Source organism: Ictalurus punctatus, chromosome 11 (genome assembly GCF_001660625.3).
Source record: "Ictalurus punctatus breed USDA103 chromosome 11, Coco_2.0, whole genome shotgun sequence".
Classification (NCBI taxonomy): Eukaryota; Metazoa; Chordata; class Actinopteri; order Siluriformes; family Ictaluridae; genus Ictalurus; species Ictalurus punctatus.
This window is the reverse complement of record NC_030426.2, coordinates 13,201,199-13,483,158: the sequence shown is the minus strand read 5'-3', so window position 1 is coordinate 13,483,158 and position 281,960 is coordinate 13,201,199. Positions and strand designations below refer to the sequence as shown.

The 281,960-nt window shown below is 38.4% G+C and overlaps 32 protein-coding genes across 54 annotated transcripts in view; 14 read left to right on the top strand and 18 right to left on the bottom strand.

Moving 5' to 3' along the window:
- Positions 1–1,682, top strand: part of LOC108272136 (FYVE, RhoGEF and PH domain-containing protein 5) — an 18,521-nt gene extending 16,839 nt beyond the window's left edge. For all 3 annotated transcript variants that reach the window (XM_047158535.2, XM_017480346.3, XM_017480347.3), the window contains exons 19-21: positions 15–137; positions 281–423; positions 1,032–1,682. In XM_047158535.2, the coding sequence (XP_047014491.1) occupies positions 15–137; positions 281–423; positions 1,032–1,068 (303 nt within the window). In that variant the 3' untranslated portion in view covers positions 1,069–1,682. The remainder of the gene's footprint in view (positions 1–14; positions 138–280; positions 424–1,031) is intronic.
- Positions 1,683–8,952: 7,270 nt separating this feature from the next.
- Positions 8,953–19,857, top strand: prkcda (protein kinase C, delta a). Its single transcript, XM_017479967.3, has 18 exons — positions 8,953–9,106; positions 12,312–12,440; positions 12,517–12,716; positions 12,794–12,860; positions 14,103–14,262; positions 14,476–14,507; positions 14,625–14,710; positions 14,799–14,928; positions 15,018–15,118; positions 15,984–16,068; positions 16,158–16,288; positions 16,467–16,640; positions 16,774–16,865; positions 16,961–17,023; positions 17,925–18,063; positions 18,255–18,443; positions 18,615–18,743; positions 18,840–19,857. Exons 2-18 carry the CDS (start codon positions 12,332–12,334, stop codon positions 18,996–18,998), a joined length of 2,046 nt encoding a protein of 681 aa, XP_017335456.1. The 5' UTR covers positions 8,953–9,106; positions 12,312–12,331; the 3' UTR covers positions 18,999–19,857.
- A 3,273-nt stretch (positions 19,858–23,130) lies between these two features.
- ddi2 (DNA-damage inducible protein 2) lies at positions 23,131–35,123 on the top strand. 2 transcript variants are annotated; one of them, XM_017479969.3, is made up of 10 exons: positions 23,131–23,553; positions 24,123–24,249; positions 26,490–26,735; positions 26,856–26,982; positions 27,416–27,543; positions 27,896–28,024; positions 29,187–29,290; positions 29,884–30,076; positions 31,371–31,421; positions 32,106–32,244. In XM_017479969.3, the coding sequence occupies exons 1-9, from the start codon at positions 23,416–23,418 to the stop codon at positions 31,379–31,381; spliced, it is 1,203 nt and encodes a 400-aa protein (XP_017335458.1). In that variant the 5' UTR covers positions 23,131–23,415; the 3' UTR covers positions 31,382–31,421; positions 32,106–32,244. The 2 variants fall into 2 exon arrangements, with proteins under 2 accessions (XP_017335458.1, XP_047014493.1); XM_047158537.2 differs by lacking the exon at positions 31,371–31,421 and having other exon boundaries at positions 32,106–35,123.
- Positions 35,124–35,483: 360 nt separating this feature from the next.
- si:ch73-15b2.5 (rho guanine nucleotide exchange factor 19) lies at positions 35,484–41,426 on the top strand. The gene is made up of 13 exons (XM_017480167.3): positions 35,484–35,994; positions 36,205–36,302; positions 36,421–36,594; positions 37,667–37,737; positions 37,819–38,075; positions 38,161–38,321; positions 38,419–38,571; positions 38,671–38,800; positions 38,963–39,037; positions 39,284–39,376; positions 39,456–39,610; positions 40,726–40,890; positions 41,024–41,426. Exons 1-13 carry the CDS (start codon positions 35,992–35,994, stop codon positions 41,100–41,102), a joined length of 1,614 nt encoding a protein of 537 aa, XP_017335656.1. The 5' UTR covers positions 35,484–35,991; the 3' UTR covers positions 41,103–41,426.
- tomm6 (translocase of outer mitochondrial membrane 6 homolog (yeast)) lies at positions 41,094–46,978 on the bottom strand. Its single transcript, XM_017480168.3, has 4 exons — positions 46,830–46,978; positions 46,617–46,732; positions 45,851–45,974; positions 41,094–41,424 (listed from the first exon to the last, which is right to left on the bottom strand). The coding sequence occupies exons 1-3, from the start codon at positions 46,830–46,832 to the stop codon at positions 45,878–45,880; spliced, it is 216 nt and encodes a 71-aa protein (XP_017335657.1). The 5' UTR covers positions 46,833–46,978; the 3' UTR covers positions 41,094–41,424; positions 45,851–45,877.
- Positions 46,973–51,207, top strand: cf125 (uncharacterized protein c6orf125). The gene is given in 4 exon segments (NM_001200342.1): positions 46,973–47,119; positions 48,965–49,039; positions 49,499–49,568; positions 50,913–51,207. Coding segments are annotated over 4 exon segments (390 nt in total). The 5' UTR covers positions 46,973–46,981; the 3' UTR covers positions 51,020–51,207.
- Positions 51,208–51,504: 297 nt separating this feature from the next.
- tspo (translocator protein) lies at positions 51,505–54,442 on the bottom strand. 2 transcript variants are annotated; one of them, XM_053683456.1, is made up of 4 exons: positions 54,368–54,442; positions 52,643–52,821; positions 52,297–52,435; positions 51,505–52,054 (listed from the first exon to the last, which is right to left on the bottom strand). In XM_053683456.1, the coding sequence occupies exons 2-4, from the start codon at positions 52,813–52,815 to the stop codon at positions 51,881–51,883; spliced, it is 486 nt and encodes a 161-aa protein (XP_053539431.1). In that variant the 5' UTR covers positions 52,816–52,821; positions 54,368–54,442; the 3' UTR covers positions 51,505–51,880.
- Positions 54,443–60,050: 5,608 nt separating this feature from the next.
- Positions 60,051–75,898, top strand: frs3 (fibroblast growth factor receptor substrate 3). Its single transcript, XM_017479229.3, has 8 exons — positions 60,051–60,532; positions 63,992–64,116; positions 64,240–64,328; positions 67,444–67,630; positions 67,988–68,149; positions 68,457–68,578; positions 69,562–70,452; positions 71,485–75,898. Exons 3-8 carry the CDS (start codon positions 64,263–64,265, stop codon positions 71,923–71,925), a joined length of 1,869 nt encoding a protein of 622 aa, XP_017334718.1. The 5' UTR covers positions 60,051–60,532; positions 63,992–64,116; positions 64,240–64,262; the 3' UTR covers positions 71,926–75,898.
- Positions 75,899–79,014: 3,116 nt separating this feature from the next.
- ppil1 (peptidylprolyl isomerase (cyclophilin)-like 1) lies at positions 79,015–80,737 on the bottom strand. Its single transcript, NM_001201039.1, has 4 exons — positions 80,599–80,737; positions 80,163–80,317; positions 79,567–79,635; positions 79,015–79,309 (listed from the first exon to the last, which is right to left on the bottom strand). The coding sequence occupies exons 1-4, from the start codon at positions 80,652–80,654 to the stop codon at positions 79,089–79,091; spliced, it is 501 nt and encodes a 166-aa protein (NP_001187968.1). The 5' UTR covers positions 80,655–80,737; the 3' UTR covers positions 79,015–79,088.
- Positions 80,738–92,431: 11,694 nt separating this feature from the next.
- eno1b (enolase 1b, (alpha)) lies at positions 92,432–100,950 on the top strand. The gene is made up of 13 exons (XM_053683861.1): positions 92,432–92,552; positions 94,368–94,456; positions 94,661–94,756; positions 95,984–96,042; positions 96,130–96,199; positions 96,481–96,614; positions 98,339–98,561; positions 98,654–98,851; positions 99,035–99,236; positions 99,660–99,768; positions 99,998–100,056; positions 100,460–100,558; positions 100,708–100,950. The coding sequence occupies exons 2-12, from the start codon at positions 94,372–94,374 to the stop codon at positions 100,524–100,526; spliced, it is 1,302 nt and encodes a 433-aa protein (XP_053539836.1). The 5' UTR covers positions 92,432–92,552; positions 94,368–94,371; the 3' UTR covers positions 100,527–100,558; positions 100,708–100,950.
- A 487-nt stretch (positions 100,951–101,437) lies between these two features.
- rereb (arginine-glutamic acid dipeptide (RE) repeats b) lies at positions 101,438–118,337 on the top strand. Of its 4 annotated transcripts, none has more exons than XM_017479931.3 (18): positions 101,438–101,918; positions 102,018–102,134; positions 104,296–104,344; positions 104,556–104,680; positions 104,818–104,917; positions 106,619–106,717; positions 107,196–107,276; positions 107,366–107,519; positions 107,626–107,718; positions 109,383–109,579; positions 109,750–109,923; positions 110,052–110,162; positions 111,750–112,969; positions 113,224–113,446; positions 113,548–114,202; positions 114,485–114,625; positions 114,736–114,913; positions 117,459–118,337. In XM_017479931.3, exons 2-18 carry the CDS (start codon positions 102,112–102,114, stop codon positions 117,490–117,492), a joined length of 3,657 nt encoding a protein of 1,218 aa, XP_017335420.1. In that variant the 5' UTR covers positions 101,438–101,918; positions 102,018–102,111; the 3' UTR covers positions 117,493–118,337. The 4 variants fall into 4 exon arrangements, with proteins under 4 accessions (XP_017335420.1, XP_017335421.1, XP_017335419.1 ...); XM_017479932.3 differs by lacking the exon at positions 102,018–102,134 and adding an exon at positions 115,712–115,748 and having other exon boundaries at positions 101,439–101,918; positions 117,459–117,597; XM_017479930.3 differs by lacking the exon at positions 102,018–102,134 and having other exon boundaries at positions 101,439–101,918.
- LOC108271613 (PPARGC1 and ESRR induced regulator, muscle 1) lies at positions 117,567–122,599 on the bottom strand. Of its 2 annotated transcripts, none has more exons than XM_017479290.2 (3): positions 120,959–122,599; positions 120,228–120,338; positions 117,567–120,087 (listed from the first exon to the last, which is right to left on the bottom strand). In XM_017479290.2, exons 1-3 carry the CDS (start codon positions 122,349–122,351, stop codon positions 120,005–120,007), a joined length of 1,587 nt encoding a protein of 528 aa, XP_017334779.2. In that variant the 5' UTR covers positions 122,352–122,599; the 3' UTR covers positions 117,567–120,004. The 2 variants fall into 2 exon arrangements, with proteins under 2 accessions (XP_017334779.2, XP_047014495.1); XM_047158539.1 differs by having other exon boundaries at positions 120,228–120,315.
- Positions 122,417–126,006, bottom strand: LOC124628677 (uncharacterized). Its single transcript, XM_047158761.2, has 3 exons — positions 125,184–126,006; positions 122,589–123,601; positions 122,417–122,446 (listed from the first exon to the last, which is right to left on the bottom strand). Exons 2-3 carry the CDS (start codon positions 123,567–123,569, stop codon positions 122,417–122,419), a joined length of 1,011 nt encoding a protein of 336 aa, XP_047014717.1. The 5' UTR covers positions 123,570–123,601; positions 125,184–126,006.
- A 91-nt stretch (positions 126,007–126,097) lies between these two features.
- On the bottom strand, positions 126,098–129,927 carry LOC108271944 (RING finger protein 223). 3 transcript variants are annotated; one of them, XM_017479933.3, is made up of 2 exons: positions 128,741–129,927; positions 126,098–127,935 (listed from the first exon to the last, which is right to left on the bottom strand). In XM_017479933.3, the coding sequence occupies exon 2, from the start codon at positions 127,928–127,930 to the stop codon at positions 127,226–127,228; it is 705 nt and encodes a 234-aa protein (XP_017335422.1). In that variant the 5' UTR covers positions 127,931–127,935; positions 128,741–129,927; the 3' UTR covers positions 126,098–127,225. The 3 variants fall into 3 exon arrangements, with proteins under 3 accessions (XP_017335422.1, XP_017335423.1, XP_053539837.1); XM_017479934.3 differs by having other exon boundaries at positions 128,973–129,927; XM_053683862.1 differs by lacking the exon at positions 128,741–129,927 and adding an exon at positions 128,323–128,707.
- Positions 129,928–132,372: 2,445 nt separating this feature from the next.
- Positions 132,373–141,234, bottom strand: c11h1orf159 (chromosome 11 C1orf159 homolog). Its single transcript, XM_017480595.3, has 9 exons — positions 141,142–141,234; positions 140,661–140,736; positions 140,372–140,450; positions 139,293–139,385; positions 137,069–137,107; positions 136,517–136,648; positions 136,305–136,330; positions 136,127–136,157; positions 132,373–133,909 (listed from the first exon to the last, which is right to left on the bottom strand). Exons 2-9 carry the CDS (start codon positions 140,721–140,723, stop codon positions 133,794–133,796), a joined length of 579 nt encoding a protein of 192 aa, XP_017336084.1. The 5' UTR covers positions 140,724–140,736; positions 141,142–141,234; the 3' UTR covers positions 132,373–133,793.
- A 3,106-nt stretch (positions 141,235–144,340) lies between these two features.
- akap14 (A-kinase anchoring protein 14) lies at positions 144,341–145,958 on the bottom strand. Its single transcript, XM_053683690.1, has one exon. It carries the CDS (start codon positions 145,613–145,615, stop codon positions 145,091–145,093), a length of 525 nt encoding a protein of 174 aa, XP_053539665.1. The 5' UTR covers positions 145,616–145,958; the 3' UTR covers positions 144,341–145,090.
- On the top strand, positions 145,328–154,426 carry iho1 (interactor of HORMAD1 1). 4 transcript variants are annotated; one of them, XM_017480591.3, is made up of 8 exons: positions 146,814–147,695; positions 147,928–148,006; positions 148,081–148,237; positions 150,046–150,185; positions 150,400–150,445; positions 150,544–150,634; positions 151,245–151,339; positions 152,646–154,426. In XM_017480591.3, the coding sequence occupies exons 2-8, from the start codon at positions 147,951–147,953 to the stop codon at positions 153,696–153,698; spliced, it is 1,638 nt and encodes a 545-aa protein (XP_017336080.1). In that variant the 5' UTR covers positions 146,814–147,695; positions 147,928–147,950; the 3' UTR covers positions 153,699–154,426. The 4 variants fall into 4 exon arrangements, with proteins under 4 accessions (XP_047014498.1, XP_047014497.1, XP_017336080.1 ...); XM_047158542.2 differs by lacking the exons at positions 146,814–147,695; positions 147,928–148,006 and adding an exon at positions 145,328–145,406; XM_047158541.2 differs by having other exon boundaries at positions 146,813–148,006.
- Positions 154,153–159,537, bottom strand: kbtbd12 (kelch repeat and BTB (POZ) domain containing 12). Of its 3 annotated transcripts, none has more exons than XM_047158540.2 (6): positions 159,400–159,537; positions 157,832–159,041; positions 156,304–156,574; positions 155,861–156,011; positions 155,133–155,330; positions 154,153–154,691 (listed from the first exon to the last, which is right to left on the bottom strand). In XM_047158540.2, exons 2-6 carry the CDS (start codon positions 158,911–158,913, stop codon positions 154,522–154,524), a joined length of 1,872 nt encoding a protein of 623 aa, XP_047014496.1. In that variant the 5' UTR covers positions 158,914–159,041; positions 159,400–159,537; the 3' UTR covers positions 154,153–154,521. The 3 variants fall into 3 exon arrangements, with proteins under 3 accessions (XP_047014496.1, XP_017336078.1, XP_017336079.1); XM_017480589.3 differs by having other exon boundaries at positions 157,832–158,943; positions 159,400–159,535; XM_017480590.3 differs by having other exon boundaries at positions 157,832–158,940; positions 159,400–159,503.
- Positions 159,538–161,806: 2,269 nt separating this feature from the next.
- Positions 161,807–170,632, top strand: slc26a6l (solute carrier family 26 member 6, like). 2 transcript variants are annotated; one of them, XM_017479741.3, is made up of 19 exons: positions 161,810–162,187; positions 162,342–162,481; positions 163,105–163,215; positions 163,556–163,731; positions 163,853–164,017; positions 164,112–164,264; positions 164,461–164,543; positions 164,643–164,790; positions 164,891–165,004; positions 165,104–165,181; positions 165,364–165,459; positions 165,652–165,758; positions 165,846–165,915; positions 166,410–166,502; positions 166,640–166,750; positions 167,137–167,535; positions 168,151–168,205; positions 168,839–168,981; positions 169,878–170,632. In XM_017479741.3, exons 1-19 carry the CDS (start codon positions 162,048–162,050, stop codon positions 169,899–169,901), a joined length of 2,406 nt encoding a protein of 801 aa, XP_017335230.1. In that variant the 5' UTR covers positions 161,810–162,047; the 3' UTR covers positions 169,902–170,632. The 2 variants fall into 2 exon arrangements, 1 of the variants encoding a protein (XP_017335230.1); XR_008397219.1 differs by lacking the exon at positions 169,878–170,632 and having other exon boundaries at positions 161,807–162,187; positions 167,137–168,053; positions 168,839–168,900.
- Positions 170,633–171,749: 1,117 nt separating this feature from the next.
- On the bottom strand, positions 171,750–184,864 carry p4htmb (prolyl 4-hydroxylase, transmembrane b). 2 transcript variants are annotated; one of them, XM_017479745.3, is made up of 9 exons: positions 183,932–184,857; positions 181,240–181,321; positions 180,892–181,082; positions 180,660–180,756; positions 179,774–179,936; positions 179,506–179,691; positions 177,906–177,996; positions 176,309–176,432; positions 171,750–175,476 (listed from the first exon to the last, which is right to left on the bottom strand). In XM_017479745.3, the coding sequence occupies exons 1-9, from the start codon at positions 184,241–184,243 to the stop codon at positions 175,283–175,285; spliced, it is 1,440 nt and encodes a 479-aa protein (XP_017335234.1). In that variant the 5' UTR covers positions 184,244–184,857; the 3' UTR covers positions 171,750–175,282. The 2 variants fall into 2 exon arrangements, with proteins under 2 accessions (XP_017335234.1, XP_053539664.1); XM_053683689.1 differs by lacking the exons at positions 171,750–175,476; positions 176,309–176,432 and adding an exon at positions 178,111–178,273 and having other exon boundaries at positions 177,919–177,996; positions 183,932–184,864.
- Positions 184,865–186,345: 1,481 nt separating this feature from the next.
- On the bottom strand, positions 186,346–198,615 carry myhb (myosin, heavy chain b). Its single transcript, XM_017479744.3, has 41 exons — positions 198,593–198,615; positions 198,380–198,437; positions 197,891–198,106; positions 197,661–197,804; positions 197,319–197,475; positions 197,200–197,227; positions 196,655–196,766; positions 196,467–196,559; positions 196,288–196,351; positions 196,098–196,196; positions 195,875–195,978; positions 195,590–195,728; positions 195,222–195,340; positions 194,981–195,130; positions 194,728–194,898; positions 194,321–194,627; positions 194,067–194,134; positions 193,861–193,948; positions 193,583–193,700; positions 193,241–193,364; positions 193,021–193,157; positions 192,667–192,922; positions 192,314–192,556; positions 192,061–192,237; positions 191,815–191,960; positions 191,625–191,715; positions 191,137–191,526; positions 190,902–191,028; positions 190,682–190,800; positions 190,392–190,588; positions 190,126–190,309; positions 189,747–189,912; positions 189,514–189,638; positions 189,037–189,345; positions 188,736–188,939; positions 188,500–188,625; positions 187,901–188,071; positions 187,541–187,645; positions 187,016–187,111; positions 186,566–186,697; positions 186,346–186,470 (listed from the first exon to the last, which is right to left on the bottom strand). Exons 3-41 carry the CDS (start codon positions 198,092–198,094, stop codon positions 186,450–186,452), a joined length of 5,811 nt encoding a protein of 1,936 aa, XP_017335233.1. The 5' UTR covers positions 198,095–198,106; positions 198,380–198,437; positions 198,593–198,615; the 3' UTR covers positions 186,346–186,449.
- Positions 198,616–204,906: 6,291 nt separating this feature from the next.
- arpc4 (actin related protein 2/3 complex, subunit 4) lies at positions 204,907–211,265 on the bottom strand. Its single transcript, XM_017479746.3, has 6 exons — positions 211,160–211,265; positions 209,274–209,392; positions 208,886–208,997; positions 208,274–208,369; positions 207,519–207,689; positions 204,907–205,672 (listed from the first exon to the last, which is right to left on the bottom strand). The coding sequence occupies exons 1-6, from the start codon at positions 211,160–211,162 to the stop codon at positions 205,667–205,669; spliced, it is 507 nt and encodes a 168-aa protein (XP_017335235.1). The 5' UTR covers positions 211,163–211,265; the 3' UTR covers positions 204,907–205,666.
- Positions 211,266–213,174: 1,909 nt separating this feature from the next.
- Positions 213,175–214,110, bottom strand: LOC100304607 (nonspecific cytotoxic cell cationic anti-microbial protein-1). Its single transcript, NM_001200181.1, is given in 1 exon segment — positions 213,175–214,110. A coding segment is annotated over 1 exon segment (612 nt). The 5' UTR covers positions 214,066–214,110; the 3' UTR covers positions 213,175–213,453.
- A 1,848-nt stretch (positions 214,111–215,958) lies between these two features.
- LOC108271868 (ras-related protein Rab-7a) lies at positions 215,959–219,251 on the bottom strand. 3 transcript variants are annotated; one of them, XM_017479747.3, is made up of 6 exons: positions 219,158–219,251; positions 218,678–218,735; positions 218,257–218,383; positions 216,838–217,056; positions 216,336–216,464; positions 215,959–216,235 (listed from the first exon to the last, which is right to left on the bottom strand). In XM_017479747.3, exons 2-6 carry the CDS (start codon positions 218,728–218,730, stop codon positions 216,140–216,142), a joined length of 624 nt encoding a protein of 207 aa, XP_017335236.1. In that variant the 5' UTR covers positions 218,731–218,735; positions 219,158–219,251; the 3' UTR covers positions 215,959–216,139. The 3 variants fall into 3 exon arrangements, with proteins under 3 accessions (XP_017335236.1, XP_017335238.1, XP_017335237.1); XM_017479749.3 differs by having other exon boundaries at positions 218,937–219,180; XM_017479748.3 differs by lacking the exon at positions 219,158–219,251 and adding an exon at positions 218,974–219,151.
- A 1,880-nt stretch (positions 219,252–221,131) lies between these two features.
- Positions 221,132–227,645, top strand: si:ch211-157b11.8 (fibroleukin). Its single transcript, XM_017479392.3, has 6 exons — positions 221,132–221,719; positions 222,378–222,564; positions 222,940–223,038; positions 223,451–223,563; positions 223,700–223,962; positions 226,740–227,645. Exons 1-6 carry the CDS (start codon positions 221,495–221,497, stop codon positions 227,068–227,070), a joined length of 1,218 nt encoding a protein of 405 aa, XP_017334881.1. The 5' UTR covers positions 221,132–221,494; the 3' UTR covers positions 227,071–227,645.
- An 8,608-nt stretch (positions 227,646–236,253) lies between these two features.
- gata2b (GATA binding protein 2b) lies at positions 236,254–245,959 on the top strand. 2 transcript variants are annotated; one of them, XM_017479187.3, is made up of 5 exons: positions 236,254–237,263; positions 237,860–238,279; positions 239,002–239,147; positions 244,246–244,371; positions 244,593–245,959. In XM_017479187.3, exons 1-5 carry the CDS (start codon positions 237,044–237,046, stop codon positions 244,839–244,841), a joined length of 1,161 nt encoding a protein of 386 aa, XP_017334676.1. In that variant the 5' UTR covers positions 236,254–237,043; the 3' UTR covers positions 244,842–245,959. The 2 variants fall into 2 exon arrangements, with proteins under 2 accessions (XP_017334676.1, XP_017334675.1); XM_017479186.3 differs by having other exon boundaries at positions 237,860–238,345.
- Positions 245,960–254,016: 8,057 nt separating this feature from the next.
- On the bottom strand, positions 254,017–261,338 carry eefsec (eukaryotic elongation factor, selenocysteine-tRNA-specific). Of its 2 annotated transcripts, none has more exons than XM_017480410.3 (7): positions 260,741–261,337; positions 259,830–260,037; positions 259,530–259,626; positions 258,561–258,725; positions 257,072–257,695; positions 255,741–255,897; positions 254,017–254,389 (listed from the first exon to the last, which is right to left on the bottom strand). In XM_017480410.3, the coding sequence occupies exons 1-7, from the start codon at positions 261,048–261,050 to the stop codon at positions 254,208–254,210; spliced, it is 1,743 nt and encodes a 580-aa protein (XP_017335899.1). In that variant the 5' UTR covers positions 261,051–261,337; the 3' UTR covers positions 254,017–254,207. The 2 variants fall into 2 exon arrangements, with proteins under 2 accessions (XP_017335899.1, XP_017335900.1); XM_017480411.2 differs by lacking the exon at positions 254,017–254,389 and adding an exon at positions 254,396–255,530 and having other exon boundaries at positions 260,741–261,338.
- A 1,990-nt stretch (positions 261,339–263,328) lies between these two features.
- Positions 263,329–268,636, top strand: ruvbl1 (RuvB-like AAA ATPase 1). The gene is made up of 11 exons (XM_017480556.3): positions 263,329–263,754; positions 264,225–264,311; positions 264,457–264,589; positions 266,059–266,210; positions 266,316–266,405; positions 266,798–266,947; positions 267,156–267,219; positions 267,348–267,546; positions 267,633–267,735; positions 267,816–267,907; positions 268,196–268,636. The coding sequence occupies exons 1-11, from the start codon at positions 263,614–263,616 to the stop codon at positions 268,353–268,355; spliced, it is 1,371 nt and encodes a 456-aa protein (XP_017336045.1). The 5' UTR covers positions 263,329–263,613; the 3' UTR covers positions 268,356–268,636.
- Positions 268,637–268,851: 215 nt separating this feature from the next.
- On the bottom strand, positions 268,852–269,996 carry mustn1a (musculoskeletal, embryonic nuclear protein 1a). Its single transcript, XM_017480243.3, has 3 exons — positions 269,715–269,996; positions 269,498–269,630; positions 268,852–269,023 (listed from the first exon to the last, which is right to left on the bottom strand). Exons 1-3 carry the CDS (start codon positions 269,721–269,723, stop codon positions 268,938–268,940), a joined length of 228 nt encoding a protein of 75 aa, XP_017335732.1. The 5' UTR covers positions 269,724–269,996; the 3' UTR covers positions 268,852–268,937.
- A 320-nt stretch (positions 269,997–270,316) lies between these two features.
- rft1 (RFT1 homolog) lies at positions 270,317–275,251 on the bottom strand. Its single transcript, XM_017480242.3, has 13 exons — positions 274,988–275,251; positions 274,816–274,901; positions 274,609–274,728; positions 274,039–274,228; positions 273,816–273,917; positions 273,210–273,344; positions 272,869–272,947; positions 272,738–272,788; positions 272,517–272,647; positions 272,282–272,426; positions 271,976–272,081; positions 271,557–271,806; positions 270,317–271,470 (listed from the first exon to the last, which is right to left on the bottom strand). The coding sequence occupies exons 1-13, from the start codon at positions 275,048–275,050 to the stop codon at positions 271,306–271,308; spliced, it is 1,623 nt and encodes a 540-aa protein (XP_017335731.1). The 5' UTR covers positions 275,051–275,251; the 3' UTR covers positions 270,317–271,305.
- A 125-nt stretch (positions 275,252–275,376) lies between these two features.
- Positions 275,377–277,492, top strand: c11h1orf74 (chromosome 11 C1orf74 homolog). 2 transcript variants are annotated; one of them, XM_017479067.2, is made up of 3 exons: positions 275,377–275,651; positions 275,754–276,062; positions 276,391–277,307. In XM_017479067.2, the coding sequence occupies exon 3, from the start codon at positions 276,434–276,436 to the stop codon at positions 277,223–277,225; it is 792 nt and encodes a 263-aa protein (XP_017334556.1). In that variant the 5' UTR covers positions 275,377–275,651; positions 275,754–276,062; positions 276,391–276,433; the 3' UTR covers positions 277,226–277,307.
- Positions 277,493–278,076: 584 nt separating this feature from the next.
- Positions 278,077–281,960, bottom strand: part of sirt4 (sirtuin 4) — a 4,179-nt gene continuing 295 nt past the window's right edge. The window contains exons 2-4 of the mRNA XM_017480244.3: positions 280,035–280,522; positions 279,459–279,753; positions 278,077–278,767 (exon numbers count right to left, since the gene is read on the bottom strand). Coding sequence (XP_017335733.1) covers positions 278,615–278,767; positions 279,459–279,753; positions 280,035–280,522 — 936 coding nt within the window. The 3' untranslated portion in view covers positions 278,077–278,614. The remainder of the gene's footprint in view (positions 278,768–279,458; positions 279,754–280,034; positions 280,523–281,960) is intronic.

Below are 281,960 nucleotides of genomic sequence, written 5' to 3'. Positions count from 1 at the left end.
CTAACATTGTGCAGGTAACAGGATCAGATGGTGAGATGAGTGGGACTCTGCAGAGGAGTCGAAATAGTAAGCGAAGCTGGAAGAGTCTGTGGTTTCTTCTTAAAGATAAAGTGCTTTATACATATCCACAGCCTGAGGTAAAATACACATGCACATTCATAATTCAGTCAACAACATAATGTAGAATTTAATACTAATAAAGGAAGAAAATATTTATTAGAAAACTGCATCTTTCCCTCCCTCCCTCTCTCTCTCTTCCTTCCTCTTCCTCTCTTATTAGGAGAGGGTTGCATGTGAGTCCCTTCCTCTTCTAGGTTTCTCAGTAAAGTCTGAGAGTGAAGGAGTGAGCAGTGTGTTTCAGCTCTACCACAACACTACACTCTATTACACATTCAAGGCTCAGGATACACACACAGCACAGAGGTGAAACACACATCACTTCATGCATCTATGGGTTATTCCATCTCAAGTGGTCCAATAATTTCAAAGTTGGTTTCTTGACCGGTTTTAATTTTTCTTTTTTTCCGAGTGATTACCTCTATGTATTGGAATTGCAAAACCACCATTCATTTTATTTTATTTTTTTTTACTTTGTTTATAACTACGATGGCCATCTTAGTGTCATGGCACAGAACAAACTTTGGTTATACATCTGTTCACGGAAACCTCAGTATCTTGGCTCAGGATGTTCTTCACTCCTTGGAACAAAAGTTGATCTCTAGAGCACATTACAAGGGACATGAACATACAGTATTTAAACATTTTGAATATTCCTGCTCTTTAGCCTTAGAACTTAAGTCCAAATACTATGCTCAAAGATTGCTGATAGTTCGCACTTAGGGTCAATTTATAATGGGAACGGTTCGAATCTGGTGATTTTGCAATGCCAATACATAGAGGTAATCGCTCAAAAATATTAGGAAAATTAAAAACAGTTGAGCAACCTGCATTGGACCAATTAAGATGGAATGACCCCTACAGTGGAATGGGCCAATCACACATACTAATTGTATTTGTATACTATTTCTAAGGTGGGTGAGTGCCATGGAAGAGGCCACGGTCCTATAGCAGCTGCCAAGCCATACATGAAGAACTGCACTGATGAGATGAAAACTTAAATCCATCCAAACATGAGCTTCTTTCCTTCCAAAGATGAACTATCATCACAAGACAAGTTTTATGATGGGTTCAACTAAGTCCTGTTATTTATTAGCAGAGAAGGAGGCACAAAGTCAAGAAACACCATGTCCTAATTTCCTAACACAATAATAACATTTACACATTAACATTTTATTTCCTTCTGGTGAACAAAATGTATAGTTTTGATCCTCTGTGTAAACTTATTGCTAAAATTTAAATCATCACAAGTGCCATGTCAAAACAAATTAAGCATTTATTTCCAAACACAGAACCACAGGTGCAAGCTGCACAAATTGCTAAATCTATATATGATTACTGATCATTTGTTCATTTGTTGTGTTCTGATATTTATAAATGTAATTAGTGTATGTTTTATATTAATTGCATCTTGTAGCAGGACCCACTGCAATTGAGACTTTTGGGTTTTCCATAATAAACATTTTAAATGAAAGGATAAGCATTTAAAAATCAATTAGTCTACATTATGTGCAGTTCGTCAAATCATTTATATAAATCTACAATAAAGATGATTTGTAAGCCTGGCTGGTATATTTGCTGGGGAAATTATAATGCATATAGATTTTTTACACACAGTAAGCAGTATGCAAACAAAGAAATTTATTATCCTTGGAACATTAGGCATGAATACACACCAGTCCATCAGATGCCAACATGCGCGCACACACACACACACACACATTCTCACACACTCATTCACACCTAGATGCATGTTTATGACAGAATGGTTTTGTTTCTTTGAAGTTATTAGTCATAAAATTATAAGAGTTGGAGGCCTTATTGCTTGGTTTCAGTATGACTTCCTTTGACCTTTTAGTACAGAAACTAAGGCAGGTTTAAATATCAGTCTGGTTTACAACATTTAAAGTTAAAGGCCAACTTTAGCTGTATGCATTTTTCGTAGCAGTGTTTTTTTCCCTCAGTGCGTATCTTCAGACCACGTCTTTGACGTCTTCTTCATCAGATATAGATCACACTTAGGGGATACAGGATTGCTGAGGGGTGGTGTTTGCACCCCTAGTGAATGACACAAATAGCACTTTTATTCCTATTATGTAATACAATTGGCACATGAAATGGGACTATTCACAGCTCTGTACTGTAGTGCCCTGTGCAACCTGTGGGTGGCAGAACAAAACAAAACCAATCCCACTTCAGAAAAAGTGTTTCTCTATCGGACACGTTGCTATGATCATGTACATGTAAGGTTATAATAGTAACTTGCTGGCAGTCTTCATGTGTCTATGCACGTTATTTATGTGATGGCATTCTTTAATTAAAATCTGTAAGAAAGTAATTAAAAATGAGTGTTTAAAAGATGAAAATTGGGAGTGTGAGGAGAGGCGGGGCAGTGCTGTCCTGTTTCCTAGTTCCCATGAGATTATCTGACCCAGAATGGAGGGATAAAAAGGGGGTGAGAGAAGAGAGGTGTGTTTTTTTTCCCTGAGCACCTGAAAGTTATGGACACCTTGCCCCAAATAAGACACACATTCATCATTTTAACTCCCTTTCTACTTTCCACTTTTTCTCTTCTGCGTCACATTCTTATTCTGCTCAGTCTGTCTCCTCATTCCCTTCCAACCAATCATCTTCTGCTCTGCCACATGCTCAGAGCTTAACTGTACTTCATGTGTGATTCAGTATGTCACTGTTATGTGCTCAGCAATAAGAATCACATTTAAATGCTGCAATGCTACAGTTTTAATTAGGTTGGAGGGATAAATGTCCACTAGTTACACAGATAACATGCATGCATATATTGTATAAACCAAGAATTTTAACTATACTGTTGAAAGTCTGATTAAACTTGAGATTAATCATGTAGTTTACTCTAAGTCCCCACCCCCACCCCCACCCTAACACACACACACACACACATACTGCATCTGTAAGTAAATGCTGTACAAAATCAAGTGTGCCATTGCACTCAATTTGTAGTAACCAGTCATTTAATTTACTAGTAATATATATTAGATACCAGGCAATTTGACTACTATTACCTCAGGTAATCATATAATGTAATATAATATAATATAATATAATATAATATAATATAATATAATAGCTGCTGGGGGGCATAGTGGCTTAGTGGTTAGCATATTTGCCTCCAGAGCCAGAGGTTTGATGTTCTCCTCATGCTTCAGAGGTTTCCTCTGGTACTCCGGTTTCCTCCCGCAGTCCAAAGGCATGCGTTGTAAGCTGATTGGCATCTCTTAAATTGTCTGTTGTGTGTGTGTGTGTGTGTGTGTGTGTGTGTGTGTGTGTGTGTGTGTGTGTGTGTGTGTGTGTGTGTGTGTGTGTGTGCGTGCAATTGTGTCCTGCAATTGGTTGGCACCCCAGCCAGGGTGTGCCCCACCTTGTGCCCCAAGTCCCCTGGTATAGCTCCAGGCTCCCTACAACCCTGTGTAGGATAAGTGGTACAGAAAATGGATGGATGTATATTTGCTGCTATAACATTGGTTAGAATCAGTCAATTCCTGTATAGCATAAATTGAAATTCTAATTGTCAAAATGCTTTGTCAATTTTGTGTTTCATTATGAAAAGTTAGAGAGAAAACTTGTGTGTAAAAGCAATGCAAAAATGTATAAATTGTGCCATTCATTAGGGGTAGACACCACCCCCACCAATCCTGGATCATCTGGGAAGATATTTTTGACGAAGAGGACGTCAGAGACATGGTCTGAAAATGTGAGCGGTGAAAAAAAAACCCTGCTAAAGACAATGCATCCATTTGCCACAAATGCATGCAGCCTGAATAATGTTGTAACCTAAACTACTATTTGAACCTTCCGTTGTTCCTGTGAAAAAATAGGTCAGATGAAATCATGTAAAAGACTGATTGAAACCATAAATTATTCATGTATTCATGAATAACTATTTTACCCTGGTCATGGTGGAAATACACCGTAGAGGTGATGCTCATCCATCACAGGACACCATGCACATGCATTTACACACTCATGCACAAAAAGGGCCAATTCACAGCAGCCAATCCACCTACTATCATGTTTTTGGAACATAGGACTCAATCAATTTCAGATTAACACCTTTGTAATAAAGTTGCTAACATACAGTATGTGTTTCATCATGAAATGTCAGCGAGACAAGCCCTGTGTAGAAAAGAAAACTATATAAATATAATAATAATAATATATAATATATATAAATATATTAAAAACTAAATTCTAATTCTTCATATAGTGTTGTGTCTGTTTTTAATGTCTATATACTAGGCTATATTTAATCTGCTAAAAGCATATTAAAAGTTTCTTAAGGCCATGGATTATGTGTATGAGATTATAAAACCTGGTGACTCATGACCATGTAGTATGTTTATCATACCTGTAATTAGGCAATTAGAAATGAATGAACAAATTATGCTCACAAACTCCTTCTCTTTCTATTTTCTATTCTTTTCTGAGCCCCGAAAAGCCATAAAATAAACAAGCACATGAACTCCACATCAAATTTGCACTTCATACTCATTATTTGAGAGCATTAGCAGGAAAATGCTCAGTGACTCAGTGGCTCTTACAGTTCTATGAACAAAAAAAAGACTTTTTAAATATCATGAGAATAAAAGTATCTGGCTATAATAGAAAAACAAGGCTTTCATTTTTCTAGATATGTTGCATAAGTAAATGTCAAGGAGAACAGGTTAATATTGTGCTTATGATACATACATGTAACAAAACCTTATAATGAACCTATAAAAATTGTGCGATAGAAAAGATCTTTCACTTACGGGTGTGTATGTGTGGTGTGCTACACAAGTATGTAAACCAAAAGACAGGTATGTACTTACAAGGCAAATGAGTTATGACAGGGTTAAATAAATGGAGGAGAAATGGACAGAGTGTATATGAGTATGAGAGAGAGTCAAAAATGGAAAAAGGGAGGGCAGTACTGTCAGAATGACATTGTCCTGGCATTTCTGGGTCTTTAAAATGCCTTAAGTTCATCTGCATTGCAGTACAGAAGGTGGGGTGTGTATTTTTTCTACAGGTAAAACCCAGTTTGTTCCTCTGCTCATATAGTACTGGCAGTCCCACACTGTTATTTATTGTTACATGTGGGAACACCACACTACATGCATATTAGTAATGGCTGGGTTTTTTGTACCACTTGAAACAGGTACAGCTAAGACCAAACACCTGACCTGATTTCAGTGGAATAAAGGTTATGACACAAATCTACTGGACATTTTAAATCATTTATTTAAATTGTTTTAATACCTAACTGTCCTCCAAATAGCCTAGCATTCTGTAATACAGTCTAGGCACCTGGCCTGTGGATGTAATTTTGAAGATTTTTTCCCCCAGTCCTTTGTGGAGAGACCAGCAATTCTACAGAATGGAGGAATGCCTTCAAAGATATATATTTTTAACCTACCTTACTGCATGTAGCCATTTTCTGTTTTATGAACATTTTGAGGTTTTCCTTCTAGTCATGTTACCCAATGGCTGACTCATGCACAAACCAATGTTTTTTTCCAGCCTAGTTTGCCCTGACCCTTTGCTTGATCAAGAGCATGCTTCAATTTTATTCTTAAAATATACTCTATTTCAGACATCTATTTGAGTCTTTTGCTTCTTTTTGCTTTCCTGACCCTTCTCTGGCATTGAGCTGAGGAACTATTTCTTGTCCTCATTCGGAGCAGCAGAGAAGGGGAGCTGGCTTCTTCTGTTGAGAGTGTGCAACATCAGAGACAACATCACTCATTGGCCCTGCACAGAATGTTTAGAGAATACTCCAAACTGTGTGTCGATGAATATGTGTTCAAGTTAGGGATTATGTAACACTCAACATTTTACTAGGTAAATGATATATGATATTATATATTAAACCCAGGTTTCCTAAAGAACTGCCTATCATCATTTTCTTGTATGTGAATGGGACAGGGCCATTTGAACCCAGGCATGGTTTGGACTCAGTTTCAAGTTTTACAATCTTGTGATGTTGTTGCACAGCTTGCTCAGAGCAGACATCTACACCTGTTTAAATGTTCGGATGCTGTCAAAGTTATGCTTGTATACTGTTTAATTCCAATCATACTGTTTTCTATTATAAGCAAAACAGAGTGAGTTATTTAATACAGTGCTGCTGGTTCAGCTGGGTAGCAGATTTGAAAGCCAAAGCAGCCCCCTTACCACCCCCAGTCTTGTGCCAAATATCTAATGCTCGCTCGCTCGCGCTCTCTCTCTCTCTCTCTCTCTCTCTCTCTCTCTCTCTCTCTCTCTCTCTCTCTCTCTCTCTCTCTCTCTCTCTCTCTCTCTCTCTCTCTCTCTCTCTCTCTCTCTCTCTCTCTCTCTCTCTCTCTCTCTCTCTCTCTCTCTCTCTCTCTCTCTCTCTCTCTCTCTCTCTCTCTCTCTCTCTCTCTCTCTCTCACAGATTGCGCATTGCTCACCCACACACTCAAATCTAGGCCATACACTCCAGCACTGTGGACATGCAGGGACTAAATCAGGACAATGCTGCTCACACACAGTAAAAGGAACATTTTTACACCAACAAAATTACTCACTAATCTGATATTCTTAGAGAGAATTTGTTCATATATATTGTAAAAAGATTCCCCATCCAGACACATTCTGCACGCTCAATGTTCATCGCAGTTGCATTAAGCAAATGAAACTCCAACGGGGTGTAAATTTTTAAGCCTAGCTTTGAGAATTGTAATGACACTTCAAAGTTCATCAATGACTGCCCTCTTCACTCTCAATAAAGATGTCATGAGCATGCACCTACATGCACTTTTCCATACTTGCAACTTGCACTGATTCTGCAGTGTGTCAAGGTTCTATGACATATGGAGAAAAGAAGAGAGAAAAGTACATTATACACACACACACACACACACACACACACACACATTATATATATATATATATATATATATATATATATATATATATATATATATATATATATGAGTGTGTGTGTGTGCGTGTGTGTGTATATATATATATATATATATATATATATATATATATATAGAGAGAGAGAGAGAGAGAGAGAGAGAGAGAGAGAGGACAAAATGGATGGCTTATTTTCTTTAATGCTAGTGAGTTAAAGCAGCATGAGCATGATATCATTAGTTAAGTTGCTTAGGAGTTCTCAAACCTTGATCAGGGTCCTCGGTTCAACCCTGAGCTCAGGCTATCGGCCAAGTTTTAGTGTTCTCTCCATGAAGCATTATACTCCCAGTGTCCATGTGGATTTCCTTTGGGTTCTTTGGTTTTCTCCCACTTTCCAATAACATGATGATGATGATACACACAGTATCTCACAAAAGTAAGTACACCCCTCACATTTTTATAAATATTTGATTATATCTTTTCATGTGACAACACTGAAGAAATGACACTTTGCTGCAATGTAAAGTAGTGAGTGTACAGCTTGTGTAACAGTGTAAATTTGCTGTCCCCTCAAAATAACTCAACACACAGCCATTAATGTCTAAACCACTGGCAACAAAAGTGAGTACACCCCTAAGTGAAAATGTCCAAATTGGGCCCAAAGTGTCAATATTTTGTGTGGCCACCATTATCTTCCAGCACTGCCTTAACCCTCTTGGGCATGGAGTTCACCAGAGCTTCACAGGTTGCCACTGGAGTCCTCTTCCACTCCTCCATGATGACATCACGGAGCTGGTGGATGTTAGAGACCTTGTGCTCCTCCACCTTCTGTTTGAGGATGCCCCACAGATGCTCAATAGGGTTTAGGTCTGGAGCCATGCTTGGTCAGTCCATCACCTTCACCCTCAGCTTCTTTAGCAAGGCAGTGGTTGTCTTGGAGGTGTGTTTGGGGTCGTTATCATGCTGGAATACTGCCCTGCGGCCCAGTCTCCGAAGGGAGGGGATCATGCTATGCTTCAGTATGTCACAGTACATGTTGGCATTCATGGTTCCCTCAATGAACTGTAGCTCCCCAGTGCCGGCAGCACCCATGCAGCCCCAGACCGTGACACTCCCACCACCATGCTTGACTGTAGGCAAGACACACTTGTCTTTGTACTCTTCACCTGGTTGCCACAACACACGCTTGACCCCATCTGAACCAAATAAGTTTATCTTGGTCTCATCAGACCACAGGACATGGTTCCAGTAATCCATGTCCTTAGTCTGCTTGTCTTCAGCAAACCGTTTGTGGGCTTTCTTGTACATCATCTTTAGAAGAGGCTTCCTTCTGGGACAACAGCCATGCAGATCAATTTGATGCAGTGTGCGGCGTATGGTCTGAGCACTGACAGGCTGACCCCCCACCCCTTCAACCTCTGCAGCAATGCTGGCAGCACTCAAGTGTTGTGAAGCACTATACTCCCTGTGTCCATGTGGATTTCCTCTGGGTTCTCTGGTTTTCTTCCACTTCCAAAAATATGCTGGTGATATAAAACAAAACAAAACAGGATAACGTGATTACTGAAAGTGAGTGAGTCAGCTGTGTTGTCAAGACAGAGATGAGATGGCAAGAGTTATTTAAATTACCAAAAAGAGCAGGACTACAGGTATGTTATTATGTGTGGGTGTGGCCACAAGGGTGGTCAACTGCTGCTTTAGGTTGGCAGCTGCCAGCCATGTGTCCACGCTCATTACAGAATACACTAACCAACACACCTGTAATCCTGCACTATTTTATTTATTGATTTATTTAAGCGAAAATGGACCGGGAGAAAGCTCAAAGAAAATAACGAGAAACTGCGTCCAAAACCACATATTAGCATACAAAGTAGTCTGTCATAATCGTACACCACCTGTGGTTTGCACACTTTTGAACTAAACAGTAGTGTTTAGCGGTTTAGGACGCAGCCACAGAAAGAGCGCGAGCACCTGGGCGACGTCACTCCGCCCCACTTTGTCCTCGAGCGAGCTGCACTTCCTCCAGTGCACAACGAGACAGCAGGCGCAGGGGAGCGGGGAAGACAAAAACCTCTCTATTGGAAGAGCGGTAAGTCGGAAAAGAAATGTTATGACCGCTTTTGAATTCTACAGGTTTTGTGATAATGTAACGATATTGAAAGTGCGGAAATCTTTCCTCTCTGAGTGAAGGCTGTAAGCTCCTCTGTCTTCAAGGACTTCTTCCTCAGAGCTGGGTCGCAGTTTGTGTTCCTTCAGCTGGGCTGAACTATATACATGCAAACACATCTATCTATCTATCTATCTATCTATCTATCTATCTATCTATTTATTTAAAACATTTAAGAATTGTCCTAAAGTTGTTTGTTTAAAAAGAAAAAAAAAAGAAAAGAAAACCTCTTTAAGAGCCATGTCATACAACTTGTGGCGCAAAGAAATCTTTGAAAATAGAAAATGTTTTTAAACTGCTCAGGTGATTTTGCTCACTCCATGGTGTAAATAGTGAGCTGCCTCTGCGTGCAGTTTGTCCAGAAACCCTTTTCGTCCTTTCTGTTTGGCAAACCTGGACTGTGTGCACCTAAACTAAACTGCATTTTTAACATTATACATTTTTTAATTACATCCGAATCACACCAAAACACCTGTTTCACTGGTCATGCGTGGACTTGAAATGTTTAGGTGCATAATATATATAGAGTGTAAAAAAATCAAACAGAGAAGGACAGATAATGATTAATATTGAGATTAATTGACTTTATGGTGGAAAGACAGATGAGCCGTATTAGACCTAGTACCGTTTACAGCGTTGATGTTGTAGCTTGCAGCTGTCCGGAACAAACAAGCTGCAATAAACTGCTGTATGTCTTGTTGCTGCACCTCTAACTATTCCTCCAACACCCCACTCTACAATATGTGTTGTACGATTGCCTTAATGTCGGGTTGCTGTGGAGATCAACATCCTGTTTCTGTGGTTGTGTCTCACATCACCACAGTATTGGGCCCACCATAGCGACTTCCTCTCTACTTTCTCTCGCGCGCGCACACACACACACACAATATGTTGTCCGCAACATTTTGAACCGTCATGATTTCATCATATGATCAGAATATTGCTTATTGCTTTGCAGATTTGGAAATGCTCTCTAGCGTGTCCGCTTTTCATTAGTGTTTAATGTGATTGGGTTAAAGAGCAAGCTGACTACATTAACACATACACACATTAAGGATTTTGCTAGCCAGTTACACTTGATACTGTACCTCTGAAGTATTGCAACTGAGGGTAGTTTAGAACGATTGCTGGGCGATGTACAAAAGCATCCACTGCTTGACATTTTGCATTTGCACACTGTTAGGAAAAAATATATTTGGTTATCTAGGGAAGTTCTGTGTAGAACCTAACAATAGTGTTTTAAAAAGCTTCCTTTCGGAAGCCACAACTCCTTAACTATGCTATGTGTCTAGCCACATCACGCCACCTTGCCGCTGATTATTTTCCTATAACGACACACCCTGTTAAGTTTTATTCCTTACATATCACACATTTATCTGTTGTCTGCATAGGTCTGCTTTTATTTGCTAGCCTTGTCTGTTGCTTCTAGACAAATGTCACTATTGTTGCTTTTTCTCTCTGTATGCTAATGCAGTTGGTTAAATGATCCCAGGTCCAACAATGAATACTGATTTTATAATCAAGTGCTGAATAGTATACAAAAGCACTGACGTGCCAGCTGCTGTTTGGGACGCCGCTCGGGACACGAGTCACGCTTCTCCTTATTGCGTATAGGATTTTGTTGTTCTGTCTCACCTGTGTGTAGGCAGGTGTGTAGTCTCTTAAGAGCTGTGAATATGCACCCAGGAATAGTTTGCATGTATGAGGGTGGTGAGTAAGAAGTTTGGAACAAACTAAGCACTTGTGTATCTGACCATTGGAATTCTCATCTATATACACACACTTGGATTCACAATCACATACACACACATGCTGTATATTTGTGTACTTTCTGATTGTATAGACTGTAAGGTGCTCCAAAAACACCTTTCTGTCCCTTTTGTTTGAGAATGTTTGAGCACAGACTCACATGGAACATGATAACCTCACCTGCCTACACAATGCCTTTCTTTTTTCGCTTTGTTGTTCGCCATCTCTCTCTCTCTCTCTCACACACACACACACACACACACACACACACACACACACACACACACACACACACACACATATTTCAGCATGCATAGAAACACACCATTCCTCCACACATTCTCATTCACTGGTATGCTGTCTGTTCTCTGAAGTCAAATATCCTAAAATAGGTGTGCGTGCTCATTTTTCCTGTTTTTTTTTTTCTTTTATCTTTCTTTCTTTTTTCTTTTCTTTTTTCTTTTTCACTGACTCTGGTGTAAGTGGAATGCACTTCCAATTCCAAGAGGCATGAAGCACTGGAATGATTTAACTTGCTTAGGTGTTTGGAGTTCAGTGTGTTTGGACATGTCCCTGGATAAACATCTATAGCAGTGTGTGTGCAGGAATTAGTGGGTGTATATATTGCCTATTAATTTATTTTGAATGTTTTTTTTTTTTCACCAACCCCCTTCTTTGGGGGGGCATTACCATTGTGACTTTTATTAAATTTACTTCATTCATATTTGTGGACATGTTATACTTCGTATTTAAGGGTTAGTTTGAGTGAGTGGTGGGTGGTGGGTATAGGGTGTAACAGATAGAACCGTCAATGAGACAAAATAGTACACCAGACTAGACCGGGGTGGGGGATTTGGTTTGGGGGTATCTTGCCTATCTAAATGTAGACTGGGTTGTACACTTTAAGATATGTTCTCAGTGATATCTAATTTTGTTTTAGCTTGTGCACCCTATGACCAGCTGAAATACTGAAATACGTGGCAATGCCCAGCTCGGTTCTGTACTGTTACAGTGTAGTCCTTGATCCAGTCCAGAGTCCTCTGAAGAATGTAGCATTGAGAGTGTTTGTGTGTGTATAAAAGCGTGTATCAGATTTCCTCTTAGCATTTCAATATTTTAACTTAATAAACAAGGAAGACAATCCCAAACCTTGCTTTCTACATTTGCCATATATTAGGTTTTGAGACAGAACAAACGGCCAGTTTCTTATATAAGGATGCTGATCATTCACTCTAGGTATTGTTTGTGCATTTTTTTAAAGCACAGTGGGTGTGGTGGCTACTGTGATTGTCCAAATAGTCTTCCATAACTGGGTGTTTCTCAGAGGTTGTGAAAGTTGTGCGCTAGTTAAGTATCAGTTTGTGTTACTCGTTCACAGGTTGTGTGTGAGCAGTCACCATGGCCCCCTTCCTGAGGATCACCTTTAATGCCTATGAATTTGGTGTCTTGTCTCCCGTGGCCGAAGCGCCGTTCTGTGCAGTCAAGCTGAAGGAGTCGCTTACCACAGGTGAGTGGGTGTGTATGTGTGAGTTTTAGTCACTGGTGGATTTCCTTCCTCATACATGATCCCTCTCTCTTGCCAGACCGAGGGAAGACGCTGATTCAGAGGAAGCCTACCATGTTTCCTGCTTGGCGCTCCAGTTTTGATGCACATATTTATGAAGGACGCGTCCTCCAGGTTCTGCTTATGCGCACTGCTGACGAGCCGTTAGCAGAAGTCACACTTGGTGTGTCTGTTCTAGCAGAGCGGTGCAAGAAAGCCAATGGCCGTGCAGAGTTTTGGGTATGCGTGTGTGTGTGTGTGTGTGTGTGTGTGTGTGTGTGTGGAGGTATATCTTAACCCATTCTGTCCATCATCAGGTTGATCTGCAACCTTCAGGAAAAGTGATGATGTGTGTTCAGTATTTCCTGGAAGATATGGACGCAGGTGAGATTTAGTGTGTAATGGTGTGGGGGGCATCAGGGGTGTTAGCTAGATTGTTGATCATCCAAGGCTGAGCCCAGATTGTTCTCCATCCAAAAACTTTTACAAACATACTTTTCATGCATTTTCTTCTTGCATGTGAGGGCTGATTGCTTAAAAAATGTGAATATTGGACAAAAAGTTGGATTTATCATAAAATGTGTCTCGATGTTATTACTGTTTGTAGGACTACCAGACCGATAAAATCTCAAACTTTTTGGATATCTAATGCGAGACTAGGCTAGTTTGGTGTTACTCGCCAAGTGGAAGCACAATTAAGCTATCGTTGTATGGGTTTAGCTGCTACATTGCCATGCAAAGTATGTTATCTGTCCTTATGTTCTGCTCATATCATGTTTACGTAACTTGGAACTCATATAGACGTGTACACACTTTGTTTTCCTGCTCAGCATGAGAGGATGTTAGTGTTTCAGCTTCAATCCCTGTACTAGTAAAAAAACAACAACTAGTATATCTATTTTTCCTCACACATTTATTGAATGTCAGAGCTAGCATTTGGCAGAACTGAGACCTGTCAGCTAATAAGACACTAGCATTTCCACGTTTTCCTGTAAACACTGTTTGATTGGTCTCACCTCCGTTCAGTATAACAATATGAGAGCACTGCTGTCTTCTTTCACTGATGATCAGTTACGTAGTGACAATCGGACAATCCAAGTGGAGAATTATTTGGGCCTAAAGAAAAAAATATCAGGCCAGGTTACACCCCTGGGGGACAGAAGTTTTGCTTCTCACAAATGTTTTCATTAATCACGTCTGTACATGTCTGCCCTATACCATTCCTTCTTACTTGGTCTTTATTCTGTGGAAATTCTCTGCGCATTTCTAATCTGTACATAGATTTACCACTCATCACTTTAACATCGCAATGTTTCAATCGAAAACAGAAATAGTTTTTCTTTCTACATCACAATGGGTTGGAGAGACCTCATGTTGTTGCTAGCTGTGCGGTTTCTTTCTTTGTAGAAACCTCATTAGGTTAACTAGCATTCTTCATCGAGATGGCTGGGGTAAAATGGCTGGGGTCTGACAGCTGCACTCCAGGAAGAAGGAGGTGCCACTCTGACAGGAAATTATTAGCTTTGTGTCTGATTGTTTCTGATCACTAGTTCAGATGAAAAGAGGAATTTGTTTTGGGGTTTTTATGGCATTTCTCTTCTACTCTCCCTTTTCTCTGCTACTCAGAGTTTCGTCATTCGGTGGGGACAGAGGAAGAAGCTCCGAATCTAAATCGGCGTCGGGGAGCCATTAAACAGGCCAAAGTTCACTTCATCAAAAACCATGAGTTCATCGCCACCTTCTTTAGACAACCCACTTTTTGCTCTGTGTGCAGAGATTTCGTCTGGTGAGGGTGTGTGTGTGTGTGTGTCTTTGGGGGGGGGGGTGAGCGATCCTACTGTAACAGTCAAATAAGAGCATCTATGAAAATTTATATTTACACTGCCTACCCATTAGGGAAAGGTAAAATGGTATAATGTTATGGTAGAATGATGTAAAAATACAATAATGAGTATAATATAATGATGTAATACTGAATTAACTGTCTTTTATCTGTCAGGGGGTTGAACAAGCAGGGATACAAGTGTAGACGTAAGTATTATTATCTGCACACATTCTTTCCAGTAATGTGGTGGTGTGTTTTTTTTTTTTTTTTTTTTTTTTTTGTTTTTTTTTACTTTCAGTTATTTTTTTTGTTTCTTCTGACAGAATGCAATGCAGCCATTCATAAGAAGTGTATTGATAAAATCATTGGCAGATGCACTGGCACAGCGGCCAATAGTCGTGACACTGTGGTATGTGTAACATTCTCAGCATGTAGACTGTTTAGTTTTATCATTCCGATTACATAACGGTGTGTGTTATGTTTGGATGTGTGCTCAGTTTCAGAAGGAGCGCTTTAAAATTGACATGCCACACCGCTTTAAGACCTACAACTACATGAGCCCCACCTTTTGTGACCACTGTGGGAGTCTGCTGTGGGGTCTTGTCAAACAGGGACTGAAGTGTGAGGGTGAGCAAGACCTCATGAAGTATATTTATGCATGCGCATGCATGTGTGTGTTTTATTCTGAGTGGTTCTGATTGTCACCATTTTCCCAGACTGTGCTATGAATGTACATCATAAGTGCCAGACTAAAGTGGCCAACCTTTGTGGAATCAACCAGAAACTATTGGCTGAGGCTCTCACTCAAGTCAGCCAGGTGGGTGGGTGTGTGTGAGCCCATCTTTATTGTCTAAAAAAAGTTATTAAAATAATGTTTTCAACTTATTTTAATCTGTATCTAAAGCATTTCTAGTGTATGTGGCATTTCTAGCAGTGATTTTGGACAAGAAGTTGGACACCATGTTGAACTTAACACTAATGGAAGAATAAGGGCAGGTGTTATGTAACACAATATTACAGTTGTTTATAATTTGCATCAGCATGTAATGCAAATTAAAATCTATAGCTATGACAGCCTAACAGTCTACCTTAAAACAAGACAGACGAATCAACAAGGTTATGTAATTTTATGCAGCGTTCAAGCCTCAAAGCATTATTGTAAAAATAGTTCTTGTTGTTAATGTTTTTCCCAAGCTTTTATACATAATTACACCAAAATTGAGACACTGCAGTTAGTAAAGCGTAAGCACAAATTCATGCCTCTCAAAAAGCATACCATGTCTAAAATTCAGAGGATATTTAACATGTGCGCTCAACTAAAGAATTCATGAAAGTATTCCACAATAATACAGTGGGTTTATGTTGTTGTTGTAAATATTCACCTATATTAGGTTTCCACACAGGGGTTATTGTCTATGCAAGCATAACTTTGACGTCTTTCTTTGTAAATAATTTTGCATACTATATTATTTATTATATATTTTTTTATTTTGGTTATTTTATTTTTTGTTTATTTTGGTTATTTTGTATAAACTCATGACACGTGATCCCAATTATGTCTATTTCAGGTCCAGGTTGTAAGACTACAAATGTAGAAAAGTTCAAGGAAGAAAAACTTAAGGCACTGTACATGTTTTGCATAAATGTTTATTCACTACCCCAAATGTGCATTTCCCTCACAGAAGTCCACGAAGAAGTCTGAAGCGAACACACAGGATCCTGGAGTTTACCAAGACTTCAACAAAAGCCCAGGACCTGATGTTTCTGGTCAGTGCATGTGTCTAATAATTTATGATTGAGTCAGTGATTAATCTAGTAGAAATAATTCTAATGATAACGATGCTGATGCTGTGTAGATGGCCCTCTATATAGTCATGTCTGGGAAGGGTCAAGTCCTCATCCCCCACCTCGGATCACGCACCAAACACGCATCACAGCCGAGCAGTTCACCTTTCATAAAGTCCTGGGCAAGGGAAGCTTTGGCAAGGTATTGCCTCTTTATGTGCCTCTGACTCTCTTTATTCCTTCTCTCAATCTTCACTTTCATCGGTATATCTCACTTACATCTTTCCTGTTATTCACCAATTGTTCCATTTCTCCTCCAGGAAGTGTATATCTTTTCTCTATTCATGTTTTTCACACAGTGTCATGTGTGTCTCTCTCAGGTGTTTTTGGCCGAGTTAAAGAACAGTGGGGAATGGTTTGCGGTGAAAGCTCTAAAGAAAGATGTGGTGTTGATGGATGATGATGTAGAATGCACCATGGTGGAAAAGAGGGTGCTGGCTCTGGCCTGGGATAATCCATTCCTTACACACCTCTACTCCACATTTCAGACCAAGGTAAGACATGTATTAGATCCATATAAGATCCATCCAATATTAGTCCATACATCTCCTGCTGTGTATACCGTTTAACTTTTGTTATTGTCCTTCATTAAGAACAATAAGGTTTACTAAGCAATCTGTATGCTAGGAGCACTTGTTCTTTGTGATGGAGTATCTGAATGGAGGAGACCTGATGTTCCATATACAGGAAAAAGGACGTTTTGACCTCTACAGAGCCACGTGAGACAAAAACACAGACATTAAAAAAGTATTCATACAAAATATGCTTTTGGCTGTGACAAGTCTAATACAATCTTTTCTTTCCTTCACTGTAGATTCTATGCAGCTGAAATTGTATGTGGATTACAGTTCCTGCATGGAAAAGGGATCATCTACAGGTACATCTGAAGAATTTCATTTCAAAACAGAGTATACACATTTATCCGAAATTGTGGTAATTAATGTTTTATATATATATATATATAAATCATATATATATATATATATATATATATATATATATATATATATATATATATATATATATATATATATATATATATCTCAGACAGAAAAATTCTTGAATCTTACTCTTAAAATTTCTTTAAGACACATTTATGTAACTATTTTGCTAACTCATATTTGTCTAGAAACAAATTTTTAATCCATCCTAAACAGAATCCCATAGTGAATATCTAACATGCATTTAGACGTAAAAAATAAATAGTGAATAGAAATGGAAAATGTCAAAGTGTCTTGTATATAAGAATGTGGGAAAAAATATATAGTTGATTAAAATGAAATTATATACACAAAGTTTAACTACAATTGTATTGTTAGATTATAAACAGCTTTCTGAGTCAAATAGATTTAAAAGCTTTAAATTCAATAGTTAGCTTTAATATTTCTCACTACGCTGGATTGCCTCTCCCAAACTGAGCTGTTGATCCGTTAACTTTTCCTTCTTGCATGATAATCCATGTAGGGCTGCTTTAAATAGATCATCTCATCTATCGTTCCAATAATTCTTTAACCTAATTAAACTAAACTGATAAAGGGTTTTTATTTTATTTTTTTAAGTTCAGGGCTTTCAGTGAGGTAGTTGATATGAACAGGTTAGGTAAATAAAACTCAGGCGCAGGGCTGACATGACAAATAACATGTTTTGCAAAGAACCCGATAAATGAACATATTTGCTTGTACATGTATGTAGTGATTGATGAGCATTTGGTTCCACTGATGAACACACAAGGTGAGAATTTGGATTATACACCACTGCATTTCCTTTCTCCTTCATAGGGATCTGAAGTTGGATAATGTAATGCTAGATGGAGAGGGTCATATAAAGATTGCTGATTTTGGCATGTGTAAGGAGAAGGTCTTTGGAGACAATTTTGCCACGACATTCTGTGGAACCCCAGACTACATTGCCCCAGAGGTATGGAAAAGGCTCCAGGTGAAATTACTGAAGACGTCCGTGTTCTCTTCTGTTACAGTGTGTGTGTGTGTGTGTGTGTCTGTGTGTGTCTGTGTGTGTCTGTGTGTGTGTGTGTCTGTGTGTGTCTGTGTGTGTGTGTGTGTGTGTGTGTGTGTGTGTGTGTGTGTGTGTGTGTGTGTGTGTGTGTGTAGATCTTATTAGGTCAGCAGTATTCATTCTCTGTGGACTGGTGGTCATTTGGTGTGCTGGTGTACGAGATGCTGATTGGTCAGTCCCCATTTCATGGTGATGATGAGGATGAACTGTTCGAGTCAATCCGCATGGACACACCTCACTACCCCCGATGGATCCCAGTGGAAACCAGAGACATGCTAGAGAGGGTACATATAAACACACATGATTGTGTAAACATGAATGCTCATATTAATATATTACACTGCTGTACTGGAAAGCTTGCATAAGTAAATTAAGTGATTAGATTTTCTTAATTAAAATAAGGTAGCCTCATTTCACAGATTACTTTTTTTTTCCCTTCCCTTTTACAACTATAGTTGTTTGAGCGGGACCCTTCTCGCCGTTTGGGTATTGTGGGTAATATCCGAGCTCATCTGTTCTTTAAGTCCATTAACTGGTCTGCTTTAGAGAAGAGAGAAATCGAACCCCCTTTCCAGCCGCAAGTGGTACGATCTATATTTTATCACAAATATGAAGGCTAAAATAATCCTTTTGTTCCCCTCTTTATCATGCACGTGATTCCTGTTGTTTCCTGTTTGCAGAAAGCTGCCAATGACTGCAGTAACTTTGACCGGGAATTTTTAAGCGAGAAGCCCCGCCTCTCTCACTGTGAGAAAGGTTTGATTGACTCAATGGACCAGAGCGCCTTTGCTGGCTTCTCATTCATTAATCCAAAAATGGAGCACCTCTTGCAGAAGTGACGGACGATACACCTCCGTTACTTCGCATGTGAGGAAATGGTCTAGTGCGGTTATAATGTTAGCGTTTAGAGCCAAAATGTTTCTGTCACAAACAGGTCCACTAGCTCTACTTTCTCAGTATAAGGTTTTCGAATCATGGATATTTAGACTGCAACATGTTAGTTAAATGAATTTTAAACACTGAAGCGTTGCATCACGTTCCTTCATTAAGATAGGTGGTTTGGAGGTGATAACTAGACCTCCAGGTTAGGTATTCCATTTTTTGGCACACCCTTACAAAGTCTATGTAGACTTAGCTTTATTAAGTTAGTTCTTTTGTCAACAGTAACCCATTTATTACTTCATTAATCATGTGTGCATAAACACTGATAATGTTTTTAAAGACATAAGGTTAGATGTTTGGATGAATAAAAAATTGAAGGGAGGAGGAAAGGACACAAGCATTTAGATTATTATACGTGAAGGTTACTAGGCTCTTTTGTGGTGTTGTATAGCATTGTGCTATGAGTTTGTAACTTTATGTATATGTGCATATGGTGTATGTCATGTTGTGCAAACAGATTCAGTCCTTGTGTACGTGTGTATTATTAGGAATTAAGTAAATAAAACCATGGATTTTAATATGTATAATAAGCAAGCATGTTTGCGCACATGTCTAACCTTAACATAAGCACAACATGAGTGTGAGTCTTATACTGTAACCTGTAAATTATGATGTGTGTGTGTGTGTGTGTGTGTATATATATATGTATATATCTATCTGGTAGAGACGCTCTTGGCTTGTTGTATATGCATATTGTTGCATTTAAATTTAGTTTATTATCTGCCATTAAACATGAGCACATGATCAATCATAAAATGCTCTGCATTTATTGTAATTTGATTGGTTGGAGCTTGATTCGAATGGTACTGTTGACTGGTACAGAAGACTGCATAGTGCGTCACCTGACATGCCCAATATCACTTTTCAATTATTTTACTTCTCAATGCTAAAGTTGATGAGGTAACGACATCATAATTGGGATTTTTATCATCTCTTCCATTTATCCAGCCACAGTAACCACTTTATCCTGCTCAGAATCATGGTATCTGCTGGCAGTGCTGGGTGCAAGCAACAGAATTCACTCCCAGATGGCACACCAGTCCATCACTGGGCACCATGCATACACATATTCATACCTAGGGGCAATTTAGCACCTACCTGCATGTTTTTGGGAGGGGGAGGAAACTCAAATGAGCACGGAGAATATACAGAACCCCACACAATCAGTAACCTGAGCTCATGAATGAACCAGGCATCCTGGAGCTGTGAGGCAGCCAATACTTCCCACCGTGCCACCATGCTGCCCTTATAGTGTCTCTTTACAAAAACGAAAACGTTTTAAAGAAAGCATTTCACTTGCTAATAAATAAATAGAGCTTTAAGCAGATATATTTATGGCTCCTGTTCTTATTAAGATCTTACTGAATAACTGACCAGCCTGTATATGTTCATAAATAAAACAGTCATGAAAACACACACACAGGCCTACACAAATCTACTCACACATGCACTCAGATATGCACTTATAAAAACTGCATATGAAGGAAGCAAATTACTGTTGTATTTGCATTTTTTGTTTACAATCATATAAGTAATAAACTGTTTTCATTTGTTCGCAATAACCAGTTTTACTGTCTAGCTGTACAGACTACACATTTTTTTTACTGATAACTATCTGACAGTCAAATAGCTTTGGGGGTTAAGAATTTTTTTTTTACTTTCTGCAACATGCATAGACAGAGAAGACATGGTTTAATGTGAAACACATCTAAAAGCCTGTGCATTCTGTATCATTTTAATGGGTAGCCCAATTTACCTGAGCTTATACAGTATCTTACAAAAGTAAGTACACCTATCACATTTTTGTAAATATTTGATTATATCTTTTCATGTGATAACACTGAAGAAATTACACTTTGCTACAATGTAAAGTAGTGAGTGTACAGCTTGTGTAACAGTGTAAATTTGCTGTCCCTGCAAAATAACTCAACACACAGCCATTAATGTCTAAACCGCTGGCAACAAAAGTGAGTACACCCCTAAGTGAAAATGTCCAAATTTGGCCCAATTAGCCATTTTCCCTCCCCGGGGTCATGTGACTTGTTTGTGTTACAATGTCTCAGGTGTGAATGGGGAGCAGGTGTGTTAAATTTTGGGTCATCGCTCTCACACTCTCTCATACTGGTCACTGGAAGTTCAACATGGCACCTCATGGCAAAGAACTCTCTGAGGATCTGAAAAGAAGAATTGTTGCTCTACGTAAAGATGGCCTAGGCTATAAGAAGATTGTCAAGATCCTGACACTGAGCTGCAGCTGAGCTTAAACCCCAAATTTAACACACCTGCTCCGCATTCACACCTGAGACCTTGTAACACAAACAAGTCACATGACCCCGGGGAGGGAAAATGGCTAATTGGGCCCAATTTGGACATTTTCACTTAAGGGTGTACTCACTTTTTTTGCCGGCAGTTTAGACATTAATGGCAGTGTGTTGAGTTATTTTGAAGGGACAGCAAATTTACACTGTTACACAAGCTGTACACTCACTACTTTACATTGTAGCAAAGTGTCATTTCTTCAGTGTTGTCACATGAAAAGATATAATCAAATATTTACAAAAATGTGAGGGGTGTACTTACTTTTGTAAGATACTGTATATTCATATTTGAGGAGGATTACAGTTTCACTAGCCATCTACCTCACAGCTTTCAGTTGCAAAGAATACATGGAAAAAAGAAGAAGAAGAAAGAAGTAGTGTTCTTATGACTACAAACACATGAATGTATGATTCAGAGGTCTCTGTGAGTCAGGATACTTTTATATGTGCTATATGTGAATTTGAGGTTTTCCATTATCATTTAATCCAAATCCTGACTGTACTTCAGCTAAAAAGGTTGGGGGATTGCGCCGTCTTGTGGAGGATTTAATACTGGACTTTAACTCAGAATTGGATGCAAATAAATGATAATTTGACTCATTTTAAATTCTCAACGGAACGAGCAGTAAGAAATGTATCGTTTTTATCTGTTCTTTGTATGAAACCTCAATTAAATAAAAACGAGAGTTTGTAAATGTACTCTCTACATATATACACTGTTTACAAATTTGCTTAATTTCTAAGACAATGTACAGTTGGCTACAAAAGTTTGTACTCCCCATGCACCTCTATTTTTAGCAGTTTTTCTAGGGAAAAATAAATAAATAAAATTCCAGGATGTTCAAAACGAAATGGGGATGTATTCTACAATATGATAACAACCCAAAACATAAGGCAACATCAACAGAAGAATAATGTGAAAAGAGATTTTGCCTTGACCCTAATTTTGAAGAAGTGAAATTATTGTTCCATAATATAAATCATTTCAGCTAATGTAAATATATGCACAATTAGTAATAAGATGCATATATCATTTGAATTGTAAATGTAAAGACATGTTTATAAACAGTAGTAAATATATAATCATTATATATATATATATATATATATATATATATATATATATATATATATATATATATATATTATAATGTGTGTGTGTATATATATGTAACTACTATAAATAGCATATAATAATAGCATGTAATAGCATAAAGTGAGTAATAATGGGATATATCTTGTGTAGTTTGTTTATAATAATTGTGAAAAACGTATAAATAGTAATATATACTTAAAATCTAAATACCCTTTATTATTGATTTTCATATCTAAAAGTGTGCTTTGTAGATGTGAAATTATTGCTTAATTGTATAAATAATTTTAGGTGAGGTAAACAGTATGTGCATATAAGTGTACATTAATTCTCATTCCATAAAAGTTAATTTTGTAGAAGTGAGATTATTATTGTGAGCGAATGTAGATTATTAGATAAAATGGTGTAAAGCTGTGAGCGATGGTATAGTAAAGAGGTTCGTGTTTTCGTATTGTAGTGCTCGCGCATGCTAGTTTACTTCCGGTTTCACAATAACGCAAGCCACGCCAGTCAATGCGCAGCTTCTCTGATCTACAAATGATAAGAACCGTCAAGCATGTTACAATATGGGCTGTAGATCAGCGAGCTTCCGCGGTGTCGCGCGAAGTCGCACTGTCGCGCTTCAGTTGAGTTTAGTTGAGGGTGTTCACACTGAAAGCAGGTGGATTCTGTATGAGTGACTGAGTGAGGAAAAACAGCTTCTGAAGTAAACCACACCACTATTTGTGTCCATGTGTAATAAGTGTAAAGCGGTGTGAAAGTGAAGAGAATTGCTGTCTGTGTGTGTGTGAGTGTGTGTGAGTGAGTGTGTGTGAGTGTGTGTATGTGAGAGAGAGAAAGAGCAACAGCGAGAGCCGCTGAATCAGCACACTCGTGTCCCGGGCTGCGGCGGTGTTGTTAGCGATGCTGCTGACGGTGTTCTGTGCTCTCGGAGACCGCGGTGAGACCACCTTCGCCCTCGAAGTCTCTCCAGAGCTTGAACTCAGGGATTTTTTGGCTCTCTGTGAGCTCGAATCAGGAATACCGGCAGGGGAGATTCAGGTAAACCGTGTTAAAATAGTAACGAAGTCAGTAAAGGTAGCGGTTTAGCACGATAGCTAGCTTTGGATGATAGTTTGTACAGTAGCAGATAGCACACAGCAGGGAACCAGCGTGTCAGGCTATTAATAGAGCTAAAGTCGCTAACTCAGGTTTGAAGCCCCCCCCCCAACGTTTACACTTATAAAAAAAAAAAAGAACTAAGGGAAAATGTTGTGAAATAGACCTCGGTGTTTAAATCGTCATGCTAGTTAGCCTGGTGTACTGGTTAACGAGTCGAGCTAGTAACGTTAACCTCCTTCACAGGCGCGTTGTTTACAAACAAACAGTAAACAACTGGGTGCTTTTCAAGTCTTTGATATAGTAGATGTCAGTCTAAGACCCGAGCAAAAGCGTGCTTTTAAAATGGAGAGAGAAACTCTCGCTAAATCGTCGTTTTGCTGCCTGAGTCTGCGGTTTAGTTTCGGTTTGCTTTGGCGTGAGACGAAGCTGGGAATCTGTCTCTGTGTCCTGCTTGAGTGAATGTTTAACGTTCTAAAGTCTTTGGTTTTGTTATTTTTTTTCTCCTACAGATCTCCCATGCAGAGCAGCCTCTGAGAGACCTGACCCGAGCCCTGGGGGATTACGGCCTGAAGGATGGAGATGTAGTGGTGTTGAGACAGGCTGAGAGAAGGCCAGCTCCTCAGCCATCCTTCCCAGGTACACTTCCTGTCTGGAGTTCAGGTTTGAAACCAGGGCGGGGTTTATGCTGAAATGTTTTATTGATCGAGGAATTAAAAAGTGAAAATCCGCCCTGAACCGCTTGCGTTTCGCCATCTTCAGGTGGCATCCAGGATTTATTTTGTAGCAAAAATCTGAGTTGATTCAGTAGTAATGATCATTTGTTTCAACTTTAAGCCGGGTGCACACTGTGAGATTTTGAATACTTGTTTGCGAGTGTTGCTTGTCAGACTGTACGATACGATCCCCGCTGTAAGCCGTGTCACACTGTAGGATCTCAGTCGTCGTTAATGTCAGACTGCACGACAGTCAAGATGCGAAAAAACGGATACACACAAGAAGACTCTTGAGAGGACTGTGCCTCAAAACTTCCGACACTGCTAGAATTTAATCGGAAGATTATAGGTTTTGGCCTAGGATTATAGGACTCTTTTAGGATCCTCAAAATTTGTCTCAGATGAGCAAATCGTGGCCAAAATTGTACAATGTGAATCCGGCTTTAAAGCTCTGCTGTGCTGCTCTGTTTAAGTAAAGCGGGGTTTACACTGTACGATTTAGATTTTTTGATTTAGAATCCTATAATTCTAGGCCAAAACCTGTAGTCTTTGATCGATAGTTTGACGCGTTCCCCGACCGCCGATTAATGGTCGTTGCGATCAGATTTTTCCTCCGATTAAATTCTGCCAGTGTCAGAAGATTTGAGGCATAGTCCTGTAGCATGGCTTCTCCTTCTCCGTACAGGTCTTCTTGTGTGCGTCCGTTTTTCACTTCTTGACTGTCATACAGTCTGACATTAATGACAACTGAGATCCTACAGTGTGACACGACTTACAGCGGGGATTGAGTTCGCACAGATTTGGTTGTCTGAGACAAATTTTGAGAATCCTAAGAGAGTCCTATAATCCTAGGCCAAAATCTGTGGTCTTTGATCGCTAGTTTGACATGTTCCCCGACAGCCGATTAATTTTTCCTCCGATTAAAGTCTAGTAGTGTCAGAAGATTTGAGGCACAGTCCTCCCAAGAGTCTTCTTGCGTGCGTCTGTTTTTTCCGTCTTGACTGTCGTACAGTCTGACATTAATGACAACTGAGATCCTACAGTGTGACACGGCTTACAGCGGGGATCGTGTTCGTACAGTCTGACAAGCAACAGTCTCAAACAACTATTAAAAAATCCAAGTGTGCACCTGGCTTTATACGTAGTCCATCCAGCTCTCTCACTTCCTCGTCTGTACACGCCGCTCAAACAGATCAGCTCCTAAAGCTTCAGCTTTCATGCTAACCTCTGTTGTATCTCAGCACAGCTGTGTTAAGCTGTGTTACGTCTTTGATTCTTCCAGTGGATTTCTCCAACACTGAACGTCACTGGAACAGGGTGAGAAAGAAAAGAAGCTGTTGTGCTGCGTCCCAGTTCATCTACTTATACTATGCACTAAAAGTATGTTGAGCAAAATGTCCATACTTTTGAATGTGTAGCAAAAGAGTACTGTATGCAAGTACTGGGACATGTAGCGGAAGAGAACATTGTTGCCTAGTTACACACGTATAGTTCAAGTTACCATTCGTTTGATTGATTTATCCACATTTCATTTACACCTCTGTAAAATGCATCAGAAAGCAAATTGTCATAAAACTCCTCCTCCCTCATGCAAGGAGTTGTGAGCAATATTAGATGAAAAAGTGTCCACGGATCCACACTTCGAAAATATGCTAGAAGTAGACCATCTGGTTACCTTTGAGGTACTCGTCTCAACATACTATGATTTGGGACACACTAATTCTAGTTTCGGATACTATTCAGGACGGACAGTAGGCGAATTGGGACTCAGCATTGCTCTCTTGTTTTAAGTAGCTAACGTTGAAATCCTGTTATCCCTTATGTTTGAGATTTGTTTTTCCTATACTTCTGGACCAGTTTTGTTTCACTTTTGCGAAAGCCATCTCGTAATCAGTCTTTGCGTTAAACTATACTGCTAATATTAGTTATCTAGTCTGATTGATTTTGTTTTTTGTTTTTAAAACATTTGATTTATGTTTTTGTAAAAAAAAATTAAAAATACAAGCCGCACTAAGAGATGGAATTTTAATCATGTCTGTGTCTTAATTAGTGACTACCGAAAGAAGTCTTCCCAAAAATAAAGAGTGAAGTACTGTCGATGACTAACAGCGTTAGACATGGCTTTTGGAATATTTAAAAAAAAAAAAAAAAAATTCCCCCCAGGTCTGCCTCGCATCGATTTTAGCTCCATCTCAGTTCCCGGCACTTCCTCGAACCATCGTTCCACCACACCGGCTCAAACTCCCAGGGCTGCCCAAACACCCCCTGCTGCCTCCCCTGCCTCTTCTCCTCAGGGACTGGACAATCCCGCCCTGTTACGCGATATGTTGCTGGCTAATCCGCATGAGCTGTCTCTGTTGAAGGAGCGTAACCCGCCCCTGGCTGAGGCCCTGTTGAGCGGTGACTTTGGTGAGTACAGATGATTACAGAGAGCCGATGACTGCTTCAGTCAGTGTGGTCAGTGATTGTTGCCTTCTTTGTGACAGTTTTTCACGTGAGATATTTCACTACTGTGTGTCTCTCTCTCAGAGCGCTTCATGAAAGTGCTGCAGGAGCAGCAGCAGGATCGAGCCAAAAGAGAGCAGGAGAGAATCAGACTTCTCACCGCTGACCCCTTTGACCTGGAGGCTCAGGCCAAGATCGAGGAGGACATCAGGTACAACATGGAGTCTGGGTGTAGGTGTTGTGATCTAGTCTATAAGCTCATAATGTGTTGTAAAGCAGTCCAGTCCTATAAAATAAACCTCCACCACATTTAAACGCATGGTAATATACCACTGTCATATTTTGAACATGCGTATAGACACTTCAGTGGCACACTTATGTAAAATGTACATGGGTCGAAGAAGAAATGTTTAAAAATGTTACAGGGAATAATTTGAAGTTTACCAAACAGTGCTCAATGCACCATAATTTAAGCTACCTAATTGTAGTTTAGTTTACGTATATGCTGTGTCTTGAATGGAAAAAGACTGGTTTGTTTCACAGATCAAATACAGATTTAGGAAATGGTGTGCGGATGGATGTGTGTTTAAACATTGAGGTCAGTCATTCTTAGGTAAATTGTCACACTAATTGTATGTTCTCAGGCAACATAATATTGAAGAAAACATGACCATTGCTATGGAAGAGGCACCTGAGAGTTTTGGCCAGGTGGTTATGCTCTACATCAACTGCAAAGTTAATGGACACCCTGTGAAAGCCTTTGTTGACTCGGGTAAATTAGGGATCTTTTATCCACAGTGAACAATGATGAGTCTTTAACCCTGTTTTCATACTGCCGAGCAACAAGTCGCTCATGTTGCTTAAAAGGTAAAAGTTGCTTTTTTTCTTCGGACATGCTTTTGTCCAGCTCTAATATGACAGTCGTACACAAACCCTATAAACTTGTCGGTAAAAACTACACAGGGTCACGTACATTAAAAACATCACTTTGTTGCTTGTTAGTGTGAACACAGGGTTAATTCCTTGCATCACAAGACACTACTTGCTACAGTAAATGTATATACCATAGTACTGTGCTTGTAAGACTCCCATCATAACTAAACACATTCTCTTTCTCATCTCAGGAGCTCAAATGACCATCATGAGTCAAGCCTGCGCAGAACGTTGCAACATCATGCGTCTGGTAGACCGGCGCTGGGCAGGAATTGCTAAGGGCGTGGGCACACAAAAGATCATTGGCAGAGTACATTTGGGTATGGCTTTGGTTATGGATGTGTAAACTTATTTTAGGATATTTTCTGAAGTATGTCCAGGTTCTACATGTTGCTATAAAGATTATAATGGGGGAAAGAACCTGCCTCCATTTTTCTGCCATAAACGTATTTGCATGTACAATCTAAATTCCAAATAAGTTGGGACGCTGTGTAAAATGTAAATAAAACAGAATGCAATGATTTTCAAATCTCATAAACCAATATGTTATTCACAACAGAACATAGAAAACATATCAAACGTTTAAACTGAGTAAATGTACTGTTTTAAGGAAAAAATAAGGTAGTTTTGAATTTGATGGCCGCAACGTGTCTCAAAGAATGGGACGGGGGTAACAAAAGGCTGGAAAAGTAAGTGTTAGTATATGTGAAGGAACATTTCGCAACATTATTCTGATATTGTTCCACAAATTGTAGACGCAGTTTTTTGCAGATTGGTCAACCTCTGCCCATTTTTACTTCTGAGAGACTCTGCATCTCTAAGATTCTCTTTTTATACCCAATCATTTTACTGGACTATGATCAATTAACTTCCAGCTGTTTCTTTTTAGTAACACTTACTTTTCCAGCCTTTTGTTGCCCCGTCCCAGATTTTTTTAGACATGTTGCAGCCATCAAATTCAAAATTACCGTTTTTTTTTTTTTTTTTACTTAAACATTTGACATGTTTTCTGTGTTCTATTGTGAATAACATATGGGTTTGTGAGATTTGGAAATCATTGCATTCTGTTTATATTTACATTTATTTCATTTTACGCAGCGTTGCAAGTTTTTTGGAATTGGGCTTGTATAAGAGTAAAATGTGCATACAATGCCATAAACATGGCAAGTTAATATGTGATGAGAACATTTTACAGCCAAAATAATTCTGTTTTTTCCTTCGAAATGTTTTATTGAGATGCCTTTACTACAAGGAAACATGAATGTTGCAGCGTTGTGGTTTTTGTTTTTGTTTCACTTTTACTTTAAAATGTAAACAAAATCTGACATGAAGCTGTACTGCAGTTTAGTAAGTATAATTATTTAAAGTGTATTGTTTTGTATACTGCATTCTGTCTTTCTTTTCTTAGTTTTTTGTATAATTTCCTGTGTTCTAATTAAGGTGTTTATTTTATTTTGTATTTTGTGTTTCTGTGTGCTCCAGCTCAGGTACAGATTGAAGGGGACTTCCTGCCTTGTTCCTTCTCCATTTTGGAAGATCAGCCTATGGACATGTTGTTAGGCCTTGACATGCTGAAGAGACACCAGGTCTGCTTTCACACTCGGGAGTGTCACCAAAGTGCTACTTACACTGCCCTCAATCCAATAATCATGTGTTGACTTTAGGTGCTTTAAAATGATCACATCTCACTTTTCATTGTTACTGTTTGTACACATGATGATAGCCGTTATTTAAAAGCCATTTTTTGATTCCTACATGGGTGACTCCCACTGAGGTTTCAGAACCTTTTGTGCCGTTGAAAGTGAAGTTCACGAACTATCCTGAAGAGAAGAGCTGCATGGTTCCTGATGTTGTTCACTTTCCATTAATGTTAAAAAAAAAATCACAGACATGCTAAAACTTAAATTTTAGTAACTGTTTAGATAGATTTTTAAGTCTGGGTAATAGAACTTGGTAACAGTATTTCCACCCTAATAGCAGAGACCAAAATTGACTGTAATCTCTCTGATGGATGCAAACCTGAAACGGTTCGCGAGTCTCAATATTATTGTCAACATGACATCTTCATCCACACAATTTTACAATCTGCCGTTTTTATTTATTAAACCTGGAATACAACCTTTTAAGGTTAATAACTGTTTACTGTTGTGCCATATTTTTTTTCTGTCTGTTCTGTCAGTGCTCTATTGATCTTAAGAAGAGCGTGCTGCTGATCGGGACAACAGGGACAGAGACATGCTTCCTTCCTGAAGGCGAGCTGCCTGACTGTGCCAGACTGGCGTACGGGCCGGAAGCGCGAGAGGACTCCCGACCAGAGGAGATTGCAGACCAAGAGCTTGCAGAGGCATTACAAAGATCCATACAGGACAGCGGTGAGCTGCATGCATAGAGAGATACCATCTAGAATCCTGTACACTGAAGTAGACTGGTTAATGGGCTTTACATGGATACAGAACACGGGTAGTTGCCGTATATCTGTCAGAGAAAAGCGCATAGATTTAAAAAGAGGAATATTGTATTGTTGTGTAAGAGTTTTACGTTTACGTTTACGTTTACTGAAGTCAGAGTATTTGTTAATTTCATGAGATTCAGTTTTTTCACAGATTGGTTTTAACGTTTAATTTAATAATGTTATAATAATAATATTTGCTTATGTTATGAGTTTATTAAAAGGTTGAGTCAATTTTACAGTGCAATTCAGAATTATTGGCACCCTTCATAAAAACAAGCACAAGTGATACTTAGCTCATTATTTCTGTTTTCAACATGTAAATAAATTTGTACAATGCCCCTGTATTTTTCAGCTCAAAAGATCACATATATATAATTTTCATGAAGGGATCCAGTAATTCTGGAGGGCACTGTAGGTCCAGTTAAGGTTGTACCAATCTTAACATGGTGTAGCTCAGTGGTTAAGACGTTGGACTACTGATAGGAACATCATGAGTTCAAATCCCAGTACTGACAAGCTGCTACTGCTGGGCCCTTAAGCAAGGCCCCTCAACTGCTCAGCTGTATAAATGAGATAAATGTAAGTCGCTCTGGATACGGGCGTCTGCCAAATGCTGTAAACATAAACATGATAAAATAGTATTCAGTTTTATCTATAAGCTTTATCCAGGGATTGGTGTCGAACATAGTGATATATGAAGCATGTTTTGGATTGTTTGCTGTGCAGCACTAGTAATGTTTCCAGCTCACCAAGTGATGTTCTGTACAGTGTGACAATGTTTCCCCCCCACACACTACTATTACTAAAACTTGAGCTATTCTGACTCAGAATCATGGTGGAAAAACCTGATAGTGGCAAAATGAGGAACTTTGAAGCATAATGTAGATATGCTTCCTCAGTTTTAAATTGGCACCATAACATGAAACGAATATTCTGCTGCATGTCTGTATAATCTCTGACTCAACTAAAACGTTTTAGATGATTATGAGATTGAAATTGTAACCGTTGTAACTCAAAACTATAATAAGTTCACCATGAAAAGAAGTGCGTGAAAGCTACTTGAGGTCACTGTACAAACACATTACGAGATTTTATTCAATACACTTTTTCTCCCTTTATCTCTCGGTCTCTTTTCGGTCTCGGGATGTGTGTGGTTCCTAATTTTCTTCCTACCGTTGCATGTTGTGTGTGGTGTGTGCTCTAACCATGTGCAGGACAACACTGATGCATTGGACAGACAGCTGAACAGGGCCCTCCCTACCCAGGTACAACAGCCACACATGGCCAATGGATCAGTTTCATTATTTAAATATTACATATGGATTCTCATAAACAACCTGATTGCCAAGGGAGAGTTTTAACACAGTACTCACCAAAAGTAGTTTTGTTTTCAATACATTCATGAATTTATGGAAATGTTTGTAGCAGCCTTACTGTACAAATACTTTTAAATACTTTTCTACCATCAGTGTGATTTATACAATTACTTAATGCCAAAATACAAAGTATAATATGTAGCTGCAAAAAAAAAAAGTCTTCAGAATGAAAATAGTTTTATTTTAATTCTGGCTGTTTCTTTCTGTTTCTGACAAACACACAACATATTTACATTAATTAATTAAAAATTTATATGCAACATTCTGAACAATCCAGAAAATTGTAATAGCAAGGTAGGAACTTTGATAGTTTATGTAATGTGAACTTAACATCAGTGAGTTAGAGTAATGTGCTGGCCATTTTACTGATTATTTTCAAGACAATATTCTACATATGGCATGTGCAGGAATTCTTGATTGCTGAGTGTAATTGAATAAAATGTAACATGTGCCTGTTTACAATTCCATGCATGGTTTGTGGTATATGTTAACTCTGTTGCATGTTTTTACAGTGTTTTAATCAAATGTCTATAACGCATGTAGACATAATCATTGTCTTGCCTTCCTCGCTAGAAATTGCAGATGGAAAAACTACCTCACCACAGTCCCCACCACTCCCGCTTCACAAATCTGTTCATACGCCAACCACCTCCTCATCCGCCATACGTCCTAGTCAAAGTTTTACGTTAGACCGCTCCAAGTCTGCTCCAGCCTCCATTAGCCAAAGCCTGCCATCAGAGTCATCATTCAGTCCATCTCAAACCCAGGGAGAAACAAAATCACATCCATCTGACACCCAGAGCATGACTGAACACCACCCAGCGTCTGCGTCATCCCTGCCCTTAAAAGTGGAAGAATCTCCTCAAAACCCTCCCCATGGGCACTTTGATGGTTTCCAACCTCAGTCAACAGCATCACCCATTCTCCCTGCTCAGGAACCATTTTCTAGTACTGTGTCAAATGACAATAAAGGGACTAACTTTGTACTTTGTAGAAAGTCTGTGGCAGATTTAAATGCAGGGGAAGGCATTAAATTACAAGAAACAGAAGAACCAGATTCCCAGACTGGCTCCCAGAATGATGTTTGTTTTCAGGAAGTAGACATGGCAGATTCGGTCGATCCAAAAATAATCGGTGTTCACATAGCTGATAACTTTCAAGAAAACGAGCAAGGTGACATAATGAAAGATGATGTAAAAGGCCAAATGGATCAACTTTCAGAGTTGATGAATCACCACAACCTTCCAGGTCCATCTAGTTCACCTAAAGACCCTCTTGTCCACTCAGAATTTGACAAGAATATGGAAAGTAGGCATGTTTCAAAGAGTGAAATGACTTCAGAAAGGGACCAGTCAGAGAGCGACGGAATCCCTTCTCTGTCTCAAGCCCTGAAGGAACTTCACAAGCTTCTGATGTCCAACAGTAATGCTCAGGCTTGTGCATGGAGCCCTCTATCTGCTACCCATACCAACACCCCAAGACCAGACACTGATGAGGTGGACCATAATCCAACAGGAAAGGATAATGCAGATGTCAACCCAAATGTTATTTCATCTCACACTGCCACAACTAATACAACAGTGTTTGCCAAATCTGAATATGATGCTCTAGAAGAGGATGGTACCTTTGAAGAACTGACAGTAAGACAAGAAGGCAATCAGACTAATGGGTTTGCAAATATCAGCCTTGAGGAGGATATGATGCAGTTCCCTGAAGAAAATCAGGTGGATGAAAATGGGGAAGGCCTTATGTTGGAGCCAGAGGAAGCATCTCCAGCTGAACCATCTCAACAGCATACCTGGTCTGTAGCAGGTGGCTCCTCAGCAGACAATTCCAACCTTGTGTCTGTAGAATCCTCTTATCCATCAATACAAAGTCCCGGGCTGGCTCTTCCCCCTAATCCAGACCCCATACAGCCACCCACACTAACGTTACCTGGACAACACCCTGCAGAGCACATACAGAGGATACAAGCAGCAGGGTTCTCGTCTCATGAGGCAGCTGAAGCACTCGAACAGGCTGAAGGCAGTGTGGAACTTGCCCTACTGGTGCTGCTGGCCAGGAAGATCACTGTGCCCACTTAGATCCATGACAGGCATATTTGCCACATAACTTGGATTCTGTGCTCTTCTTTTTGATGCCCCTTTTTCCTTTATTTGTGCTTAGTTTTGTTTGTCATATTAAATCAGTTTATATGTTCCAATATCTATATAAAAAAAAAGCTTTGGAAGGAACTGTTTAGGCCATTTGCAAGAATAACGGTGATGCCTGAAGTTTTTGTTTTTCTGCTTTCCATGGTTTCCAAGTTCTGAAGGGTTACTGCATTTAACTACCATCTAGTATAAGTTTGTTTGTTTAGTGTTATTGATGGTTACTTGTGTGTAACTTGTCCTTTTGACATGCAAAGACATGAAAATCATTTTAATTAGGATGACCCATGCCTCTAATTAGAGTGGCTGTGAAGCTCAACAGTGAAAGATATTTTAAATTGAGTAGTTTTTTTTTTTTTTCTTTTATCATTATTCTCTAACGACTGTGGATAACTGGACCTTGCTCTTTAAATAAATTTTATAAATAAAATTGGGTGGTTCTTGAACATGCAAAAGCATTTAGTAAAACAAACTGGTTCATCTGTTTTAGGACTTCACCTGCAACCTAAGCAGAATATTTTTTTGTATGTAAACGTTGCTGTATTATGAAAAATGCAGACAGGTCCCCAGAGGCATGTTAAGCCTCAACCTAGAAAAAGAAAAAAAATAGCTGGTGAATCATCGTGGGTATTGCAAGTTACAACGCACATAGATTTAATCCACGTATGGGAAGCCGGCGCAAAAAAAAAATTATACAGCAGCTAGCTGGAACTCCTTTGCTGAATTTGCAATAATTATCAAATACTGTATATTTATTTCTCTCTGATTTTCTGCTCATTTTATATTTGCCAATCCTGTATAACTTGATCATGGTGTTTTATCATGTTTGAATTGGTTGCCTTCAGACTTTGTATACCATATATATGCCCCAGTGTTTGTTAGAGCTGAAAACCATCTTCACCAGTATTTTATTTTATTTTTTCAGTCTTTTTTTATTTTTATAATGAATGGGAAATTATTGGTTGTGGGAGGAAAAGAAGTAATACCAGGAAACTTATGAGAGTCATATTGCATCACCAGTCATCTATCTTTTACTTTTCAGGGATTTCGCAATGGTCTCTGATGCTATTTTTGTTGATATGAAACATGTTCTTAGCATAATTTTGTGTGAAAATATAAAATTATTAGAAAAGTACAAATGGTAGGGACCGGAGGTCTGTTTGGGTTTCAATATTATTTTCACATCAGAGCACATAATTACATGACATTTGCTGATTTGTGTGTGATTCAATTAATTCTCCTACCTTTTATTCCCCCCCATGACTCTGATAATGTTTGGTGGACACCCAGGCTGCTCTGTCTAGCTGTCTTGATTTGCGTGTATAACCTTTGCCATTTTTTAAGGTAGTCTCTGACTCAGCTGTGTTCAAAATTTGGATGATTTACTTTCAACTTGTATACAATTTAAAAACCAAATAAAGGAAAAGGTGTTTCTTTATAACTCCTAAGTGCACGTGTCTTTCATTGTGTAATAGTAAGTATTAGAGACAGCAAGGCAGTGCATTGAAAGAGACATTCTAAAATGCTTAACGTGGCTTAATGTCCTACAACAATGACCAGGAAAAACCATTATTCTTTCACATTTCTTGTCATAAACACCACTGTAATCTAAATGGAAGGACAACAGAAACCATCACAGAAATTCTAATGGTTTCCACTACAAACACAATTACAAACCCTCAGCTAACCAATAAAACCATCACCGTTACTGATCCTTAATGCTATCCACTAGACAAAACATTCCATCAATAGAAAGAAAATATTACGAGTACAGATCTACAGGGACCATTACAAATTCCATTAAAACCATTACAATTCCCATGACAAATTCTAGGGGGGGGGGTTTCTATTGTTATTTTTACGTTAAGCATTTTCTCCGGTGTAGAGAGACGTTACAGAAACCGCTTAATGTATTAAGAAGACGTTAAAAGACCAAATTCAGTATACACCTTATTAATAAACCCTACTATATAAAGGGAAGCAGATGAACCCAGAGTGTGAACAGTTTTTCCTCTTTATAACAGGTGTCTATGGGAGGAAAACGCTTTTATCTGTCCACTTGGATTATAATATTATATTATAATAGTGTTTATGTCCCGAGAAATGTGTGAGAGAAAAAGGTTTTCCCTGCTCGTTGTTTTAGTGCGCTTGTAGTTAACAGGCTGGATTATATGAGATTATGTGATGTCAATCAATAAACCACACCCGAGGAGTCAAATCTACAACAGACGAGTGAGACCTCACCGTCAGGGAGCAGGGAAGAGAGGTCAGGGGTCCAACTTCAAGATTTTAATTCGGTGTGAAACAAAATGGTAGGTTTTATGAAGTCACCTACAGCAAACCAGAGTTGCGTGTGTGTGTGTGGAGAGAGAGAAAAAGAGTTCGCCAAAGACTGCACACACAAACTAGCCAGAACGCCATGTGACTGCAAACTGCTGAATAAAACCTTGACCTAATGTTAACTATAAATGAACTTCTATCGCGTTAGATAAACCCGGTGTAACGTTGTGTCTCTTCCCTAGGCCTACAGCGAGGCTTTAGTTTGTGACTCCTCACGGTCTCGGATGGATGAACTGCGTCAAACCCAGGAGGTTTCCCAAGCGCCAGAAACTGTTTTCAGGTAGATTGTTTAAACCCTGTTTTTAATTATCCTTGCCTACAGCATTGTTCACGAGTATTACATTATGAACGTGTGTGGCTAGTTGGAGTCCATAAAGCTTTTGTTTTCCTCCATGTAGCGCCTCAGGTGGGATTGCTGAAGCTCTGAGATCAGTCGCCAGAGCAGACCTGTGGAGTCTTCAACGGGTTTTTCTCCAGACTGCATCACTCCTTAATGTAGATGATCAAAAACCCATTCTCACTCAGCCAGATTCTTCTCCTGTTCTGCTCTGTGGACGAGATGAGGACAAATGGTAAGAAGGTTAAAGAATGTAGAGTTGTGTAGGTCTGTAACCCAGGTTGTGCAGATGAGCTACAGCCTTGTGGTGTCCTTCCTGATAGAACTTTATCATTACTGTCACTTGATAACTTTTAAGCTAGCTCCTCATGGATGGTCGATGAACATGAAATGATTTCTGACTAGATCAAAGTGGAGGACATGCAGTCAGCATGCTTCCTGTTTGTTCTTCTCCTTAAGAACCCTCCGATTGGGGCTTGACGGTTAACTCTCTGGGTTACTGATCGGAAGGTCGGGGTTTCAAGCCCCAGCACTGCCAAGTTGCTACTGTTGGGCCCTTGAGCAAGGCCTTTAAACCTGTCTGCTCCAGGGGCCATTTATCATGGTTGACCCTGCGCTCTGACTCCAGCTTACTAAAATGCTGGGATATGTGAAGAAAAAAGATTTTCACTGTGCTTTAATGTAGCCTATATGTGACCAATAAAGACTCCTCATCATTATGTTATGGGTCAATTTGACCCATTTCCACTTTTGAAATGTTTGAAATACTGGGTGCTCTCTTCTCTTTGAATAGTTTTGACTCTCCTCATTGAGGGATCACTTATATGCAAATATCTCTTCTTAAGGCTTGTCTCGGGCAAGCCATGATAAAGGTTTATTGTTTTAAGCTATTCTTGTGTGTGTATTTAAACCGTAGAAGTCATTTTGACCCATAACATAACCACAACCCCCGCCCCACTATATTAGGACGGTTGAATAAAAAGATGTATGGTGGAGAACGAGCAGTAAAACAAACCAGTTACCTTCAGACTTGATTAAATTCATGTTTCCTTATCAAACATTAAGCAGGTTTTTAGTGAGGAACGTATTTGAGCCTAATGATTATGGATTACACATGTAAGTGGGCCGGAGCAATAAAATATCAATATGTTTTTAATGTATTGCTGAGGTGACAAAGTATAAAGGGTCAAGAAAATGTATAAATGTACAGGGTTTTTTTTAATCCTTCTGTCAACTGGGTCATTGAACGTTGTGTTTTTTTAAATTATTATTATGTATTTATTTATTTTATTTTATTTTATTTGAAGCTGCATGGCCAATACTCAGGACAAAATTCAAGCGGAAGCATTTGAAGTGAAGTTAAAATATATCAATAGTTGTAAGTACAAGTTTCTTTAAAAACATTATTGTGGAATACAGTACGTGTGTTACATTTGCTCTCGTTGCATTTGAATTGTAGCAGTGCCTCTGTATCAGGAGTACTGGCTGAAATGTATGAAGGCTGAGTTACAGAAGGCGCAGAATAAAAAACTGCCGGACAATTTGGAAGCGCGATGTCAATCTGTCGTGCTCTCTCCTGCTGCATCAAGCCCAACCTGTGTATCAAGCCCCCCAGGACTGCACGTGGCACCATACGCCCTGTGGCAACAGCTGCCAGAAGTAAAGAGCCAAAACCTGCTGCACACACTTACAGCCAGAGACATTCGCCATCAGGAGGTAGTTTTTTTTATTTTATTTTTTATTCCAGTCATCTATCTGCAGTTCTCACCAAATGTATAAAAGGTGCTTCTTTCTTACATAGGCCATGTTTGAACTGATTGTATCTGAGGCTTCATATCAGAAGAGTTTGCGTGTGGCAGTTGGAGTCTTTCAGTCCTCTGCTCAGCTGAAGCAAACTTTAACTCCTGTGCAGAACCATGTTTTATTTTCCAACTTGAAGGAAGTCTGCAAGGCTAGTGAGGGGTAAGCTCCACGCGTACATTAAACTATTTACCATAGCTGTGTTTTTCATAATGCCAGATGTGCCTCACGCTAATATGTATCTCTATTGTACCATTAGATTTCTTCAGGATCTGGAGACTCGACTGGAGGAGAATGTGGTGATGTCTAAGGTTGGAGACGTTGTACTGAATCACAAATCAACATTTCGTCGAGTCTACGTGCCCTACGTCACCAACATGATGTATCAGGAGACCCTTATTATGAAACTTTTGTTAGTCCTACTCTTTCTGTATTCACTGAATCCCTTTTCATATAAACCATTGTCAATACCTGCACTACTACGGGTTTGATGATTGCTGTCTGTTTTCAGACAAGAAAACAGGAAATTTGTGCTGGCCTTAAAGAAGCTTGAGAAGGACCCACTTTGCCAGAGACAGACACTCAAGTCCTTCTTGATCCTTCCTTTCCAAAGGATAACAAGATTAAGGCTTATTTTAGAGGTGGGCTTTTCCTAACACAGGAACGTAAGGAAGTTTAACACCTTTTTGAAAATCTCATAAACCCTTGTGTGCTATATCAGCTTGTTAGAAGAGCATGGTTTTGTTTTTGATGTACCCATCAACACAACTTGCTAGAAGTAATGTTCTTTGTCACTGGTTCAGAATATTCTTAAAAGGACAGACGAACACTCCACTGATGTTCCCAACTTAAAGGATGCAATTGAAGCAGTGCGTGAGGTATGCTTTCAATCTTCTATCAATGTGTTCTATTATGTGTTTACATCTATAATACCAAAAGTACAATACTTGATCAGAATTTGAGTCTGAATAATTAATTCCTGGACCAATCATTTACTTATCTTCAGTAAGTGTTCTCATGGTGAGAGTTGCAGTGGTCCCAGAGCCTATCCTGGAATCACGGAGTGTAAGGCAGGAACACACCCAGTCCATCACAGCTAATGAATTATATTCTGTGTCCTGTAGATAGTAGTGGCGTGTGACAACAATGTCCAGCAAATGAAACGCACAGAGGAACTGGTTAGCTTGGAAAAGCTTGTGGATTTTGCCAATGTCAAGGTCTGAATCTTGATTCAATGCATTTTTTCCTTCCCAGAAGATTTGTTCCACTTGTTTATATTTTTCTGTATACCATCAGTCAGTACCGTTAATCGTAAGTGGACGTTATCTGATTCGAGCGGGACCCTTGAAAAAGTTGACGGTCAAGAGTAATCAGACTTGTGGCTCCCTGGTCTCACGCACAGACATCTACCTGCATCTCTTCAATGACCTCTTGCTCCTCTCAGTCAAGAAGTACGACCTCTTTGTATTCTGCCATAAGTATGGAATGAAACACAAGACATGAGGTTATTAGAAAATAATCTATGTGGGGTGGTGTGATGCTGAAGGCTATCTCCACCCTGAAGTTGATTGTTTTCCTATGACAGCATGTGCTGTGGTGTTATTCATCTTTTTACAATTTTAGTTATACAATATAAAATACACACACACTTGTCAAGCACTTTATTAGGAACACTGTACAGTTCTTCATGAAATGGCTTCCACAAGATGTTGGAAACATTCCTTTGAGATTCTGGTTCATGTTGACATGATTGCATCACACAATTCATGCTGTGAATCTCCTGTTCTATGACATCCCAAAGCTGTGCAGTTTTGGTGAGCCTGTGCCCATTGCAGCCTCACCTTTCCGTTCTTAGCTGACAGGAGTGGAACCTGACATGGTCTTCTGCTGTTGTATCTCATCCACCTCAAGTTTCAGTATGTTGTGCATTCTGAGATGCTTTTTTGCTCACCACAATTCTGGCACCAATAGTCATACCACGGTCAAAATCATCGAGATTACATTCCCCTTCCCCCCCCCCCCCTCCCCCTCTCCTCTCCTCTCTCCCCCCCCCCCTCTCCTCTCCTCTCCTCTCCCCCCCCCCCCCCCCCCTCCTCTCCTCTCCTCCCCTCTCCTCCCCCCTCTCCCCTCTCCTCTCTGATGGTTGATGTGAAAATTACCCGAAGCTGCTGGCCCGTATCTGCATGAATTTATGCACTGCATTGCCTGGTTAGATAATTGCATTGAATGACTAGGTGTACAGGTGTTCCTAATAACGTGCTAGTGAGTATGGTCCGTGTGTGTATATAGAATAACATTGCAATGAGTCGATTACTATAAACCTGTGATTTGAATTGTAGCTGGCACAAATGTCAGTGCTACTTTTTTCTTTTTTTTAAGAATAGCATCAACACCTTTCAACTAGATTTGAGATTGAAACAGCACTGCAGTATAAAGTATTTAAATGCATGTTGGTGGGATGTTTATTACACTTTGTTTCTTGTTTTCCATTTTAAAACGACCTATTCTCAGCTGAAATGTTGTTCTGTCTTGACTGTTTGACATGGATGCCATACCATCACATCAGTGGAAACCGATTCAGTGTGCAAGATCATGCAGTGTTTCCTGCCCATGTTCGTGTAGAGGAATTAAAGACTAAGATGCCGGGTCTTCCACCTGATGCCTTTCTGCTCCGTCTCACCCAAAACCACTTACGAACTGCTACTGCTGTTATACTCACTGCACAGACACGGTAAATAATTTCTAGTACTGATCTCAGCTTAAACCATATGATCTAATAGCTTAGCCACACTGTTCGTTAATTGACCATAATAGTATGTTACAGATGAAATTTGATTAAACTCAAGCTCAATATTTGTCTGCAGGATGGAAAAAGAGACCTGGCTCCAACTTTTATCTTCAGAGAATGGCACCATGGATAATATAGAGATCAAGAATGTTTAAACATTTTTATTAAGTATTATGTAACTTTTTTTTTTTTCACCACTTGTACGATTAAACCTGCTAGAATGGCAGATCATATCGCTTGTGAACTTTTAACTTAAACAAGAAACATTTTTTTTTATACGAAATAAAGTTTGGCATTTGTAATAAAGTCATCTGTTCACTGTTTTTCTTTTTTTTTTTTTTTTTTTTTCTAATCTGTGTGTACTGGAGCTTTAACAATGCTTCATTGACTTTTCTTTTCACTGTCCAGTGGTCTTGTCCCATCATTGGGTCTGATAGAAAGCTCCATTCTTGTTCAGAAGAAATTGGTCCTCTCCTCCTGGGAACAGAAATAAATCGTGATCAGTCGTAGCCTTTTGAGCCATAATCTGGTGCAACAAAACCGTGCTCTCAGAGCAAGAACACTTTCTAGTGCACTGTCTCATGTATTATGTAGTGTTTTGAATCATCATATTAATGGTAGTGTTCAACATGGTTCAGGCTATGACTGCATGCACACTTATCAACAAATAGCTATATAATATATATTTATTTATTTAAAGATTTTGGAATTTCACCAGGGTAGGAAAAAAAAACTATTGCCACCTACACGCAAAAGAATTTTGTAATGTGGGTGGTGCATGGATTAATCCAACAGCTGCGAATGCACACCTTTCGAAGAGACCCGAATTGCACAGTGCACCCCAACACCAAGTAGACTGGCAGAACCCCATTAGTGTCATTAATATTTAGGCACACTTTTTTTTTTTTTTTATAGTAGAAGTTTTGGGACATGGCCTAAATGTTCACAACCCTGACAATATAATTAAATGCTGTTTTACTAAAGAAGCATTATGTACAGGTGTGTCTCAAAAAATTTGAATAGCGTGTAAAAGTTAACTTTTCCCCCATAATTTAATTAAAAAAGTGGAACTTTCATATTTTAGATTCATTTTTTAATCTTGATGATTATGGCTTACAGCTCATGGAAATCAAAAATCCAGCATCTCAAAATATTAGAATAAAGAATTTATAATACAGAAATGTCAACCTGAGGAGAGATCTAATCAGATAATTAACTCAAAACAGCTGCAAAGTTTTCCTGAGCTTTTAATCTGTCAGTCTGGTTCAGTACACAGAACCACAATCATGGGGAAGATGAATGTAAATTTTGCATTTCATTTGGAAATCAAGGTCCCAGAGTCTGGAGGAAGAATGGAGAGGCACAGAATCCAATTTGCTTGAAGTCCAGTGTGAAGTTTCCACGGTCAGTGATGATTTGGGGTGCCATGTCATCTGCTGGTGTTGGTCCACTGTGTTTTCTCAAGTCGAGAATCAATGCAGCGTCTACCAGGAGATTTTAGGGAACTTCATGCTTCCATCTGCTGACGATCTTTATGCAGATGCTGATTTCCTTTTCCAGCAGGACTTGGCACCTGCCCACAGTGCCACAACTACTAGTAACTGGTTTGCTGATCATGGTATTACTATGCTTGATTGGCCAGCCAACTCACATGACCTGAACCCCATAGAGAATCTGAGAGACTCCAGACCAAACAATACAGACTGAAGGCCACTATCAAAGCAACCTGGGCTTCTACAACACCTCAGCAGTGTCACAGGCTGATTGTCTCCATGCCATGCTGCACTGATGCAGTAATTCGTGCAAAAGGAGCTCTGACCATGTACTGAGTGCATAAATTAACATACTTTTCAGAAGGTCAACATTTCTGTATTATAAATTCTTTATTCTAATATTTTGAGATACTGGATTTTTGATTTCCATGACCTGTAAGCCATAATCAAGATTAAAACAAAAAAAGGCTTGAAATTTCACTTTATGTGTAATGAATCTAGAATATATGACAGTTCCACTTTTTGAAATAAATTACAGATTTTTTTTTTTTTTTACTTTTCCACGATATTCAATTTTTTTGAGATGTACCTGAACACATCTTATTGTGCACATAAACATGGTCATAGTAAGTGAGCATCAGGTGAAAAAGCAATATCTCTCGGTTCACCGTAATGTCACAGCGCATTAGTGTGTAATTTCACGCATAGCCGAGGGGTATTATCTGGTTGTTTACTACATGTGTATTTTATCTAATCTGTTGTATTTTGTTCTCCCACCCAACATAACAAAAGGCTGGAAGTTATTGTGAGTTCTCTAACTGAACAACTTCACAACTGGGTAACGATACAAATTCCACAAGGATAAATTGTCCATTGTTCACTAGCTTCCAACATCAGAAAACAAATAAACCTGTTTAGCAAGAAAAAGAAAAAAAAAAAAAAACCTTTCCTGAATTCTTTTTCGCTACCAGTGCTTGTATATTATGACTTCTTTTATGTCTGAACATGGGGAGGGATAATATGTGATGTATCTAAGTTAGTAATATTTCCTGAGCTGTGACGTCTCTGGCACAACGCTGACTGGGAATTACTCTCACAGGATCATCAGATTATAGGATATTGTTTATTCTCTAAATCAGTACTATTGTTTTTCTGTTTGGGGAAAAAAATAAAACCTACCTGCTCTAGATTTAAACTATGTACACCTTTAAATCTTTCACCAGACGGTGAAAGCTATTAGGGATGCCCCGAAATGAAAATTCTTGGCCGAAGCCGAATATAATGAAAAATTTGGCCGATAGCCGAAGGCCGGAACCGAACACGTTTTTTTCGTGTTTTTTCCATTTATTTTGCCATTTTTTCACCATTGCATAAATTAAATAGTCAAAATGTGCTTTTTACTATTTTGTCTTGCTTTTCAAAGAAAAAAAAATCAATTACAAAAACTACAATTTCAAAATATTTAACACTGAACATTTTTTTTTTCATTCCAGTAGGCATAGGCTACCAACAAGGCACAATACAACTTTAAATAAATTAGTAAAATAAAAATATTTTGATGTGGTCATCTTTGAGCCCCCCTTGAATAGCCTATGTTAGGCCTATAACTGACTGCTGAAAGAATGGAACACTCTGTAGCCTATAACAAAAATGTGCATTAAAAAGTGCACTGACAAGAGTGCAAAAAATGGTTCTATTCGGTTCTATACTGCTGATTATATTGGGGATATATATCGCTCGCGTCCCTGTACACCTTGCGGAGTATTATAGTGGATATAGTATAGTTAGATACGCTGTTACTGTTATGTTCCCGTTATGTTCCCTTAAATAAATACGTCTTTACTCTACTCCCTTACGTCTCGCGACGTGACAGAATACTCCGGAACAGAAACAAAACAAAACAAAACAAACGCACGTCCACAGTAAACAATGTTACAGTTGTCAACAACCGAAGAGCACGCCCTCGCTGAGCACTCATGCACGCGCGCCAGCTCTTCTCTCGGAGCGCGCTGCCGGAAGTGGAGGTCGTGACATTCGCGCGTCTCACTCTGGTTGTTAGGCTATTTGGCCGCGTCATCAAACACGTCATTGTCCGGTCAAATTTATTCGGTATTTTCACTTATTTCGGTTGCCGAACATTCGGTGCATCCCTAAACCTGCTTGTACAATAGTATAGTCTCTTGAGAAGGCTCTAAGTGGTGAAAACTGCTCAACGTATCAATGGTGTCCAGCTCCCAACAATTACAGAAATCTACAATAAACGCTGCCTGCAGAGGGTGAGAGGAATCATCAAGGACCCTTGTCATCGCGATTATGGACTGTTTACCCTCTTCCCATCAGGGAGGCACTACAACAGCCTGTACTGTTGCACCAGCAGGCTTAGGAACAGCCTCCATACTTCAGAGTTACACTACTGGAACCCCAAATACCTTGCAGTATTTGCATGAGGGTTATTTATTTCTATTCCACCTTCTGCATGACTGTTATAGTTTGCAACTGCTACTGCTGTCCATAATCTTACTTCTACTGTAAATACTTTATTTATATGGTCATTTATTGCTATTTGCATTTCTGGTCAGAGGTTAACTGCATTTCATTGTCTCTGTACTGCACACTGACTACGTTTACATGGACAGCAGTAATCTAATTATTGACCTTATTGTGAGTAAGACAATATTGTGATTAAGGTGTCTACATGAGTCGCTTTTAGAATACTCCTTTCATGTTCCCGTTTTACGTTATGGAACATAGATCGATTAACGGCACACGTCATTACGTCCCCACGCCACACCGTCCGACGTTCCCTCCGGAATTTCACGCATCAACATACAATTCATCTTCATTATGGTTCTGTATACAGTTTTGGGTTTAATTTTTAATTTACGAAAGATTCAAGTGCAGTTAATTATTTGTCATGCTATACGTGCAAATAGACGACTGCTTGAAGCCATGGACTGCATCTGAAACCGCATACTTACAGACTATATAGTATATAGAAACACATGTATTTCACCTACTATATGGTAGGTAAGTACGCAGTTTCGGACGCAGCCATGCTCTCTTGTTTGCCATCAAACGGTTGAGCACTGCCGTGTGTGTACATGTTTTGAAATGCGGTGAAAACTCCCACACAACGTTAATAGTGTGATTAAGGTGTGTACATGTCTGCAATGCACTTGCATTATGCGTCTAAAATAAGAATACTCCACATGTCTTAATTCGATTTGTGTTTACTTCGAGTATGACTTTAATCGGATTAAGATAATCAATAATTGCTGTTTACATGGTAGTTTCTTAATCAGTATCGTCTTGGGTTAATATTGGACTATTGTCAATGTAAATGTACTGAGTGACAAAGTTTAATCTCACTGTGCCATTTTATAAGCAGAATACGTTTGACTCAAACTTACCTGCAAAACCACATGATTTGACTGGGACTATGTGACTGGTTGAGGCGACATCAGGTCAAAGTCTGACAAATTCCTCGCTACCCAAACCCCTGCTGCAAACAAACCTAGATTCACAAGAAGATTCCTAAAGAAAAAGGAAAGGGGTATCGTGTTTATTATTATTATTACTACTACTACTACAACACTTTCACTCTCACTTGGTTTGGGTTGTTTTGACAATTGTAATTCTGTAACTAATATAGACTTCACTTAGGTTTACTAACCTTTTCACATCTGTTTCTCAGATAGTGTTATGGTTGTTACGGCTTAGTGTTATGTGTTATGTGTTATGGCTTTGATATGTTGAGCCTCTGCTGTCAGGTAATACACATTTCCATGTATTATACAGTGGACAATAAAACATGGATTTATAATCGGCGTCGTGGGGTTATTGGTCATTCTCATTTGGCTCCCAGTTAATGAATGATGTAATCAATCAATGATTTAATTAATTAATTTAAAAAATGTTAATAAGCAAGCTATATGACATTTGACCAGACTGAATGGTTTTTGGTAACATGCAGGATATACACAGCTAGCAACGAGCACTTCACCACTGAATACTGAACTAACACTGACAAGGTCATTCTCATACAGTGATCCAAACTGCTAGCTATATCACTAAATGAACTAGGGGACGATGGTGGAATATCTCATACATGCACACAAGGCCACAGATTTGTAATTAGGCCAGTTAGGTAGATAATTAACGATAACCTGGAGGTACCTTCTGAAATCATTTCTGTCGGTCGCAAATCGATATGCGGAGCTAATCCATCCCGCAACCCCAGGAGATCCTGCTTCGCTTTTCTTTCCAGCACCCGCCATTTTCCCTGGGGATTTCTGTTAAAATAAGACAAAAATGAAGTCAGGCAATTTCAAAAATGAAAGCATTCAGAAACATTACATCCATACTAAACCTGTAATAATTTCTACACACCATGAGGCAAGCTGAGAGCTGACGGAAACACGTCTGGGACAAAAACGTGCACTCGCTTCAGCGTTTCTGATAAACGCAAAAACGCGATTTGTTTTGTCCCAGCGCGGGACCCTGACTTTAAATATGGGTTCTCCTGTTCCCCTAGTCTGAAAATGGCCGCCACCAGGTACCGTCGCTTTCTCAAGTTATGTGAAGAATGGCCGAGAGACGAATCGAAAAAAGGTCGAGATTTGGGGACGTTTTTACGGCAAAAAGTGGCTAGTGCGTTCAGAGAGGGCGAGAACACTCAGGTAATGTAATGTAAACGGATAGCTAGCATTTCTAAACTAAAGGGAATTAACCGTTATTAATGTTGTATTCAAATCTGTCGATATCTGTTTGGTGCAGGGAAAACTCAATTGTTAATAAAAATCCACCTCTAAAATCAAGCTCTTTTTTTCCATTTCCAACTAAAGCAGAATGTGTTATGAGTTTACTTTTGTTGTGAATTTAGCACTAATGACGCTGTTATGCAACACCGTGGCTGACACCCGAGTGGTTGCAGTCCTTGTCCTTGAGTGTTTATGAGAAGTAATTAGTTTCAGTTATTGACATTTTTGTGCAGTTGTGGATGCTACCTGGAGTGTTTGACCGAGTAGTTGGGTGGTATTGGATGGAAGATTATTTTCAGATGTTTAATCTGATTCAGCCTCTGGATGTGCCGCTTAAGTCAGTACTGTATTGTTTTGGTGGTGGTGAACCTTCACCTTGATCTGAGGTCCTTAAGCTGGTTTTCCTCAAGAATATCCTTTCAATTGATTCTGACAGACCTCCCATGCCATGCTGCTTCAGGCATTATACTTTACTGTAATGATTAAATTGGCCAGGTTATGAGAAGTGCCTGGTTTCCTTCTGATGCGATGCTTGGCATTCAAGTGAAAGAGTTAAATCTTGGCTTCATCAGACGATGGAATATAGTTTCTCATGGGCTGAGAGTCCTTTAGGTGTGTTTGGGCAAACTCCAAGTGAGCTGTCATGTACCTTTTTACTCTGGGAACTCTACCCTAAAAGCCTGATTGGTGGAGTGCTGCAGAGATGGTTGTTTCTCTGCAGGTTCTCCCATCTTCATGATCTTGTTTTGCTTTTATGACCAGAACTAGAAAGAGTCCTGGTGGGTCTGAGCTTCATGACAGTGTCTCTGTGCACAAAGTGAGGTCGATGAAGACATAGTTTGCAAGTTTGGAGTAACTCAAGTGACCTGAGCACTAACCTGAACCTCAGTGAACACCTTTAGGATGGACTGGAACATAGAGTGAACTCCAGGCCTTTTCACTTGACATCAGTGCCTGACATCACAAGTGCTCTTGTGGTTGAATGAGCACAAATCCCCACAGCCACACTCCAAAATCCAGTGGAACACCTTCCCAGAGGTGTGGAGGTTATTATAAAAGCAAAGAGTCCATGTTAATGCCCATGGTTTTGGAAAGGGCATTTATGGGTGTGATGGTTAAGTGTCCACATATTTTTGACCATATAGTGTATGTCTGTTTAATCTTTTGAGACCTCAGTACTTATTAGTACCTTTCCCCAAATCAGAACCACAATACAGTCCTCCTTCAGCAGTCTTTCTCTTTTGACTCGTAACTTGTTTGTTATATAAACAGATGCATACCTTTCCAAATCATGTCAAGTCAGCTAAATTTGTACTACAGATTAACCTTCATTTAAGTTGTAAAATAACTTAAAGGATGGTGAGTGGAAGTGGGATACACCTGAGCTCAACTTTGTCATAGCAGAATGTACTTGTGAATACTTTTGTGAATGTAATATTTTAGCTTTTTTTTTTTTTCATTACAAAACTTAGTGAAAACTATGTTAATGGTTATTATTATCATTGTAGCAACTTAAAATGAACAGGGCTAAATACTCTATATTAATATACATTGTATATAAATATGCTGTGTAAACGATACGATTTACACAACCAAGTGATGTGTTAATAAATTTATGCCTCCATTGAGGAAAAAGTCATCAAACCACAGTTAACACACAAAGACGAACCAGCATGCCTATGGCAAGAAAGCTTCTAAACTGAAGTGATCTGAAACATTTTTGATGGAGGATGTACTGTAATGTACTGCATATTCTTCTTCTAGATCTCTGATCCAGAAAAATGTGATAAAATGTATGAAAGTCTGGTGCACATCAACAGTAACGTTTACAAAGAAAAGGTGAGTAAGCAGTGAGAAAATGCAGCATTCAGTGAACTTTTTTAAAAGCAGTGGCCTGCTTAATCAAGAGAGTCCAGAAGAACCTGCTGTGAAATCTGATTACACTGTTTAAGAGTTTGGCTGTTCTTTTTCCAAATGCTAACTTATCATGAATTATTCTGTTTGCTTCCGCAACTGGAATATTACTGTAGTTCTCCAAAAGACACATCATCTCCCCTAATAAACAACAGGGATATGAAGTTTTACTGTTTTAAAGCCCCAGAAATGTCCAGCATTGACCCAGTAAAAGAGCATTGACCGTCTCTCTTACTGAGAGATTTTTATTTGATCTTTTAACCCATTGTTTATTAATGATTATAGTTAACTATACGGACTGTATGATAACATATATTTTCATTGCTGAATTTCAGTAGTCATTTGATTAAATGTGTGTCGATGAATGAATATTTTTCTTTTCAGTTTCCACGAGCAAAAGACACAAGTTTTACTGGCGTGACAGTGGAAGAGTGTCGGATGTTATTAGAAACGGGTGAGATTTGTAAGAAATGACTAACGAGAGAAAACTTGAATGTTTATTTTAACATTACAGTTAATGTTTGAAGTGAAATCAATAGGGGGGATAATGAGTTCTTTTACAATGCCATTGTAATGAAACATTTGACCGTATAAATAATGGGGTGGTGCTTCAATGGGAAAAGCTTGTTAAGTTTCAAGGAAAATGTTAAGACTGTAATATTGATATGACTCGTATCTGGATACTTATATTACTGAGTAAAATAAAGGATTAGAGTATCATCATTCTGCTTCTGATGAATATCAGTCTAATAGTTCACCTTGTTTTTTGTGCTACATTTTTACCAACTGAATGGTTAAAGTCACTAATCTTCACCATGGAGCTTAGGTATTGATTTTGAAATTGACATAGTATATGATCAATCACAAAAACAATTCTGTGCTTAGTTCTATCTTACTGTTTTCTTCTTTTCTGACTTCCTGACATCACTGTTTTTCTTGTATTGATTATTATATTCCCATAATATTAAGCCATACAAACTTCACTCTTTTTATATATATATATATATATATATATATATATATATATATATATATATATATATATATATATATATATATATATATATATATTACACGCAATGCACAGTGTTTAAAGTGGACCTAAAATAGCATTTAAAACGGCACTTGTCCAGCAGAAATATGAGTGCTTAATGTACATTTAATGACTTATTTACTGTGCACTTTGATAGAAACACCTGCTTGTTCATACAATTATCAACCTATCATGTGGCAGCAGTACGTTGCATAAAATCCTGCAGGTACAGGTAAAGAGCTTCAGTTATGTTCACATCAAACTTCAAAATGACTCTGATCATGGCATGGTGGTTGGTCCCAGACAACTGGATTTAAATGGTTAAAAACATCCTGAGAGCAGCAGTTCTGCAGTTATAAACACCTTGTTGATGAGTGTGGTTAGAGGAGAAAGACCAAGCTGGCAGGAAGGTTATGGTAACTCAAATAACCACTCTTTACAACCGTGGTAAGCAGAAAGCATGATTTTTGTGTTTTGCACTTTTCAGTGTAAACAGACTGTTGAGCAGCAGATTCTGAAATACTTAAACCAGCCCATCTGGCATCAGTGCCAGGCTCTTGTTTTCTCTAGCTGAAAACTAATTAGTTGTTTCAAAGTTGTTGTTTTTTTAATGTGGCAGTTTTTATGAATCGGTTGCATATGGGTCTTTTAAAAAAAAAAAAAAACCCTGATGAACAGCGAACAACACATTTTTAAAACCTGTTGTAATGGAGTGTTTAATATAACCGACTCTTATTATTTGATTTTATTATTATTCGCTTTTAGGGAATATGCAGCAGATGGATGAGGAAAAGAAGGGATTGTGGAAAACTCTAATGCAGAGATTCTCCTCCAAGCCAGAAGATGCATCTGTGGAAAAGGCGGAAAAGTAGACATTTTGCATGCCAAGCTGCACCCTAACACACTTTCAGTTATGAAACTTATTAATGTCATTGTATTAATATTTGTATTTTACATTTTCATTCTTATCTGCTGTATGTGCATATGAATAACAATTCATTCATATTATTTAACAACTTATGTCCATAACTTGTAAACAATTAAAGATGCATTGTATTCAATAATGTTTGTGCCAGAATAACTTCCTGTAGCAACACTAAATATGCATAATTTTATGTACGAAAATAAATTAGGAACATATGTAAGATTATTCTTAAACTGAGGCTAAATTGTTCTAAATTTGAAGAAATGCTTTCAGGCTTGAATTTAAGGCAGCACAAGCAAACCCACTGACAGTTTGGCACATACCAGAAAACACAGTATGTTAATATGAGATAGTGGTCATTTCACCCTGTTTTGACACACACCCTTTCATAATGTGATATGACTATAGTATAGGGTGGAAAGAGACAGACACTCTCAGCCAACATTATTTTATTTTTTGGAACAAATACAAACAAAAGCTGATTCAGTGATGCAAAATCATTCATGCATACATAATTGTAGTGGAAATTTAGTCATTTTTACTGACAAGAAATCAAATGTTATTAAAAGACAAGTGATCTTGATAAGATCATAATCGTAATTGAAATATTTTATTTTACAAAGCCAGCAGAGACGTAACCTAAATGTTAGTATATATTCATCCCATACTTGAGAAATTCATTAGTCAAGCAACTGCCATGACTTAATTCATATATTCACTTGAATATGGTTACAGGCATATTTGTGGTAGTGGCCGTGAAGAGTCATAATGTGCCTACTAGTGCATGTTAATTACATATATGTCCGCTCTAGTCTTTTTTGGTCTCAGGGTTGTCCCTCCAGATGCAGTAGTTGAGGGAGGTAGCCAAGCAGAGCCAGGCTATGTATGGAGTCAGGAGGAGCGTGGCAGTGCGGTTCACCGGGTACCAGGACACCATGGTGGCGGCCACTGTGCCCGTCAGCAAGACAAGGTCAATGAGTGCCTGCAGGGGCGAGAGTTTAGGAACATCAAACAGTTACAGAGGGCATGTTTTACAATGTGCAATTAATATCAGAAAATTTCACTTCTTAAGAATCATGGTGTAGTTTTTGCAAATGGTTTCTGTTACAAGTTCCTAAATCACAAGGTACAGTAAAATGTGCATTGAATAGTATTGTGATATTGTAATGAAATAGCGGTTATATGAAAGCTTGTCTCGATCTAATAAAAGCAATGATCTCTTACCAGTTTGATCTTGTGTGCCCCAAAAAAGATAGGGGTCCAGGCCCAGTTCAGTGCCAGCTGCAGGCCATAGAGTCCCAGTGGGACCACAGCATCTTCTGTGAAGCCTCCGAGCTCTTTATACACCAGGTATGAACCATACCTGAACCAGTATTAATATAGGCATTAGTTAACAAGTAGATAAAAAAAAAAAAAAAAAAGTACAATTTCTCCACTGAGACAACCATTACCTGAACCAGTATTGGTCCAATAAACAGCATTCTACAGAACCTACTACATTATTATATATTAAAAGCCATACTTACAAATTATAAAGGTAAGTTAACAGAATTGACTCAGGTGTACTAACCCCATGCCGGTGTATAAAGCAGTCCATACTACTCCAAAAGCCGAATTGGGTGGCCTCCATGATGGTTTGTTAAGTGAGGCGTACCATGTCTTCACCTCTTTTCTTGTGATTAAGCCTCCATAGATCCCACCAACATGTGGTAAGGCAGTCAGACCCAGCATGGCTGTCCACATGGCTCCAACAAACACATACAGAAAATTTTTATGACTTTGTTTTCAGAAGCAAGAATAAAGTGCAAAGTTCTGTCAAAGACACCTGTTCCTGCTTCAGGAGATGTACCACCCCTTAAAACACTTCTCTAATTAAACACAAAGACAAAGCCAGGTTTTACAGGATACGCAGTGTGGCAGTATGTACACCAGTAACTTCAGGTGACCAAGGTTAAAATGTAACTACAGTTTAATAAGACAACCACATAATTTCAGTTTCCACTTGTCTCTGTGGATTCCAGCCACAGGATTGCACATTTTGATCACTTTTTGTGTTTTCTTGCAACGAGTCGACTCTTTGAACCGGTTCTTTTTGGTGAATCGTTGGGAGCCGACTCGCATTTATATGAAGAGCTGTTGCAAAAACAGTGCAACCATGAATGAAAAGCATCTAATGAATCAACATCTGAGCTGTTTGACACAGCATAGCGACATAGAGCCAGTTCTAAAGAGAAGAGGCAGTGAGTCGGTTCTAGTTTGTGAGCTGAGCCGAGTGCTCACTAAAAAGCACCACTGGAATAAAGTTGGTTTGACGTTGGACGTCCGATATTCGCGGAAGGGACCGTCTCTAAAGTTACATACGACATTGTTATACACGTTTCTAACTTCAATAGCATTTGAAGGGAATGACCATCTAGGTGTCAGGTATGAGAAACACCTTTTAGATGTTTTGATATTTATTAAAATAAGCATATATATATATATATATATATATATATATATATATATATATATATATATATATATATATATATATATATATACTGTCTTGTATTGTATTACTGCATGGGTCCATACACAAAATATACCACTTTTTAAGAGACGGTCCCTTCATTTCCGCGAATATCGAACGTCCAACGTCAAAACAACTTTATTCCAGTAGAAGCACTACTACCAAACCTTACTCACCTTAAAAAGTGCGTGATAATTCTCTGATGCATCGATGAGCAAGAAAAGAAGTATCTCAGTGATCTCAGCACTAGAATCAACGACCCTTGGTTTTTCAAATTGAATCGTTTCAGCTGAATCACCTGAATCGTTGAATATTTATCATGGGTTCAGGTATGATTTGCTTTAGTACAGTTTGACTTTCAACCATTTATTTTAGACTGTAATGCCATAATACAGCAGAACTTCTGACTTCATGTCTTTGCAACACATCCTGGAAAATAACAGATGTATTGCGAAGACATGAAGTCAGAAGTTCTGCTGTATTATGGCATTACAGTCTAAAATAAATGGTTGAAAGTCAAACTGTACTAAAGCAAATCATACCTGAACCCATGATAAATATTCAAAGTCCTAATATGCTCGATCTGTTTGTGCTGGATATTACTTATGTGCAGAGTCTAACGTTATAAACCCTCATCGAGTCACATTTGTCTAAGTTACACAATGTTTACATGCACACTACAGCATGGGCTTGGTTACGAAGCAAGCACGCTGTCCGAAGAAAGACACTGCATTTATATATCAGTTTAAACACGACTGTTACAATATTATTACTCGTCTTACCTTCGAATAACAGGAGCGACTTTGTTGAACGCGCGGTGAGAGGTTTGCGTAAGGTTAAATAAAAATGCAGTGGGCGTGTTCACTTATGAAACGTGTAGCCACGCCCCTTCGGTTTCATAACCATGTTACTGAAAGCGGAAGTTTCAAATGTAGTGTTGTGTAAGTAAGGGATATAACACGTTGTTATAGGACAATAATCCACCAAAAAAGCTTAGAGAGTAATATTTAATGTCACTCTTTTAACACAAATTCGTCCTCTTTTTTCAGCGGTAGAGTTTATGTGAATGTTTTACTCACCACCTTTTTTTTTTTTTTTTTTTTTTTTTTTTTTACAGTTTAATAAGCCTATAACAATGGTAATATCAAAACAATAAAAAAAAAAAAACATCGTTAGTTTAATTTGATTTTCTTTATCATTTGGTGACGTTGTAAGACTTGATCATTTTTAGCCACATTTCACTGAAAGAGGATGTTAAATCATTGGGCTCAGTTGAGTAAGTCCTGTGACTTTTACAACAGTTACACAGATTTTTTTTTTTTTTTTTAACTCTAGAGATTATATCTGTAGATCAGACTGAAATACACACCTTGCAGTAATGTTGACTTTTGAGATAAGTTGGTCTGTACAAAGTTCACATTACTTAAAAGATTAATCACTGAAGAATCCAAGTGTAAAGAAAAGGGAAGAGTTGTGGCACTACTGTATTTGTGTGAGAGCTGATGTTTTTTCTTTGGGTCAAGTAAAACAGATTCACAGCCAGAGGACTATAGGCCTACTCTTTGGTGCTTGAAGGATAGTGCTTCCTAATAAACGCTTAAGGCCCACATTTTTTGTCTTTCTGCTCCCAGCACACCTGAATCTGCTGTATTGTGTTTGTAATTGCTTGGTGTGTGGGGAACTACAAAAAGACAAAAAGAACTGGGCCGGATGGCACCTATACCTTTTTTGGCACATCACTTGGGTTGGAGGTGCTAGGCGTCGTCTGTTTCAGCATGTCTGGTGCTCAGCTGCTACAGTTTGTATGAATACATAAACATAGATACATACATAGTATGTCACTGCCTTGGGCATTTAAGTAACAACTTATGTAGCACTATCCAGGATCTACCTCTAACACACGTTAAAGCCATTAATGCATCTGTCTTTATTTGCTTAAATTTGGAAATATTGCTCAAACTACATCAGGGTTACTTGCATATTGCTAAAAGGCAACATTTTTGGATCTATGATTTATGGTGGTAGTTCCATATACTGTATTTGTCTTTAAAATGGGTTGCATTGAATTGATTTCCTATAAGTAAATCTTTTTTTCAACATACAGTGAGTGATTTATTGAGGCAATCAATAAAAATTAATGAAATCAGATTAATGAAAGTCTAATAAATCATCCAGATTACATCAGGTAATGTAATATTAAGTAATGATTACAGAAACATAACTCTTTTAAATACCAGTTAAATAAATAACAGTACAAAATATCAGGCAAAGGTATTGTGACATTGTAATTCATTATGTATTTGTTGTCGTTCTTTAATATTTTCACTTAAAATTGCTTATTTGTTTTTTTAATGTGCATGTTGAAACTATTTTCTCTTTTTTTGATATTTCCCCACTGTATTGTTCAGCATAATGTTCCACCCAAAAAGAAAGAAAAATTACCACCTATTCCCAAGCATTGTGATTGTTATAATGTTATAATTGTACGCAGTCAAGACACTGTTCAAAGGCATAACAATTATAGTCACTTAAACTGTAATAATAAAATAAGTTATCATACACATTTTCAAATGAATTCCACTCTGATTACAAGCACTTGGTTTTTGTGATCAAATTGCATAATCCAGATATCATATAGAGCATAACAATAGACTTTATCACAAAGCAGGTTTACAGAATTTCAGATTTGGATCCCTAATGAGCAAACCAGAGATGAGTGTAGTAAGGAAAAAACCCTTGAGATGACACAATGAAAAAAACCTTGAAAGAAACCAGACCTGTTACTAATTACACACTGTATAGTTTTAGAGCTACAGTGGATCTAAAAGGTCCATACAACCCAGTTAAAATGGCAGGTTTTTGTGATGTAAAAAATGAAACTAAATTAAACCATGTCAACCCTTTTCACCTCTATTGTGAAATTGCAACATATAAAAATCACATGACAAACAACCAGAAATACTTTAGGGGGGAAAATGAAAAAAAGAAAAAAAGAAAAAACAAAACAAAAAAACCTTCCAATACCCAGCTTGCATACATGTGCACACCCTTTTATAATTGGAAATGGGGCAGTGTTCAGAAACAACTAATCACGTTCAAAATCATGTCAATACTAATTAGTATACACCTGACATCAGTTAAAGTGGCGGAGTAACCCCAAATAAAGTACATCTTCAAGGTAACATCCAACTATAAAAGCCATGAGCTGCAAAGAGCTTACATATCAGATACTGGATCTCATTGGTGAAAAATGTCAATCAGGAGAGGTTTACAAAAACTTCCAAGGCATCGGGTATACCATTTTTAAAATATAATAAAAACTTTCCATTTTAACAGGAGCATGTAGACTTTTCTTATCCACTGTACATTAGTGTGGCACTAATTTAAAAAAGGCTAGATTATGCCATGTATTTTGGAAATGCCCTTCTATAAATACGTTCTGGAAGGGTATCTTAGAAACTTTTAGCCAGTGGGCAGAGTGTGACATTCCGCCATCACTTAAATGTCTGCCGGGTGACAGAACTAAGCTACCATAGGTCTCACATAATGCATTTTCTCTTATTATGATAGGCATTACTACAGCTGTTAGAGTACCTTTCTCCTACTGGAAGAGTTCATATGCTCCATAACCAAAGGACTCGATGACATTAATGACTGAAGCAGCAGCAAATGAATGTATGTTAGAAAGATACATTGGTAGTAGGGAGACAATGTCTACTGCAACCCCTGGCGAAAAATTATGGAATCACCACACTTAGAGGATGCTCACCTGGCATTTTATTTATTTATTTATTTATTTATTTATTTATTTATTTATTTATTACTTTTGTAGCAAATAAACAAATCACAGACATAATACACAAAAATGTTGTTTAATAGCTGAACATTCAGGCTTCATGAAACATACCTCAAACAAATTAAATTAATTTTTTTAATTAATGACATTTTTTTCCAGATCAAATGGAGGAAAAAATTATGGAATCACTCAATGTTAAGGGAAAAAAAAATCACAATTAGTACTTTGTTGCTCCTCCTCAGGGTTTTATGACAGTCTAAATTCTTTGAGGCCTGGACTTCACTAATAAAAAAACATGTTCTCCATCAAGCTGGTTCCAACTTTCTCGAATAGCGGTTGACATCAGTTTTGCAGGATGGAGCCTTGTCATGGACCAATTTTTTTAAATTTCCACCATAAGTTTTCAATGGGACTGTTTGCTGGCCATGTCATTGAGCGGATCTGCCTTTCCTGAAGAAAAGCTTTAACACGCTTTGCTCTGTGGCAAGATGCATTATCATCCTGAAAAACGACTTCATTACCACCAAACCTATTTTCTATCGCTGGAATGAGAAAAGTGTCCCAAATTTCAGTGTATACCTGTGTATTGACTGTTGAGGTCTCCCCTGGTCCTTTACCTGATATGCAACCCCATATCTTTAAGAGTGGGTAAATTTGATTGTTTTCTTCTGGCAGTCATCTTTATATATTTCATTAGAATGGCACCAGACAAAAGTTCCAGCATCATCTCCTTGGCCAATGCAGATTCGTGAGTCATCACTGAATATCACTTTCATCCAATCATCCACACTCCATGATTGCTTCTCTTTAGCCCACTGTAACCTTGTTTTCTTCTGTTTAGGTGGTAGTGCTGGTTTTCATTTGGCTTTGAAATTCCTATTTCATTCAGCCGATTTCTTGCAGGCATATTGCTTTGAGTTTTCTATCCTAATGTTTGCCATTTTCCTTAGTCTACTGGTATGTTTCCATTAATAACCTACCTATTTTGTTTATACTTGCACCAAATTTTAGGCGCAGCTGACTTGGAACAACCAACATCTTTTGTAACACTCCATGTTGGATTTCCTTCTTGAAGGAGTTGTATAATCCTTTCCATTGTTTCAATTGACAATTCTTGTGTTGGGACCATGTTTCCTTTCAAAAAGTGCAAGGTTAAATTCTGTAAGCATTCTCTTTTAACTGCAGACTAATTTGCAATTTTAGACTTGTGCTGGTATTTGTTTTAGAAATTTGTTTTACAAATTACAAGGTGATTCCATAATTTTTTCCTCAACATTGAGTGATTCCATAATTTTTTCCTCTACTTGATCTGGGACAAATACCATTAATTAAAACAATTTAATTGAACTTGTTTGAGGTATATTTCATGAATGTTCAGCTATTTAAAAAAAATATTTTGAGTCATAGCTGTAATTTATTTATTTGCTATAAGTAAAAATGTCAGGTGAGCATCCTCCAAGTGTGGTGATTCCATAATTGTTGCCAGGGGTTGTAGCAGAAATCACTTCATTAACCCTTGTGTTCTGCCCAACCAAGTCAATATTACCTATTTAAATTTAAAGGAGAAAAATGCTTCTTTTTTTTTTTTTAAATCATAAAACTTGAAAAACTTGACAAACTTACTATTTGGGGCGTCTGCTATAGCCCTCTCCATATTGAACCTATATTGCACATGTTCAGATCATTTTGACTGGAGAATATAATTTACTGCAAAAAGTGGTGAAATATCAATTGATATTTTTCATAAAAACGCAACCAAATAGGTGAACTCACATTACCTCCATGTCTTACTTATACTCATACCTGACTCATAACTCATACATCTGCTGGAAGAGTATCTATGTATGAGTAGTGGTTTCATGTATTTTTTACTGATCCCCAAAAGCATAGATCTATTTAAGATTGGTGGTGAAGTTGAAAGTTTGCTTATAGTTTATTCTCTCTCTTATTATATTTGATTTCAGTCTGTTACTTGAATTGCTCTTGTGTCAGATTCTTTGGGAACATAGGCCTATTTGTCATTGTTTCTTAGGCATACTAAACACCTTTTTGGATTAAGCTTCTAGACTCTGTCTGATTCTCTCTGCTCTTCTTCAGGGGAGTTTTATCCCACCAGTTTATGGAATCATTTGCCATTGGACATCCGCCTTGCACCTTCAATTCCCAATTTTAAAAAGAGGCTGAAAACATATCTCTTCTCCAGGTGTTTTAATCTCATTTTTTAAAATATTGTCTATTGTCTGTCTTTATTTGGTTTTATTCTGTTTTCTATTTTACTTTTCTTTACTCTGTTCAGCACTTTGGTCAGCTTCTCTGTGTTAAATGTGCTTTATAAATAAAAAATTACTTACTTACTTACTTACTTACTTACTTACTTACTTACTTATTTCAAATAATCTAGTCAGTTTGAGCAGTGAGTATTGATATGCGAAACAATGGGAATACGGTGTGTATAGGCCACAGTAACTGATAAAACAATGGTGTACACTTAATAAGAGATATTTCATTCTCATTAGTAACTGTCTGCGAAATAGCTAAATGGCACTAATTTGTATGCTCTGTATTCTAGCCAGCTTGATATGTGTGTAAACTACTGGTGGGCAATGGCACCTTTTTGCCCCTTTACACCTATGTGAAAGTGAAAAAGAAATCAAACACTTGATTAATATGAACATAATAAAAAATCTAGATGTTTGCGAGCCTGCAGCGTGAGGGAGAAGTGGGATGTTTTATGTTAGTGTGGTTAGAGTGTAGTTAGTGGAGCAGTAGGCTATAGGCGGCGGCGCGGATGGTGAGCGGTTGGCAGCGCGTCATCATGTGCCGGTGAGCGCGCGCTCCGCCTCAGCTGGTCCTCCAGCGTCTCTACCTTCTTGCCGCTCCATCAGCCCTCGTTGGCTGGCTGAACTCTCACCCCGGCGCTCGGCAAATGTCAAAGAGAGGCCCGTGCCGCAGCAAGGGGGCGTTGAGGGGGGGGAACAACTGGCTTTCTAATCTTTTATATCAACCCAGGGTTTTTTTCTTCTTCAATAAAACCACCCCGAAAGCATTACTGTAAGTGACGGAAGCGAAGGACAGCCAGCAGCCCGCCTCCTGTGTGCAGCACCGCGGACTCCGCACCGCAGCTCCATCGCTCAGGTTCCGCGCTCCAACATGTGAGTAGCGCCTGAGCGCAGTTCCACCGTTTCTACAGCAGCAGCGTCCAGTTTCACCGCGGGCTGATGCTGATGCTGACGCTCGCAGGACTCTGTTTATCATAGCTTGTGTGTGTGTGTGTGTGTGTGTGTGTGTGTGTGTGTGTAGCCCGCAGTATTTCCGCCGCGGCTGTCACTAGCATCCAGCTGTAGTAGGCTTACGGTAGGACTGTGTTACTATAGAGCGTTTTCCAGCGATCCAGGTCTCTCTATCTCTGGACGACTCGAGTTCATACATGGCCACTGCCTGAATCGCATTTCTGTATTTATCTCCTATAATATTGACGCAGGTTTTTAAACAATAGATTGCCATTTTGAAGACGGATTTCTTCTGCATCCTAATCCCCCCTAATCCCTCCCCCCCATTAACCCCCCCCGAACACCTACTGATGGTGCATGTTTGGCTTTTCTCATTTAGCCTTTCTCTGGCCACGGCACCAGCACCACAGCGCTGATTATTAATCGCTCGTTTAGCGCGTAACCTTGAGCTGTGATTTTTCCTTCGTTTGCTCTTCTTCCAGCGCGGGATGAACCCGCTGCAGGTGTCAGTCAGAGACTCCACATCTACAGGAGCAGCATGCATGTCGCACGCATAACATTTTAGCTGTTCAAAGATGTGAATATTTCAGCTCATGGTTTGTGCAGCCTGATGTTAATATTGACAAATATAGGCTGTGCATGCACTGCCACGAGATCATCGGGACTGGACTATTTAACTGAGGATGCAGTAGGATGCAGTTTCATCCCAAACAACTGTGCACTGTGACTCAGTGCCACATGAATGAAACTGGAAGGCGTGATTGCAGTCGCAGATTTGGCGCACATGTAAAGAAACGGCCACCTGCTACTACAGTACGAACCGTATTGTTTGCATGATCAAGCACACGGACTGGCTCAGTCTGTAGTTAGTAGTAGGCCTGCTTTGTGATTGTACTTCCTGACTGGGGCCATGTTTATTGGTTTAGAGTAGTATGGTAGAGGCTGCTGGGATCAGGAAGTAGATAAGTTAGACCAAACTGGGCTCAGCTTGTTCCCTTATAGTTGTATATTATAATAACAGGGATATTGTGAAAAAGTTGGCTTTTTATTCATGCAGTGTCTTGTGATTGGTCTAATCTGCTCCTTAATTCCATGTTAACATTCTGTCCTACTCCTGACACTTAGGTTAGAAGGTTCAAAGAAAGTTACACTGCTATACTAGAACTTTTTTTTTTACTCCTCTCATGTTATACCTTGGGCGTACAGTGGCTTAGTTGTTAGCATGTTCGCCTCACACCTCCAGGGTTGGGGATTTGATTCCCGCCACTGGCCTGTGTGTGTGGAGTTTGTATGTTCTCCCCGTGCTGCGGGGGTTTCCTTCGGGTACTCCGGTTTTCTCCCCCAGTCCAAAGACACGCATGGTAGGCTGATTGGCATGTCCAAAGTGTCCGTAGTGTATGAATGTTTGTGTGAATTGGTATGTGATTGCACCCTGTGATGGACTGGCACCCTGTCCAGGGTGTACCCCGCCTTGTGCCCGATGCTCCCTGGGATAGGCTCCAGGTTCCCCATGACCCTGTATGATAAGCGGTATAGAAAATGGATGGATGGATGGATGGATGTATATTATACCTTCATTTGGTAACTATAGGCCTACACTCTCAGAAAAAGGGTACTAGACTGCACCTTTCTTCATCAGTTGGGAAGTACCATCAAGGGTACACACTTTGAACCTTTAGTATGTATCTTTTACCCTAGAAAGCTGTATCTGTAAATCTTAACGCTATAAAAAACTAATTACAGTCCATGTGTGTACCTTAAATCATTTTAAAGGTGCTCTTTATCCACGTTTCCAACATATTAAAGTTACAAAAGATGTACCCTTGAGGATCCCCACCCCAGCAATGAGGAAAGGAAAGGTTCCTGTCATTTCCATATCAAATCCTACTCTTGTTTAAAAAAAAAAAAAAAGCTGGAGATATTAAAGCTTCACTCTCCATATGTTCATTTTCTTATTATACCAATTTTAACACCTTTCAGACTCATTTGTCAGAATGATTTGCATTACTCATTTTTTTAGTATGATTCCAGATTGTGGCATTAGAACTTGTCAGTATGTTTGTCATTTGTGTTCTTGTAAAGTAAGCTGAAAGTGCTGTTTTTCTCTGTGTTGAATATCATTCAATGATATATTAAATGTGTTTTTTTCCTTCACCAAACCAAAACTTTTTGTATGTAAAAGGCTACAACTATACCAAAACCTTGGTATTATAAGTTGTTTTTTTTGTTTTTTTTAAAAGTTAGTTAATTAGTTAATTTTGGTAACATATAACTTTCATAAATGTAAGGAGTTTTGCACTAAAAGTATAAAAGTATTTGATTTACAGTCCTGATTAGTCCTTATGAGGTGTCAGAAGTTTATGGCTCAATATCTTTAAATCACAGAATTGTCAGAAGAAACCATATTGTTTTTGGCCCTCAAACTTATTTAATTATCTATCTATCTATCTATCTGTCTGTCTGTCTGTCTGTCTGTCTGTCTGTCTGTCTGTCTTTCTTTGCATTGTTATACTTAGTGTTTGAAACCCTTGACCTAAATTGTTCAAGTAACCTTAGCTTGCAGCTAGACGTCAGTACCCAGTTTCATTCAGACATTCTTGTGACTGGAAATAGAACCCAGAAATCTATGAATGGATCTTAAATGTGTCTCTGTGTGTGTGTGTGTGTGTGTGTGTGTGTGTGTGTGTGGACAATAGAGACTTGTTTTGATGTCCTTTTCTATTTATGCTGCATTAGAAATGGTGCCTGTTGTGCTGTTTAAAGTACCACATTTTTATATATAAAAAGATTTTGCCACTATTTTGAGATCCAAACATCTTGATACAGAACTAACCAACCATGTGTTAGTATGTGTGTATATGTTCAGTATATGTATATGTATAGTATATATGCAGTTCTAAGTGCAACTCCCTGTATAAAGGCCTCTAATTTACAATTAGTGCAACATTTGATAAATGATTTTGCATTAAGTGTCTTAACTGTAACGTGTTAATTCAGTTTTTAGTGAAATAAGAAAAAAAAGAAAGTTGTTGAACATGTTTTGCATTTGTAAAACAAAATGAGTATAATAGTGTCAGGTACAGAAACCTTTGAGGAACTAGCAGTAGCAGTCTTCTGTAGATGGTGGCCTAGAGGTCCTGACAGGTGATATTTGAACTGTTAGAGTTTAGCAATAGAATATATTTATTCTCCACTATCAAGAGGCAGAGTCTGTGCACATTTGTGAGACAGAAATGTCATGTAAAGTAATTATACCTCACATCCTGTGGGAGCCTGGAAATGCAGCACAGATTGACTTCCATTTTTGTATCTTAATCACAGCACACTTTCTGGAAAAAAAGGACAAAATTCTCAGCAGAATCTCTTTTCTTGGTTTGTCAGGAGATATGAAAACTTTGCGGGCTGGGACCTGCTGCTCGTTCCAGCACACCCCTGTTCCACCATGACCCCCAGCAGAGAATTCTGGGATTGACATTAGCATCACTCCCACTGATGGCCTGCACCAGGTACAGTTTCTTTTTCGCTATACACTTTGGTAAGCTGTTCTAACTAAAGTGAAAGAAAAGTATTGGTTTTATGCTTGTACTGAAAACTGATGAGTATTTAACTCTAACCTCACCACATAAAAGGTTTCAGCTAACCTGCTGAAGCTATGGGGAGCTGTTGGAGCTGTCTATACAGAGACGCCATTCAAGACAACCACCCCACCAAATTCAAGGTACATACAGTACTTACTAGCACACGATGTTTCATTGCACGTCCAAATAAAAAGATTAGTGTCAAAAGGCCCTGGAGAAATCTTTCAGCGTGGAGTCCTGGCCTTTTACTGGCAAGAGCAGACAATTCCCAGGTGTTCCCTTTCGTCGACTTTCAGTTTCCCACACTTTTGGGGGAAGCGTTGGCTCAGTGGTGAAGAACACCGATCAGAATGTCGTGGGGTAAAATAACAGCACCTCCAAGCTCTTAACCCAGCTGTTCAGCTTTATCCGGTCTCAGTTGTAAGTTGTTTTGGATAAATGTGTCAAATGAGCCAAGAATATAAAAATGTCAGATTTAGCACTTTTCTAACATTGCCATTAACTGCCAAATGCCAGTAATTAAAAAGAGTTAGAACTGGACTATAACACAGGTGTCAGAACTGTCCATGCCCACCGGCCCACGCATACTACTGCATTTCCTGTAGCCCACCCATAATACTCTCCTTGTCAGTATTTTCTTAGCAGTATTTGTGTAATATATTGATTGACTCTGAATCCTGAAATGCAGCACCAGCTCTGTAGTCAGCACTACTACTTCTACAAAAATGTTCGAAAGGAGGACAGTTGATGGACACTGAGGGCAGGTTCAAGAGAGCTGAGTGAGAGCGTACATGGGCTTTGTTTTTTTTTACTGGCGGGGATAAGCGGCTGTGATTTCTGCTCTGCTATGGTAAAGAAACTGTAAAAGCTATGGTAGGTAGAATAAAATTTCTACATCACCAGAAATCACCAATATCACATAAAAATAAGTATGTTACCCACACTAACAACCAGAAACAGCTTAAAGTTAAAGAATTGAATGATGGCCTTCACACAGTAGGATGTTTGTAGCAGCACAGAAAGATGCAAGTTTTATTTTTTCCAGAGGTGGGTAGTAATGCGCTAGATTTACTTCGTTACCTTTACTTGAGTAACTTTTTGCAAAAAATGCCCTTTTAAGAGTAGGATTAATTGGCCATGATTATACGCTTACTCAGGTTCATTTTTAATCACAGAAATGTACTTTTACTTCGCTACATTTGGTGGCATTTCTCTGTTACTGTTAAATGTTAATGAATAAATGTACTTTTAATAATTGGTTTATATAATATATAATGAGGTCTCAAGTCTTGTGATACGCTGCAGTGGTCTGAATGCGGACGCAACATCCGCTCACTTTTTAGCGGCTCAGTCCTGGAGAGGGGGAAGAAGCGAGCATGTCGAGGGAGGCAGGACACACGCACACACACACACACACACACAATCACACTCACACTCACGCTCTCTCTCTCTACACACTTTCTGTTCCAAAGTCTGTTCCTTTGTTCTCTGTTGTCGTGTTTAAATGCAGATGCTGACAAGTTTGTGTTGTTAACATGTTAAGACAGTCAACCATTTGGGAAACAGTTTTTGTGTTGAAAATGACAGCTTGTGTGTTATTGTACCCATCACAGGACTGGGATATACTGCTTCTTCTTGAACCCAGCTTTTATTTAATAGAAACAGAACAGACAGACTTTCAAGGAGATATGTGACTTACAGTTCACCATGTAGTCTGAGATTCAGGATTTTCCCTTAATTTTAATCACATCCGAAGTAACTTGTAACTTGCTACTCGTGTAGTCTTCTCATTGGATACTTTATTGCTGTTACTCAGGTAATTAGGATTCCTCCATCAGGAGGGAACCTATTGTTATTGTTAGTTTCTTCTTATTATTATTCTCCTTATCTCCCTAAAGTGCCCAATAACTCAAGATCTGAATGGTAAAAAGTTGTGAAATTTGGCACCTTAATACTACAGGCTACAAGTAACTCCCACATCACAAATGGCCCACATGAGCTCATAGGTGGCTCTACAGGCCATGCCCAAATTCTACGTGATTTTCCCTCCACCCCATAAGTACAAAATATCTGGATTGGTATACATGCCTTATTTCTCCTGGGGAACAAAAAACCATTGGGACCTGTAAAGTCTATGATAGATTTTCCAGTACATTGAAAATTTGTCCAAAACTACAAAAAATCTTCTCTTCATGAACCGTAGGTCCGATTGACTTGAACTGTGGTACATATGTGTGGGATACATGTCTTTCTAAAGGGTGATAATCAATAAGGAATCAAATAAAAATTGGCCGAACTATTTACATATTGGTGAATTGATAGCTGTTGCACGTATTTCTTGGGTTCATAAATCAATAGAATCTTAACCTATGGACTTATTTGTGCCACACACAAAGAGGACACTACAGTATGTTACTATGTGCCATGGCAACCTCATATCTCCAACAACAATGACATTAATAGGAATAATACTATCTTTTATATTATGTTTAATAATATCTTTATCGTCCACTAGATGGAGCTGTTCGTCTTCGAGGCAAAGTGCACTTTAGTGAATATAGTTTAAAAGATAGCCTTGTGAACTGAATTGCATTCACTAACTAATGTATGTTAAATAAGCGTTTCTATATCTCCTTTCAGTTTTGTAGAGTGGTCTTTCAAGCCTCTCTACAAGCTGAAATGTGCTTAGTTCTGTGTATATGCTCACTCAGAAACACATGAGCAGAGGACAGAAAACTACAAAAATGAACTTCAAATCTGCCAGATGCGTTGAAATGTTGAATCTGTGGGATACATTTCTCTCCCATGTCAATTTGAAATGGTCCGCAATCTGGAGGAGGAATCCACCATTGCTGCTTGCAGCTATATTGATTAACATTTTACTTTTACTGTTATTTGATTAATGATTTTTTTTTTTATAAGTAGCTTTACTTGTACTTGAGTAAAATTATTTCTGAGGGAAACAAAATTTTCCAATGCAAGAGATAGATCTTGTTGCATATTTTTAATACCTGGAAAAGTTATCACTTATAAAATCTGCTAATCCTTCTTTTTCATCAAAGTGTCTGACATTCTGCTCCGAGAATCTCAGATTATTCATGTTAACATTCAGCCTATATTATTCCATAGAACAGACACACTGACTATACAAAAGACAACAGGTAGCCTTAGTTTATTGTCTGTTGAAGGCAACATTGAGCTCTACACTGCTGGACAGTTTAGTGATTGTGTTTTTGATCTGTGCATAACCTGCAGGTGACAAATGTGGATGATGAAGGGAACGAGCTGGGATCGGGTACTATGGAGCTCACCCAAACCGAACTCATTCTGCACACCCGAAAGCGTGATGCCATCCGGTGGCCGTACCTCTGCCTGCGCCGTTACGGATACGATTCCAACTTGTTCTCCTTCGAGAGCGGGAGACGCTGTCAGACAGGACAGGGTGAGTTCACTGATCCACAGAGGACTGAGCGCTTGCTTTCTCTCATTTACAGTCGAATAGATATTGAGCTGATGGATAAGTAACTTGAGTAACACATAAAAATCAGAACAGCAGCCAGAGAATCAGCTTTGTGTATGACTGTTCATTGTGTAGGACTGATCCATTTGATGTCCTCAGGTGTAGATTACTTCTAACGCTTCCTGTATTAACATGATATCATGTTAATTCTCTTGTAGATGTTTGTTTAAACTACATAGACCTGCATTTACTTATACATCTCAGCATTCAATACTGATCCTCTGTGAGATTGTGAGTGTGCAATGAAAGATGAAGGTGCCTTTCTCTGTTATCCTGCAGGGATCTTTGCATTTAAGTGCTCCAGGGCAGAAGAGATCTTTAACCTGCTGCAGGAGCTGATGCAGTGCAACAGTATTAACGTGGTGGAGGAGCCCATGATCATGACCCGGCCTGGCCACACACCTGAGATGGAGATGCCCCGAACCCCTCAAACACCCAACAGTGAGACACACAGCCATACAAACACACACAAACAGCAGTCAGCATTAGAGTTTCTTATTTAAATAAGATCATGAAATATTTAGGATTATGCATGACAGATGTAGTTTTATCACGAACATATTAAGGCATGTGAAACATCTAACATATCTAATGTGAATATTTGTGGATCTGTTCAACTTCATTTTGTTCACTACTGTTCACACATTCTGTTGACATTTACTCCAAAATCTATAGCTAATGTTTAGGCATTCCATGGCAATACCACCGTGCACTGTTTATTATAACCTCACTGAACATCTGTGTGTAGCTCCCGGGTTCCCAGTGCAGACGTTTCCTAACGGATACCCTGGATACCCTATAAGTGCAGAATCATCACAGCCCTCCCTTACCGATGACCACAGACACAGCCTCATGGGGATGGATGACCAGGTGAGGCCAACACACACTCTACACAGAACGGACACACGTACACACACACACAGCCTCAACGCCGTATGGAGAATGAATACCACATCACTTATATTAAAGTAAGCTCATAATCAGTCCGTCCAGGATTTTGCTGAGCTGGTTTGTGATTTTTGTGGTCAAAAATGCTTGATTTTGCAGTGGATTTTTGCTAAATTTTTTGGTGCTTTTTTTGCAGAAAAAAACTTGAATCTGCGAAATCGCAATTGCAAAAAATTGCTTTGCACGGTCTTTCGTAGTGATATTTGTTGGTAAATGAGACCTTTTAGCTGTACTCATGTTCAATGCATGAGAATCAAACAGGGATTTGGCTGAATGAACGTTGTGGTGACGTCACATGACGTGTCTTGGCCCAAATCTGCGGAAAATCTGCAGTAATTTTGAGAAATTGCAAGCTCCTCTGAATAATGCGAAGTTTACTCGATTTTGCGTTCATTTCTGCAATCTGAAATCATGAAATCCTGGCGGGACTGACTAATATATAATCACATTTTGGAATTTTCTGTTTTCCCCTAGCTTCATTTGAACAAAGCAGTAGGGTGCCTCTGTCCTCTGTGATAAATGAGGCAAATGTACCTCATTATAACACAGAATATTCAGATTTGATGCTGAAAATGATTTGTGAATGATGAAGGAGACAGGTTTAGTGAAGTAGGAGCAGGAGCCCATTGGCCACAGGATGGCAGGAGTAGGAGCTAGTAGAAGCAGGATTAGTTGCTCACTCAGTAAACTGTATCTTGCGCAGCCTAAGACTGAATGGGAAATGTTTTATTGTAGCATTAAGACTGTATTTTAAAGACAATTACGTCAAATGATATTTTGCAGCAGTGCAAGTAACAATCTGTGGCATTGTGCACCTAACAAACTGTGATGTCATTAATTGCAGAACATGGTAAACGCTCATACTGTTAATAAACATGCCTGCACATGCTCCTTTTTCTCCACAGACACACACGTATGTGAATACGGTTAGTATGGAGAGTGAGCTTTCGAGCCGCCACTGTGTCCGATCCCTTCCCGAGGTTCGCCCCCCCGCCTTCACCGAGGCGTCCACTAAACCTGGCCAACCCGGCATGCACTGCTGTGGCATGGACGACTCTCACAAGGACCCTCAGCTCTTCCTCCAGCCAGGGGCTCAGGAGGTGAAGTTCATGCTGGGGCCGACGCCTGCACAGCGACACCTGATGGAGCGAGAGCGGGAGCGAGAGCGAGACCGAGACCGGCACTCCTCTCACCCTCTCCGAGCGCCTGACGGCAGCTCTGAAACCGAGGGAGAAGAGGCTCCTCCCCTTCACATGTGCAACACACATGCCTACCACCATTACCACCATCATCTGCACCGGCACTCCAGCATGGAGCCTTGTCCGGGAAGCCAGCTAACATATGAGAACATTAATGGTCTTAGAGGGCCACGCAGGCAGAGGCTAAGCCCCAGCAGTGCCTCCCAGTCGCAGTCTGTGGGCTCAAGCAGCAGCAGCAGCACAGCTGGAGAAACACACCCACATACACACCCACACTCCCTGGCACTCTCGCACACACATGCGTCCTCATTGCCTCCGCAGGGCTACAGCGGGGGTCATCGCCGCTCTGCGCTGCTCAACTACGAGAACCTTCCATCACTGCCACCGGTGTGGGAGTACCGTGCTCTTCAGCATGATGAAGAAGAGGAGCAGGATGAAGATGAGGAAGATGATGAGTACGAGGAGGAAGAAGAGGAGGACTTTGATGAGTATGAATATTCAGAGGGGCCAGGAACACCAAATGGATATCATCAGGAAAGTGGTGGCAGCGGTGGGATTCATCGCGATGCTCTGCAGAACTACGTCAACACAGAACAGGTACGGGAACGCTTACAAAGGACCTGCAACATCTAGTGATAAGTGTACTACTACTATGTTAGATCACAGATTTCTTGCTGCGGAGTTCCCCCGAGAACTTTGCTGTAAAGATCAGAAACATGGAATATAGGGTTTATTTGTAATACTACACCAGTTGATGGAGTGAGAGAAATCATAGTGACAGCCTCACCATCTCTGCTGACTGATCCAATGGCAAGGGGTTATACTGAGTACAGTACAAAACATTTTGGTGAGAAGCAGACACGCCTGTGAGATTCACTGATTTGTCTCAGACAGTGGGGAAATGCCGTCACTAAAAGCTATGAACAGCTGTGAGGTTACACTAGTCAGACAATATCCTGGCTATTAATCATCCTGCTTCAAAACAACTGTAGGATAATATAATAACATAATCTAGCAGCCATCATTCAGCTGTTCTGTTCAGTACTTAGCAATGGAAGTTCTTTTGATCCAGCTAATCTCTATTGAATATAGCAATACAACTGTAGTATTTATTGTAAAATAGCCAAAACGTACCACCTCCATTGCAGTTATAGCAATATAACCAACATGCATCAAAGCCAGGAAGTGTATTTTTTTATACAAAGGGATGTTTATTTTAAAGGATGTGATTAATATGCCGAAATATTATTATAACATTGTACTATAATAACATTATTATAAAAACAGCATCCCACATTTAAATTTAAACACCAAATGTTCAAAAGCATTTTTAAAAAATCATAGTAAAATAAAAATCTATCTCAATGACATGGTATAAGTCTATTACATTTTTAATTTCTTCTGAGGTTTTTAAACCCCTTTTTGTGTTTGGCCCCTTGTGGAAATAGACACACAAAATTTCTCAGCGTGTTGTTAAAAGATATGTTTCTTATTGCCTGTAGAAATTGAGGCACAGGCAAATTTTTTGTTTTATTCCACCTTGTATGTATGGATAACACACACACACACACACACACACACACACACAAAGTCCTGAAGTCCATAACCATGTCTTGTTTTCCCCAACAGATTCCGCCTCCCACCCATCTGCATCATGCGTGCCCTCCTCATCCTCAGCCCTCCGAGAGGGGTGGACGAGTTTTCAGTTTTGATTTCCGCCGGCATCGGGCGGGGCGTGGCACAGTTGGCAGTGCAGCCTGCGAGCAGCATGGCCGCCACCTGCCCCCTCCACCCTCTCGCCAGCTCAACTACATCCAGGTGGACTTGGAGGCTGGAGCCTCGAGTTGCCCAGGACACGGCGGGGGCGGAGCTCAAGTGCCACAGAGACCGCCTCCAATGAAGCGCGGCATGGCTGCTGCCCCGGTAATGCCTCCCTCCCGCCGTGGTGAGTGTTATGCTGTGATCGACCTGCAGAAAACCGCAGCCATGTCCAATCTGCAGAAAGCCCTGCCTCGTGATGATGGCACGTCCCGAAAGACCCGCCACAACAGCACCGACCTGCCTCTGTGAGACAAAATGAGCGATAAAGAGTGAGGGAAAAAAAAGAATGTTATGGGTAAGAGTAGAAAACAAAGGAGCTCTGTGGAGTTACTGTCCTCTCACCATTTGGTTGGAGTTTTCATCCTCACACTCATATTTTCAACACATTGCACTTATGCCAGCTACATCTTGTGGATACAATAAGGTGAAACTGAATATACCAGCTATATGTTATATAAATCCATGCAGTTTTTAAAGGCGGTACATAACTGATTTTGGTGCCCATTGACCCTCAAATTGTAATCAAGCCCCTTCTTCTAAACTGAGCCACAGAGTTATACCTTTATAGAAAAGGTGTTAAAAATAATCTACAAGGAAATATCGCATTCCAGATCATATCTGAAGCTGCTTTATAAACAGCTGTCTTTTCAGCTTACGTAAAACAAAGTACTACATGTTTAAAAGCATGTTTATTCACAGCAGTTCTTACTCATCCATCTGGTCTGCCATTAACTTTTAACAACTTTTCAACAATACGTTACATCCTAAAGCATATTTTTTTTCAATAAAAAAAACCAACATTTAATTGAACATAAAATACAGTTGAGAAAGTTCGTTGTGTGTGAAAGTACAGATTAGGAAAGAGTAAAAGACATTACAGTCTAAGAGATTACAGTCTGACTGCTGTTCCCACATTCCCAACATAATCACTTAATCTGTGATTCACATTCAAGTGTTAATGAAGTGCAAATCCAAGAGTATGTATTTATGTAAATCTATGTTTTGGAAAAACTGTGCAAAGCATCATAGCCATGCATATGCAGAAGGAAGGACTTTCATTATTTTTTTATTAAAAAAAAAAAGTCATTCCATGAGCCTTGATTAGGCAAACCTTATTTATATTAATTTATTTAGTTTTATTATGCATATTTATGCATTTATGGATTTGTTTAATTTTGTTATTTGACTCTTATAAATAAGAGTAGATAACATATACGTCAAGGAGATGAATTGTCTTCTAAAGATAGCATAGGTGATGAGGAAGACGATACAATCCAGCTTTGTTACATGTCATGTCATTGTTACGTTGTTTTGATACCTGCAGTTTCATGTGGAATATTTCTATTTTAGTGACATATCGTGCCAAACACAGGAATATTATACTGAATCATGTGCCAATGGTGTATATGGAGTTTGAGGGCTAACTATCAGCAACAGCTGAAAATAAACTACAGCTGTACTCACTACACAAAGATTATAAGCTATCCAGGGCTAAAATGTTGATGATTTAGACATTGCCTCCCATTTATACATGCCAGTTTTTACTGCATATGAAGTTATTGAATCTGGATGTTTTGTTGTTAGTGGCAGAATTCCAGTCAGGGTTCATGTTTGTCTGTTCCACCTATAGTAACAGGTAGCCTACTGTACACGTTGCCTTGCAGTTACACTATACTGTGAAAAAGACTAATATGAATAAAGGCTCAAATTCTGCGATTACCAGATGTTCATACATATGAGGATTACAGCACCAAGAATTTTGTTAGGAAGGTTTTCTGCACAAAGAATAAGACTAATCCAAAAGTAAAAAGGCTTTTTAATTGAGATTCTGACTTTAGTATAAGATTTAATATAAGATCTGTGTTGGGGGGGATAGAGGGCCATGAAATATTTGCTTTGGTCTTTACTTCCTGATAAAGTTTTTCCACCAATTTTTCAGAATTTCATTTTGTTACAATAATTTTGTATAACTGTAGTATATTTACACATTTCATAAATGTGCAAATGTACCACAGTTATACATAATTATCACTACTTTAAAAAAACAACAACAACTAACCAGTGAGTAAGTGTTCTTTCATATAACTGAACCATAACCTTTATTTATCCCATTTAAATATTATGATTACAGACATAGCCAAAAAAATACACTTACCACTCAGCTATGAAAGTGCTATGTATGTATATATGAAACTTTGTAAAATGGGTGGAAACTGTAATATAGTTTCTTCTCGTTTAGCTGGGTGGGGATGTAGACTCAGCGCTTCAAACTGGAATTGGCAGCCATGCTGAACTGAAAGCAAAGCCACATGGAGCTTCATTACCAAATTCTTCACAACGTTAATCTACTTATTAGCCTCTTTTGTTATAAGCTTGTCCTAAAATAAATTTAAAACAAAGTATTCTGATTTCTAATTCAGAATTCTTTTTTTTGATCAACATTCCCACAACTTAGTTATTCGAACTAAAACCAATTGTTCTTCATAGAGCCTTGCATTTCACTCCAGTATGGCTGTTAGTGGGGTCAAGCCAAACTAAATCAACATGTAATATACACTCACACAGGTACATTGCGGTGTTTGTGATGTACTCTAAGAATGCGATGATAAACTATTTGGACACTTTTGAACACTTTTAAGAGAGTCAATCTAGTTTTAACATCTATATTTTTGGTATTGTGTGAAAAAAACATTTTGCAATAACAGCTATTGGGGTCATATCAGTGTTTGTCCAAGTTGTGAAAAATGATGATCTGTGTGTATGTGTGTGTGTGGTACGAAGGTGGTATTTCATCACCTTTCAAAGAGGTCTTAATCAGGACTGGCTTTGCTGTCTTTCTCAGGCCTTGATGCACATGTGCTTTTTGGCCTAATCTTGGCATTGTGAGGAAGGGGGGGATTGTATTTGTATTAAATATGACACATGTGGGATAATAGATAACGTAATTGTGCTATAAAAAAAAATATGAATAGTTATTAAATTGTGGGGACAATTAAGGTACACTAGGAAACCTTAGAATCTTATGTTTACGTTGGTTGTGTGAGACCTCTTTGGATTGTGAATGTTTTAATTTTCAGGATTTTCCATTTTTAACATAATTTTTTTATTCCATCAGGGTCAATGAAGTAGCTCTTCGCTGTGAATTTCATATATTATGGGTTACATTTTAGACCCAGGCTAGTTGCACTGAAAATAGAAATAGGACAACAGTAATCCTGAATTATTGAATATTGAATCCCACTGTAAAAAAAAAAACATTAAAAAGATATGTTTTGAAATTTTACAAAGAAAGGTTGAACGGTCATTCAGCATTTACAGGTGTCTTAATTGCAATCTTTGTTTAGACTTTCCTTGTTGACTTGTTTTCGTCAAAACAACTATGTACCTCTCCGTTAATGCAATGTCATGAATGGGATTCGTATATAATTCTATTTTCATCCAAGCCTGAGATAAATTTTCAGCTGAAGGTCATTTTGAAGGAAACCTAACTGAAATCTGAATGACTTACTGGCAGTCTGGCTTCATATTTTGTCTTAATAAGGCTTAGGCAGAGCTCACTGACTGTGATGTCCTGCACATTAATGTGAATGAGTGCCAATTGTGTCTGAGTAAGAGCGATTGAGAGCGGCTCATGCATGGACTCTTTAGTGGAGCTTGCTGGGCTCAAAGCTCTGTGAACAGTCTTACTCTCTGTATGAATGTAATACACAGAGACGGACTTGTAAAACGCCCAGATCAGGCGATTTACACTTGATGTTTCTATCCTCACTGATTTAAAAAACAAAAACAAAAAAAGTGTTACTGTTTTGTCTTGAAAATTAAATTTTTTCCAGTTGGTTTCTTTGTATACAGTATTTACATTTTCTTGTAAGTATGTATTTCTGTGTGCGTACATAACATATATATGGGTATGCCGTGGCAGTCAGCTTCTCCTGTGTTTGTTTACACAACACACTACTTTTTTGCCACAGCTGTTGAACTGTAGGAAGAACCGTCCGTGCACCGGAATTCATTTCGTTAGATGGACAATGCGTCTCGTCTCTGTCAACAGAGACGAGATCTTCAGTAGTCTGACGTAGTCGCAGTCCTAACCCTTCCCTCCTCCTTACGATGCAGAGCAGGCATGCCCCATATTGAATGTTATTTTCAGTCGTATAAACCTTTTGAAGAGAAAGGCTTGTACAATAAAATGAATGTGATTCAATGTAATGTCAATATTAAAACTGGAACTGTAATGAAATGCTTGTGCTGATGAGTCATTTTAAGAGTCATATCAGGAAACAGTGTAGTGAATGAGATCTCGTGTCCTGTTTAATTCAAATAAGTGTATTCAGTCGTTATCGTCAAACGCTGTCGTATGTCATTAATAGAACAGCCATAACCATTTGAAACTTAACGCTTGTTAACTATAATTGTGCAGAAAACTTGACAGAAAGATTAGAAGGTTCATTTATTGGGTTTATTTATTTAATGTACAACATTTTTAGCTCTTACTTCACCCAGTGCTGTTGTCCGAGTCAATGCCTTTCCACACTTTTCCACTGCATGAAAACCACGTGATTTTTAGCACTGAAATGCATCACACCTTTGAAGTTTTCAGAGAGTTGTTGTTATTAAGATGTCACTACAGGATTAGTATCAGGTATCAGCCGATGCTCTGATTGGAGGTATCATACCAGTATCAGTATCATACCAAAAACCAGTGCAATGCCTGAAAAAATAAGGCATCTTCAGGCAGATCAATGTACAGTCATAAGTTCTTACTTTGTTGTAAAATAATTTTTTTTAAAACAGGCACAATTTGATAGAATTATAAATTGCTCCATGGCAAGGTTGCAGTGCAACATATACAATTTTCATAGAGTTAATAATTGCCTATATTGTTGCTTTAAGGTCTACCTTTTCATAATACGTAGCATTCTTGTGAGAAATAAGCACAGTGTGATATCTGTCCTCTTTAATAATAATTATCTGCCGAGCCTCTGCAGGCTCCAACCTTGAGATCTACCTTCCTGCAGGTTTCATCTCTAACCAAATTCTAACACACCTGTTTGATTTGATCAAGAACTTCTTAAGGACATGATTAGATGGTCATGTTGGCATGATTATGGTTAGTCTTAAAATAGATCTCCAAGAATAGGCCTGGTGACCACTGCTGTATGTAAACTGAGGCACTGATCTGAAGTGAGTATCTCACGGAGTTGTCGGATTACTGCTGGAAGTGCGGTGTTAATTTAATGCAGAACTGTTATGTTCCATTGAGACCATCTAACCAGACGGCACAGTAAGTCATAGCATACATATGCAACTGTGCTTTAATTTTTCTAGCCTTTTTTTGAAATGTTTTTAAACTTGGCTAGAGAAGACTTGAATTTAACATTTAATTCTCCGAAGGAGTCGTCTAAAATTGTGATCTTAACAATTCAACACATGTATATGTTACATTTGAAAGTTTATACATTTAAAGTTCTGGCTCCTGACACTAAGAGAGATTAAAAAACACTTCATGAATATATGGAATTTACTGCAATTTTTTAAAAACACTGTTTCAAGTTCAATCCTGTGCTTGGGTTACATTTCACATGTTCTACCTGTGTCTGAATCAGTTTCTCCAGATTCCTCTCACTCCCTGAAAACATGCCAGCAGGTAAATTGGAAAGGTGTTTGGCAAATTGCTCCTAGGTATGAGTGAGTGTGTGAATATGTGGACTGGTGTCTCATTCAGGGTGTAATCCCGCCTCACGCCCAGTGTTCCTGGGATAGCTCTGTATACACCGCAATTCACCATGACCCGGACATGAACCAGGATAAAGAGGCTTGTAAAGATTCATGACTGATCATTATTTGAGTGTAAAACGTTATGTAATAATTTCCAAAGCTGACATGTTATGACACATAATGATAGTTGAACCTGTTACTGCTTTACTAGTGGGGAAAATCTCATTACTTTTTCTAAACCCAGTGACGCAATTACTATCAGGTTCAGTATAAAAAAAACATGGACATTGATAAACATGCTTAAGCATTTAATTACACCACCTATGAATCAATGAAAAAAAGATTATTATAAGATACACAATTATGCCTTGGTGTAGTTTAATAATAATTTTCCTTTGTCAGAGAGTGTAGGTTTTCATAAATATGCATGAACATTTTCAGACATTTGCTTGAATACAGATGGTAATATGACCTCCGTATCCTCAGAAAGAGAACGAGGCACTGTAGGGAATTTTGTCCAATAAAACAAGTTGGCAGTTTGGAAATTATTACACACAAAGTTACAGTTTAATAATGTTAATTCTTTCATCTTTATTATCCTGATCCGGGTTGTGGTGGAGCCAGATCCTAATCCAGGAACACTGTGTGAGGTGGGACTACACCCTGAATGGGACATCCATCACAGGGTGCCTTGCACACATACATTCACACTCATTTACTTATACCTTGGGGCAATTTAATATAGCCAGTCTAACTGGCATGGTTTGAAAGGTGGTAGGAAAACAGACATTTTAATTTGAATAATTTAACTAATATTGCTTTTAGATATTATGAAATGCATGTCTAGTTCTGTCTTCAGCACTGTTTGGAGCATACAGTATATAAAATTAAAAATAGCTAAAATTAAAAAATTTAATAAAAAGAATAATTAAAATAAAAAACTGAATAATTAGTTTTGGTCCATAAAACTACACTGGTCTTTAGCGAGGGATTTATCAAATTTAATTAGACAGTAAAATGTTATGATGCATAGTATAGTGGAGATGTGTATGTGTGTAATTAAATATATATATACATAAAAAAATAAAAAATCAACAGTGGTACAGAACTGCACATACTCTCTGATGAAGTCTCTTTTTTGTGTCAGCCCCGAAAACAACTGGTGATCTTGAGCCATCACAAATAAACAGACCATAATTTCTATCTATTCACAGTGCCTAGTTATCACTAGTCAGCACATGATTACATGTTTTTTTTAATAAGTGATCTACACGCTAATGATTAATATATGTAGAGTTTGTATTTTTAGAGAAATATCCAGATGTAGCCAGAAAGAAAGAACTGCTTTTCCACTTGCAGGTGTTAGACTGGTAAATGCAATATTAGTTCATCCAGTGTCTGTTTGTTATTTAAGCTTTGTACACAACCGTTTAATAGTAAAAGCATCCCTCTGTCTGTGGATCTATTTACAATACACACACAAAAAAAAGAAAAAAAAAGACACTGTATAATTTCACTTATGTACAAGGATTAGTCTTGCTCATAATGAATAAAACAGACATAGAAGAGCGTACATAAGAATTTTACCCTCAAAAAACCTAATGCAACTCACACATTGCAAACATTACAAAATATTTTTTTATTGTTAAAAAAACCCAATACTGTACAAAATTATGTGTGAACTTCGACACATGTCAGTTAGGTAGAGTCACCCGGAGTATTTTGATCTCCTCCACAGGACGATCTTGACTGTTAGTCTCCACCATGCCGATTCGATTAAGAACGCTGATGCCTTGGCAAACTCTCCCAAATATACTGTGCTTGCCATCAAGCCACTGTGTGGGGGCCAGAGTCAAAAAGAACTGACTCCCGTTTGTGTCTGGGCCTGCGTTAGCCATAGCAAGGATTCCAGCACCTATATGAAAATAAAAAAATAAAACAAATACACACCACAAATCAGGCAGTGACCAATACTGCAGTCAAGTCAGTAAGACATGGCACGGGATTCATACGAGTGAGATTGTAACTAAAACTACAAATACTAATTCCTTCTGAAGTGCTATATGCAAAAAGAATTTCGTTTCTACTGTAACATGCATTCTTAGACCATGTCTTCTAATATGACAAATACTTTTAGCATAAGTGAGTTTCCTAAGCTATGGTTTTACCCACCTGTGAATTTCAGCTCTGGGTGAAGTTCGTCCTCAAACTGTTTTCCATATATACATGCACCACCACGGCCTGAGAGGACAATAAAAGATTTTTTCAATCTAATTTACCGTCCAATATTATCCGCTACAGTCTTAAACTCTGAATTTTAAGTTACACTGACAGCACAGAAACAAGCATGACTGTCAGAGCTGTAATGCAATGTGTTGAGCTATGGATGTTGTGCTTGTTAGCTCACAGTGCAGTGCTCACTTGAAGAATTCTGATCTGTAGGAAGATTATGTTTGTATACACAGTGTAATTGGCTTTTAGGAATTTGCTAAATTCAAATTGTAGCAAGATAATAGCTGAATTTATAAAAATTACAGCGTTCAAAAGTTTACTAACCCTTGATTCTTAATACTGTGTGTTGTTACCTGGATAATCCATGACTGTTTTTATGTTTTGTGATAGTTGTTCAGGAGTCCCTTGTTTGTCCTGAGCAGTTAAACTGCCCACTGTTCTTCAGAAAACATCTCAATCTCTCATTCTCTCTCTCTTTCATGCAATGACGACGACGACAACAACAACAGATGTTTGTACACTTAGTCAGGACTCACCAGTTCCTGTCGGGTCGCCTCCTTGCACCATGAAGTCTTTAATGATGCGATGAAACTTGGTGTTGTTGTAATATCCTCGTCTGCCCAGCTCGGCGAAGTTCTTGCAGGTTTTAGGTGCGTGTTTCCAGTACAACTCCAACACGATGGTTCCCATACTGAAGACCACAGCAGCACAATGACGTTTCAGATGCGTTTCTACCTTTCCCCCTTTTACATCGTACACAATGTCATCCTTTAACGCCATAGAAACCCTCACCATCTCTCTCCCAGCCCATAACCAGCTAAAACACGTACAGTAAGCAGGACATTAGCGCTACAGAAACTGAAACAGGACCAATATATAGGAGAAAAAGCGTATCCTGTATGCAGGCTAGCGTGAAGTTAATATGGTGTCCTTTAACTCATTCATTCGGAAATATAAACTGCTTCTACTTACGAGGTCTCGAGTGACACCGTAGCGGGCTGCCATGAGTCTGGTGGGATTCCTGACATTTCCTGGTGTTAACAGCTGAATATACGACAACGCGTTCTCAAAAATACACCGAATTAACCGCTAAATAATGCAACAAAACGTGCTACGGAAGTGATTTGGAGTACCGCTTTTTCTTTGCATATAAAGTTATGAAGAGAAGACTAATGTCCGTGTGCTGCCATCTAGTGGACCGGAAGAGAGACTGAAAGAACCACGCCCGCAGTGGAAGTTCGCCTGAGGCAAAACGAGAAACAAACAGAATGCTTTATCATGGGGGAAAAAATACCTAGGCATACTATTACACTCATCAGTGGTGGTTTTTTTTAAGGCAGTAAAAACACAATAACAATATCAAAAAGTTCGGAGAACAGAGGGAAAGAATAAATAAATAAAAAGTATTTAAAATATATAAAGTCATTCTATTAGTTCACAGCAAAATATTGTATTGCTTTTAAGTTTTTCTGATTGTGCAATGGGCTCAAAACTTTTAAGTTCACATTTGAAGACAAAAAAGAAAGTTTTTCACTTGAATATGGTACTTTGCTAATAAAAAGATCATATTTTTAAAGAAAAAGGTACCATTACTTTTTTCATATTCCAGAAAACCATCCATCCATTTTCTATGCCACTTATCCTACAGGGTCACGGGAACCTGGAGCCTATCCCAGGGAGCATGGGGCAGAAGGTGGGGTACACGCTGAACGGGGTGCCAATCCATTGCAATTCATACACTACGGACACTTTGGACATGCCAATCAGCCTACATTGCATGTCTTTGGTCTGGGGGAGGAAACCAGAGTACCCAGAGGAAATACCCGCAGCACAGGGAAAACATGCAAACTCCACACAGACAGGGCTGCGGCGGGAATCGAGCCCTCAATCCTGGAGGTGTGAGCCGTACATGCTAACCACTAAGATACCATGCGCCCAACTATTCCAGAAAACCAAAATTTCAATTTCCAAAAGTAAAACAAAATTGGGGTTCACATAACACTGAATGAATTCAAGAATGTCAGACCAGAATTTAACAGTGTGGGTACAGCACCAAAATAAATGTAAATAAGTTTTTGGTTTATCCAAGTAAAAATGATAATTTATGTTTATATCTTTTTTTTTTTTTTTTTTTTTTTTTAAAGTCTTTTAAGAACACAGTTATCAGGGTAAAATCTATGAGTTAGCTTAAATGATGCTTCTTTCACTTCATTACTTTATTAGGAATTTTGTGCGGTATAGACCATACCTTCTTCCAAGGAATATCGTTTACAATAACTTTACTTACTCACACAAGGAATGGAGACAAGCTCTATCTGAAACAAAACTGATTTTCTTGTTATTTTTGTATATAAAAGAAAGATGCTCTTGACCTATAAATGATCCACAGATGTTAACAAACGGAAAAGAAAGAGTCACAGGGCAAAACCCATTGAAAAGCATAAATCGCTGTGGTACTGCATCAGCCACAAGGGGAAACTCTTTTGGAGTAACAGGAATTCCATGTTTTAATTTTTTTTTAAATTCTGAATTGTTACAAATTGATCAATTTTGATTAAAAAGTTACGCTACAAAAATAATACAATTTCTAAAATAACTGCCAAAGAAAAGAGATTTGTTTTTATATAACAAGTCTTATTATTCCATATTAGATATGTGTGAGGTGTGAAATTGTGTTTAAAAATGAGGGACCATTCCAGTAGCATTTATTTATGGAAAAAGGGGTAAATTTATGGAAAAAGGGGTAAATCTGGGGCACACAGTCGCTTAGTGGTTAGCATGTTCGACTCACACCTCCACGGTCGGGGGTTCGATTCCCACTGTGGCCCTGTGTGTGCGGAGTTTGCATGTTCTCCCCGTGCTGTGGGGATGTGGGGTTTCCTCTGGGTACTCCGGTTTCCTCCACCAGTCCAAAGACATGCATGTTAAGTTGATTGGCATGTCCAAAGTGTCCGTAGTGTATGAATGGGTGTGTGAATGTGTGTGTGTGTGTGCCCTGCGATGGATTGGCACCCTGTCCAAGGTGTACCCTGCCTTGTGCCTGATGCTCCCTTGGATAGGCTCCAGGTTTCCCCATGACCCTGAAAAGGATAAAGTGGAACACATACATATAACATTTGATCAATTACTTTACAAATGTCAAGTGTTAGAAAATGGAGAGTTTTTGGTCAATTTACTTAGTTAGTGTTAGCTAGAATAGTTAGCTACAGTGTGTTTGCATAAGACATACATTTTAGCTTTATCATTAAGTAATCCTTTCTTTAAGGGAGAAATTAAAAATGTGTAGGTTTGCAAAAATGTCTACAAAAAACATACCATCTTCAATCATCTAAATTGAAATTATATCATCTCAAACTGAGGGCCACAAAAAAGGTTGTATCTCTAGCCTACTTTGTACTATGTAATTTTGTTAATGTATTAAATCTGCCTTTCATTCATTCATTCATGCACACTGTGAACAGTGTAAAGTGCACTTTCTCTACTTTTAAATAAGTTTATAGCAGTATTGGCTTTAGATCACTTCATATACAGACCCAGTACTTGGTTCAATCTATAACACTGAACATACAAATTGTTGAAAAGGTGGTCATCAACATTAAAGTTACCACTAGTGCTAGCCATTTCAGTCCAAAATGCTGCATGAATGTTTGAAGTTCACCATAGTATAACAGTAACAATAGCCACTTTTACTGCTGTAAAAGTGTGGTCAAAGTAGCTTTACACAGCAGCCCCCTACGTAGAAGATTGAGGACCAGATCGGATTTATTCAATTCAATTCAATTTTATTTGTATATCGCTTTTTTACAACGGTCACTGTCTCAATTTATGACTTCCACATAATCATTGGAGCAGCAGATTTCACTATTAGCCAGTGAAACTCATTTTTGTGCTAGGCAGTGTATTATAATAACAACTACACAAATTAGCTGGTTTAAGTTTTACTGTGTTATATTTAGCAATAAACTAGTTTATTTTACATCCTGTTGCCATTAATCACACTGGACTCACTAATGGGTTAGATTGTTACTAGTGAACTAAAAGGAGCCAAAATGCTTTTGCATTTTCACATTTTCTGTGAAAATGCAAAAGCAACTTGTCTACTATGCAACTGCAACCGAATTGTCAAACACAAATTGACCTAGAATGATCGCTGAATGGACATTAGACCCCTGCATATGGCCATGTTGATTCATCTAAAGGTTTATTTGAGGTTGTACTTTTCCATCAGACATAACAACAAAACTAACGGGTAACGGCTGTAGCATGTTTTCCTGCCAAGCAGGAACAGAATATGCTGATAGACACAGTATGACAGCCAAGTGACGGTTTCTCTTATAAACCAGTCTTACTTTGTCATGGGAAAAATTACCTTGTTTTGGGACCTCGGAAGATTTGCTTAATCAGGGAATGGCTTTATTAGGGTGTTTTCATTGGTAAGACTAAGTAGACCGCTACTTGCTCTGCATTTGCTGTTTAGACTTATTTATTTGGCAGACGCTTTAATCCAAGTTTACAACTAGGACACAATTTAGCATAGAGCTGAGCATTCAAGGGTTAATGGTCCTACTGAATGAAGGGAATGACAACTTAATGCCACTTAATTCCTTAATTTTTCAGCTTAATTTTTATACCACCCTTTGGTCCATTAAGCTCTCTGGCAGCAGTGCTGGGATGTGAACTGTGATTCCTCTATTACACTATTTAGAAACAATACATACAGGGCAGGTAATAGAAAATTAAAACGGCACACATTTATTTCATTTAAATGAAATAACATTTATTGCATATACTAATGACACAGGATTTGCATGAATTCAAATAATTTGTTAATGACACTAAACATAAAAATATCAGATCAGCAGATGAACAGGAGCTATAATGTTAACATGCATATATAAAAAGGTTTCCTGTACTGACTAAGAAGGAAGGTTATGATGATCAACTCCCTTGTGATTGGCAGCATTACCAGGCAGTATTAGAGATAGTACAAGCGTCTAAACATGCCTGGTAAGACGCAAATCAGAGGATTTTATAGAGGCACACAGGAGGAGTGAAGAGCCAGGAGAAGAATCAGGTTTTGTGGTGAAGCTGCACAGGGAGACAGAGACAGAATTAGATGTGGCAGATAAAGCATATAAAGGCAGCATTATTACAATGAGGGATAGAAAAGATTCATGGGAGCTTTATAAACATGAATAGAACAGTAGAAGTGCTGCTGCTGGGGGGGGGGGGGGGGGATAAAGTAACGAAAGGTTTGGTTACAGTACACTTTAAGAGCAGGCCCTTGGCAAACATTACCTTGAACATGACATGGTTGTTAAATGCTTTTATGTGGCACCTGTCCGTTGTAAATTTGAATAGCATATGCAGAATTATTTAGACCTATGGTTTTCCCCGTTTGTGAGTGTGCAGTGGGAAAGAACATATGTTGTGAATGCATTACATGTACGCTACTTAATTAAACCTAACTACACGTGTTATCAGATAATGCAGAAGTTAATGCTGAGCATATATAACAATGTGCTATAAACTGGGTTATACATCTTTTCAGTGACAGTAATAACTTCCTTTTCCTTTATGACAGAATAAAAAAGGAACCCTTTTTCTCACACACATCTCATGTGTCACCAACATAATAAGCCATAGAGGTGGGGTTTAAAGAACCAATCACAGGTTGACAGAGCACACTAGTAGGTATGTGTTTGGGGTGGGGGTCCTTCCAACAGAACCTCTGAAACAATCATTCAATATATCAGTGCAACAGGGCTGCAAAAACTAGTTGTGAATTTTAAATCTCATCACAATAAAGTAAAATGAAAACACCCAGTCTCATCTTTAACAGGACATTTTTCTTTTCTAATATTCATACTGTCAAGGAATTTGCTTTATCTTTGGCTATTTTAGGAGGTGTTGTGTATATATTGTGCAACAGTGACTCATCTCATTAATTGCCTTTTTGCAAAAATGATATATTTATAACTGATTACATATGGCACATATTGTTTTTAGCTGCTGAGTCAGTTTTCAGTCATAGAATGTCTATCCTGAAATGTTTATATAATAAATGATAAACTTCTTCACAATGGATGATAATCATGTTTCTTGCTCTCAGTGTGCATCATTACCAGACAGTGTTAGAACACCAATGATCAGCCCAGCACTCTCAGGTAAGATGTGCCCTAAGAGCAGAGTTAAAATAATAATAATAATAATAATAATAATAATAATAATCATCATGGGTATATAACATCACTGCATTTCCATAGAGTTTATCGAGTAGAGGGCCATCTGCATCATTACCAGGCAGTATTAGAGAAATCTATGACATCCAAAACTGCCTCGTAAGATGGAGATGACCATCCTTGTTATCATCTTGCTGTTCTCTTGCTGGTCTCTGATAAATCACTGGGCTTAGGGAGTGTATAAAAATTACCAATCCTAAATCCATCACTATGCACATAGAATGTGTAAATAAAAGGAGTATCCCATGGTCACTATAACCAATATACCACACTGCAATGCATTTATGTGCTTGTTAAATATCCATCCAGGCTCGGACTGCTCACTCATTTTTATTTCAAATTGCTCAATATTTTTATCATAATATATGATAAAATATTTTATACAATTTCTGTTTTCATTTTAATTTTGAAGCTGTTGAAAATCAGTGATTAAGGCAAAAATGCTTTCCCATTACCAAAAAAACTAAACAAAAAAAACCCCCAAACAAACAAAAAATTAAAATCATAAACTTCCACTTAAATTTCAGATTTCTAGTTTTGCATTTCTCATCCTTTCCTGCCTGTAGTATTAATGACTTCCCATTATTTGCACTTGTGTAAAATACCATGTAGTGGTGTTTATAAGATCACACCAGCTCATTTCCCAAAGTTACCCCTGACTAATTAACGCTCTGAAGTATCCCAAAAGCATTGTCACCTCAGACTAATCACCAGGGAGAGTCTAAGCTCGGGAGAGCCTCGCTGGTTGCACCTTCATCAAAACAAACCCGTGTCTGTGGCATGCAACACAGCGTTTACAGCAGGCCACTGAAGTGGCAATGGAGGTGCTTAGTCATGCTTATTAAAATGGCACCTTGGTCATCTGCACCTGAGACTGCACCTGATTGACTTCTCATCTGAATGACACATGAAACCAAACTTAATCTGCACCAAACACAGTTAACTAAGAAATACTAATCCAAATGAAAGACTACATATTTGGCATGCATTCATTTGAATTATATGCACATATACATATATATTCACACACACACACGCACACACACACACACGCACACACACACACACACACACATACATACATACATACATACATACATACATACATACATACATACATACATATATATATATATATAAATAATACACATACATTATTTATTTATTTATATATATAAAGAATATACATCGTGAATCTCTAATTTTGTGTCTCGTTTACTTAAAAGTGCTTACTATATGACAGTCATTTACTGAGCGACTTAACTAATTCTAATAATAAAACATGACAGAATAAGCAAGCGTTTGTAGTTCTTTTTAAAGAGCGAAGACACAAAAACACATCAAACATTAGGGACACGGTATGTCCAGAACAAAAAAGTAATATAAACTGAACACACTACCACATGTTTTAGAGCTTTGTATGTCTATCCTAATAAAATGTACAGGCATTATAACATTACATTATGATATACATGCCACCTATTTCCCGTTTAGTATCTAAACAAATACGTTCTCATTATCTTTGTTTGTTTTGAACTGACCCAACAGGTTTGTCAGGTCACGGGGGTTATAGTTAATCTGTTAAGCATCTATATTTCTGTCTACTTTGCATCTATTAAGCAAGATCATTTATTTTTAAGTACATTTTTAAACAATAGTAGAAATGAATTGTATGTAAGTTACCACTTTGATTCTTGAGGTGGTCAGTCAAGATGCCGCCGTGAACAAGAAATGCCATTGTGTCGCCTTGCTGTGCCCATTTAACCAAAGGAGTTTACTTCCTGCTCTTTCTATTTGCCGAAGGGCCAACTGCTCCTTCCATATTAATTGAATGTTCACCAGCCTGTTTGAGGAGAGCTGTTGGTGCAACAAATCAGCAGAACAATAGAAGTGGAATCTCAAGCACTACGAGAAACACAATCTCCTTAAACTCCTGAAGCGAAGAAACTGCGTCTACAAAAAGATCTGGGTCTTCAGGTACACCTTGGAGCCCTGCCCAGGTGTCGTTTTCATACTCTGGCCAATGGCTAAGCTCCATGCATACACAGGTGTGTTTTGTGCCCTGTGATTCGTCAGGTTACCAGAGAAGTCCACTGGGGTGGATGAGGTAAGCTTTAAGAAACCACACCTCTTAATCACTCTCTCAAACTCAAGCAACAACATATCCGAATGCAAAAGTCTGGGATTTGACTTCCAAATCCTGTGTATGTGCTCTTTAAATGTTCTGGAGGAAGTGCATTTGAATAAAAAAATCAACTTCCAACAGACTGTAGAAATGTAAACGACTGCAATGAAAGAACAATAAAAGAAAAGACATTAATACTAAACCCCAGCTCATAAAATTGTGACTTTGTCTTTGTTCCCAGTTTATTATGCAACAATGAATTTATTCTAAAGAAGAATATCTCCCTTGTTTTAAAATAGCAGGTTTGACCTGAATTGCATTTGACCTGAAATGCATTTTATTTTACAGTGAGGTTCAGATTTAAGCCCATAATATAAAAATACATGGTCAACCCCCACCCTCCCAAAAATATTTATGAATATATTGCTTGAAATTTTGCTCATCTAATGGAGTGAAGCACAGTATGCAGACATTTGCTGTGATTGTTCATGCATTTAGATATATTTTGTATTTAGTGAAGTTATGAATTTAGATACTACATTTCTAGGTTTCTTTTATTATAGGACATGTGTTGGTACATTCATGAGGCTTGAGGCAACATTATATTATGTCTGTCAGAATTCACTAAGCCCATATCATTTCTGTCGATCTATTCACACAACCAAGTAAGTTGCTTTGCAGAAATGAACAATTGTTCCATTTATATGTTGAAGTGAGATGTATTTTCCAGAATCATATGTTTTGTTAACTGGATGGACAATCTGAGTTTCCACTAGTAGGGACTTTACCTAGAGACAAACTTCAGGTCTGTAACTCAGGAGACAGCTCCCTGCCTCTCCTTCCTCCTCTAATGAGCTCCCAGATGTCAGTTTCAGTGGCAGGAGGGAGGTGGAACACTGGGATCAGCTGGCTATCGAAAGTGGCCTCCTGAGGGCTCATGCAAAGGAGGAACAACAAAACAAGCTGCAGCACCATTTAATCCACACGCGCACATACACATACATGGAGTGTGTGTGTGTGTGTGTGTGTGTGTGTGTGTGAGAGAGAGAGAGAGAGAGAGAGAGAGAGAGAGAGGGAGAGAGAATGAATTTATGGGGAGACTTGACCTGGGGGATTCTTGATCTAAGAGAGTTGTCCGGATTCTCTTTCTCACAAACACACCACTGTCCCTCAGTTTGTTTCATCATTTTCTCCTCTGGGTAGCCATATGGAAAAATGTGTGGTGTGATCTGTGATGAAAAATAAACACATGCAGTTATCAGGGAAACAGAAATGTTTGTTGACCCTGGATACTGTAACATTTACTAAGTGACAAATCAGTATCTTATTGTTTTTACTACTTTTATACTTTTCTATGTGACGGAGAGAGAATCCCCCCACCCCCCATTTCTAACTTCTTTTGTGGTTAAATAACAGTAAAAGAAACTGTTTGTCTTTAAACAAAGCAGCCCCTATCCTTTTATTCACTTGGCCTTACATGCCCTTGGCATGTTTTTCCAATTCAGACAGGGCTTCAGATCTTGTGTGATCTCGTGTCTCTCTGTTTGTCTATCTAGGTAATTAGTTATGCCAGTAAGGCATCATAATAATCAGTGACATAATCAGTGAACACTGATGACAAACACTACATTATATAGCAGCTGCTAGTGATATGTAGTTTCTCATGATACGTTTGTGTTTGATGTGCACTCACAATGAAAACACATGAGTCAGTGTTTAACGGCAGTGATATTACTGGGGTGATATTGTGATAATTCCACTGCACACACTGAATCCAGCAGATCTGTCCACCGAACTCATATTTTGATGTAGTGGGGCATGAAATTCTACAATAAATTGTACAATAAATTCTACTCAGCTAACATTCACCCCTGTGTGTGTGTGTGTGTGTGTGTGTGTGTGTGTGTGTGTGTGTGTGTGTGTGTTGTGTGTGTGTGTGTGTGTGTGAAGAAACCAAGAAGTAATTGCAGAGTACTTCAGTAATAATTGTAGATTTCCAGAGAAACAGAATGTTTCATTCATCAACTGTGCCAGAAAAGCACTTCTAAGGCTGTAGGAGGTGAAACCTCCTCTTTGATATTTATTACTATTTTTTTTTTTTCATGTAATAGATGTTGCCAAAACACAACACTCATTCCACTGGTTTCCAAATTTATGAGAGTGTAGATGAGTTCTTCTGTGTGTCCACCCACTCAACGTTTTGTCCACACCCCCCCCAAACACACACATTCAAAGTCAGCTAGAGGTCAGACACCATAGTTCTTCTCTTGCGAGCAGTACAAGATTGTCCCACAATCAACTCCCTGACCACATCACTACATTTACACATTCTCAACCAATGTTTAGGCTTTCAGAAATATGGAAAAACTACTGGAAGACAGGTAACTCCAAGCATGTTATCAGGATAGCTGCTTCAGAGAGTGAAGCCAATAATATAGACAGTAAAACATCCTTGGGCTAAGGGGTGTGTGTGCACTGCCCACTTCATCAAACACACACCTACATTGTTAGTTTACCATGCAGGTGTACAATTAGAGACTAGACTTTTTGTCCCCTTCATTAGTGACAGTTTTTGACCACAGAAAACTATTGGCTTGATATTGTATTTTTAACCCAATTACTTTTGAGGTCTTTCTCAATAATGCTACTAGGCCTAATACACTCATACCAGCACCATACCCACTATCATATCAGTGTTACTGTTGGGTGAGACATGGGAACATGGGAATAGCTGAGGGGTGTCCAGAAGTTTCCTGTCGCACCCTACCATGAAGAATGGCCACCCCTCTGGCCACCCCAGTAAGACATTATTATCCATCCCTTTTCTTTACTGCTTATCCTACACAGGGTTGCAGAGAACCTGGAGCCTATACCAGGGAACTCAGGGCATGAGGTGGGGGACACCCTGGATGGGGTGCCAACCCATCGCAGGGCACAATCGCGCACACACACCCATTCACACACTATGGACAATTAGAAAATGCTAATCAGCCTTCAATGCATGTCTTTGTCTCCAGGAAACTGGAGTACGCGGAGGAAGCATGGGGAGCCCCCGAAGAATGGGGAGAACATGCAAACTCTACGCATGCAGGCCAGAGGTGGGATTCAAACCCCCAACCCTGAAGTTGCGAGGCAAACATGCTAACCACTAAGCCACCATTCCCCCCAGAATATTATTATTATTATTATTATTATTATTATCATCATCATCACCATCTTCATCATCATCATCATCAGCAGCAGCAGCAGCACCATCATCATCATCATTATTATTATTATTATTATTAGTCAGTACGGTAAACAATGTCAGATGAAGCAAAACTGTGTGACTTGGTAAATTTCGCTGTGATAAGCTAGTTCAAATAATAACAGAATGCCCACTACAACATCTCTGGGAAATTTGAAAACCATTTAGCCAGTATCTGACTAACTAGCTAACACAGACATGAACTATTCTTTGGCCTTGCAAACCAGAACAAACAAACAAACAAACAGGTGAGAAAACACTGGTCAAACTATTTTATATTAATGATATAAATTTTTTGGAGGCCTAGGATTGTATTTCTTCATATCCTTATTAGTATACATCATAACGTGCATCATAAGATTTTGATATTATTTTGTAACTTGCTAGACGACAAACAAATATTGCTTAGGTGTGTGCTATGCAGATCTGACTCAGACTGAACACAGATAGGAGTAGCCACATTGGCATTTTTTATTCGATAAATATTTTGTCCCCCTCCAGATTGTGACCCCAGTAAAGTCATCTGGTCTACCCTGGCCAACCAAATGTAAAAGGTGTGGCACTGCTCCTGGACTACAATATTCCACCAATCAAAATATCTGCTCAGTCAGTGGTTGTACTAAATGTTTGTCTCTTTCCACTAATGCACAGGTTCCCAACCCTGGTCATCGAGTACCCCCTGCCCTGCAGGTTGCAGTTCTTTCCTGTGCTCTATCACACCCACTTCAATTGAGGAGGTTGATTAGCTGGGAACAGGAAAAACAATAAAATATACAGGGCAGGGGGTTCTCCAGGAGCAGGGTTGGGAACCTGTGCACTAACGGATAGGGTAGAGGTGGAGTGATAAACTGTGCACAGCAGCAGATGGGCTACAGTATTTTTATACTTAAAAAGTGCAGGTATGGTAGGGGTAAGTGAAAAAGTGATCACTGCGTGCTGATACATATATACACTGCTCTCACTGTACACTGAAGACACACCAGAAGAGTAGTGAATTTAATCAGCAGATGGCGACATGCTCTGTGTCTATACTGTATATTGTCTTGTCGAAGACACTAGACGAATCCCTCAATTCTGATTGTCCTCCACGCGTATTTCGGTAAAATCCCACCTCCTGCACGAGGATTGGCTAATTCTTTATACACTCATCTCGCTGATTGGACAATTTCAGTGTGACTGCTGGTGAATATCAGCTAGTAGCCAATCCTGTGCGGAGGGAAAACGCTTGACGGTGGTAATAAGGCACACAGGCTCATTCAGCCAGATAACTCCTCGTCTTTCAGCGCTTCTTCACTGCGTGTCTATCCTCAAGGTAAACAGCATTTTATGAAGCATTTCATTGTTTTCTCCCCACAATAAAGTGCATATTCAGCTGCATCCGTTATCCTTGTTAAAATTCAATGTGGTAGTGTTTTCTCTAAACGGTAGCTGTGAGTCAGAGAGTTAATTGGATGCCAAATTATGGCTGTCTTTTTTAAAAAAATTTATTATTATTTTTTTTTATAAACGTGATGTTAGTAATGTTATAATGATTAGCAGCATGTAAGGTCGGCGTTGTGGCTCAGTGTGACACAGCAGATCATGGAGTCTGAAACAGACTGCACTGACGGTTTTTTGTTTGTTTGTTTGTTTGTTTGTTTGTTTGTTTTAAATCGCTCTTTTGGTCGTTTATATCACACAGTACCTAGCAGAGAAAGTGTTGCTTCATTGGTTGATGAGCAAGGCATGTGTTGGACGATTAAAGTGGACTACTCATCAGCAAGACAGAAATGATGCGCAGAAATTCCGGCTCTTTTCAGTGATTCGGATCATTTGGCTCAGCTCACAAACCGACTCCGAACCGACTCTTTCAGCTCATTGTCATTTTCTTTCTTAATCTGACTAGTGGTTGCTCTTCCTTGCCTTATTATAGCTGAAATTGTTTGAATGAAATATGCTCTCTATTTGACTTAACAGTTCTTTGCATTGTATTTATTTAAAAATATAACAATTTTTTTTTTAATCATTGTTTAACTAGCAAAACCCTACAAATGTGCTTTGACAAGTACAGTAAACATCCCTGCATGGTGACTGTGCCTGCTGTGTCTTTCTTTAAGAAGATTTATTTCCATTTATCCTGCTAATGGATCCTGATAACCCTGATACACTTGATTACATCTTCAGCAATCTGCAGCGCAGCAGATCCTCACTGTTCTGCTGCGTCATGCACACACAGACTTAAACAGATGCTGACGTGAGGATTCAGTGGCTGTATTTTTATTAAATTACTGCAAGACTAATGACTCGTATATGTGAGTCAGTGCTCCACGTTCACCTAAAATAGCTGACTTGTTCTCCATGTCATTGCTAAATCTAATTAGGGCCCTTAATCCTGTGCTTTGGATTCAGTGAGAAAATGTTAGCTCCATTTTTGAAATCAGTCACTGGTTAAAACATTTGCAAGTTCATCCACATTTAGTTTTAAAGTTGTATATTTTAAAATTGATTGGTTATCGATTAAAATGGTAATACTTGTTTTCAATATTGGTATCGCCAAAGTTATGTTTTCAGTGTTTTGTTGTTTCTGTCTTGGCATCAAATAATGTTCGAAATCACTTCGATTCTCTTCTGATAAATAAAAAATAAACCCAACTGGAAACGAAATCTGTTTTGCTTTATTGATAAGAAACTGCTGTGAATGAAGGAAACCATTTTCTGTTTTATTTAAAAGGAACTGTGTTACATTGTCAATTTTATTATTAACACTGGAATGTGTGTTTACATTTCCATCCATTATAGTACAATAAACTATAGTTTATGTACTGTTAATATAAACCAGTGGTGGGGGATCACTGCTCTTGCCCAGTTTAACCACTGTGTATGTTACGTTTGAGGAGTTAATCTAGCTAAGCTAAAATCCTGCTAAAGCGATGAGTCTTATAAAGCACACGAACAAGTTCTGCACATTGTTACCTTCTACTTTAATGAAGAAGTTGTTCTCACAAAAATTACATGTGTTCAAGCTTTAAGTCATTGTATTTTCACTTGGCTAACACTTTACATATACTTTATGAACACTGTATATAAACCATTTGAGAAATGTTAATTTGTGTATAAATTTCCTTTTTACTATCTTGTTACTCTTCAGCAACATGTCCATCGTGAAGATTCATGCTCGGGAGATTTTTGATTCCAGAGGGAACCCGACAGTAGAAGTGGACCTTTACACAGACAAAGGCAAGTCTTCATTATTCTCAAGAGAGTATGACAGTTCAGAGCTAAGATTAACTTTTGTTCACAAATTTGTATTAATGTTCTCAAGCAAACCTCAGATAGTTTTACGTTTCTGAATACAGGACTATATTGTTCGATTATCTTTATTCATATTGTTGTCTCTTAGCTCATATTGATGCCTTTCATTGACTTTGATTATCTCTGCAGGTCTGTTTCGAGCTGCTGTTCCTAGTGGAGCGTCCACTGGCATCTATGAAGCGCTGGAGTTAAGGGACAATGATAAATCATGCTATATGGGGAAAGGTGTGTGTGAGTGAGTGAGTGAACGAGCACAGGCATGTTAATTAATAAATAAGATTCTTTAAGTTGTGGTATTATGGGGCCACATCTCCTTTATTTCCATAAAATAAAAGCTGAAATCTATCAGCATTCTCCACTGAAGCTGTACCTTAGCCTCTACAGTAGGTGATTTCCTCTAGGTATTTAGCATCTAAAGAAGCTAGGGGAAAAAGTTAATTGATTAGCAAGATTAAATTGTAATGTATAGGATTTCACCTCCAAGTCTCATATACGTCAAGTTACTAAAGAAGGCCTTTATTTATTTATTTATTTATTTTATAAATCTGTGTTCTCAAATTATATATAAAAAACTTGTATATAAAAAATTTCCCCCCCAAGAAATCATATTTTTAAAAAGGGTGATGCAGTGTGTAGCATTGTTGCCTCACTGCTCTCAGGTCCTCAGTTTGATCTCGAGTTTGTCATTGATCCTGAGACTATATGGTTTTCCTTACATCTCTCAAAACGTGGTGTGAATGAGCGTGTAAATGTGTGTTTGCATGTTGCCCAGTGATTGACTGGTCTCCCATCATGGACAAATTCCCATCACTCACCCAGTGTTCCTGGTCTAGACACAACAGTTACTAAAGATGAATGCATGAATTAATATTTCTGAAAAATATCATTTACACCCTTATAAATCACAAGTGTGCAACTTTGTGTACATAGAACATCTACATGTGGAGTACATTTCTGCTGTTTTTGTTCTGTTCCCTTATGCAGCCTTTATATCTAATAAATTGTAAATGAGGGCCCATTAGTGGTACTTATTTGGTATTATCAGGTAACTTTTTTTATTTATTTATTTATTTATTTAAAAAAAATTTTAATAAGAGTTGATTGGATGATGAATGATCTGATAATAGCATGCTGAATAAAAACAACGGGGCTGATCAATTTGAGTTTATGTTCAGAAAACTGAACAGAATTCCTGCTTGCTGAGCAGTCCTTGGTTACGCATGATGATCATTCATGTGTGAATGACTTTAATGATACTGGTATTTGGCTGAAATTTTTAATTGCATCACCAGCAATAGCTGGAATGAAGGTGACTGGAATGGGGGTATTTGAGAATTTGATCACTGCTTTGTGTTCACTAATTGAGCCCAATGCATGCAAGATCAAAGGGTTTGTACTGGAATGTGTATTTATTGTGCTATCTTGTTTAATGCTGCTTTTAATGTACTGCAGGTGTCTCAAAGGCTGTTCAGCATGTCAATCAAATAATTGCACCTGCACTGATCGAACAGGTTTGAAGTGTTTTCAAATAGTTTTACCAAATGAAATCGCAAACTTTTCATTATTGCGCATAAAATTAACTGGGTTTAATTTTCTAGGGAATCTCTGTAGTTGAGCAAGAGAAGCTTGACCAGTTCATGCTGGAGTTGGATGGCACTGATAACAAGTGTAAGTTGTTATAATAATACACCCACTGTTCACTCATTTATGGGATGGATTATTAGTCTTATTTTTTTTTTCCTTTTCATACTTGGCTTATTTGCATGAACAACACTTTAAGAACATAGGGGGGAAAAAAGTGCAATCGCATTGATCTTGCTGAACGGATGAGTTCTACAAAAATTAGTTTGGACACTGAAATGAATTGTTTTTTTTGGATGAGCTACTATTAATTTATTTAAAATAATTTATTTATCTAATAATTTGTGTCCTATCCATTCACGTTTTAGCTCAGTTTGGAGCTAATGCCATCCTGGGTGTATCCCTGGCTGTGTGCAAGGCAGGAGCTGGAGAGAAAGGTGTCCCTTTGTATCAACATATTGCTGATCTTGCAGGCAACCCAGAGGTCATCCTGCCAGTGCCGGTGAGTAGCAGAGAAATTAAAATTGAACAAACTACAATGAATTAAAGGAATACTTCAGCCTTTTTTTTGAGGGAGGTGGTGATGAGTACTGACCAATTTCACTGTTTCTCTGCATGAATAAAGCATACAAATAACCAATAAAACATGCTAATAATGGAAGTATAAGGGCGGTTGATTTAAAATAAGCAATTATATAATATTAACTTAAAACTACAAAAATGTAAATTTTAGTCACTTGTGCTTTCTGGTATCCATGCACAATCAAACAGGAGCTGAAATCCTTCCATACTTGCATTGATACAGATTACACCTGGAACACCTAACAAGAAATTCTTCTAGTAGTTGTCCCATGTCTAAAACAAGGTTTTACAGATTTATAGCTTAATTTGCAAATACTTTTGACTGAAGAATTTACAGTATGTGCAGCTTAGTGGTGCAGAAGGTAATATGATTCCACAGATCCAGGGTCCTCAATTTCTCATGGTTTCCCTATTGGCCATGTGGGATTTCTCCAGGTTCACCAGTTTCCTCCCATCTCCCAAAAACATGCCGGTAGCTAGACTGGCTATGCAAATTTTCCCTTTGGTGTATTTCTTCCTCATGCCCAGTGCTCCCAGGATAGTTCCCAGATCCACTGCAACCTTGACCAGTAACCGTAAAGTGGCTACTGATGATGGATGGCTGATTAAATGAATTTATTATTTGAAGTGTCTGTGTTTTTTGCATTTATTAACTTTTCAAACAAATATCCTTAAACATCCATTATAAACGTATATTTAGGGTGTTTTCACACCTAGTATGTTTGAGCCCTCCAAATGCTCTCAGAGCAGTTCAGCCTGTATATGTGAACAAATAAAGTGATCTCAGACCCCCTCTAAAAGGACCCAAAAGCGAACCGTACTCGGACCACCTGCGGAGGTCCATTTGTGGTTCGATTTCTTCGATATGTGAAGGCAATGAGGTCCCGATTCACTTTGCCTTTTGTTTCGACATGTGTTCCTGGAGGCTTGCCGTACCTGCAGCCATGTTCAGTCACTGCTGAAAACAACACAACTTTTCACCATGTCAGGTTGTAGGGTTATGTGTGCCTGAGGAGGAGAGCTGTGCATTTCTTGAAATTTGGTAAGAGGATTGCGTTAAATGGCAATATCAACACAGAAGAGCATAAGAGTTTCTTTTGTTTTCTTAAAAAATTAAGGAAAGAGGCTATAACAGAACAGCACTACAATGCAGAGTTAAAAAAAAAAAAAAAACAGGTCGGAAGTCCATAAGCACCTGTGACAAAATGTGTCGAAGTGGTGAGTCCACTGAAATTGAGGATCACTGTCCCTTCTATGGTGACTTGGATGAAATTTTCTGTGCAAGCTGGGGTCTGAGTTCTTATGAAATTGTGTTTTGTGGACACGAACGGGTCTGAGATCACCTCATTGCTGAAGAGGACCACTATATTGTGAACTGCAGTCACTTCTGGCTGGTTCCCTTTCTGATTCACTTTAAGTGAACTGGGTTTGGCTCTTTTAAAATAAATGTGAAAACACCCTTAGATTAAACAGATATAAAATATATCTAAATTTTTTCCTCAGTACAGAGAAATGTCTCGGTTCTTGTCCACTCTGTTACTTATTTCCTTATAAAGTTGCAAATTTGATGTTGGTTGATTGGTGAGCACTATTGAATGCAGACATTTGAGAAACATTTACATATATTGCCTGTTTTTCTTCAAGGCTTTTAATGTGATAAATGGTGGCTCCCATGCGGGCAATAAGCTGGCGATGCAGGAGTTCATGATCCTGCCAGTGGGAGCAAATAGCTTTAAGGAGGCCATGCGCATCGGGGCTGAGGTCTACCACAACCTGAAAAACGTCATTAAGGAGAAGTATGGCAAGGATGCCACCAATGTAGGCGATGAGGGTGGATTTGCTCCAAATATCCTGGAGAATAAGGAAGGTAGTAAAGTGACGAAATAGTTGTAGTAACCCTGTGAATGATGTACATATAAAGCTGCTGAATGTTAACTGTAATATTTGTGTCTGCCAAAGCTCTGGAGCTGCTAAAGCTTGCTATCAGCAAAGCAGGTTACTCGGATGAAGTTGTTATTGGCATGGATGTGGCAGCATCAGAATTTTACCGGGATGGAAAATATGATCTGGATTTCAAGTCACCTGATGACCCCAGTCGTTACATCACCTCTGATGAACTTGCTGAACTGTACAAGAGCTTTGTGCAGGATTACCCTGGTACCACCTGTTTTTAGTCTGTAGAACTCTGAGCCCTGATTTGTTCTGTTTTGCTCGTTAAAATATAAGCTTTACGTTTTATTAATTTCACATTAACTATATGACAACAATGTAGTAATGTTAGTGTTTTTACCCTTTGCTCACTAGTTCAGTTATTTCTAATTTTTTGTCCCTATATTGAAGTGGTGTCCATCGAGGACCCATTTGACCAGGACGACTGGCAGGCCTGGGCCAGCTTTACAGGCACTACAGACATTCAGGTAGTTGGGGACGACCTGACCGTGACTAACCCCAAACGCATTTCCAAAGCAGTGGAGGAGAAGGCCTGCAACTGTCTGCTGCTCAAAGTGAACCAGATTGGCTCTGTAACTGAGTCCCTGCAGGCGTGAGTTCACAATTCACTCATTGCATTCATTGGGTTGCAAGAAAATGGCATTGGCATCCTACTTTTTTCTGTATAGGTTACAAAAGACACATTGATTCTTTTTACATACTATTCTGTGACTCATGACCACTAAAATAAGCATGCATATGGAGACTGTGAGAAGAAGCTGGAAGTGGTAGATGTTAAAAATGATAAATCTTGCAATGTTGTACAGGTGAACATGTCTTTGATCCAAATATCCTGTTTAGTATTAAAATGGCCATGGAATACCAATAATTAGTTTTGCATTTTTGAAAGTTGTGATTTACTTAAATTACTATTTCTGTAATCAGTTGATTTTTAAATCATTATATAGATTAGGCATGTGCAATTATGAGTGACTGAGTCATTTCGCTGACCCTTTGACCTATTGTTTCTTTGCAGATGTAAGCTGGCTCAGTCCAATGGCTGGGGTGTGATGGTGAGCCACCGCTCAGGAGAGACTGAGGACACTTTCATCGCTGACCTGGTGGTTGGCCTGTGCACTGGACAGGTACATAGTGTTTTAACCTTTTATTTAGATGCAATTAGAGAGGAAATGTGGGTGCAATAGCCATTTTACAAGATTTGTGTGGGATTTACAAAGACCACTCAAACTATTGACTTGGTGATAAAACTGCAGCTGTTTGTATGTTGTTCAACTTTCTGCACTTCTTTTAGATATGTTCTTCAGTTGATTTAAAAGCGGTGTATAATTTACCGTATTTATATTCTGTTTATAGATCAAAACAGGAGCACCCTGTCGTTCTGAACGCCTGGCCAAATACAACCAGATCCTCAGGTGTCTGTCTTTGTCATATTACTACAGTTACCTGCACAAAGTCCTGCTTGTTATCATGACAGAAATGGCTGTCTGTAGCATAGTAATTTGAATATAAAATAAAGCCCCTGGAGTGAAGACTTTTCTTCTTTCTATGAACACCATTAAAATATTCAGTTGTTTGCATTTGCAAATCCAAAGTGACTGACAGTTGGGATGGGATACAACTGAGCAGTTGAAGGTTAACAGTTTTGCTCATGGTCCCAACAGTGCTGTTTGAACTCTCAATAATCCGATCGGTAGCCCAAAGCCTTAACTGCTCAGCTACCACTTCCCCAGTATGTCACTTGTTGTCTGATACTGTAGTCAGCTGTCCATTTTGTAATTGTTTTTTTTCTTTTTCTTTTCCCCCCTCTCTCCACAGAATTGAAGAGGAGCTGGGTGATAAGGCTCATTTTGCAGGGAGGAAGTTCAGGAACCCACTGAACTGAGTCAGAGCTACTGACTACACTATATATATATATATATATATATATATATATATATATATATATATATATATATATATATATATATATATATATATATATATATATATATATATATATATATATATATATATAGAAAATTAGTAATTATTATAGAAAATTAGAAATTATTATAATTATTATAGAAATCTAGAAAATTAAAGTGTATCTATAGAAATCTGTACTGTATCACTGACAAGGGTGGATATATGAAATATTTCAGAATGGATAAACAGATCTGCAGTATTTGTTTGTTGGTAAAATACTAATGCTGTGAAATTAATTACTAACTTACCAAGAATTGTATTTATAAAAAGCCAATTATGTCTGGTTTTAGAGCATCTTGTGTTTCCAGCAGATTAAAAATAAACATGACCTCAAAAACCTTTTTTTCCCCAACATGTGATTATTTTTTATTATTAAGTAAAATTAATTTATTACAAATTATTCATTTATTCTTTTATAATGACAAAGAATTCCTGTCACCGAATCATCCTTTTCACATGTCCTTGCAATCTTAAGATGCAAGATAAGACGGACTTTTATTAATCGTGCATGGGGGGTAATAAAAGTAGGGCAGAAGCAGGAGAGACAAGATTAGTAGGGCAGAAAAGGAAATCTAATCATGACAGTATAAATTTGCATCTACTCGAGTGTGTTAATAACGTTTGTTGTAGCCTACATAATTTCTATGTATTTCTACACAGTGATCTTATTAGATCCCAACATGCAGATGTAAACTTCTAAATGGTCTTGTGAGTAGGAATTAAGTGTTCGATTTAGTGAGCGAAAATCTGTGGAACAGATGTAAAGATGGAGTAAATGATTACACCCATTACATAATGGGAGTTACACGGGTGTGAATCTGATCCTTTAGGGGAGGGAGAAGAAGAAGTGGAACTGAGCAGACATCCATTTTGAAGTGTTGATTGAAGTGATTTAGTGTTAGCGATACATCTATTTATTAATTTCACCGCGCTGATTGAGTGCTTCGACGCTTTCGTTTCGGTTTTCCATCTTACCCCTCTGTCAGCAGCAGCAGCAGTAGTAGTAGTATGGGATTGTGTGCGGTATTGGGGCTCGGTTTGTGGCTGCTGTCTCGGCGGACACGGAGCTGATTGCATTAGAGACGGCACATGCTCAGTTAGCGCTGCTGAGCGGCAGCTCGGTAGGCTGGCGCGTGAACGCTGAGGTCATCGCCTGAGCTCTGGGAGAAAATCCTCAACGTAGCCTCCATTTTGAGGAGCGAGTATGAAATAGGCGCATAGCATAGTTTTGGGCCGCCGCAGAACGAAAACAAACTGTAAACACAACAGAAAGAGCTTCCGCCATGGACGACCTGTTCAGTCCGCGAAGGTTTGTAGGCTTTCTCTGGTTTACAGACGCCTCTTTTTCCATTTCTGCTCGTGTTTGTCAGATGCCGCTAGTTACTTTTGCATTCTGCTGCAAATATAGATGGTTGTGAACTTGACAGCTTGCCTCGCTTGGCTACACACAGACGCTAAGGGAAGGCCGTCTAACACTCTGGCACAAGGAAAAGCACAACGAGATGCAAACCAGCCACCGGTTATGGTTGTATCATGTTTATGATCAGAGTTATGGTGAATATTGCGGTTATAAGTTAAGTTTCATTCGCCTAATTAGTAGTCAAATTATTCTCGGCGGTGGCGGGGGGGGGGGGCATGTATTAGCTGTTTTGATGCCGTTAGTAAAAACAGATCAAATTAGCACAACATATTCGTGCTTTAATTGTAAATGCTGTGCTTTCTGTATCACTATTAACCCGTTTTGTGAAATTAGTGATTTGCAGAGACTATACGTGTTTTAAGTCCCTGTTTATATAACCTTTGGAGGGAACGACGCCGCCGGACACTGATTGGCTGCGACAGATTAATGGGCGGGACTTGGACTGAGCGTCCAGACTGCTGATAGGCGAATGACTCGCTGTGATTAACACTGAACACGAGCTGATTTAAAGGGTGGAAACGCTGAGGAGGCGCCTGTCATGGCGCACCTCGAACTTTTACAGTGTCTTCTGTGTGTGTGTGTGTGTGTGTGTGTGTGTAAAATAACTTCCTATAGATCACGCCGAGTGTGATTTAAAAAGGGAGAAAGAGAAAAGAAACAGTTGTTGCATCTTGCAGGTTTAGCAGATATTACATCCTGGAGTACAGTGTGTATGTATGTATGTATGTATGTATGTGTGTGTGTGTATGTATATATATATATATATATATATATCACACAGACTGTCAGCTGGGCTGCCAATAACCTATGTACAGTAATTACTGTAAAAACATACAGTAAAGATGCTTTACAGTAAAGAACTTATCTTAGATAGTATAAAATAATATAAACAAGTACATTTGCTCATAAGTTTGATGCATTAAAAAACAAAACAAAACACCAACTTACAGTTGAGACCAGGGGTGACACCACTACTCCAATAGTGGTGGGGCAGTTTTTGTCTGAGAGAAGAGGTACATCTGTCATTTGTCAATAAAAACGTATAGACTAACTGTGTATTTTTCTGTTGGCGCTATATGGAGCCACGGTCTGATTATAGTACAATAACAGTGCACAACACACCTCTTAATGAACCTCAGAGTAGTTTCTTTCAACCTTACGTGCTTCATTTTGCATTTTACTCCATACGCAGTTAGTAACAGTAAAAACATGGTTCACAAAGTTAGATAGCACTAATTCTAAAAGATGCTTTAAAACTTGAAGACATGTTCACGTTCCATTATAGGCTGTTTGTTACTGTAGTCTGTTTCGCTAAACATTTTTACTTACTTTATTTGAACAATGGCATTGAGGAATGTACATATAATCGATATGTGCATATTTGTCACTGAAAATATTGAAACATTAGCGATACTGATTCAATACACGATTATTAAGCGCCAGTGAGCATCAAAGCACGGTTAACCCTTTATCGCCCATAGGTGATTTCCTTTAAGAGAAATGTCCCCCCCAGCTAAACTTTTTTGATTGGTTTTTCAACCGAGTCAGGCCTGTCTGTTATTGTCCAAAGTGCTGTGTCACCATTCCAGTATTTTGAAAAGTGCCAGGTTTAAACAACGCCAGCTCACCCCTGTTGCTCGGACGGCCCTTATTGAGGCAGGATACAGCTGAACTGAAGGTTAAGGGTTTTGAACAAGGATACAACCAGGGCACTTTGGTGGTGCTAGGATTTGAACACACAACCTTCTGATTTGTAACACAAAGCCTTAACCACTGAGCCACAACACGTAGCTCGATTAGCTTGCATTGATTGAGTGCAAGTTAATTCAGTGTGGAAGTGGTTGAAACAATGTAAGCTAGTTGAGCTAGTTGTGATGGCTCACTGAGAAAGGCTTTGATTTAATGATGAGATGGTCCAGGTTTGAAATCCCAGCACCACCAAATTGCCATGGTTGGGTCCTTGAGCAGGATCCTTAAGCTTCTGCTCAGATGTATCTTGCCTACATATCTATTTTACAGACTTTAAATGACTGATTTTCCAGCGTCAACCCTTACACCTAAATATCTCGTGTTTTTAAATCTTATATTATAATTTACAATTAAAGTGATTTTTAAAAATTTTGTGTGTGTTTTTGTTTTCTGTTCGTTTTTATATTCAGGAGTTTTTCAAATGTTCATGTTACAATATCAGTGTCATTTGCATTGCTTTAAAATGCGATTATTGGGATTAGATGTCATTTGGAATAACAAGATTTTTGCATTTTAGGCAGCTGAACAGCACGCAAGGGGAGATTAGAGTGGGTCCAAGTCATCAGGTGTGTAGAAAGGCTTATTATTCCACCCAGAATATCTTATTGGATTAGTGATTAAAAATCATGAATTCTAATTATTGGTCCCTAATCATTTTAACTGTGCATTGTTCTTAATGAATATTATACACATGTACTTTTGTATCTGTAATATTCGTATTTCTTATGTGTTTGTATGAGTACATAAATGTGGATGTGCTTGCTTGCACGTGTGTAGGCCAAACTCCCTGAGCTGCAGCCACTTCCTACACCTAGCTTAGACTCAGTGACAGAGAAAGAGGAGCTAGTCTGGACACCAGGGGTCAACGACTGTGACCTTCTCATGTACTTGCGTGCTGCCAGGTGAGTGGGCGCTAGCTTCATGCTATGCCTACTTAATTAAATCCAAATGACTATAGGTGTGAGTGTTGTTGAATTGTGGCCTTCGTGTTTGTAATGTATATCTCTTATCCCTGGGCATTTTGTTTATTTATAATCAGGAGCATGGCAGCGTTTGCAGGGATGTGCGATGGAGGGTCAACAGAGGATGGCTGTCTTGCAGCCTCCCGCGATGATACCACATTGAATGCATTAAACACGGTCAGTTGATTGATTTTTTTTGTTGTTGATTTTTTTTACTTTTGCAAATATACTGTGTTTCTATTCATGTAGTTTGAAGTAGTTATTATGTTATAATCTGAGCACACACGTTTTCCAGTTCTGTTAGGAGAATCACCACTACTATACTGACAACTGACAGTTGGATTTTAGTTTTCAGTTATTATTTAATACAAAACCTGAAATGCATGTTTGATTTATATTGTTATACTATGTATATGTGTTCTACTGTTGAAACAGAATCCAGCCAATTTCAGTTTTAAATGTCCAGTGAAATGCAGTTGGTTAATTTTTTAAGTAATGCTGTACTGCACACCAAGGAAATAGATCACATGAGCAATACTGAAATGTCAGAGACTTTGTCCTGGTGGAGTATAATATGTTCAGCCCCACTGCCAAAAAACATACATCTCTATTAGAATTCAGGTTTATTAAAGCTTTGTTGGCTGTCAGTATGTCTTTTCATACCATTAGAGAAGAGGTTGGGTACCTTTTCAGCTGGCAGAGCCATAAAAGCTAAAAAAAAAAAAAAAAAAAGTGATGATTGTTTCTTTAAAGATCCAGAAAAAAAGTGAAATTTTTAAAAATGTTTTTATAATTTTTAAAAATGTTTTCTATATATGCCTTCTTGTTACTATAGTTATTATCTTTACTATTATTGCATAATTATAAAAAAGTGGAAATGTAATAAAGGCCATGTCACGTTTTCCTTGTTCTTGACCTAACAGCCTGCACTTCAGCTAATACGCCTGTAGGTGGCACTTGGACGTCATTTAATTTAACCAATTATGATAGTTTCATCAACTATGGTAAATCAGTACAAGATGCAGTACGTAATTAAGAATAAACCGAACACTACTTGCCATTAATGTGACTTCCAAATATGCAAATCCGTCTGCATGTTCGGACTGGAAAGAACGATACTCGTCTTCTTTTTTTCTTTTAGCCATTTCACCCTTGTTAAAATTTTTTAAAACAGACCGTTTTCAACTGATTTATGAATTAGAGTGGGAAAGTAATGCTCTGCTTCACATTGTCCAGTGAAATTTGAGCTTGTTGTGCCACATGTTGGTGTATACATGACAAACAGGCATCGATTATGAATTATGTAATATTTAAAAATATGTAGCATTTTAATTGAATCGACAGACTAGCTTTCGTCATTCCTATTTTTGTTCCTGTCGTTGAGCCATAGACAATCACTGAAAGAGCCATAGGTTCCCAACCCCTGTATTAGTACATCGATTTTAATTAACCCTTCAAACTCCATCTGTAGACACAGACACACATTACTTACTCTCATAACTGCATACTTTTGGCATTTAATTTTATTGTAGTTACTGAATAATATGCTTAAATTAGTAATAAGTTTGGAGTATAAGCATGTAGTATATATTGTAAACATTTAGTTTATGAAATAAGAAGTTAGTTATGTTGTTATACAGAATTGTTACTGACTTAGCCTGTATACCTTATTTAGCTCACCTATAACTGATATTATTATAGGCTGATGTATTATACTACGTTACATTACATTACATTGGAGTTTAAACAGTCGAGTACAATTTATGTTTATGCAGTGGATACAACTATACAAAATTTTATCAACATTTCCAAGTTTTTTTTCTGTTTGGGAATGAATGGTTGTATAAAAAGGTTGTTTGTCTTCTTCACCTCCTTCAGCTCCATGAAAGCCAGTATGATGCAGCCAAAGCTCTTCAGTGCCTGGTGAAGAAACCTGTCCCTAAACTCATAGAGAAATGCTGGTCAGAGGATGAAGTGGTGAGAAATGATGATTTAACAGTATGATTCTTCCTGTTTGTTCTTAATCCTCTAGAGGGAATTCATATATTTTAAAGAACAGGATATTTCTGTTGCATATTGTCATTTTGAAGTGGCATTAAAGCTAATATGAAGTGATTTACACAAGAATACATTTTTATAGTATGGTAGAATCAGGGGCGTTGTTAGGGCTAATCATTCAGAGCTAGAGCCTATATGTGTGTGTGTGGGTGGGTGTGTGTATGTATGTATGTATGTATGTATGTACGTATGTACAATGTCCTCCACTAATATAATGTCGTCATGATATTATTCGTACATAAAATATCTAAAAAAAAATTTGTGTGATTTGATTTTTTTGGTTGTTTGTTTTGTTGAGAGGAGTTCCTAGCTTCAAATTATTAAAAAAGATAACGGAATAGTAGATTTATACCACACACCTGTTAATAGTTTCCTTCTACTCTATTATTAATTACAGAAGAGATTTATCAAAGGTCTCAGGCAGTACGGCAAAAATTTCTTCCGGATCCGCAAAGAGCTGCTCCCCAGTAAGAAAACGGTAGGAAGAATTCTGCTGTGTACCTTTACCGAGTAAACCATGAATGGCTAAAATTCCTTTTAAAATATCCAATGCAATTTTGCCTTCAGGGTGAATTAATTACCTTCTACTACTACTGGAAGAAAACTCCTGAAGCTGTGGGGTCACGACCGCAGCGTCAGCACCGCAGGCAGCCTGCATCTCGCAAGGTCAAAACTCGAAACACCGTAGCAAACGCCAACACCAACTCCCGCACCTCATCTAGTGAGTTCGGCACTACACTTCAGTGGCATTTTGGTGTGTAATGTCTGGTGAGTACTGTAAGTGTAAGCTTAGTTAATGCCTGCCGTCTTTCTTATACACTCTGCAGTGGAGCTGAGTTCAGCCAGTGAGGATGATATAGACAGTGAGGACAGTGAGCAGGGGGAAAAAGGACAAGTTTGCAGCCACTGTCTAACCACCAGTAAGTACATCACATCTATCAGCACTACAGCTGGTGCTGGATTCTCCTATACTCCTGTGTAGTCTCCACATGTTACGTTCTTATTCTTAGTTTTGGAAGGTATTGGTGTCTGTAATGGCATGTTCATTCTTTACCAGAAGAGTGGAGCTATTTTTCCTTTTGTTAAAACTGCAGTACTGAACTTTTGCTTCTCTATCACCATCTCTGTTTGGAATATAAAATTGCAAGTTGCTTAAAAAAAAAAATGTATTTATTTATTTATTTATTAAACAACATGGGTTGTGCCTCAGCACTGCTCCTCTGTACGGATGAATCTGATGGTTTGAGGTATACATATGGATTATATATTAGCTTCAGTACTTGACAATGGAGGTGGCAACGGATACGATTTTCTTGAAGTAGAGGTGAGTTGCTCTCTCTCATAGCTAGCAGAAAACAAGTGCAATTTGAAGAGCTGACCATAGCAAAAAAACAACATAGGAAACCCGATACCTCGCTGAAACAAGAGAACAAGTGTGCTAATTTTAGCTAGCTAAAATGAATAAACCACTTATTGAACCACTGAAATGTTTTACCCATTCAGCAGAAAAGAAGTTCTCTCTGCATCAGTCTTTAATCCCTTCAGATCTCCGAGTCGTCACCACCTTTCAAAAGCTATGCCGATAATTATTCTCGATTTTAGCACAGGCTCTGTCGCGTTCCCTTTTTAAGGTGGAGGCTCTACGCAGTTTGAGATTTCTTGGTTTTTGACAACAGCTGATTCCCCAGATGTAAACAATGATTGTGTTCAGAACTATCCAGATTAAAGCAGCCATCTAGATCACAAGTTTCAATTCTAAGCAACTGTTGTAAGAACAAACTACAAGCACTCCACCATCCTCAGCACCCACACATACGATGTAGGAGCCAGCTCTTCTTCTTTCTGTTTACGGGTACGATGTAAGCATGCAAAGACGAATGACGTCAAGCTTACCGTTGTGAATTGGAGTAAGGTAATGAGACAGTTTTGAACACTGATTTTTGATGAACTTGCTCAATAATTGATTTTTGTTCATTTTTAACCCCAAAAAAGTTTGATACCGCAGCTTTAAACAAATACATAGATAGGTTAAAACCGTGCTGCTAGGATTTTTGTTGTAAATTTTTTTCTCTGTCCGCTAGAATTAACAGTTAGCATCTCTGCATTGTATACTGTATACCAGCAAATTTAACACCTGTTAATTTCAGCATGTATTGTCACTTTATGTTCATTAATAAGTACATAAATATGCTTCTGTTCACATGTAAAGTAGTTCTTTGCCACATAAAAGGAAAAAACATCCTGGTACACATTGATGGTTACATCTGTCACTCAACTCAATTGCATCACAGTTTTCATGACTGTGAAATTTCATGACCAATAAAATGGTTCTAGATAGAAATGTTACACACTGGGGCTTTAGCTACTTCTACTGCCTGAGTACTTCTTAAAAAGACAGCAAGCAAATGAAAGTCTAGGTTTTATAGGCTTGACAAGTATTTGTTCTTTATTTATCTTTAAACATTTTGTTTTGATAACAATTTTTGAATAAATATGACACATAATTTATGAGCATTCATCACACTGTGTTTATGTACTTTTGGGAGAGTTTTGTGCTTATTGTGCTTAATAACACTATTCCCAGGCTCTAAAGACTGGCATCATGGAGGTCGTGACAATGTCCTGTTATGCACGACTTGCCATGCCCACTTTAGCAAACATAGACGGCTGCCACCTGTGCCCAAGCCAGCCGATCCACCGTACCTGTTCAAACCTGTGCGAGACGAAGATGAAGGGCTTGGTGCACGTCAGGGAATGAAGACACGGCGCAGCAGAGCATCAGTAGGCTCAACAATGGTCTTCAGTTCAAGTTTAACACCAAATACTATCCATAAATTAACATTAAGTTAATATGGTTTGGTGTCTTCTTTTATGTCTGAGTTCTAAAATCAAAGTAGTTAAAATAAAGCCTACTATAGCAGGTTTAAATAATTACACCTTACATCTTTTAGATGTCTTCCCTGAGAAGTGGGCGGAACCGGCTGACAGGAAGCCCCGATACAAGTCTGTCTCCTTTCAATGACGAAGTCCGAGCTAGTGGCCACGCCTCCAGAACTGGCTCCTCTGCTATGGCAACAAGGGCATCCAGTGCTGATGCGAAAGCTATGGCTGGGAAGGCTGGGAAGGTAGTAATGTTTATTTTCATGTTCTAGACCACTAGTAATTTACATGCATGTGAATGTTTAGATTTTTTTAATGATCCAAGAATTGGTCTGCAGGCAAGTAACCTTTTCATTTTTTTAACGGATTTCAGAAGATAAAAGTGGAAGCATCCTTAGTAAAAGGAATTAAGAGACAGCGAGACACCACTGCACCAGATACAGATGAACCAGAAAGAAAAACCATGAAAAGGCCAAAGAATCAAGTAAGATGGCATTGGGTGTCACTGTGTGAAAAATAAGTACACCTAAATACAATTAGTTCACCTGACATACAAAATTGACATTTTGTAGTAATTTTCACAATTTAAATGAATTACATTTAATTCATTTAAATTACTTAAAATAAATAATAATAAAAACAGATCAGTCACATGGAAAAATTAAGTACATCCCTACATTTATCACACCTTCAAATCCATAAATTTAGAGTCAGGTGTTCAATATTGGGTGCCAGTGATTAGAACCTGCTTAGGGTGTGCAGGTGGAGTCTGTTTTATTTATACCCCTCTCATATCTAGTGTCTGGTGTTCCCTTTCCTATTGAGGTGTGTGGTGTCATCATGCCAGGATCTAAAGAGTTATGTAAGGCCTTCAGAAAAAAGGTTGTGGATGCCTATAAGTCTGGCAAGGGACTTAAAACGATCTCCAAATCATTTGAAATACATCATTCCACTGTAAGATAAATCATCTACAAGTGGCGCAGAATTCAAAAGACTGCCAATTTGTCTCACCGTCCCAGCAAATTCAGCCCAAGGTGCAAAAAGAGGTCTGATGCAAAAAGAAGTCTCCAGGAACCCCAGAATTTCATCACAGGATCTGCTAGTAAGTCTTGCAGCTGTTGGTGTCAAAGTGCATGCTTCTACAATCAGAAAGAGATTGCCAGGAAAAAGCCTTTGCAAGACTACAGTTTGCCAATGAGCATATAGATAAAGACCAGGCCTGCATTTTCTCTGGACAGGATAATCAAAGATGGAGTTGTTTGGCCACAGTAACAGCAAACATGTAAGACAGCTCTTCAGGAGAAGTACCTCATACCATCTGTGAAGCATCGTGGTGGAAATGTTATGGCTTGGGGTTGCTTCGCTGCCTCAGGGACTTGGATTGCATTCATTGATTCATCTATGAATTCTGCATCATATCAAAGAGTCCAAAAGTTCAAGTTGAACCGAAAGTGGACCTTTCAACAGGATAATGATCTTAAGCACACTAGCAAATCCACCAAGGAATGACTCAGAAAGAAGAAATGAAGGGTTATGGAATGGCCTAGTCAAGCCCGGATTTTAATCGCATTGAAATGATGCGGGGGGGATGAGAAACAGGCAGTACATGCAACAAAAACCTCAAACATCTTGCAGTTGAAAGAATATTGCATGGAAGAGTGGTCAAAAATGCCAGCAAGCCTGGTGGACAATTATGCAAAACACCTACAAGAAGGAGGCAATAATAGCTTCAAGGGTGTACTTAGTTTTTCCACAGAAGAATATCACATCTATTGATATTTCTATTGTATCGATGATTAAAAATCTAATTTTCCTTGTGTATTTGTTCAAGTATATCAACGTTATTAATAGGCACTGTTTCAAAGATGATCAAATATTTGCTTGCCCAAATATGTAAAAAGAAAAAAAAAATAGCCAGCAATTTCCATGGGGTGTACTTATTTTTTCACATGACTGTATATATATTGTGGACAGCTTTAGTCCTGATGCTCTGGCTTATATTTTTCTGAATAATGCTCCATATTAAAATTTCATAGCTAAATCATTTGGATGGTCTGTCTTATTTACCCAGGAGGTTCCAGACTCCCAGTCAGAAGGAGAAGGTGAAGGTGAAAGCTCAGACAGCCGCAGTGCTAATGAGGATGGCAGCAGTGATACTAAAGATATAGACCAGGACAACCGCAGTTCCTCCCCAAGCCTCGCCAGCCCCTTGCCAGCCAATGAGAGTGATTTAGACTCACCTGTCCCTCCACCTCAACCTCCTGCTGGACCACAGAGCCAATCACAGCAACCTGTTACCACTATAGCAGCTGCTACTCCGGCTCCCTCTCAGACTCCACCTGCTCTGCCACCTCAGCCCCTACAATCAAGCGTATCTTCACCTGGAGTTTCTACCATCACTACCACCGGCAGCACCACCACCACTTCACGGGTCGTTGTCCCTGTGGATGTTCCCAAGGATGATCCTTCTGTCATCGCTCATAGGAGGAGTCAAAGGTGTTCGGAGGCTCCTCCCACATCCCAGCCTCCCACTGGGCTCACTTCTTTCCAGGGACCAGGTCCAGGGCAGGGCCAATCTTTCCCTCCGTCTGCCCCTCATTATCACCACCATCACAGTCAGGTTCAGAATCATCCATCCAGTGCCCATCATCCTCATGGATTTGGTCCTAAGCACCTTCAACTTCAGCGGGATAGCCTCCATTCTCCTATGCCACCGACATCTGCATCTCAAATCAAGCCCCCACCAACTACCCCTATCCCCTCATCTCACAAGCCAATTCCTCCAATTTCTGCTCCTCCACCATTCCTGCAGATCCACCCCAATCTGCCTCCACCTCCAGCATTAAAGCCTCTGGCCTCTTTACCTGCTCAGCATCCTCCCTGCTCTCAACCTCCTCCCTTGCACATTATGCCCCAGCCTCATCCTCATCCTCAGCCTCAGCCTCAACTGCCTGTGTTGACTCAGTCCCAGGGCCATCAAAGCAAAAGTCTTATTACCAGCCTTCCTCCAACCTCAGCCTCACCCTGTCCTCACCCTTTGCTCTCTCAGAACCGTCCTATGCCTGAATCCACTGCTCCATTCACTCTATCCTCATCTTCTGCTGCAGTCCCGGGCCCACAGCCATCCACTTCCTCTGGACCAAGTGTGCCTGCTGGGCCAGCGCTTGTGACCATCAAACAAGAGCCTGTAGATGAAGACGAGAACTGTGAAAGCCCGCCTCCTCCACATAGGACTCCCTCACCTGAACCCACTGTGGTTAACATCCCCAGCCATGCAAGCCAGTCTGCCAGGTATTATTCTAATTAGTACTGTCTCGTAATATATAATCTTGATGATGTGTCGCTGCTTGTCGAAGTTTGTCGGAATTGATAAAACCCTTTGGGTGAGTTCTGAAGACTTAAGCAGCAACAGTAATTAGTAATATTATGTGTTTGAGTGACTTGAATAGTGATGATTGGAGCCATTTGTGAATTCTTTAAAGTGACTATGAATTTTTTTTATAGAGATTTTAAATGGACAAATTGATGTTTTATATTATTAACAGGTTCATCAAACGTCTGAACAGAGGCTACAATTCCTGTGCTCGCACAGACTTCTACTTTACCCCTCTTGCTAACTCTAAACTAGCCAAGAAAAGGGAGGAAGCTGCTGAAAGACTCAGAAGAGAGGCAGAGCAGAGTGCTCGTCAGAGTCGAGAAAGAGAGAGGGAGCGTGAGAGGGAGAGAGAAAGGGAGCGGGAGAGAGAAAGAGATTCAGACAAAGCTTCTGTAAGTGCTTGTGATTATTTTATTACCTTAGTGTATCCATATTTTCCAGTTTTTTTAAAAATAGGCTACTCTGAAATCTACTTTTTCCTTTTAAACCGCAGCGAGCCTCCAGCTCTTCCCATGAAGGGCGTGTGGGGGATTTGCCATTGGCTGGACCCATGCCACCAGGACGCCCATCATTTGAGGCCCCAGCCGCGGCAGCAGTGGCCGCCGTCCCTCCTTACCTCGGGCCTGATACACCTGCTCTGCGTACACTCAGCGAGTATGCACGGCCTCATGTCCTATCGCCTGGCACCCATCGTGGTGGCCACGCCTTCTTCACACCCTTGGGGCCTGCTGACCACTTGCTGGCCTATCACATGCAGGGCCTATACGCAGCTGATCCCGCACTACGGGAGTTGCGAGAGCGTGAAATCCGTGAGAGAATGAAACCGGGCTTTGAGGTGAAAGCACCTGAGCTGGAGACACCTCTGCATCCATCTCACAATCCCATGGATCATTTGGGCCGCCACGGAGCTCTGGCTCTACCACACCCATTTGGGCCATACCACCCAGCCATGGAGCGCAACATGGTGCGGCCTGAGTTAACGTATGCTGAACGACTGACTGCAGAGCGACTCCATGCTGAGAGGATGGCAGCATCTGCTGTAGACCCCGTGACCAGACTTCAGATGCTCAATGTAACACCACATCACCACCAGCATTCACACATCCACTCCCACCTCCATCTACACCAGCAGGACCCACTCAACCAGGGTGAGAATCTTGGCTCTGATTAGAGTGCCGCATCATAATGACAAACCTCTGACATTATGTTGAATAATCATAAACCGCTGATGTTGAATAGACATTAGCTGGGGGTATATCTTTACAGGAGCCTCTGCTGGTGAATTACAGAAGCCTTTTCTTTCCTAGTAGCTGACACACCCACACTGTAATATTGCGAACCAATTCAAACAAATGAAAATCATTTTAGAAATGTATAAGTTCAATAGCAAAATCTCTGACTCAGATGCCCATGATCTCGTCCTTTCGCAGGTTCTGGGCCCCACCCACTGGTGGAGCCGTTGGGAGGAGGTCCCCCTCTGGCCCGGTTCCCCTACCCACCAGGTGCACTTCCCAACCCATTGCTCAGTGAGTTGCCACATGAACACGACATGCTGCGGCACCCTCTCTTCGGTGAGTGTCCTAGATTACAGAATATCACAGTATCATCTCTATAATATGGAATATCATATTGCTTTTATGACTTATTATTTTGTTTCTATTTTTATCTATCTATATTTTAGGAGCAGCATTCCCAAGAGAATTACCAGGACCACTGGGTCCCATGTCAGCTGCACATCAGCTGCAGGCCATGCAGGCTCAGTCAGCAGAGTTACAGAGACTGGCACTGGAGCAGCAGTGGCTACATGGGCACGCACACCTGCACGGTGCTCCTCACCCTAGCCAAGAAGACTACTACAGGTGAGCGAAGACTTTAGGTTGGCATTTAAACATGTAAGCTTTATGTGGTTGCCGGCAAAAGAGGCACTTTTTCAGCTGAAAAAGTTGAATTATTTTAAAGGTGATGATTTCATTTACATGTATGGCATTTGGCAGACATCCTTATCCAGAGCGACTTACATTTATCTCATTTATACATCTGAGCAGTTGAGGGTTAAGGGCCTTGCCCAACAGTGTCAGCTCGGTAGTATTCATAACCTTCCGATCAGTAGCCCAACGTCTTAACCACTGAGCTATCGCTGCACATGTGATGATAATTAGTTTTGTTCAGTGCTGGTTAGTGCAGACATATGCAAACAGCAGGTTCATTCTGTCATGTATATAGTTTTATAGTAACCACCAGGCGCTGCTCGTCTGTTTTAGTTAATGTACTTCTGGAAAGGTTTACATGTACACTTTCTTATTCATATTGATAGAACAACAAGAAAATACTTCCTACTTTCCTGTATGTGAACTTTTTTAAAAATTAAAACAGATGAACTGCAACTATAAAGTAAACATTAGGGCTTTTCACACATAAAGTAGTTAACCCTGGGTCATTCTAACCCACGGGTAAACAGAATCCTGGGTTAACTTGTTTCACGTTTCACACTGCTCATACTTTACCAGGGGTTAACAGTTAATCCTGGGTATTGATAATCTGACGTTTCACACTGTACATTCCTAAACCCTGGGTTAACGTTCTTATTTGCATATTTGCTGTGTCAACAACCATGATTGGATAAATGACTGTGGCGGCGGGGCTTGGTCGATCATCAGCTGTGGACGGAGAGGAGGCAGGTAGAACCGGCAGCAGGTAACGCGTGATGATTCTAAATTAGCCCGAGATTACTTATGTACCGTGTGTGTGCGTGTGTGTATATTAAAAATATTCTAAAGGCGAAATTAAAAAATGGTCCCCTTACGAGTTGTCATGGCTGCGTCACTTTTCCTCATTTCCCTCCAAAGCAAAAAGGGAATTGTTACAATGACTTTTCTAAGCATAACTGTAAAAATAAAACTGTCTCCTCTACGTGTAAATTGACAGGTTTTCCATCACCATTTGACATTATTATTATTTTCCCCCTCAAACGCTACAACTACTGTTTACATAACACGCAGGGTTTCTGTGACTGTATGAAGCACGTGATATGAGGAATACGCTGTTAAATTTCTAATTGGGTGTCTGTTGCTAAGCATCTAGCTCCTGTGTTCTAACATCGCATCGTTTCACACTGTACATGTTTGGCACCACAATGTGGGATTAACACCACAAAAGCTATGCTAACCCTGCTCCAGAGCAGGGTTTCATAACCCGGGTAAAAAGCGGTGCTAACCACGCTTCTAAATTACAAGTGTGAAACGTTCCTCTACCCGGGGTTAAAAGCGGGGTTTAGAACGACGTTAATCCGGGGTTAAGCGCAGTGTGAAAAGCCCTATTATTACTCTTTGGGGTAACTTGCAGATGTCATGGATGTCTCTCCCAAATGCAGTTTGCTCTTCAATACGTCTTATCGTTTGATTTCCTCATTTCCTCATTTGATCATTTGCCTTCACTCTTTATGTTCTAAATGATTTATTATTATTAATTGTAGAATTATGTATAGGTTATAATGCATGAAAGAGAGCACGAGAAAACCTTACAAAACACAACCATTATAAAAATCGTGTAACTGGAGCCTCTGAGTGTAGCGGACTGAAAAGTTAGCTGAATAAAATGTCCGCGCATTTCCTTGTTTGGAATGAAATATGACAGGGCATACTGTTATAGGAAAACGATGAACACCAGGTGGTGTAGTGCAGCCCAAAGCGAAGCAATGTTACTGTATCCGCACCGGAGCTCATGTTTTACTTTTAAATTTATTTATAGCTTGTTTAAAGTTGGGAGCCCTCCATGAAACAATTTAGATCCAATTTATAACGTACATTATAACAGTTAATCAGTAATTTCCTCACCAGCCTCTCTTTTTTTTTTCTCTTGAAGTTAATAGGACAAAAAAACAGCTTGTCATGTTACCAAGAAAAAGCAAAGCACAAAGCCCTCTGCCTTCAAAACTTTTCTGTGTCAATCTGACTGTTACAAAGACCTGACACTGGTGACTCCCCATCCAAAAATGATAAATAAATGTCCCCTCAAAGAAAATCTCACCATATGTACAATTACACACGTTTCAATCCAGTTACATGGATTCTCCACCATACAAGTCTCATAAACCTGTGATATGCCAGAACTACAGTCAGTGTTGGTGTTTAAGAAAATCAATACCTTCTGACCAATCAAATTTGAGAATTTAAGTTGTATAATTTCATATTCAGTTCTAAGCAAGTAAAACAAATACAAATATCCCCTGTTTATTATTTTTATTTTCTAAAAATGGTTTGCATATTGGTTGCATTCATTTAGTTATATTCCACTGCGTATTTTAACACTACAGGACAAAAATATGGAAACAATTAGTGATTTTTAAAAAAAAGTTTATTCTTACATTTTTAAAAAAAGAAAAATGTGCTCTTATCTGCTCAACAGCCGTCTGAAGAAAGAGGGAGACAAGCAGCCTTGAAATGGTTGCCATACACTGTGGACTATGGGGTGATTTCTGTATTCAGGGTGGTAGCTGTTCTTCTCTGCAGGAACCCTGTACAGAATCAGTTTACTTTCTTTCAGCACTTATGACTCTGCCCTACTTTGTGGTATTGTATGAAAGAACTTATTTTTTCTTTTTCTCCAAGCACATTCAACTTGTTTTTGTTGCATGACTATTACTTATCAGTTTTTACTGTTAAAAATGAAATCTATTGTAATATTGTTGCTGTGCTAAAGCACTAGATGTATTTAGTATTTGCAAGGTGCTGTCCAGTATCGCGAATATCCACAATACAGCTTAAAGTTTAAACTTTATTGAAACCTACTCTATAATACTGTACATATTATATGTATCAAATAATATATTACATGTGTAAATGAGTGTTTTAATGTTAGATTTGGACTCAAAAAGACGATTGAACCTGTGTGCAGTAAGTGCATGCTTTAAATACTGTATCATAGCTTTTCTTTAACCTCCTCTTTTTAAGGTATATCTTAGAGGGAATACTCTTATCAGTATATAACAGTAGAGAGAGAATAGTTTTTGGACTGTTTATTGCAATACATATGAAACTGTATTAATAACAAATAAGTAATTAATTGACACCATGTCATATATCTCTGGATAAAGTATTATGTCTGAGTAACAATATAAAGCTAGCTGTGACCACTAGTGGAGTGTCATTATTTGTGCTCAAATGGACATCAGTTAGAACTAGTAACCACATTACTCGAAATTACTACTGATGTCAAAATGTTTTCTTTACACCACAGCCAAAAAGACAGTATTTTCTACAATAAACCAGTAAATACTGAAAGTAACCTTTTATGAAGTGTGTATTGAATGTATGAATGATTTGATTCAAAATATAACCTTGTGTGATAGTACACAATCTTAAATGTACACTCCCCTATTAAAGAAAAAAAAAATCCACCCTGAACAACTTGCATATTAATATTATAATTAAAATTAGTATATTAATCTGTATCATTCATATCTTCTGTGGCATCCAAGATTTATTTTCTAACAAAATTCTTTTAAGCTAAACAAATTCGACTATTTTAGTTTAAACATTTCATCTACATGTCAGTCTATGTTCACTTCGGTGAACAGTTTCCTACATTACTCACAATGCAGTTTGACTACCTGCTGATAGTGCGCCTCACTTCACCTATTATCTAAAGAGAATGATGCGGCAGCACTTCAGTCCTATAGTCTGTCCAGCTTTCTCACCTCCTCATCTGTACACTCTGCTCAAACAGGACAGGTTTCAAAGCTTCTGCTATCGGTTTAATACTGCTGTCAACACCATTGTGTTGGATTTCTCATTAATATGACAGTGAAAGTCACTGCTGAGTGAAAAAAATTATTATTATTTTTTAAAATTTTGTTTGAGATTGTTGAAAATTTTTCTCCTATTAAGCACCATTATAACTGCGTCATCAATGTCCCCCTGCCATCAGAGGGCAGAGAACTAATGGGAATAACAATACAAAAATACATCACCAACCAACAAATTAGCACCATAATCATTAAGCACATTACAAATATTTGAATATAAACATGTTTGTGTTCCAAGGTGGAGTTTTCCTTTAACATTCAATTACAAATTGTTACTGGTGATTAAAAAGACAAGTTTACTCTTCTTTTGCATGACTTTGCACTACTAATGCTGTATCCAGTTGAATATAATGTCATTGGGCTACATTGGTGTTGAAACTTGTGGTTTCAGCATCAAATGTTATTTTAAAAGTTCATAATTTACAAGACAGAAATTTGTCAGAATAATTTCAAAAATGCCTGAAATAATTCTGACAGAAAATTGTTTATTTAAAAAAAAAAATCACCACCCAGTTACTCCCTATGACTGCAACAATAGTCACCATCTTTTAGAAATTCAAAAATAAAAACTCAGATGTCCAATCTCTCTAAAAGTTGGAAATATATGTGGAGAAAAGCACTAGGAGAAGGACATTTTCAAATGTATCCTGGCCAAGCAGGAAGAACAGAAGATCAACTGACAGGAAAACTATTTCAGCCTGCAATAATAAAAAAATCTTTGATTCTTTGATCTTTGATTATATAGTCTGGACTTTTTACTATTGCAGGGGAAATTCAATTCAACAAAAATCTGTTAATCACAAGTATATACACAGTGTACTTCTGCTCAGCATACTGTATATTGAAAATATTTCTGACATAAACTTGCTAGTGCTCTTCTGGTCCATATCAATCTAATATCTCTCTGAATAAATGATACTTTAACAATATGGTGAATGTTAGAAAACAATGGATTTGCTATATCTTGTTTGCTATCATCTTAAAAATGGCAAACTTCTGATAAACTAAAGTACAATATATGACATGAAACCTAATGGCTGACATATTCATTGTGTATTTATATTGTACTTGGTATAAATTTGTGCAAAATGAACCCTTTGTTGTTGTTTTTTTACTGGTCCCTTCTGAGAACTTTTTGGAAAAGACATCATGGATCATCCCAGATCTGTCCTCTTCTGTATTTCCGCAAGTACTGGATGGCTGAGAGTGCACTTACATTTGCCAGGAGAGCTGGAAATTGAGAAGGAAGTGATGATAACAGAAAAAGGTTTTAAACATATTATAATGCACTGAAATACCTTCTGGTATTGATGTATTAACATACAGTATCAGTATTGTCATATAGTATTGTTTATGATGTTTTAACACACCTGTTTTCCACATGTCTGTAGACTGTGAATTAGAGGATTTCAATACCCAGGAAGCAAACGCAATACAAACCAGGCACATGTCTGCCTGCTTTATAGAAAAGAGAAAGTCTTCTGAAAGACAATTATTAGAATATTGTATTTAACATGAGTTGCATAAATTCATTCCGTACTATTTGTTTGTCTTTCATTTCGTCTCCCTTTTCTTAGTTAATTATTTGAGACAGAGCACAGGTCTTCGGTTGCTACGCTCTGTTGGACTAGCTTCCTACGTCTTTTCCTTTTACATCCCTTATTTGGCAAGACTTTACCCTTAGCATTACATGACTGTGATTTAATGTTACAAACTACCATTTGTTCTCTTTTTTTAGACTTTCTGAACTCTCCATAACCTTCAAACTGTTTCTCCTGAGCTGCCAACATGCCTGGTATCATGAATACATGGGAAAGATGTGATTAGTTCTCCAATGGCTTAACGTGATTTATCCTCACTGCAAGCTTTCATTATGCTCTTTGAAATATTTTATTTCTGAGGCACTATGTTGCTGATCAGTGAAACTGATCTTCATTACTTCATTACTGTTTGCACCGATATTTGTGGTCATGGCCTGAGGCATGTAACCTTCTCATAATAATAATAAATGCCTTAAAATATATATCTTGAAGTCGGAACATCCTAAACAGAATTTTAGATGTGAAAACTGCAAATAGATGACGGTTTATTTGTTACTTACTTGAAATAAATACAGCATGCTTCTGTGGCTCTGCCAGTTGTAGGAGGGATTTGTTCTCCACTTGCATGGGTGGTGCTATTTGTTGGGCTCTTGAGACATATGATGTTGCCTTTTTTGCTTCTTTTGGGAAAATCCAAGAGCTGACTTTGTGGTGCCAGGTGCTCCCCTTTCCTGTAAATCTGATTCTTCTCAGAGAGAAAAGACTACTCCAGTTTCCTCTTTGGCTCATGGAAAAGCACAGGTTTGGCATTCCCGGGGGACTAGTAGACATTTCCGGTTGGCTGTCGAAGCAAGTCGTGTCCCTTATTGGCATATTATCTTCTTCAAAATCTGGGTCAAATTCGAGGTCCTCCACCACTGGGAATACCAGATCTCTCACCACTGAGCGTGAGACAGAGAAGATGGGAACAGTCTTATCTTGGGTTGAAGGAAAGAGAAAATTCCCAACCTCAAAGTTTGAGAAAAAATCATCATACATGTCACATACAGACAAGTTCTCTGCGAATGGAAATGAGACAACAGTGCTGCTGAGTCTGTCAGAGGAACCAACTCCATTAATGTCCTTAGTCAAAATCTCAGAAAAACTTAAAATGGATTGATTATCTGCTGTATTGTCAAATGATAAAACAGGTGTTTTCCTGATGACTTCCATTTTAAAAGGATTCCCATTACTGTCCTGAGTAGATGTAAAAAATAAGCTCTGTACCTCTACAGCTGGATACAAATAATGTGGGATTCCATCCTGATGACTTTTTTTTTCAATGTCTAGAGCATTATTTGGATCAAATTCATGGCCTGGCATGTATGTAGACTTAAATTTTTCAGTCTGTTCTTTGACATGTTGAGGCTCAGGACTAGGACTTCTGTTAAGTATTTGTAGAAACTCCTCATCAAAATCAGAGAGATTGGAGAGTTCACAACTTGAACGGTCTGGTTTAGATTCATCTACATGCGTGAAATAGTCAGAGTCTGCTGAGTCATCCATCAAGCTACTTTCTTGCACACTATCCTGTTTAGAAGTCAGCAGACCTTTGTCTTCAAGATGGACATCGCTGTCCTCATTAATTACACTTCCGCTCATAGGAGACCTGTTATGAGCTGATCTAAGATGTAAAATGTCATTTATTGTCAACTTCTCCACTTCATCCCAAAAAGATGAAAGTGCATATATTGGGCAATTTGGATCTACAGCTGCTTCAAGACTTTCCTTCTGTGATTCCTTCTGATTCTGTGCCTCCTGCGAGGGCAGTTTCAATTCTTCCTGCATTTGTGTTGGATACTCTTGCTCTTGTATCTTTTCTAAAGGAGTAGTTGTTGAACACGCCTCAAGAATTAATCTAGAACCATTGTCTTGAGTATCTTCAGGATCTTTATGGCTTAAATTGTTGGTCATTGGGTGATCCGGTGTGGTGACTTGTGTGTTACTTTTGGGTTTGTTGGCTATGCTTTGTTCGTTTACTAGAGATTCACTTTGTAATTGCGTACTATCTGTGAGAATTAATGGGGAAGGAGAATTCACGGAAGCAATGGGGTTGTTTTCTAAGGTTTCTGTAGGAACATCTGAATTGTCTTTGCATTTAAAATTAAACGCACAGATTATGTTTTCCTCTTCCGCAATAAATGATGATGCTTCTGAAGTGCAGTTAATTTGTGGAATAGAGGATTTTTCAAATGCTTCCTTTTCAGGTTCTTTCATGGGAGATGAAACTACCTCTTGATTATTGCATGAGCCTAAAATAACCTCTTCACTGAAATGATTAGGACATGGATTAAAGTAAATACTTTCAGAATATGTTTGGAGAGGTTGCATAAATTCATTCTGTAATGTTTGTTCAACTTTCATTGCTTCTCCTTCTTCATCTTTCTTATTATTCAAGATGGAGCACTGATTTTCTGTTACTATGCTCTCTTGGAGTAGCTTTCTAGAAGTTTTTTTTTTGCTTGCTTTTTTTTGGCCAGACTTTACTCTTAGCATTCCCGGACTGTCATTTACTGTGACAAACCAACGTTCTTTCTCTTTTTTTGGAGTTGTTAAACTTGCCGAAACCTTCAAAGTTGTTTCTCCTGAGCTGCCGACATGCTCGGCATCCTGAATACATGGGAAGGATGTGATTGGCTCTCCAATTGCTTTACATGACTTATCCTGACTGCGCCTTTCATTATGCTTTCTGAAATCTTTTATATATGAGGCAGTATGTTGCGGATCGGTGAAATTGCCGTAGTTAACACCTACACTGCTATCTGTGGACAAGCATGCACATGCGGTTGAAACATCATTCAGATTGATCTCTGCAGTTTGCTCAGCAGATCTCTCTTTGTCCGTCTTATAACTTAAGAATCTAGGTTCGTCTGAGGGGTTATTAGCTTTACAGTCATCATCTTCACTCTGTGTCACTGCTATAGCATCAGGCTCCTTATTTGGTTTGTCAGGCTTGATCTGGAGATCGAAAACAGGCTCTTGGGTGGAATTTTTCTCATCATCTGTGTCACTGAAGCCTGAATCATCCAGGCTTGCAAGCCGTGCCTGTTGAATAGAGCATTCCTCACTCTCTTCATAAAAACTCTCCCAGTCTCGCTCTGCTATTACAACACTGTGCTCTAAGTCATCCATGACAAGGGAGTTTACACAGCATGATTCAGCATCTGCAAACAGGGAAATGTTTATTTTTTTTCAGTTTCTAGTAAGCGTATGAATTATCAGTGAAATGCAGTCCAAAGTATTCATTGTACAACGAACAGTAAAATTTAGTCAAAAGGTTAGTTTTTATATCGTATATGTTCTCTAAACACAATACAAAATCTGACCTAAAACCACCTGATAGAATTGTTTTAAAATGGACATTTTTAAAGGGCAATTTGAGTTTTTATGTTTAATAAAATATAATACACATTTGTCTACTATTTGACAGCTATGCAGAAATGGAGATGGAGCCCTGATCAAAATCTAGTATTTCAGATTTACAACAGTGATACAGTGAGTGTTTCTTTCGTATCTGGAACTGAGTCTCCTGGGACTGTAAGGTGACTCGAGAGCAAGCTGCATTCATGGAAAATGTCTCAACAGCTTGGCAGATGTTCAGCATGGTTCAGCAGCTATCAGGCAAGAAAAACAAGCCTGACCAAAGGCAAACCAGTAACAAATCCTCATATTACATTTTTGGTAAAGGCATATAAGATAATTGGGATGTTGGTTTTTTTTTTGTTTTGTTTTTTATGTTTCTCTTGCTGTACCAGTGAAAGTCCATTTTTTTAAGCAAGCATCATGCTTCTGATGTAGGAGCAAGTGAAAGCAGTTGATATTCAAATTGAGTAGATGTTTAAAGCAAAACATTCATCTATAGTTTTCTGAGTTCAGAGAGAATAGTTGAGAAATTAATTCTGATGGTATGAAGATTCTTAAGAAAAAGGTAGTTTTTGTTGCTTTATTGCTTCAGTGTACATCAGATTGTAGCTCTAGCATGGGATATAATGTAATAAAAAACTACTGTGGTTATACATGTGTAACAATGGGTGACATTGTATTTTTATTTCCTGTAAAATGAGTGCATTTTTTTCTCTAAAAAGTTTCTTTTTTATGCGTGTAGTACAGTATGCTCGAGTAACAACATACAGTATGTTCAAACCATTTAACCACATAATGTAAATGGGTGCAGTGTTTACATTGTGAATCAGTGCAACCTTAACACAGCTGCCTTCAGCAGGCTTTTTAGTCTGTGTAAAAATTCAATTATGCTGATAACAATGCTTTCGTCTTTCTCAACCTGGGCGTAGATGCCTATGAGTTCACACTTAATTAAATGTTAGTTATCTCATTTGATTTGCGTCATTTGATATGGCTCTTTGTCAGTAAAATGCATTAGTTCCTAATAAATCCGATGTCTGTCAGCTCTCTGTACAGTCGTGTGAAAAAATAAGTACGCTCCATGAAAAGTGTTGGCTTTTTTTGACATTTGGACACGCAAACATTTGATTGGCGTGTACTTATTTTTTTCATATGGCTATGTATTTTAATATGTATTTTAAGTTAAGCTTTTTATGCACTTACAATGCTAATACAGCAAGATTAAACTGCACAGGTCAAGTCAGCTGCAAGCACTTAAAACCACTAAAATAAAAATCACCTAATCGTCAAAAGAAAAGAAAATGTATACAGTACTCGGCTGTATTTTTCTTTAGTGACATTATGGTTGTTTAGCATTATTTTTGTTTGGATTGTTTGCCTTACCTTTAGGTGTAAGTAATATTTCCCAAATACTTGAACATTGCCCAAGGTTGGCATGGCGCTGTCAACAGCGTTCGCACTGCCCTTGTATAATGGAACACGGGGCCTCTGTCTCGCTCTGTTATAAATAGAGCCGTGTCTCTGGTCACATGAAGGTTTGCATGTGTGTTGCCATATCCAGTGTTACGCTATGAACACTTGAATAGTGTTCGTCAGGAAAAACAAAATTGATCCTTTATTGATCTATTATTATTAAACAGAATGGCTCAGTCATTGAGTTTCTACCGTCCACCAATATTTAATGGGGGAACTTGTATTTCTAAACATTTGTTTCATTTATTCATTAGTAGCCTTTTACTTCAGTGCAGTTACAACTAGATACTTAGTGATTTGAACTAAACTGTACAACTGATATAAAGGGAGACATTTCTCTGAGCCTGATGCAAATGCATTTTTATGCATTTTTATCTCCAAATCCAAATTACCCTACATCAACTAACATTAAAAGAGGGAAATTATAAAAACTGGAGGAGAGGGTAAGTGTCATGACTTTCACAGGAACCATATTTTTATGGTTTTCTTTCCTTGGTGATACAAGTCCAAATAAAACGGAATTGTTATTACAGTCAGTAATAAAAAGTTATGAGAGTAATGTTATTATAAATAGCAAGGTATTTCTGTGTAGCATAGGGCCTCTACGACACAGTCAGCAGTTTAGTACATACATAACACAACCTGGAGCATTTCCATTTCTACACACTGACCATTCACAAATATTTTTAAAGCAGTGACATAACCTGATAGATAATAGTACCTAACATATCATTTTGTAAGTATGTAATTGGGCAGGTACTGTTTGTTTATATAGTTTCTTTTAGAAAATGGAAAAAAAAACATGGATTGAAGAAGGAGCACACTAGGAGGAAAAATATTGTGATTTAATAAAATAGCATGACTTATCAGTAATGTACCCTTGGGTTTGCTTACAGTAGTATTTGTTCTTAAATCTGGAACATACTTCTTAGTAACAAATCATTCAAACCTATGGCTTGAGTCATGACTCAACTTGGCTCCGCCATCACTCAAGACACAAGGATGACACGAAAATCAAGACTCTTTTTTTTTTTTTGTATTGGCACCAAGGTGATGAAATAAATTTCATTGACTAAAAGCATTAAACTGCAACTTGAACAATAAAATTATTACTATGAAGTAAACTAAACTACTAACTGTAAAAACACTAGATCCTATACTATACACTCTACTTTCTCATTTACATGGTCTTAGATTAATATTCTTACACAGGGTGCTATTTGTGATAGTGTGAGGGAGTTTTCTGGATAAATGCTGTATTTATAAATATTAATGTAGAGTGTATAATACAGACATTCTTAGGATTGCTCGGATCAATTCAAAATAGTGAATATATCCTGTCCTTATGTGCACCTGTCCATGGGGGTAGCTATTTAATTATTTTTTTTTATTAAAAATGTTTTTTATTCATAGTTCAAATACAGTGAAATAGAAAGTTCATACAACCTGTGGTACAGCCCCAAGCAAAATAACATTTTCTGTATATTTACTGTATATTATAATACATATAGCAACTCTTGCTGTACCTATATTATTATTTTCCATATTTGTTCAAAATCTGAATTATAATATTGATTTCCATCAGCAAAGTTAGCAACTTCAAATGACTGAGGTTTTATCATAACAGTTAGTTACACCAGACAATCCAATTTGAGGTTTCAACCAAAGCATCCCTCATCTGTCGATAATAGTTTGTTAGATTTTTGGCTCAGTTGATTTTAGCAGCAATATTAATCTTCTATTTTTTTCAGACTGCTATGAAAAATATAGATGAAACTCCCAAAAACTTCAGCTTAAGTTATATAGCAAAGTACACAATGTCCAGGATGTAGCAATCCATTATTGGGGAACTGCAATCTTTACATGTCTATGGCACAGTCTTTGAGTTTGCATTTAAAGCCAAAACTCAACCTCGCTGCAGGTTCACCAGAAGAGTTAAATCCTGGAAATATTCACAAATTTTTGCTGGTTGAAGCTGTAGGGAAGGTAGTCACATGCTCATCCTGCCTCTCAAAGCAGCCTGCTGTCGAACCCCGGCTGAAGATGCACTGGATGGGCCAGATGACTATGATGAGCAGTATGGCCAACACCAATAGGAAGATCAGTAGTCGCTGCCACCTTCTGAACAGACCTGTGCAACTCCCCAGTATGCTCCTATTAGTCTCTGTTTCCTCTTGTCTGTTCTCATTCTGTTGCTTGTTACCCCCAATGTCGATGCAAACATCACTGGGTGTCTGTGGATTTGTGTAGCAGAGCCTCTTTCCATCTAGCCATACATGTTCCTCCTGCTGCTGGTGGCTGGGTAGTTGCCCCAGAACCTCCAGGCTGGTGGCCAGAGCTGGTGGACCATTTTCAGGCACAGAAGTTGGTTGTCTGCAAAGGGGGCAGGTAATCTGGGTGCCTTTCTGTTCTGGTAAAACAGCAACAAAGCGAGACAGGCACTCCAAACAGAACGTGTGATTGCACAGCAGAACTTTAGGTGTCTTAAAAGTGTTATCATATGCGGTGAAGCAAATGGAACATTCTGGAGCTGTATCCCAGACTTGGTCCGCATCTTTAGGGAGAGATGTCTCTGGTGTGTCCGATGTTGCATTGGACATTGTTGTTGGTAATACTTCAGGTTCCTGCATCTTGTTGTCTTCTATACAAATAGGCATGGAACCTAAAATTGATCAGTGAATTGATCAGTTGTTTCAGTGTAACATAAATGCATTTTTCCCCTCATATATTAAATGACATCGGACTCATTTGAACAGTACCTATTTATTTAGCACTCAAGTCAGTAGAATAAAGTTCTCAGATTAATGATACTTTTTTTTTTCTCTTACCTTTTCTTTACTTTCCTTATGATATTAAGCAAGCATAACTGTGAGTTCATACAATCACAGCGATATAGGTGAAAATGTCATTTACTGACTAAATGTATATTATATTTACCTTAAATTTACATATAATCCTACTTGTGTGATTAATTGTTGAATCACTTTGTTTAGAAAATCGAGTTGTAAAATGGATTAGTTACAGAATGTAGTTACCATGTAGAACAAACCTTATTTTAAAGTTGATATTTTGTTAACATTTTTATTTTATAACAAATGTCATAGAAGAGGAATCTTATATTGGTAAAGATCTCGATGCTAAAAGGAACATTTTGTTAAACAACTGTTCTTTGTTCTGTTCTTTCAGGAAATAGAATATTTGCTGGCAGGTATAAAACAAAGTACATGATAGCTTTAAAAATAAATAAATAAATTCCAAAAATCTAACTAGTTCTTGCTGCATTGCTGGCCAACAACACCATTTACAATATGATTATTTTGTGTTATATATTATCAAAACATCATTCAACCATTATTGATATTTAATTTATTTAAATTTAATTACATTCAGTTAGTTTTTGCAGAACATTGTATCATTAGAGCATACTATATTATTATTTAGTGCATACTGTCAGAACATGATCTTACCATTAGAGATTAGAAAACGCTGTGTAAGTCCCTTGGAACAAATTCCGTGGAATTGTTTTGTTTCGAAATTTGCCAAACAGGTCTGTCTCACTGCATAAAGTCATCTAACAAGCTTGCTCCTTCTGTCCACTATTTTGTTCCTACACTTTATCTACTGTGTGCGCATCTGATATGAACAGGACTGTGACGCTATTATTTCTTTCTGCCTCGCCACTAAGAAATTTTGCCTTACCTGTCTCGTTACCTTCCTATGATTCAGTAACCTCAATCCTATTGCAGACTTCAGAACAAACATGTTTGAAGCAAGAAAGAAGGAAGGACTTTCAGGAACTGATAAGGCAGACAATACAAACAGCGGGGCGTTCACACACACACTGGTACTAATATACTGCACAATAAGGGTGACAAAGCACTTCCGTATCATTTTCCTATGACTAAGCTGAATTGAATGACATTCCCTCAGGTAATATTTTCCAACCTATTAGATTGTACCATTTTAAGATTATAATTAAGAATATCACTGTTGAATTACTTCAGAGTCTCCTCTTATTGGATATCAATGACTATTAGGGGATACAGTTTGTTGGAATTTCATGCTGTTCAGTGTATTTTGATACATAAAGTCTAAAAATTGTGTGACAAATATTGGTCGCATATCACAGCCCACTGGTAAATGATTATTCTGTTTACAGTGATAGCATTCTACTTAATTTCCCACTAGACTACAGTACTGATAACTCACCACAATAAAATCTATCAGTTGAGGAAATGAGGGCATTATTCAAACCCTATCCAGGCATTTACAAGAATAAAAACACCCGTTCCCTGAATAATCTTTCCCAAGATACTATACATCAAGTATCTGGAAATAATAAATGGTGTTGTAATAGCTTGAGACCAGATAAAAGACAAAATAAGCACTTATTTTGAAGGCATACATTCTTACACACTTTATCAGGAATGCCTTTACACATGCATATTCATGAAATCAGCCAATCATGTGGCAGCAGCACAATGCATAAAATCATACAGATACAGGTAAAGAGCTTCAGTTAATATCTACATCAAACATCAGAGCAGGGAAAAATGTGATCTCAGTGACTATGGCATGGTTGTTGGTGCCAGATGGGCTGGTTTGACTATTTCAGAAACTGCTCCTGGGAAAACAACAGTTTGTGATGAGAGCATTCAGAGGAGAATGGCCAGACTGTTTTGAGCTGTTTTATAACCGTGGTCAACAGAAAAGCATCTCAGGACACAAAACCTTGAAGTGGATGGGCTACAACAGCAGAAGACTACATCAGGTTCCACTCCTGTCAGCCAAGAACAGGAATCTACAGTAAGTCTAGGCACAGACTTGGTGAAACTGGACAGTTGAAAATTGGAAAAACATCACCGTCATTTTCCAATTTTCAACTGCATTACACTACTGCCAAATGATTGGCTGGTTGGATAATTGCTTGAATGTTCAGGTGTACAGGTGGTCCTTACAAAGTGGTCGTTGAGATATATATTACATACAATCCTAGGAAGATTAAATTTTTTCCCATATGCTTAATATAGTCTTTTTTTTCTGAAGCCTTATAGAACTCTTTAGATCTTGGCATGATGACACACCACATCTCAAAACCAAAGGGAACACCAGATACTAGGTATGAGAGGGGTATAAATAAAGACAGGTTCCACTTGCACTCCCTAAGCAGGTTCTAATCACTGGCACCCAATCTTGAACATCTGATTGTAATTGTATGGATTTCAAATTGTGATAAATGTAGGGGTATACTTACCTTTTCAATGTGACTAATTTTTTTTTTTTATTACTTTAAATTTTGGAAATTATCAAATGACACATACATTTGACATTTTGAAGTAGAGTGTATTAGCATTATTAATACCCACCGTTTCAAAGATGATCAAATGTTTGCTTGTCCAACAATTTCCATGGGGTGTACTTATTTTTTCACACAACTGTATATGTGGGCATAGGAATATCTGACTTTTAAAAATATTTCTATCAATGATATTATACTTACTAATTAATACAAAGTAAACCTTTTAGTCTCAATAGTCAGGACTATGCATTTTATTATTTAAAAAGTTTATGAACACATGGCATATGTTAATTAATTTAAATTGTGTTATTTGACATGTTTTATACCACAGTTCTGTTGAATTATCAATTCAATTCAATCTGATTGGCCAGAAAGTGTTCATTTTCTACAACAGCAGAGCTCTGACAGTAGTGCCGGCTGCAATGTTTATCTCACTGTGTTTGTTTCAATACATAACTGTTTCTATAGTAACGGCTAATTCTCAAGAACTCACATGGTAGACACTCCCCATAATCTAAGCATGACAATAAAAACAATAATAAATGTGTCATCATTTATGTGGCGAAGCCTTTTGTAAGGATGCATTTATTAAATATTTATTGAAAGGACTCTCGGCTGTCTCGCGCTTTGCAACCGACGGCAGACTTTCCGGTTTCTCTGTAACATAAGCAGTGGGGTGTTTTTTAGGCTGGTGAGGGGATGACGGTTTATACAGTAGCTGCTATGATGTAATTAATAACAGGCACTAAACTTGTCTCAGACATTCCACAACATTAAATGCAAGTAAAAACACATGAAGTATGACATGTTCTTGAATTAATTAAAATAAAACCTGTTGGAAATTGCTGTGGTAAAAGAGGAATGAAACACTTCTGTTCATGCTGCTATAGGAACCCATGTATTTATTAAGAAGATGCTCTATGTTTGCCATTCTGCCATGATATGAGAGGTTTATTCAGGTTTGGAACTATTCCACAAAATTCTCTTATTTTACATATAACATAGCTGTTTGGTCTATTCAGTTTAGTCTGCATCTCATGGCAGAAAACAAAAAGCACTAATTAAAAGCTTTATTTCTGAACACACTGACTTTATGGTGCATTTTATGGAAGTGTTTTTGTTTTGAGCTGAATATGAGATCAAAGTTCATCAAATGGCTTTCCCGCTCGGTCTTAAAATCCAGATATTCCTGTAATACATAAATGAAAAGTGTATAAAAACACATTCTTGAACAGAGACAGAACTGTCTTTGAATTTCCTGATTTGAGTTTACATTAGTGAACATTAAAAATAGTGTTCAAAAAGTCCTTTAAAATGTCTGTCCTAAAACCTTTTCCAACTTATATTCATGAGGGGAATTCAAATGGCAGCACTTTTCCTCTGTAACCATGAAGTAAATTCAGCATAAGACAAGACTGAAGTAACTGAGGAAATATTTTCGATTTTAACATTTCTCTCAGTACCATGTTTTAATGTTTACCATTCTGTGCTACACATCTGAAACAACAAAAGTTAGCTAGATAAATAATGCATAAATAATAGCCTATATCAAACCTTTAATTCAATACTAACTGGCAACATATTTCTAATTAATAGTTTGTTCCTGAACAACCCCCCAACCCACTTTTATTCCACACAAAATCCATTCCTCAAACTTTCTTGGAGGAGGAAATGAATAGGAATCCAATGAGCAGCACCAGAATAGCACAGCAGGTCATCACGATGTGCTAGACAACAGTGACTTAATGACGTTAGGCATTGAATCTGTAACCTGTTGATTAAACAAAATAAATGAAGGTCTTATTTCTTTAAACATTACTTAACATTTATTACAAGTAGAGCACCAACATATAAAGAATACAGCATCATAGATCTATACACCTCCAATATATAAACAACCTGTATATGGTTTCCAGTCGCTGCACAACAGCTAATAAAACAGTATTAGAAACTTTAAGGTTCTTTACAATCAGCTACTATGCGTCCCACAAAATTTCATTCAGTTTTGATACTATTCAACCAGCAAACTGAGAACTCAATCATTCCAATGACTACGGAAAGTTAGGTAGTAGACATCAAAACCGATTGCTATCAAATCGTAAAGAAAACCACAACTAGAAGATATAAAACTTAAATTAGAAAAAGGGATAAAAGCAAATACAGACAAGACTGCTTGTATGCTGTGATCTACTGTATAAATATTCATAATACTACCAATAGACATCTCCAAAATTCAACAGTTCACATTTTAAGGCCTTACCCATGACAACACAGTGTATACTGCCTCTTTTTGGCACTTCATTGGTACAATCAATAAACAGCACCACAAACATTCAAAATCTTTCACTGTGTTTCAGTGGCAAATTAACATGACAAATACAAGAATTAGTGATTCGCTATTCTTTTTTGATCCAACAGAGAAGGTAAATGTTCTTTATATAATAGTGCAATGAAAATTTGTTTTGTTTTTTGACCCTAAGTTCGTTATTTGGCTAAAATCTAGTGCTTTAACAGAGGGGATCATAAGTAAACTATGAGTGCCCTTATGTAATTAGTTGGTGCTTTAAAGAACCCCAAAACAGCCCATGGCAATTATATGGAAAGGTGTGCATACAATCCTTCGTACAAGGGTATAAAATGTACACAATTTGGCAAGTTTTCTGAATACTTTAGGCATCATCCTCAGGCTGACATTGAACTGCAAATTTTAAGCCCCTAAATGACTCAACTTATCCCCCCCCCCAACAATACATATAATCTGTTTATTCTAAAAGAAGGTGGTCAAACACTCTAAAAAAAAGATGGCTGCTATTTGGCCCAGAAATAGGGAAAACAGCTAATGTGCAAATATTATGTCTTTTTAAGGAACTCTTTCAGACTCAAGGCCAAAAGGTATGACACATACATATTGATAATAAATATTTAACTTACAAATTTTAAGAAAATAACTAGAAATAGGATCTTAAAAATAAAATATTCTCACAATGCACTCCAGTCTTTTAAGAAAAGAAATAGGAATTGGAAGGGAAGAAAAGTGTTTTTCTGTGCAAACAAGGAAACATGAGAATCTGTGTACAAAGAGGCTACATAAAAAAGACCACTTTAGCCCACTAAAGTTTAAAAAAAAAAAAAAAAAAAAAAAAAAAAAAAAAAAAGTGAATAGACGACGTAAACATTACTACTCGTAAATGGTGTTGCCTCTTCCTCTCTGAAGCTTATCTCTACTGGATAGTTACATTATACACCTTTGTTATGTGTCCCACTGGCATGGTGGCACTGCTGCCAACTGCTGCGGCTGATGAAGGCCGTTCTCTCCTGACGTATCTCGGTTTGCGCACTGCAAATTTGAACAAATTAACAAAATAACTCTTTCCATCCACCCAATTCAAAACACCGCTTGCCTAATGACATTTATTTTCAAGTGACAACTAGGGCCGAGAATTACCATACAACATCCTAGTTTTCATAAATTTCTGGTATTAAAAACTCTTGTCTCCTAACTGACATAGGCTCATTTTCTCTCACTGAATAGCAGTTAAACAGCTACTTTTATGGGCAAAAATCACACTCAAGCATTGTCAGAGGAATAACTACAGGACAGGCAAAGCAGGCGATTGTTGGGGCTCTGAGTTTTGAGAGGGGCCTTCGAAAGCCTTCATGAACATGTATAATCTAAAGATTAGCAAAACTAAGAAAATGAAAACAATTACATTCTAAAATGCTTTTCTTTGTGGATTTCTAATGCTCTATAAAGGAAGCTGGGTAACATAATGGCAATAAATGGGAATAAAATTCTTGAAGATCCTTTGCATTTTACTGCCTGGGGCCCCCACCGTCCCTAGAATTGCATCTGAGCATGGTGGTTTTATCCTGACATTAGTTAGCTAGCCGTGTTTACACAATTAATCTTTGCCAGTTGATTGCTGATATTCTTACAAATATCATGCATTTGATGCTTTTCAAAAATGTACATTCATGCAAATCTAATCTGGCTTCATATACATGTGTAATCATTAAAACAAACAAACAAAAAAATCCTGTCTTTAGATAAATAGAATTTGAGAGTTTATTTCACCATGCAGACATTGACTACGTTTACATGGACAGCAGTAATCTAATTATTGACCTTAATCTGAGTAAGACAATATTGTGATTAAGGTGTTTACATGAGTCACTTTTAGAATACTCCTCTCATGTACCCGTTTTACATTTTATTGAACACAGTTCGATTAACAGCACACGTCATTACGTCACCGTGCCCCGATGTCCCTCCAAAATTTCACGTATCAACATACAGTTTTGGGTGTTTTTATTTAAAAAATAAAATAAAAAAAATTATGAACGTTTCAAGTGCGGTTAGTTATTTGTCATGCTATATATGCAAATAGACAACTGCTTGAAGCCATAGAATGCGTCCCAAACTGCATACTTGCCGTCTATACAGTAGCCAAGATGCATGTATTTCTCCTACTACAGTCCTATAGTAGGCAAGTACGCGGTTTGGGGTGCAGCCGTGCTCTGTTTGCCGTCAAAGGGTTGAGCACCGCCGTGTGCGTACGTGTCCTGTCGCAAAATGCGGTGAAAACTCACACGACATAAATAGTGTGATTAAGGTGTTTACATGTCTGTAATACACGTCGATTATGCGACTAAAACAGGAATACTAAACATGTTCGGATTCGATTTGTGTTTACTTCGAGTATGACCTTAATCGGTTTCAGGTAATTAAAAAGTGCTGTTTACATGGTAGTTTCTTAAATCAGAGTATTGTCTTAATCGGGTTAATAGTGGATTATTGTTGTCCATGTAATCGCAAGAGGGGGCTTTTACAGTTTGTTGGAATATATATATATATATTTTTTTATTGAAACAAGAAAAGACTATACATGTTATCTAAAAAAAAATTTCTCCAATTTTTCCCTACTATAAACAAGTTCAACACTTGTCAAAGTTTTTTCAGATGTAACTCATCCAGAAACTGTAATTTTTTTCGACTGTGAATAATATGGCAGTACGCAATGCTCTATCTAATGCAAAATTTCGAGCAAGAATAAACACAATATTTACCCATATTGTGTCTGACATAGCAGAAACTCAATATTAGCTTCTTGTTTATAGAACTGTATAAAATCTTTTGTATTAAAATATCACACTCACAGTCATGGTGTTGTACTGAATATCAGCACAGCTGTAATTACCTGCAGCAAATCAGAGCCGTGCTGATATTCAGTACAACAGCACTTGCTCATGTGATATTAAGCAATATAGTCTAAGAGATGTTATTGGTCCTATTCTCTTTAACACCGTCATTTCTACCTGTAGTGTCTTGTCTTAAGATTGCTTCTATCTTTCAGTAATATATATCTCATTTGTCAACACGGTTAAAATGTGTGTGATATCATCCTTACTAGTCTAAGAAAGTAACAATACAGTATTATTTCCTATTTCCTTATTAGGTCACACATTCTTACTGGTACACAGTCACAGCTCTTATGATAGCACAATACTTAGATTTCACAATCAAAAGATAATAAGAAATAAGATATTTACTCACCTGAGGATGACGCAGCAGGCATCATTACAGCCTGTTTTTTTTTTTTGGTTTAAAAAAAAAAAAAAAAAAAAAAAAAGACATTAATATATAACCATTTTTATATGAATTGAAGAATTAAATCATAGCATGCTCAAAAAGTGAGCTCCAAGTGATTTATGTAAGATTAAGAAAAGCTCACCGTTTCAGTTGGTTGAAATATGAAAGCTAGTGGAGAGTAAAAACATACTTTAAAATCATCTTAGACCAAACATTAACCAAAAGGTTTAAGGCTTAATAAATAATGTCCAGCCAACAAATCAAGATCTACAATCTGTGTCTATTTCTGTCTTATTATATACCAGCCTCTGGTGTTTGTCTAATCCTCACTTGGCTTTATTTGTATTTCATTACCTTTGCGTCTGTAGAAGACACCGGGGAGACGGTTAGAGCGTTTGAGGTAGAAGAACGAGGCAACAGAGAGAATGAGGAAGAGACTGATCAGCAAAGTGCCCAAAAGGACAGAGGCTGCTACACCCGGACCACCTGTCAATACAAAGAAAACAAGTAAAAGAACTTTGTGTACAGCATTGATAAAAGTTGTATTTCTGAATGATTCAACAATATCTGACAAAATAACGTACTCCAGTATTATGGCCAGAGTGGCAACAACCCAATTTATTAGAATTATGTGTAAAATGATATCGGAGGCATCACATCCACATCTGCTCTTCCCATCCAGAGAAACAATCCACAAAGCTACAGAATCTGGGTTGTTGGAGAGTCATAATTGATCTAACAGCTAAAATGCTTTTGAAAGCTCCAGGTCAAGCAAACCGTAGCTGACCAGATGGTCTCAAAATTAACTGACCAGATGGTCTCAAAATATTGCTATATACAAGCCTTTATTTTATTGTATGCTATTTTTGCCAAAACTTACTAAAAGTGTAAATGCTGTGAGCTTACCTATCTTGACTATTGTGGATATTGAGGTGCGGTCGACAGCTAGCATAAAGTAAAAAGAGAGACAGAAAAAAATTAATAAAAACCTAATAGAGAAAAAAAACCCTAAACAACAATAATTAAAAACAAAATTTTTAAAAAAAAAATTAAAAAAAAATAACCACCCAACAGTAGGTCATACTATGCTTTGCAAAAACAACAAAGCCTATGACAGTACTTTTCTCTAGATCTATCTATATCCATCCAGCTTATATTATCTTGTTTTTTTACACACACACAAATTTTATATATATATATATATATATATATATATATATATATATATATATATATATATATATATATATATATATATATATATATGTATATGTGTGTGTGTGTGTGTGTATGTATATATATATATATATATATATATATATATATATATATATATATATATATATATATATATATATATATATATATATACACACATATACACACACACACACACAGTATCTCACAAAAGTGAGTACACCCCTCACATTTTTGTAAATATTTGATTATATCTTTTCATGTGACAACACTGTAACAAAGTGTCATTTCTTCAATGTAAAGTAGTGAGTGTACAGCTTGTATAACAGTGTAAATTTGCTGTCCCCTCAAAATAACTCAGACATTAATGTCTAAACCGCTGGCAACAAAAGTGAGTATACCCCTAAGTGAAAATGTCTAAATTGGACCCAAAGTGTCAATATTTTGTGTGGCCACCATTATCTTCCAGCACTGCCTTAACCCTCTTGGGCATGGAGTTCACCAGAGCTTCACAGGTTGCCACTGGAGTCCTCTTCCACTCCTCCATGACGACATCACGGAGCTGGTGGATGTTAGAGACCTTGTGCTCCTCCACCTTCCGTTTGAGGATGCCCCACAGATGCTCAATAGGGTTTAGGTCTGGAGACATGCTTGGCCAGTCCATCACCTTCACCCTCAGCTTCTTTAGCAAGGCAGTGGTTGTCTTGGAGGTGTGTTTGGGGTCGTTATCATGCTGGAATACTGCATACTGATCATGCTCTGCTTCAGTACATCACAGTACATGTTGGCATTCTTGGTTCCCTCAATGAACTGTAGCTCCCCAGTGCTGGCAGCACTCATGCAGCCCCAGACCATGACACTCCCACCACCATGCTTGACTGTAGGCAAGACACACTTGTCTTTGTACTCCTCACCTGGTTGCCACCACACACACTTGACACCATCTAAACCAAATAAGTTTATCTTTATCTCATCAAACCACAGGACATGGTTCCAGTAATCCATGTCCTTAGTCTGCTTGTCTTCAGCAAACTGTTAGCGGGCTTTCTTGTGCATCATCTTTAGAAGAGGCTTCCTTCTGGGACGACAGCCATGCAGACCAATTTGATGCAATGTGTGGTGTATGGTCTGAGCACTGACAGGCTGACTCCCCACCCCTTCAACCTCTGCAGCAATGCTGGCAGCACTCATACATCTATTTCCCAAAGACAACCTCTGGATATGATGCTGAGCACGTGCACTCAACTTCTTTGGTCGACCATGGCAAGGCCTGTTCTGAGTGGAACCTGTCCTGTTAAACCACTTTATGGTCATGGTCACCGAGCTGCAGCTCAGTGTCAGGGTCTTGGCAATCTTCTTATAGCCTAGGCCATCTTTACGTAGAGCAACAATACTTCTTTTCAGATCCTCAGAGAGTTCTTTGCCATGAGGTGCCATGTTGAACTTCCAGTGACCAGTATGAGGGAGTGTGAGAGCGATGACCGCAAATTTAACACACCTGCTCCCCATTCACACCTGAGACCTTGTAACACTAACAAGTCACATGACACCGGGGAGGGAAAATGGCTAATTGGGACCAATTTGGACATTTTCACTTAGGGGTGTACCCACTTTTGTTGCCAGAGGTTTAGACATTAATGGCTGTGTGTTGAGTTATTTTGAGGGGACAGCAAATTTACACTGTTACACAAGCTGTACACTCACTACTTTACATTGTAGCAAAGTGTCATTTCTTCAGTGTTGTCACATGAAAAGATATAATCAAATATTTACAAAAATGTGAGGGGTGTACTCACTTTTGTGAGATACTGTATACACACACACACACACACACACACACACACTATTCTCAGGTACAGTGCAAACTGCATAAAGTATACTTAAGTATAATAAGAAATGAATAAATATAATTGAACCCTCACCCAATACTTACTGGTGTTGCACAGTGTCAAGTTCTCCAGATCTGAAGTTAAAGAGTCACACTGCACACACTGAACAGTGCTGTTCTCCAGAACGTGGAGACACCCTAGTGGACAACAAACGTCATCATTAGATGACCTGAATGACCTGTACATTCATATACGTCAAACTTAAAAGTTATAATCATCAAATATCAAACACCAGAGAGGTGATCTATGAGGTATTGAAAGAAAAAAAAATTAATACGTAAAAATCTAAGGTATATGTAAAAATCAAATGAAGACATAAAAGTTTACATTTAAAGCACATATAGTACATGAAATATTACAGTACTGTGGAATTCTCAATTCTGATTGCTCAGAAGTTTTATACAACACTGGCTTGGACAGTAGTGCCAACCACAAGACAAATCACAGGTTTGTATCAATGCACACATTCTAACATGTGGTTTCAGTAACACTTACACAGCAACTTGTATGATGGATATGCCACATAAATAGATTAAAAATTGTTTGTAATCGTCGATATGGTGACGTGAGGAGACATTTCTTTAACAATTTTTGGAAGGAGTCTCCAGTGTCAGAGCTTTGTAACGGTCAGAGATAAAGCTTTAACATTAAGATTTCTGACATGGGAAAGCTTTCAGCACTGAAAGTGGTTTCTCAGTAACAAATCAACAAATGTGTTTTTGCATCATTAATTTAAAGAGAGAGAGAGAGAGGGAGAGAGAGAGAGAGAGAGAGAGAGAGAGAGAGAGAGAGAGAGAGAGGCACTAGTGAAGGAATTACTGTTTAAAGATGTTATAATAAAAGTAATAACACGAACTAAGTATTACAGGAAAACAAACAACAGGATGGTTTGATCTGGCCTGACACATTATGTTTTGTTCCATACTTAAATCATTGTGTGCAAGTGTGTTTTAATGAAGAGGCATTTAATCCTAAGTGCTATTTTAAATACAGCGCACTTCTCAAATTTCAGCACTGAACACCTCTATATCCCTCCATAACGGCATTCACACCGTGTTTGTCTATCGTAAACAAAATGCATTCTGCATGTATTAAAAAAAAAAAAGGGCAGATAAACGAGTACCACAATATGTGCTGTTTATGCAGGTTTCATTCATTTTCTGTGTTCTTTTACAGCAATCATCTAGGTTTCCTAGTAAAGCCTAGAAGAAACAAACACACATAATTTAATATGTTAAATCACTTGCCATATTATTTATTGATAGGTCATACACCTTTAATATTTAACTCAATACAAAGATGTATTTGACTCTTAATTGTAAAACCTGTATTGGGGGATAATGTACTGAATGAATGTACTTTTGTATGTGCTAAAAGGAAAAGGAAAAATAAAAACAAAACAAGACACATACCTGGATTCGTGTAATTTCTAACGCAAAAAGTGCAACCCAGATGATGCAGCAGACTCTAATCATTATGAAACTAGTCCTGTGGGTTAGATTAATATTGGTTTGAATCAGTGCTGATTTAAGATCATATGTACAGTATATCGCTCCCCATGACGTCTAGTACATTAGATGAGCTTTAAGTCCAATGAACAAGTCACATTCAGCATCAAACCTGTCTGAATGATTAACATGATGAATTACGCTTATTTCCATAGTAAATTCTTTCACCCACTAAACCACCAAGACATACATAGTGAAGGATAACTTTAGCATTTAGCTAGTACATACTCTACCATCTCATATCAGTATGGCTAGGTGGCTAATATTACTTTGCCGAGTGTTTTGAATCTCGCAGACCGTATAATTTCCTGTCAAAAAATAAATAAATCAGAGAAAGACATTTATCATTTTTTATAACACTGCATAAAAACAAACCTGAACTTACCTACTCGAGCATCACAGCTTGTACAACGCGTTTCTACACCAGTGCACTTCCTGTTTATCAGGTCATTTGCCAAAATAAAAGTTGATTGTTATCTACGTGTAGAGTATTCAGTTTTTTTGTTTGTTTGGTTATAGTTCGTTTTATATATGAATAGCTATAATAGAACATCAAACATGACAAATATCAGAAATGCGCACTGCAGTTCCAATCATAAAACACATCATAAAGCAAGTCATTTGCTCTTATTTAAGGCGATTCGACACCTAAAAGAGCTTGATAATTATCCTAGCTGATGAATGAAATCATGTCAATGCATACAGGTGAGGAGATGATGGATGTGACTTGATGTGATTTGTTGAATTTTCTCACGCACTATAAATTGTGATTTAAGACACAATCTTAAATAAGCACCGATCCAGACCCACAGGACTAGTTTGATACTGGACATATTTGAAATGATTATTGCATTTTTTTCATTTATACTTATATATTAACGTTGTGGAATGTCAATGAAAAGTTAGTTCCTGTTATCATTTTATGATTTACAGCAGCTATAAACTCACTTTACTTCACTTTCTCTTGAAGATAAGCCTTGTGTGTCCTTATGGACATTTTTCTTTTTGTTGTTGTTGTAAAAATAATTTTGTCTGTGTTAATGCAAACAGCATAAATTTTGCAAAAGGTGTGTATTTTTATTGGAATTTTACTATTTCACCCTCATTTGCTTTTATCTGGGCCGGATTATCCAGTGGACATTATGGGCATGGGCCCATGTGCACTTGGGGCCCAAGCGAGGGTAAGAAAATATTTTTTTTCCTTTCCTTTTTTCGGAGGACAATGTGTGGTTTGGCCACACAAGATTACAAAAAGACACTCTCCACTTCACATCAAAGCCTGAGTTGACTGAGTATGTTGATAACCAGCGTCATTGTACCAATATAGCCTGATGGGATTGGTTTGGTTTTGTCAACTCGAAACTAATCCCGTAACCTTGAGTTTCTTCAGATAGCTTCATGATACAGGCCCCTTTTATGGAATTTACATAACTGTATGTGTGTGTGCATTATCCGTAATCCAATCCACAACAGGCGGCTCTGGATGCAGGTTTTAATTCTAGCTGAGCAGGAGCTGCACCTGAATCCACCTGTGTAATCAATTGTTCTTTGGATCTTGAACCTTTACTGGTGGAAACAAATGCTGTATTTTTTTTTTCATACCAAAAATATTTGATTGATATGAAAGAGGTTGCTTTATTGGAGTTATAAGTAATAAACTTTGTATTTTTACCAACACAAATTGATTCTAATGAGGAAGATGTCATTTTTTTAACCAAGCAAACAGTAGATTATTACGGAGCCCCCCTAGTGTCAGGTAAGAAAAAAAATACAGCCATGTGTAATCCATACCCTCAGTTTTGCAAACCGTACCTTCAGTTTTGCAATCCGTACCCTCAGTTTTGTAATCCCTACCCTCAGTTTTGCAAACCGTACCCTCAGTTTTGCAAACCGTACCTTCAGTTTTGCAAACCGTACCTTCAGTTTTGCAATCCGTACCCCCAGTTTTGTAATCCCTACCCTCAGTTTTGCAATCCGTACCCTCAGTTTTGTAAACCATACCCTCACTTTTGTAATCCGTACCCTCAGTTTTCCAATCCGTACCCTCGGTTTTGTATTTTTAGTTTTGTATTTGAATCAGTGCTTGCTTTCCATCAGGTTTGGTTCTGAAGAGAATGTTAAAAAAAAAAAAAACAACCCTAACCTTGTTTCAATACTGAAATCAGATGTGGTTGAAACATAATTCTTGATCAATATTTGATTAATGCTTTTAACCAGCCAATGAGAGCCTGCTTTACTGTGAGTTACTCAGACCTATAGGAGCACAAATAAATATTTTGTTATCTTTGTCTTTGTTTCACTGTTTCTTAAAAAAAAAAAAAATTGTGGATGTTTTGAGAATATTACAAAAAGCTACATGTAAACCTATAGATCCTGTCTTGCCTTTTGCCCCAGCAGTGGTGTAATATTGAGCTTTCATAATTGTTTGTTTTAAATACCTGCCAAATGGTTTCATTTATTTGATGTTGTAAAAAAAAACATATACAGTACCAGTAATATTTCTAAAGATTTAGAAATTTACATTACATTCTGTTCAGAATTGAGTTATGTTAATACAGACATTTATATTGTGCATATATTCAGACTTTAGACATAACTACAGACTTAAGGTCTATTAAGACTGTTACAGTTTGGTCTGTTTGGATGTAAGTTCATTATTCTTGTGTGATATTGACTTAAGAGAGGAGCAGTATTAAGTCAAGTGCACCTGTCTAATAGTTTGATTTAACCACAAAGTGGTATGTCTCTGTAATTTAATGCTGTAAATATGCTAGGAAAAAACTAGGAAATGCAGTTCAAGGCCAATATTAAATACATAAATTATGAGATTTTTTTTTGTCCGCTATGGTGCCTTTGTGTTCTGGAGACTATTATTAATGAATAGTATTTAAATGTTTTCCCCCCTCCATCCTCCACCAGCAAAGACATCATTTTAATCTGAGACATTGCTTATGTAGAGAGTTTTTATGGATAAAATGATGAACAACAGTTACTTTAAGTAAGCAGTAGCACACATGAGTGCTTAGTCAGCTTATCATTTAAATTGCTCTCATATTTTATTTATAGGAGAACATATTGAAGTAACAAAAACATTGGCATTATTTTATTACTTTGACATATCAAAATAGTGAATTTAAAATGTGATTTAAAAAAAGGCTATATCCCACATACACATTAGAATTTCATGACCTTCATTAAGCATAAAAAAAACAACACCACACAAAATAAAAGGATGTGCTGGATCTAGTGCTATTTTATTTGCTTGTGTGACCTCAGAGGTGTGTGCTACAAGCAAATAATTTGCATAATGTGAATGTTGCAACCAGAAATTCATTATTATAATTTCAATTTTACACCTACACCCTATACAGAGTTTACCGTAAACAAAACTAGTTGGTGATTCTGTTCAAAGTGAACAATGCTACCATGCACAGAGTTACAAAAAGAGCATTTATCCCTATAAACCCATTTTGTTTTCTTTATATTTTGATAGAATTTTTTCATGTGGAAAATTATAGGGGCACACGCAGGGTAGCACGTTCGCCTCACACCTCCAGGGTCCGGGGATCGAGTCCCACCGTGGCCCTGTGTGTGCGGAGTTTGCATGTTCTCCCCGTGCTGCGGGGGTTTCCTCCGGGTACTCCGGTTTCCTTCCCCAGTCCAAAGACATGCATGGTAGGCTGATTGGCGTGTCTAAAGTGTCCATAGTGTATGAATGGGTGTGTGAATGTGTATGTGATTGTGCCCTGCGATGGACTTGCACCCTGTCCAGGGTGTACCCTGCCTTGTGCCCGATGCTCCCTGGGATAGGCTCCAGGTTCTCCTGTGACCCTGAAAAGGAGTAAGCTGTAGAAGATGGATGGATGGATGAAAAATTATAGGCTATGATCACAGAACATGGACACCTTGCTAAAATACAGTGTATACAATGGTGCATATAAATGAGAAGGATTACTGTATATTGAGGGCCCACGGGTAAAAACTAGGCTTACAATAGAGTTTAAGTTCGACTTTCAGCCTCTGGCTGAATTTATCAATATTCATTATTCTCTAATAGTTGAAACCTCAACGGGTCAGAGCTGTTTTGGTGGCACAAGGGGAACCTACACAATATTGTGCACATGGTTTTAATGATATGGCTGATCAGTGTATGTATTTATATTTATTTCAATAGATTTTATAACAAGCACAATGCAGAGTTTAATGTTACGTTAAATGTTATAATTAATGAAAAATACAATTAATGCAATCTAATAAAATCAAAATGTTGGTTTTGTATCAGTTTAAATCACAGGCTTGGCTTTAATTCTTTAAACCACGTTGACACTTCAGTTTTAAAAAGTGATGGTATCCATAAGCAGTGCCTTGCTTTCAATAACGTCCTTCAGCCATTTTTCTCGGAATCTGGTTTTTCCTGGAGTATGCACCGTCTCGCTGGATTCTACCTGAAACCTGACTCGCACAGGCATCGTGCTTGGTTTGGTAGAGGAGGTGCTGAAGGTGAAGTAGACCGACGCTGTGCTGTGAGGTACAGGGCAGCGGCGGCTCGGCATGCTCCACAGCGCCCTGTAGTGGAACTGTTTCTCAAACTCCAGCTCATTCTCCTGCAGGAACTGGACGCTGAACAACCACCTCGGCTCCACCTCCCAGGTGCTCATATACTGCTCGATTTGGGTTTTTCCTACACTGATTGTAAAGTCTTTGCAAGCGACCCAGTCGATGTTCCTGATCTTGAAATCCAGCTGGTTGCTGTCCGGTGTTGGCGCGCGAGTCAGCGTGCACTGAGCGCCGTCTAACACACTCTTAACGAGCTCAGAGGCTCTGAGATCCAGCAGATCATCTCCTGGTTTAGTATCCATTGAGTTATGTCATTAATTTGAAAGGATCCTCAATTATGCTGGAAATGTCCTTATGGAAAAATCAACATGCGGTCTATGGGCGTCGCTACGCATTAATAACATCCGGGACCGCTCTTGGCATAAACAGACATTGCCATGGCAACGCCCAACAAGTACTTGAATATATTGTTGGGGGTTTTTTTTCTTCCCCTTTACATGTAACTGCACATTCATACAGTTATCTAATGTAACTGCACATTCATAAGTAATCTATTGTAATCTAATACAGTTATCTTAATCCAATCATGTAGCAGCAGCAAAATGCTTTTTATATATCATTTATATATACTCAGCAAAAAAAAGAAAGGTCCCTTGTTCAGGAGACTGTATTTTAAAGATAATTTTGTAAAATCCAAATAAGCTTTACAGATCTTTATTGAAAAGGGTTTAAACAACGTTTTTCATGCTGTTTCAGTGAACCATAAACAATTATTGCACATGCACCTGTGGAACAGTCCTTAAGACCCAAACAGTTTACAGGTGATAGGTAATTAAGGTCACAGTTACAATAACTTAGGACACTAAAGATACCTTTCTACTGACTGTGAAAAACACCAGAAGAAAGATGCCTAAGGTTCCTGTTTACCTGCGTGAACATGCCATAGGCCTGCTGCAATGAGGCATGAGGACTGCAGATGTGGTCAGAGCAATAAAAGGCAATGTCTGTAATGTAAGACGCCTAAGTCTACAGGGAGACAGGAAGGACAGCTGATCGTCCTTGCAGTGGAAAATTACATGTAACCATGTAACCATGTATATATTGTTACTATACTAAATTGGTGGATTATCACACAGCATCAAAACAGTGTAAAACTTTTTACTTCAAATGCATTTCACTTGGTAAATACACTCACTTTATTGTCCACTTTATTAGGAACACCTGTACACCTGCCAATAATGTGGCAGCAGTGCAGTGCACTAAATCATACTGCAGATATGGGCCAGCAGCTCCGGGTAATGTCCAACCATCAGAATGGAGGGGGGAAAAAAGTGATTTCAGTGATTTTGATTTTGGCAAGATTGTTATTGCCAGATGGGCTAGTGGGAGTATTTCTATAGCTGCTGATTTCCTGGGATTTTCACGCAGAACAGTTTCTAGAGTTTACTCAGAATGGTGCAATAAAGAAAAAGCATCCAGTGAGCTGCAGTTCTGCATACAGAAACACTTTGTTGATCGGAGAGGTCAATAGAGAACGGCCAGACTGGGTTAGCTGACAGAAAGGCTACAGTCACTCAGATAACAACTCTAAAGTTGTGGTTAATAGAAAAGCTCACCAAAACTGCACAGCTGAAGATTAGAAAAATGTAGCGTGGTTTGATGAATCCCGATTTCTGCTGAGGTACACAGAGGGTAAGGTCAGAATTTGGCACCAACAGCATAAATCCATGGACCCAACCTGCCTTGTGTTAGCAGACCAGGCTGGTGTAGGTGGTGTAATGGTGGCTCCTTATGGCTACTTCCAGCATGATAATGCTCCGTGTCACAAAGTAAAAGTCGTCTCAAACTGGTTTCATGAACATGACAATGAGTTCAGTGTTCTTCCGTGGCTTTTCTAATCACCGGATCTGAATCCAGTAGAACCGCTTTGGGATGTGGTAGAATGGGAGATTCACAGTATAAATTGTGTGATGCAATCATGTCAACACAAACCAGAATCTCAAACGAATGTTTCCAACATCTTGGGGAAGCCATTTCACGAAGAACTGGGGCTGTTTTGTGGGAAAAGGGAGGCCCTACCCAGTACTAGCACAGGGTTCCTAATAAAGTGCTCGGTGATTGTAAGCTGTATGTACTTATCTGTTTCACTCACTTTCTGAATTATTAAATATACAGTATTTTAAATGTTGAATTTGAGGTATGGAAAGAGCAAAGTCAGGATGCCCAGTGTTACATGGACCAAACATTCTCAGCATGCTGTGACCTTTAATCAGCTGGAGTGAGTTGCGCGCGCGCATAGCGCTGATTTGAAGCTACTTCAGGCGTCACAGACTTTCAACAAGCTGCTGTCATTAAACAGCGGTTATTTTAAACATACCTTGTGTGAGTTTTCAGAACAGTCTAATGGTATAGTGGGCCAAAAATACTGTATTAGCAAGCATGGGCGGACTAAACAGCAAACTAACTAGGTTATATAAACGAGATAAATAGCGTGAAAACCGAACTGTAGCTAACGCTAGACTGCTAATACTAGTATCGCATTGCTAGCTAACTAGTTTAACCGACTTATAACGAGAATTATCACATAGCTATTCATTCAATATTTTCTTTATAGTAATTGTACAGCAACACGGAAGCATGAAGCCGAACATTTGGAATGTAAAGGATATTTTGAACGTCCCAATGAACTCTGTGTAAGTCTGAGTTTTACAGCTTGTATATTTATGGATAGTAACGCAGACTATTAATCAGGTGTCTTATTTCATAGGAGTGCAAGACCAGGTAAGGGAGGTGCCACCAGTGACTACTCGAGCCTGCCTGACTCTCAGTTTCTGTTTGGGTCTCAAACCTGGCCTGAAAATTCTCAAAGCTTTTCCCAGGAGATAAGTGGACAGTCCAGAGGCTCTCAACAGGCCTCACAGGAGGTACAATTCAATATCTATGATCTCTTTCTCTGTAGAAGTTACTTGAAAGCAGGTGCACTTTGTGTTTTCATTATGCACCAATTATAACTGCATGGGATGTACTATGAAGTCTTCTCTTCATGTGGTGCAAACATTCTGCTCATATTTTCATAAAGTGAATCAATTTATTTGTTAATCTGTTTCACTTTATGTGTAATAAATCTAGAATATTTGAAAGTTCCACTTTTTGAATTAAATTATGGGAAAACATGAACTTTTCCTCGATATTCAAATTTTTTGAGATGCACCTGTACACTATGCACTTATACACTATGTAGTTATGCACTCAACCATGTAGTGTATGAATTTTATAAGTGTGACAGAGGGCTCGGTCATGAGTGTGGGAGCACTACATTTACACACACACATCCACTCCATTACAGCACCTAGTATTCCCATTCAGTCTCCCAACAAAGTACTTACCAGGCCCAACTTTGCTTTGCTTCCTGCCATACCACTCTAACACTCTAAAGCAAAGTTGGGCCTGGTTAGTACTTGGTTGGGAGACTGAATTTGAATACTAGGTGCTATAATGGAGTGGATGTGTGTGCGTGTTATGTATGCAACTGGTGTGTTAACCTGCCCTAGTGTGCACCCAAGGGTAGGGAAAACTGGAAAACGGGTGGATAGTGGATTATGTGTGTGTGTGTGTGTGTGTAAATGTAGTGCTGCCGCAATTGTGACGGAGCCCTCTGTCACATTAAGGTTATTTTTTCATTCAACATCGGAGTCTGATAGTCCCTCCCCATCTGCTACGTAATTTAAAGCTGCGACAGGTGAGTACATGAAGTGTCCAACATCCCACACTTTGTTTTTTCGGTTTATTAAGTTCATCATCCGGGTATTTAAAGAGTACTTTTTCTATTTGTGATTTTCAGTGTTAACACAATACTCACACTATACTAAAAAATGGCATAGAATAGTGCATAAGTACATGAATTGGGATGCACCTTAGGTGATTAGAAAAAACAACTGTCCACTTTGGGTGAGCCTATGCCAAAGACAGCCTCAGGTTCCTGTTCTTGGCTGACTGGAGTGGACTGGTCTTCTGCTGTTGTAGCCCAGCCATTTCAAGGTTCGATGTTTTGTGAATGCTGAGATGCATTTTGTGCTTGTAAAGAATGATTATTTGTGTTACTGTTTCATTCCTTGCAACTCGAACCAATCTGGCCGTTTTCCTCGGACCTGTCTTACCAACAAGGCGTTTCCACCCACAGAACTACCACTCACTTAATGTTTTTTGTTTTCCACATCGTACTGTGTAAACTCTAGAGACTGTTGCATGTGAAATTCAGGAGATCAGCAGTTTCTGAACTACTCAAACCAGCCCTTCTGGTAACAACATCCATGCCACGATCAAAGTCATAGGGATCATGCTTTTTTTCTTCATTCTGATGTTTGTGAAGCTCTTGACCTGTATCTGCATGATTTTTTGCATTGTGCTGCTGCCACATTATTGGCTGATTTAGATAACTGCATTAAGGTACAGGAGTTCCTAATAAAATGGACAGTGAGTGTACACTTGCATTTGGTCAAGTTATGATAAGGCATATCTTTCAGATTATAAATTCTTTCAGATTCTAACTTTATCACTTTGTTCTTGCAGTTTGCTTTTTGTAGTTTTTTTTCCTGCAAAAAATTCAATTTGTGGATAATAGTGAAAGCCACATTAGCAAAAAGCTACAATGTAAATCTAAAACCTTTTGGAGAACTGTTCAAATTAAAAATCTGCGCAGTGTTTTGAGTTTATGTTACCTCATTTTTGACAGATGTATGAAACGAAGGTGTCAACCAACTATCACTCCAAGCCTGTACTGTTTTGTGATAGCAAAGTAACCAACATTTTGGGTGGTAGAGCCATGGGTATTTTAGACAGATTTGAAGAGGAGAAGAGAAAAGCTAAAGAGATGTAAGTACACCTATTCATATCTGTTCCTTATGCTCCTTGGGGGGGAAAAAAAAGAAAAGAATATTTGGTATGTCTAAGGACGCAGATGATTTGTTGTGAAAACATAGTGCGTCACATGGTATAAAAGATGTAAAATGCCTTTCACTTTTAAGTCTGTAGTTTTTGTAATGTAAACATTTAAAGCATGTGCTGTAAATTATGCTGATTTATACAGTGAAATTCTGGTTGGAGTCCGGCAGTTGCATGAAAGCCTGGAAAATGTAAGTGATAAAGGCAGAATTACAGCCTATGTAGGTCTTTAATTTGGATTACATTAGTTTTTTGTATAGTTTTATTTATCTATGTATGTCTGTTTCAGATCAAAAAGACTTTTCTGAACTGTATTGATGGAAGTTGTGATATAACCCGAGCAGCAGTGGCTGAAGGAATGGATCATTTCAGAAAAACAAGTAAATATTATTTTCAATTAATATTTCCTGTGTTTTGTATGTCTCTATCTTAATACCGTGGATTACAGTTTACTCTTTTGCTAATGCAACACATTAAGACCTTGGATCTCTTTTGTCCAGCAGAGGGCAAAAATGTGGAAAATCATTGAACAGTTTTTATTATTGTTTGTTTTTGAGTTGTCCATCCATTCAAGATCCTTGTTAGAGTTATATCTCAAGAATGAGCAGTTTGTAAGTTTAATGAAAAGTTTGTAGATTTTATATGGAATTATCATTGAAACCTGCAGATGTGTTGAATAGATTTTTCAATAGAACCAAACAGTGTCAAGGTCACAGCAAGGTGAAATGTCTGAAATAGAATTACTTGAATAGCTTCCTTCCTTGTTTGTCATACAGAGTTACTTACACCTTCATGTTGAGGAAGTCAATGCCCATTTTCTGGCTAAATAAGAAGAACTAGGTGGAGGCATCCCCATCAATGCCATTTTTATCACGTTCTAATTTTATTTATTTGTTTGTTTGTTTATTTATTTTAATTGTTCCTTCTTCATGTTTATTGTTTTTGTGTGTGTGTGTGTGTTTTTTTTTGTCAATATCATTTGCATTACAGTTCAGGATCATTTTGCCACCATAAAGGAACACATAGCAAGTCAGACTGAACTGCTAATGAGCCAAACGCGTAAAGAGATGGACAATGAGACTAAGGTAAACAAAATCTGAAACAGACTCTAAGTTATACTTATGATTTATTTGGAATGATGATTAAAGGATCCTGTGTTTCTTACATTTAAAGGGCTCATTCTTGTCAAATATGTTTTGCTCTGCAAAAAAAATTTAATTCCTGCTATTCTCCAGTGCTAGTTTTGCCATTATTGTAGAACTACTGAACCAGGCAGCTTCTTCAAAGAGCTTAGCACTTTCATCAGAGAGTGTTACTCTATTCATTTTAGTTGAATTGTAAACAATCTTCAGTGACGGCACAACTTGCTTTACTTGAGATCACTTGGTAAGCACTGTTTCCAGGAGTTGGCATTTGTATATATATATAAAAAAAAAAGTTGTTCAAAGTCCTTAGCTGTTCAAATGATATACAATTATTTATTATTGCTAATTCGCTGCAGTTGATCTTACAGATCAGAAAGGATTTGGGATTAAGGCTTGGTCTTATATTAAAGGCAATTTCTACTGTGTTTTTAAAATGTTAAAAAAAAAGAATCGTTTTATCTAAGACATAAAAGTAAACCACAAAGCATTAGATTGCTTCCCAATATGTTGATTGTCTTTTATTACAAATAATAATTTTTTCAAAATTCATTGCCACAAATGTGTACCTCTACATCAAACCTAAATTTAAACAAGTAAGGAGTGCATGTTGTTATAAAACAAATAATTCCTTGCAGGGTGTGCGGCACAAAGTGGAGGGATTTTACCACCGGAAGGGAATTATTTTCTTCTTCTTAAGTGTTTTATTCTTGTTATATCCACAATTGCAGTTTTTATGTTGTTAAGAAATTAATGATTTGTATATGTTTATGGTTACATTTAATGTTGTACAGTGTCCCCAAGACAAGTTAATTCCTGTTATCATTTATATTACAACAGCTGGAAACAGTTGTGCCTTCACCACCCTCTCTGTTTTCTCTCTATTGAAATTTAATAAGACAAAAAAGTTTACTGGAATCCCGAAAGCGCAAAGGCTTCTGTCCTGAAGACGGAAGACTTAATGACCGCAAAGTGCTTACATCCAAGCCTCCCTCCATAAATGTGAAATAAACTTCACCCTGCCAACAATTAGGCCTTTTTATTTGTTAAATAACACTGATTTTTTTCCCCTCAATTATTATGAGATTTGTACTGCATCTGCCATACAAGTCCTTGTGAATGAGCTGTTAAAATAGAATGACCTCACACATTTGAATGAGTGCAAAGCACACATGAATTACCAATCAGACTAGTTTGTTTTTATATCAGTATAGTTTGACTGAGGCTTGTTTATTTCCTCATGGCCCAGACATCATTAGCTCTGAAAGACTTCAGCTCACTTGTGCTCAGCCTCCAGCGGGACTTGGAATTACTAAAAGTGGAACAAAGCAAGGCGCAGCGTCTGCTTGGAGAGATTTTGTCTCTGCTTGGCACAATAATGACTGCTCGCTCCACTGGAGCTCATCACGGACCTGTCCGAATGATCGACAACACTGTTCAGACATCACCTGGTTTGGTAGCGCAGTTCTGTGTTGTTTCAGAAGAAAGGCGTTATTATGAAGGTCTGAAGCTGTGCAGTGAAGCATTTAATTTCTCAGAGGGAAGAGTAGACCAGAGTATTTGTCCTGTTAAAAAAACATCTCTAGAGAAACCTAACAGAGGAGCATCTTTCCAGGCCATAGGCACTCAGCATTTTGAGAAGCAACGGCACATAGGAACGGAGAGGTCTGACCCCAATGGCTGGCAAAAGTCTTACCATCTGCACTCCGTTACAACCAGTTCTCCAAGCCCAGTGGCTTCTAGCACTGTCACTGCTCTTGTACAGGATCCTAAGAATTACATGGTTGGAAGCCCTGTACATGTAGAACCAGTAAAGTCTTTGAACGATACGAATAAGAGCAAATCAGCAACCTGGATTGAGGTGCCCAGAGAGAAAAAAGTGCCTAAGCGAGCACAGAGATATCAGACCTTCAAGAAAAAGAAGAGAGCTTTGATTCTGCCACAGAGACGCCCTAATCAAGGGATGACTTTGAATAATACGTTTGAAGATAGTCAACATGATGAAGACCAAGAAAACAGGGGGTCTCAGTCAGCGGTCAGTGCCTATCAGAAAACCAGCAAAGCTGTTTCAGAGAACCGTTTACCACTGCAGCAGCAAAGCACAACTAGACTGATGAATATTAGTGAATGTGGACAGCACCTGAATCCTTGGTCCTGGTCCCAGAGCAGCAACAGTTCGCAGGTGACTGTGGAATACCAGCGAGCTGAATGGGAGACAGCGAAGCCTGAGCAAAAAGCCAATACTATACAGAGACCGAGAGTTACTTGGCAGCTCTTTGACTTCATCAGTGACTCTGATTAATTTGATGCGAGTTACACGAAAGATCATTTTAAGACACAAAGCAATTTTTTTTTTGATTAGGACTTGGATCAGAATGTTTTTGTTGTTTTTCTGTAAAACACTGGCAAAGTTTGAGTTCTTTGTAGTTCTCTAGTGCATTTCTTCTGCTTCCCATGCACACACAGGCATGTTTACTGTTGCCTTACATAATAGCAAAAATTATTTCTTACTAATTAGAACTTATTTCCTACATGATTTTCGAAATATTTTGGTTTCTGTTGCTAGTCAATCAATATTAGAGCTCAGGTCAAAGTGTGGGGGGGACGGGACCTTTTTTGTTTTGTATTGCTATGGATGTACAAACATGGCTACAGTAATATTTAGACAACTAAGTCACAGTGTCAGATGTGCAACAGAACATACGGTGCATAAAATATTGTTACAAAGAAAGCATCTCTGTAATACAGCTGACGAATTAATTCATAGCGCATGCTTATATTTAATGCAAGTGAAGAAATCATTAACAGAGCATGTGAATATTCTCTGTAATCTGTTACATTCACATGTCATAAGAGTTGTATACCAAAAAAAAAAATATATCTCAACGATTATTATTTTTTGAAAATGCAGTTCTAAATAGGCCATCAGTCTACGGTCAGTCTAAGAAGAATAAATCGACACTTGTATTGTATCAACATATTTCACATGTTCAGTTCAGCCTTAAGTGAATAAAACACAACGTCCTTGTACAGCTGTGGAGATCTCAATTTTGTGAAATGCTTATATGTGCAAATTGTCAAATTTTGTGATTGCATTTGCTTTTGTCATACATGGATAGTTTTTGTTATTCATCCACCAAGTCAGCTGGAGGGGGTATGAGTCTTCGTGGGTTAAGGTTCGCCACCAGACACACGTCATAACTGTCGTGCATCACAGCCTGTTTAACCACCACAGTCCACACATTCTCCCATGGATCCAACTGCAGGATATCCTTGGTGATGATGTCATGGCGGTCTAAGAAGAATTTTATCATTATAGTTGTGTGTGTGTGTGTGTGTGTGTGTGTGTGTGTATATGTGTATATATATGTGTGTGTGTGTATATATATATATATATATATATATATATATATATATATATATATATATATATATATATATATATATATATATATATATATATATACACACACACGTGTATATGTGTATATATATGTGTGTGTGTATGTATGTATGTATGTATGTATATATATATATATATATATATATATATATATATATATATATATATATATATATATATATATATATATATATATATATATATAACAAAAAAAAATGTATGTGTGTGATTTTTAAAAATATATCTAAGTTAAATTGTTGTTGAGTGTTGTTTATATGGACATAAAATGAGAGGTTACAGCTAGATGAATGTTGCATGGTGTGGTATATCTACCTGCTCCTTTATAGTATCCACAAGCATATAGTTTTCCATCCACCACCCCAGCATTTGGTGCATTGCTTCGCAGTGACAAAAGTGGCCAGGGTAAGGGAGGACCATCCCTCCAGAAATCGCCATCAGGGTTGTAGATTTCTACTGCATCAAGACAGCGGCGTGACTGTCCGCGATCTACACCCTCACATCCAATACCACCTGCAGGGCAGATGCAGAACTTGACATAGGAACAGAAATTTGAGATATGTTTAATTTAGTGTGTAAGATGTAATATGGCATAGTTTCAGTTTAACTTGACCCTTTCTCTTAGTAAAATTGTGTTAATCCTACAAGAACCAAGGAGTAAACAAATTAACTTCAAAACAAGTATTATGTAAAAGGTGGATATTTTTCATCACAAACAATATTGACACCGCTTATAAATTTAATTCTAAAAATGCAGTATTTATCATTGGCATTTGCTGGCACTTAGCATAACAAACATAGCAAGACAACAGCCCAAACAGTATTAAGTTACTGCACTGTTGCGCTGTGCTTTTAAACCACTCCTAATTACTTCGGGCGGGGAAGTGTTTTTTTTTTTTCCATATATGTGGTATTTATTTTCAAATAAGTGGCATTTGAATTGAATATGTTGCTTTTATGTTTGTTGCCAAGTTTTACACTGGCTTCCCAGTAGATTGCTAAAAATAAATGCACTTAATATTCAAAGGCTTTTTGCTTCTCACCTATAACATAAATCTCCCCATTGAGGGCCACTGCACTGCAGCGATATTTGGAATATTTCATAGGACAGAGCTCATTCCACTTGTTGTTCTCTGGGTCATACACAAGCAGGCGGTTACTCATACGGTCAGGCTCCTCATCCGCATGATATGTCTGTCGTTCACAAGACGAGTCACAACAGGTGCAGTTAAACAAAACAAGAAAAAGAGAGAGACAGAAACTGAGTAGGGTTACAAACAAACACAATTACTGTTCTCGCTCGGTGTAATTTGATTTCATGTTGAGGTTATACGATCCTAGTTGTGCTTCTAGAAAAGCCAAGCAATGCCCATTTTAGTGCTGCCTTTACTCTAACATTCACTTATTAATGGCTAATACAAGGACTCTTCAGGACCAGCTATACAATGTCCGATTGGAAACCTTAAAACAATGGGTATTCTCTAACCTGTGGTGTCCTTCCTCCAAGGACATAAAGGCAGTTTTTCATCCGGACAACACTGTGATGGGCCAAGGGCATTGGTAAAGGGGCGGCACTGCGCCAAGGGCCGCCCTGTAAAGACCAGCGTGCAACACTGTTGGTGATGAGGTACTGATTCTTCAGCATCATCTGACCCCCTATTAGGTACAGGTTATCACCCAGGGAACTCAGGGCATATGAGTCACGGTATTCTGCTGAGCTCAGGTGCTTCCAGCTACCCTGAGCTTCCTCATTATATCTTAAAAAAAAAAAGTTAAATGGAAAATATTTAAGTACAATTAAACAATTATTTCTGCAATATACTCTCAAAAGACGTGTAATGATATGGAGATTGCGATAATATAATGCTTTTTTTAAAAAAAATTTTTTTTTACTGATTTAAAAAAAAAAGATTTTATTTTGCCTTTGGCTGCGTAAAAATCATTTTTAATACTCTGTCCCACCAGATTAATCTCCTGAAATACTTTGTAAATAATTGAAAAATGAGCAGTTACAACAGGAGAAATGAATTGTGCAACGCAGAGCCTAATTCATATATGGTCAGATCATCCTTAGTAGGCTTTGCTAGTAGTAGGCCAGTTACTCAATTATGACTATGTTCCAATGAACTATCCATACCTACACTTTACAATCATACTAATTTTGGACCTGTTTACATAATATTTGCTGTACAATGTTAGTTTAAACAAAGATCGAGGTAGATTACTAAAGATGCAGTTTTGTTTCGGAAAAAACCCCCCAGACATTTTGTTTCACATACACTCCCTGACCACTTTATTAGTAACAACTGTACCTCTGTTCATTCATGCAATTATCCATTCATGTGGCAGCAGCACACTGCATAAAGTCACACAGATACAGGTCAAGAGTTTCAGTTAATGTTCACATCAAAACATCAGGACATAACAGGCTACGCTTTCCCAATCTACAGCTGTCCAGTGAGCCTGTTCTTGGCTGACAGGAGTGGAACCTGATTTGGTCTTCTGTTGTTGTAGGTCATATACCTCAATTTTTGGCATGTTGTACATTCTGAGATGCTCTTCTTTTCACCACGGTTGTAAAGAGTTACCATAGCCTTCCTGACAGCTCAAATTAGTCTAGCCATTCTTGTCTGACCTCTCTCTTTAACAAAGCATTTTTGCCCACGGAACTACTGCTGATTGGACTTTTTTGCATCATTCTATGTAAACTCTAGAGACTGTTGTGTGTGGAAACCCCAGGAGATTAGCAATTTCTGAACTACTGAAACCACCCCATCTGGTACCAACAACCATGACACTGTCAACGTCACATCCCCCCCCCCCCCCCCCATTTTCTCCCAAATTGTTGTGAACATTACATGATGCACTTGACCTGCATCTGTATGAATTTATTCATGGAACTGCTCACACATGATTGGATAATTGCATGAATAAGCAGAGGTACCAGTGTTCCTAATAAAGTGGACGTGTGGAGTGTGTGTGGACGTTAAATTATTGTAGCACTTGAGCCTTACTTGAAAATCTCCACATTCTTCTCCTTTTGTCTTGCCAACCTTCGTGGCCCTAACTCTCCAGCAACAACAATATCATTGCGTTCCGTGACAACCCCAGCGCATACATATCCAAGGGCATCACCGTATCGAGGGGAAGTGATGAAAAATGTGCGCCCAGTTGTGGGAGCGTAACAGAAGCTGCGGTCTGAAAAGCTTCCATAGCGTGAGCGTATTCCTCCGTTATCATTGCCAATGCATAGCAGTAGATCGGTCGTTTCCATGCCATAACGTAGCTTCAGCCGTCGGGCTGGAGCCTCTGGATGCAGACCTGCCGCTTCAATTGCATCCTCCATCATCTGTAGACATTCTGCATCAGCCAGCAGTGCTGTGTTGCGGCGCAGTGTCTCCTTCAGGTAGCTGACACTCACCAGTGGAAGGCGTACCTTCTGTAAGAGTTCTGGCAGCTGACTGGCACGATTTTCCTCCCCCAGACTCACTCCAACTGAGCAATGTTTCACCCATCGCAGCACTACGTCAAGAATGGTTTCCTCTCGGGTGACATTAAGGTCATCTGAAGCTAGCAACGCCCCAAGTTGATAGGCTTCCAGCTCCAGCACCTCCTCGCTCATACACACCTCTGTGAAGTGCTGCCGGAGGTAACGCTGAGCCTGGTCTACTAATTCTTCAGCTCCCAAATCGCGTGCATAGTAATAGATCCCCAGGCAGTTGGAGGCATCCATGTTGTCTGTCATATAGATTTGGCAGCGCTTAAAGACATCATCCATCTGCAAGAGGAATGCGGCGACTGAGATACCCTGTACGTTGTCAGGGGAAAGTGGAAGCTTGGAGCTGTACATGTATTCCAGTAAGAGGGCTAAGCTTTGAGCTGGCATGTCTCTCAGTACCACCTGGCGGTTTACACTCTCACGCAGGCCACAGGTAAACATGACCCGGAAATATGGGCTGAACGCAGCAAGAACTGACCGGTGACATGGGAAGCTGAGGCCTTCCGCAATAAGTACCACATCTGTTAACTGCTCCGCTTCACGCATGTGATTCAGCTGTTCCAACAGCATCAGACCATGCTTAGCTCTCAGATCCATTCTGCTTCTTGATGAGGATTTGTTTTTCTTCTTTAAAAAAAAAAAAAAAAGTTTCACCTTAATCAAGGGTTTCCTTTAAACTACAGACAGTCTGGAAGTCATCTTTTAAAAAGTCAGGGACAGGTTATCTGGCAAAGTACAGAGCAAGACACAAGCTCAGCTTGTGCAGTTATTTGAGAGGGAACATCTGTGACAATCTATTAGTGCATGTTGTTTAAATGTCAAAGCACAGACACTGAACTATTCATAACACGTTTCTAACTTTTCATGCATGATCATGTGCTGTATTTTTAATGCACATTAAAAAAATTATATTTAATTATAAGTAAAACCCTGTCAAATACCACCAATGTTTAGTCAATACGTAACAAGCCTTCCGGTTAAATACAGATCACTGTCACTGCAGTTTCAAGTTCAGTATTACTACGAGGTGAGAGAAATATTAATTAAACCGATAAGATTAGGACATGCATTGATGAGTCGTACCAGAGATCTTGCTTGCAGTGTTCTTTGCCTTCAACAGGCAAGTCGTCCATTACATACACTTCATACACACACACACACTGTGTCTGTGACAGTGCAATGAGAAGGAGGGAGAGTGAGAGAAATCTGTTTACTGAACCCTCTGTGCCCAATGCTAAGCAACATGGCTAATAATAGACCATGATGTTTCAAATAACCAATGGGGGGGATCAGAAGAAACAAGATATTTTCTGAGGAGAAATGGATGAAAGCTGCAGTCTGTTCAAGAAGCTTTGTGTTAATATTTAGTGAAAATTTAAACAAACGGACAGTGTTTCTGTTCTTGTTGTTTTTCCTCACGTTTCAATGTGTGGAATGGCCCTTCAGGCTGCTGGGTATGTGGGGATTAGATTTCACCCCATCATGCTGTTAAAGTGATGTCAGGCCCTGCACTTGTGCATTCAGTTCTTAAAGGACCATCTCATGCGAAATCAGTAGTTGGTGTACTAACTGTGAAACAAATTGGAAGTATGACCTAAGGGCTTTGGAATATGGATGTAAATAGGGGTGTCTCCCTTAAATAAAGGATAAAGAGAAAGACAAGCTAATACACGCATACTCTACATGGCCAGTATGTGGACACCCGACCATCACACCCATATGTGCCCATTCCAAAACCATTGGCATTACCACAGATTTAGTCCTCCCTTTACTGCTATAACAGCCTCTGTTCTTCTGGTAACGCTTTCCACTGTATTTTGGAATGTGACTTTGGGAATTTGTGCTCATTGAGCCAGAAGAGCCTTAGCAAGGACAGGTGCTGATCTCAAGGAGGAGACCTGGTGTGCAGTCAGCATGTTCAGTGGGATTAATGTCAGGGCTCTGTCAGGCCACTTGACTGCTTCCATACGAACCTTGGCAAAACAATTCTTTATGGGCTTCGTTTTGGACCTAGTTTCTTAAAAGGGGAATTGTCATTATGAAATAGGGGCTGCTTTAGTTCCACTTAATGGAAATAATGCTACAGCATACAATGACGTTCTGGACAACTGTGTGCTGCAAACTTTGTGGCAACAGTTTTGGGAAAGCCCATATATGGGTGTGATGGTCAGGTGTCCACTTACTGTCGGCCATATAGTGCATCATGACCACTCATTTAGTTGTGTTGTGTCATTGTCAAATCAAGATTTAGGCTTTAATGTTTTACAGCTCCATCTCCTCACATGTTCACTAAGGGTTTACATTTATTTATTGTCCAGCTGAAAAAATGACTATATATATTATGGACTTAGTGGAATGTGCAGTACAGCATAATAATAGCTATAGTAACTGATAAAGATGTCATTTCAGTTATATTGTATTTCCAGTGTGTATTAAGCATAAATTACTAAATCCTTATAATGTTCTATGCATAAACAAGTGAATAATAAGTGAAACACAGGTTTGCAGTCCATGGTCCTTTTTGCTATAGAGGCTAATCTTTAAACAGTGATAGAAATATTAACCCTAGTAAGGGTTTGTTTCCCGCCGCTGCCCTGTGTGTGCAGAGTTTGTATGTTCTCCCCGTGCTGCGGAGGGTTTCCTCCGGGTACTCTGGTTTCATCCCCAAGTCCAAAGACATGCATAGTAGGCTGATTGGCATGTCCAAAAAAAGTGTCCGTAGTGTATGAATGGGTGTGTGAATGTGTATGGGATTGTGCCCTGCGATGGATCAGCACCGTGTCCAGGGTATACCCTGCCTTGTGTGTCATGCGTCCTGGGATTTGCTCCAGGTTCCTTGTGACCTTGTAAGGATAAGTGGAACAGAAAATGGGTGAATGGATGGATGGATTAACCCTAGTTTTCATTTTACAAGTACAAAAACCTGGCACTGAAACAGACTGTCCTTAATATTCAATTCACAAGAGTTTTAATCTTGAAAATCTTTTGCTAAAGTGATCTGAACTTGATCTGAAGTTGATCTGAAGAGCACATGGTAGAATTTGAAGGTAGTTTTGTTGAGCGTGATAATATTAATAATGTAGCAGTTTTGTATCAAGTATCCCATTATTATAACTGGGCAGGTGCTTAAAAGGTATAAGAAGAATGCATTTCAAGCTTCATTTTGTTTTAGAGTGAAATTGCTGCAGTGAACACTTGGATCCTATTGTGCTGACTGTGTGTTGTAGAAAATGATGAATCAAAGACTGATTGCTAAATGTCTCTTCCTGTTTCCAGTGATGAGATTATTAATTCATTCATGTCTTACCCAACATCCGGGTGGGATCTGTCACTAGAGCAGTAAATATTCACTAGAGCACACCAGTGGAAACTTGAGAAAAAGCTGAATCAGCATAAGCACAGGATTAACATTATAGTGTGATTTTTTATATTTTTTTAAAAAACATTATTTTATATCCACACTTGTGGAGTTTTGAATCATGGAGTCATACATCCAATCTCATTTTGTGTATTAATTGTTATTTATAGTTTATAAATGAGTATTTTAGATTTCTCCTTAAGTAATCATTAACAAAAAAGACAGCCCTTTTTACTACGTCTTCCTCATCCTATTTAAGTGTCTGTGAGTGTAAATTGCAAACTAGAAACCCCAGGAATCAAAAGGGTGAAGTCAAAGTATAGGATAAAGAAAATTTTTAAAATTCGATCTGAACTAGGTTTGTGCTGTAAGTATGGTTAGTGGGAAGAATAGCTCAGGGTACTGTGTGGAGAGGGAGATTCTGGATGAAGAGAGGCTGGAGGAGATGGCTAGGAGACTGGACCCCTCACACACCCACATTCCTTTCTCTCATCACCTGAAAAACTCACTCAGGTGAGACACTTAAACAAAAGGAAGATTTTTTTTTTTTAAAAATTGGAGTATGTGTGTGTGAATAGTGGTGGTATTATTTATTCCTATGAATTCCTATTAAAGTGAAGATTATTTCTTTCTTGTCTTTTGTCCCTAATCCTCTTCCCTCTCACAGGTGTTCTATTCCCAGACTGAAGCATAGAGTGGCAGGCTGTTTACCCGTGCTTTACTGGTTACCGCGTTATTCCATCTGGGACTATGGCATGCCAGACCTCATCTCTGGCATCAGTGTGGGCATCATGCACTTGCCACAAGGTGAGAGCTTCTGTAGCTTAAGATTATTTCCTATCAATTAATTAGTATCTTTGGGCAGAATAGGAGAAAGGTCAAACTGTTCAGAACAATAAACCTGTCGTTAGAGTCTGATATAATAACTGTTTTTATTTTATGAATGAGGAAAAACTAATACAGTTTTGTTAAGTAATTCTCAAATTTTCTGCTACTATTTACTAATATATTTTGAAAGCTTTATAATTTACAGAAAATATTTATATATCACATCACATAACACATTGGGTCATGCTAATAATCAGTAGGAGATGTCAGCCATTAAAAGAGATAAAATCAACATTTTAGGAGCATGTCTGTTACCGTTTGAATTTTACCCATAGCATTACACCTATTTTAAATATGTGGCATGCACGCATGAGAATTTTACATAAAGGATAACATTTCTCCTGTACAGTTTTCTGAACCAGAATGGTTCTGCAGTTCTAACAAGTTCTGGAGTTTTGCTTTGTGCTGGCACGTCTAATTTGCACTGTTACCGGTGGTTCAATACAACATTTGAGACAACAAAACTTTATTTATAATAATAAATAAATAAACAAAAACTAAGAGGGATAATGTGTGTGTATGTGTGTGTGTGTGTTTTGTAGGAATGGCCTACGCATTGCTGGCGTCACTGCCACCCGTGTTTGGACTGTACAGCTCTTTTTATCCTGCACTCGTTTATTTCTTCTTTGGGTCCTCCAGACACATTTCTGTAGGTGAGGAGTGTGTTCATACATTATTACCATGACAATTATTTTGTTTAACTAAATCCATTTTTGCTACATTTGCCATAAATTTAAAAACAATTTACAGTGATAAAGTGGAAATATTTTACATTTATTCACTTAGCAGTCGCTTTTATCCAAAGCGACTAACAAATGAGAAAAGTACAAGCAAAGTGGAAATATTTAACACACTATTGAAAAAAAAAAGCATTAAAATGGCATTATGGGTAAAATATTTGTTGGCTACCACACTATAGGCTTTAAATTCTCTAAATGGCTGTTCGTCATGTATTGTCTAACAAAACGTCCCTTTGTATGTGTGTGTTTGCAGGCACGTTTACGATTCTCAGTGTTATGGTGGGCAGTGTTACGGAGCGATTGGCCCCTGATGCCAATTTTCTCATCCTCAATGGCACTAATGTGACGGAGGAGGTGAACGTCACTGCTAGAGATCTTTATAGGGTACAAGTTGCTGCAGCCACTACGGTATTAGGAGGACTAATTCAGGTTCGCACACACATTTATGACAATGGAGATGTGATATGTGCAAACATGCATATTCACTCTCATCATGTGATGCTGAATTGTTTCTGAATTGCAATGGAAATACATTTTCTTATTCTTTCAGGTGATTCTGGGTTTGGCGCAGTTTGGGTTTGTGGGCACGTATCTCTCGGAGCCATTAGTGAGAGCGTACACCACAGCGGCTGCCGCTCACGCAGTAGTGGCTCAGTTGAAGTACATATTGGGAGTGTCTCCAACACGATTCAGTGGGCCGTTCTCACTGGTGTATGTAAGTACTTTCGTCCCCTTTGTGGCCATGTACAACAAACCTCATCAATTTTTTTTTGAGAATCCACCAGACCCTGTGTTCTGTGTGTATGCAGACACTAGTAGACATGTGTGTGCAGCTGCCCAATACTCATCTGCCCACTCTGCTCGTCAGCATTGTATCCATCATAGTCCTCTTCATTGCCAAGGAGCTGAACAATAGATACCGAGAGAAACTGCCAGTGCCAATACCAGTGGAACTCATTATTGTATGCTTCTTCTTTTTCATTTGACATTTTCTCATTCTTAAAGCATTATTTATCATATCCATTGTCTTTCATGGTTATTAACTGGATGGTCAGCACTTTTGTCTCTTTGTTAACATATTTGTATTGGGTCTATTTTTCAGGACTCAATTAGAGATAATTAATTGTGATTTTGTGTTTGTGTGTGTGTGTACAATAGATTGTGGCAGGTACACTGACATCATTCCACACTCATCTAAATGAGACATATGAAATTTCAGTAGTCGGAGATATCCCAAGTGGGTGAGTTGTTATTATTATTATTAGACTAATATCGTACATAAATACAGACAATTCTATTAACCACATTTAAGTTTGCTAATAATTTCTTGGATGATTCAGGCTTCAGCCTCCCACGATGCCAAACCCCAGTATCTTTTCTGAAGTGATAGTGGATGCCTTTGCCCTGGCTATTGTGGGATATGCCATTTCCATCTCTTTAGGCAAAACTTTTGCTCTTAAGCATGGCTACAAAGTGTGCAGCAATCAGGTGAGATGGCAAGCCATCACTGCAGATGGGAATTTTAATCAGACATATTCGTAATCACATAGTAACCATTTTTCTGTGTTTTTAATTTTTTTTTTAATAGGAGTTGGTGGCTTTAGGTCTCAGTAATACAGTTGGAGGTATTTTCCAGTGTTTCTCTGTCTGTGCTTCTATGTCTCGGAGTCTAATACAGGAGACCACTGGTGGCAGAACACAGGCAAGACACACACACACACATTTTTTACAGTGTTACATATGTTACATATATCTTCTATGTACAAACTTATAACCATTGTGTTCTGTTGCACTGCTGTAGATGGCAGGTGTAGCTGCAGCTGTGATAGTGCTGGTGACAACGTTGAAGTTAGGAACTCTGTTTCAGCAGTTGCCCAAGGTACATTCCTCACAAGTCTGTGGGCCAGAATACACTTCTGTCTGTTGAAATATATATATATATATATATATATATATATATATATATATATATATATATATATATATATATATATATATATATATATATATATATATAATTTGTATTTATGTGTGTGTGTGTGTGTGTGTGCATCCATACAGGCAGTGCTGGCTGCCATTGTGTTTGTGAATCTGAAAGGCATGTTCAAGCAGTATACCGACATTGTGACACTGTGGCAGAGAAGTAAGATTGATCTGGTAGGACGCCATAATAAACCTCCAACATTGTTACACATTCTATTAGTACAGTGTTTAAGCATGTTTTTATATCTGAATTATTAATGATCCACTCTTATCCAGTATCTGTGATGATTTATTATAATCAAAAATGTTTTTCATGCTGCATTATTTCAATGTATTATTTACAATTATTTGTTGTACTGTATATAGTTGGTGTGGTTGGTGACATGGGTGTCCACTGTTCTCTTTAATATGGATATGGGTTTGGCAGCCTCTATTGGTTTTGCCCTGCTTACTGTTATCTTCAGAACACAAAGGTGAGACATTTCCCTACTCTGCACCCAGACAATGTTTTGTCTTTCTGGTTTAAATATTCTTAAATGAGTGCTTCCTTGATCTCACAGGCCCCGGTACTCTGTCTTGGGCCACCTTCCTGGTACTGAGCTTTATTTGGACATGGACACACACCAAAAGGTGAGGCACATGGACATTATGCATGTTCACATTTCCTTGTTAAACCCCGATTTCTGGATATGATGTTTGAATCTTGAATGAATGGCAATTATATACTCCTGAGTAGTGTGTACTTATTAGTGTACCATATATACTTAATGAGTATTTTTATGTATTGGGATTCGGTGCTTTGGTAAACTATAAAGAGGAACTAATCAAACTGACTCTCAAGCCTTCTTGATTTAACCCCATCAGATCCATTGAGGGGGAAAAAATGTTTTTCCCCCTCAGTAAATCGATATAATTTTAAAAACCTGTGTTTTATGTTTACTTACTTTCTTTGTATTATATTACATTTTATTTGAAGATCTGAAATATTTATGCAAAAATATAAGAAATCATGAAGGAGGCAAATACTTTTTCTCAGCACTGTGAAATAGGCTTCTTTTTTTAAAGGCAAATTATGTTTTACTATTATAATAACAAACATATGGATAAATTTGTGTGTGTGAAAGGTAAGGGAGGTACCAGGCATCACCATATTCCACTCTTCAGCCACCATATACTTTGCTAATGCTGAACTCTATCTGGAAGCCCTCAAACAAAAGGTGCACATTTGTTTTTGTTTTTTTCTCATCCAATTCTCTCAACGTACCTCTTACACACATTGTTTTCCATCTTTATGCTTTACCTTATCTGGCATGTTTTTCTCTCTTGTTTTTGTGGCTGATGACTGTGATTACAGAGTGGCTTGGACATTACTAAGATGATCACGTATAAGCGCAGACAGGAGGAGAAGCAGAGACGAAGAGAGAGGAGGGCAGAAAGAAGGGCAAAGAGAGCAGCCAAAAGACAGGTATAGCAACATATCAAATCGTCTGATAAAGACCACAAAGCGTTAGTTAGTCTTTCTATCTCAAATGTATGATCCCATACTTCCAAGATTTAATTACTTAAAAATAAAATTCTGCACATTTATGGTTCAAGTATGCACTTCACTCACACTTTATTTATCTATTAGGTCTGACTATTTTTAAAGCAATTTTTTAAATAATCCTGACTGTTTGCAACCAAACTATTGCCTTTAGTTATTTCACTTATTGTACTATAATTAACATTACTGATCCGAATATTAATTAGTTACTTAATGAGTATTTTTTCTTTGCACTGCTGTTATCACACTGTTTATTTTTATTTATTTATTTTTTAAAAGTTTTTTACTTTTTTTCTTTTTCTTTTTAGAAACAAGTTCTCAGAGCAGCCTCTCAGCGTGCCAAAGGGTGCGTCTTCTCGATTGAAGACGAGGCAGGACATTATAAAGAAATATGTGGCGATATACCAGAAGAGGAGTGGAGGGACCGAGAAAATGGCACAGTGTTTGTCATGCCTGAGACCCCACATAACAGTTGGGTGTACCTGAAGGGTACTGATCCTGACACCACCACGCTAGGGTCCATGTCAGATCTGCAGGATGGGGACATCACAACACTGGAGTCCAGCAGTGAGGACACACTCAGCAGGGATCTGGAAAGAGTTTCCCTAGGCTCACTGGGAAAATGGACCTGGGATATCCATTCCATCATCCTAGACCTTTCACCAGCCAACTTCATTGACACTGTGGCCATCAAGACCCTGAGAAATGTAAGTGTCAAGAACAGTGTTAGGAATTGTGATCTTCGGGTTAAAACTTTTAAGAAAAGAGAAAGCAAAAGTACACAAAAAGAAGGTGCGCTTGCCCCACCACACATTTCCTGCACCAATCGCTTGGGAGAGTTGCCAAATGACACACACAGACCCACATAACTCAAATGGCAAGATCTGGCTTTATTTAAAGGAAAACAGAGCATGTATATCATGATTGGCACACAACAGAGACGATGGGTTAACTATTGATTGGCTTGGTGGAAGGGCATATTTGCATAAAACAGGAAGCATATCAGTGTAAGAGAGGAACGACTCCATATATGGTATTCAGGAAGTCATAGGAATGCGAGGAAATGTTATTTGGGATGGTATGTACATGTGTGCAAATGGTATTCGGGGAGACAAAGGAATGCACGCAAATGGTGAGAGGTTTTATCAGTCTGTACTTGGTTGAAACTGGTTTTGTGCAGTGGTGGAACAGTCAACAAAGGAACAAAGAGGAAAAAGTGTTCACAGTAAGCTTATCAAACTGTCTGAATGACACTCTGTATACAAATACTTAGTATTAAAAATGACAGCAATACAGAACATTTTGTCCTCTGTTGATAACAGATATTCCATGACTTTGGAGAAATTGATGTCTATATCTGCATTGCAGGCTGTCAAGGTAAGCACGACCAAATCTGAATATAAATATTTTCAAACAATGATCCAAGATTTTAACCACCACGAATTTCTGGTCAAGAATGTCCAAAAGTAACATCCTTTGTTTTTTTTGGCCAAAACATAAACATTTTTTAGCCTAGTGGTATGATTGACTACCTGACATGTCATTCCAGACAATATGCAGACCACATATAATTATTTTTATGTTCATTAATGTATGCTCGTTTTTGTGGAGTAATGTCTTATTGAAAAGACAGAGGTTTCGATATTAAAGTTTTAAAAATTACTGTACCTTGTCATTTCTCAATAAAGCATTAACTAATTAATATTGCTTTTCAATTTACAAAAGCATCAAAATCTGAACAAGTATTATTGTTCAGCTGAACAAGCCACAGTACAAAGAGAGAATCTCTCTCTCTTTGTTTTTTTTTAATCCAGCACTTGATTTTTAGTCCAGAGAGTCTTAAAATTTGGTTTTAGTTTTTGGCACAGATTTTCATTTTGGTGTATCAATAATATATTTTTAATCTAATATCCTCAGTCTAATTTCCTGTTTGACTGCTTTATAAAACTGCACACTGACACTTTCATATCCACTGTAGTGTATTTGTTGATTGTGTGACTCTAACTCAAGTTCTAGTGGTGGAGCAGCTGGAGCAAGGTGGCTTTTTTAGTGACATTTCCAAAGAACATCTCTTTACTACAGTACATGATGCAGTACTGTACTGCCTCAAGCACCATGGTGCAGCAACTCTGCCAAGCTACGAAACACCAGTGGTGAGCTTTCCATGCATACACACACGTATTTACAGAGCGAGACCTAGACCGACCGAGACAGAGACCGAGACAAACAGGGAGAGAGACAGAGACCGAGACAGACGGAGAGAGAGAGACCGACATACAAAGTGATAGCACTGCATTACTGAATAATGCCCTAGCATTCAATGAAGAGATTATATACAGGATCAAAATTATATACCAAATGCTTTGAGGGTCATGTAGTGCTTTTTAAAGGTTGTGTAGATATTGTATTAAAGTTAGTACAATACTAAAGAAGGGTTACAGTAGAGATTCCTAACTTGTTTATTGAAGACCCAAAGCCATTCCTAATTCACTGGTTATTTCTTTTCCTAACACCTGAGGCATGTAAGGGCTTGTGTGCACGAATAAAGGGAATAGCATGTTACACACCCGTGTTTAACTATAGTATCATAGTGTAAAGGTAAGATGGCAGACTGTAGATCTCTTTGAACATTCACATTGAGAAATCAGGGTTGTATTTTTTTTTTTCAATAAATATTTTATTCCATAATTCATGTATGTATCCTGTGGATGTATCGTGTAACAAAACAACAAACTGAAACAAAGCAAAATCCAGATTTATAGTTCAGAATCAAGAAGTCACAGTTTTGCTATGACCCTGATGATCTTCAGACCCAATCTGAGGAAGGCAATAAATGAAATGGAAATGCAAACTTTTGAACAAATAGCATTTATTTTATTTGCCTACTGTTAATATTGAAGCAGACTATATGACATTGTTGCTTTTACATTTATTTATATTATACTTTTATAAACTTTTGCACTTGACTTTCCATGTGCAAATACACTGTAAATAACACAATTTATAATCAAATGCAACTCTAATGCATAATTCAAATATGTCATTACAGTGTATGAGCAACACCAGACTCTGAGACATTAACTACAGTGAAGTACATCTGCAGCAATCTGTTTCTCTCTCTCTCTCTCTCTCTCTCTCTCTCACACTCACACTCACACACACACACACACACACAAACAATGATGTGGTGCTACCACTGTGAACTGTATAAATGTGAGTTTCTCTGCCTAGTATAAAATGACACTTCCTTTAGTGAAGTACAGACACCATAAACAGGGCTGGTCCCTGTGTTTTGAGAATGATACATTCTGTTTATTATGTATTATCTGTTCATAGGAAATTTTATGGCATGTTAGTCAAAATAATGCATAATATTGACTTAAATTATTAAAAAGGCACATACATGTTTTTTTAAAATCTGTATTTAACTTTATTATTTTAAAAATGAACATTTAATATCTTTAAAGAAAATGACAGACTGCTAACATTTTTGTGACTTCTGAAAACATTGCAACAATGTTACAGTTACAATAAATAGCATCATAAATGAATAAAGATGGTCTTCTTATGGATGCAGGTGAAATAAAATAGAATATTGATTAAATAAATAGTAATAAATAATCACAACCCCTGTACAGAGTATGAGTTTGTTCAATCATCAGTTTAGACATGCTTTGATGGAACAGATGTAAGAGACAGATCATGTCAGTTGAGATGTGGTGTTTGTGGTAACAAGTTTAAACTGATTGACTGACTCATGAGCACAACATAAAACTATAGCCAACTGAGGCTATTGACATCTGGTTTCTCCATAAATGTAATAGCATATATTTACTGAATCTCTTTTATTCAATGAAAACTCAAGTGAACATTCTTTCACACTCCTTAGGAGGTATTGTAGTGCATAAATATGTAAACAAAGATTATAAAATATGGCTGCATTCCCATAAATAAATAAATAAGTCAATCAATAAATAATGTTGCCTTCAGTGTTCTACAGCAATGGTTCTCAAGGTTTTTGTAGCCAGCGATCCATATGCTCACTAAATTTCACGGAAATGCACCCAGTTGATTTGTGTTGTGTTGAAGGAGAGGACGGATGGATTGACATTAAATCTAAGCCCCACCAGTGGGGGAAGTGAAGCTGACCAAAAATTAACATTGACTTTGTCTTTTCAACACTGAAAAGCAATGAATTATCAACATTGCTTCAATCTAATTTAGCATTGAATACTTACCCTCAACCAAAATGATGATTCTGATGGAATTTCAACATTGAATCAGTGTCACCTTGGTATCAGGGAAGTTTGCCTCAGGATGTGAAATCAACATCATGCAAGTACATTATTAGTTATGTACTATATAGCACTTAAGGACTTGTGTGTCTCTAGATGTATGCATACAAGATGTGTGTGTGGTTGTGAGTGTGTACATGTTCTGTATTTGCCGTGTGCTGCTATAAGTTAGATTTGTTTGGAAATCATTTATGTAAGGGTACTACACTAGAACTATATTTGTTTGGTTCAGCTTTGTGGACCTTTTCCGTGCAGAAAGGGGAACTGATGGCAGGCTGTGCATTTCATACAGGCTATTGCCTGCAAGAAATGATCAAAAGATTGTAAAACCTGCCTATGATTAAAATTTCTTACTAAATATAAGAAAAATAACACAAAGTAACTTGGAAAATCAGCTACAAAAATATGCTGTTCTGATTAGTGAAGTATAGTGTAGGAGAGGCTCGTGACCATAGACTTTGGTGGGGAAGGATGACATTAATAATAACACAGCCTCAAACAAATTTTAAGTAGCAAGGCTATGAGTAACCCCATAATAGGCAGTTGAGAGCTGACAAAACTGATGCCACCTCTTGCCTCATTTGTAAACAAACAAACAAACAAAAAGTTTGTAAGTAGCTTGTCGACCTTTCAGATGCCCAAGTTTCTCGATCACAGCTTTATTGAGACCAGACATTGTAATTTTAAAACAATTGGTGCAATTATGATGGCTTCTGGTTGCAGATAATTGCAATCCAAAGACACATTCACAAACTAGCTAGTTATATAGTTAGCTAGATAAAAGTGTAGACTAAACTTGCTAATCATGTCCTTTCTAATCAGGGAAAGGACTGAAAACCATGGATAAAAAAAGATGGCTGTGTTCATTGTGATGACTTGTGTACAAATGGATTTTTTTTTAAAAAGAAAATCAACTGTGTTTCAAGTGTGGTTCCCATAGCCACTGTCACAGTGTGTGAAATGAACACAGAAGAGGTAACACTGTCCCGTCTGCTGCCCCTCCCCCATGTATAAACAAAACATTCATAGAACAAGCAGGGCGAAGAGTAATTCCTGCCCCAATGGGCCTATTTTAGCGCTTCTTTTAGTTCCCAACTTTGAGCATTCCATCCAATAATAACTCCACCAAGCTAAATGAGGAACTGCGCATGCTGCCCCACGATTGTGCAACATTTAGGAAGGTGAACAAATCAACGGAACATAGACGTACAGTCCCCTCTGAAAGTATTATAATGGCAAGGCCATACACTAAAGACATTTGGGTTTGAGATCAAAAGATGAATGAGACAATAGATCAGAATTTCTGCTTTCATTTTCTGATATTTACATCTAGATGTGTTTAACAACTTAGAACATGGCACTTTTGATGGTAGACCATGGAATTTTTTAGGTGAGCAAAAGAAACAGATTAATTAAAATTAAATTAAAATAATTAAAGTAAATAATATTTAATATTTGGTTGCATATCCCTTGCTTGCAATAACTGCATCAAGCCAGTGATCCACTCGCCACAAAACTGTTGCATTCTTCTTGTGTGTTGCTTTTTAGAGGCCTGTACTGCAGCCTCCCGCAGCTATTTGTTTTGGGGGGGGTTTCTCCCTTCAGTCTCCTCTTCAGGAGGTGAGATGCATGCTCGTCTGGGTTAAGGTCTGGTGAGTGACTTGGCCAGTCTAAAACCTTCCAGTTTTTCCCCGATGAAGTCCATTGTTGTGTTCGCAGTGCTTTTTGGGTCATTGTCTTGCAGCAGGAAGTTACCGAAGTTATTGGACGCATTTCTCCATAAACTGTCAAATTCTGAATTCATTCTGCTGCTATGAGTTTCATCATCAATAAAAATTAGTGAACCTGTTCCAGAACTAGCCCTGCAAGCCCAAGCCATGACACTACCTCCACTGTGCATAACCGATGAGCTTGTATGTTTTGGATCATGGGCAAATACTTTCTTCTCCACACTTTGGCCTTTCCATCACTTTGGTAGAGGTTAATCTTTGTTCCAGAACTTTTCTGGCTCTGTATTTCTTTGTGAATTCCAATCTGGCTTTCTGATTCTTACTACTCATGAGTGGTGTGCATCTTGTTGTATGGCCTCTATATTTCTGCACTTTGACTCTTCCTCAAATAGTGGATTGTGATACATTCACCCCTACCCTTTGGAGGTTGTTGGTGATGTCACAGTCTGTTGTTTTTGGGTTTTTCCTCACAGGGCTCACAATGTTTATCATTAACTGCTGCTGTTTTCCTTGGCTGACCTTTTCGATGTCTGGTTGTTAGTATACCAGTGGTTTCTGTCTTTTTCAGGACATTCCAAAGTGTTGTACTGGCTATGCCCAATGCTTGTGCAATGGGTCTGATCGATTTCCCCTCTTTTCTCAGCTTTAAAATAGCTTGCTTTTCTCTCATATACAGCTCTTTGGTCTTCATGTTGGTTTATCCTTTTTTAACAACAAAAATGCAGTCTTAAGAGGAGAAACCAAGGGCTCAAACCAAGAATATACATTCAGAGTTTAAACAATCAATCTAACAGGACACACCTGGGCAATAAGAAACACTTGTCAGTCACATGTTCCAGTATTTTTGATCACTTGAAAAATGGATGGGTTCAAACAAAAGGTACCATGTTCTAAACTGTAACACGTCTAGATAAATATCAGAAAATAAACGCTGAAATTTTCATTCATCTTTTGATCTCAAACCCAAATGTCTCCAATGCATAGCAAAAAAAATAAATAAAAATGACTGGCCTTGCTGTTCGAATACAGAGGGTATCTATCAAACAGCTACATCTTTTTTTTTTTTTTTTTTTTTTAAATATCGTCAGTCACGCATTAGTATTTCAATTGAATTTAAAATGTATGGCATCAGGACTATGAAGTTTGTTGAACGGTTTATATATATATGGTTGGGCTCTGACCCACCTGCCGCTATGGACGAGCCGCCACTGGTTTAGTGAATGCTGGTGATTACTTGTTCTGAAGAAATTAATTTCAGAACAAACAAATAGTAGTTGACAGCCTGTTATTTTCCAGCATATAAAGCTCAGCTCGGCTCATATGATTCATTTGTACTACTACTTCAATGCAGCACAGAGCTATACAAGTAATTTAGCTTTAAACAATGAACCGCAAATGTCTAATAGGTGAAGTTATGCTACAGTTCAGTTCAGTGTTTATAGTGTGTCTGAATATATTTTTGTCAGCAAGTGTATTTCTATGTACATATAAGAATTAGGGGTGTAACAATACACAAAATTCAAATTCAATATAATACATTTTCAATACAGCAATAATAAGCATTGTCTGTATATGTATCTTAGGCTTCCATTTTCAGTTGACTAAAATGTGATATTATAAAAGTACAATAATGAAACTTAATAGTGACAGTTATTGTGTGACCATTCAGAATCTTAGCAGCATATAATAACAAAAAAAAAAAACGCTGTGCATTAGGATGCAGTGTATCGTTAACATATTGTTACACCCCTAATAAGCATGCATGTACCTGTATGCCTGCATGAATATGCACAGTGTATGTCTATACAGGTTTGTGCATCTACATCCAAGCTGGGGATTATGAAAAAAATAAAAAGCAATATAGATTTTGGCAATGTAATGATTAGGTGAAATTGGGGGGAAAAATAGATTAGGTGAACACTGACACAGGAATTGAAAAAGAAAAATGTATCAGGTAAAAACATGTCAGAAGTGAACCAGTTTTAGTTCATTTCTATGACCAGACAGTAAGCCCTGTCTCTCTATTTTCAGTGGTCGCTGTGCCCAACCCATCTCTCTAGTCTCTCCCTCTCTGTGCTCATACAGAGCAGCTGCAATAAAATCACCAATAACAATTTTAGAAGTGTTCATAAATAAATATTGGTAAAATACCACGTGGTACGCTGTACCACATGTGCAAGTATTAAAGTTGTATCCCTGTGTCCCAATAAGCCTTTCTAATGTATAGATGTATGTTCGTCCATACATATAATTGTTTGTGTACCTGCATGTGCATGTTCCAGCACAGTGTTTGTGTGCTTGTGCATGCCTTGGTGTGTGCGTGCTACGCATGTTCACGTATATGTGTGCAGATCTTCTTGTGTCTACAGTATGTTTGTGGACTTGCAAATGTATGTGTACTGCAAGTCTTATCAAATGCATGCATGTAGTTACAGGTCCTGGTGGGTGTCTGAGTGATGCAGCTGCTCCTGAGATTCCGGCTGCTGCGACATGAGCTGCTCGTACTGGGCTTGCCGTTGGTAGTCTGGGTCAACATTGATCCAGTTGTTGGCGATCCATTTTACCCCTCGAGTGACAACACAGCCCCCATGTAGTGCGTACTCATCCTGTTCACCCACCCAGCCTAAAGGGGGTGACACAGCATAGCGTTATACTTTCCTGGTGCAAATCCTCAGTACAAAGACTAGTGGGGAACATATTATACATACCAATTACATATGAATTAGAACATATTTCAGAACAATATATAGATCAACGGCAAATGTTTTATGTACGAGTATAAGACATAGCTCTTATGATACTGATATGACAACAAAATCCTGTGTCATGTTAAAAAGAAAATGGAATGCACTCAATAAAACAAACGGATTAAGAAACATTGATATTATAAGGAAAAGAAAAAATTATGATCTTACTCTGCTAACCAGGGTGTTTAAAAGTATTTTAAATTAACGGGCATTGCTTGATGAGAATTTGGGACATGACTAAAGATCATTAGTAAGTCACATGACCACAAATGCGTGGAGGCTTTACTGTGCTATGAACTCACTGACTTGCCTAAAACCCCTGGAAGGCTATATTTTAATACTCTGTTTTTTAAGTTTGGCCAATACTTTGATTCCTTTTGGTTTCTGCTGGAGATGAGAAAACAATGAGCATTTCCTGCAATGACATGTCAATTCGGATTGGAAATATACACAATATATTACCTGAGGTTATTTCTACTGGTCATTTAAATATGCTGTATTCGTTCCAGACTCAGGCACTCACAGTCTATTAACAATTACTGACAGGATGGATATGGACGGGAGTAAATTATAATAATTCCAATACCCCACATTACCCTTCCCTATAAAACTAGTCCAATCCGAACAGGGCTTTAGGCAGACATCGTTATACTAGTGTGTAATGCAGCAGACTACAAACAGTACAAAAAAGCCATTCTTCTTCCTTACCGTTTCCATCAGACAGATAGTTGTACCAGAACACTGCTTTGCCCATTGTGGGCTTCACTCTCAAGTTCCCTTTATCACAGTGCTTTCTCGTGTCCAACAAATCAACGTCGTCTTGTATAAGAGACTGAAAAACACAAACATACAGTTACTGCTTAAACTTCAGATAAGTGCACTTTTCCAACATTCAACATACAGTGCATCCGGAAAGTATTGACAGTGCTTCACATTTTCCACATTTTGTTATGGTATAGCCTTATTCCAAAATGGATTAACTTCATTATTTTCCTCAAAATTCTACAAACAATACACCATAATGACAACGTGAAAGAAGTTTGAAATCTTTGCAAATTTGCTGTTCAATGAGGTTCAATGGGGTTCAAGTCTGGGCTCTAGCTGGGCCACTCAAGGACATTCACAGAGTTGTCCTGTAGCCACTCCTTTGTTATCTTGGCTGTGTGCTTAGGGTCATTGTCCTGTTGGAAGATGAACCTTCGTCCCAGTCTGAGGTTCAGAGCGCTCTGGAGCAGGTTTTCATCAAGGATGTCTCTGTACATTGCTGCATTCATCTTTCCCTCAATACTGACTAGTCTCCCAGTTCCTGCCACTGAAAAACATCCCCACAGCATGATGCTGCCTCCACCATGCTTCACTGTAGGGATGGTATTGGCCAGGTGATGACTGGTGCCTGGTTTCCTTCAGACATGACGCTTGCCATTCAGGCAAAAGAGTACAATCTTTGTCTTGGTCTGAGAGTCCTTCAAGTGCCTTTTGGCATACTCCAGGTGGACTGTCATGTGCCATTCACTGAGGAGTGGCTTCCGTCTGGCCACTCTACCATACAGGCCTGATTGGTGAAGTGCAGCAGAGATGGTTGTTCTTCTGGAAGGTTCTCCTCTGTCCACAGAGACACGCTGGAGATCTGTCAGAGTGACCATTGGGTTTTTGGTCACCTCACTGACTAAAGCGCTTCTCCCCCGGTCGCTCAGTTTGGCCGGGTGGCCAGCTCTAGGAAGAGTCCTGCCGGTTCCAAACTTCCTCCATTTACAGATGATAGAGGCCACTGTGCTCATTGGGACCTTCAATGCTGCAGAAATGTTTCTGTACCCTTCCCCAGATCTGTGCCTCAATACAATCCTGTCTCTGAGGTCTCCAGACAATTCCTTGGACTTCATGGCTTGGTTTGTGCTCTGACATGCATTGTTAACTGTGGGACCTTATACAGACAGGTGTGTGCCTTTCCATGTCCAATCAACTGAATTTACCACAGGTGGACTCCAACCAAGTTGTAGAAACATCTCAAGGATGATCAGTGGAAACAGGACGCACCTGAGCTCAATTTTGAGTGTCATGGCAAAGGCTGAATACTTATGTACATGAGCTTTTTTTGTTTTTTATTTTTAATAAGTTTGCAAAGATTTCAAACAAACTTCTTTCATGTTGTCATTATGGGGTATTGGTTGTACAATTTTGAGGAAAATAATGAATTTAAACCATTTTGGAATAAGGCTGTAACATAACAAAATATGAGAAAAGTGAAGCGCTGTGAATACTTTCCGGATGCACTGTATACTCAAAAATTTTAATCAGTAAGACCTACCACTTCATCATAGGTTCTGTTGTCTGCTACAGGAAAGGTGGTTTCCCCGCCTTCCTCTACTGTGTTCAGGTAAAACAATACAGTAATATACCTGAAAATATAAAACATATAAAGCTCTATCTTCACAAAGCATAGGTGTACACACACACACACACACAGATATATCACATTATAAGGTCAATATACGGTACGTACATACACTCACCGTCCACTATAATAGGAACCTGCTCATTTATGCAAGGGCAGGTTGCCAGTGCTGGGATTTGAACTCATGACCTTCCGAGTCCAATGTCTTAACTGCTGAACTACCACTGCATGGTTGTTGGTGCCAGAAGGGCTGGGTCAGTATTTCAGAAACTGCTGATCTCCTGGGAATTTCACACACACAACAGTCTCTAGAGTTTACAGGGAATGGTGCGAAAAACAAAAAACACTGAGTGACCAACAGTTCTGTGGGTGGAAAAGCCTTGTTGATAAGAGAGGTTAGAGGAAATTTGACCAGGTTGGTTGGCCAGATTGGTTTGAGCTGCCAGGAAGGATATAGTATCTCATATAATCACTCTTTACAACTGCGGTGAGCAGAAAAGCATCTCAGCATGCACAAAACATTGAATCTTGAAGTGGATGGCCTACAACAGCAGAAGAAAACATTTGGTTCCAATCCTGTCAGCCAAGAACAGTAATCTAAGGCTGTTCACCCAAACTGGAGAGATGAAGATTAGGAGGGGGGAAAAAAAATCACCTGATCTTTTTCCAATCTTCAACTGTCAAGTTTGGGTGAGTCTATGCCCATGATAGCCTCAGATTCTTGTTTTCTGCTCACCATGGTTGCAAAGAGTGCTTATTTAAGTTACTATAGACTTCCTGTCAGCTCAGACTAGTCTGCCAATTCTTCTCTGAGCTCTCATTAACAAGGTGTTTCAGCCTGCAGACCCTCCACACACAGAATGTTTTTCGAACCATTCTGTGTAAACTCTAGACACTGTTGCGCGTGAAAACCACAGGAGATCTGCAGTTTCTGAACTACTCAAACAAGAACATCAACAGCCATGCTGCGGTTAAGTCACAGAGATCACACTTTTCCCCTATTCTGATGTGAACATTAACTGAAGCTCATGACCTGTATCTGCATGATTTTACGCACTATGCTGCTGCCCCATGATTGGCTGATTAAATAACTGCAAAAATGAGCAGGTGAGCAGGTGTTCCCGTCCAAGTTGATGGTGAGTGTATATACTTTATGTATTATAGTGGGTAACATGAGACGTTGCATTTATGTTGTCTCATTAACTTAGAGAGAGAGAAAACAAAGAGACTGGTGAGGGAATGACTCTTTATAGCTGTTGAATTAATAAATAATTGTTATTGGAAAATAACCAACGATAGGGTAAAGTGGTTCAACACAAAGCGTTGTTCATTCTTTTCCTACAATGTTCATTATTTTCTTATAACAGCATCTCCTCTTGTGTTTTATTCCTTACAGATTTATTTTACATAAGCATAGTATGTGAAAGACCTCATATTTCATATTTAATACATAGTCAGTAAATCAGCATATGTACTCATTTTAACACAGCAACTGCAGATTTCATTGGCTCACCTGCAGGAAGTCTGGAATGGTGAGGAGGAGTTGACAGCGAGGTGTGTGTGTGTGCAGGTTGTCTCAGGGTAAACTGGCCCGCTGTCATGATGAGCATGGTAATGACCACCTTGCTCATAACGCACCACCTGAAGAGGTTCACTCAACTCTACCAATGCAGATGGAAGCTTTGTTAAACGCGTGACCCTGAATAAACAAATAAAACGGGCATTATTTTAAAGGAAAGGAGAGAGTTGGTAAAAGATTACACAAACTCGTGGATGGATACCTATTGCGGAGATCTCTGAGGACCTGGTGTGCTCCCTGACCCTGGTAGAGCCATGTGTGTCTGCTGTTCCTCACTAACTGGTTCCTGTTCACCCCCCGCTGGTGTAGGAAGCGCTGGAATGCGTCACTGCTCAGCTGCCCAAACTCCTCTACACTCAAGAGGCCTGAACACACACAAAACATAGCACAGTCTTCTTTAACCCACTCTTCCAGACAAACAATAAACTAATCACTTTATTTTTCTTGTAAAATCGCTACAGTACTAAAAATGACTTTTCTATCATGACACTTTAGTTCTCAGTTGATCTTTTTCTATGCCCTGTCCACTTACATTACAATATGCATGTGAAGGTTACATCACAATCTATTGGTAGTGTAAACAAAAATATCAGTAGCCTCATCAAGTATTAATAAAAGAGCTGCAGTGCAACATTGCTGTTACACTGTGTGGCAGGTAAACACATGTTGTAAACACATATGTACTTAGTTCATTTTCAATATTTCTATTATTAGTTGGCTAATGGTGAATACAGTTATCATTCTTCAACTTCACATTTATTGCTAATTTCATTGTTTGTAGCAACACATGGTTCTGTATACCGCGTTAGCAATAACAAAGAAAGACACTGTTAGCCCAATTTCCTAGGTAATGAATAAAACTTCACTAGCCCCCACCCGAAACTTCTATAATATCAGCAATTCGATTACAAGTTCTCTTCCATAGTCCTGGTGAGGTTTTTCAAAGACTCACTGTTTAAGCGGTTATGACACATGTTATGTTATGGATACATATTTCATAACACAATCCCAATGGCTATATAAAAGGTTTTCTCTGTGTCATATTTAGTCGAGTGTAAGGTTATACTACAAGTATCCTTGGTCTTTACCGTTACCATCCTGGTCCACCTTGAGGCCATTGTAAATCTCTCTGAGGTTCTCAGGAGTCAGCCAGATACCATCTCTCACTCTGGAATGTGTTAAAATCTGCAACAAGGACATTATGGAGATAGCATTTCTTTTCAAAGATAAACATTGCATCTGTTACGTCTACTGTATCACAAACAAGTACAAACTGATATACAGTCGTAGACACTCACTCACACAGAAACACGCACACACCTCATGTGGCTGCAGCTGGCCATCCTGATTGAGATCAAGCAAATGGAAGATCTCTTCAGCACTGAGGTTGAGCTGCTGGCTGAGCTCTTCCTGTCCCTCAGGCACCATGACTTGACTTTCCACCAGGCCCTTCAGCTGAGCCAGACGCATCACTACTGCGCACTCTCTCTCAGAGAGGAAACCAGGAATTTCTGCACACACACACACATACATACACACACACACACACACACACACACACACAAACACACATACAACATCATCATAACATTCGTATCATGCGCAAGATTGTGTTAACCAGATAGCTGGAACACCAGAGCTCAACCACAAACAGGGACAAATAATTACCAAAGAGAAGAGGCTTCAGACTGAGGGTCTTCATCTCATGCACTTTTCCTGGCACCAGAGACACTTTTTGCACATGACCAACCTGAAAAAGGACAACTGCTTCATGAGTGATGTTTAGAAGTACTCTAATGAATTTTTATTGTCAACCTGTACAGGCCTACAGTATATGGTCACAAATAGTGTGCTATAAATGAAAATACAAGATCACACAGCACTGTTACAGGACTATATAACATGTAAAGAGTGGAAAAAATGTAAGTGAAAAACAGTACGGAAATTTTTCATCTAGCAAATTGCAGTAAATAACAGATCAATAGTATAATAACGCTGTTAGAGAAAAGAAATATTTATTCACTTCAATATTGGAACTGGACTTCACATCAAACATTTTCCCATTAGTATCTAAAGATTTCAATCACACGTGGATTCAGTATATACACCAATCAGCCATAACATTAAAACCACTTATTATGGACAGGTGAATTGAATAACATTGATTATCTCGTTACAATGGCACCTGTCAATGGGTAAGATATATTAGGCAGCAAGTGGACAGTCAGTTCTTAAAGTTGATGTGTTTGAAGCAGGAAACAAGGGCCAAATTGTGATGGCTAGATGACTGGGTCAGAGCATCTCCAAAACTGCAGGTCTTGTTGGGTGTTCCCGGTATGCAGTGGTTAGTACCTACCAAAAGTGGTGTAACAGGGTGACAGGGTCATGGGCTTCCAAAGCTAATGTGCATGGGGAGTGAAGGCAGCAGCAGTAGCAGTAACACAGTAGCACTACTGTAACACAAATTGGTGAAAAAGTTAATCACAGCTTGCTGCATATGGGGCTGTGTAGCTGCAGACCGGTCAGAGTACCCATGCCGACCCCTGTCCACCACCAAAAGCGCCTACAATGGGCAAGTGAGCATCAGAACTGGACCATGGAGCAATGCAAAAAGGTGGCCTGGTCTGATGAATCATGTTTTCTTTTACATCATGTGGATGGCCGGGTGTGTGTGTGTGTGTGTGTGTTGCTTACGTGGGGAAGAGATGGCACCAGGTGCACTATGGGAAGGCGGCAAGCTGGCTGAGGCAATGCTCTGATGCTCTGGGCAATGTTCTGCTGGGAAACTTTGGGTCCTGGCATTCATGTGGATGTTACTTTGACACGTACGACCTACCTAAACATTATTGCAGACCAAGTACACCACTTCATGGCAACAATATTCCTTATTGACAGTGGTCTAGTTCAGCGGGATAACGTGTCCTGCTACACTGCAAAAAATGTTCAGGAATGGTTTGAGAAACATGACAAAGAGTTCAAGGTGTTGACTCGGCCTCCAAATTCCTCCGATCTCAATCCGATCGAGCATCTGTGGGATGTACCTGCCAATTCTGTCTGAATACACATCATTACTGTAGTATTATCCATGCAGGATCATTTCTTATGTTGAATAGGTAGGCTATACTGAGTCAGAAACCACCAGATTCATGTAGCGCACAGGTTTCCAGCTCTTTTCCTGAAATAGAAGTACCACCTGTCCTGCACATTTGAACATTTTCCCTGCTCTAAAACACCCAACTTAAGAAGGGCTGGTATTTTTCTGATTAGTTCAATGAGGTGTGTTAGGGCATGAAAAAGACTAAAATGTCTTAGGGTGTCCTCTATAGAATACATTGATAAAGTGTAATCAATATGTATAAAAAAACATTTAGAATTATTACTTAGAAGCATAATCTAATAAATCGATATTAGTTAACAAGCATGGTCTGTATGTATAATCAATATTTAGAAGCATAGTCTAAAACCATACAACACTTTTTGATCGAGTTATATTCTATGTATTGAGTTAGATGAATTCTGTGTCTTAATACACATTAATTGTTTTTCTGTATCAGCCTGCACCTTTCTGCACAGCAATAAATTGGCATTAGACATGCGCTGAAGCTGCTTTTAAGTAAACAACCTTGAGGCCTGATACGAATTACCGAGTTAGGATAGGGCCTCAGGAAGGGAGGCAGAGAGAAACAGACAGAAGCTCACTGAGACATAAGAAGGGAGTTTTGGTTAGAGAAAAGCAAAAAGCAAAAACAAAACAAAGACTGTGTGTCTGAGTGAAACCTTTAAAAAAAGAAAAAGAAGAGAAACCTTGTCCTCATAAAACCTTTTTAAGAAAAACAACAAACTGCGCATTCTCCACAAATCTAAAATATCATACGGACATGAATAATTAATTGTGGCGAAGGAGGCTGGTTTGTTTTTACTGAGAAAAGGTAAAACCCTGTCTAAGATGAGCTCCCTGTCTCAGAAAAGTATAAAAGCCCATGTATTTTTGCATGAAGTGAGACTTTCTAAAGACTGTCTCACTTTACTGTTTCAATAAAGTTTGCTTTCTTTTTGGCATCTACAAACCCTCTGTCCCTGAAGTTTTTTTGACTTCAGCTGGAAGGATTTTTTCCACTACACCTCCAGGATCAGTTTTGTATAGGAGGGCATCTGCACACGTGAATCCTATTTGAAACCATCAATCACAAATCACATCACAGTGTTGATATCACCCCACACACACAATACTGTAAGTAGCAGTAGAATTATTTAGTTTGTTTACACCCATCAGAAACCAGTGTGAACCTGCTGATATTCCCCAGCATGGACTGCATGCAGTATTGTTAGTGTTGAGAGATGAATTAAAGCAGATCCTGACCCGTATCCCCTCGATGCGCGGGAGGTGAGTGTGAACTTCCGGCTGCTCTGCCGCTTCAGGAGCGCTGCTCCGGCTGCTCAGCTCTCTGCTGGAGGAGACGCCCGCTTCAGAGCCGGTGTTGTAATGCACGTACAGTAACAGTGCAATGACGTTAAGGATGTAGACGTGGAAGAAAACCATGACCACTACAAAGTATGATCGTGAACACACGTTGTTCTTCTGCACCGGGAAGCGCTCTCGGTGTGACAGCGGCGGAGGAAACGATGACCGCGCGGTGCCGTCCTCCTCTACATGTCCCTCAGCGCCCGTCATTCTGCCTGATTACCTCGGACGTGTTCGGTTAAAACTCCGTAAACCGGACTCTCAAAAGAGCAGGTTGTGTTTTGTGGGACGCTGCAGAGACAGCCAAATGTTATATTTCACGCATGAAAACATCACATACGTCACGGTCAACGTAGCCGTCTAACTAACTAACTAACCAGCTAGTCAGTGACATGTAAACATACAGAGGTGATGCATGCTCGAGCAGCTAATCTCTGACTAGCCACCCAGCTATCCCGAGCTGAAAGCTTACTCAGTACCAGCGTCAGTGTTTATCATCGCGGCGTCGTTATAGTAACATCGGCACTGCGCAGCTCCGTGTAATGGTATTTATATCTAACAGACCGCCCGCCATGATGGTATTACTGAAGTTAGTCCTTTAACACCTTCCTTTGTGTAATCTAGGACATCTGTTTACACATTTCGCTCCTCTTACTGCCTCGTAACGACCTTTACAGCTGACCCCGGCGCAGACGAGCCCTGTCTGAAGATGAGCCGCCATTGCTCTGGGTTCTGACAGCTGCCGCATCGCGACTGCGCACAGAAAAGGGGAAATGGCGACGCCTGCCGGTGGCGATACACAACTCCAACCGACTGTAAACAATATATAATCACAAATGCCAGTTGTTAAAGGAGTATCTCAGCGGTTTCTGTCTACTATTTAACGTGTGCCATTACTTTGAACATTAATTTTAACACGTTTTCCTGTGCTGAAAAAACAACAACAGAGAAGACTTGTTGATATAAAACACGTCTATAATACAATGGTAAATGGTCTGCACTTACATAGCGCTTTTTTTTTTTTTTTTTTTTTTTAACCCTTAGCAGTTCTACAAAGCGCTTTACACTGTTTCTCATTCACACATACACACGCACACACACACGCACTCACACTCACACAGTGGTAGCAGAACTGCCATGTAAGGCACTAGCTTTCTATTGGGAGAAACTTAGGGTTCAGTGTCTTGCCCAAGGACACTTTGGCATGTGGAGTCATGTGGGCCTACAACTCTACAATTAGTGGACAACCCGCTCTACTACCTGAGCCACAGCCGCCCACAAAAAAAGCCTTAAGCCCAATTGTTGGGGTAGTTTCCATCCATCAATCCATTTTCTATACCGCTTATCCTACACAGGGTAGGGAAGACAGGGATCTCGGGGCTTGAGGCAGAGGACACCCTGGATGGGGTGCCACCCATCGCAGAGCACAGTCGCACACATTCACACACTACGGACAATTTGGAAATCAGCCTACAATGCATATCTTTGGACTAGGGGAGGAAACCGGAGTACATCAAGGAAACCCTGTTTGCATGGTGAGAACATGCAAACTCCACACACACAGGGTGGAGGTGGGATTCAAACATGTTGGGGTGGTTTGTATTTGGGATTTAGCTTTTGAAGTTAAGTGTGAGAAGAGGGAATCTACCTAGCCTTGTCACTAACATTAGTGCCACACTAACTAGTTTTCAGTGATTACTAGCTTTGTGGTTGTAGGATGTGACTATGTAAAAGCATGATCAGAGGTTCAAAATGTTATTAGTTTTGTTTTATTTGTTTTTAAAAAAAAAAAAAAAAAAAAAAACTAGTTTCTCCTAGGTCCTAAAAGGCTTTAAAATATTATTTACTTAAATAATTAATAAAAAGGATTTAAATAATTAAAGACTTTTGTCATATATTCATGTGATGGCTAGATTTTATGTGTTTTATAAGATTGTGGAAAAGAAGATTAGACCAGATTAGATAAAAAAGAGAAAAGATTCAGAAAAGTTACAAAATGGATGAATAATATTGTCTTATTATGGGTGAATTTAATCAGGCAATTAATGGAAAGCTATGATGTCTTGTTCAATCAACGCTCATAAGTATTGGTCCCACCTTCACACTACAACAAAATCACACAACAGTGAATGAATTCCTAGTTTTGAATTTGTCGTCAAGGCCGATTAATGAGCCTGTGTTAAGAACATTGATGGAATCTTGATATAGTTATTAAGGATCTAAATATTTGACTTTGTGTAAGCTAGTGGCACTGAAGCATTAACCATGTTTCTAGCAAGATACAAATGGACAAAACAAACAGAGACAGCAGATCATAAGGCATAATTTTTTATTGCTGTAGGCCTATTCTACTTAATAATTCTAATAAGAATTTTGAGGGTAGCTCATATTATGAGTTCTAGCTCCTCTATCATGTTCATTCTTCAGCTTCTTTACCCTGAAAAACAAACAAACACAAATCATTTATTTATTTATTTATTTATTTATGTATTCATTCATTCATTCATTCATTCAAGCACAAAAAGTACTTACCTTTCCTAATTCACGGCTCTTGGCTCGGAGTTTGTTGACCTGCGACTCAGCAATGTCAGCTCTCTCCTGAGCCTCCTCCAGTTCATGCTGCACCTTCCTAAATCTGGACAGGTGAGTGTTGGCCTGCTCCTCCTGTAAACACATTTAGTGGTTTTATTCATTCTTAGCTGCAGACTGATTTGCTTCGAATAAATCCGAATAAAAGCGAATTACTTTCATATTTCTGCATAGTGGTTCCATTTTTGTTATATGCTGAAAGTATGTTGTGAATCATAAACCTGGCATTCACATATAGAGTTTAATTTTCATTTACAAATAAATATAAAATATATTACAACATAATATATCTTGCAACTCAACCTTTCCCTGAACTGGTCCTATCCCCCTGCTTGGGCGGGTGCAATTGAAATCGGATTAAACTGCCATGTAGATAGTCTAAATATTACTCACAGATTCCTCAGACTGTCTCTTGTAGGACTTCACTTTCAGCTGCAGTTTGTCCACCAGATCCTGCAGTCTGGTCACGTTCTTCTTATCCTCCTCAGTCTGTGGGGAACAATTAAATATTTTAAGTAAATATCTGGGTTGAACAAAGAAAATAATATTGGACAACAGATTCTCAAGAATGTGAGAAATTAGAAGTTTTATTGTTCTGTTTCAAGATGACACCAGCATGCAACCAGCCAACCGTGCTGGAAATAAAAACACACTTTCTAATGGGAACTGGCTTAATGGTTTCCATTAACCAGTAAAATGAATAAACAATGACAGGTAAACTGTTAATGAACCCATCGCATCAATTCCAGGTAGGAATGTATTTTTTTCAGCAGGGAATATCACATTAAGTGTAATTCTCTCTTCATGAGAGTTGCTGCTTCAAAATGATTAGGTGGAAAACCAGCAAAAAGATTTTTCTTAATAATTTGTAGTTGTAAAGTTTGTGGTAAGAACAAAGAGTATAGACTGATGTAGTACCTGGTAAGTAAGTTCTTTCACTCTCCTCTCATATTTGCGAACACCTTTAATAGCCTCAGCTGCACGCCTCTGCTCACCTTCAACTTCATTTTCCAGTTCACGGACCTGAAGAATATCCAACATTTTAAATGAAAATAAAACTTGATTCAGAAATCAATTTAGACATGGGTAATACCTATTTACTATTACTATTACTATTACTATTTGTCTATTAAAAAATTAATCCAACCTTATCAAAATGTCTTTTAGACAATGAAAATATATATTCTGTCTTGTGTGACCACTAGAGTTTGAACGGTGGTGTGAACTGAATTTTTCAATGTGTGCATGTGCAGAACTACAATGCATTATTATACATACTCTAGCCTCCAGTTTCTGGAGTTGTTTCTTGCCACCCTTCATGGCCAGACTCTCAGCCTCATCCAGGCGGTGCTGCAGATCCTTTACTGTGGTCTCCAGGTTCTTCTTCATCCTCTCCAGGTGAGCACTGGTGTCCTGCTCCTTCTTCAGCTCCTCTGCCATCATGGCAGCCTGCAATTAATTTTTTTTTAATTAGATGGTCAACCTTTAAATGCAAGCAACCTATGACTTTTTTGTTTTGACTTTCATCTCTGTGACAAAAATGAACAAAAATGTACAAATAACAATGTGTAAATATTCATTAACAGTATTCTGTAATGTGTAGCTCAACAACTATAAACCATCTTCTGTTATTTGTAAGTAACAAGTAAAAAAATGACATTTACTTTATTTTATTATTGTTAATATGAAGTTTTGATAAGTTAGATATACAGTAAATGCTGCTGTGAATAGTGCTAGTGACTACCATAGAGCTATGAATGTACAGGCATGCATTAACTGTATATGAACAATCATGCTGGTAAAGAGCGTCAGTGTATTGTTTGCTGAAACATTACAAGTGGAATCCATTTCACTTCAAAGTGCACAATTTCTCTCACATCAGTGATGGCTTTCTTGGCCTTTTCCTCAGCATTGCGTGCTTCCTGAAGAGTGTCTTCCATTTCACCCTGAATCTGTACAAGATCAGCCTCCAGCTTCTTTTTGGTGTTGATAAGACTGGTATTCTAAACAGACAGAAATTTTCAGGTTAAATTAAGGTTTAAATAAAAGAACAAATTATTAGGGCTTAATGCACTATGGGACCTCAAAATTTACAACAAATAATTTTTCTTACCTGAGAATGAAGCAGAGTCACACGCTCACTGGCATCCACCAGCTCCTGTTCAGCCACTTTGCGGCTTCTGTCGGTTTGCTCCAGAGCAACTCTAAGCTCCTCGATCTCTGCCAGCATCAGACTGTTTCTGCGCTCCACTATGGCCACCTGCTCCTTCATGTCTTCTTGTACTCGAATAGCCTCATCAAGATGCAGCTGAGCATCCTGGAAAAAACAACAGAAATTAGTTTTCTTTTTAAGTTTTTTTTTTTCTTTACATTTAGACTGCTTTAAGGTTTAGTATTTCAGTTTGTAAACCAACCTTAAGTTGGCTTTGGACATTCCTGAGCTGTTTCTGGGCTTCAGAAGCCTGCCGATTGGCATGACTCAGCTGGATCTCCATCTCGTTGAGATCACCCTCCATCTTCTTCTTGACTCTGAGGGCATCGTTTCTGCTTCGGATTTCAGCATCCAGCGTGCTCTGCATGGATTCAATCACCCTCTGGCTGTTTCGCTTGATCTGCTCAATCTCCTCATCTTTCTCAGCCAACCTCCGGTCAATCTCACTCTTCACTTGGGTGAGTTCAAGCTGGATACGAATGATCTTGGATTCCTCATGCTCTAGTGTGGCCTGAAACATTGAGTGAAAAGAATTTGAAGAATTGTATTCACAAAATAAATATTGCATTATATTTATTATTATATGGTAATATTATTACCATAATATGCCAATAATATACCATGGTATGGTATATTATTCAAGTCTTCTAGACTTGAAGCTTGTTTACATGTAACAAACCTCAGCTTCCTCAAGAGCTGTCTGTACTTCTGATTTCTCACACTCCAATGTCTTCTTTCCCTTTTCCAGCTCATGAATAGTTTTTCCAGTCTCTCCGAGTTGCTCAGTTAAATCTGAGATCTCCTCTGTACAGACAGGAATACACACGATCTAACATTCTGAAAAACAGTCTTCAACAGGACACCAGCTTACATGTCATGGCATTATGCAGGGAGGTATGCATGAAGACTTACGCTGAAGGTTTTTATTCTCCCGCTTCAGAGTCTCCAGGTGGTCTAGTGCTTCTTCATAGGAGTTCTTCATCTTGAAAAGCTCTGTGCTAAGAGAGCGAGCCTCTTTCTGTGCTCCCTCCAACTCTGCTTGGCTTTCTTCAAATTTCTGTTTCCATTCAGCCAAGATCTTCAAATAAAAAAAAATAAAAAATCAACAGTTATATTTCAGCATCTGTGTTAATTGTGGTGGTATTTTAACTTTAAACAAATACAAGCTTGCTAATTAGATATGCTATGTACTCGCTACATACATTAGTTCCATTTTAGATTCAACTGTGTTTTAAGCGTATTGATTAATTGAGAAAGTGGAATATTGGCTGCAATATAGGTACAATATTACCTTGTCGAAGTTTCTTTGCTTCTTGTCTAGATTGGCAGCGAGTGCATTAGCTCTCTCTACATCAATCATGAGGTCCTCTACTTCATTATGTAATCTCTGCTTTGTCTTTTCCAGTGATGCACACTTGGCGTTCACAGCTTCAATGGATTCCTCAGCATCCTGCAAGCGCTGGGCAAGCTTTTTCCTTACAAAGGTAATGGAGTTTCACTATACTATTACATAATTTTCTGTTATTTAAAAAAATATATAATAAGAAACATATTTACTTTGCCTCCTCAAGTTCCTCAGTGCGCTGGATGGCATCAGTCTCATATTTGGTTCTCCACTGAGCTACCTCACTGTTGGCCTTAGACATTGCACGTTGCAACTCAGATTTGGCTTCCTGTTCTTCTTCAAACTGCTCTCTGAGAAGGTCACAGTCATGGCGAGCTGACTGCAAACCATGGGCCAGGGCATTCTTTGCCTTGAAGTTCACAAAAAAATGCAAAATTAATGCTTCGATAAACATTTAAATAGATTTTTTTCTAAAAGTTATTTAAAATATATAACAACTAACCTTGACCTCTTCTTCAATATGCCTTTTCAGCTCTTCAATCTGCTGAGTATAAGCTTGTTTGGCGCGAGTCAGCTGAGTTACAAGTGCTTCTTTCTCTTCCAGATTACGCCCAAGTTCACCTATTTCAGAAATAACAACATAATTTAGGATGCCAATCTTATAGATATGCTTTATACTTTAATAAAGTGCACTGCTGTCCCGATTTACTCAGATTATTTACCATTTTCTGTCTGAAGGCGTGCTTTTTGGGTTCCCAGGTCATTCAGCTGACGAAGTTGCTCCTCATTCTTGCTCTTGAACTCACTCACTTGATCTTCCAGTGTACGGCACATCTTTTCAAGGTTAGCCTGTCAAAAGCCACAAGTGCCATGTTTTAAAGTTTTCTTACTCATGCAGCATGTTGCTTTGGCTTGATAATCATGCAGCACATTGCATTGGATTGATAATTTGCTTACCTTTGCTTTGGCAACAGCCTCCATATTGCTAGACAGATCATCAACCTCCATTTTGAATTCACTCTTCTCTTTTTCCAGCTTCTGCTTGACCCTCTGCAGGTTGTCAATCTGCTCCCCAAGCTCTGCCACACTGTCAGCCTGCTTCTTACGAAGAGCTGCAGCAGTGGCTTCATGCTGCAGGGTGGATTCTTCAAGATCACGGCGTAACTTTTGGAACTCAGCCTCACGTTTCTTGTTCATCTCAATCTGGGCAGAAGTGGCACCTCCAGCTTCCTCAAGTCTCTCACTGATCTCTTCCAGATCTCTGGAGACATCAGCTCTCTGCTTTTCAACCTTAGCACGGGCAGTCCGCTCTGCTTCAATCTCCTCTTCAAGCTCCTCAATACGTGCCTGTGATGAATATATTCTGATGAATATATATGATGACTACAAACCATATTAAAAAGCATGAAATAATAATGGTAAGTGACAAAGTAGTTTATAATGACCTGAAGTTCTTTAATCTTTTTCTGAAGCTGTGCTCCAAGAGTCTGCTCGTCCTCAATCCTGCTAAGAAGTTGGCTTGTCTCAAAGTCCTTCCTGTTGGTCATAATAATAAATAACTCAGAGATGTCAATTTTGAATAAGAGCCTCACTTATTATTTTTAGTGAACAATGGCATGGTCTTTGAGCTCTTACTTTTTAAGCCTTTCATCTGACTGTTGCTTGTCATTTTCCAGATCCATTATGGTTTCCTGGGCCAATTTGAGGTCTCCCTCGAGCTTTCTCTTAGCTCGTTCAAGATCCATACGCAGCTTCTTCTCTTGTTCAAGAGAGCCTTCAAGCTATTTTAGACAGAATAACAAATTGGGATATAGATCAAGCACTTAGACAATAATATATGATTGTAAATGTAAAATAGAACTTTTTTTCTGAAAGCCTTACATCATCTACTTGTTGTTCCAGCTTAACCTTGGCTTTAGTCAGAGTATTGACTTTGTCTTCCTCTGCTTGGAGATCATCAAGAGTTTGCTGGTGTGCCTCTTGAAGAGCTTTCTTTTCCTTTGTCAACTTCACAATGGTCTCATCTAAAGATGCCATTTCTTCAGTAAGGTTTTTGACCTGAAAATACACTTACATAAGCATTGGTGGCAGTCATGTTATCTAATGATAAATGCCTTATCCATAAAATAGAGACCTTGTTCTCAGTAGCATGCTTCTCCTTCTCCACTTTAGCTAGGGTTAGCTCCAAATCATCAATGTCTTTCTTCAGCTCAGAACACTCATCCTCCAGTTTTCTTTTCTTGCCAGTCAGTTCAGCATTGACTTCCTCCTCGTCCTCCAGTCTCTCAGTTACCTCTTTGAGTTTGGCTTCGAGCTGGATCTTGCTTTTGATGAGACCCTCACATCTCTCCTCAGCATCTGAGAGATTTTCAACTTCCTAGAATTGGAAATGATGAAATGCTCTTCATAAATCCTGCTTTTCAGGAAAAATTCATTCTAATCTGAAAAATTTAAGGAACTTGGTATAAAGGTGTGATCAAAACTTACTGCAGCTACTTGTAACTGCAGGTCATTTTTCTCCTGCAGTAGTGTAACCATTTTTTGCTCTAGCTCTTTCTTCTTTGCTAGAGCCTTTGCCAGATCCTCTTTCATTTTCTCAAAATTCTCCTTCATGGCAGCCATTTCCTTCTCAGTCTCTGCACTCTTCAGAAGTGGCTTGATCTTGAAATACAGCTTCATCCAGGGCCAGTGTTTTACATTCATGAATGAGCGGATGTTGTATTGGATGGTGAAGATAGATTCTCTGTTACAAAGTTAGAGTCCTTTTGTCAGTATTTCGGGGTAATAACAATACATTTATCCTGAAACAAACATACATTTAAAAACTCTAACAGACAATACCTTCTCTCCATCATCTTGACAAACTCTCTCCTCATAAGGAAACCTCGGCACAGTGCCTGAGTCATGGTTACAAGAATAACAAGCTTTTCATCTCGCATCTCCTCAAGAAGACCCAACAGTCCAGCTTTGAAGAACACCTGTAAATAAGTTTTTTTTTAATTATTAAGACACACTTCTCTAGTGAATGCTAGCGAAAGTTACCTTTGCTACCATTTCTTACTTTGGTATGTCCGAACTTGTACTGGGTATGATCCACATCAATGGAACTGAGAAGCTTTTCTGAAGCTTTCTTGTTGTCAATGAACTGACCCTCTGGGATGACACTGGCATTCAATACTTTGTATCTAAAAGACAGAAAATCTCCTTAACTTCGACACTAGGTTAATATACACCTCCGGGCATATATATATATATATATATATATATATATATATATATATATATATATATATATATATATATATATATATATAGTATGTGTGATTATAATTTTCTGTGATATACTTGATCAGATATAGAAATTAAATCTATAATACAAATGTGTATGATGTGCAGAAAATACCTCTGCTTAAAGTCACCGTAGAGGATTCTGCTGGGGAAACCCTTTCTGCAGATTCTTATACCCTCCAGTACACCATTACAGCGCAACTGGTGGATTACCAGAGCATTTTCCATGAGGCCTAAAGGTGCAAAGAATGTGTGAAACAGTATTAAAAATCAAGACATGATTTTACATGGATTGCCTAATGTCCCTGAGGCTTTTGGTTGCTTCAGCCTAATTTCCATTGAACTACAGGACAATGCTCTATGCACAGAGAAGAAAAGGTGATTTAAACTTACCTGGTGTCTTGGACTCATTTGGAATAATGCAGCGCACAAAGTGTGGATGAGTGCTTCTTAAGTTGGTCATAAGCTTTCCCAGGTTTTCCTGTTGGATTAGAAAACAACCATGTAAACAACCATCCATCCTCTTTCAAATACTTATTGAGGGTTTAATGTCTCATGGCTTTAGACACATTAGAAGAAATCCATATATAAAATCTTACCCGAAACAGAGCTGACACTGTCTGGAAGGAGCCACCTTTCTTCTTCCCACCTTTTTTGGGACCTTCAGCTGTTGATTGAACACACCAGTAAAGTTGCTTTGGTTCAGCAATGTTATCAAATTGAACAAGTTTGGAGACACATCACATTTCATTCAGCCCACTTATCCCCAAGAGCATTAAATAGTTATTCTAATACTGACATAAATATCAAATTCTTTCGTACAATAGTCTCTACAAAATAAACTGCAACACACCTTCAGTAGAGGCATGAGAAGCAAACAGAATAGGCAACAGTTTAAGTGATGCCTTCTGGTACAGCTGAACAACAGAGTCATTCAGAGGGTCCTTATTTTTATCCAGCCAGCCTATGATGTTGTAGTCCACTGTACCAGCATAGTGCACCAGGGAGAAATGAGCCTCTGCCTTGCCTTTAGTAGGCTTTGGCTTCTGGAAGGATGCACTTTTACCGAGGTGTTGGTCATACAACTTGTTCTTGAATGTCATGTCTGTGGCCTTGGGGAACATACACTCTTCTTCAAGGATGGAGAAAATTCCCATTGGCTGTAGGTAAGAATAAAATTTGTTTATTCTTCCAGGAGAACAGCAAAATAATAACTTTGTTTACCCACCAAAAACTGTTAATTAGGTAATTATTTCTCACCTTCTCAATAAGCTCTATACAGGCTGCCAAGTCCATACCAAAGTCTATAAACTCCCACTCAATTCCTTCTTTCTTGTATTCCTCTTGTTCCAGCACAAACATGTGGTGGTTGAAAAACTGTTGCAGTTTCTCATTAGTGAAGTTGATGCACAGCTGTTCCAAGCTGTTGAACTGTTAAACAGAAACAGACAAGCTACTTTCCACTCTTTTCTCGGGCTGGAATGATATGCATCTTAGCACCTAATTTACTTACATCGAAAATTTCAAACCCAGCAATATCCAGCACCCCAATGAAGAACTGTCTTGACTGTTTGGTATCCAACATCTCATTGATACGGACAACCATCCACAAGAACATCTTCTCATAGACTGCCTTACTCAGAGCCATGGTTGAATTGTTGACCTGTTTGAAAGAGAAAATAATAATAATAAAACATTTTTCAAGTAAATAATTGCAATTGTAAATATTCTCTGTTTATGTGGATTCTCATTACCTGTGGCACAGTCTGCCCTTTGGTCACAAACTCATTCCCGACCTTGACTCTGGGAAAGCACAAAGCTTTCAGCATGTCAGCTGAATTCAGGCCCATGAGGTAAGCGATTTTATCAGCCACTGAAGGAATAAGGTTTATATAAATTTACAAGCTCCAAAAACACTTTTCAATTTAAGTAAACTATATTTTGATTAGCAGGTCATTCCAAAAGCTGGTCTATGAGCAAATTGAGTTATTGTAACCTAAAAAAAAATTAAATAATCAATCATACAATACACCTGATGCGACATTAGTCTAATACAACCTTGAAAAGCGCTAAAGGTTTTGTCTCTCTGAATGATCAGAACCTGAATTGAAGTCTCACTTACCCTCAGTACCATCAGGCTCGGCCTGTTCCTCTCTCTGTTTCTGCTTAAATTTCATGTTCCCGTGATGCATCACAGCTCCTGTCAGCTTGTAAATGCTCATCTTCTCCTCTGCAGTGAAGCCCAAGATGTCAATGGCAGTCTGAAAAACAAGAAGCACTCATTTACACATCATGTAATATCAGTGGTCAGACGCAAAAGGCAGCCTTGAGCAGAAAGAACAATTGTGTCTAATCTCATAAATTACATTAAACATCAGAGATTACACCTGTATAAAAATGTTCTTACATCTGTGGCAATAAACTCTTCCACGTCATTGATGCTTTTGACCGTGATCTCCCCATGACTGATCATTGGATAGTCATATGGGTTAGTGGTGATGAGGAGAGCCTCTGCAAAAACCGAAAACATTGTGCCTCTTGAAATATTATGTATAGCATAGTACACTTTTGCATTGCTTGTGCACACAAAGTGTTAACAGTTTAAGACTCCTCATGTATGCATGCATTACCCAGCAGTTCAGGCTTGTGCCCAGTTGTGAGCTGGTAGAAAATGTGGTAGCTCCTCTCAGCTGACAGCTGGAAGGTTACTCTTGACTTTTCCAGCAGATCTGTACAGATAATCATATGGGATAAATGCTTTTTAAGAGGGGATGAGGGGATACATATATATTCTTAATGTAATATTTTGAAACTACTCACAAGTTTCAATATCAGCTGAAGCCAACTTTCCGGTCGAGCCAAAATGGATTCTGATGAATTTACCCTATGACATTGGAGAATATGTTTAATACATGCTATAAATGTTATTATTATTATTATTATTATTATTATTATTATTATTATTATTATTATTAAATTTTTTTTAAAGAGTTGCTTACAAAACGGGATGAGTTGTCATTCCTCACAGTCTTTGCATTACCGTAAGCTTCCAGCAGAGGGTTGGCTGCAATGATTTGATCTTCCAGTGACCCCTGAAGATGAAAAAATTATTATGAAAAATACTAAGAAACATTTCACCATTTAGTATTCTGCTTACGCTACAACAGCAGTGCACTATTTCACCAACCTGCATTTTTCCAGGAACATGTTCTACCTTCTTCTGTCCAGACACTGCGATTGTCGCAAAGTATTGGATGACCCTTTTGGTGTTCACAGTCTTTCCTGCACCAGATTCTCCACTGAAATGAAAACCAGTTCAGAACGTATGCTATAACAGTGCTTCTTGCAGTCCCTAAAGCATAACTCTATTATATAACTCTTCAGTATCTGAAACCTGCAAATCGTCTGCCATTTTTCTTATTTGCTTCCACTGATTTTCCATAAAGTTCAAAACATTATTGTATTATTCTTAGTTCATGAGACATGAACAAAGCAAACTAAACCACCAATATGTTCATATTTATTGCAGTTATGGTGGTTATATAACCTACCACTTACATGATTTAACACAGTCTACTCATTCAAGTTATTGTATAGGCATGAACTTTGTGTAATATTATTTTTAAATGATGTTCCCAAGTAGCCTTTGAATCATCTAGTTCATTATTGTCTACCACAGTTTACCAAGCTCAATGACTGATTTTTACATAGACACAGCATTTCAGGACTTACGTGATCAGGATTGACTGGTTCTCACGGTCTGGGGGAAAAAAAATAATTCTACATGTAGACATATTTACTAAGTGCATAACTGATTAATCATATTTGGTAGAATTTTGAAAATTTCATACCAGTGAGCATGAACTGATAGGCGTTATCAGAGATGGAGAAGATGTGAGGAGGGGCCTCGACTCTCTTTTTGCCCCTGTAGCCCGTCACGACTTTACTGTCATACACTGGGAGCCACTTGTAGGGGTTCACAGTGACACAGAACAACCCAGAGTAGGTCTATACAAAGGGAAGAGATTAAATGCTAAATGTAAACTATGTATGGAAACCAGTTACTATGCCAGAAAACTATGTTAAATATGCCAGTGAGTACACATAGTTACGCTTCTGTACTCTATTATTGTAAAGTACTTAATATTGCTCTTGGAGAAAAGTAATGGAGTCAAATGTATCCGTGTACTCACATAAATCATCCATGCTGCATAACGCTCTTTGAGGTTGTACAGCACAGCAGGCTCATTGAGGTGAGTCATCATAGCCATGTCCTCAATCTTATCAAACTTTGGAGGATTCATGGGGAAGATGTCATCTTCCTTCACTGTCAAGGTCTGCAGTGAAATAAGAATAGTTAAATGTCAATGACATCAATATCAGACATTAAACCCCTACTATGGGATAATTTTTCACTACTCACTTTGCCACACAGAGTTTTGATGGTAGCTTTGCATCCCTCTTTACTCTGGAGGACCCCTTTGAGGTACATATCAGTCGGCTCAGACACAAAGTAGGCTGTTTTGGCATCAAATGGTAAGTTTTGTGCTTCAATCCTTTCTCGCTCTGGCTTCCGGAGGTATATGGCCGCCGGGCCAAAGCATTCCATTTCCGGATCCACACTCATGATGACAGCTTACTGGAGAGTACAATACCATTTTATTGCTTTTGTAGATATTTTTGTCTAATTGTGCAACAAATTGTGTCTAATTGTGTGACACTGAGAATAAATTAATACAGTCATCTAATGAATTTCATATTGGAAATGACAAATGTCATTAATGTAGTATACTCCTTCCACGCGCTGTGTACAAGTGATATGAAAATTTAGCTATGATGTTGCATAATTACAGTGACGTAATTTTTTTTTTTTTAAATATTCAAGTACAAACATAATGGCAGTTGCATTCACCCTGTCTGGTGCCTCTCAGATATTTCAGAGGTGATCGTTTCAGGGCTGCTGTGTAATTCTGTTAAATACAATAAAGGTTATGCATTACAATATATCTTCAATCATAATTTTAGGACTTTTTAAGTTTTTATTTTATTTTGTTTTTTATTGTTTTATTTTGCATTTTTATTTTGTTTTGGTCTTGTACAGAAGGAACAACTGTAAGTCACTCACCTTAGTTGGGTGCCTGTGTGTGTGATGAGGCTTCCCCAGCTGACTCTTTTATATAGACCTTGAAATGTGCTGTGACCATAACGGAGCTGCTCAATTTGGTCATGTATTTTTACTTTGTTTGCCCATTAATGTTTGCCTTCCTTAAGCAGCATCTTACGACCACACCAGTATTATTTTTATCCTGTGACAAACTGATACCATCTTATGAGCACAGAGGTGTTGTATTAGCACATAATAGATGTGTAATAATAAATATAAAATCAAAAGGTCTGTATTGTTTGACTCAATAGCAAAAATGCAAGATTATTGCTGTTGTTGCTATTATTATTATTATTATTATTATTATTATTATTATTGTTATTATTATTATTATTAATTGCATTGAATAATCACTACTGATTTACTACAACTGCATCAATCAAAAATTATACTTTTCCATTTTTTATGAGGCTAAAACTTCATTGTCTTGTGGTTTTCACAGAAGAATCATCATTAAAAACTAAGGTCAGATAGCTGAGTAAGTCCAGGTAATCCTTCTTTTGAATGTCCTCTAGCATTATAAAGATCGCTGCTATAAGTGTGGTTAAGACACCAAATGTCACTTGTATAAAGTTGCAAGGATCATAGAGGCCCAACGTGTTATGAAGAAATAAAATTGGTATATTGTCATACCAAAAGTTCTAGAAAATGACAGGAGCTGCCAAAGAGATTATAGTATGCCACTTTAAAGACAGCTGGAGTTCCTCAAGTCTCTCCAAGGGCGACTAAGATTTTGGCAGCCCCACTTCAGTCATTCTGAACATGTAGCATCACATTTCTTCCCTCCTTACTAACATATGAAGGTTTACTTTCTGTTCCTTCCTTTTTTAAAAATATAAATGTGAGATAATAGAACATTATTAGGCTAGGATAGGGTGTAGGATATTCAAATAAGCCCCAAATATGACATGTAAAACCCCAATTCCAAAAAAGTTGGGATGTTTGTAAAATGTAAATAAATGTAAATAAAAACAGAGCGCAATGATTTGCAAATCTCATAAACCCATATGTTATTCACAGTAGAACACAGAAAACATATCAAATGTTTAAACAGAGGAAATTGTACCATTTTAATGAAAAAATAAGGTAATTTTGAATTTGATGGCTTCAACATGTCTCAAAAATTTGGGACAGGGCAACAAAAGGCTGGAAAAGTAAGTGTTACTAAAAAGAAACAGCTGGATGTCTTGTCATGGCAAACTAGTGACTCCATTTCCCAGAATGTACTACGAGCTACAAACATGGCAGAAGACTACAACTCCCAATGGAACACACAGACACATCACCATCTCCTGAGGACTAATCACACACACCTGTTCCCAATCACACTGACAATCACTACTTAAGAGACTGCTCATGCACAAGTTCTTTGTGAAGTATTATGCTCAGTTGATCTTATCTCTGTCGTTTACAAAGCCGTGATCTCATGTTGCTGTTCTGGTTTTGACTTTGTTTCTAGTTTCTCATTTCATGATTTGCCTTGCCTATTTCATGCCTGTTTGCTGTGCCTCTGACCCTTTGCCTCTTCTGACCACGCCTTTGTTTCGTGATTTGGATTTATCTGCCTATCTCTCCTATAATAAAAGCTCTTAACTGCAATTGCATCCATCCTAACCCTCATCACATGACACTGGAGGAACATTTTGCAACTAATTGGGTTAACTGGCAACAGGTCAGTAACATGATTGGGTATAAAAAGAGTATCTTAGAGAGGCAGAGTCTCTAAGAAGTAAAGATGGGATGGAATCTGGATGGAAGTATATGTTGCTCTAAAACCTGTATATACCTTTCAGCATTGATGGTGCCTTTCCAGATGTTCAAGCTGCCCATTCCATAGGCATTTATGCACCCCATACCATCAGAGATGCAGGCTTTTGAACTGAGCACTGATTATAAGACAGATGGTCCCTCTCCTCTTTAGTCCCCTCTTTAGTTTAGAGGACGCGGCATCCATGGTTTCCAAAAAGAATTTCAAATTTGGATTCATCTGACACTAAGAACAGTTTTCCACTTTGCCTCAGTCCATTTTAAATGAGCTTTGGCCCAGAGAAGACAGCAGCGTTTCTGGATCATGCTCACATATGGCTTCTTCTTTGCATAATAGAGCTTTAAACAGCATTTGTGGATATCAAGGACAAACTATGCTCACAGACAATGAGTTCTGGAGGTGTTTCTGAGCCCATGCAGTGATTTCCATTACAGAATCATACCTGTTTTTAAGGTTACGCCTGAGGGCCCGAAGATCATGGGCATGCAATATTGATTTTCACCCTTGTCCCTATTGGCGCCCTGTCCAGGGTGTACCCTGCCTTGTGCCCGATGTTCCCTGGGATAGGCTCCAGGTTCCCCGTGACCCTGAAAAGGATAAGCGGTATAGAATATGGATGGATGGATGGACCCTTTTCCCTAACGCACAGAGATTTCAACAGATTCTCGCAATCTTTTGCTGATATTATGTACCGTATCTTTACTTCTGTAAAGATACGGTACATCTTTACTTCTGAAAGACTCTGCCTCTCTAAGATACTCTTTTTATACCCAATCATGTTACTCACTTTTTGCCAATTATCCTCCAGCTGTTTCTTTTTAGTAACATTTACTTTTCCAGTCTTTTGTTGCCTCGTCCCAACTTTTTTGAGACATCAAATTCAAAATTACCTTATTTTTTTCTCAAAATGGTACATTTACGCAGTTTAAATATTTGATATTCTTTGTATGTTCTATTGTGAGTAACATATGGGTTTATGAGGATTTAAATAATTGCATTCTGTTTTTATTTACATTTATTTACATTTTACACAGTCTCCCAACATTTTTGAAATTGGGGTTGGATTAATCAGGAAACCAAGAGAGAAAGTTTTATCAAGATATTCTCTACATTTCATAGAGGATGAGTAACAAATAAAGATGCCAGTTAGGTAAAATAGAAAGATTCCCTTTATAAACAAGAAGGATACATCTTTAGATGGCAATTCAGTAGTATGTTTACTTGTGGTATTGTGGCATGTATGATTTATAAGGAAGCTTTTGTCAGCCAGTAGCTCAGTCTTTCCACAAGGAAATGTGATCCCATGCTGGCAATGAAGGGAAAGCACTAGAAATTCTAAAGCAGTTACTCTTGAGATATAATGAGCTTGTGGATAGAATAAAAATGTGATATTCGATAGCTCACTCATAACATATTCTTATTTGGACAAAATACAAATATAGCCCTCTGTGCAGCTCAATGAACTAAATGTCAGCATGCTTGGGAAGCTTATTGTGTTAATACACCTTTGAACACTGCATGCACTGCATTTCACCAACGAACACAGTATCACTCAAGTGCCTGCAAATGTCATTTTCACATTGCTCAGTACTTCAGAAAGATGCTGCAAACTGAAGAGTGAGATCAAGATTTAGAGCATACCACTCAAAAAAGTAGGCTGTTTTGACATCGAAAGGTAAGTTTTGTGACTCGAGCCTTTGTGGTACGCTCTGGCTTCTGGAGGTATATAGTCGGTCAGCCAAAGCACTCCATATCCGGATCCACACTTGTGGTGACACCTTACTGGAGAGTACAATACCATTTTATTGCATTTGTAGTTCTTTTGTCTAATTGTGCAACAACACTGAGAATAGATTCATATGGTCATATAATGAATCTGATATTGGAAATAAAAAATGTCATTAATATAGTATAGTTCTTCCATGTTGTATGATGTTGCATACTGAACATTTGTAATGTGATAATCCTTGTGATCTTGGCACAGTAAATGTCAACAATTAGGCATTATACAATTCTACAGTGATGTCATTAAAAAAAAAAACTGCCAGAAGACCTCATCATCAAAGTAAAAACTGAATCGCAAGTCCTCTGATCACCATCACATTTAGTAGGCAACATCAGGGGAGACCCAGAATCATTAACTTTGCTTTGAATTTCTATATTATAGGACCCAGATATCTTACCTCACTGATCTAATTTTGTGGCTATGACCTTATGGGTATAAAGAGATCAGTCTCCTCAAGACACACTGAGAACACTAGAACGTTATTTGATGGTTCTCTTCATAAAGACTTCATAACATGTATCTGCATTTAGTAGGAGATTTATAGAACAACCCATTAGTATATTTGACAATCTTGTCAGTATTTACTAGATGACATGGAGGGTTTATTAATATTATTGGTGCATACCTAAGCCTGTGGTAATTTGTGTATACTAGACACTATCGTCCCAACAGTTTAGCCACTGCAATCCTTTGTCCTGTATTTGTAACCTCTTTCATACTAAATTATAACAGGATTTTGATACAGTGTAGTAAAATCTGAACTTAATACATTACACAGTCCCACTTAAAATGTGATGTTTGAAAGCCCTGTTTGAAAAGCTGAATGGGGTGATTTGGGGAATATGGTATAATTTCTGAAGAACATTTAAAAGCTGTAGATATTCCTCTAATTACAGAGCAGGGTGTGTGAACTGTGAGTAATTTTTAAATGTGTTAAATGAATTTCTAATATGGCAATCAAGATCTTTCAGTGTCTCCATGGATGTTCATCCAGTAGGCATACAACTAATAAAATCTATGAATCACACAACAGTTCAATAGTTATGTAACCATGCATTTCCTCTCCCATAATTTTATATATATATATATATATATATATATATATATATATATATATATATATATATATATATATGCTTATTATTTATTAAAATTATAACAAATATGTACTGTATGTCCACACTATTGCTGTAAACTCTGTTCCTTCCTTAAGTCTTTTTGAGGACGTGACATCATTTCCTTTACTGTAGAGAGCAAGTAAATGTTCCATTGGGTCTTATTTAGAATCTTTTATTGTGTGTAACTATGTTACCTATATTTAGTAAGATGTAGAAAGATTTCAAAGATTTTGCAAATTTTCCAGTTTAAACAATGCAAAAAACAAACCTTGCTCTAAATGAGAATAATTGCCAGTGAAAAGATGCCAAATCTTCTGAATGTACTACCAGTAAATAGAAAGAAAATACTTATCTCGCATGTGAAATGACAGTAATTTATCTCTTCTATACCAGTGCAAAAGCAAGAAGTATATACATATCACTTTTGAGACATAAAAATAGAAAAACTGATATACAGTATTTGCAGCGTGGATGGATTACATTAATGGAAATGTAATAAACATTGTTGCTATCATCATCCCAGTTACCTGTAGGTCAACTCTGTTACTGAGACATACTTTACTTTTTTTTAGAATGTTACAAATACACAAAAGAGAATTCATTTAATAGATTCTGTAGTTAAAGGTATGGGCAATTAATTACATACCGTATATCACTGAGGAAAAACAATTAAATTAAAGCAACTGCCATAAAAGCAACGCAACATTTTAAGGCATATTATAATCAGTGGCACTCAATTTACAAGAGATGTAAGTGCATTAGATTCAATATCAAATGGGTCACCAACCTCCATGGCTTATGTACCAAAAAGCTTAATATAAGGCTATGAGCCTGTAATGGGCCAGTATGTCCAATTTTTAATCTTGTTTGAATAAAAAGCCAAAAAAAAAAAAAAAAAAAGCTATTAGGACAAATGGGCATCAATTTCATTATAATGATTAAATGTATCTTCAGTTAAGTTACAACAGTGATCTACAACAGTCCAGTTATTTACTTTAAAAAGGGACCTATTATACAAAATTCACATTTACATGGTGTTTGAACCACCCTATAATGGTAAAAATCCATCCACTCCTTTTTTTTTTTTTTTTTTTTTTTATATTCCCCATAATACATAAACAGTGTCTCAAAATGAGACGTTCGCGTGCTAGAGCAGCTACAATGATGAGAAGACTGTCTCGGCTTCGTAAGCTTTGTAAGTGTTTTGTTGTTGGCTGTAAGAATAAACATAAGAGTCTTCATGTACTCCCAGCCTCAGAGCCACTGAAGGCACAGCAGAGTAATTTTATTTTTGAAGGAAATGTTCCCCAAAAAATTGCTAAATTTGTATACGTTTGTCCGAATCATTTTACATCAGACTGCTTTGTGAACGAGGGTCAATACAAAGCAGGATTTGTTGAAAAGTTTATGCTCAAGCATGGATCAGTGCCAACTGTTTGTGATCCAGATTCATATCCAGAAGATGTAAGTTTTGCACTTTATATTTTGTGAATGTTTGCAAATCGCCTTACCGAAGGTGCTTTTTGGCACATTCCACGTAAGGCGGTATTATTGAATTACTGAAAACAAACTGGTGAAAAAGCACCACCATGAACACAAACAATTACAAGCAATAAAGGGATGTTTATTTATCATCATAATTGATTTAACAAGGTCCTGTGAAATCCATGTGCAACAGCATGAAGGTCAATATATCAAAATCAGACATGAAAATGTCACTATGCACACAATATACATATATTTTACAAATAATTCAAGAGCATTAACACAGTTTACATTATTGGCTCTTTTTTCCCCCCTTTCATGCTCAAGAACATTGAAGACTTCTCTAAGAATGTCCACCCTGATTTTAAAAGGTTTGTTCAGCATCTATGCATATCATGATTCATGAGCATGGAGGAAGATGAGGTGAATCCATACTGCAGCATTGTGAGCACTTAACTATAACGAAGTTATAAGGGTTTGAAGGTAAAAAGATGAGTAGAAATTACTAACAGAAGATTGTGAAGTAGTATAGAAAGTTTTTGGAGCAAGTTAGCAAGCAAGCAAATTAAGTTGGCACAAAAGGATTAATAATGCAATTTTAACAACTACTGAAATGTACAGCTGAACAGTACAGAGACTCTTTGAATTCCATGAGTGCTTTTGGTTGAGATCACTGCAATACTAGAATTCAGTCCTGTGGTGAGGACACGTTCCCTGAATTCACTTAATCCATGTTGTTCCATGTTGATGTACAAACTTTGTGTCCTCTCGCTCACTCTCTGTTGCTTGTTTGACTTTCAAGACCCCAAACCTCCACAGGGCTTATGTTGACCATGGTGACGTGCTGCAGTGTGCAGAGGGTGAGGTGAGGTGCTTCCTTAAAACTACATTTAAAAAAAAAAAAGAAAAGAAAAGAAAAAAAAAGAAAAAAAAGAGGAAATTCAAGTCAGTGTTACTCATCTCAGGAAATTCAGCTACAAGAGAGCCAACCACATACAAAAGCAATTGAAATAGTTCAACACAACGAATGCTTCAAGTGGTTTCCCCAAATTCAACTTAAAATGCAACTTATAATGACTTCTCCAGTTTCAAAACTATTCAACACCTTCATGGCAAGCATCTTTATTACTTAGCAGAGCACACTTTTGGTGTTATGACCTGCTGCAAACGAGATGCAGAGCTTCTGGCAGCGTTCCTCAGGAATCTTAGCCTATTCCTCATGTGCAATGGCTTGCAGAAGAAATAGCCTCAATTCTTCGTAGTATGGATTCCATAAGATGTTGGACACATTCCTTTGAGATTCTGGTCCACGTTGACTTGATTGCATCAGGCAGTTCCTGCAGATTTTTTTGGTTTTCTTTACATGCTGTGAATCTCCCGTTCTACCACATTCCAAAGGTGTGTGGTAGAGAGAGAGAAAAAAATATCTGCACTTACACTGGCTCTTACACCTTTACTCTGCACGCTTTGCTTCTCTAGAACTCAATTAAAAATCTTGTATGCTAGCACTATTTGTATTGTTCTCCACTTGATAGATCACTTTGCTTGTATTTCCTCCTTTGTAAGTTGCTTTGGATAAAGGCGTCTGCTAAATGAATAAAATTTAAAATGTTCTGTTGGATGCAGATCCAGTGACTGCGAAGGCCACTGAAGAACACTGAACTCATTGTCATGTTCATGAAACCAGTTTGAGGTGACTTTTACTTTGTGACATGGGGCAATTATCATGCAGGAAGTAGCCATTAGGAGATGGGTAAATTGTAGCCATGAAGGAATGCACATGGTCTTCAACAATACTCAAATAAGCTGAGGCATTCAAGCAATAACTGATTGATAGTAACAGGCCCAAAGTATGCTAAGAAAACCTTCCCCACACCATTACACCACCTCCACCAGCCTGGACTGCTAACACAAGGCAGGTTGGGTCCATGGATTCATCTTGTTGGTGCCAAATTCTGACCTTACCTTCTGTGTGCCTCAGCAGAAATCGAGATTCATAAGACCAGGTTATGTTTTTTAAGTCTTCAGCGGTGTAGTTTTGGTGAACCTGTGCCCCCTGCAGCCTCAGCTTTTGTTCTTGGCTGACAGAAATGGAACCTGAAGTGGTCTTCTGCTGTTGTAGCTCATCCACCTCCAGTTTCAACATGTTGTGCATTCTGAGATGCTTTTCTGCTCACCACAATTGCAAATACTGCAAGTTATCTGAGTGACTGTAGCCTTTCTGTTCGCTTGAAACAGTCTGGCCATTCTCCATTGAACTCTCTCAACAACAGTGTTTCTGTCCGCAGAACTGCTGCTCACTGGATGCTTTTTTACTGCAGCATTCTGAGTAAACTCTAGAAACTGTTGTCTGTGACAATCCACAGGAGATCGGCAAATACAGAAATACTCAAACCAGCCAGTCTGGCACCAACGATCATATCATTTTTTTCCTCATTCTGATGGTTTATTTGAACATTACCCAAAGTTGCTGGTCCATATCTGCATGCTTTTATGCATTGCACTGCTGCCACATTATTGGTTGATTAGATCATAGAAAGAATGAGTAGGTGTACCGATGTTCCTAATAAAGTGCTCAGTGAGTGTAAAGTTGCATCTATTTAATACATTTTTAAAGGATAAAAATTTATTAAAAGCTCCACATGGTCAAAACGCACGAGGCCAAACACTAATTATGGTAAATGGGTATGAGTATGATTATGTGTGTGTATGATGAGTATGATTACTTACATTCTTGAGGAATTCTTCAGCAACTATTCGTGCCCTTGCATTGACTGACAGCTTCATCTCGCTGATTTCCTTATCAATTTCCTCCATAAAATGGATGACAAAATCCACCAACTTGTGCTTATACATCTGCTCTGTGTGAAAGTTAGTGATGAGGAAACTGATATCATAGCCCTGGAATGAGAAACAACAGAAGGGGTTATAGTGCAAGTGATGATCAATTCTCCACTTTTTCTAATGTTCTAATAATTTTCTCCTATAAATTTAGTATAGCCTACATTATACATATAAGCATAGAACATATAACCAACTTTTATTACCCAATAGCCATAACCCATGTTCACGGAACAGCACACAAAAACCAAACAACCCGTCTCTGTTATGCATAAACGGAGTTGCCAGTTTATTAGGTACACCTACCTTGTAGTTATGCTCACTTGTGCCTGCAAAGTGAACTAAAATGGTTGGTGAACTAGAGAAAATTACCATAAATAAACTGGCAAGTCAGTGTATCCTAAAACTCAGAGTTTAAGTAAAAAATGCACTATCAGTTCAGATATACATTTACATTTATTCATTTAGCAGACACTTTTATCCAAAGCGACTAATAAATGAGGAAATACAAGCAAAGCGATATATCAAGCAGAGAACAGTAAAAGTAGTGCTGCCATACAAGATTTTTAATTTATATGTAAAAGATATATTATCTGAGATTACTTCCAACGGTATGTTATTCTCCTCTCCTTATAATCTCTCACCTCCACTGGTTTTCTCCGCAGAATGAAGAAGTTCTCGGCTCTCATCATCATAAAGCGCATGAATTTGTGGCACAGAATCTTCTCAATCTCATCAGCCTGGAAATGACCAATCAGAGCACAGTCAACATTCACAATGTTTCAGCCTAAGAAACTCATGGGACATGGAACTGACATCTTTTGTACACTTTTCTGGCCACAAGCTTCAGAATCAGGTGGCAATCTCCATACTTCCGTGCATATGCCCTTCCATACACTGGTTTCCAGCAGGACAATAAACTTTTGAATACCACATCACAATGAGATTTTTGCACCAAGATATAAATACAGTCACTTGAGTTTAATTTAATAAAAATCATACAAAGTTTTTGTTTGAAGCAGTAACTGACGAGTAAATAAGATAATTGTGCGTATTTGCAAATTGCTACTTAATCATTTCTAGCATGCACATCATTGAGGCCGTGTTTGAAGTGGTGATTGTTTTAGAGACTTCATTACTGTGGTATAAAATCTGTCATAAAATCAAAGCCTTCTACAGATTAATGCTACTACTCTAAAACCAACTACAAACGTAAGTCTCTGGGAATGTAAAACCGATGTACGATAGTTTAGTACCTGCTTTACTGCAATGCTGACGCGAACGGAGTTGATTGAACCTTCTATAAGGACCTTCTCTTTATCATTTCTGCTAATCACAACCGGCTGAAGCAACAATTCCTTACTGCTCCTGTTACATCACACACAATCACAAACACACAGCCAGTCAGTGGGGGTTAACGAAATACTACTGCTAGACACTGGGCAGATATAGCACTTTAAATATATGATTCTAAAATAAAATTATGGAAAAAAACAGAAAACTGTGCTATTTATGTTGAATAAAGAAAAGAAATACAGATGTGTATTACACATTAAGTTATTAATATACAAAATGCATAAAAGAAAAGCATTGAAGTACTCAAGCAGGCTTTGACAAAAAACACTAGGTTAAAAGCATACTTACCGGACTTCAACCTCAGGTTTGTTGTGGCGCTCGACCACCTGTGAGGAGAAGTTTTCCAGGCAGAGAGCTGCCTGCAGTGTTGCTCGTACTGCATTCAAGTATGGACGCAGAGTCGCTGTCTGCAGTGAAACACACAAACATGACAAGAGTGGAGGCAGCCAGCTATTACAACAGCGTTCAACCAGACTACATTCATTCCTAGAAAATATACAGCTCACTTATGGTGAGCCCACCAATTACACACCCAGAGTTTGTCTGCTTACTATCACTGGTGCTCTTTTTAAATCAGACACATTGCACAGGCCTGAACCTGTACACAATTCCTGAAACACTGTACTCTTCCACAAACCTGCTAAATCCACACACATTTCACAACTTTAGCTCCAAGTTACATCCATATCCTTCAGTCATGTACACCAGAATGGTAACAAAACCTCAATCTGAAACATTTGATGCATAAAAGTCAAACCTGAAAGTACAACTTTGATTTAATTGCATAAAATAAGCTAATGCATGTAATGTGCAGCTGGATATTAGTCTTCAAAGAATGGTGTCAGTGCACAGATGTGGCACTGAAGCAAAGAATCACTTTGGAGACATTTTGCACACAGGGCACCACCTTGTGGGGAATCTCCAACTTTCTAAACAAGAGGCAGGTCAATACGGTCACTGAAAGTGTGGACCCTGGCACAGTGATGTAGTGGGTAACAGTCATCTCATTGCTCCTGGGTCCCAGTGAGCTTGGCTTACTGTCTGTGTGGAGTTTGACATATTCTCCCAGTGTGCGCATTGGTTTCCTCCGGGTTCTCTGGTTTCTTCCCGCCTTCCAGAAACATGCCAGTAGATTGATTGGCTGCACTAAATTGCCCATAGGTGTGAATGAGTGTGTGTGGGATGCTCTGTGAGGGACTAGAAACACATCACTGGGTATTCCCACCTCATACCCAGTGTTCCTGATATAGTCACCGGCTTCACCATAAACCTGACCAGGATAAAGACTCTGAAGATGAATGAATGAATGAAAATTGAGCACTTTAAGTGTATGCTCCTAATACGTCACGGACAATTACTTTCAAATTCAACAAGAAAGAGGAAGCCCAAACTTCTCTCAAGGAACTACAGACAAGTGTGTGACCAAATTTGGTCCTCGTATGATCCGGTACTGTGCAGGCTGGATCAACTACTCAAACACTCATGCGTAAAATCAAATAAGTCTATCCAAAAGTCCCAAGATATTACAATATAAACATCAATATCATAATACACTTTTCTAAATATAATAAGGAACCAGGACTTTTATTGGAACTCACTTCAAAATCGTTTTGTACCGTTACATGCGTTGATTAATTGTAAACGTTTGCTCTTTTCCTTTTTCACTTTTTAGCCAAAGAGCAACACTAAATATCATAAATAATTTACTGAGAAGTGAAAAGGTCTTAAATAAACACGCCGATATATATTTTGCCATATGACCCCTAACCCCTAGCAATACTCCAGTGAACTACTTTAGCAGAATACTGGACCTACTGCAGTTCACTATCTCACACCAAGAAGCATCAGCTAATAACACATTAACACTAAAGGTGTAAACTGCTAAATGCAAGATACTTATGACGGGTTTGTGATGCAGCATGTACGCTAACGGAGAAAAATTTAGATGATGACGTCAGCAGACAGTCTTGCACATCTGCTAGTCATCTCCTGAATGTTCTTGCTGGGGTAATCTCCATAGAAAAGCTGACACTGGGTGGGGATGGTTTCGCTAGGCAGCTAACCACTAATGTTATGACCACATGAATATAAAAAATATATATGCACACTGACAAAAGCAATTAATGTTGTTTTTTGTTCAAAGTAAATAATTTGTTGCAATGTGGTTTTCTTACCATTTCTCTTTATCCGGCTCTTGTCTGAAAGCGGAAATGCTACAAACAGCGAACCACTTCCGTGTTCCTTGTCGTTCCCTGGGCGATACCACTAACAGAGTTTAGCACGGGGGTGTCCAGCAAGACGTCGGAAGTAATATCAAACAAGGTCAAGTCAAACTATTTATAAATACCTCACTTATTTTAAATATAAAATAATTATTAAAAAATAGATTAAATGGATAACAATATGTGCGTACAAAATAATGTATAAAATAAATATGCAATATGTGTTAATTCAGCATTCAGTTCTTCAACTGATCTAATCACCGATCAGCTACAACATTAAAACCACTGACAGGTGACGTGAATAACATTGATGAACTCATTACAGTGGCACTTGGCAAGGGGTGGGATATATTAGGCAGCAAGTGAACAGTCAGTTCTCGAAGTTGATGTGTTGGAAGCAGGAAAAATGGGCAAGGGTAAGGATCTGAGACAAATTGTGATGGCTAGATGACTGGGTCAGAGCATCTCCAAAAAGGCAGGTCTTGTGGAGTGTTCCCAGCATGCAGTGGTTAATAGCTATCAACAGTGGTCCAAGGAAGGACAACTGGTGACCGATTGAATGGCGCCCATGGCTCACTGATGCATGTGGGGAGTGAAGGCTATCTGTCTGGTCTGATCCCACAAAAGAGTTACTGCCGCTCTTTTCAGCATAAATTGCTGCAAAAGTTAATGATGACTATGATAGAAAGGTGTCAGAACACACAGTGCATCTTAGGTTGCTGCTTATGGGGCTGTGTATCTGCAGACAGGTCAGAGTACCCATGCTGACCCCTGTGTACCACCAAAAGCACCTACAATGGGCAAGTGAGCATCAGAACTGGACCATGGAGCAATGGAAGAAGGTGGCCTGGTCTGATGAATCACGTTTTCTTTTACATCATATGGACACCCGGGTGCATGTGCATCACTTACCTGAGGAAAAAATGGCACCAGAATGCATTATGGGAAGAAAGCATGCCAGCTGATGCAGTGTGATGCTCTGGGCAATATTCTGCTGGGAAACTTTGGGTCCTGGCATTCATGTAAATGTTACTTTGACACGTACGACCTACCAAAACATTATTACAGATCAAGTACACCCCTTCATGGCAACGGTATTCCCTAATGGCAGTGGCCTCTTTCAGCAGGTTAATGCATCCTGCCACACTGCAAAAATTGTTCAGGAATGGTTTGAGGAACATCACAAAGAGTTTAAAGTGTTGACTTGGCTTCCAAATTCTACAGATCTTAATTCGGTTGAGCATCTGTGGGATGTGCTGAATAAACAAGTCCAATCCATAGAGGCCCCACCTCGCAACTTACAGGATTTAAAGTCCTACGTTTTTTGGTAGGACAAGGGGACATACACAATACTAGGCAGGTGGTTTTAATGTTATGGTTGGTCTCATGCTTAGGCTCATATGTTACATTTTACATTATTTCAGTTTTTTTGTTTATTATTTTTTCTTTCTCCATTGCTCTGCACAACCCAGTACCATTCTGCACAGAATGTATCATTTGCATCATAATGCAATAATGCAATTTTTACTTATCAATGATTGTATCAGTATACAAATACCCATATCACATTTTACCACATCATACTTTTAATACCATACACATTTTACCACATCATACTATTAATGTAAATGTTTCTGCATCTCTGTTCCCTCATTCCCCCATGTTTATTATACCTTTTAAGTATTAGTTTTGTTTTTACTCCCTTGCCTATTTCTGGTACATCATTGTATATGTGTAAAAAGTGGAGGCAAAATAAAACCAGTGCTGGTGTAAAGGTTAAACATATGAAAATGTATATAACTTGTATGTTAAATTTGGATTTTTAAAAAAAATAAATTTGCATCCCTATGAATGACAAGGACATAAAGACATCATTCTATAGTTTTTGTAGTTCTCGGCAGAAATACATATGCTTATCTACAAAATGTGAATCATCACAGCCTTAAAATGACACCAAACAAACGCAATTTTTTCTTTTATCATTTTATTTTAAAAGAAGCCATAAGCAGTTATTTTAGCTAACTAGTAGAAAAGAAATAATAACAAAGCAGACGTTACAAAAGTGATTGTTTCCTTCTTTGTACAGTTATTTACATGTGGTTACATCAGTAAAACATTGAGACCAGAGTGACTTGCACACTTGGTTAAACACTGTGCATATCCTACTTAATGAACTGCGATCAGAAAGCGTGCAGTTTACCCGCAGTGCAATGCTTAATGCACAAAGCATGCAGAATATAAACGTTTTAAGTCTTCTTAGCAGTCTTTTTTGTCTGTTTAGCTTTCTTGGGCTTGCTCGCCTTCTTGGCAGAGACGGCTGGACTTTTATCCGCTTTCTTGGGTTTGGAGGTTTTCTCTGGGGGGGGAGTCGCCTTCTTCACGCCGCTGACCCTTTTCTTCTTCTTCGCTGCTTTTTTGGCTGGCTTTTTGGTCGGTTTCGCAGTCTTTCTCGGCTTTACAGAGCTCTTCTTGGTTCTGGGGATGAACTTCTTTTTGTTGAGCTTGAAGGAGCCGTTGGCGCCCAGACCCTTCACCTGCACGAGCGTGTCGTTCTGCAGCAGCGCGCGGATGGAGTAGCGGAGGTACACGCGCCCGTGCTGCTGGTCAAACCAGTTCACTTTCTTCGCCTCGTTGTAGATCTTAAAAAGAGACGAGCCGTTTCTCTCTCCCAGCGTTTGGATAGCATTGATCACCAGCTGGCTGTACTTTCCGGGCCCTTTCCCTTTCTTCTTTTTGTTCTTTTTTTCTGCAGAGGCAGGCTTTGCTTTACTGGCGGGTCCCTTCTTTTTGGCCGCTGGTTGTGATGGTTGTACTGGTGCTGCTGCTTCTGGTGCAGTTTCCTCAGCCTGAGCAGACATGGTTCAACTTTAAGTTCTGAAGCGCCTTGAGATGCTATTGAACCCCGCTCCGAGACTTTGGTGTCAATGAGGCTGATCTGTATTTATCAACGACGCGCGGACGTGATTGAGAACAACAACACTTCCAGCAGGTGCATGGCTCGAGTTGTGTTTTTTGCTGTTAGTTTGAGATCCATTATCTCGCACCTTCTCGCTCGATCCGCATCCGAGTCGTTCAGCACTGGAAGTGCAAACAACGGCCAGTTCAGTACTATGCGGAAAACCCAAATGAGCTGCGACACTCGGACAAATGCGGGTAAACACAAGACATCACCCCGCACGTAGCACGCTACAGCGGGTAGGGGAGGCGAGTTAGAGCACGAGTTATGATGAAACTGTACACAGACGCGCAGTGTTATGGACATGTGACCAACGTTAAATGTCTAAAGTACTGGAAAAGAGGTTAGTTTGAACTAGTTCGCTAAAGATGTCCAAAATATAGTTGGTTTAATTTCTCCAAACAAGCACATAATACGCCATCACGTGGTTGAGCTTTGGCAACCTTTCTGTTTTTAGCTTCCTGTGGGGTTTCAAAATCGTGGGCGGATCAACGAGAGGCCTAGAGCTGGGTGCCTCGATGTTGCTTACGCACCCAGGCGTCCAGCAGCTGCTAAATACCTCGTAATATGCTGCACATTTGCACACACCGTCATGCTGTTTATTCAGTGTTGTTAGCCAGATGAAATCTTGAAAGTCGCACGTTAGGTCCGAGTGCTTTGGCCGGTGCATAATAGGAAAGGTTCCTAAGATAGACTCTCAATCTACTGCCACTGTGACTAGGATAACGAGGTTATTGAAGATGAAGGAATGAATAATGTTACAAATAATATAAACATACTATTAAGCACAAAACAAAGTTTGATATGTCTGAAACAGCTGGTCCTGGTGGCCAGGACTCATGAACACATTCCTCAGCACATACATTAAGATGATTGGTGATGGTGGGAAAAATAAATAATGGAATAATAAAGAATAAATTCAAACAATTTAGCTGGGGCAGTGTAGCGTTTTTGGGAGGTGAGGACACTGGAGAACCCAGTGGACATGGGGAGAACAAATGCAGGTCCAAAGCAGCAAACATCAAGTATCCCACATGCCCCAAAAACAGACTGTTCTGGTGGAAAGTACCTCTGAAACCACATAGCCAGGAAAGAGAGGCTAAGAAGTCCCCCCCCCCCCCCCCCATTAGAGCGTTGAACTCCTAATCACTACTCTAGCTCCAAACACTGATGCACGCACATACATCACCTGTAGATAGCATAGTTGTACATGCACTGAACACTGAAATAATTACATTAAAAAGGTATATCCATACATACCTTTTCAGATGTGTATTAGTTGTTTGTGTGTCATCCTCCCCTACCCCATAACCGTATACCTTACGTATACTAATAGTATATTGTCTGTATAGTCTATTTATTATTTTGTAACTTCAGAGTTGTCACTTTTCATTTCACTACATCTTTGTACGAGCTACTGTACAAATGCAAGTGTGACAAATAAAGCTTTGAATCTTGAATGGAGAACATGCAAAACTGCACAAAGAAAGTAAGCCAAGATCAGGATTGAACTTGGGACTGTGGTTGGAGCTGCGAGGCAGAAACACTGTGCCACCATGCACGCCACCCCGACCCCTGCTTTTTAATATAAATTACTTGAATTGTACTAGAACCACCTGTCTCTCATGTCGAATGTTCATTGGTTTTTCCCATGGTAATGGATGACAAAGGAATTTTACGTGTGTGCAACCCTGATATCTCTGATATATTGTGTTCCAACACAAACAGGACATGATCAAAGTTAACATCAAAGTTAACATCCTGAAGACAGAACAAAGGAAAATTTTCTCAAGAATGACAATTTGTTTGCATTTATTTAAAAATGAAATCATTTTGGCATATACTGTATATACATACATACTGTGTGTGTGTGTGTGTGTGTGTGTGTGTGTGTTGAAGTAAAAGTTTAAAAGAGAAAAAAGTGTGCAAATCTGTTTTCATTTAACAGAGCTTGTTAGTGTCTGTGTACACAAGTGTTAGCAGCCGCAGCTTTGTGCCGATGAGCTGGAGCTGTCATTTCTGTCCAACTTAATCTGATCTGGAAATTCATTATAAAGCTCAACTTCTGTTTCCTAGAGGGAGAGAGAGAGAAATAGTGACATGCATAGTTAAATGTACCTGGACAAATGAGTCAGTGAGCACCAGAATATAATAAAATGGCATCCTACTAACCTGTTTTAGAGCATTTCGTGCAATGGTTTGAAATGCCTGTTCAACACTGATGGCCTCTTTTGCACTGGTCTCAAAGTATGGCATGTTGTTTTTACTCTGACACCATGCCTGTGCTCGCTTTGTTGCCACCTGAAAGGCATGCATGGAACAGGCATATTAGAATAACAGTTACTCAATCAACTAAGTATTCCTAATAACAAGAATATTACCACCAGGCCCAGCTACACTAAACATTCTCTTACAAATTTTAAAATTTGTTTACATTTAAACCAATTATTTCATAATGAGATGGTATTTTCCAATGTTGTGTGGTGTTTGGTAAAGAGGACTTTTTTTCCTTTTGACTTGGATACACATTAGGGCAAATTATGCTAGGTGTACAGTGAATTATTTTGAAAATGTTGGTCTTTAGACCCTGTTTACACAAGTGAGTCCTTTGTGGTTTTCACAAAGACCTTTTTAATATCACAAACACTTCCTATTGGGCCTATGTGTTACTCGCCTGCCTGTTTTCCAGGTCGATCTTGTTGCCTAGGACCAGGAAAGGGAAGTTGTCTGGGTCACGAGGACTGGCCTGAATCAAAAACTCATCTCTCCAGGAGTCCAGGGTCTTAAATGTGGTTGGAGCAGTAACATCGAACACCAGCACACAGCAGTCAGCACCCCGATAAAATGCCACGCCCAGTGACTGAAACCTTTCCTGTCCAGCTGTGTCCCAAATCTGACCGAGACAAAAACTGTATTGGGTCGAGCAGAATTTATGATACATATTTACACACAGTCTGACAGAGGAAACATGAGCAGGTTCCATTTTGTGCTTGGAAGGAGTAATGCAGCAATTCATTTTTATATGACACGGTATGGCCAAAAGTATGTGTACACCTGACCATCATTCACATTTGTGCTTGTTGAACATCGCATTCCAGATTTAGTGCCCCATTATGTTATAATAACCCCCAATCTTCTTGGAAGGCTTTCCACTAGATTTGAGCGTATCTGTGGGGATTTGCCCATACAGTCACAAGAGCATTAGTGAGGTCAGGCACTCAGCAGACATCAATCGGCATTGCAGTTCATCCCAAAGGGGTTGAGGTCAGGCCACTTGATTTCTTCCACACCAACCTTGGAAAACCATGTGTTTATTGACCTTGTTTTGTGCACAGAGAGGGTCATGCTGGAAAAGGTTTGGGTTCAGCATCTTAGTTCTAGTGAAGAGAAATCTTAAAGACATTCTATAAAATTGTGTGCTTCCAAAATTGTGGCAACAGATTGGGGAAGGCTCACATATGGGTGTGATGGTCAGGTGTTCACATACATTTGACCACATTCTGGTCACGTGGCCATGTGGAACGAGTTCACATGTCTAGTAGTTTTAGCTACAGAAGCATCAGAATATTGCAATCTGGTTAGGTATGCCTGGAAGCAAAATAATGTCTTATACTGGATTTAAAATAGGTCACAGCATTGTGTCTTTAAAATGTATTAAATTTTGTTTGAATTATTTCAAAGTCAGTGATTTATGGACTACATTATCAGTCAAATGGCTTCTTCCTCTTAAAGTTGGCATTTCTTGGCCACATTTAGTGACAAAAGGTACCAGATCTCTAGCTTGCAACATTACATGTCTAGTATGCAAGGCAGTGGCACTTGTTATAATCATGTTATAATCACGAAACTGATTTTGCCACTTATCCAAGATTATAATCAAAATTCTAATAGTTACAAGCCCATTATCTAAGTCTGATACTACCACACAATGAAAGTGATTATGGATGACTGAAATGAGATGAGAAAATCATATGCCATATGGGTACATCCTATCTATATCTACTGATATTAGGCAGTGATATTAATTGTCATGGAAATGTTTTACTTATAAATGTAGTGTTAGTCGAATGAGAGTGTATTTCTAACAGAATACCTGCAAAGTAACAAGTCTGTCTTCAACCATCACCTCCTTTGTAAGAAAGTCAGCTCCTATTGTAGCTTTGTACTGATTACTGAATTTCTTGTTAACATACTGGTTCATTAAAGATGTCTTTCCAACACTGCAGTGAAAGAGAGAGAGAAAAAAAGAGAACTGAAAGAGGAAACTGGAATTTCCAGCATTTTCAGTGCAATACATGAGCCTCTTATCTTGCACCAGACCTGAAGTTAAGAAAATTTAATTTTATATAGTTTTCTCGATAATAGCATATCAGAAAAATGACAAATATCTTTGTGACAAGAATATCTCTCTTTATGTCTCTCACTCACTCACTCTCTCTCTCTCTCTCTCTCTCTCTCTCTCTCTCTCACGCGCGCGCGCGCGCGCACACACACACACACACACACACACTTACCCTGAATCCCCAAGTATGATGACTTTTAGAAGAACTTTCTTCCTGGATGCCATACTACCTGGAGGACAAATCAAAAGCAAGCCTGATTTAATGTTACACCAACACCTTATTTTAAGAGGACCTTAGAGATTAATGTTCTGAAGCTTATTCCAGAATAAGCAACCCGTATGTGTTAACATACAGAGGGTGAGATGCACTTGTTTCTCACATTGTAACACCAGCACACAGCCTGGAGTACTTTTACAAAACAAACACGTACACGTTTCTGTATCCAGAGATATCTACTGGGTCCAAACCTGATACGTCTGGTCTTGTATCCTCTTCAAGAGCAGCCTACTTTCCCTAAAGTGGCTCTAAAGTGACTATTAAAGTACTGGGATGATGTCCAGCTGCAAAACACTGTGCACTTGTCTCGCTCGTGTCAAATACAAAGCTGCAAAATGAGTCTGTCTTATTTGTATTCGTTATTTGTATTCGTACCGTAATTCTTGTATGCTCTCCTTCCTTCTCTCACTTCCTCCTGGAGTCCCCGTGACAACACTGGTGACGTGCACGCGCATACTTTTGGGGCGGGTACCAAAACTATTAAATCCAGCCAATCAAGGAGCTCAACCGCTACTGGACCAAAAGTCTAGGGGGTGGAGCTGGATCTGACGTGTTTGTCCAAACCCCAATCAAAAAGACTCTCTACGTGTTGGTTCTGCAGCGAAATGTTTGTGATATACCCTGGGTTTACCTATCGCGCATGCGCACTTCACTTTTGCGCGCCTAAAAATTCAAGGATTTTTAATATTTTAACGTTGATAATAAGTTGCCTGTATTACCTATACACCTATACTTGTATACCTATACTTACATGATGGAATCCTTTCACACTTGGACAGTTCACACTGTCAAAGTATCCTATGTGTAGTTTTATACTGGAAGCGGAAGTCACAGTAATATAGGAAATAGAAGAATACCTGTAGTATTGTTAGACTTTTAAGTGCGGTTGATAAAGTAGGACAAGTGGTAGAAACCGTGTTAACGCGTTATTGTAAACTTGTTTGACTTATAGTCTTGATATACGGTATAAGTTTATGGTATACCTCACCTCTAAGCAAATCAAACAACAGGCGAAACTGGTGATAATATAGCCATAATCCTTCTTAAGTGAAAGCTCGTAGTTTCAGAAATACAGACCTCTCTCTTTATAGTTTCTTATCAACAAGCTTAAGCATATGAAGTTACAGTGTTGACAAAGCATCACAGGAAAGAAAAGAACTATTGTTAATCCTGCTGGGGGGGGGGGGGGGGGGGATGAAACCATCACAGAAGTTCTAATAGTTTCCACTACAAATACCATTACAAACCATCAGCTAACCATTAAAATCATTACCATTACTGGTCGTTAATGGTATCCACTAGACATAACATGCCACCAGTAGAAGGCAACAAATTACCAGTAGAGACTCACAGGGACCATTACAGTTTCCATTAAAACCAATACAATTCCCATTAAAGTCATTACAAATTCTATTAAGGTTTCTACTTTTTTCCACATGGTAGTTATGCCAAGGAAGTTATATGGTAGTTATACCAGGGAGTGTCCATATTGTTAGTGTCCATTACATTAACAATAATGACCAATGATACAATGATCACAAGATGGCGCCAGTTACTGAGCTGAGCAACACAGAATCATATGCCTACAGTGTCCTACCTCAAGCAGGATGTCAACGTGCATCTATGGGTGTTTAGTAGTTCTTGTGTTGTATGATTTAGTTTTTTGTTTAGAGACTTCCACTCTAATATTTTGGAGCCTTATAGACTTTTACAACAGTGTGGAGTGAACAACACACTTACAGCCAATCATTCCTTCTTGTCTGTCTGTCCATCAACCCCCCAACTCATCCCACCAACACACATATCCACAGACAAGAGTAAACACACCTCTCTAAACCAGTCAAGGACAGGTTTAGCACCTTTTTCTTATACAGAAAGGTCAGAGATCAGAGTGTAACAGAGGTCACACTATTGAGAAAGTGTGCATGTGTGCGTTTGTTAATATAAGCATAAAAGAGTACCAAGAGGAATTCCAGAGTCTTTCAGCTTTTATGACCTTTAACAAGTTCAACAAACAGTACACAAATCACAAAAAGGACAAAAGCCTAATGGTGAAGTATGGATATATTCATTTGGAAGTATGTGGGGTATTCAGGTTTTACATAAGACAGTGTATAAAACTTTATTAATTTCTGAGTCAGTCAGTGTGTGTGTGTGTGTGTGTATGTGTGTGTGTGTGTGTGTGTGTGTGTGTGTGTGTGTGTGTGTGTGTGTGGGTGGGTGAGTGGGTGGTTGGATGTTGGGGGGTAGGGAGCATCGGTGCATGTCAGAGAGCAAAGAAACTGTTATCTAGGAATCTAAGCAAGAACCTTATAAACAGAGAGAGAGAGAGAGAGAGAGAGAGAGAGAGAGAGAGAGAGAGAGAGAGAGAGAGGAGAGCAACAGAGGGAGGGATAGAGGGTTGGAAGAGGAGATCAAATAAGAAGAGAAAGACAGCAGAAGTTTGAGTGGAAGTGAGTGTGTTGGCATGGTAAAGACTTACACATGTAAAGAGGCATAGAAAAGACACAATATAATCTGATGCAGACCTAATTGGCACAGATTTGAAGGGAAAAAAACCCAAACAATATTTATTCGAAACACCGAGGTGCTAAGAAGGTCCTAGGTGGAGGAATAAAGGAGACAACAGTTTGTCCTGAAGATTGGTGAGAGAAAACAGGGGTCATCAGACAGTTGCGTGCAGTCACTTGTTGTTACACCTCTCGCTTTCCCATGAGTGCCCTTAGCAGTGTGTGCGTTCTGCGCTGGCTTTTGCTGGGTGTGTGTGTGATGTGTCTGTGTGTACTGTGTCAGATGGACAGTTTGGTGGCTGGGCCATCCAACAGAAGGTGTGATGGGGGCTGCAGTGCAACAGCATCTCCCCCAAAAACACACCTCACACACAGGAAGGACACGCTGCCCAGAAAAACACAGGAGCCTCTCCAAAGAAACACACAGGTGAGTTTTCCTGAGTATTTTTAAGTGTGTGTTTAGGTGCGCTGTACTTCTGTGCTTTCAGTGTGAAAAGCTGAACCAGTATATGGTTGTATTCATTTTTCTGTTTATGTGTTTAAATGAAGGAAACAGCAAAGAGCAGCACTTGTTTTTTGTATATATATGAAAGTTCTGTATCATCAATTTGTTTGAGTGTTTTCAGTTTTTATAGTACTGCAAAACTAGCCAACTGTAATTATATCTCAGAGATACTGCATTCAATTACTAATCAGCATGAAATGAATGAATATTCATTATCATTATGTATTATAATGTGACTGTTTATTATTATGTGTATTATATTAGTTTGTGGCTTTTATATTGATTTTTTAAGACATATACCTGGAGGAATTAGAAAACTCTCAAGTGCTTGCTGCCAACTGTATTTTTTAGTGTGTGTCATCCATCCATCCATCCATCCATGCATCAATTAATTAATTCATTCATTAATTCATTCATTCAGTAACCAGTTTATCCTGGACAGGTTAGAGAGAGGTTAGAGACCGGTCAGGTCAGTCCAGAGCCAGTCCATGGCACACAAAACTGGAGAAAAAAAAAAAAAAACATAATATAATTTGTGTGTGTGTGTGTGTGTGTGTGTGTGTGTGTGTGTGTTGTTTAGTCATCTTCCATGTCGGAACATCTGATGCAGCTACAGCGGTGTATGAAACAACATGAACCAGCCTCAGGCAATCGAAGAGATGGATCCAATTCCATGACAGCCATTTTGGCTCTAATGACAGCGGTGCTTACCGAGTGTGACCTGCACTGCCACAGTCAGAGACTGAGAGACATGGCTGGCAGGCTAGGTATGTGGCTCATAGTCTCATAAAGCTTACATTTACTGCTTTGAGAACCTCTTACGTGAATGCGTTTCTCTCAGCAGTCTCAAGTAATTCCACTCTACCCCACTAACGCGCGCACACATACACACACACACACACACACACACACACACACACACACACACACACACACAGACACACACACAGTAAACAGAAGCTGATAGCTGTTGTACTCTTAGGAATGTGACTCTTCTGCAAGAACTAACACTTAAACAACCTCTATTCAACCACTGAGAAACCTTTAGGCAATCTTTATATAACCTTGTCACAACCTCATAAATAGTGTGGGCTGTAAATCAAATAGCTTTAGACCAACCTGTCTGACTGTGTGTCTGTCAGAGAGGGCAGCAGTGGGGAAAAATGGAGAAAAAGACTTGCTGCTGTTGATGAAGAGCATCACGCAATCTGGCCCACCACCAACACAAAGTGCTTTAACCGGTACACACACATGCACACGCACGCACACACACACACACACACACACACACACACACACACACACACACACACACACACATATATTCAATATTAAATTACAGTGCCCTCTGAAAGTATTGGAACAGCAAGGCCAATTCTATTGTTTTTGCCCAGGGCACACCTGTTCCAATATTTTTGATCATTTGAAAAAACGGATGTGTTCAAACAAAAGGTGCCATGTTCTAAGTTGTTTAAGTAAATATGAGGAAATGAAAGCTGAAATTCTGATCTATTGTCTCATATTCATCTTTTGATCTCAAACCTAAATGTCTTAAAACAACAGAATTGGCCTTGCTGTTCCGATAATTTTGGCAGTGGCTGTAGCTGTTATTGTCCTTTAAGTGTATGTTTTATGCATCTCTGTGTCTGGTAGTGTCTCCATCTGCAGGACTTTATCCGCAGAATTGCTACGAAATCTTTCAGTTTGGGATAAAAGAGAATGGAATTTACACCATCCAACCAGACCCTCAAAAACCAGCCCTGGAGGTGCTTCAACACACCACTGCAATGCACACAGCCCAGCCCTGAAACTGACACATTAGGCTATAAAAATAGGATGAGATGCATGCACACATATATACACACACACTTTTGGTAAATAAAGTCTTTTCCTTCATTTCAGGCTGTGTGTGATATGGAGTCTGCAGGAGGTGGATGGACAGTGTTTCAGCGCCGATTTGATGGGCAAGTGGACTTTAATCGGACTTGGCGGGAGTACCGAGATGGCTTTGGTTCTTCACAAAAGGAGCACTGGTTAGGGAATGCAGTTCTACATGCTCTTACAGCCAGTGGGCAACACACACTCCGCATCACTCTCCAAGACTGGCATCAGCAAACCCGACATGCCATCTACAACAGCTTTAAAGTGGCATCAGAGAACCAGAGGTGCAGAATTCCTCACACACACAAACACACATACAGAGGGTGAGAAATAAACAATGATGTAACTCAATACTGTACACGCTATACAAGAACATTATACACACATATGCACTCTATATAAAACCAATCACAAATACCAAAATGGTCTATGATTTGTTTATCATCTAGTCTGTCTAATTCTAATTTTCTTTATATACAGTGGTGCATAAATATGACCTAAAACATCATCAGATTTTCCTAAAAGTAGATAAAGTACTTTTTAGATAAAGTCCTAAAAGTAGATAAAGACAACCCAATTAAACAGATGAGACAAAAATATTATACTCGGTCATTTATTTATTGCAGAAACTGATCGAATATTACATATCTTTGAGTGACAAAAGTATGTGAACCTTTACTGTCAGTATCTGGTGTGACTCTCTTGTGTAGCAATAACTGCAAATAAACGCTTCTGGTAACTGTTGATCAGTCCTGCACATTGACATGGAGGAATTTTAGCCCGTTCCTCAGTACAGAACAGCTTCAACTCTGGGATGTTGGTGGGTTTCCTCAATGAACTGCTTGCTTCAGGTCCTTCCACAACATTACTATTAAATTTGACTTGGCCATTCCAAAATATTAACTTTATTTTTCTTTAACCGTTTTTGGTCTTGCTGCATGGCCCCCTTTCTCTTAAGATTCAGATGTCCCGACATTTTCCTTTAGAATTTGCTGGTATAATTCAGAATTCGTTGTTCTATCAATGATGGCAAGTCATCCTGGCCCAGATGCGGCAAAACAGGTCCAAACCACAATAATCCTACCACCATGTTTCACAGACTGGATAAGGTTCTTATGCTGAAATGCAGTGTTTTCTTTTCTCCAAACATAACGCTTCTCATTTAAACCAAAAGTTTTATTTTGGTCTGATCCGTCCACAAAACATTTTCCCAATAGCCTTCTGGCTTGTTCACAAGATCTTTAGCAAACTGCAGATGGTCAGCAATGTTCTTTTTGGGGAGCAATGGCTTTCTCTTTACAATCCTGCCATGCACTGAACACCATTGTTGTTCAGTGTTCTCAATGTGAGAGAGGCCTTTAATTGCTTAGAAGTTACCCATGGTTCCTTTGTGACCTTGTGTACTATTACACGTCTTGCTCTTGGAGTTATGTACACTCATTGTACACAGTCTGTCTGACTGGAGTGGTGGAGTCCAAATTATTTAGAGATGGTTTTGTAACTGTTTTTTTTTTTTTTTTTTTTAAATCTCAGGTATATATATATATATATATATATATATATATATATATATATATATATATATATATATATATATATATCCTCAATCCCGATTCCAATAAAGAGTCATTTGAAAATTCAATTCACACTGTACCATATTGAAAACACATTGTTTAATGTTTTACGTTGTGAGTTTAATTTATTTTTGAAAATATACACTCATTTTAAATCTATTGACTGCAACACACTCCAAAAAGTTGGGACAGTCGACTGTTTACCACTGTGTAACATCACATTTTCTTTTAATAACGCATATTAAGCATTTGGGCACTGAACACACCAGTTTAACAAGTGGAATTTTCCCCCATTTATCCATTATGCATTTCTTCAGCTGTGCAACTGTATGGGGCCTTTGTTGCCCTATTTTGGCTGCAAGACTGCAGCACCCGTACTCTCTGCTTACACAACCATGCGCTTGTAATCTGGGCAGAATGTGGTTTGGTGTTGTCCTCCTGGAAAATACAGGGACGTCCCTGGAAAAAGACGACATCTGGATGGCAGCATATGTTGCTCCAAAATGTGAACATATCTTTCTGCATTAATGGTGCCCTCGCAGATGTGCCAGTTACACATGCCATGGGCATTGACACACACCCATACCATGACAGAGGCTGGCTTTTGGATCTTACGCTGAGAACACGATGGCTGTTTTGTCCAAAAACTATTTGAATTGTTGACTCGCAGGACCACAAAACATGATTCCATTGTGCTACTGTCCATCTCAGATGAGACACAGCCCAGAGAAGTTGGCGGTGCTTCTGGACAGTGTTGATATATGGCTTCTGCTTTGCATAGTAAAGCCTTAACTTGCATCTGTGGATGCAGTGGCGAATGGTGTTGACTGACAATGGTTTACCAAAATATTCCCGAGCCCAGGTCAGGATATCCATTACAGACTCATGGCGGTTTTTAAGACAGTGATCTCTGAGGGATCGAGAGCACACGCATTCAGAAGTGGTTTTCGGCCTCACCCTTTACTCACAGAGATTTGATCGTATTCCTTGAATCTTTTAATTATATTGTGCACTGTAGAAGGTGAAATGCCCAAAATTCTACCGATTTGTCTTTGGGGAATGTTGTTCTCAAAGTGTTGGATTATTCGCCGACACATCTGTTGTGCGAATGATTGGCGAGCCTCGACCCATTCTTGTTCTTGAAGGACTAGGCCTTTTTTTTAGGCTCCTTATATACTATGATTAGATAATTGCCTCAACTATTTCACATCACCTTCTTTTTTCAACCCCTCTTTTTTTGTATTAGCATTTTCCATACTGTCAAAACTTTTTCGGAATTGGAGTTGTATGTTAAATCATAAAAGAGAATGAGTTGAAAAATGGTAGAGTATTTTTTTTTTTGCATTACAAGAAACACACATATTAAACATATGTTAATTGATCCAGCGCACTCAGGAACACAAGTGCAATTTTCATATAAGAAATTAAGTTTGTGTAAACCTACAAAATATCTCACTCTTCCTGCTCTTTTTATTTTTATCTGTTAGGTTTCGTCTGACTGCACAAAATTACCAAGGAAATGCTGGTAACGCCCTCAGCTATAGTAAGCACTACAACCATGATGGCAGAGCTTTCAGCACATATGATCATGATCATGATCGCTATGCAGCTGGCAACTGTGCTCAGTACTACGGTGCAGGCTGGTGGTTCGATTCCTGTTTTGCTGCCAATTTGAATGGACGTTACTATAGCGGCCGCTACACTGGCATCACAGATGGCATTTACTGGGGCACCTGGTTCATCCTCACTGACTCTCAAACTGGGGAGAGGTACTCATTTAAAAGTGTGGAGATGAAAACACGACCCAGACAGCCCTGAAATAATCGGCCTCTTTACACACTCATACAACATACACAAATTATGCAATGTTACTTTCAGTATTTATACAAAAGAAATATTTATACATTAAAACAAAAGTGTATGGTACCAATGCTACTTTCAGTATTTATACAAAAAATATTTATACATTAAAACAATAGTGTATGGTACCAATTACAATATCATATTTAACAGTAGGGTCAGTGTTTTTTATGTCAGTACACTTCATGTAATATTTAGCTAAAAGTTAGCCCCATGTTCTGGCAGCCCAGGTCTCTGTTGCATCCCAGGGTCTGTAAATGGGAGAATGGATGTGGATAACCAACATCCAACCAATCAGGTCAAATAGATATTTCTATATTTGTCTGTAAATTATGTTACTTGTTAATTCAGCAAACTTTAGTCATTCTAGCCGAAGTAGCACGTGTGTGTTTTGGGAATGCAGCTTTGGAGAGAACACTGAAGGGAGAGACTATTCATGGTTGTATTTTGAGTTTGAAAACAGCTATCTTAAGGTATCTTCTTCTAAAAATTACTGAATGTATATGGCAAGACCTTTTTTTATATAGCCAAATGTGTGCAAATATCTTTGTGAAAATAAAATTCTGTAAAGTACTTGTAAGTGAAATATCACTTTTGTATCTATTGCAACTCTTTCTCATATTTATACCGTATGGTATTTGGTTTAGGATATGCATTTCTCGCAGGTACTGTATCAAACAGAAAAGTATAGCTGTATAATACTAAATAAAACACACCTCCAATAATCACTTAGATTAGTTAATATGTAATACAGAAGGAATGGTTCATAAGCTCAGGAAAAAAAGAATTAACATATGCAATGAACGTTTGCAACTCCCTCTCATTAGGAATATATATAATGCATAATGCCATGTAGATACAAGTCAAGAGATTCAATTAATGTTCACATCATACATCATAATGGGGAAAATCTAATGAGGAAAATTTCACCATGGCATGGTTGTTGGTGTCTGAAGGGCTAGTTTGAGTATTTCAGAAACTGCTGATCTCCTGGAATTATCACATACAACAGTCTCTAGAGTTTACACAGAATGTTGCAAAAACAATAATAATAATAATAATAGTAATAATAATAATAATAATAATAATAATACAACATCCAGTGAATAGTGGTTCTGCAGGTAGAAACAAATTGCTGATGAGTTCAAGCTGCTAAAATGCTACAGTAACTCAGCAGAAAAGCATCTCAGCGAATGCACATCACAAGAACCTTGAGGCGAATGGGCTACAACAGCAGACAATCACATAAGGTTCCACTTCTCTCAGCCAAGAACAGCTATCTGAGGCTACAGTGGGCACAGACTCAATGAAACTGGACAGTTGAAGATGGGAAAAACATCACTTTGTCCCTATTTTTAGCTGTTAATTGTTTAGGTGAGCTTGTGCCCACTGTAACTTCAGATTCCTGTTCAAGGCTGACAGGAGTTACCATTAATATTAATATTAATAACTGAAGTTAATTAACTAAGCAAACACCATCAACTGAAGCTCTTGGACTGTATCTGCATGATTTTATGCAGTGCACTGCTGGCACATTGGCTAATTGAATCACTGCATGCATGAGCATGTGTTCTTAATAGTGGTCAGTCAGTGTAACTTACAACACTGATGCACACAACTGAGCAGGAGGTTCAGTGGTTAAGGCTTTGAACTGGAGAAAAGTATATGCCAAATGAATAAATGTAAATGCAATTCAAACACAACTATGTTTCTTTGTGTTCCCAAACCAACAGTCATTCATACACAGTTCAGATTTTTTGTTCCCTACCATAAGCCGTGAATACAGTTGCAGATATAGCAAATAAATAAAAAATGACAGAAATTATGCCTCCAAAACAAAATAGTTTCTATCCACATTCCTCCTCTGATTTGTGTCCAGCTGACTGGCTGCCATGCCAGAACTATGCTGGGAGACTTTCAGTATAGCTGATGTATCATAACTCTGCAATGCTATAACTATTTATCTTCCCTTTGAAGGAAAGGGTGACAGTAAACTGTGGAAAAGTGTGGTGGTTTGTAGAGGAAGAGAAGAACACTACTATCAGCTGCAGTGGCCAGAGTGCTAACCTTTTTCTGTACTTACATCAGAAGATAAGATTATAGCATTGAGATGAGCTCATAATCAAAGTGACATCAATTTAGACATGGCATCATTAGATTTAAATATGAAAGTGCATATATTTGTATGTAACATTGAGTGAATGGGATTGTATATATGTGTGGTTATGTGTGTGACAGGGAGAAAGAGAGAGAAAGAAGTGTGTACCTGTAGGATGCACCCATTTTAGCTGTATTCACGATGAGACGTGAGTCTATTCAACAACCTCCTAGCTTCTACAAATACCAAGGTTTTTGATCTGCTGACTACCAACCAGATATGATATTTCACAAACACTTACTAACATACACATGCACACAAACTTACACAGAAGGCGCACATGCACAAGTATGCAGACAGGCACACACTTCATTTCAAAGATCGTTTTATTACAGCTATGACATGAATTCCAGTTCTGTCTGGCGGAGGATATCAAATACACTGTATGTGAACATAACAAAACGAACTTGTTCATATTTATGTTGCTATGAGGACGGGAAGGGTTTACCATATGATGTCATAGACTATTTTTAATTTTCACAAATTCAGCAAAGAAGGATGAGATACTTAGTCAAACTGAATTGCCTTTGATGCTAGATTTGCATTTTTGGTGGGGTTTTGTGGTCATGTCATAAAATGACTGAAGTGACAGTCATAACAAGAATGCAAGCTGCAGGTAGGTGTCATATTAATGGGAAATGTGTCTCAATACACTAACTTTGAGAGTTTGTGATCGAAAGTTTTTCTCTCTTTCTCCACATCAGTCAGTTGGATGTCCAGTGTGCATGAACATGTTAACATGAAATGTCTACAGTTTAGCCAATTTTATTATATTGAGCTTTCTGTCAAGTTTCTCTCAACTTCAATCAGGAACTTAGAGATATGAAAGTATTTAAAAGCCTAACATTAATAAGCGGGCTGAGGGTGACAGTGGCAGGGGGAAAAAACTCCCAAAAAACATTTGGAAAAATCCTTGAGATCTCAATAAGGGGAAACCATCTTTTTATGGTCATCACGGAACAGTAGAACTTTATCTTTAAAAGATTAACCAGAAATCTTCCAGTCTTCTGATGCTGCTATTCTACTCAGATAAAGAGATCTACTTCTATAGCGTTTGCTTGTATTCTAATTGCTAAAACCAGCTTGATTATCAAAGTGTTATGTAACCCATGCAAATTTCTGTCTTGTAATGTGGTTTTGTCATTTCATCTATCCGTATTCTTCTCTTGCTGCAGGTCATGTAATTACATACTTTGATCTTACATTTATATTTATTCAATTACGGGCTACTTTTATCCAACATGAGTTATGATTGAGAGTACACTATCCAGCAATGGAGAGCCCAACAGTGACTTACAACTTTTGGATTACTAGTTCAGAGTCATCGCCACATCATTTAGTCAACATCCTGTCATTACAACTCCACAAAATACACACATCATAAAACCAATCTCAATGTCATGCGGGACTGCATCTCCCAGCATTGTCTGACAACGGCAAAAGAAAAATTCTTAGACGTGAACTACTTGAAGCTTTAATCATTTATTTAACTCACACTTGCTTTCTAGGGGCACAGTGGCTTAGTAGTTAGCACATTTGACTCGCACCTCTAAGGTTGTGGGTGTAATTCCCATCTCTGCCCTGTGTACGCAGAGCTTGCATGTTCTCCTTATGCTTTGGGGGTACTCAGATTTCCTCCCACAGCCCAAAGACATGTTGTAGGCTGATTGGCATCTCTAAATTGGGTGTGTATGTGCAATTGATACCCCATCCAGGGTGTCCCCTGCCTTGTGCCCCAAGTCCCCTGGGATAGGCTTCATACTCCCCCTGAGCCTTTGTAGGATAAGCAGTACAGAAAATGGATCAATGTTTGTTTTCTTACAAACTTAAAACAAAATTTCTCTCAGTTCATTATGCAGTCATGGCTCTTTAATAGTTGTGAATGTTTGCGATGTTGTGTGTCCTTCATTGCTATGAGTTATGGTAAGCCAGCTATGTACTTGCATTATTGTGCCATTTGGTGACTGCATATCTAGTAAGGGTAAGAGAGTCTGAAAGGAGGCAATAAATTGCAATATTGACTAAAGGTCAAGTACCAGATCCAGAGTCACCTATAAACTGGTTGAATTTTGAAGGTATAATTAATATATAGGATTTAAAAAAACATAATAAAAAAAAATAAAATCTCAAATGTGTTTGTACTTTACACAAGATACATTTTATATAAAAACAACATTTCGGTCAATAAAATTATACTATTATTTGATATCTATCATTAATATGTAAGAATCTGTAATCTGTTTATTTGATGCTGTGATAGTCATCCTGTAATTTCAATGAACCATGTAACTATGTAACTATGCAATTGACATTTTCAGTACAATATTGCTACAGTCCAGTTTAATGTACCCCAAATACCAATAGTTATAAACTAATATCATGGCCTAATCAGCAAGGAGTTTTGAGGCAATGGGTTTTTCCAGTGTCTCATGTCTCATTACAGGGAAATATGTTGAAATTTACACCTACAGATATGCTGGTTGAAAACACTGCTTCACTTCCATTCTTCACAACATAGAAAAATAAAATTGTTCAAGGATTTCAAACTAGGAATGTCCACTGAGTTCATTATTCATGTTATTCTTATCATCTTTTGTCCTGTGTAACTGAACAAAGTAGACTGACAACAAAAAGATCATCACTCCTCTGTCCTCTTTACTGTATAGCTGTGCATTGAGAGCGGAAACCTGCTCTACTGTCACCACAGTATCCTGGCTGGGTGCCTGGTTCCTGGCTGGTGTGATAGAGAGATAGAAGGAGTGATGGAGTGAGAGATAGAAGGAGAGATGGAGGGAAACCGGCAGTCTGCAGGCACCCAGTCCGGAAACCCTTAGCGGGCGACAGTTACCCAGCACATCCCTTTCAAGCTGATAGCACACACATTCACATAAGCGATGCTATAAAAGGACATGCATAAAGACACATGAACACATTAGGCAAGTGATAAGATAATATTTAAACTCTCTGAACAAGATTATATGTTTACAAAGAGAAATGTATAGAAATCGTGGCACTAACTTATTAGTCATACAACTGCTTTCAGTGAGTCCCTTTTCCGAGTTATGGGCTGAAACATGATGGAGAGGTTAAGGTTTAAAGAATCTCTCTTTGTCTCATCATGGCCAGGAGATGGCAGTTTGGGATTAGAAATAATAGTGGAGGAACATTTGATTCAGGTCCAGCTCAATCATATGATTCTAACTATATTTCATTGTCAAATATTCCTACCATCACATCCCCTCCCTACTCCATTTGTCATATCACAAAAGAGTCAGGATTGTGTGTGTTTGAGTGTGAATCAGTGTGTTGTATGACATTATCAAGCAAGACAAATGTGTTCATACGTACGTAACTGACTTGAAGAACGTTTTAATATTTTGATATCTTGGAAATGTCCCCACAAGGACAGGATTATCTGACAGTTTTCAGTTTTTGGGGATATTTGTCCAGTCCTGACAAGGAAAACTATTTTAAATGTTTGTTTGTTTATTTGTTCCACAAAGCCAACAACACTTAATTTAAAAAATCTAAAAGAGCCTAAACGTTTCCTTTTGGTTACTGAGGTTAAGGTTAGGATTGGGTTTAGGTGTAGCCATAGCATTCATTATTAATAAACAAACAGTAATGCACAAATACACCGTCTTTAATACTAATGACGAGAACGCCATGCTGAGAGTGTGTGTGTGTGTGTGTGTGTGTGTGTGTGTGTGTATGTGTGTGTGTGTGTGTGTGTTTGCGTGTGTGCGCATATGTGTGAGTGAATGTCCGTTAAGGGCAACTGAACCTCAGTGTGGAGAGGGATGTGTGTCTATAAAACACACATTGCGGTGCACCAGCGCTCCATTTCATACCGGAATTCAGCAAGCAACTGTGTATCCTGATGTGGTGAAAACCAGGCCTTGCAAGGCACTATGGGTAAAGGGGGGAGGGTTGTACATCATACTGCTACAGTACATCTAAAAAGAAAAACTCACAGCCAAAACACATACGAACCCTCGTCTAGCTCCATGCACATGTGTAATCACACACACACACACAAGCACACACGTGTGCACTGATTTTTGCAAGCACACACAGATACAATCAACACAGTCATCCCTTTAACACTGATGGCCTACATTAATACATTAAGATGGTTGAGTTTCTTTGTGTTGTGTTGAGCTATAATTATAACTGAACTATACCTAGTTTTTGTGATTAATCAAACCTGCATGTTTTGTATAATTGTGTGATTGAAAATCTATTTGGTTCTGAGGAACCTCATATTTCTGGGATGAGCACAGGAAAGTCTTTATGATTACAAGAGAAGTTCTTAAAAGGTTCAAGTCTACAATATCCAGGTGAGATTATCCACTGACAAAAGGGTGAGTTTTGTTTTTCACACTGAGAAGTGAAAAGCTTCAGGATATCCATGCGGGAGCGTCCACAGCAGAGTCAAACTTGTAGAAAGATCCGAGCAGACGTAGAGCATCAGGATGAATCAATCAGATCCAGAAGGCGAGATGAGACACAGTAGTAGATGTGTTTCAGGATCTGGCACTGCCATCAGGCAGCAGGAGTGAACATATAGCTAGACAGAGAGAGAGAGAGAGAGGGAGCGAGAGAGAGTAGATTAAAAGGTATGCTTTTAAAGGGTGTACACTGTGATCAGAGTGCAAGCAGGGATTTAGCTTGTCCAATCTAAGGTTTGCAAAGGCAAAATTGATGTCATCAGTAATCACAAGCAATGCTGCTAGAGGACTCTTAAAGGGTTTGTCCCTCTTAAATGTTCTATGTGGACTTGAGAACGTTTCTCTTTTAGAATGTTTAGTTACAAACGTCCATATCTAAGACCTCATGAAGCTTTTAGTACACATCATGTATGGTATAATTCAAATCCAGGGCCTGGAAGTGGATCTCACTACTGCAGAGTAGACAGAATCTATAAGATGAGACACTTATTTGCCTAAAATCTTAATCTTAAGTAAAAGTTGTGTGAACCTGTCTGATAGCATTTGACATTCACCTAGGCTATGCGCATAACTGAAGAATTGGTTATTACACATCTCACACTGTACATCTCAGTATAACATGCATAAAGACTAAGTAATATCCAGCTATTAATAAGCATTAGAGGTGTGACAATGTCAACTAAATTCCTTGATTCATTTGTATAAACACTCATTACTGCCTTGTGATAGTACTATTATTTAAACAAAGAAAAGCCTTTTTGGACATGTGTAAGGTTTTCTCCGATTATTTGCAATTAGAAAAACCACTCTAACAATAAATGAAAAAGTTGTTTATGATCGTTCTTGTTATTTTTCCTAGAACAAGGACAGCATGAATGGTAGGTTGTTGATGCAATATGCCATAATAGCACCTTCCTGTTGCCCTCTGAGCAGGAAATGAACTAAAAGGCAATGGCAATGAGGTAAGCAGGAGTTATACTGTTCAGATGTACAGGGAACAGATTAAATAATGTATTCTAAACATATGTACAATCTTAGGATTTAATAAATATAATAAACTCAGCCAGAAGCATCAATTGTTTTGAAGATCTTTAGCCAAGTAACCCAAGGACCAAGTAACCCTTTTATAGATATACTGTATGCACCTTTATGCTATATACACCAATCAGCCATAACATTAAAACCACTGACAGATGATGTGAATAACACTGATTATCTCATTACAATGGCACCTGTTATGGGGTGGGGTATATTAGTCAGCAAGTGAACAGTCAGTTCTCGAAGTTGATGTGTTGGAAGCAGGAAAAATTGGCAAGTGTGATTGTGATGGCTAGATGACTGGGTCAGAGCATCTTTAAAACAGTAGGTCTTGTGTGGTGTTCCCTTTTTGCAGTGGTTAATACCTACCAAAAGTGGTCCAAGGAAGGACAACCGGTGAACCAGCAACAGGGTCATTGGCACCCAAGGCTCACTGATGCGCGTAAGGAGTGAAGGATAAATTGTCTGGTCCAATCCCATAGAAGAGCTACTGTAGCACAAATTGCTGAAAAAGTTACTGCTGGCTATGATACAAAGGTTACAGGACACACAGTGCAATCGCAGCTTGCGTATGGGGCATATAGTTTAACAATTCTATAGTTTCCCTTTTCTCGTATCCTCGATTTCTCTACCTCCTCTTTGATTTACCCTTTGGTGCCTCTGTGTTCTGCAATATACTGCTAGTCAACATTTCCAAATATGAGGAGGGTTTTCACATAAGTCACATAAGGAAAAAATAAGCATGTGTTACAGCAAATAACTGAACTTTCATATTTAAAGTCTTATTTTGTCCACTGACAGATTCTGTGACTTTTCATTAGTGGTACTCATCCATCCCACTCTAAAGGCAAGTGCACTTCTTCAGTGAACCAGTTACTGTAAGTGTTGGTATCAGCTATAAGACAAAGTGAAGAAATTTGTTTGCTACAAAGATGTGGAGCCTGCAAGTCTCCTCATATCCGGTGGGCTGAAACTGAAGGTGAACCTGAATCATAAATACTCACCATGTTCTCTGTGCCTGACCGGTGGTGATGAGTTCACTCTAAACAGGAAACAGATCTTTCACCATGTGAGGCCACAGAATAAACTATCAAGCTGCTATGCCATGGTTAATAGGCGACATAAATATTAACCATAATATATAAAGGTTTTGTAATTGTCTTTTGGAGAAAAATCCCTTATTTATCAGAAAGGTAAATTGTCAAATATGTAATATATGATTTTTAGATTTTAAAAACTTTTTAGTCTTTATTATCAATATTATTACTCTCCATCCATCCACGCTTATCCTGCGAGCCCAACCATTATTATTATTATTATTATTATTATTATATCATCATCATCATCATCAACAACAACAACAACAACAACAACAACAACAACAATAATAATAATAATAATAATAATAATAATAATAATAATCATACATTTTTCCTATTTATTTAATATTTGGCGAATTAATTCACTTATTAAATGCCACTTGTTACTCTCTTGGACCTTTTGCGCATTACGGTACAGGCAATGTGCTCGTCCTTTTACGCACAGACTTCCCCACAGTTAATAAACTCGGATCCTGGGCCGTGACCTCCTCATAAGCGCGCACTGTAACGCAGGAAAAGAGTCACCTGCGGTGAAAAGCGGGATCGCGTGTCAAGCGCAAGAAAATTTGAAGTCTAATTGGTCAGAAGGCCCAGTGTCGGAGAAAAGGATCCGCCTCTGTCTTCATAACTGGAATTCCATCGCATGCACTCTGACAATTCATCTGACAAGCGTCCATATGACAGACTTGACATTAAAACAAAGCGGACTACAACGCAAACTAGGGCAGACGGGCGGGTGCAGCCCCACACGCAGGTGGGATATCAGGTGGGGTACTCCTGCTGGACCAGTGCAGGCAAGTTTCATTTTTGCATTTTTAACAATACATTTTCCATCGTATAAGCACAAAAACACATCACATTTCGAGCAGTTGACTGTGTCGTTTGATTAATCTCTCTGTGGCGCGCATCATCATCTCAACCAATCAAACCTGCAGCCTGCCCGCGAGGCAGGACAGGCCATGCAACACACACTGCGCGATAAACGTCCCCATTTTCCTGTTATTCTTACCTACAGGTGTTATGGTTGTCTACATGAGCGATTGAGAGGCTTGTAAAGACGGGCGGGGACGGTGAACGATCCTGGAGTGACTAAAGAAGGGTTTTCTGTCAAGTATCTGTTTCAGTGTTTCACTCGGAGGCACAGCTTCAGAGCTGCGTTCATCTGCACAGGGCTGAGGCTGTACATGGAGCTCTCCGCGGACTCTGGATGGATGATGTTACCTACGCCGGACTCGGACGTTTCTCACGCTGGCTTGGGGCAGGGCACTGGGTACATGGAGCCATCATTATTGTCTCTGGAGGACGTGGATGGATTCCTGAGTCATACTGATTATCCAGGACATCCCTATTTCCACACACATTCACCTCATCCTCAAGCACGAACACCTTACAGCCAAGTTCCAGGTAAGAAAACCGCGTAGCTCACCAAACTTTGTCATGGCAAATTAGAGATCATCGTGGATGTAAGTGGATATAGCCTACATTTTCCATTGTAATCACTCTTTCAGTTATCTTGTTACAAATATATGTTTTGCCTTTTGTTGTCCGATTAGCCAAGTTTAAGAATTAGGCTGGTGGAGCATGAAAATAAAAATTAAGTACGAAACATGAAAGCTGTTTATTGTCTAGCTGTTTCTTTAACAAAGCATAGCATGCCATCTAATTGTGGGTGTACTGGTTTCTAAATAAGACTAAGCTAACTAATTAAACATTTCAGACTAATGTAATAATTCAACCCCATGTTTAACGAGAATCAGCCGTAGAATATACATTGGAAAACTCCATTTGAATAGTTTATTTCATTTAACATTATTATTGTTAATTGTGTATTTCTTAATAAGACGGTATTGAAAACAATATATTCCTACTACACAAACACATCCATCATTGCGTTTATATAGCCTATGTATAAGATTTTTAAAAGTTTCTGAAAACTTACAACATTGCCAGTACAGAACTTTCCTCCACGCCTAATGATAATCCACTTTTTTACTTTATAGCTCGTTTGCACGGTGGTTCTATGTGCCACCCTCACTTCCTGCACACGCAAGCTTACCCTTGGCTGGAGAGCAGTAAATCGAGTCCTTCCGTGGTCCAGCAACCCATCACCTGGTCACAGAGTGCTTTGGGGGAGCCTGTTGGAGGAACCTCGGTCGGGATCTCGTCGGTATATCCAGGCTCGTGCGCTCAGGGCTCGGCCCCGTTGGCCACGCGCTGTAGCACTCAGTTCTACTACCTGTCCCCTACACCGCCAACTGCCGCGGCTCCGGAGCCGGACGCCACCATGTACTCGGCAGTTCTTCTCGATGGGACGAAAATGCAGACCACAGGTCCTCTCCGGAACTGTACGGCGCATGAGGCGGCTCCTGTGTGTGCGTTTCCAGCGTTAGCGTTAGCAGGAGCGCGCGAGCACGCCGCCGGTATGTTCTGCAGGAGCGGGGGAGACTTAACGGATAAATCAAAGAGCAAAGGGCGCACTGGTTCGGGTGCGTACAATAAAAATCTGGTTGTAAGAACAGAACTGACAGCTTCAACACAGGCTGATCACTAACTGAAAAGTCAGACTTAAGACCTGCACTTTCTATGTAAAAAAAATGGGAAAATTCTGAACGCTTGTTTTTGTTTCTGAATTTTGTATTTCTTGTGTCTACAAGGCAATCATGACGTAACAGCAGATTATACACTGTCTTTTGACTTGTCACTGAAAACCACCATATTATTCTCTATAAATTTCAAAAGAAGCTAGTTTATCACAATAAAAATAAATGATTAGTTAATTAAGTAGTTGGAGGAAAATCATAATGATAAAAAATGAATAAACCATTTTCACATTTGCTTTTTGTCTTTTCCATGTTTCTGGGGTGGTACCATGAAGGATAGCCTACATCACCTGCAAAGGTGCATAATTAACTTGTAGAGTAAAGCATTAATGGTACATCAGTCGTCCTTAAGCTTCAGTGACAGACCTTCAATAAAGTAAACTATATTCACATTTGCAAAAGAGATACATACCAAAGGTACAAACATGCACCCTTGAGGGTACCACCCCAGTGACAAGGAAAAGCAGAGTTTGGTACTTTTATTTCTGAGACTATACAGTGTGTTTATATTCAAAGTGCTTCATATCATCTGTGTGTATCAGAAGGACGTGAGTGTGTGAACTGTGGGGCTACCTCCACTCCCTTGTGGCGGCGAGATGGCACAGGCCATTATTTGTGTAACGCATGTGGACTTTACCACAAGATGAATGGCCAGAACCGACCACTCATCAGACCCAAACGTCGACTGGTAAGTGACATATAATGAACATACTGAAACGTTCCCACATCAAAATATTGTATCTAATCCCATCTTTAGAGTTTGTACATCATCTGTCTCAACACTTCACATCAGGACCAATCGTACAAATCAGATTTAATATGCAAAGTGCAGAAACCATTTCTCAAAGGTTTAAGAAGGAGGGAGTAAGGACAGAAACTAAAGGACTTTTGTTTGGAGTGGTCATTTACACTGCCATTGTGGTTATTGAATGGAGGTTTACTTGAGTTACACACACAGACAGAAAGCAGGTTAAACAGACTGAGGTTAATAAAGTTGGAGAGAGAAAGAGGGAGATAGACAAAGAGAGAGAGAGAGAGAAAGTGAATATAAAGCGTGGTCATGTCAGCAGGCATAAATAGCACCAAAGAAGTTAGATTTAATTAGAAGTATTAGGCCAATAAGTGTAATTTGATCAGATATCAGATACGTCAACATTTCATCAACTTGCTTTCCTCTAACCTCTGGTATGAGTTAGAAGATAGTTTGAAAGTTGTTGTTAATAAATTATCAACGGAGTAGCTATGTAGGCATTTTTTTTTTGGTCTTTGAGCTTTTAAAGCATTTCTAATACATTCCTTTCATCAAAAAAAAATAATTTATAGAAATTAGGATAACATCTATGTATTAGTGCTGTATCTTTGGGCCTACTTTTTAGCTAGCTAGCTGTAAAGCCTAGTGCACCCTACACATTTTAGTCACTGACTGATTTTGGGGCTCGGCAACTACACCCCCATGTCAGGGACTACTGCTCATGCAAACAGTTCAGCGATGTGCTTCTTCTGGCCGCAAGTGATTGCTGAGGTGCCAATATTTTCAAGCATGTTTGCTTTTCTCTGAGATAAATCACATAGTCTGAACCCCCTCTGTGATTAGTTGTAAGAATAGGACAACAGAATAGGACAACACAGTATAAAAAAGCTATATTTTTCACACTTTACCTCTAATTCTCTTTGCCAACAAACAGTCCTTGCTACCTGTCTCCCCAGCCACTAATTCCTCCACGTTTCTCTCTTTTTTCTTGTTTCCGTACAAAATAGTGACAAAGCCACAAAGTCACATGATAGATAGAACAGCTGTTGTGTTCATTTTTGAAAGAAAGCAGGATGTTGGGATACGACATGCTTTGGTGGGGATCTCTCCAGGTGAAATTCTGTGTAGTGTGTGCGAGTGATCGTGTCCCTATGTCCACCAAAAAACGATCAGAAGCAATTAAAGTCTTGTAGTGTGACTGTGTCACCAATTCTGCGATTTTGAAAATCCATGTAGTGTGCACTTGGCTTAACCCTAGGTAGATGTAAACTGACACCTGTAGGCAAACATGTCCTTTGCTGTCATAATGAGATTTACTACCTATTGTAGCTTCTATTTAAGAATGGTTAACTCCCTTAAGCCATAAATCAGTTCTCTGTATATTTAATATATGATGTTAATGTTGTAAAGTGACTTGAAAAATGTGGCTTGGATTAAGTTCAAATAAAGTATCTATGGGATCTGGCTGACATTAGTGAATTAGTTACCATTATTATAGCTATCTAACATAGCGAGCTGCCTAGCTTCCTCATTAACCTGTTTTACTGAGCAAATAGGAAAAAGTAGTATCTGTAAAAATTCAGTAGTGTAGTAGGAAGACAGGGTAATCTCCATTTCATATATCCCTACCAACTTTCAAATCTATTGACAAATCTGTTCTCATGGGTAATGTTATTAGTTATCTATGCAATTTAAATATTATCATTACAACAGCAGAGCTTGCAAAAATAAATGGCAATCATAAAACAATTAGATTGTTCATTCATTCAACTTCAGTAACCTGGTCAGGGTCACCTATCCCTGAAGCACTGATCATGAAGCAAGAATGCACCTTGAATGGGCCACAGACCATTGCAGGACACCATGCATGGACACACACACACACACACACACACACACACACACACATACACACATATCTTGGGGCAATTTAGAGTAGCCAGTTCACCTACTATGTTTTTTTGTGGTGAGCCTGCAGGAAAACCCATGTCAAAATTGTTTGGATTGACTCGATTTAATGAAAATGGGACTGTTTGTTTGTTTGTTTGTGTGTGTGTGTGTGCGTGTGTGTGTGTGTGTGTGTGTGTGTGTGTGTGTGTGTGTGTGTGTCTGTGCAGACCGTGTGTTCATTACTGTGTTATATCCTGTTATCTGTATAAATCTTCTGCGTGGCTTTAATCGTGGCCTCGTTTCCATACACGAAGAACTAGCTATCTTATTAAAGATTACGGTACTATGGGAACTATCTGTGATTCGGCACACTGAATGAAAACGGTTCAAATTAGTTAATTGAAGTAGGCATACTAGAATTAAGGACAATGAGAAGACACAAAATGCTCCGCTTAATTTTCACTTCTCAGGTGTTTACTGTAAATTGAACACTGTGCATACAGACCGCTCGTCAGGTGAATATTGGAACAGACCATCAGAGCTCCAAAGCCGGGGGGGGGGGCACCCTTTGCGTGGCCACATTTGTTTCAAGGTACCAATGGTTCAGTCTGGTCAGCAGGTTGAACTCTGAAACGTGGTAATCTCAGTTGTTATGGAAACCCGAGTGATTCTTGCGTGCCTTGAGAAAATACATTTCGAGAACCAAAACAGCCGAGAAGGATATCAAAGTGAAAAGGGAGCGACAATTTAGTGCTAGGTGCTGGTCGTATATTTGGGCCTGTCCGGCAGAGGCGGGCCGCTCCGGTGGTTTCCGGGGCCGGATGTCTGCTCGGTCCCGATAGAGGAGTTATGCGCCTGCGGATAGCCTACTGATGTGTCTAACTCATAATTTTGTACTACAGGGCAGGAATAAGAAAAAAAGAAAGAAAGAAATATCTTGCTTTTATAAAACATAAAAGGGGAAACGAAAGAGGCTGGAAGGAAAAACAGAGATGGAGGTAGACATGTAGGTTTACACAGGTTTATATGTGGGGAGATTTAAGAGCAGGACTGCAGTTTGGCTGCGCCTGAAACCGCACACTACAATAGATTATTATTATTATTATTATTATTATTATTTAATCATTCATATGATATCATGGATTGTACAGTACTGGGCAAAAGTTTTAGGCACATTATTTATTTTTAGTACAATCTTTGTTATAGGTTTTTATTTTTGATTTCTACATTATGGAGTCAGTGCAAAACATTTTAGATTCCCAAACATTAGTTTTTCTGCACAAAATTAAATGTTACAGAAAAATGTGTGTATATAAGGAAAGAAAGTAGCTTATTACATAAGAGACACTTTTCAGACAAAAAAAAAACACACACAATGAAGGCTGGTGGTTTTGCTGCAAAAATAAGAAGCAAGTGCGACGGTCAAAGTCTCCAGAAGAACCATATCTGGTTCTGCAAGATGCTCAATAAAACTTACAGCTCAGTTCCTTATAAAACTGCAGAAAGTGTACCTGATACTACTCTTTTTTATTGTTACAGCAAAGAGTTGTCAAACCAAGTGACTTTGTTTCATTTATTACTGTTTATTACTGCACTTTATAGTATTGTGTTTTATGTATAAACATTTCATTTTTTTACTTTTCATTTGAACAAAAATGCTTTAATCAAAAATGGGTTCATTTTATTTCATAAATGGGTTAATATTTTCAGGGTTATTTTTACCCTTTAAAATGTCAAATATACTACATTATAAACAAATATGTCAGCATGGAATCTCCTTTATTTATACACAAGAAGGTGTTCAGAAATGTATTGTTAGAACTGCTAAAGTGCTGTTTAGATATAGACTTTGAAGTAAATGTCTCAAATAAGTCAAATATTTAAAATGAAAATGTCAGATTTTGATCAAAGGAAACCTCCAAAAAATTGAGTAACCAACTTACGATCCAGTGGGCATAACAAACAAGTAAGCCAATGAAGATAGAGGTGCATTTAATGTCATGTAAACTGGACTGTTATCGTGCATTTTTTATTTTTCTAGTGTACAGTAATGGTTTTATGGATAAATATATTGATACGAACCTTGTTTCTCCAAAAAAATCTAACGAGCTGTCAGTGTGAAAAACTCTATCTCCACCTGAGGAGAATTCAAACAGGTTACGCTGAGTTGATTTGACCCAAGGAGCTGGGCTGAGGCGTCGGGGTGGGGGAGGGGTGCATTGATTCAACTGTCAGTGAAAATGACCCAGCCACTAAACCAGTGGTTGGGTTACACGAAACTACCCAAGACTGAGAAAATAACCCAATTAAATGACACAAAAGGCTCAACCGTTTGGTAGAAAAAATAACCAGCATTATTTAGAGTGTGAGTTACTGTCTGTGTGGACTTTTACATGTTCTCCCCATGTCCGCATGGGTTTCCTCTTAAAAAACATGCCAGTATGTGGATTGGTTACACTAAATTGCTCCAAGGTGTGAACATGTGTGCATGATGCACTTTACTGGACTGGTGTTTCATTCAGGGTGCATTCCCACCTCATGCTCAGTGTTCCTGGGGAAGGCAGTCCATACAGGATTTCACAGAGATTTTTGTGATTGTTGTGGCCAAATGTGTTTGATTTTGCTGTGGCTTTTGAAGAATACTGCTGTTTTTTGCAGAATACTACTTGAATTGGCAAATTGTTTTGCACGGTTTTTCACAGTGATGTTTGTTGGTAAATGAGACCTTTTAACTGTTCTCATGTTCGAAGCACATGAATCGAAGAGGGCTTTAGCTGGTGATGACATCACATGGCAATCTTGACAATTGGGCATCTTGGCCTAAATCTATGGAAAATCTGCAATAATTTTGAAAAGTTGCTTGAATTTGTGTTCTGTGATCGCAAAATCGCAAAATCCTGGAGGGACAGGAACGGCTCCAGATAAACAAGGATAAAATGGTTACTGAAGTTGAATAAATTAATGTAGATAGATCCAATTTTTTATAAAATATCAATAATGGCAACTCCACACCACTAATTAGTCATTAAAACACAAAAACATAACATCAGTTCATATTTTACAGTACATTAGATTTTCATGAACCATGTGCATTAACCTAAATTGATAATTGTTCCTCTTTGTGTATGTGTGTGTGTATGTGCAGTCAGCAGCCAGGAGAGCAGGTACTTGCTGTGCAAACTGCCACACGAGCACCACCACACTGTGGAGACGTAATGCCAATGGAGAGCCTGTTTGCAATGCTTGTGGGCTCTACTACAAACTGCATAATGTATGTATCACTAAATTCATTATATACATAGTTCCAGAACTGAAAAACCCTTGCTGTTTCCTTGCTATACAAAGAACCAATAAAGAAATCAGGGCCTGTGATTCTATGACAGGTTAAATACAGACCATGGAATTTCATTTTTAGTACAATACAGTACAGTCAGTTGTCACTCTACCATTGGTAATCACTATATATATGTTTATTTGTGCTTATTTTATTAGATGAATCGCCCGCTCACTATGAAGAAGGAAGGCATTCAGACTCGCAACAGAAAAATGTCCACCAAATCTAAACGAAGGAGAGGCGAGAGCCCTCATCATTTTCACTTTAGCAGATTCATGCAGGACAAACCACATGCCTTTAACCACATCGCCAATATTTCTCACCACGTTAACACGACTCCGCCAGTCGAGTTACATCCAGCCTTCAGCCACACACACCATGTTAACTTGGTGACTGCCATCAGCTGAGCACCATGTGGAGGTCTTTTTGTGCACTAGTGAAATCACAGAGACATTTATTTAAGTGTTTAATGAATATACAGTTTTAGAGGGATATGTTTTTGTACATTCACACATTGAAGCTAGCTAACTAAATGAGGTTGTTGATTTTTTTTTTTTTTTTTTAAATTATCATTAGCTGACTGTGTAATAAAGTGCACTTTATACCAAAACCCAGTGATATATTATAGGGAGGTTTGTAAGATCCAAGGGATTTTCTATGCAAACACTGCATTTTGTGGAGGATTCTTTTAGAAATCTTCTGAATTACCCCGTCACAACATCTGAGTGTTGTAAAAGAGGTACAGAGGAAAACCTGGGGTTTCCAAAGCATGCAAGTGGTGAACGCTGAAACAGTGGGATTTTACAATCCACTAAAACTTTATGAATGGACTTTGTGTGTGTGTGTCTGATAAAACTGTGAATGTTGAACACTGCAAAAAAAAAAAAAAAACGAAGAAGAAAAAAGTGTTGGGTTGTTTGGTTCCAAATTCTGCCCAGTTCCACTTCCACCCTTTTTCCTTTAATGAATTCCACTCACAAAAAGGGACAGCAAAACCCTTTACTAAATTTTCTAGAAACAACATATTTAGCAGCGTTCCAGGAACTGGATCTCTCTGTTCCTCTCCCAATACCTTTAGTGAAGTTGAAGTGTTTGTATATTGTATGCATTTCAGTAAATAAAGTGCTATATATCTGATTAGAGAAATGTCAATTACAGTGATTTTGATTTAGAATTTTGGTGATATATAGTAGTGTTAATTTCATTCACAAAAACTATGAAAACTATATAAATGTTCGCCAACGACCTTTTTTCCATGACTAAGATGAGATGATGACAAGACAACACCAACGTCAGTAAACACTAACTGTGACTATATCAACATGCAATATTGTCAACGAAAAAAGAAAAGAAATATTAAAAACTTTACCAAAATCTCTCCAAAATACTATAGACTGTTTTTTTTTTCTTAATTACAATCCAAATATCCAGTTCATTCATGGCATATCAGCACTAAGCAAGCACAGTGGTACCTGTAAAAGTACCTTTCAAGCTAATGTTCATTTTGGCTAGACTGGATTGAATGAAATGTTAACTATAACTAAAATAATACTAAAGTAGCTATAATCTTATGGCTAAACATCTCTATAGTTTTCATTTGACAGTCTTATTTGACTAAAATACTTGTGGTTTTCTTCGACTAAAATAAGACTGAAATGCCCTTGACTAAAAAAACAACAACAGGAGTAATATGATAAAAAATAAAATAATAAAAAATTTTAAAAACTATCAAGGACATTTGACACAGGACTAAAACTAAGACTAAATAAAAAAAAAATGCTGACAAAATTAACACTAATTTACAGGCCTTGTGGTAAAAGCCATAGGGTCTAATTAAAATGATGTTAACTATCTGTTGAGCCCAATCAGCTGTGTTGGAGCTGAATATTGGCTCCAGGAAAACATCTTGTCCAATATGTACTGTACTCCACACTTAAATGTCTAAGACAATGTTGAACACAGACATCCAAACTGACACCTGTGGCTGTGGGCTGCACACACGCGAGACACAGATGTTATCAGTGTGATGAGCAGATTAGAAGAATGAATGGAGTACTGGACTCCAGAGGGATTGAGACATGAGATAACATTGAAAGATAGGGTGTATTCTTTACCGGAGGAGAGTTGATACAGAGCATTTAGACTTTATAGAAAGGGCAGCCTGATTCTTCTTTGTGTCTCTCAAATTGTACTGGAGCAACAATACCATATCTGGTACATTCATCAATTCTTAGTAAGATTTACTGTTACAAGAAGATAGTATGTAAGATCTTGAGATCAGGCACTTCAAGGATAACTACTCTTGACAAAGCAACACACATAAAGCTTAATAATTCTTATCATTCTTATTTTTGCAATAATACTAGTAACTGTCAAACCATTATTACTAACTAATAGCTTAATAAAAGGTGTTAAATTGATCAGCATCACTCTGTAATGTTAAGGTGATTGCTAAAACAACACAATCTACTACTTAGCAAAATACTACAAGCCAACAAGCAGTAATATGGTAGTGTATTTGTCCGCTGCTTTACAGAACAGTCACACTGTCAAACTGCATGCTCTGGTACATTTGTAGGATATCGTAAGTGTAAATAGTAACAGCTAAAATGCTAGTAAGCAAAAATCAGAGCTGAAAAAAAATCTTAGGTTTGACCACAAAAGAGCTTCCCAAAATTAGGGACGAGTTTACTGTATTTGTATTGATAACTGATATATGAATGTATTCCCATATTATGTCACTCAATCTGTTACCATCTGATGGTGTGTGGCTGTGTATAGAAGACTATGGGACAAATAAGTACTTCATCAAGTAAACAAAAAACTGAATTGTAAACTTTGAACTGTGAATTTTCTTTAGTGTAACTGTTTTTTGTTATTGCTATATAAATTGCTATATAATTAATGTATGATTCTAATATATTGCTAACTTTAACATATTGGTATATAAACTGTCAAATAAACTAAATCTATTATCTGAAAGATCTAAAATATAGAAGGAAAAGGAAAAGTGCACTGAACTGTAATTTACTGAAGATTAGCATGAAGCATTTCCAAGGTCTGGCCCAACAGGTGTGTGTTTACATTTGTTCTGAATGAAACTGGGGCATCCGAACCCTCCCTCCCTAGAACACATTCATCTTCTTTCTTTCCCCCTTCTTTCACTTTCCCCCTTCATTTACGTATCATCCTGTTTAGTGAGTAAATTAATTCATCCCTCTGTGTGAAAACAATCCCTCCTTTCAAATGGCGAACGGCAACTGTAAATGCTCAGTTGCCCTCTCCTGGGACATTGTTGTGTAGCGAACATTTGTGGGGGTATGAGTGAAAGAGAAAAGTGTGTTTATGTGTGTATTCTGTTGCGGGTCTCTCAGGACATGGTGACAGATCACCTATCTGCTGTCTTGCTCTACCTCTCTCCTTCTCCATTCTTTTCTTTCTGTTATCCTAGTGGTTTTGTGCTGAGAGAAATTTTTGAAACAATCATGCTTGCAATATATCTATCTATCTATCTATCTATCTATCTATCTATCTATCTATCTATCTATCTATCTGTCTATCTATCTATCTATATATATATATATATATATATATATATATATATATATATATATATATATATAGACAGATAGATAGATAGATAGATAGATAGATATAGATGTATCTCCATGTTTAAATAGTAACCTGGGTTGTGAATAGGAAGATGGTGTTGGATGATAAATTGTCAGGATGACTAAATTGTTTATTAAAGCTTAATAATGTTCATCACTGCATAATCAGCACAATTTAGAATAAATGCACAACTGATAAACACGGATTTTATGTTATGTTTAAGGTTTCTAATGCACTTTCCATTGCCATTGACCAACACTACATTATAATTTTAATGTTTTTTGTTTGAGGTATTTAACCATGTTTCCTCTTATAAAGTGTAGAGCAAAGAAAAATCGGATAAAATATTTATAAGAGCACAGAGCTGTGGAAAAGAAAAGGAAGAGATCAAGAAAAATAGAAAGGAAGAAAGTCACTAAAGAGGCTGGAGAGGGGGTCAGCCACTGATTTAAGATAAGCAGGCTGACAGACAAATATTTGCAAAATGTGCAAGGGGGAGCAAAATATGCACATGCACACAGAGACATAAAGACACAGAGAAAAAAAATTCACTCATATAATACAATATTTGCACTAATATGTTAAGATAAAACGTCTAACCTACACCAAATAAAAAGCTGAGTTTAATCAGTTTTTACAGTTGTGTTTTGTTTTTAATAATTGTAAAATTTCATGGATACAGTAACCTGAGTTTTGTAGCAGGCAGATCATTTAAGCATAATTAGATCTGTAAAATAAAAATAAAATAAATAATATAATTACACTCTCTATACACATACTCATTATGCTTCACTGTCTGTGTGCTCCACTGTCTGTATGTACAAGTCTTTGTGGTTGCTTTATAAGCTTTTAAGCGTGGCATTCTATAAATGAGCACACTGGGAGTGTGTGTGTAGATGTACTATACTCCCACTGAGGCTGAACCCGGCTTAACAGAGAGAGAAAGAAAGAAGGGCATGCCTCTGGGTGTATCTGGTTTCTCAGTTTCAACAATAAAGTGTTGACAGTTTCAGATTTGGCTTCAGATCATTGTGCACATGCACACGTACGGATTAGGGGCAAGGAGAACATGTGCTCCCATACAGCATAACAACAGTATTTAATATTTAAAAAAGCATTACAATTTATTTGGCTCAAATACAAACTTGAAAAACAGAAACGAAAAATTGTATTTGCTTGTTTTTAAAATCCACATTACAGTAAAATCTTACAGTTAAGCAAGATTAAATAGGAATAATAAATATAACAGAAAAAGTACAGCTATTTTAGTCTTTGTATAGTGGTGTAAATTTTTTACAGAAATATATATATATATATATATATATATATATATATGTGTGTGTGTGTGTGTGTGTGTGTGTGTGTGTGTGTATATATATATATATATATATATATACATATATATATATATATATATATATATATATATATACACACACACACACACACACACACACACACGTGCTTTTTTTGTTTTTTTTATTTTTAATAAATCTGCAAACATTTCAAACAAACTTCTTTCACGTTGTCATTATGGGGTTGTTTGTAGAATTTTGAGGACAATAATGAATTTAATCCATTTTGGAATAAGGCTATAACACAACAAAATGTGGGAAAAGTGAAGCGTTGTGAATACTTTCCGGATGCACTGTTTAGCTATTTGAAATGCCCTTTAAGACATACATTGAAGGTCCCACTCTTAGGACTCTTCCACTCTTTTTCTCAGACATATACAAAAATAAATTGATGTACATCACACAGTTATGTACGCTGAATACTGCTTTATCTTTAATAAAACACGTGCTAATGTTAGGGTTAGGGTTAGGATAACTATCTTTCCATATAAACATGTCACTCTGACACTCTGCTAATTGTTTGTTTAGAGAGTGGCTATAATTGAATAGCTGTAATTGAATAGATCACTTGGTTTATCGTTTAGAGATAAGAGAGAAAGCCTACTAATGCAGTTAGTCATATTACTAACGGATACACAAAGCTTTTAGGTCACTAGCTTATGTGATTGATGGGTTTGAAAAGGTATTTGTGTGTCCAACTGTGAGACCCTGCCCAAAAAGAGCTTTTTGTTAAATCTTTTTTAGCTGAATTACCAGGAAGTAAGAACTGCTACATAAAGACATGTCTTTGTTTTATATGTTATGGGCAGAATTTAAAAAACAGGAAAACAAAACATAAGGTTATTTGGGTGAATAAAGGAATGCTTTATAACCCTTAAAAACTGACTGAGACTAAAAATGCCATGTGTTGAATTCAGAAAGTTTTCAGAACCTTTCACTTCTTCTTTTTTTTATTTTATTTATTTATTTTTTTTTACCTTACATCCTTGAATTAAATTATTTTTTTCCCCATCATCTGCAAAAAACTACTCCATAATGAAAAAGTATGTGTATGCCTTTAACTGTCACAACCAGAGCCTGTACTAAAACATAATCAAACATCTCTGTGGAAACCTGAAAATGGAGATTCAGTAATGCTTCCCATCTAACCTGATGGAGTTTCAGAGGTTCTGCAGCAAGAAATTGGAGAAGAGCCCCAAATCCTGATGTGCCAAGCATGTAGCATCATACCCTGAAGCACTGAGTAAACTTGTTATTTTATATTTAATAAATTTACAAAACGTTATGCAAAATATTTTAGAGTAAGGGTATATGCAAATGTAACAAAAGAGAAAAGTGACAAGGAGAAGGACAAAAGAATGAATACTCTGCTTCCAAAGTCACTGAGCAATATTCAATGATCCCTACATAGATGTCCAGAATTGACAAACTGATGATCCATAGATTGATCCATTGACTTGGTTCTGTAATTCAGCATCTGACTGATAAAAAGTGACAAGTCATTTTAAAACACACACACACACACACACACACACACACACACACACACACACACAGTCACACAGTACATAACCATATACGAGAATGTATTAATTACAGCTTAGAATTTTTGTGTTAGATTGAATTCTGTTAAAATAATTTTTATAAGTTCAATTTCCTTTTTCCATTTTTATTTTAAATTACAACACAAAATGTCTGAAACAACAGACTGCAAAAGGCACAAAAGAGACAAAATCATCAAAAGATACACAAACACAAAATCAAGACAGAAGATAAGCAGATACTGCAAACCTTAACAGAGGACTCTGCAGTATTTGATCCTTATAATATATATTAGGCCAATCTCCGCAGATGCTTCCCTTTGAAGTCAGATTATATCTTCCCTTGAAAACCCCTGTGTATGAGGTGTGTGCATGAGGTGTGTGTGTGTGTGTGTGTGTGTGTGTGTGTGTGTGTGTGTGTGTGTGTGTGTGTGTGTGTGTGTGTGTGTGTGTGTGTGACAAAAGGGAGCTGCCTTCCCAATAATCTGACAGTACTCTTCTACCTACATAAAGTTCTTGAAATTTAAATCTTTGAATTGAACCTTTCTGTGTTCAGAGGGGGATTTGACTGAAAACAATGAACACTTTCAGTTTCTGAAGGTTCTGACTCTTCTCTTACAAGATTAGAGCCCATTCTCCTCACCAGATAGATATTAAGTACTTTATATACACAAAGTTTATGCTTACCACCTGCAAACTGTTCATGTCTTAAGGACTGTTTCACAGGTGCATGTGCAATAATTGTTTATGGTATTGAACAAGCATGAAAAACATCATTTAAACCCTTTCCAATAAAGATCTGTAAAGCTTATTTGGATTATACAAAATTATCTTTAACATACAGTCTCCTGAAAAAGGGACATTTCTCTTTTTTTTGCCGAGTATATAGATCAGAGAAGAGTGTTGTGCTCTTAACCTGAATATATGTGTGTGGGTTCTAACATTTATTTCAGTGTTCAAATCAGCTACAGTCAGGTCCATAAATATTTGGTTATTTTTATTTTAGCTATCCACCACAATATATTGGAGTTGAAATAAAATAATGAATGTGAACCCAAAGTACAGACTTCAGCTCTAAGTTGAGGATATTTACATCCAAATAAGGGTGAACAGTGTCGGAATTACAGATCTTTTTAAATGTACTCCACCCCAACGCCACCCCCCCCCTTCACCCCCCCCCCCCCCCCCAAAAAAGGCCTGAAATACCACAAAAAACAAATGTTGTGGATGACAGAAGAATTCTTCCTCCGCTGAAGAAAAACCCCTTAAAAAAGAGAAAGAAAAAAACCCATCTGTGTCAAAGTAAACAATCAAGAGAAGTTTTCAGCAGCGTAAATGCAGAGGGTTTACCACAAGATGTAAACCATCAGTAAACCTCAAAAGCAGAAAGACCAGATTAGAGCTTGCCAAAAAAGTCTTTAAAAAAAAAAACTTCTACCGTTCTGGAACATGCTATGGACAGATGAGACAAAGATCAATTTGTACCAGAATGATGGGAAGAGAAGAGTATGGAGAAAGGAAGAAAATGCTCATGATCCGAAGTATACTACCTAATCTTATGGCATGGGCATGTATGGCTGCCAATAGGACTGGTTCCCTTGTATTTATTGATGATGTGACTGCTGACAAAAGCAGCAGGATGAATTCTGAAGGGTATAGGGCTATATTATCTGTGCAGATTCAGCCAAATGCTTCCAAACTCATTGGATGTTGCTTCCCAGTGCAGAGGAACAAGGACACAAAGCATACTTCAAAAGTAATCCAAGACTTTTTTAAAGCAGAGAAATTGAATGCTCTGCAATGGCCAAGTCAGTCATCTGAACTGAATCCAACTGAGCATGCATTTCACTCGCTGAAAGCAAAACACCCCAAGAACAAGTAGGAACTGAAGCTGCAGTAGCGGCCCGGCAGAAAATCACCAGGGAAGAAACTCAGCATCTGGTGATGTCCATGGGTTCCAGACTTCAGGCAGTCATTGACTGCAAAGGATTCGCAAAGAAATATTAAAGCTTTAATTTATGATTATATTACTTTTTCCAATTACATTTGGGCCATTAAAAGGGGAGACCATATATATAGTGTATAGCCAAAAGTATGTGGACACCATAATATTGGAGCTGCCCCAAACTGTTTCCACAAAGTTGGAAACACACTGAAAAATTTTGTTGAGGGCATTTTAATTCAGCCGGTCACTTGTGTAAAGAAGGAGTGAGGGAATGCAATAAAAAAAAAGACCTGGTTACAGATCAAGCAATAAACTTGCTTTCTTTCTCTCTTGAACATTGTGTTGTACCCACGCTCTATGAATTCTTAATAGACAATTGTACAGGTACCAAAAAAAAAAAAAGTTTCCCCTCGCATACACACAGTAATAACGTCACACCATAAGAAGTAGTCTGTGCTAATGTTAGTGATGACTAACCCACAGTATGTTACCCTATCCCACTTGATGGTGAGTCAACGTTCAGGGTGAAGGAAGCAGCCAACCTGCTGTATTAATCTCATGAGACATTTTCTGTTTCATTTCCTCACTGCCCACTTTCCTTCTTTTCCTCCACTTTCCTTTCTTCCACTTGTTTAAGAGTATTAAACAGGCCCTGTGTAGGACTTTTCTGATGAAGGACCTCGATTAGAAAGGTTAACAGACTCGACTCAAGCTGTCGTATCTCACAGGTTCTCTCACGCAACTCAGAGTTCTGATGATCTGCAGTGTTTAGCAGTGTATTCCCTCCCTCTTCCAGTTGTAATTAATAAAAGTAATTATTTCACTTCATTAATGTTAGTACAGAGCACAGGACAGGCCAAGAGACACAAATACACAACTGCACATGTGTTATAACCACAGCATTTCTGAAAGTAGGTTTTTAGATTTTAAGGAGAAACATATGCACAAAAATAAGGTTGCTGTTTTTTGTGTTTACTAAAATGCCACCTGAGCAAGTATAGCCAAACCTTAATTATATTCATCAGGCAATACACAGTTTTTGATAATAAATAGATGGATAATGGATTTGACAATTAGAATTAAAAATATTCCAAAGCATGTGAATAAGAGAAAATAATGCCTTATATAATTTAGTATTTTCTCCAGTGTGTGGTATTTTATTGCAGGGAAACTACAGCAAGATTCCAAAGTAACAGAAAGCCAACCAGACGGTTACATACACACACTTCCTGCCACAATCATATGCACAGCACCTCATGTGCCTGCTCAGATAATTACCCTGAGCTTGAGTCTCTACCATAACAATTAATGCTGTAAAAATCACGACTGCACCATCTTTTTATGGGGGTCATAAACATATCTTTTAAAATTCAGATGAATGGTTATGGGCTGTGAGTCCACTTTGGTGTCCTCCTCTTTAGGCGGTTCATTTTTAGCCCCGCCCTTTCCCTTTTTCTTGGAGGAGGAAGAGAAGTGTTGCTTTGTTTCTTCTTTCAGTCCCTCTGTTGGAATGAAGAGAAAAAGAAAGTGCCTTAGCACACTGAAAACAGAGAACACAAATCCTCACATATGCCCTAAAATACACTTTGTGTGAAAAAATTGTATCACTATAACATAATTGTTATTAACTTTGTATTATAGTTTTAGCTACCACTGTTAACAGCCCAGCACATACATAGTGCATTCAGACAGTACTGAGACCCCTTCACATTATTCTAACATGAATTCATAGGTTTCTCTCAGCAATTTGTGTAAAATGCTACATTACATGGAGTGCTATATAACGTCCTGTTCAAAGATATTTTTCAGGGACTGCACTATAGTAAACAATATTAGTAAATATCAGTAAATTAGTACAACTTTGAGCTTCACATTTAAGAATCTTGTTTGCTAATAACTAACTAATTGCACTTTGTGATCACTTTGCTAACACAAAAACACAACTGATTCTATAGTTCGGTGTTATGGTATCTATACGCTGTTGATAAATTGAATTCACTGCAGTTTTAACTGTATAGTGTATTTAATAACAAACTTTGTCACAAAGCAGCTTTATAGAACTCTGGGTTAAAATGTAGCTCATCAGTGAGCAAATTGGGAAACAGCCGGACAAGAATTGTAAGGAAAGAACCCTTACTGAACAAATTAGGCATGGAAAAGAGCAGGAATGACGTCAAAAGTCAGAAGTGACCCAGGGTGGTATTTAAGAATTAAAATTGAGCTGCTTCACTGCAAACTTACTGACAGATGAGACAAACTGAAAGTTTATTACAGATTATCAACCAAAATATCAGGTCCTTTATATTGTTCTACCACATTCTATAGAGCTTTTATATTACCTAACTACAGGTTAGGTGGTATAAATGGATTGTGTTATTCATGATTCATTATAGTGCTGTTCAGCACTGTAGCATTGTAAGTGTGTGTTACAGTTATAACTGTGATTGTAAGTGTTCACGCTATTATATCTCATTTTGTCTGGTTATTATTGGTATTTCTATATTGAATTGAATTGAACTGAATTAAATCGGATAATTGTGTAGCTCAAAGTTACTTATCTTTACCAACTCCACAATCCAAAACAGCATCAGTCTGAACCACAGGAGAAACTTTTCAAACGAAAGGCATCGATAGATTATAATCCTGCAATTAATATAACAGTTCAAACAATACTGCCAAAAGGACGAATATTCCTGTTCATCTTATTACATCTGCTCTAAAAAACCAAAGAAGTGTGTGGTAAAATACATGTGTCCATTTACATGTGTCTAAGGTCTACCTGAAGATTTGTGCACCCATGTGTAGTGTATCTACATGTATTAGGGGTGTGTGTGTTTTGTATTTTTTCCATACCTGGAATTCTAATTTTGATTTTGCCACTCTGTCCAAAGCTGCCTTCAATGACCCCTGTCTCTCCTGAAGAAAGTGTGACCTTTAACCCCACAAACAGCTGAAGGTTGGTCTCTTTCTTGAACAGGTTTTTACCAATCACAGTGTAGTCGTCTGTCACCTGGTCACAGATAGACGCAGTTAATATACCATAAATCTTTTCTGTAAGAAGGTCACATCTTACTTAACTATCAGTAGCATGATGAGACATTCAACCAGATATATGTGACTCATTATCTACACATGGACATTAGGAATACAGCAATCCTGATAACGATCTGATGCTGACCGAGCCGTCTCTCTCACCCTTCAGTTCCTACATTATAAATATGTTCTTACATCTTACATTTTTGTCTTATGCAATGATTTACACACAGTTGACCACAACAATGGTAAGCGTTTCTAAAGTTAACAGGCTAACATTACGTATCTGTTATCAATGATTCTGCTACATTAATCAGGAGCTCGGTGTTCGAAAAGTTTTCACTCCCTAAACCTGTTGACGAGTCCAGATTTACAATTCTCAACTCTTATTATTATTTTTTTACTATCAGTTTCACTGAATAATTTAAAGTCGTTACCGAATATTATGCTTTAGGATGAAAAACTGAATAATATGCCTGGACTTGAAAGGTTTACCTGTCTGACCAATCACAGTGCACTCAGACAAATTTCCTGTTCCTGCCTCCCAAACATGCTGACTGAAGACACGGGCAAAACAAAAGTTTGCTACAGAAGCAGGTTAGAGCTACGATAGGTGTATGTATGTATGTGTGCGTGTTAATATTAACATGTATGTGTGCAAATATTAATATGGTTATATTTAGTATTTAGAATTAACACTAAATTAATGTGGCTTATTTTATTTCACTCATTATATGTTTTATATATATATATATATATATATATATATATATATATATATATATATATATATATATATATATAAAATATGTACACACATATTATACATATTATATATACACATATTATATATGTACACACACACACATATATGAATGAATATAGATTGTGCTGGTAAAGTGCAATAAAACTGAATAATTATGATAAATAATACTGAACAAATTAATTATGATTACCATTTAAGCCACGATCATGTCGCCCTGTTACACTAAACAGTGACAGTAACTACAGCATAACTGCATATAATAACCATAGGACTCTCGTGTCACCTTAATGTGGCCCAGTTTTACATTATTTATTATTTTTTTTAAATGGAGGGGAGTGATTATATAACTTGAAAGTTGTGTATTTATTGAGTAGGAGGTTGTTACCCGTTCCACTGCTCCTTCTTTGTGCTTGTCTTTACTGATTTTGAGCCTGGGCAACGCGCTGTCCACATAATTTTTGTCCTCGAAGCCGTCCAACAGCTTTCCGTGGAAAGCAAGTCTGCATGTGTTGCTGTGGATATCAGAGTCCAACCGTGAGCCAATCACCAAACAGAGTGGTGGACATGTGACAGGCCGTTCAAACTCTAATAATGCCCACTGCGCTGGATACCTCCCTTCGGGTTCTCCCTGGCCAGTCAAATACTCCTCCTGGTGGCAAAACTCCCAGTCAAATGAGAAAGCCTCTGCGCTCTGTTCTGTAGGAGACGCTGCTCCTGAGTCAGCACTTAGAGAAGCCCGGCTGAAGAATAACACGCGTGCCATGACTGTTTCATGTCCAACGGTGATGTGGAATTTTGCTCGGCTGCTAAGTGCACCACGGTAGTACTCGATCTTCCATACAGAAATAATGGCGGCATGAATGGTATGCAGTGAACCAGGTGTACACACCACCCCTCTCTCCAACATCTTTGGGTCAAACTGTGTGACACACACGCCGACCCGATCTCCTTGTATCGCACTAGGAACTGGCTTACGGAACATCTGGATCGACTTCACCTTACGAGTCACCTAAGGATCACATCAAGCCCACAATGATAAGGAATGTTTTTAATTACCCTTAAAAACACATATTCTGATATTTAAGAGGAGTTGATTTAGTGTTTGAGTCATCCTCAGTTATCTTAAGGTATTCAAAAGTGGTGTGCTGGAACGTTTTTGCAGATCTGTCTCTTAGTTTATAGACACATGTATGCTGGAATATTCTGAAAAACTGAAAAACAGGAAACACTGAATACTCATCTTGCACTCATTGGCAAGTACTAAATTTATGTCCACTGAAATGCATCCTAGAAAGTTTTCTTCTGGAAAGTCCATCCACTATATCAAAAATAAATTGTCTCAATCATGAATCTACAGTAAGCTAACTGTAAACATATTGTGCTTTCAGTTGTTTTTCTTCGCATACAATTTCCTTTGTAACTATCCAAAGATAGATGGCTGGCATTCATTCATGTTAAAAAGGATGACACTTTTGCACATTCACACTTATTGTGGTACGTTAAATGGGATTGGCTGTTGTAAGACATGTCCCATTATAGTTTTAGAAAAAGGACAAAATAATCAATCAAATTACAACCCTCAAGTTATGTATTATGTATTATGAAGTATTATGACGCCAGTACTGTTATATATATATATATATATATATATATATATATATATATATATATATATATATATATATATATATAAAGATTCATTTTGCACATTTAAGTTTTTCTGTCTCTCTTTAACCTTTCAGTAAGGGTTTCAGGTAAAACTGACAACTTTAGGATGCAAAGAACCGGTACAGAACCCTGAAGAACCCGTTTTTCTAAGAGTGTGGAAACTCTGGGACCTACAATCCAGATGTGAGCTGTGTGAATGTGTGTACCTTGAGTGCAGGTATCTCTAGTGTGTCATTGACACGCAGTGCCCCCTGCAGGATAGTGCCTGTAATGACTGTTCCCTGGCCACGGATGGAGAAACAGTGATCCACTGCCAGTAGCAGAGAACCAGATGGGTCTCTCTGAGGTAGGAACGCCTGGGATTTTAGCAGCTACACAAACAACAAACACAAAATACTTTATATGCTGTTAGTCAAATGCTGAGTCCAGATCCTAACACACCAAACTCAGGTAGTCAAGAAGATAAATAGTTAAACTGTGTTAAAGCAATAGTTCACCGAAATATGAACATTCTGTCAGCAATTACTCACCCTCATGTCGTTCCAAACCCATAAGACTTTCGTTCATCTTCGGAAGACAAACGAAGACATTTTAATGAAACCTGGGAGATCTCGGTCCTTCCTTATCAGTCCAAGTAAACAAAACTTTCATGTGCCGAACGTCCGCTCTTGTGTTCTCACAATACAACGGGACACGGCAGAGGAAGATGAACTCAAATTGAGTCATATAGAACAATCTTTGTAACAAAGATGTCTGCAGATTTCGACAGAGGAGGACTTGCATTTTCCAGTCCGCTCTCACGTCAAGACAACACGCATGTGCTGTGGTTCTCTCGTGAACGCGTGATATTTTGTGAATAAAGACTTATTTTTAGTTTTTTTGTGCACACAAAACATTTGTATCTATTTATTAAACTGGGATTAAACCACTGGAGTCACATGAATTACGTTTACAATGCCTTTATGGACTTTTTGAGCTTGAAAGTTTTGGTTACTTGGACTGTAAATAGAGGGACAGAAATCTCCCAGGTTTCATTAAAAATGTCTTCATTTATGTCCCGAAGATGAACAAAAGTCTTATGGGTTTGGAACGACATGAGAGTGAGTAATGGATCACAGAATTGTCATTTTTTGGTGAGCTATACCTTTAAGGACAAATTTACCAAATGCTCTCACCTCTATGAGCTCAGTGATTCCCTGTGCTTCAGCTGTGTCTGGAGCCTCAGGTCCCCCTGGCTTTGCTGCCACGGCAATGACCGGGCAACCTTTAAATCTACTCAACCATCAAATCAAAACAGTAATGATGAGAACTGATTTATAATGATTCTGATTTATAATAGTATTGTCAGCAATTTCAGAAATTGTTCTGAAAAATCTCCATTTAACACACTGCCATATTGAAACAATTATATGTTATATACACATGACATGCTAACGCTAAACTAGATACATGATTGCACGTCTGTTAGTGTGCACCTAGTGTTTTCCAAGGTTTTGTGCATCCTCTTGGTCATCTTCTCAATGGCACTCTGTCTCTTGTCACTGGGCAACAGGTCCGTTTTATTGAGGATGACGATCATGTGTGAACAGGTGAGCTGACCAATCAGGAGGCACTCTGCTGTTTGCGTCTGCATACCTTTCACAACGTCGACCACTAACAACATCAGGTCAATGATCTGAGCCCCTAAAAATACACAATAATTGTTGTTCAAATGTGAAACTATGAACATGCACACCTTTGAGATAAAAGAATACAAGAAAGAGACAGAAAGCGCTTAGGTAAACAAACCCATCACTCTGGAGAGAGGAAACGTTTGTCTGAAAACTTACAGCTTTATTCTATCTCATATGCTCACCGAACACACAGTCAAACTTTGTTAGTGCTATTGACTTTCTCCTCTCTCAGGGCTGGGAACCTGGGGCCTGATGAATTCAACTGCAACGTCTATGCACCTTTTTTCTTGTTATGCATCTTTTGTGCCACCTTCTGGTCATAACTGAAAATGCATGGGACTGGAATACTTGCTTTATACTAAAATTCAACCAGGTCCGTTTTGTGCTGAGAACCAGCATACGTTTTAAGCACAAAACAGAAAATTGTTCACACTTTAATCCATGTCACATTTCCGATACTTGTTTGTGCATAGTTGCATATTGCAACCTTCTGGAACAGAAGTATTGTAAAGGCCAATAATCATGAGCAGCAAACGATATATCCACTTTCTAAAGAAAACTGTCAGCTTCAATTGACAGTTAAAGATTTAACACTTGATAACAATAATTCACTGTTCCAAGCTAATCAGTCAGGAATACATCCAATATTTGGTTATCGTTGAAAAGTTCTGCATGTGAAGTTTGGTTGGATTTGCGTGCTGGAACTTACTCACCGCCAATGATGGTGCGAATGAGGGAGGCATGTCCTGGACAGTCCACCAGCGTGAACTGCAGACTGTCGTATTCCCCACAGCTCTGCCTCATGTGCTCAGGCAGGGGAACAGTGAAGGCGCTGAATCCCAGGTCCAATGTAATGCCGCGCTCTTTGGACTGTGGGTTCTTGTCGAAGGCCGCCGTGGACGCGGTGCTGCTCAGGGCTCGAGCCAGAGACGTCTTTCCGCTGTCCACATGTCCCAGCACGCCCAGGTTAAAGTTCAGAATTCTGGGGAGACCGTCCCCAGGTGTCGGCTCAGGATCTGCCATATTCCAAGAGATCTGCGACTGTGACAGCGAAGTGATCTCGTTCAGTCAGTCAGCGAACAGACTTTGATCTGACACCAACTAATTTTGTCCTGTTGCAGATTTATTTTTATATAAACGGAAAACAAAATGATGTTAACAAGACAGTCTTTCTGGTTTGTTATCTGATTAAATGTTTCGTTTTAATTTACGCTAACAAAAAAATACGTTAGTTCACAACACGGGCCAAGCTTGCTCTAAAGTTTTGTAATTTGACAGATTCACTTCCTGAGTCACCATAAAATGTTTCCGGCTGCAACTATGCTTCAGAGTATTCAGGTTCTAAATAGTTTTAGATCGATATGTTAGATCTTTCCGTGCAACAAATCTATTAAAATGAGTTAATAAATATCAAATGTGATATAGAGTATTAACACGTTTGCGCGGTCATCGTTAAAAACAGATTATAAGTTAAGAAACAATAATTGTTTTTATATTTATATATCTATTTTTGAAATAAGAGAGATGTGTCGTGTGAATAGAGTTTATTCAAAAACTTGCATGGAAAATATTTTGGTCATTCTTGTGCGTAATTTAACACAAATTGAAATAAAAATAAAAATAACAACGCTGTTTTCAACTGGAATAAAGTTGGTTGAACGTTCGATATTCGCGGATATGCGGAAATTAAGGGACCGTCTCTAAAATCACATACGACATTGTTAAACACGTTTCTAACTTCAATAGCATTTGACGGGAATGACTTACAGTCGTATAACCAACTATAAGGTGTTCATCTAGGTGTCAGCTATAATGCACACCTCTTAGATTTGTGATATTTAGCAAAAATAAACTATTAAATCATATATAAATATTGTCATGTATTTTATTACTGCATGGGCTCATACACAAAAATATCATTATTTAAAGCTCAATAGCATTCGAAGGGAATGACGTACCATCACACAACCAACTGTAAAGTGTTCATCTAGGTGTCAGATATGACACACACCTTTTAGATTTTTGATATTTATTAAAATGTGCTATTAAATCACATTTAAATTTGACATGTATTTCACTGCAGAATGGGCTCATACACAAAATTGACCATTATTTAAAGCTCAATAGCATTTGAAGGGAATGATGTACAGTCAAACAAACAACTGTAAAGTGTTCATCTAGGTGTCAGGTATGACACACACCTTTTAGATTTTTGATAATTATCAAAATGAGCCATTAAATCATATGTACATTAGACATGTATGAATATATATGCATATATTAACATATATATATGTTAAACCACTGTATGGTCTTGGCCAACATGCTGCAGCTCAGTGTCAGGGTCTTGGCAATCTTCTTATAGCCTAGGCCATCTTTGTGTAGAGCAACAATTCTTTGTTTCAGATCCTCAGAGAGTTCTTTGCCATGAGGTGCCATGTTGAACTTCCAGTGACCAGTATGACAGAGTGTGAGAGCAGTGACACCAAATTTAAAACACCTGCTCCCCATTCACACCTGAGACCTTGTAACACTAACAAGTTACATGACACTGGGGAGGGAAAATGGCTAATTGGGCCCAATTTGGACATTTTCACTTAGGGGTGTACTCACTTTTGTTGCCAGCGGTTTAGACATTAATGGCTGTGTGTTGAGTTATTTTGAGGGGACAGCAAATTTACACTGTTGCACAAGCTGTACACTCACTACTTTACATTGTAGCAAAGTGTCATTTGTTCAGTGTTGTCACATGAAAAAATATAATCAAATATTTACAAAAATGTGAGGGGTGTACTCATATATATATATATATGTATGTAAATTATATATATAAAAAGGAAAAACGTGTGTATGTTATATATAAATTAAAAATTAAATTTTCATACACACACACACACACATATATATATATATATATATATATATATATATATATATATATATATATATATATATATATATATATATATATATATATAATTTAATTAATAGGACATCCATTTTTTGAAGAAAACCATTCAATCCAGTACGGGTCATTTTGACCCCTTTTATGCATTCTTGAAGGTTTTTTTGGTTCATGCATTGTAGGGTTAAATATCAAAAATCTAAAAGGTGTTTCTCATACCTGACACCTAGTCGAACACTTTCCAGTTGGTTGTTTGACTTTACATCATTCCCTTCAAATGCTATTGAAGTTAGAAACGTGTATAACAATGTCGTATGTAACTTTAGAGACGGTCCCTTAATTTCCGCATATCCGCGAATATCGAACGTCAAACCAACTTTATTCCAGTGTTGTTTCAGTACGACTCCTCAACCCTGCACTCAAAGGAGCGAATCAATTGAGCTTCCTTCCAGATAGACACTGAAATCATCCAATCGGCACAGATTTAAGAGGACTCTTGGCCAATGACCACACGGCGCACTCTAAAAGAGGCTTACCCCCAGAAATTTCCTTGGTAACCCGCTTGGAAACGAGTTTCCTCGTGTGTTTGTAATCGCGCCGATTTCAACGGCAAACGCAGGTGGCTGGGGTTCAGAGCAGGTTTACTTGCTACCGTGAAGCGTTTGGATTCGAGTTAAAGTCATGAAGATTGAGGAGGTGAAAAGCACAACGAAGACCCAGCGCATTGCGTCTCACAGCCATGTGAAAGGTCTCGGGCTAGACGAAGCCGGCAATGCTAAGCAGACTGCGTCCGGCCTTGTGGGCCAGGAGACCGCTAGAGAGGTAGCTAGCTCTGCTAACTCGCTAATGTTAGCTAACGCGGCTCAGCCAGTCTGATGAAGGAACAAACTGAAAACATCTACAACAAATACTTTTTGACATTTGTCTCAGTTTGCTTACCAAGTGTTGTTTTGTCTTAACGTTTTTATTTTTTAAACTTTAACGTAATATTGACTTTGTTGAATAGTTCTAACTTTAATAAGTAGTACACGTGAAACAGGCAGGAAAGAAGAAACCTACAGAACAGACAAATCTTCTGTTTGTTCTCTGAATCCTGCTGCTTCTCTTAACAGGTTAATGAGGAGCTGAATATTAAACTTGAGAGCATGGAGAATAAAACTGCGCTGTACTGTGATATGGAACAGAAGCAGAACACACTTAGGGAATGACCTGTGTTCCTCAGTTTAGAGATAGCTAGTTAATGTGTGTAGGCAACCTTTCTCTCTAATAACCGGTACAAATTGTTTTTCCAGGCCTGTGGCATCATTGTAGAGCTGATTCGTTTGAAAAAGATGGCTGGCCGAGCTGTCCTACTGGCAGGGCCACCTGGAACTGGAAAGGTAACACTTTTCTCCTTCTTCATGTGATGCATTAAACTGAAATCTTCTCATATTCAAATCGGTAGAAAGATTTTTCGAGAGAATATGTTGTGGGGTTGGTTGTAGAAATTATATGTGTGTTTAAACAACTATTTGTGCCAAACAGACTGCTTTAGCGTTGGCCATGGCGCAGGAGCTGGGGAATAAGGTACCGTTCTGTCCCATGGTGGGCAGTGAAGTGTATTCTTCAGAGATCAAGAAGACAGAGGTGCTGATGGAGAACTTCAGGAGAGCTATTGGTGAGGCTACACATCCATACACTAGCATAAGAGTGGGGGTTTCACTATAGATAGGTCTACACACACAACCACACAACTAACCACATATTAGACCAGGGGTACTCAAATCTACATCTTTGTGATCCACTTACCAAGTTCCCACTGAGCTGAAGGTCCACACATTAGAACGATTGAGCAAGTGTATGCTCTGTTCTTTTTTTTCTTTTTTTAAATTTTATTTAATTATAAAAAAAACTATAATATGACCTGTTATTCGAAATGATTCTCTCATCTCGTTAAGTTTTTTTGGTTCTCACCTCCGTGCTCTGTGGGTAATGTTGCTCAAAATACATGTGCTTTATTTCATAGTGACGCTTCATGTTACCACTCTTAACAATCACCACTGTCTTGTTGCAAATTAAGCAGGTAGGTTTGGTGTTTCCGTTAGAGAGAAGAAATGCATACTGATCTGTTCAGTCATCTTTAACCATGTCAAGCGTTGTTACGTTAGAACAAGATAGTGTGGAAATATACAGCATTGTCATAGTGATGTTGTTACACTGCTCTGATTGGATGTTGTTGTCACATGCCAACAGTGAAGAACAGAATGGGAGTGAAAGTACTAAAGTACTGGCTATGTTTTCGCTTGTTCATATGATTCTGTTTCAGACATTTAACAAGCTAGTTTAAAGGGCCATTCACACCAAGTTATACACGTGTGCTTACACAATCAAGTAGCCAGGTGTCAAATGACTAGCGCTGAGATTTAGGTATCGGTCCAGAAAGGACTGTCCTTCAGTCCGAATCCGGACATTGCTAACAGTTAAATAATATATTACAGCTAACTCCTGTAATAAAACTATACTGTGAGGATTGTTCTTGTGTGCATATATACATTTGCATTTTTTGTTACCCACCTGAATACTCGCATGCGCACACAGTTACCTGATACTAACAACTAACAATGGCTAGCATGTGGTAATATCTGCAAACCTACGGTGCTAAACAGTCTACTGCTGCAACAAACTGCTATTATTGACATCACAGGATTTTACCCAGTTTTTTTAATTCTTTTTTTTTTTTTTTTTTTCTTTTTTTTGAATCAGAATGTAGGAAATTCCACCCAGGACTAAATTCTGCTGTTTGCAAAAAAGTCTCTGTGACTTTCTTCAAAACTGAAAATCTGTTTCAAATTCATATAATCTGCATTCTTTTCCCACATCCCAAAAACAATCATAATAAAATTTACTTAGAAGCACATTTGTTGGTATAAAAAGACCAAAAAAATGCACTTTTTGACATTTTTCTTTAGGTTTTTTTTCTACCATGAAATTATATAAAATTACTGCACGTCTTGTTATTGTCTGTTATAATGTTTACTTCGGATAGATGATGATTTTTTTTTTTTTTTTTAAATAGTAGTGTATTCTATTACCAAATGTTTATTTATACCAGCTAAAGGATGAGTTTTATATTAATGCATAATGTAGGACTGCGAATTAAGGAGACTAAGGAAGTATATGAAGGCGAGGTGACAGAGCTGACCCCATGTGAGACGGAGAATCCAATGGGTGGCTATGGCAAAACCATCAGTCACGTCATCATCGGCCTAAAGACGGCGAAGGGCACCAAACAGCTGAAGGTATGTATAAAAATAAATAAATAAATAAAAGTCCTGCGGGAATTGGCAGTTAACGATGCGAGATGCGTCTGATGTCTAGACATGTGTTTCGTTTCTGTGACGCAGCTCGATCCCAGTATCTATGAGAGCCTACAGAAGGAGAGAGTGGAGGTTGGTGATGTCATCTACATTGAAGCTAACAGTGGAGCAGTGAAGGTAAGGACAACACACAACCTGTTGCTGTCTCTCCTGAACACTCACTGGTTTAGGGTGTTGAGGCAGTGCATGTGTATTAGACAACTAACACGAGACTTTTGTACATCATACTGTTGACATACACACCAGCAGATATTGTAGCACGAACCCACAGATTTCCAGCGCAGCCTTATACACTTCAGCACTGCAGAGATTGTAACGATTCCTTCTTAAAACGCCTGAGAACTTTGCAAATAAGCACTTGAAGCAAAACAGAGTTCATGTGTCTACTGATTATATTGCAGGGTGTCTCACCATTTCCCCAACTGCATTATTAACATATGTTCTCCGTGTCATGTTCGGAGCTGTAATCAGTCACTCTGTAATCACCCTGTGCTGTGATTGGTCCGCAGAGACAAGGGCGCTGCGACACCTTTGCAACAGAGTTTGACTTGGAGGCTGAAGAATACGTTCCCCTGCCCAAAGGAGATGTACACAAGAAGAAAGAGATTATACAAGATGTTACGCTACACGACCTGGATATAGCTAATGCACGCCCTCAGGTACACACACACACACACACACACACAATAATATAAACATGTGGTAAATGTAAATTACTTATTTTTTCTATATAAATGATGAGGCATTATTAATAACAAATTATAATGAATTTTTTAAACTTAGGTACATTGACTACTGTATTTTTGAAACCCTATAAGACTGCTGTATACGATTAAGATGTAGTGTCACATTCTGACTGTGCTTTAGGGAGGTCAGGACATCCTTTCTATGATGGGGCAGCTAATGAAAGCCAAAAAGACCGAGATCACAGGTAAGACACACGCGCACACGCACGTTTTGATGACTGATTTGAATCCAGATGCATTCCAACGTTCAAGTTTATTGAGCGGGTTTCATATTCGAGCACATGCATGTTAATATGGTATGTGTTTTTTATAGATAAGCTACGAGGGGAGATCAACAAGGTAGTGAACAGGTACATAGATCAAGGTGTAGCAGAACTCGTGCCTGGTGTTCTGTTCATCGATGAGGTTCATATGCTGGATGTTGAGTGTTTCACTTACCTGCACCGAGCTCTGGAGAGCTCCATCTCCCCAATAGTAGTGTTCGCATCCAACCGAGGAAACTGTCTCATCAGGTAGGATTCCTTTTAATTGAAGTATTATAAAGCCACTCACTAGCACGCAGTATTTTTGTGATTGCAAAATATTTTTGTTTTTTTAGAGGGACGGAGGACATTAACTCTCCTCATGGAATACCTCTTGATCTGTTGGATCGAATTATGATCATCAAAACCGTTCTGTATACTCCTCAAGAAATGAAACAGGTGAATGTGTGAAAAAACAAAGAGATAAGAACAAAGACTCTCAACTGTGCTCGTGCTAATTTCAGTCTGTTTGTCTGTAGATTATTAAGATCCGATCTCAGACAGAAGGCATAAACATCAGCGAGGAGGCTTTAAGTCACCTGGGAGAGATTGGCACTAAGACGACCCTCAGGTATAATTCCGTATCATTCGTATTAGCCAGTTGACTGATCATTAGTTAGGGGAAACTGGTGGAATATTTATAATCGTTAACAGGATTTCTTTTAGAATTTAGTAGGTTTTTGTTATCTGTACTGGAACAGTATACTATTTATTCACCCCTATTCCTACTTCCTACTTCTTTAATAGGTCATAGTTTTATGTCATCATAACACTCAAAACAGTTTATAATGTACTTAAAGCACTGAATTATTTTTGCGAACCATTGTGTGTGTGTGTGTGTGTGTGTGTGTGTGTGTAGGTATGCTGCACAGCTTTTAACTCCTGCCAGTTTGCTGGCGCGAGTTCAGGGGAAAGAAGTTGTAGAAAGAGAACAAGTGGAAGAAATTAATGAGCTCTTTTATGACGCCAAGTCTTCTGCAAAGATCCTTCAGGACCAGCACACCAAATTCATGAAGTAACTCCCTCTCACTCAGCACTCGCTTGTTTTCTGTTTCACTGGCCCCACAGTTCTTAAACACTTCAGGTAAAATGATGTGCAGGACAGCAAAGCCACAACAACCACAGTACATCTAATAAAAGATTACTACAAATGGGAATAAGAATTGTTAAATAAGAATAATATTGTCCTTCCAGAGAGTTTTCTTTACCTTACTTGTATGTCCATAGTTTTTGCCTGATCATTTTTTGTCTTTTTGTTCATGTTTTTGTTTTCCAGAAAAATAAATTTTAAGAATTTAAATGAATAATGTATGTCCTCCTTTTTTCATATTTTGTTTCACATCTGGTGCTACACCTCACCTTCTGGTTCAGTATTCAACCACAGTGTAGGAAATTCTTGCAAAACTGAATAGGTTATGCTGTAGTTATGTAAAGAGACACACAAATATATTTTTAAAAAAGCATTGGTCCTACAAAAGTTGCCTGAAATCACATCATGTAAAACTTTCAGAAAAGTTGTTTCAACCATTTTTATTCAACCTTCTATTTCAGTACTTACAATACAGATTTTGAAAGTAAGTAAATCTGAATGATTTCCCATGTTACTTTTTCCTGGGTTTGTTGAAGACGGTCTCTCCTCCTGATCGAACTGTACTGAACACTGATGGAGCGACTTTCCCCTCACGTTCTGCATGGCAGGAGATAAATACAAGTTAATAGCTGCTGAAGGCTGGATGACTTTAACAACGTTCTACAGAAGTCTAAATTACAAATGGGCTGAATGTTCACCATCACATATGTAACATGAGTTAATTTACATTTCTGTAACGTTTAGCTTTCACTAGTCCTGTAAACACAAGATTCTGTGATGAGAATGAGTGCTCTATCACTGAGGTGGAGGAGTCGCTAGAGACTAATTCGTAAACACATTTGTCTCTCCACAGGGAGTATTTGTGTGTCTGTGTGCCCTGGTTTTGAGACCCTCTGTTACTTTATATGGAGTGGAAACACCAGCAAACCCAAGGCATGCACACAGAGACATATTTTGCATCCTACCAAGCAAGCACTTCTGTTCTTATTCTTCTCTTTGGTCCAACACACACACACACACACACACACAGAGCCTGTGTTACTGTACTGACAGGGTCATCGCTCCACTCACCACATTCCTCCATCACTTCAAAGGTCTTACTCTTCACCGTAGTCCCAGACGCCAGCTTATCTTTTGCCTGAATCAGGTCCTCATTCCTCACTTCCGGCCTCTTTATCTTACCCTCCTCTCCCTCCTCCTGTAGCTGTAGGTGAAAAAAACAGAAATGCTACAGATCAGCAGCTGTTGATGATCAATCCATATCTCTAATAAGATCCTTTACACATACCTCAGACATGTTCAGGATCCTTCAACTGGTGCTCAAATCTAAACTTGTACTGCAGCCTCCCAGCTGTGGTTGGAGTCCTCCCTTGAACTTGATGTTTCCTTCCTTCCTTTAAACACACAAACCCCAGTGGACTATAATTGTGCTGGCCAAAGTATGAGTCAGACTGTTACTCCTCCCTTCTCTCCCAGTTCACACGGTGATGTATATGATGGCTTTTCATTCCAACAGGTTTATATGGCTGTGAAAAGAATGTTGATGTGCCTTCAGGTGTATTTTGATTAGTGCTCCTGGATCTCTTTATAACTGTGTGTGTGTGTGTGTGTGTGTGTGGACACTTTAGTTCATCGCATGTTTTTCATTTGTGCGATCTTGTTAGGTCATCAAGTGCACTCCCTTCCTCATTCCACTGAAATGACATACTGTATGTTTACACAAAACAAACTCTTTTTTAAAAGACTGACGATCTAACAGATGTGAGATATTGTCTCATCCTCATCTGCTTCTCATCACTCGTCATTAATCTGTGAGCTCAAGACATTACATCAGAGAAGTGTGAATGTGCAAATGTGCTATTAAATATGGTTAAAACAGATAACAGCTCATTGATATGAACAATTTAATTATTTTAACAAAATGTTCTAACAAAATGTCACAATTTGCTCCCAGTAATACATTGTATGGTGTAGCCCATATCTTTAATAAAGGTGCAGTTTGTAATTTGTAAGTGTTTATAAACCTGTAATAATAATTTAATGCTCAAGATACTTTAGAAAGATGACATTTGCAATATGTTGTCACTTTTCTGGCTCAAGTCCCTCAAGTCTCAAATCCCACCATCAGCAGCTTCTCAACTTCTCAGCTCAGTGCCTTTTTCTTTTAAGGTGACTTACAATTCATATGTCATTTCACCAAACTGCATGCAGGTGATTGGGAGAAAGGCAATGTCAATGTTTCCAATGGAGTTGGCATCACAGGCAGCAGCAGGCTCTAAAAATTACAAACTGCTCCTTCAATTTAGGTAATTATTACCTGAATTATAATTTATTATAAATATCCGGGACTTAGTGGAATATAATATCATCATAATTATAATAAACTGTTATTAGGTAAGAACAAAAGATGTATTATTAAAAAAATATCAACTACATTGTCATAAACCATTTATATTATTCGTTGTAATACCCACAACAGTGTCCATCTATTAAACATTTCTCAAGATAGAATGTTTTTTTGTTTTGTTTTTTAATTTCCATAATCCTGCCTTTGTAACAGATGGGATATCTTAATGTCTAAAAAGGAAAAAGTGCATTCGTATTGACTGTAAACACAAAACTGACTGTAAACACAAACTTCTTGTAAAATAGTACATTTTGTAGCATCAGATTTTAAAATAGAAATTGATGTTTTTTAATATTCCCATAATAAAACAACATACAAGTTTCTAAACACAGCAACCACCCTGAAGCAAAGAATTATAATGTGGATATTTGTGGATTATTTGCCTAGTTCTGACAGATGCCTAAATTCATCAAGGCAATACATGGTCCAGCACCAAACTGACAGGTCCCGTTGATTGTTTGATGAGGTAAGCTCATGTGTGTTTTTTGCTGTATTTGGGTAGTAGCTGAGTTCTGATGAACTGAACAAGTCTCGTTTCTGTAAGAAACACCACTATGACTACAACCAGTAAACAAACTGCTCCGATGGAGATGTGCACCAGCCTCAGCAGCCAGCCACTGTCACAACACAGTGTACGCTGAAATACAGAGAAGAAAAAATTTAATGTAATGATCTTGCATAACAGCTCTGCCCAGAATTTTATTTATTTTTTGTTAGCTTTACCTCGGAGATGGCTGTCAGGATGGAACTTATTGTGAGGACAATTAAGAGTACAGGATGTGGGCGGAGACCTGACAGAGGGGTGTGGTCACTGTGCTTGAAGTAGTGGTGTATGTAAATAAGGCTATGGATAATTCGCAAAGCCATGTTGCAACAGTTTGCTAGGATGAAGCCGACGCCCCCAAACAGCCAAGTCAGCCAATAGGAAAGCACCAGGAAGGAGGCGGATAGTCCCAGCATAACTAGGTTATACCTACAAAACAAAGAGGCCTTTAATTCAAGACATAATCCCACAAATAAATCTTTAAATATAAGAAAAAGGCTATAAGCAATTTTTATTTTGAGTGCAGTACAGGATAGATACATCAAAAAATTTAGATGGATGCTGACATGCAAGCAATATATTAAAATGACACACTAACCTGTCTACCTCCTCCTTACTCATGGCAGCAAAAACAAAACACTCTGTTACACCATTAACAGCTAAAAGCATTACGTAAAAACTGTAACAGCGTAAAAGAGAGGGACCTGAAGAAAACAAACACACACACACACATATATATAATAACATTAGATAGTAAAATGCATATGCATATCAATGGCTTTCAAAATAGTATGACTGAATCAATTAATGTTCAAATATGCCTCAGAAATGAATTTATCAGCATTCACATATATTAATAATTTTCTGCAGAATTATGGAATGGTTTATTTAATGCAAGTTTTACCTGTTCCACTGCTCAAAAGTTCCCCTCCATACATATCAAGGGCCAGGTGGGAGTAGGAGTAACCAAATGCAGTGATAATCAGACCAATCAGAAAAACCAGCTTCAGCAGGCATTCCAGTACATTAGCTGCAATAGAGACCTCCTCCTGCAGACCAGACAACATTCATCAGTCACCCAAGATCTTATATGAGTGATTAATGGACTGAAGGGCAGGTGTGTGATCAGAGGTACGAACTTGTTTCTGATGCTGTACATCACGTCCGCGCTCTAACACCTTGGCGAAGAATACATAGAAGCTCTCTTCAATAGGGAGGAAGAGAAACCGAGCCACCATCGAGCCAAGATTATTCACTATATCATACACCCCTAAATAAGAAAACAGGGATAAAGGAAATGAGTCCTACACAGAATATAAAAGGTGTTCATTTTCATTTACGTCCTGAATAACGTACTCACCCTGGTCTCCAAAATTTAGTACATTCAGAAAGGTCATCACGTAACGCTCACCTGCGAAATGAATGTGAGCAGAACATGTTCAGAATGACACAAAGCACACAAGTAGAATAGGAAATGTTTGTGTATAATACCTTCTGTGAGAATCTGTTTGAGGAAAGATTGTTTGAAGAAACTCCAAGTCAGTGTGGCGAGCTTCCAGTTAATCAGTGGCTACACACACATACACAAACACAGATTTTTGCAGAAAACCTGCCAACCATTAGCATGTTAGCATTTTTTAAATATCGCATTAAATATTCAAACCCTATATTACTGAATTTACTGAATTGTCTTCTACTATTCAGGAAAAGGGTTCTAGCATTTCATCTCTGACGTGTCCAGTGCATAGAAATAATTCTTAATTGGAAAAACAATATAGATTTTAAATGAAGTCAATTTAGGCTTATTTCAGAGGTCAGAAAATAACTGGCACCTGTCCGTTCATTCTGGTGGGCAGCAGCTCTGAGATGTGGCGCAGCGGAAAGAGCTTCTTCTCTGCTTCCTCGGAACCCAGGAAATGCATGAAGTAGGCAATGTAGCAAAGACACAAGCACCCTGCATATACACACTAAAACACAAACATTTACACAGGAGATATAAAGGTGTAAAAATAAATTTATATTGTAGAATAAAATTAGGATATTGTGGGAAAAGTAATTTTTTTCCCGTAATTTAATTCAAAAAGTGGAACTTTCATATTTTCTAGATTCATTACACATAAAGTGAAACATTTCAAGGCTTTTTAAAAAAAAAAAATCTTGTTGATTATGGCTTACAGTTCATGGAAATAAAAAATCCGGTATCTCAAAAATATCAGAATAAATAATTTATAACATAGAAATGTCGGACTCATGAACAATAACATTAGCCAATGTGAGAAAGTCCTTCGTGACCTCACAGACTATTACACGTCTTGCTGTTGGAGTGATCTTTGTTAGTCAACCACTCCTGGGAAGGGTAACAATGGTCTTAAAATTCCACCATTTTTACACAATCTGTTTAAACACACACACACACACACACACACACACACACTTACCTGGGCAGCAGAGAATATATAGAGACCCCACTGGGGAGCAGAAACCACCATCATCATGGTGACAAGACACTTTGCAATTATTGCTAGACTTTCTGCAATCACCTATTCAGAACACAAGCATGTACACAATTTACTTTGATTAGACATATGCTAATTTATTTGTAGGATAACTTTACCGACACAATAAACTATTTAGATACTTTCTTTTTTTTCTTTTTTTTACCTTTAAGCGAACAAGCATATGAGCATGAGCAAGAACCCAGAGAGGCTCAGCGAGCAACTCGGTTAGAGCAGCCATGCAGAAGAGTCCCACAGCAGGTCCATAATGTGGGACAGTGTGAGGGTCTGGAGCCTGCAGTAGCCACAGCCACACGCACACCAGTAACACACCCCAGAGACAGCCAAGTGGCAACCTGAGGAGCAAGAAGAGTGGGAGGGTCAGACTTTTCTAGAATCAATGTCAAAACGAATGAACCTCATATATATATATATATATATATATATATATATATATATATATATATATATATATAAAGACAAACTTCTTCATGTATTAATTAGGGCAGCATCCTGGTGTAGCTGGTAGTGTTGTTACCTCACAGTTCTATGATCTGCACTTTCCTATGTGTTTTCTGGTTTCTTTCCACCTCCCAAAAACATGTCAGCAGGTGGTGTGTTTGCCCTAGGTGTCTGAGGGTGTGTGTCCATTGTGCCTCACACACAGCACTCACAATTGTTGCTGTTATAGTTCCTGTTATATGTTTTATTTAATAGGACAAGGGAGTCTGCTTACGTAAGCCATAACAGGTTAATAACCTGTCTCCAATTACGCCCCGCCCCTTCTCCGCTTAGACACGCCCTCCTGAACGCCTCTCTGGACAGGAAAACCAGTGTGGAGTACAGCAGCGTCAACCTGCACCATAAACAGTGCTATGATTTTCACAACAAATATAACACCACAAAGAAATCAAGAACACGCCATAGCATAATATCAACATACCTTACGTTTACCACGCCTATTAACTCCTTGGACACGAAGCGCAGTGTGAACGCGTTCAGGAAGAAAGTAAGCACCCGGAACATAGCCTAAATAAAACATCAACCCAAAGCCACGAGTCACATTAACTCAGGTCTACCGGCATGCAGTGGTGTATACACCACTGTGTACATACCTGAAGCAGGACGTTGTACGATGCAAGAGTTGATGCACTCCTGAGTGCGTCTTCGGAGCCCATGATCCAGTTTACAACTCTCAGGTAAAGAGCCAAGAAACTTCAATTACATAAACAGCTCGTGAAAAACACGAATCATAGCAATCTTTGGTCACCAATATTTTCCAACACAGTAGGACATACACTGTTAGTCCAGTAACCACTGTCTGAATGCATAGAGAACACTTATAATACAGTAGACATGCAGGCAACATCAATGACTGTAGTTATTTGGCAAGATACGCTTTACTTCCTGGTTACGGACAACCATTTCATAATAAAAGTCACGAGACGCCTTTAGCGGAACTGAAAGGTAGTTTATAAAACATTACACAATGTAGAATTTGTCGATATAATTTGTCAGATATGAAATGCAGCCTGCGGTATAGTATTGGCTGTGTTTCTCGAACGGTATATGATACTTTTATCTTGACGTTTCGTGTGATCAAACTCAAACAGGAAATGTGCGGTGTGCAGTTGAAAAACATGACTGAATCACAAACGACGTACAAGTAAATATGTGATGAAAAAAGTATTGCTTGTAGAAAAGTTGTAGTACTGTAGTATAGAGTAGGGAGTCATGAGGGGTGAGATGAAACAGAAGTCGCCTCCATTAAATGTCCGGGTAAGTTGCATAAAAAAAATTACAACATGCAGTGTTAGTGGGGGTTTTATCTATTATTATTCTGTATGTAATTTTCATTCGTTTGTTTATTCTTCTCTTCAGTAACTGCTTTATTCTGGTCGAGGTGGTGGTGGATCCAGAGCTTGTCTCGAGAACACTGGACTAGAGGCAGGAATACACCCTGGATCCATTGCAGGACAACATGAACAAACATTCCAGATGTTTCCATGACATTTCTCGAATCGATATCGTTTCCTTTTATTGAAGATCGATTAAATCAGAGAATCGATATCCCCCCCCATCCCTAATACTTACGGAGTGTGCCAATAGTGGAGGGCACTGTATATTACAGAGAAACTGAAAAGCACAAATATGTACATGGTTTTAAATTGCTACTATACAAATGATGAGGTATTAAAACAAGCACATTAATATAAACTTGAGTTGTCTTGCAGCTGGTATTGCTGTCGGTAATTAATCAACACCTTTTGACTAATCAGATTCGAGTGTTCAACACTGCCGTAGTATGATTTTTTTTAACACAGGGTATTCTACTTTATAAAATAAAATAGACCACATGACAAGCAAAAAATATACAGTGCTAACACAAAGTATATTATCCACATGGATATTATCACTGTATTTTTGTTTGTACCATACAAGTTATGTTGTTAGTTTATGACTATGAAACAGTGATTTTTTTCTCCACTCCTAACTCAGATGTTGCCTTATCTTTCAGCTTATTTGTGTCTGTAGCCTTGCTATAGGGAGACAAAGGGAAAATGGTGGTCTCTGCAGACATTTTCATCTCAACAGCTCAGAGGTTTCTCTGTTGTGGGAAGAAGAGACAAATTCCTCATTCATCATGTCTTGATATAGCTGTGCAAATCATTGCTGTTGATCTGGGCCTTAAACCGGCTGTTCTGTATGACCTTAATGGCGCATGTGCTGAACAGATCCAGCGATATGTCAGCTCACTGCAGGAGGCTGGAGTACTGACCATAACACTCCAAATATTCTCCATCAATGGAAATTGTCTTGTTATGAACTCTAATCTGATGAAGGAACATTTGAGTGAAGTGCTTATGAAAAAGAGCCTCCTCACTGTTGATGTGTCTCCATGGATGGAGCAACCATCTCTGGTTGTCATGGATAGCAGCACCAAACAAATGGTCAAAGACATGTTGGACCTTATTACGGACAAAGAGGACCAGCATCCGTCAGTCAGTGTGGTGGGAGAGGAGCTGTATGACCGGTGGAACTTGTGCACACTTTTTGGGATTCTCCTGGGCTATCCTGCTTCATATTGGTTTAATCAAGTGCAGAGCTTTGAGAACTGCCTGAGTATGACCCCGCTGGTGGTAAATAAGGTTTGGGTTTGCTGGCCAGTATGTGATACAAAGCACAGCAGTTGTCTTTACTCATTCAGTGTCCCTGAAGTGTTGTGGGCAGAAGTCGATACCTATATAAAAAACTGGGTGGAGTGCTTGAGAAGCCGATTTTGCAAACAGACCATTTTGACTGAACTCAGTATTTCAAAGGAAACAGTCCTTTTGCCCACTGTAGCCCTGTGAGTGCTTGTGCTTTTATATGCCTGTAGTGTTCCAGGGGCTTCTTTATGTTCACCACAGCCCTGATACCCTATTATACACACACACACACACACACATTAAAGCAGACTGGCAGCTGCATTCATGATTTAGATTTTTTTTTGTTAAACGTGTCATGTGATGTCTTAACAACGCATATTCAGCCAAAGCCCCCTTTTTGGAATATTTTGCACCAAGTCATCCATTTAAAAAATATTTTCTTGTAAATAAAATGTTAGTTTTCTAATGAAAGAAATGAATATATTGGCACAGTTATATTTTTGTCTACAACACCGATTTCAATCATTTAATCACACATCTTCAGATCAAAAGGTTTTTAAGATCATGATAAACATTTCAGTCAAGCATCTCCAAACTTTTGACTGGTAGTGTATGTATGTATTTATCAAAACATACCAAACCAACCACAATATTAACTACTTTAGCTAGGTTAGCTAGCCAGTTAGCATTAGGTCTAGGTTCTGTGACTAAACTATTCCAGATAACACTTTGTTCTTTTGGCATATATCACAGGTTCAAGTTTATTCGAGCCTATTTAGTGAAATCTAACTCTCCCCAAATCCTTTTATTTATTTGTTTATTTCCATCATATTTCTTTATATTTATTCTTTCTTTTCTTTCATTGTAAATATGTTTTTTTCCATTGTGTTGACAAATTTGACCTAAACCAGAAATAGCCATTGAACAGCAGTTTACAAGTCACATTTTAAAGTTCAGAGGTACAAGCCAAAATGCATACACGTATCTTAAATATTGAGTATTACTCAACAATGAGATAATGAGCTGTATGTCAGATGTGAGACTATTCAACCACAAATGTTTAACTCTGTATTATCATATGAATCCACCACAAAGGTTATTTTATATTTAAAACAGTACTTTAACATGTATTAAAGCTAATGTCAAGTGACCCATCAGTTAGTCCTATTTAGTAGGCCAATAACCTAATTAAAAACATTCCATTACTACAGTTATAATAATAACAACAATACACATTTCTGACTTTCACTTGAGTTACCCTGAGTTAATAGAACAGTTTTAAAAAAAAGGGAGTGACAGTTATCAAGTCTTATGGGGTCTCTCTGCATTGCCACCTAAAAACCCTCCACCCTCTTCATTTTCCCTTCATTCTTTTCAATCATGTGGGTTACACTAAATGAAACCAGCTAGATCATTTAAAACATGGCTATTGCATCCAATAATAGATAATGAAGTCAGTTTTGTATTGTTTTCATCATTGCAGTGAGGTAGAGTCCAGCAGTTTTCTAGAAGTCGTCATGTAAAGCTAACGGACAAGGTGCTGAGTACCACTGAAAGTGGGGAAAATGTTGCATGCATTGGCTGTTCTTGGTCTCAGCTGGCACTGAGGATTGGGAGCACTTCTCCACATCGAGCAGTCACTTTAAGCTCAGCAAGGTGGTCAGCTCTTGTAGGACCAATGTTCAGGATGGCCACTGGGAGTCGTCTGTCACTGGCTGCTAACAGGAAGCGGTACCCAGAATACACCTGGACATAACAGTAGAGTCGCATTTGATTAAGTACCAACCATGAAGTAATGGTTATACATATATGTATATGTATGTGCATGTGTATATACACACACACACACGTACATAAAAACAGAATAAATTATCAAACAAATATAACGTGCAGATATATACATGATGCACTTAAAGAAATAACATCCTACCATGCTCTGTGATGTATAAAAATGCTGAGCATTTATGTTTGCCTTAAGACATTTAAATACTCTTATCTCTTACACTGATCATCATACTTCATTTTTTCCCCTGTGGCATGTTTTTGAAAGACTGCTCTTAATGAATACCTTGGGAGAAAGGTCTTGGTGATTTTTTTTCCACAGAAATGACCATATGAAACTTCTAGCATTTTTATTACACGTCAAAGAAGTGCAGCGTTTCAGTTGCAGTGTCACAGAGGGCAAACAGAGTCCATGAGTGCAAACTGAAGGCCTGAAGGTTTTCACTGTCAACCAAGGTGCAATCAATCAACAGTCTTTCTGCACTGCTTACAGAAGAACTTGTGAAATCTGCTTCAGGCCAATATGATAATGATGATAATACCTAGTACTGAATCAATATTTCGCTTTCTGTTAATAAAAAGGGACAAAAACAGCATTAATGTTTCATGGTATCTCCGTGTACCTGTATAATGATAAAGCACTCTTAGTGCTCACCTGCAGTGAGGATCCAGCCACAAGCACAGCATCAGCCTCAGCCAGCCTGTCATGTATAAACTGCACAGTTGCATGGTCCACCATGTCACCAAAAAACGTCACAGCAGGCTTAAGGATGCCACCGCAGGACTGGCAAGAGGGAACCCTGAATTGCAGCACCTGTTCATCTTCCAACAACACATCTCCATCCGGTGCCACCTCGCCTGGGCTTGCCTCCCAGCCAGGGTTCAATTCAGCAAAATGCTTCTGCATCTCCTCCCGTACAGTCAGCTGCCCACAGCCCATACATACCACCCTGACACACATACAGACACAAATACACACCAATGAACACTCTGCATCAAAACAGAATAAAGCCAAATAATAAAGTAGAATAAATGCGAGTTTTGAACCTTAAGCTTGGTTGAGTCAAACATATTTAATTCTAGTTACTGTTTATCCTGGAAATTTAGCAACTTTTGAAACTCATAATAACCTAATAATATTAAACATTATGTTCACTGTAATAATATAAAAATAAAAGCCTGGTCAACAGTCCATTCACTGCTAAGCAGTGAACTTTTCCACCTAGACTACCTGTGTGAACAGCCATGAAGCTCAGTCAGTCTCTGGTGTCCTGCCTTTGAATGTAAAGCATCCACGTTTTGAGTGACAAGCCAGTGAACTTTGCCTTTCTCTGCCCAATCCCTCAGGGCATAGTGAGATGAATTTGGCAGGTGGGAAGAGAAAAGCGGCCAGCCCACATAATTGCGGGCCCAGTAGCGCTGCCGAGCCTTGGAACTGTGCATGAACTCAGTGTGTTGAATTGGCCGGTGATTTGTGCGTGCAAAGAGCCCCACACGTTCTGAACGATAGTCAGGGATTCCTGACTCAGTCGATATTCCTGCTCCAGTTAACACAAAGAGACGTGAGGCTTGTGATACAAACGCCTGTAGCTGCTCCAAGGAGCACCTGTCCACTGAGCTGCTGGGTGGAACAAACTTCCACACGCTATCAGGACCTGAAGAAGCAGCACATCTTCCCACTGCCACACACTGAGGCAGGGATCGCCATGGCAGCAGCATCTGTCAAGAACACAGTTAGGGCAAACGTTAATAAAATATCAATGGAAATCAGTGAGAGTAGCCACTGTTAACTGACATTGATTTGTACAACTTGTTTATCAAATTTTGGCTTGTTGTAGGTCTGCAGGTACTTCATTTTTAAACTGTACATGGATTTAGAGTGGCCAGAAATGTTCAAATTGTTCAAAATAATAGCCACACATCAGATATGAAAAGATTTCTAGAGGTAGTATATCCACCTTTCTATAGACCACACCATCAGTAAGACTAATTTTATCCTTATGCTATCAGTAAAACAGAGATCTCTTCAAGCTCTCACAGCAAGTGTGAATGTGTTTGTAGTATGCAAACAAACAACTAACGCCACCAAAATTGAAGAACAATCCCATAATGCAGAATGATGACGATTTCTAAGGCTTACAGGAGTAAACATGGACTAATTTAATCATAGTATATAGTGGTAATGGATATCTATCTGACAGATATACACAGACATGTGGTTATTCATGGTAACAAAGCACAGAAATAAAGCACCTTGCTTTTCATATAAAACATTTGTAATTGTAAATGGGAAAGCATGGAATAGCAGTTCTGGTGTCTTGATGTCTATGCAGACACCTGGTGTAAAGTAGACTTAAATGGACCAAATAGAGCAGAGTAGGTGTGTAGGAATAGTCAAGTTTGGTTAGGGGCAGTGGTGGCTCAGTGGTTAAGGCTTGAGCTACAGCTCAGAAGGTTGTGAGTTCAAATTCCAACATGTCATGCTGTTGAGTCCTTGAGCAAGACCCTTAACTCTCATCTGTTTAGTTGTATCTTCTGAACAGATGTGGAGAAAAACATCAGCCAAATGAGCAAATGTACTTTTGAGGAACACAATGAGGTTTCCTCTCAGCAAGCCTGATTACTGCAGTCTCAAAAGGGCTTCATGTGAGAAAAAGACTTTGTTTTTGTCGCAGTGTGCCACATGTATGTCTCCAGAACTGGTTTGGGCACATACTACAACAATTTATAAACCATTATAAACAATATGTTCCTATTCCAGCTATAATATGAACTATTTTTTATAATAAATAAATAAATAAATAAAATTACTACAAAGGCATCTGTGATCACATTTTCAATCAAAAAAAGAAATATTTTTTTGTTTATTGTTCATTTTGACAATAAATAAACAAACAAACAAACAAATAAAAGAGAGGCATAAATTAGTTTACAACATTGTTGTTGTGTGTTTTATTAACTTAAATAAACAGAAAGCACATAACCAGTAGGTTTTTTTTAATGATCAGAAGTGGGGTATTCCCTAATCAGAAAAAAAGACCTATATATTTGTAAAAGTCCTTAACAACAGTATTGTTTCTTTATTCTTTATTATTAATGTCCAGACTCACACACAACCCAAATGTACAACCAGAACATTGTCATTTCCATTACTCCT

Bases quoted from the DNA above. Each gene is read 5' to 3' on its own strand.
- tspo (XM_053683456.1), bottom strand. From the start codon at position 52,815: ATGTGGACAGCCATGCTGGGTCTGACTGCCTTACCACATGTTGGTGGG. The intron at 52,436-52,642 runs GTTAGTACACCT...ATACTGGTTCAG, and splicing joins GCTTTATACACCGGCATGGG to GTATGGTTCATACCTGGTGT. The intron at 52,055-52,296 runs GTAAGAGATCAT...TCGCCCCTGCAG, and splicing joins GGGCACACAAGATCAAACTG to GCACTCATTGACCTTGTCTT.
- LOC124628677 (XM_047158761.2), bottom strand. From the start codon at position 123,569: ATGGATGACTTAGAGCACAGTGTTGTAATAGCAGAGCGAGACTGGGAG. The intron at 122,447-122,588 runs GCATCATCATTT...TAATTCTCACAG, and splicing joins AAATTAACTGCACTTCAGAA to ATAGTACGCAATTACAAAGT.
- eefsec (XM_017480410.3), bottom strand. From the start codon at position 261,050: ATGGCAGATCCTGAGCCGACACCTGGGGACGGTCTCCCCAGAATTCTG. The intron at 258,726-259,529 runs GTGAGAGCATTT...TTGTTTGTGTAG, and splicing joins GAATCACTGAGCTCATAGAG to CTGCTAAAATCCCAGGCGTT. The intron at 257,696-258,560 runs GTACACACATTC...TGTGATCCTTAG, and splicing joins TAGAGATACCTGCACTCAAG to GTGACTCGTAAGGTGAAGTC.
- c11h1orf159 (XM_017480595.3), bottom strand. From the start codon at position 140,723: ATGATTAGAGTCTGCTGCATCATCTGGGTTGCACTTTTTGCGTTAGAA. The intron at 136,649-137,068 runs GTAAGCTCACAG...TTGTATTGACAG, and splicing joins ATCCACAATAGTCAAGATAG to GTGGTCCGGGTGTAGCAGCC. The intron at 136,158-136,304 runs GTGAGCTTTTCT...AAAAAAAAACAG, and splicing joins TATTTCAACCAACTGAAACG to GCTGTAATGATGCCTGCTGC.
- tomm6 (XM_017480168.3), bottom strand. The intron at 45,975-46,616 runs GTACCTCCAGGT...CTTTTTCTTTAG, and splicing joins GACAGAAATGATTTCAGAAG to GAATCTTCTTGTGAATCTAG.
- arpc4 (XM_017479746.3), bottom strand. The intron at 208,998-209,273 runs GTAAGTATGCTT...GTGATGTAACAG, and splicing joins AAACCTGAGGTTGAAGTCCG to GAGCAGTAAGGAATTGTTGC. The intron at 208,370-208,885 runs GTACTAAACTAT...GGTCATTTCCAG, and splicing joins TCAGCATTGCAGTAAAGCAG to GCTGATGAGATTGAGAAGAT.
- prkcda (XM_017479967.3), top strand. From the start codon at position 12,332: ATGGCCCCCTTCCTGAGGATCACCTTTAATGCCTATGAATTTGGTGTC. The intron at 14,929-15,017 runs GTGAGCAAGACC...CCATTTTCCCAG, and splicing joins ACAGGGACTGAAGTGTGAGG to ACTGTGCTATGAATGTACAT. The intron at 17,024-17,924 runs GTACATCTGAAG...TCTCCTTCATAG, and splicing joins GGAAAAGGGATCATCTACAG to GGATCTGAAGTTGGATAATG.
- frs3 (XM_017479229.3), top strand. From the start codon at position 64,263: ATGGGGAGCTGTTGGAGCTGTCTATACAGAGACGCCATTCAAGACAAC. The intron at 64,329-67,443 runs GTACATACAGTA...CATAACCTGCAG, and splicing joins ACCACCCCACCAAATTCAAG to GTGACAAATGTGGATGATGA. The intron at 70,453-71,484 runs GTACGGGAACGC...TTTCCCCAACAG, and splicing joins ACTACGTCAACACAGAACAG to ATTCCGCCTCCCACCCATCT.
- ppil1 (NM_001201039.1), bottom strand. From the start codon at position 80,654: ATGTCAGGAATCCCACCAGACTCATGGCAGCCCGCTACGGTGTCACTC. The intron at 80,318-80,598 runs GTAAGTAGAAGC...TGTGGTCTTCAG, and splicing joins ACGGTGTCACTCGAGACCTC to TATGGGAACCATCGTGTTGG. The intron at 79,310-79,566 runs GTGGGTAAAACC...ATTTTCATATAG, and splicing joins CCCAGAGCTGAAATTCACAG to GTGCTGGAATCCTTGCTATG.
- kbtbd12 (XM_047158540.2), bottom strand. From the start codon at position 158,913: ATGGATCTGAGAGCTAAGCATGGTCTGATGCTGTTGGAACAGCTGAAT. The intron at 156,575-157,831 runs GTAAGGCTCAAG...TTTTTTTTTAAG, and splicing joins AAGAATGTGGAGATTTTCAA to ATATAATGAGGAAGCTCAGG. The intron at 155,331-155,860 runs GTGAGAAGCAAA...TCTGCCCTGCAG, and splicing joins TGGGGAGATTTATGTTATAG to GTGGTATTGGATGTGAGGGT.
- akap14 (XM_053683690.1), bottom strand. From the start codon at position 145,615: ATGGATACTAAACCAGGAGATGATCTGCTGGATCTCAGAGCCTCTGAG.
- rereb (XM_017479930.3), top strand. From the start codon at position 101,893: ATGGACGACCTGTTCAGTCCGCGAAG. The intron at 101,919-104,295 runs GTTTGTAGGCTT...TTTGCATTTTAG, and splicing joins GACCTGTTCAGTCCGCGAAG to GCAGCTGAACAGCACGCAAG. The intron at 110,163-111,749 runs GTAAGATGGCAT...TTATTTACCCAG, and splicing joins TGAAAAGGCCAAAGAATCAA to GAGGTTCCAGACTCCCAGTC.
- si:ch73-15b2.5 (XM_017480167.3), top strand. The intron at 38,076-38,160 runs GTAGTTTTTTTT...TTTCTTACATAG, and splicing joins GAGACATTCGCCATCAGGAG to GCCATGTTTGAACTGATTGT. The intron at 38,801-38,962 runs GTGGGCTTTTCC...TCACTGGTTCAG, and splicing joins GATTAAGGCTTATTTTAGAG to AATATTCTTAAAAGGACAGA.
- ruvbl1 (XM_017480556.3), top strand. From the start codon at position 263,614: ATGAAGATTGAGGAGGTGAAAAGCACAACGAAGACCCAGCGCATTGCG. The intron at 264,590-266,058 runs GTGAGGCTACAC...TGCATAATGTAG, and splicing joins GAACTTCAGGAGAGCTATTG to GACTGCGAATTAAGGAGACT. The intron at 266,948-267,155 runs GTACACACACAC...ACTGTGCTTTAG, and splicing joins TAGCTAATGCACGCCCTCAG to GGAGGTCAGGACATCCTTTC.
- mustn1a (XM_017480243.3), bottom strand. The intron at 269,024-269,497 runs GTGAGTGGAGCG...CCTGCCATGCAG, and splicing joins TGAAGTGATGGAGGAATGTG to AACGTGAGGGGAAAGTCGCT.
- LOC108271613 (XM_017479290.2), bottom strand. From the start codon at position 122,351: ATGACCAACAATTTAAGCCATAAAGATCCTGAAGATACTCAAGACAAT. The intron at 120,339-120,958 runs GTAAGTAACAAA...ATTGTCTTTCAG, and splicing joins GCATGCTGTATTTATTTCAA to AAGACTTTCTCTTTTCTATA. The intron at 120,088-120,227 runs GTGTGTTAAAAC...CTCAATTTCCAG, and splicing joins TACAGACATGTGGAAAACAG to CTCTCCTGGCAAATGTAAGT.
- iho1 (XM_047158541.2), top strand. From the start codon at position 147,951: ATGAAGCCGAACATTTGGAATGTAAAGGATATTTTGAACGTCCCAATG. The intron at 148,007-148,080 runs GTAAGTCTGAGT...CTTATTTCATAG, and splicing joins AACGTCCCAATGAACTCTGT to GAGTGCAAGACCAGGTAAGG. The intron at 148,238-150,045 runs GTACAATTCAAT...CATTTTTGACAG, and splicing joins CTCAACAGGCCTCACAGGAG to ATGTATGAAACGAAGGTGTC.
- p4htmb (XM_017479745.3), bottom strand. From the start codon at position 184,243: ATGACGGGCGCTGAGGGACATGTAGAGGAGGACGGCACCGCGCGGTCA. The intron at 177,997-179,505 runs GTGAGCCAATGA...TTATATTTTCAG, and splicing joins CCATTCCAGACTTCCTGCAG to GTATATTACTGTATTGTTTT. The intron at 175,477-176,308 runs GTAAGGAAGAAG...CACCCCCTTTAG, and splicing joins CTATCTGTCTGATGGAAACG to GCTGGGTGGGTGAACAGGAT.
- rft1 (XM_017480242.3), bottom strand. From the start codon at position 275,050: ATGGGCTCCGAAGACGCACTCAGGAGTGCATCAACTCTTGCATCGTAC. The intron at 273,345-273,815 runs GTAAGTGTGTGT...TTTGTGTTTTAG, and splicing joins ATATATTCTCTGCTGCCCAG to TGTGTATATGCAGGGTGCTT. The intron at 271,807-271,975 runs GTTAGTGTGTCA...TTTGTTTTGTAG, and splicing joins AGTAAGGAGGAGGTAGACAG to GTATAACCTAGTTATGCTGG.
- eno1b (XM_053683861.1), top strand. From the start codon at position 94,372: ATGTCCATCGTGAAGATTCATGCTCGGGAGATTTTTGATTCCAGAGGG. The intron at 94,757-95,983 runs GTGTGTGTGAGT...AATGTACTGCAG, and splicing joins ATCATGCTATATGGGGAAAG to GTGTCTCAAAGGCTGTTCAG. The intron at 99,769-99,997 runs GTACATAGTGTT...TTCTGTTTATAG, and splicing joins TTGGCCTGTGCACTGGACAG to ATCAAAACAGGAGCACCCTG.
- si:ch211-157b11.8 (XM_017479392.3), top strand. From the start codon at position 221,495: ATGAGTGCCCTTAGCAGTGTGTGCGTTCTGCGCTGGCTTTTGCTGGGT. The intron at 222,565-222,939 runs GTATGTGGCTCA...TGTGTCTGTCAG, and splicing joins AGACATGGCTGGCAGGCTAG to AGAGGGCAGCAGTGGGGAAA. The intron at 223,963-226,739 runs GTGCAGAATTCC...TTTATCTGTTAG, and splicing joins GTGGCATCAGAGAACCAGAG to GTTTCGTCTGACTGCACAAA.
- gata2b (XM_017479186.3), top strand. From the start codon at position 237,044: ATGGAGCTCTCCGCGGACTCTGGATGGATGATGTTACCTACGCCGGAC. The intron at 238,346-239,001 runs GTGCGTACAATA...TGTGTGTATCAG, and splicing joins CAAAGGGCGCACTGGTTCGG to AAGGACGTGAGTGTGTGAAC. The intron at 244,372-244,592 runs GTATGTATCACT...TTATTTTATTAG, and splicing joins TCTACTACAAACTGCATAAT to ATGAATCGCCCGCTCACTAT.
- LOC108271944 (XM_017479933.3), bottom strand. From the start codon at position 127,930: ATGCCTATTTGTATAGAAGACAACAAGATGCAGGAACCTGAAGTATTA.
- ddi2 (XM_047158537.2), top strand. From the start codon at position 23,416: ATGCTGCTGACGGTGTTCTGTGCTCTCGGAGACCGCGGTGAGACCACC. The intron at 24,250-26,489 runs GTACACTTCCTG...AATTCCCCCCAG, and splicing joins TCCTCAGCCATCCTTCCCAG to GTCTGCCTCGCATCGATTTT. The intron at 29,291-29,883 runs GTCTGCTTTCAC...CTGTTCTGTCAG, and splicing joins ACATGCTGAAGAGACACCAG to TGCTCTATTGATCTTAAGAA.
- c11h1orf74 (XM_017479067.2), top strand. From the start codon at position 276,434: ATGGTGGTCTCTGCAGACATTTTCATCTCAACAGCTCAGAGGTTTCTC.
- slc26a6l (XM_017479741.3), top strand. From the start codon at position 162,048: ATGGTTAGTGGGAAGAATAGCTCAGGGTACTGTGTGGAGAGGGAGATT. The intron at 165,460-165,651 runs GTAGGACGCCAT...TACTGTATATAG, and splicing joins AGAGAAGTAAGATTGATCTG to TTGGTGTGGTTGGTGACATG. The intron at 165,916-166,409 runs GTGAGGCACATG...TGTGTGTGAAAG, and splicing joins ACATGGACACACACCAAAAG to GTAAGGGAGGTACCAGGCAT.
- LOC108271868 (XM_017479747.3), bottom strand. From the start codon at position 218,730: ATGGCATCCAGGAAGAAAGTTCTTCTAAAAGTCATCATACTTGGGGAT. The intron at 218,384-218,677 runs GTAAGTGTGTGT...CTTTCACTGCAG, and splicing joins ATCATACTTGGGGATTCAGG to TGTTGGAAAGACATCTTTAA. The intron at 216,236-216,335 runs GTTAGTAGGATG...CTCTCCCTCTAG, and splicing joins CACGAAATGCTCTAAAACAG to GAAACAGAAGTTGAGCTTTA.
- myhb (XM_017479744.3), bottom strand. From the start codon at position 198,094: ATGAGTGTGGATCCGGAAATGGAATGCTTTGGCCCGGCGGCCATATAC. The intron at 193,365-193,582 runs GTATTTTCTGCA...TCTGTCTTTTAG, and splicing joins TACGGTGACTTTAAGCAGAG to ATACAAAGTATTGAATGCCA. The intron at 189,346-189,513 runs GTTTGTTACATG...TCAATGTTTCAG, and splicing joins CAGCTCTTGAGGAAGCTGAG to GCCACACTAGAGCATGAGGA.